The sequence below is a fragment of the Neodiprion fabricii genome, chromosome 4 (assembly GCF_021155785.1).
Source record: "Neodiprion fabricii isolate iyNeoFabr1 chromosome 4, iyNeoFabr1.1, whole genome shotgun sequence".
Taxonomy (NCBI): Eukaryota; Metazoa; Arthropoda; class Insecta; order Hymenoptera; family Diprionidae; genus Neodiprion; species Neodiprion fabricii.
In genome coordinates, this window is record NC_060242.1 from 5074250 (window position 1) to 5353388 (window position 279139).

Below are 279139 nucleotides of genomic sequence, written 5' to 3' on the forward strand. Positions count from 1 at the left end.
CGGCTTCTCGTTACTTTTTTTTTCTTTTTCCTTTTTTTTGTAAGGTAAATGATTGATGCACGCTTTTAATATTCTCTAACTGATTACGCATCGATTCGTCGATACTTGTTACACATATTCATGAGGATTCTAAACACACGAAATGATTCAATCGCGATATTTTTAATTTCTTTCTCATCACGTAAATGATGGGAGAACAACAGCTACTGTGACTTTGTAGTAGTATCAAATATATAATTTAAAACGTCACTACCATTACGAGGTATCATTTATCGCTCGATTGATGGATATGTTATAATTGTATTATTTATAATTTTGTATATCAATATACTCTATGTATATTGACTACGTGTGTATGTATAATATGTATTCAAACCTGCCAATGTCCCTGTGAATAAATCAAATTGAGCATTTATTTATGACAGAATATTAATTGATTTTTTATTACGCTATTTCATCGCTATTCGAGAAACCCATAAATATTCAGCGGACAGGGACAAACTGGACAATTGTTCAATGGAAGATTTTTTCTGGAGATTGTATCGAAATTAAAAACTGTACTATTTATCTGAAACTTTGACGCGAAGCGTGACAAAAAATTCTTATATTTTGAGCTACGCTTTTATCTGCCGTTTCTCACATTTCCTGATGAAATTTTTCTATCTCAGCCTGACGAGTGCACAAAATTTGCAGTAAAAAAACCCCGATAAATTCAAATATCGCAGAGCACAAGGTATTTTGTCGTGAATATAATCATGATGATTATGAGCGTAAGACGAATCTGTTTTCTTTGAATTGCATATGCTCATTGCATACCGGCTAAAATTACTCCACCAGGAAATTGAGGCTCTACGGATAATTGAATATTGAAAAAACTCGACCCCCTAAAATGGAAAGAAGTAGAAATGAACCGGAAGTTTCCGGGAGCAAAAAAAACTAAAATAAAAATACTCAACTCTGACATTGGACTAGCTGCAGAGTTATTGTGCTGTTAAGAAGGTTTGTGAGCCAAAAGTCGATACCTTTTATTAGATCCATTAAAAGATTTTTGTACGTTGAGTATTTATCAAAGTATTATATTTGAAAGCTGAGAAAGTCTGTTTAAAGACACAAGAGTAAGAGATAATCGAAGGATAAACAATAGCTTAGATATCAATGTTTTCTACAAAATCCCGTTAAAACAGTTAATAATCAAGCGGATTTATTGGATTTCAATTTACGATCACTTATTTTATTCGAATGACTATTTTTCAAGTCAATGAAACAGATTTTTGTTTCTTTCCAATAGTCGATTGAATATTCCAATCGGTTCATCATAATCAATATCGATGAATCTGCAAAAAAACAGTAGTTTGAATAGAATAAACCATTGTTGAGTGTAATCAAACGGATCTGCTAGACTTTTAAAGCACTTTGAAGAGATTTGAACGAAGCATCGATATCTAAGTTTTTGTTTATAATCCCATTACAGCTTCTTGATAAATAATAACTTGATAAATACTCAATGTATACTATCTCAAAATAAAAAAAAGGTAAGTAACCGGAACTGAAAATTTCTCTCAGTGCGGGAAAGTTTTCTCATGACGAGAAATGTAGAATGTAATTTTTTCTCTCTCAAAAAAAAAAAAAAAAAAATGCTAAATCGCCTCTTGACGTGCCTTACTTTGGAGAATGTTATCTCACCCCCTTAAAGCGTCGAATGGCGGACGAAAAAGGATACGTGTCGCTTAGAGTTCAGTCTACCGTAACGTATGAGAAAAGAAATGAAATCGGAGATATCGACCTGGGATATCTTCCTTGTAATTGTAGGTGATTAAAATTTGTGCGTCTTGTAGAGCCAAACAAGGTCTGCCCGGCCCTCCTGCCTAAGGACAAAGCGGATGTAGAGGCCGCCCAAGCCAGCGGCCGCGGGGTCGCCGCCGACATCCTCTCGCGGAACAATTAAGGGGGATTCGCGTTCTGGGAAAGGCATCGGGACGTTCGGAGCGGCCGCAGCTGGGGCGGCCGCGGCTGTAGGTTAGTTGCTACCCGAGTTTTGTTTCTGGTCCGAACCGACGTCACTTCCGCTTGAGCTCAGGGTCGTGTTGCTGCCGTAAGGGTCGAGCGAGGACTGCACCGACATACTCCTACCCTGACGCCTCACTCTGTGTGGGGAGAGTTTCCCGGGGTCGACACTGGTTGGGTCTGCCTGCAACAACCCTTTAGTCAAGTGCCGTACCCTCCCGCTTCCTCGCTTCGGGGAGGCGCGACCCGTTTCCAAACTATCGACACCTCGCAGAGTCAAGACACGCACCTGATAGGCCAATGCGTTCATGATTATGTTGTCGGGCACAAGACCCAGCGGGTGAACCTCCCGCATCAGTACGTTCGCCGGTATTTTTTGGAACTGTATGTAGACCAGGAAGTTACCGATCACGTCCTTCAGCGGAGTGTTCTGGTTGCTGTCGAAGTACTTCTTGCTCCACATCAGCGCGGCCTGCGGTTTAAAATGGACTCGTTCAATTTCAACGATACGCCAGAGAGGGACGTTGACCGTTTACCTGAAACTTGGTGAACTCTTCGGCGACGAGTTCTTCCCTGGCCAGTATCAACCGGACCACGTGCTGAGGCAGGAGGGTGAACGAGCCCAGATTTAACACCTCGTTCCCGTGCTTGTCGACGAACTCCAGGACCTTTTACACAGGCCAATGAGAAGTGCCGTTAGCGCTGAACCATTTGACATTGCAGAGATGATTTTATCACCAGAGAAAGGGTTAGCTCTACGGTTCAACCGACCTTTTGCACCAGCGATTTCGTACATTTGTACTGAATGTACCGCTCCGCCGAAGCCAAAAGGGCGCAGACCGTGTCGACCGTTATGCAGCACTGAACGAAACCGGCGCAAGCTCTCCTGAGCTCGTCAAGTCCGTAGTAATCGGCAGCGTTCATCACGCCTGGGAGAAAAGAATGGGGAAAAATTAGTGATTACAGAGGTTCGTCGTTGACCTATTGATTGGGAAAAACTGACCCAGCAGAGTTCTCGGTTGAAGAGTGACGCATCCGGTGTGGATGTACTCGATGAGCTGGCGAAACACGTCGGGTTCGAACTCCTCTATGATCAGAGTGTGATGCTGGTTCGACTGTGGCTGCGATGAAGAAATACTGTTATTAGCGGGTTCGAGCGTTGTCCGATTCAAGGTATGAAATTCGGTACGATCAGTAGCATAAATAATATGCTGATGCAAGTACGATAGCTATAAGTGTAACAGAATCGAAAGAGAGCGTCCATGCTGAGCGACTGTAGAAGAGAAGATATTGCTGGTGATGTTTTTGTGCGGAACAAGCGATAGCGGTTAATTATGGAGTACCTGATCGTCAAACATTGAACGAACGTGTAGCCGTGCTTTACGCCCCGCAGTCTTTTCTCAAATAACTTTCACAATAACGACAGTCACGAACAGTGTAGCGAGTTGCGGTACGACTGCGGTGAAATAATTTAACAAACAACCAAAGCTCACTATAATCAATCCTGGTGCAAGCACACTATCCATATATTAAAAGTAAGAGCACATTGCAACAGGCACGAACCAAGTCGGGGTGAGAATTCGACAATGGGTGTTGGTAGAGAAAATTATTTAGTGATCAGTTCAAGCCAGCGTAAATTTTGCCTATGTAGGTATATCAGTTCCGATTATTTGTTCCTTTGTTCGTTGGCCGTTAATTGATGCGAAATTAAAACAAATTTTACGCTGACTTTGCCCAGCACTTAAGATACTTGGGACCGATGCTACCTAACTCGGTTATGCTTGACTCTATCATCTACCATACATGTATGCATGTAAGTACGTGTGTGAAAATATAAAGGCATACTTTCAGCTCCTACTAGATGACTAATTGATAGGAGTTTTATGATTAAATAGGTGATTAAAGTACCTCTTGAATGGGGGCCAGCTGCTGCGCGAAGCCTGATCGCTACACGACACATAACAAATATACACTTACTATTGCTATTTTGAATTTGTAACACCGAAGCCCGTGTTGCGGCTAACAATTTACGCCAACCGCGGTTTACGCAACACCGTCGTCAACAACGGGTAGGGTCGTATTTCATGAGCTATTAGTTTCATTTCACGTTCAAAAAATCAACCCTCAACTCGGCTGTGATTTCTTTTTTCTTTTACCTTGTGGTTTTCGTTTTATCTTTTTTTCTCTCCAGTGGTCAAATTCGAATATTTTCAAGATGTCGAGTAGTTTCGTTTTACACATATACACAGAATGCGGTGTTGATAAAATATATCGATAATCAGGTGAATCAGGGATGAAAAAAAAAAAAACGGGGCTAATCCGTTCTTCCGTATCATACGCAAACGAACCGTTGTTAATGTTTACTGTTTTTGTATAAAATTTACTGCACAATAATGTATTACACGAGTACGTGTAGAGGTAAGTGATGTCACTCAAAGCGAAAAAATCGTTCATTCGAAGCCTTGCAGCATTCTTGTATTGAGCCTAAGCACAATTGTATGTTACAGTGTTATGCGTGTCTGCCTAATCATTCGTCAAATATCAAAATATAGATCTTTATCAATCCGTTTCACCGTATAATCTGCGCTCCCGAGTTTATACTCTCGGCCTTTGCACACTTGGGCCACAATATCGGCGAATTCTTACGAAGCGTGGATGTTAGTATTTTTGGTTATACCTGTTGAGTGGCGTTCTGGAGGTTGAGCAGTGGCTCCGAGCTTCGTTTCAGGAAGAGACGTATCTTGTTCTCCTTGGGTGGTGGGTCCTTTTTGCGCTGTGGGCTGGGCGCCTGGTAAAGCATCTTGTGAAAGACCCTGAAACAGATAATGCCAATGGCGTTGGAATACGCCTCGGAGTCCATTTCCGGGGCGGGTTCGACGCGGTTTTTCACCTGCTACGAGCCGCCAGGACTGCCTTGACCGCGCAGACCGGCTCCCGGGTGTCACCGACGAGGAAGGTCACGTCGCAAAGCTCGGGCATGCTTGCCAGGAACTTCATGTCCTCGGCAAGTCCGCTCTTGTTCTCAAAGGTCGAGTAGTCCGGTTCGTCCAGCAGCGAGTCCATCGCGCCTATCATTCCAAGGCCACGGCCGAGGCCGAGGCCCGATCCCGACGCCTCAGGCATGGACCCAGAGCTCTCCTGGGACCGTAATTTTTACACCTCATAGATAAGGACCCTGGCCATTTGACACCGGAGCTTCTCGTTAATTACCTGTTGCTGGAGTCCCGGTGCCCGCTCGCCCACCGGGCTGTTTTTCCCTCGAAAAAACACTTTACCTCACTTCACTAATTGCGGCAAATTCTCGTTACGCATATTATACGCTTTGTGGACCTCGGTGCCTTTTTATTCACACCCCAGACTCCGAGGGAAGAAGACCGCGGCACGAACCTGCCTGTGCAACAGTTTGTCATGTATGATGTATAAGTTGAAGTTGGAATGATTGTAGCGTCGGGAAATCTGAACGCCTGTATAAAGGTTCTTCGTTATTGCAGAAACATGCGGTATTGTAATATGCTTATCAACCCGTCGGTTCGAAAGTTGTTCTAATCCAACAGCTATGCATCGGGAATTCTGAGTTCAATCGAAATTCGTGATAATATCACGGTGTTGCAGTTTTTATTTTCAAAAATTTTAATTCAATACACAAACAGCGTGGCGTATTTGCCTGTGTCTTGACAAGAAAAAAAAAAAAAGAAAATCAAAACCCGAAAGAAGTTATGCAGATTAAGGGGAGGTGGCGAAAAGCTGTATTACGCAACATGTCACGTTACCTGTTGTCTTCAAGTTTGCGCGTCACTGATTACCCTGCGAAGGGGCATAATATTAATTGCACACCCGTAAAACGCGTGTAACGAATGATTTTCAACGGATTGAATAACCTGGATGCAAGGTTGAAAACTCGTGATCGACAATTCTGTGCGCGAAACTAGCTGGGCATGAACCTGCGTGTGATAAAATGAAGTTTGTTTATCCTGATGTGCGCTAGTGCCGATGAGTTATCTAGGCAGAGGGTCTACCTATGAATGAATACCGTATCTGAACTACGGAACGGCGTTTCTATCGGTGCACTTCTTACCCTATAGACTCGCCTCTCCACACTCTGCGGCCAACCTTCATCACCGGCGCCTGCGCCGCGACGCCGTCGAGCCTGCGCCCATCCGACTCTCGGTTGTTTATTGAAGAACTTTTAATTCGAGATAAAAATTATCCCCTCGGGAACAAAGGTAAAGAAGAGAAAAAAAAAAGAAAGAAGGAAAAAACAGTGAAAAAAAAAAAGAAAAAATTACACCAGGCGTCAGCACGGCCTGGAAATTTTTCATCGCAGCTATTTAATCACGGTGTAATCATCCCTCGCGTATATTGATTAAACCGCGGATCATAAGGACAAGGTATAAAATGACCGTTCGTTAGAAACGATCGTCACTTTCAATTATTTACTAGACGAAACAATTTCAGCCGCACAAATTCTCAATCGCTGAAGCTTAAACCATATGAAATTGGTTTCTGCTATGCGGAATTCCAGCCGGACGATAATGAATAATTATCGACGAAACCGCCGGGCTCAGTTCCGCGACTCGGTGGTAAATTCGCCGAAGGTCTTGTGAAATCGAGTTTGTTCGGGGGTTGAGACCCTGGCCGGTAGCGTAAGATACAACGTCCTCGAGGTTCAGGCGTAAGTATGTGTGCCGTCTGCACGCAAGGTGGAACCAAGTTCCAGGAGCTCTGACTTGCTGGGGGCGTTATTGAATGGGGAAAGGAAGAGGGTGGGATGACCGCCACACACTTACAGGTCTACGTGCAAAGGGTGACCCAGAATCCGGTGACATTGACGCGCCCTAAACTGGGTCACCCAGGGAGCGTCGTTGACGTCACGACCGTGCGGTTTCTCCCTGGGCGAGATGAGCCCTCGACGACGAGGTGTTCCCATTATATACGACAATTTTCATCCTTTATCTTACTCTTCTCTCGAAATTTTCAATCACGTTATTGCGCTCTTATCGGTATACCTGGCTATGCTCGTTTTATCGAGACTTGAAAGATTCTCATCGGATTTCTAATAACATTATCAGATTATAAGACTCGTGTATTTTCAGCGGTATGATAATCCGATTATCATCTGGATTGATTGAAATCACGTTTCACTTTGTTTCATCTGGCACGCGCAGGCGCGTGTAATAGATTACGACCCGTTTTACGCTCCTCCCCCACCCCTGAGAGATTTCGCATTCGATACTTGTTTGATACATTTGGGTACGTCTGAACTCAAATGCCAGAAATCCGATCCACCGCAGTCATTCATATTTCCAGGCAAACTTTTTATCTCCCTCAAACTCGCTGTCTGCCTCTTTCTAGAGAGATCAATACTCGCTGCCTGCAACAAGTAGCTGCATATTTTCATCTACATGTTATACATTATACGAAGGTGCGTGTAACACCTGTCCGCAAACGTTGCAGGCTGTTGGTAATTTTTTACACCGTATCTGCCTCGCGTCGTTAAAGAATAACCAGTGAACCGATAAATGCCGATCGATGGAATTAGAGCGGAAAACATGGGAAAGTAAAGATGATCGAGCAAGTGACTGTAGGAATAAAGGAGTCATCATTCACGATTCGCCATAATATATAAATATATATATGTATACAAATCATATAATACACGAACCGTATTTAGTAATGAATGTAGTTTTTCATCCGGTGTCAATTTGATGTGACAAAGGAATTTTCCTTGCCTTGATGATGTCCAATCAATTTTCCCGAAACGATCGGCTAACGACCTCCGTTTGGTTGCCATTTTGCTCCGCCTCCCCAATTTGTCAAATCTGATGTTTTCAACGACAGATAACGGGTCATTACGACGTAAAAAATTCATATCAGTTGATAGTGTCGGGGATTTCGGGGGGTGGAGCCGCCTTCCTGAAGGGTAATTTGAACGCCGAGAGCGCCGGCGTGAGAATAACGAGCGGCGCAGCCGCTTAGCGCTCGTTTTCGTATATAGCACAAAGCTCTGACGAATCGGTAGAGGCTGCAGGTTTAATAGATATAATCTTTGATTAAACGGTGCGTGCTGTACTTTTGCTCGCGAATTTTACGGTGGAATATTGAATGTAGTCACCACGGACGAAAAGGCGACGAGCTGCGTCCAGAGCATTATTACTCCGAGTTGCGGATTGATCACTTGCGCCGAACCCACCCCTTGGAGGATGGAGGTGCGGTAAGAGCGATCCCTACTTTGCCGAGGGAGCTCAAATATGTTACCTCGATGAAACATTGAATTCAAAAAGAATCGAATACGGTTCACTATATTCATAAGAAATTCGGTGAATAACGATGAATATTCGAACGAATTCCGGCTGATGCGCAATCTGCAGTTGTATAATTAACCCTGAAAATCGATGGTAAAAACGCGCGCTACTGTTACCAGAGTCATTGGAAGTATTTTAATATACACGTCATCGTTTCCCGGCAGATGATAAGGCGAAACGTCAATGGTGTCGGAGAAGGAGAAATTTTCATTACGGTTTCCCGGAGCCGTGTAAAACTTTTGAAAATTGCGACGACGAGCTTGTTTCAATTCTGCCAAGGCTGTGCGACTGGCCAAGCCATTGATCTTTCCGAATTCAACCGTCGGTAGGTAGAAAACGTAGTCTAAAGTCGTGAGGCGACAGGAAAACCCACGCAACATGGCGGCGGCCATGGATTATGCTGCGCTTATCGGTTTTAGCTACTAATTTCTCGAAACCGGAATGATTCTGCGGCATTGAAGATTCGAAACGGAAGTTGGGGATTCAGTGAATATATACGGTGAAGAGGTTATGTCGCGTAAACGACGGGATAACGAGATAGGGTTATAGTAACATAAAACAACATCCATTTATTAAACACAAATGCTTGCATAATATTATCGTCATTGAAATATTATATAATATTTATGTAATTTATGTACACGAAATAAGGCACGGTTGATATTACGTTATGATTATAGCGCGATCCACGTCCGCTTTTCACGCGAAGAGGGTTGCAATTTTTTTTTTTTTATCATATACTGATCTTATTTGTACGTTACGCGGTGTGAACAGCACACTCGATATACACCTGATGATGATGATGATGATGATGATGATGATACAAGTATCACGTGTCGGCATATGTCACGCCAATAATTTTCGTAATAGTATAATTATAATTATTCCTATGTAATAATATTATTACTATTATTATTACGATATGTTACATCTTCATTAAAGAGTAGAAAATGTTGTAGTATAAATTTACTCGTTCGTTCTTCTTCGCGCACTTTCTACACCGTCCGCCAACTATAGTAATTGTCTATATGTATATAATATTTAAACGACGCACGCCGATTTTTATTAATTATATAAGTATTAGGTCTACTCCTAATTCATTGGTTATTATTCTCGTTAGTATTTTTACGTTAAAAACAGATGACACATATGTATGTATTTATATGCACTGGTTGTATGGATATAATACATTTTATCGCGACGAAGCACTCTATATATATATATATATATATATATATATATATATATACTAATATATATATATATATATACATAGTCATACAAACGTATGTCTAATAACGATGTTTAATTATCATGAAAATTCCTGTTCAACTTGAATATACGTTATTACTGTAGTATGTATCATTAAGTAATCACCGCTCGCACTGGTACGACAATACTTCCACGAAGCGCTTACGTAATTAATCATTATCACTATTATCATACACCGCATATGTATATTTGTATAATTTACCTTTGCATATTGTTATAATGCAATATTTTACATAGTAATGCATTCGTTTATTCATTTATAAATCGATTCGGATGTTCCGCGAGATCAATGCATCGCGTATACACCAGATAGTCAATTTTTTTTCGTCAATTTCAATCACCTATCGCGTTACACGCCAAACGAGAATAACTCTCTATTATACCTATATGTCGTATCTCGTCGGTACCGTGAATTATAGCTAGAAATTTGCAGTGGCACTATTTTAAAAATATTATTTATTCAACTGTTGTTTTTATATAGAGATTTTTTTCTCTCTCTCAATTACAAATGCTAAACTGCAGACAAGAGACGCTGTAAATCGATATTGATCAAATTTCCAGATCATCTTCTCTTATTTTATGCTCTCTTTTTATCCCGTTGAACCGGAACCGTTTCAACGTCAGCAGATACAAAGCGATCGATCGTTACTCGTTAATCGCTTCGGGTTCCACTCATCGAATTATAATCGTATAATCTCTATTACTCGAATATGCCTATATATAATATAACACTATTATTAGAATTTTATCGTAATTTGTCTATGATTTAAATGGTAGAATTAATTAGGCATATGCGTATATATATATATATCTTACAATTACAATGTACAAAAAACTTATAAACCTGGAATGTATATTTTATCACTTTTTTCTTGTGGTTTTTTTTTTTTTTTGCGACAGTTTTTCTGATTTACGCCAAGAAAAAGATCAATCCACGCGAGCGTGGATAAATTACGCAAAATTTCACTTTTCACATTTTCATTATAATCTGAATTGAACTGTCCAATGGAATCTTCTTTTACACACCAGTTTATATTCTTTTGTTTCATGTCGTCATCAATTTCTTATATTTCCAGTTATATATAAATGCAATATTGCAATATTCATAATTTCTCGTCTTCTCTCCCTGGAATGCAAAAGTTTCTCAACTCGAAAAAACAAAAAAAAAAAAAAATGCAATAATAACGAAAACTTGAACGGAGATTAACGGAGAAGAAGGAGAAGAAGAAGAAGAAGAAGAAGAAGAACTGAAATTGAATACAGTGCGATACGAGATAATTTCGAAGCCTACATATACGAATATACATTCTGATATGGTACATTGAACTTTTTGCACAACGACACGTTACAGCCATATTTGTCTCTGCGATCGAGATACTTAGCCTTATTATACAGAATGATTGGTAAAGATTTGCACAACGATATAACAGCAGCGAGTGGTGACGATCACTTCGTCATGATATGAAACATAGATACGTAAACCGCATTTTCAACAGAGTAATTGTATTTTTTATTTGTATAAATTTTTATCTTTTATCTCATTTCATCGCTTCGCCTTATATAGCTCTCCGTTATCAATGAGAGGCAAATTTCTTTTTGAGAATATGACAATACGATTTGCTCATTCTCGCATTCATTACAGATATGTATTTAAATTCGTACGCGCGTCGGTTACGGTACAAAGAATTTTTCGTCTTTCTTTATCAGAGGCTGTTTTTCGTCTCCTATGTTTAACCGATCTTTCAAACAAGGATCCCCAGCAAAAACTACACAGACGAAAGAATGAGCTCGTAAGCACAGACGGGACACGCGTTTTGATACCTTAGAGATTCGCTGATATGCATATATGTGCATAATAAAAACGATCGATATTATATACGGACGATTTAATTAACGCGTGGCAGCCTCACAACAGTCTGCGTGTATATACTGAATATATATATATATATGTCTGTATACATGTAAATATAGCAATAGTTGAGCTCGCGGAATGCAGTAATATTGGAAGACGCAGACAGGGTGTTTCAACACGCGGGAATTCGATTTTATACTTTATACACGTATTGTGAATTAGCCTGAAAATTATACCGTTCGAAGCTGCGAAAGGATCGATAACGAATATATTGCATTTATTACGCAGGTACGCGGTGCGTTGGTGAAAATCGTTTTTCAGCCAATTTCGATATTACACTTAACGAATAGCTGACGATGGAAATAGTTGATCACAAATCGTATCAATAAGCTTAGTTTTCGACTCTGCGTAAGAGCTTCGTTTCATGTTCGTTGCCGGAAATTTTTTTTTTTTTTTTCCTAATTGCGTACCGTTTTGATTATCATTATAATTATTGCTTTCGGAAGATAAAAAAACAAATAAAAAAATAATATAAAAAGAAGGAAAAGAAATCGTCTCAATTTCTCCCGAGGGATCGTTGCCGTGCAATTAATTTTCTCACTCCTCGTTTTTCTTTCGCTTCGCGTATCAAGGCCTGATATTTCTCCATTCTCATATGTATAATTCGTGTTATCGTAACGTAAATCAACAATTTATACGCAAAAAAAAAAAAAAAAGAAAAAAAAAACGTTTCTTCTCTCCTCTCAGATCGGCTTTGAATCGAAATATCGACAGAGCAAGGACGCATTGGTACATTACATATAATGTGTCTCGTTAAAAAAAGGACGAGATCCAGACTTTCGATGGTATAACGATACGGTACAACTATACATGTATGTACACCATATCCGCTTTGAAAGATTGAAAAATCTTCAAACAGCTTTACGCGTACACTGATCTTCATTCGAGCTTTGATCTCGCCGGGTAATATTTTATACCGTATTACATCTTATATTTACATACACACAGATAGGTTCTAGAGTAAGAAAGGGAGAGAGAAAGATAAAGATAGGGAGAGAGCGAAAGATGAAGCGCGAGTATGATCGGAAAATCGGATCCGTCATAGCGGCTGATCAATCCTCGACTCCGTCCTCATTCTTCGACGTGGTAAAATCATCGTTTCACCGGGGTTTTTCACCATTGCGAACGAACGAATCGTCCTTGCGGAAGAGGCAGGCAGTGAAGGGTAGCTCGGTCGTCGCCTATCATCCGAATCGCGTCCTCGCAACGGAATATCGCTGCCCACCGATCCAAAAGCCCTCGGAACGATGCCGAAGCTGCGGCTGAAGGCGGCTCAGCTGGTATTCGGAAACGGGCCGGTATCACAGCTTCGAAGGGTCGTAATTTTCGAAGGACCATCTCTGCCTCGGTGCCGACATCGAGCATTCCTCCATAAGGAGCCGCTGCTTGCTTTCGGTGATCGCTAGGCATTTGTCGCTGCTTCCGTGCCTGATCTGCTTCGTCTGGAATTTGTTTTTTTTTTTTTTTTTTTTTTTTTAATTTAGAAACGTTGCAATGTAACGCGATCGCGGATATCCCGTTTCTCTTTGAACCTTTCGTCTTGGAGAGGAGGGACAATGTTCCGTCTTTATCGTACCTGAGCGTCGTATATCCACTGCTGATTTCCCTTGCTGCCGTGACACGGGTAGAGAATCACGTCCGTCCCGCTGTAATCGAGGCATGATTCGTCCCTCCGAATTTCGCCGGTTTTGCTCAGCATCCAGTACTAAGGATTAGAAAGTTTGTTTTTTTTCGCGTTAGAACGACTTCAGATTTCTACCGTTGTACGTATGGCTCATGGATCCATTAATTTAGCTGTAAACGAGGCGGGGTTGACGTTCCGAATTTCAAAGGTTCGGAAAGAGCCTGTTTATGAATTATTTGCTGGCGAAAATTGAAGTGAGGAAATCAGTCTGACGATACAACAATGTTTCGAATTGTCGGAAACCCGACGGCTCGAAGTTCCGAAATCCAAGATTCCGATGGTTCAAGTTACCGTGGAGTGAAGTTCTAAAAATTTAAATATACTCACAAGGCGTAGTTTAATCAACGAGTGGGTGTAAAAAATCATAAGTAGCGAAAATGTGAATTACCAGAAAGATTAAAGTGGTGAAATTTTACTAAATCAAAGTTTCGTCAAAGTTCGACTTCTTTACTTTTAAGCTTTGCCACCAAAAAATTCGGAATTGGCCGCTTTCGGAACTTTTCAAATTCGGAACTTCAACCCCGCCCCTTGCAAACGATCCGGGACGAAAATTTCGAATTTTCTACAATTTTGATATCTTGTAATCCTCCACGTTTTATACTTCTAGCATTTGTTTCTTGGATTTACAAAAAATATATGGATCAATTCGTCAACCTTAAATAGATTGATTTTTACACTCAAACTTTAATCGTACCGTTATGGCGAAAAAAAATAAATAAAAAATAAAAAATACGGTCCAAGGTGTTTTTGATGTATGAAAATGAGATCTTTCTCAGTATCCGTTTTAGGCTAGATTATATCATGAATTTCTTACTGTCGAAATTTTTTTTATTCTTCCGACGTTTCTAAACTTTCATCTCAAATCTGACATTTTTATCCGAAGCGGAATATCGTTCTATATAGAAATGTAGATAAGATAAACGATATTTTGCCGGAAGTGTAAATGAAATAAAAATAATTCGCTCATGAACTGAAGAAATTGTAAGCTTTTTGAAATCAATTCTGGCTCTCACAATGAACCTATTCCTGAAACTTTTCAGAAAAATGAGTTTAAATAAAAGTTGAGAAATGCATGAGAAAAAAAAAACAGTTTATTGCGAGAAAAACGTGTTTTCGGTTAAACGGATTCCGTGGTTGGAAATATAAAACTATCCGATACAGAAAACCGCTTGGGTTATTTATTTACCGCTATAACAGGATAGGATAAAAATTCAAATACGAAAATCAATTTATTAAAAGTTGAAAACATTGATCACAGTGTTTTTCTCAAACCTTAAGAGCCGGAGGTGAGAATCTCGCGAGATTTATTCGTCTCAGAACTCGCTGATTGTGAGATATAAAAATTGTCAAGAAAAAAAGAGAGGCAAAAAACAAAAAAAAAAAAAAAAAATCGAAATCTCGGCCCTGGCATCGTTAACGACAGATAATTAACGATCCTGCCGATATGTTATACACATTCCTAAAACGACGACGACGGTGATTTCAACGTTTAAAGTAATAATTATTCGCCCTGATGTAAGAAGGATAATTTTTGTCAAAAACAAAAATCGTTCTCAACGGCGATTCGGTGACTCTAAACACGCGCGGTCGTATAATTTACGAAATGATTATGGTCGGCGACCATTGTCCATGTGTGACACTCGTCCGTAAAACCGCAGGCGTCGAAGCCAAACGGTTAATGAGCAGCGGGCATCAATAATTGAGTGCAGTGGTCCTCGAAATTGCGTTGATCCTGACAATTGCGACCCGTATACATACATTCACGTATGATGACAATTGTGTGCACGTGTACTTCAAACGAGCCACGTCCACGTCCACGTCCCACCCCGGGGAAATGATCAGCACTCACTCTACGATTACCGCAACGTGTAGTGCTTGCACCGTGACGTTATTTCGTCGTTAAAACGGTTTTAGGAAAATCGCAAAAAATCGCCATCCCAAATTAAACGTGAATTTGCATCAACGAATTTTCCTGGTCAAATATTCTGTGCGAAATCTCGCATGAATTATGACAAAAGAGAGAGAGAAAAAAAAAAAAAAGAAACTAAAAAAGACAACTCTGAAATGATATCCATTTTTCAGATCGATAATTAAATAAGTGGTTCAATTAGCAGACAAATTTTGTGTATCTTAAGGCAGAGATATATTCTCCATTATAAGTGTATTTACTTTTACTTGCAGCAGGATTTGAATTCGATACCGTTGAAAAACAAAAATCAAAAAAATCAGCAATTGTAATGAAATAATTGAACCGTAGGTAATTATTAACCTTGAAATCACCGCAGTCGCGTCTTTGGTTGTCTCACCTTCTCCTTTCATGAGGACGAAAAATAACTATTAAGTAGTTATTATATACAGTGTAGTATAAAATATTAAAAATTTACAAAAAAGCAGCATGCAGGCTTTCTACACATGGCAACAAACATGCTTTAGGGTTTTTACAAAATTCACGTTGTTTATATAGTCGCATGCGGATCGTTGTTACTTTCAATACGTGCATGGGATGAAAATAATCAGGATTTGAACAAATATTTTTTGTCAATAATTTTCCTAATATTCGATTGAACCGAATACGGCTCAATCGTTCACAAAGTATAAACGACAATTTCCCGAGGCGAAAGATTTCCGTCAATTGAACAAGAATAACTTCGCGTTTCAAAAATTGATGAAAAATAGTAGAAAAGCAAAAAAAGAAAAAAAAAAAAACTTCCAACTGCAACGTGTATACCTATATATATACATTAAACTCGTCTAATTATATATATATAATTAGACGAGTTTAATTCGACGCTGCATAGACACGTTTCAACGCGAATTAAGCTACACGTTTGTCGTAAAATCAATAGCAAGGACGGCGCGTTGGATCAGTATAAAAAATTAATTAATGTCAGTGAATATTGCATTTCATTGGTCATTGTCGAAAGGTGGAGGTCAGGGGAAGTTCAGTCAGCGATAAGGTACAAGTAGAATGATATTTTGATCCGGAATTCAAGCGAATGAATGTGGAGAGATCGCGAAGCTACGTTTGAATTATTTATACGTATGCATATATAATATATATTTTATACTCGGGTATAGAATTTCGATTAAAAATGTAAATCAAGCGTGACACGTGTTATTATAGTTGCGCGTAATATGCATGAGAAGTGGGAGCTACGTGTTCGATGGGCAATTAAATTAATCAATAATTACCGTCAACCCTCAGCTGGGTTTTCTAATTACACGAACACGCGGCGTTTTCGGAGAGAAATTTTCCCAACGGAAGGGAAAGAAAATTAATTCTGTAGTCACAGGGGTGAAATTCTTCAACCGCAAACGGTACTAATTGATTTTCCTTACTCAATTATCGTTTCGTTTTCCTTATTACAAGAGATTACAAATTTACACGCAGTTTTCCATAATTATGAGTACACTGAGAGAAATTTTTAGTTCCGGTTACCGCTCAGTCTTTAACTATTTTCATTCTTTACCACAATCGAAAAATATAGTTCTAGGTAGAAAATGAAAATTAGTTTTCTTGCTGTTACCGGAAATTCTATTATCCGTTGCTATTCTTTCTCACTACGATCGCTGTTGCTATATTTTCTTGCAACTGTTGCGAAAATTTACTGCTCGTGCAAGAATAAATTGACGTTAAAGCCTTGTTTAACTAAAAAAGTAGAGTAAACCTCAGAAACTGATTTTGTGTTTCAATAACCAAAAAAGGGTCGACGATAGCGCAAAATGGTTAGGCGTAGCTCGTTTTTCGTAATTCCAACAATATTCAAACAGTTTTTTGAACGACACCAGTTTTACTGAATTTTTCTCGTTACTGTAACAAATGAAATTTTTCTCAGTGTATAAGAATGAAATTAAAACAATCGTAAAAAAACGGAAATAACACCACCGGAATCATTACACCATACATATCTATATATACGTATACACACACGTACATAATCAAACACCTAAAACGTACAGTTGTTAAATATTTTTTTAAACCTGTAACCAATTTTGCACGTTTATAAGTAGGTTTATTTGAAATCGATGAGTACCTGCACCAGTAGACTTTTAGAAGAAGTTTAATGGGTTGTTATAATAGAACCATTCGCCCCGATCGATATTATTCTATAAATAATGATTGTATCCAGTGTGTTTGAGCACGATGAAAAAGTAAAATATGAACGTAAGTACACAAATTAGTTTTACATTCAAAGATTAGCACCTGACACCAATTAATTTGCTCGCCCGTTGCGGGTCCGGTTTCAACAAAATACGCATTACCGAGAAAAATTTCGTCTTGTGTTAACTTCAAAAAAAAAAAAAAAAAAATTGTCGATCATTTTCACTTTTCGCCAAATGAAACGATCACGAATCTACGATCAAAATTTCATAATTTCTACATCCAAGATGGGGGAAATAAAATCTAAATAAACTATCAAAATTCGACAATTCTGACCGAAAATTAACATTTTTCCATATTCAAATAGTCGTACGAACTAACGAAGATCATTCGAAGCTGTAAATAAACTGTGATAAAGCTTAGAACATGGAAATTTTTGATTTGAGACACTTGAGCATCCGACTATGACTGAAAAAGTTAAGTTGCAAACTGAAAAAAAGGATTTACTACCGCGATTTGAAGAGATTGAAATTACATCGTAAACAGTTACCAGAACCACATTTTTTAGTAATTTCAACAACATCTCAATCGTTATCGAAACGATGATGTGAATTTTCACGAAATTTTTCTCAGTGGCACGATATTGTGGTTTTGTTTTTTTTTCAATATTACTTCTTCGAAATCGGCTTTATCCTGGATTTTACCTGATTGCCACCCTGTCCGTGACACGGCCAGAGGCCGACAGGCTGGTGCAGGTCCTCGGGTTTCCCTGGCGAGTCTATACACACCGCGCTAGAGCGCTGTCTTATCTGAATTCAAACGAAGAAGAGTATCGAATGAAAATCTTTCCCTTTCTATGCTTGACGAATTCGTCTTTCGCTGGGTCGTATTCGCATTAACAGGGGAGGTTTAATAAAGAGAAGGAAAAAAAAAATAAAAATTTCCGGATCCAAAGATTTCTCCTTCGCCTCGTATCGCGCTTGTACAGCGGCAGCCGACCTTTAGATTCAAGATAATCAAAAAAAAAAAATAAACCTGTTACAAAAAAAAAAAAAAAAAAAAAAAAACAAGCAATAAAGATCAAAAACAATGAACTTATTTTATTAATAACAAATTAAAGCGCGCGCAAACTCGTACAGACTTGAATTTTTCACATCCATCCAAAACTCTGTCGCAGCTTCTGCTTTCGCTTCCAAGCATACCTAGAAATATGTTAAGATCGTTGTACCGATTACGAGAGATTATATTTTAATATCTGTTCGGCGTACCTTCGGAATAAATTCAATATGACACGCTAATAGATTATTCAGCATGAGAATATGTCTCTTGTCGAAATATTGATAGATTTTGCTTTTCTCGAGTTTTATTATTACTATTATTATTATTATTATTGTTGTTGTTGTTGTTTTCATTACTAAAATTAATAATTTCACCGCTTTTGAGAAAAGAGGCCTTTAACTCAAATTTAACGACCCTGTATATACAGAGTTTAAAAATACAATAAATTATGTAACATACGTTAGAAAGCAGCCAATATAAAATAAAAAAAAACGAAAAACCGCAACGCAACAACATGTAAAATTTACCAACGAAAATAGAAAAATAACTGACACAAACAAAAGTACGCATACATACACAATACACGACGAAAATGATGTCCGATGGGCAGCAATGTGTAAGCTTGCAAGCTTCGGTGTTAAGAATTGGTTGGAAAAAAACTTATTTGCAATAATAAATGAAAGAATAAGATTAAAAAAAAAAAAAAAAAAAACACTCGACGTAATCGTAAGGGATTTGGGTTGGGTGGAAAAATATGCCGTGTTTAGAAAAAATTTACCGACGAGTTTGAGAGGAAAATTTAAAAAGAGGATATACATATGCTATACCTGTACTTACTACAGAATTTGTTTTTCATCGAAGATAATATTATATATTCATTGAACGAACGGCCGGCGTAGTTTGATGTAAAAAGAGAAAAAAAAAAGAAAAAGAGAAAAAAAATTTTCCCCATCTCGCCGTTCGCTCTCTATTTCCACCGGGAGAAAACAAATCGAATTTAGTCTCGTGACGGAGATAGGCAAACAAAGGGTAACACGTTGAATCGAAACAGTATGGAGGAGTACGAGGAACGTGAGCTTTATCGAAATCTGCAGTCCGTGCATCGGTGGTAACGAGGAAATTAAACCGGATTTCGTGCGGCTGTGATATAACTTCTACGGCATGGTAAATAAAAGAAACGGAATGGAAATTCGTGTTTTGTTATCCCGCAGGCTGATGGAACAATAACCATCGCTTCCGGCTCACCCCGCTCAGTATTAAACGAGTTTTACTACGGTAGGAATCAATAGCTAGAGGAGATTATCCTCAGGGGAGTGAGGGTTGCATACCGCGTTATATATAACAACGGTAGCCGAATAGCTCGTGCATCCAATTACATTAACTACGAAGATAGATATAAATCTCAATCCCCGTTTGTTATTGCCGGTAAAATATCGTCGGCGATAACGTTCAATTATTCGGATATAAATCGCTACCGGGTGAATTTAAAACGAGACTTTCGAGACAAAACGTAAGATAACTACCGAACGGACGATGGTTAAAAATCAAAAAAAAAAAAAAAAATTGGAGCAGAAAAGTATTAAAAAAAAAATTATGCTGTAGTTGAAAGATTTTTGCGACTGTCGTGAGAGGGAAAAATTATTGTTATAACTTTTGTAACTTCGACAAGAATTACCGCGTTATAAAAAGGGTATGAAATTTTTCTCTGCTTACGAGGGAAATGAATTCCAATTGAGGGGATAAATTTTTTTTGTTATTCGATTACTCAAAGTAACGAAGTGAACGAAATACGGATAGCGCGTGAGGAAAAAATTGGCCAAGCAAAAAAAAAATTTCCATGCTGAACGAGTACGATTTTGCAACCTTCAGGCGATTTTCTACGTGATTCAACGGGAATTCTACCTGATTTCCGCCCTGCCGATGACAAGGGTAGAGTCCAGCCGGTTTGTGAAGGTCTCCTTTTCGGGCCGGTGAATCTAAGCAGGTCGAAGCACCCTCTCCGAGATTTCGAACCTAGGTTGTTAGTTGTTGTAGATTTTATTTCGTAAAATTTTGTTAATTTTAACAAGTATATATATATATATATATGCGTGTATGTAGAATCGATGTGGCATCTGCTGCTTTGAGAAAAACTAGTATACACGTATATAATCAGGTAAAATACAATCCCTGAAAGAAATTATTCATTAAAATTGCATCGAGGAAAAAAGTAATACAAGCTTGTAATTCCGATCTTTGATTCAGCTCTCGCCTTCCGTCGGCATCTGTTCTGAAAAGACTAAGATTCAAAGAATCAAGTACAAGAACGAAAGATTTTCAACGAGCTTGAATTCTGGAGTGAATTCAGCTTACAGGTATGTCACTGAAATATTTTCAAACTGTTCAAAATCACGTGGAAAATGACTGTGAGGTGTTACGAATTTTATATCGAATGGGTTGAAATTCTTGCGATCTGTTTAACGCAAAAATTTACGAACTGATTAACCTTCGGAGAGGAAAAAATGAAAAAAAAAAAAAAATAAAATAAAAAAACGAAACAATCACCGAGGCTTTGATGAGAATACAAAAATAACGATTCGGCGTATGGAAAATTGATGTTTCGTTAAACGTTTGCATGAATTGGAAGGGTCGGACGGAAAAAGAGGAGCGAAGGGTGTAGAAAAGGAAAAAGAGAGAAGTATCTTATGAAAAAAAAAAAACAACATTCCGCAGAATAATTTTTCTCCTTTTTTTCGCGTTTCTCCGGAAACCGTGAAGTAAAAATATTTATGCGGCACGAGGGTGAGAATTTGTTCGAAATGAACCTTGCGCGGGTGTATTCGTGTGTTTGTGTGCGCGTTTGCGTGTGTGTCGGGGGGGGGGGGGGGGGGGGGGGGGGGGTGGGAGGGAAGGAAAATTGTTGCACGTATAGCCGAGGCAGAGATAGAAATTACTTCCGGTGCAATTCGTCCTGGAATTATTCACGGCACTTGGAGCTTTCCACCTGCACATCTGCCGGTGTTACAGTTTCCGCAACCGGTTCTGGACCAGAAGTGCGGCGCAGACTTCCCGAAACTAGCTGGCCGAGTGCGTTCGTACAGGACTACAAGAGGTACGTACGTACGTACGTATCCCGCGGCTATAAATTCCCTCGAGAATTCTCCACCCCCTCCCCCGTCGCCGATTTTTGTAATATATCGTATATACGAGTACGTTTTGTACGGATACTCTTGTATTTTATGCCCGTTTCTCCAGGTTGCAAAAATATTCGAGACGACGAAAAAGAAGAGGGAAAAGCAAGCAAACGATAACAAAGACAAAAAGAAGAAAAGGATAGCAAGAGGAAATGCTGGAAATATAAAAGGCAAAAGGAACGGGGTGGAACTTGAGGTACGGAAAAGTGTACAAAAGGAAATGAGGGATGGAAACGGGTGGAATGTGAAAAAGAGAAAGGAAAAAAAAAATAGAGAGAGAGAGAGAAAAAAAAGTGACAAAGTAGGTATAACGGGAAATAAAAGACGCGACGTCATACCGCCGCGGTTAGAGCTTTCGCCTCCTGCTGCTGTTGCCGCTAGGCGAGTTGCGGGAATTGCGAAATTGTTATTTCGCATACACCCCCACGTGGCAATGCCTTGTGTATATATACAGCTATATATGTATAACGTTATAAAACCCGGCAAACGCCGAATCCCACACGACGGCTCATCCCCCGTTCATCCAACGTTCATTGTTTCTTCCGAGTCGAAACTTTACCCCAGATTTTAAAATCACAGCTTTTATCTGTGACAGGAACGGTATTTGAGAAGGGTTGTTTAAGTGCGGGCGGTGGCGGATTTTGATTGTTCCGAGAAAGAGAGAAAAAAAAAAAAAACAAAACAAGAAGAAAATGACGAAAATAAAATAAAAATGAAAAGACGAGAGCGGAGATCGAGGTTCAAAAATTATGAACGCTGTGAAATGTTGGATTTTCAAAAACCAGGAAAATCCATCTCGTATCATTTTCGACTGTAAATATAACAAAACTATAGAATTCCGACTATCCTGATACGTGTTGACTTCGTATATACAAAATATTTTTTGTTTTTTTTTTCGTTTTTATTTTTGTTTCAGGTACTTTTCACTTTCCTCTCGACAAATGTCATTACAACCGCATCGTAAATCGAATCACTCGGATTGGCGGGATAGGATACGCAGAGAGGATGCATGATCGGTTAATCCATAAGCCGGAGGAATGACGGGAATTGATGCTCGTCAATGGATCCGGAAGTTATGCAGAGCGCGCTACTCGACGTAGACGGTTTGCATTCCCCTTCGCTCTCTCTGCACAATCATCCTATGTATGATACCCGACATTGTGATGCAATCAGAGGTATTGTTTCGATCCCGAGATAGAAACGCTCTGGCACTAATGGGCCGTGATGATGCCGCAACCCCATTCCGCGGCTTCGAGTAGAAGAGTTCTCTCGTCTCCTTCGAAACAGAGCGTCCGAATTCCGCGTTCGTTGTAGGTTTCGAATAAAAGCCTCGGTGTTTTCCTTCTTCCTGTTTTTCTGTTATTTTTACTTTTTTTTTTTCTTTTTTTCTCTCGGGAAAAGGATAAGGAGAATGTAACGCGAACAAACTGACGGTAGCATTAAAAACGTGGATTTAGAGCTGCGGCCTCTCTGGATCGGACGGCAATGGTGATCCTGAAGGGAAATGTTCGAATATCCTTCATCACCTGGAGCAACACTCACCTCGCCAGAAGCGACAGCTTCACCCGGAATGAACAATTCCGGATATATATTGTCGAGGTACCACTTGAACGGTTTGCAGTTCAATTTCTTCCGCAACGCTTTGCGGTCCGACACGTCCCCGTAGTTTCCCTGCGAATGAAAATAATTGTCGTATGAAATTTGTGTCAAAGGTTCGACAAACGCGTGGCTGAAAGAAAAGTGTATCGCCGTCACGTGTTTTATCGACTCGCAATTAAAGAGGGGGGGAAGGGGGGGATAAACAAAAACCCACAATCCGAAACAACAATCGTTCAATTTCAGTATCTTGACACACATTTGCTACGGCAATTTTAACAATGTTATACAAATGTTTGTTTGACTCCCGTACATTAATCCTGAAACAAAGGGAGAATAAAAAAAAAAAGAAACAATTTCCTCTTTCTAGACCCGAGCAAGTAGTTTCCATTTGAAATTGTAAAACGTAGTAAACGCGAAGTTTATAGTTTTAGTAGATATATATAGAGATAAAACTTCTTCACCGCATTATATATTCAACTTCTAATCTCGAGGAATTTGGCGTACGAAACAGTTCGCCAAGGTTTTCGTTAAATACTTTACAAGGAACGAGAACGAAGATTCGGTCTAGAAATCCAGCAGCAATTTTTTAACTGTTTCTATTATTGTTACCAAGTTTCATTTTTGTGGAAACTTTATTTTTCGCGAGGCAACGGGAGCTTTACGTATATGGACGTCGGATGCAGAGGATGAATAAGAAACGAATTTTACTGCGTTACTTAAACTTATGGGTTTTAAAATCGTCCTTACTTTGTCCTGTCCAATCCTCTGGTAGTAATACTTTGCGTACTCGTCGAGCCAGACTTCGCTAAGGCGGATGCTGTTGCGTTTCAGAACGTTTACTCCGCTTCTCCATTTGTAAGGGGATCGTTTTCTGAATATGTGCCCGACGTGGGAACACGGCACGATCTCAAGGGTACCTTAAAACCGATACGGAAAACGCGGTTGAAACGAAGTTACCAAGTGAAATGTATCGACCTGCGGTGTATTTGGCAAAATTGTCACAAGTCAGGATATTCGTCTCAGGTATTACACTTTCATCCCTCGTCCTTGGCGTATTCCTTAAAATCCGCGTGGCGAACAGTTATCAACGATCGCAGGTTGCAGAATGAGGCAAAAAAGGAATTTAACCTTCTTCTCATTTCAACACTTTTCATTTCCAAGATCTTTCATTTCTTTTCAAACAGGCTGTATTCCAGCACGAGAGAGAAAAAAACTCTCAAAGAAAGGTAGAAAAAAAAAAGAAAAGAAAATAAAATATGTGCACCGTTTCCAGACACAAGTTGTAGAAATTTATTTTTACCGCGCAGTGTTATATTTGCTACCGCGTTTGTAATGACAACGAATAAAATTCTCACCTCCGCACATCCAAGTCTTGAAAGACAGCTCGAGGTTCTCACCACCCCATATATCGAAGCCGCTGTCGTAAGTTCCGAGTCTTTCAAAGAAGGCACGGTCGATCGAAAAGAGCCCCCCTGCCATCGTCGGTGACCAGACCGGCTCTGCTGAGTTCTGGTGTTTCTTCTTTTCTCGTTCAGGCACGGCGTGCCAATTGAACTGTAAAAGTAACGTCAGCCAGATCAGCACCGTTACTTTTCAAGTTTGAAATGTTCGCAGTGGTGTCCGGATTCAGCAGATTTTGCTGTAGGATATACCCGTACGAGATGATGAATACGAAAAAGAAGAAGAAGGAGATGGAAAGGAAGGCGAATAGAAGGACGAACACGCAGATTAAGGTGGAGATGAAGATGAAGAGGACGAGGAAAATAAAGAATAAGATTAAGAAGGTGAAGAAAATTAAGAAAAAGATGAGGAATATGAAGAAGATAAAGAAGCGAAGAAGAAGACGAAGGGAGAGACGAAGGTGGAGATGAGGAAGGTGACGAAGAAAAATAAGCGAAGAAGCAGATGTCGAAGAAGGCGAAGACAAAGACTAAGAAGATGATGAAGAAATGGGAGATGACGATGAATACAAAGATCAAGGTGGAGATGAAGATGAAGATGAAGAAGAAAGTAATGAAGAAGATGAGGAATATGAAGAAGAAAAAGAAGCGAAGAAGAACAAGATGATGAAGATGAAGATAAAGATGAACGTGCAGATGAAGGTGGAGATGAGGAAGATAACGAAAACGGAGCTGAACATGAAAAGGAAGATGAAGAGGAAAGTGAAGAAGGAGATGAAGAAGAAGAAGAAGAACAAGTGGAAGTGGAAGGAGAAGGAGATGACGTACCTGGAGGTTCCAGTCAAAACCACCGACGTTGACGCCCCCCGAATCTCGCCAGTGGTACTCGAGCGTCGAGTCATCGATGACGTCGATGACGGGACAAACGACCGTCGTCGAGTCCCTCGCGATTCGGTCGAGGAGAGGCTCCAGCCACCCTTCGGTGCACTCGCAATGACTGTCGAGGTATGTGAGGACCGGAGCTTTCGCAGCCGCGGCGCCGAGGAGACGCGCCCTGATCAGTCCCTCCCTCTTAGGAGCCCTGATGATCCTCACCTTCGGGTAATTCATCATGTAGTCCTCGAGCTGCCGCTTCAGGTGAGCTAAAAACGGGGATTGGAATAGAGTTGAGAACTGAACAAGGTCCTTGTTGTCGGTAGAGAAGAATCAGTTGCACCGATTAAATCGCGGCCAAATGACAATTTCACTTACTGCGCCTGCAACTTGTAAACGTTGGTCGTTAATTTAATCATTGACATCGATGTTTGAAAAAAATTTCACTTTCGTTCATTGAATAAAATAAATTTCTCACGTGACTGCGATTTGGTTGGTGTTGGCAATTTTTTTGACTCATCGCAATCGTCCACCCATTATTTTAAACTTCCTCCTTCTCTTTGTTTAAGGTAAACATGTAACAACTGAAATGAAATGTTTTACTAAATTTCGACATTTTCGAGTGATCTAGACTGTAGAGAATCGCTTTAGATTATTTTCAGACAGGTGTCTTGGTGTTCTGATCAAGTTTTTGTACAACGGTATCTGAAGAACGAATCGACAGATTTTTATAAGAACTTATTAAGTTTTCGGCTGAATCGTTTCGGCAGTTTTTGAGTCATTTGAATGAAACATTTCACCAAAATATTATTCCTCAATGTTTACGAAGCTCTAAGCCGCTTGTCATTTTGCACAACCATTCAAGTTGATCCCACCTTACGAGTTTGGAAGAATTGAAAATTATCACCATGCTGTAATTTCATGATTATACAATTCTCTGAAACGCAGAGAACCGTGCAATCGAATGAAAACGTTACCAACTCCAACCTTGTCATATTTTCGCGTATTTAATTATACGGAAGGTACCAACCAAGTAGAAATTATACGACCGGATACACTTAATTCCAATATTTGCTCAGAGTCTGCTTCGCGGCATTCTGCAGTGCAGCGGAGTTTCGTTTAAACCGAACAATAGCAGCTGCTCCGCTTTTCCTATCCCTGCTGACTCTCGAGTGCACGTCTCAAGTTTCGTCCTTTAATTCCATGAAAATGTAAGTATCGGTTTTTCAACCGCTGGCTGCAAAAATAGCGAGGCACCGCCCGCGAACGGCGGCACGAATATGAGCAAGAATTTCGCCTTGTCGATTTTTTTCCGCTCCATTTCATTGCAGTATTCCGTATTTGACGATCGTTTTAATGAGAAGTGTCTTTTTTTTCCCACAAATAAGAACTACAATTATTTCTTTTTTTTTCAAATTCTTTGACATGTAAATTTACTTTGGTTGCATTGTGAATGACGAAAAAAGAAAATTGAAAGAAAAAAAATAAATAAAATAAACAATCCTGTGTTACTGCAGTTTTGTTGAAATTTTTCTTTTTTCCTTCAAATCTTCAAATTGTTACGTGATTGCTTTATACAGTTATTGATAATATCGTCTTTCACTTCGCAATGCAAGTTTTATTCTTATTAATTGACGGAGCGTGGAGAGTGATCCTTAAGAGGATACTACAATCCGTCTTTACCAACAGAGCAAGTATTCACTCTTCTTTACCAATATCAAAGCCTACGCAGTACTCGTGTAAAAATGTCGCAATCAACGCAATCCTGCCTGAGAATGATATTCGAAAATTTTTTTGCATCACGCGAGAATAATTCGAGGAAATATATTTCTACAATCAATTGGTGATTCAATTATAGGAATACATTTTCTGGCCTTCGTTACGCGTAAAACAATAAAGTATCTTCGATGATCTTGTTCGGCATTGAATACTGCGATATTTCTCTATCAGTGGATACGCAGGCTTTGGTGATAATGAAATAAAAGATAAAAAATAAAAAAGAAAGTGACATTTTACTCAGTCGGTAAGGACTGACTGCAACATCCTCTTAAATGTACTGAAACTTGGGAGAGTCAAGTATCGGAAAAGGGGTAAGGTAATTTAAATCGGTGAATTAGAGTCCCTTTCAACTGGTCACAGTCGGTTAAGCCCGAGGCTGAGCCGCGGGCTTAGCGAAGGCTTTGACGGTCACGGGCAGAAAATTTTCCTTCGAGAGAATGGATCGGCGCCCAGACTCGCTGCTAATTGCCACGTGGTGTCCCTGATTCGGTACGATTATTACGCTGGAAGCTCGTAAATTCGAATAACGCTGCCGGTAAAGCGGGATTACTTCTTCGCTGGGTTCGGTCGACTTCTATGAGCCGAAGAGTCGATGAGGGTCGCGGCCTTGTCTATGCAGATCTCAGATTGAACAATCATGGCACGGTTCGTCGAAGATCGCGAGAACGGAGCGCGATGAAGACGATTCGGCGGAATGTTCGAAAAATAGAAAGAAACGAAACCAATGACACAAAATATACTGCGAAGGGAAAAACAGCTTTTCCAACTTGCTTTGACAAGATGAAATCTTTTTCGTTCAAAGGTTTTTGCGCGGCTTGAGTCACGGTTTTTAGATATCCGATTTTGAAAGTGCGAAAACTGAAGGTATTCACTGTATCAGTAGGTATAGAACCCGAGTTGATTTTAAAATTGAGCTAATTCTTGCATTCTTTGATATAAATGTTTAAAAACACATACCGTGGCAGAATTTCATGCAGTGCAGTGAAATCAGAATCAACGATTACCCTACTCGTACTCTTCGGGTACACTGGATTGTCTCATCCTCGTAGAAGTTTTACGCTGAATAAAAAATGTTTAAAGTTATAAAAAAAGAGAAGAAAAATATAGTTTAAACCAGACTTTCCCGTGGCTGAAAATGGATGTCACGGTCTTTGTTTTAACCGGCTTCCCAACACTCTTTGTTGTCGACATGGACAATCGGAGTGGTGGTTACTTAATAAGAAACGACGGCACGGATCCGTTCAGTAGGGAAATCTTTTTCCTTGTTAGACCGCAGACTCGGCGGCAGTCATTCTGAGAAATCCATAATAAATACGGCGACTAAGCCGCAGATAAATCGCATCCGTTTCGCAAAGTCTGGAATGGAGGATTGCGCGAGTGGTTGCACGGGGATTAAACGTTTGCATGTTCATTACGGCTAATTTCCTCGGCGTGCAACACATCAAGAAAATAGGAAGGATCGAGGTGCCTTACCTCCGTTTTACACCACATCCCGCAATCCTCCGAGGGTTTAAACTTATTTCCCGCCGCACCGCCTCCGAAGAAATTAAGTTTAGAAAAAATTTTTGTACACACCTCGGTATCAGGATTTTCGAAGCTACCTGAGCTTCGATTATACGCGAAAAGTACACTGACCGCGTTTTAGATAACGTTGTAAAATTCGTTACCAAGAAAATGTTGCTCAATTTTTTTTTTTTTTTTTCTTAACTAAACACCATAAATTTTTCATACGATACGAACGATAAATATGTTTTGAGTATTTGTTAAAAAAAAAAAAAAAAAGTATCTTCGAGAGTGAAAATTTAGAAAAAAGTAAGCAAAGGTCAGATTTCTCGCGTCGATGAATAAATGATAATCTAATCGGAGAATAATCGGTTCTGTAACACATTGCGAAAAGAGAATTGTAGCAATTGGGAGATTTGTGGTTACAAGGAACGTGGATTAAAGAAAATCCTCTTCATACTTTAGGCTATACATGTATACTTATAAAACCTTAATACGCACTTTCCTTTCTCTACACTGAGAAAAATTTCATTTGTTACAGTAACTAGAAAAATTGATTAAAACAGGTATCGTTAAAAAAACTGTTTGAATATTGTTCGAATTACCCAAAACGATTTACGCGTAACCATTTTGCGATATCGTCGCAATCCTTTTTTGGTAATTGCAACGGAAAATCAATTTGTTCGGTTTACTCTACTTTTTTTAGTTAAACGAGGCTTTAACGTCAATTTATTCTTGCACGAGCATTAAATTTTCGCAACAGTTGCAAGAAAATATAGCAACAGTGATCGTAATGAGAAAGAATTAGCAACAGATACCAGACTTTCCGGTAACAGCTAGAAAACTAATTTGGATTTTCTACCTAGAACTGTATTTTTCGATTGCGGGTAAAAAATGAAAATAGTTAGGGACCGAGCGGTAACCGGAACTAAAAATTTCTCTCAGTGTCTCTAAACATAAAAATTTATTTCCGCGGCGTTGATTTCTCTCAGTTTCGCAACTTTACTCACGTGTGCATTATACTACGTATATACGTATCTACCAATTTTGATAAACGCCCGAGCTCGAGTACGAAGTATATATAAATATATACACACGTGTAGCGCACATGCTCAACCGATGGAAAATTATCCGCTTGAGAGGGTGATGAAATAATCAGCTTCGGCACGCGTTGTGCCGTTGCTTGTGCATGCATGTATGCACGCGTATGTTATACACGTACATTATAGGTCAGAGTTTTTATTCGTTAGTATGGGAAGCTTGCAGGTCAGTATGTTTATACGTGATTCACTTCAGCAGAGTCGTTTGGCTTATCTCAAGCTTTTAAGGAAATATATGACCCCATCTACTTTACTCATTATTTTTCAAACCCAACCCGCAAAGCTCAACGCTTAACGCGAGCTTTTCGAGTTCTTTACTATTTGCCTTATCTCTTTTTTTTCTTCTCTTCAACGTCACGTTCGCCTTTTCTCACTTGTATTCTACGTACGTACCTAAGAGTTGCCATGTGTTTTTTCATTTTCTTTTCTTTTCTTTTCTTTTCTTTCAACTTTACATACCGATCAAAAAAGCCTGTACTACATCGCTCAAAAATTAAGAAGAAAAAAAACGCACACACGTACGCACGCGCGTACTGTGGGCATAAAACAATCCCGACAAATGTTCGCGTCAAGTGTTATAATAAATTGTGTTAGCAGCAGTGATTCGTTCGAAATGATTCCACCGATCGGAGATCGATTGCAAAAAGTGTAGAGATAAAAAAAAAAAGGAAAATGGAAATGGGGAGAAAATAAAACAACAGAAGGAGCCAAAGGAAGAAAAAAAAAAGGGACAGCGAAATGTAGATAGTCGTTTATAATTACTACCACGAGTGGGATTTTTATAGTTGTTTCTTTTTTTCCTTCTGCTGTTGTTGTTGTTGTTATTATTATTACTATTATTGTATATTTCTTTTTTTTGTCCCCAATGCAAGCCCGATTCACCGAACGTTTCCGCTCGATATCGTGCGGAACAGCCGCTTGTAACCGCATTTTACGTATTATTTGGTGAGGGTTGGACGAGTGCTATGTATGGTAATTCAAATGTTGGAAAGGGGGTTGAATCTGGTCGTTTTTCGTTTACCCGTGAAAACCCGAACTGCGGTTCATCTTCTCGGTGAAACACGCAAACATGCGCACAAAAAAAAGAGAGAAAAAAAAAACCCAACCCACAATGTGCACTCTGCACGTCGAGCTCGACGTGTGCAAGCAATTATATCGTAACGTGCAATTCACCGTTATACGCAATAGATTTCACGCCCATTATCAGTCGTACTTTTTTTCACCCGGTCGGACTGGGAGAAATTTTTATTTTTTTTTCTTGTTTGGATTAGTTTAACACAGAATTTTGGGCTGTGTACGTATTTTGATGTGATCGAAATATGTATAAAATGTGAAAATTCGTTTTTCAGGCGTAAACGGAAAGTCTAATTTTTATAATAATCACTCCTACTATACTGTATCGTATTGTATTACAACTGTAGCGATAATAAATTGACGGTAAAACCTTATTTAATGAACTAAACAAACAGATTTAATGTTATAAGTGCGATAACCATACTGAATTGTTACTTGTAAGAAATTTCGTCGTAAATTCAACAATTTTTATGAAGACCTTATTGGAAAAACAACAATTTCACCATGATTTTCTAGCAGCTATACGAGAACGGAATTTTTTTTTTCTCACTGGTAGAAATATAAACAGTGCAATTGGGACAGTAAATTTCACGGAAAAGAATTATGATTATGGACGGAATAGGAAAAATCACGAATCAGGTGGAAAATATACGGCGATAAGATGTAAATATCAGCGATTTAATTTTCCCCCTGTATACCATTTGCAGTTCGATGATTTCCGGCTTTAAATTTTAGATTGAAAATCTCTGAACGTACAGCGATTAGGCGATTTGTAAATATTTATCGAACGTGACTTGTTATTATAGGGTAAGAAGAAGCTGAGTTTACCGACGATCATAAAAGTATGTATAAAAAAAAAAAAAAAAAAAAGAAGTGAGCAAACCAAAAAAGAGTCGCGGCAGGATCTGTAACCCGTCAAATTGAAAAAAAAACTTGACATCCATATTTATTGCAGCCACATATATCGCTTATTTAAATTCAAGGATTTCAATCGTTTCTGCTACCAAAAATCTATGGTAGCAATGAATGTCAGTGCAGCTTTCAACCGCCAAATTATCCGAAAATAAAATGTCACATCGCTCAGGGCCGAAAAACTGTGCTGTGTTATTTGCGGTAATTTTTATTACCCGCCATGGATTTGACCAGACACGGTACCAAGGCGACCAAAACCGATGCGTCTACCTTACACGCTGGAAGTCAGTGAACAATCCCTAGAAAGTCGTTAAATTGTTATCGTGCGTGCGTAATTATAACTACGAATCGATGAGTTTCACCGATTCAAGTCCATAGAGTACCAATTCGAAGCGATCGTCCTCCGACTAACGTGTGGCATCGATCACTGTCGAGAAGGTCTGTGACCACGGGCAAACGGAACACCAGGTGACAGGTAACGGGTTTCGAATTAGCGTCTGCCAATATCATCTGGCAACGTCGAGTTTGGTCCATGTTGAATAATGCCGTGAATAATACAAGGCGCAAGGCGGCGAGTCCGCAAAGAGACGGATGGAAAGACATTCCGAATGGCATAACGATCCTTCTGCACTTCATTACTTACGCATGTCCGAGTAGTCGTCGACGAGGATAATTTCCTGGAGTAACGGAGGCGGTGAACGATCAAGGACGGAATGGACGGTCCTCAAAAGTACGGACCAAGCCTCGTTGTGGAAGCAAATCACCACTGCCGTTGGCGGAAGATCGGTTCTGTATCTTCCCGGTTCTTTGCACCTGGAAAAGAAGAGACATTGAACATTGGTATTGGCACGGCTGGATGTTGAAATCGTTGAAAAGGTTTTCAATATTGGATTTCAAAAATTTCCAGACGTAATTAACACGCCGTGTTTTCAACCTTTGTACGGTTGCCAAAATATTGTATATTTTTGGGTTATACGGACGGATAATGAATATTGAAATCGTTAACGGTAAATTTCAAAAAGATCGTACCGCAGTTATTTTTTTTTTCTGTTTATCTATAGCAATATAATCATGGATAAAATGACAACGTTTTAGTAAACTATGGTAAGAAAAATGGCGCTGCAACATCCTAATTCGCGTTAAGGGGATGCTTCAGTCAGTCCTTAACGACTGCTTTAATTAAATGTATTCCATTTTGGCTAATATCAGATGGCTGTGCATCGCAACGTAAAAAATGACGTATCAGCCGGATTCTGCATCTAATTATGAAGAAAAACGTAAAAGTACATTTTGTTTTTATGCGGAAATAATGACAATGTACAAAAAAAAAAAAAAAAATACGAAACCGTGGTCGTAATTTCTTATTTTTCATGCCAATTCTTTGCTTTTGCACAAAGCGAAAATGAATTTGGTAGTTTTTGTTCACAATTGCATGTGAAATCCGGATATGATGTGACTTTTTTCAGTCGCGATGCACAGCCACTGATATTATCGAAAATAAAAAACATTTAACGCAGTTGGTACGAATCGATTAAAGCGTTCTATTTTCAGCACATCAGCAGTTGACTGCCGTATACTCGTATCATTACATCGTCGGGTGTAACCTTGTATTTTGTTTTTCCGTTTTTTTTTTTTTTTTGTTTTATCGTTCATTTTTGTCGTACCTTTAACGTACCGAGTAGTACGTATAACGGCTCGGTAACTCAATAAAACGTTATCTTCACGCAACACCGTGATTCTGTTTGAGTGCACTTAACCCAAGTTCATTTGTTATCTGGCAAAACTGACTCAACCGGAATCAGATTCACAAAAAAAAAAAAAAAAACATAAAAAAGTGATAGCTGCTTTAGATACCTTTTTTAGATTTTTTTAAAAACACCTGTTATTATATATATTATCAAGGAAAACCTTCCATCAATTTTTATGGGATGGGAACAGATGAAAAGAATGGAAACAATTTTTCAAATTTCCTCGCAACCTTGATCCTGGGTATCGAATGTGCTTCATTCAATTCTTTTTTTTACATACAATCGGTTTCTCGTTATCGGTATGCCTGTATTATAAGTGAAAAAAAAAATCAATTATACTTATGTCGCGTACGAATTGGAAGCGACAGAATATGTAAATGTTAAAACCTCAGCAGTTACTTTCCAATATAAAATCACGATCCCTTCAGACTTTTGAAACAAGTTTAAAAACCGTATCGTTTCGCCCTGCCGATGTTTAGTTTCCTCTGAAAAAGCAATGTCACTGAAAGAAGCGATTCGACTCGTGTACCGATCTCGTTAACAATAAGTCGATAAAATAGGATACTGCAGGGATTAGGTGGCGGGGGTGCTCTTCATCCGTCAAATAAGAAAACCTTATCTTCCGAATACCGGCTACGCAGCTGGGGGTTTCAGCTAACGAGGGTCGAGGAGACGGCGAAGAATTGAGCGAAAACCGAGGCGCGTACGCAAGAATCTATCCGAGGACGTGCGAATAAGGTCGGAAAAATCTTTGGTGAATTTTTAATAACCAACCGTTTCGGTTGAAAGTCCGCAGCTATTGTTGCGGGAATGAGAAATTTATATGGATTGAAGTCGCGAGGCGTCAATCGACCGGAAATGATTGAAGCGTTCTCTTCGCGGCCCTCGAGTACCTCGCCCAAGTCCCTCTTTCCTTTTTATATTTAATGCCGTTTTCACCGATGGTATTCTCCCGGCAAATTGACAGCCCCTCCTCCTCCTCTCTCCTCCATTCTCAATCCTCGCATCGGTGGGCGCGAGAGGCAATAAACGCGGAAGAAAACGACGCCGAATATGTCGGAGCGAGGGGGTGAAAAAAGGGGAGGACAAGGGCCCGGATGACGAAATGTCGTTCAAATATTAAATTTTTTTTTCTCATCGTCTGATAAAATTCCAGAACAGTGAAAATCTCCATCCGATTATTAAACGGTTTTACATGGATCAGAGATTTTTGCAGATAACGAATACCGTATGAGACGGAAAAGATTTCTCTTTACTTTTGCAACAGGAAACATCGGTATATACAATGAAATCGAAATTGTTTCGAGATTGCAAAAATGACTGGCAAAAAGATCGTTCAAATGAAAAGTAACACGCGGTTATTTTTTCACGCTCTGTGGAAAAAGTGCTGAAACTGCACTGAGAGAAATTTTTATTTCCGGTTACCGCTCAGTCCTTAACTATTTTCATTTTTTACCACAATCGGAAAATATAGTTCAAGGTAAAAAATGAAAATTAGTTTTCTATCTGTTACCGGAAAGTCTATTAACCGTTACTATTCTTTCTCATTACGATCACTCTTGCTATATTTTCTTGCAATTGTTGCAAAAATTTAATGCCCGTGCAACGATAAATTAACGTTAAAGCCTTGTTTAGCTGAAAAAGTAGAGTAAACCTCACAAACTGATTTTGCGTTGCAATAACCAGAAAAGGATCGACGATAGCGCAAAATGGTTAGGCGTACCTCGTTTTTCGTAATTCCAAAAATATTCAAACAGTTTTTTTAACGATACCTGTTTTACCGAATTTTTCCAATTACTGTAAAAAATGAAACTTTTCTCAGTGTGTGTAGCGAAAATCGGAGGGTAGTAATACAGAGAGTTAGAAAACGCGCGATGATCTCGTCACTATAGCACACCACCTACCTCGTGCGAATTAATTTGCGGCAGCGGAAAGTTTCAGCAGAGTTGAAGCAGCAGCATCCGGGGTAGATAAGCCGACCGAAATATTTCTTCCCCGTTTGCTAGGCACGTATATATATATATATATATACATAGAGAGAGAGAGAGAGAGAGAGAGAGAGAGAGATTCGTTCTTTTCAAGGGTGGTGGCCGGAAGCTTGTGCCTTCTGCTCAAAAATAATCCCATAAATTCAATTAACCGGTGATATATATCGCGGGGCTCCTGAGGGGCTCATAAAGGATTGAGATAGTGGACGGCGTCGTGGCGGACGGTTTTCGGGGGCGGCGTGAAACCAGCAACACACACACATCCCCGTGACGGAGTGGTTCTCACTTCGGTGTTCCCGGCCCCATGGAAGCACCAGAAACTCCCGATCCTTTCGCCCCGGTCAAGAGAGGGAGGGGGGGAGTGAGAGAGAGGGGGGGGGGAGAGAGTTATGCCGGTTTTTATGTCCGTGCGTGCCGCGATAACCCGCCAAGCCGAATCCCAACTCCCTACGGGAGATGCGCCGGATTATATCTCCCTTCGTCCGCTAGGTATGAAACCTCGAGCCGTCATTTCGAGGGGATGAAGAGGTGTTGGCAGTATCGAAATTTCCATTTCACGAACGCATCGACGAAAGCGTATTTTATAGACGTTAATTATGACATTTCTGGGTGTATGTATTTCGTAAGTTTCAGCAATGACCGAGTAATTGATCAGCCTAGTCCCGGTTTTATTATTTCACACCGTGAGACATAGATATCTCGTTGGGACTAGATTTCGCATTGCAAAGTGACGAGCCCAATACCCAATTAGCGTTTGATTTTTGTTTTTTTTTTCTTTTATCAAAGCAGATCGAGCAGAGCTTCAGGTTTACACGTTACGGAAATCGGATTACTTAAGTTTGCGGTGACGTACGAATCTCTGTATGTATATTCAATCGCCAAATTCATCGTAAAAGCATACCGTAGACAGGATGTTGAATGAAATTTTGTAAGACATAGCAAATTGCTTGAAAATCAAATTTCATGATGATCAAAGGACGCTAAAACGTGCTCGTACATTAACGTAGAAATTGACACTGCGGGCGTTCATTTACATAGGCACATCCTTCTACTCTCGTAACGATTCAAGTGGGTACAACAAGGCGGAAAAATATCTCTCTCAGAAGCTTGTGTGCAATTATTACATTTATGCCGTAAAAAGTTGAATCCACGGATCCTGTTAATGAAAATACTCGACCACGCGAATAATGATGAGGGTTTCTTTCCTGGCTCCAACTTCTTCTTCTTCTCCTTCTTCTTCTTCTTCTTTTTCTTTCAGAGAGCAGTGGTTCCGATTTCCACAACCTCCCGGGTGTTCACGGGCGATTGCAGCGAGAGATTGAAAAAACAAAAAGGAACCTCCTCTCCTTCGGTCCCGTTATTCTTGCTTGGGAAATGAGTCGTGGAACGAGACGAAATCCCTGAAGCTTCTCCGGTTTCGAGTCGCGGGGCACTGCGGAGGGCTTGTTAGCCGAATGGAGGTTGTGAGCCGTTGTCATAACCCAGGCCGTTCGGCTGTTTGGCTGTTTAGTTGTTTGGATGTTTACCTGGCGCTGTTTCTGCAGACTAAACACGATCCATCATCCGCCTTACCACTTTGTTAGTGCCAAGAGTGAGCGCGCCCGCCTCTCGCCTCTTCCAACAGCCTTAATTCCATTTCTCTAATCACCCTTCTTGTGCCGGCTAATAGCCTCCTGCCAGCCTGGCAGAAGCCTTGATAAGAATTCCCGCTCCATTTTGGCTCTCTCTCTCTCTCCTCGTTACCGCTCTCGCGGCAATAAAATCTCCAGCAACGCGAAAGGGTCGGAATTCCGTGTCATCGGAGCACCGAGTCCTTTAACCGTTGCGTCGAAGCTCGTCAGCAAGTGTAAGTCAGAACTCCAATTCACCGAAAGGTATCCAAATACCGAGAAAACATCAGACATGTTTTACAATCGCCATAATATATTTCAAAAACGGTTTGTCCGATTTATACGAAAATTTGAGACAGGATTCTTAGACAGCTTACTCGCTGTCCCATGATCCCATTTTTCTGTTTTTTTTTTTTTTTTTGCTGACAAAGTATCTTCAACCAGATACATTGTTCAACGATTGGTAAGAACTCCGGAGTATAGTAAAAGCTTGCGAAACTGGTCAGATCGAACCTCGAAACTAATTTCGTGAAGTAAGGCAATTATCGGTGGTTCGAGGATGCATTCGCAGCACAACGAATCCCGTATATTGCAGATGGTGTACGGGTTTCTCCATCAGGGTGGAAAGTGCAGACGCCGAGTCTGAGCTGCCGCTGCTGGTGGAGGGTAAGAGATTCGAGTCAGTATTACTTCCTGTTTGGACTACGTCCAAGTTTCCGCTCCGCTGTTCAGGGATTACTTCTCTCTCGAATGGACCGAACGAGTTTCTTAAATTCACATCTCGTCCTGGGATCCATCCGTCCTCCAAGTATTAAAATCCTCGAATAATCGGTGAAAGGATCGAGTCCTTCTCTCCCTCCCTTTTCTGGAGGTGGGTTCAAGCCACGTGTCACGAGGTCGAAATCCCGAAGCGTCGGACTAATTGGAAGGGTGCGATTAGGGCAATTTCGAGGGTCTACTCTTCGTGGTTTCGGAGCTTCCGAAGGATCGGTCAGGAGTGTCTGGCGACGATTCTCCCTGCCCGACAGTTTCCCTCGTACCTTTGCCTCGTACGGTGAAGGTCCTTGAGATCCCGAAGGTGTCCTCGTTGTTGTTTAGAGGGTGTTGTCGTCGACGCGAGAGACTCTCGACTGTGTACAAGGAGACCACAAAGAGAATTTTCCTCTCGTCCTCTGAAGACCGAAAAAAGTGCTCTCCCGCTTTTTCGTATTTTTTTTTTTTTTTTTTTTTTTCGTTCAGTCCCCGCAGCGCGAAACGGCAAACGTAAAAGAGCCGAAGGGGAGAAAGACGGAGTCTGTTGACCAAACCGCAGTGCAAAAATTCTCTCATTTCAACGATCTCACCGACGAAGATATCTCGAGAGCAAACTCAAGGTGTGGAAAAGAGCGAGTGGTGTAAAGTCAACCGCACCGAGCCACCATTCATTCATCCCCGAAAGCCTTTTTTCACAAAAGTGCTTGTACGTAATAGAAATTTTTTTCACCCACTTCTTTCGCATCGGAATTGTTACGTACGTACAAGGAGTGTTCAAAGGTGTTCCGTTCCGTAAACCATTTCCCTTACAGTCGTACGTAATCGGTTGATTGATCGACCGTTCGAATTGTATTCCGTTTTCGATCCGAACTTGCCGATTCCTTCGCAACGTTGACTCGGAGACCCTTTTCAGTGCCCGCGAGGGATTTCACCCCACGTTGTAATATTCATACCGCGCAACATTGTCATGCATGTGTACCGCGGGGTTATGGCTTCGTGGAAATGATGACATATCTGATCGCACAAGGCTCGAGCGCGTGTAGAAAACGCAACAACACACTGGTCGGGACACTCGATAAGAGCGGAGATGGATGGATCGCATAAATCTAACATGCACGCGGCGTTGTAGCAGAGGTGGTTGGTATAAGGTAGTCGACAGGTGTAGTCGCATGTCCCGAGTTGTAAATAAGAGTGTCATTTGTCTCTGCGGTACCCGTTAAAATTACAGGCTCGCATAGCGTTGTAAACAGGCGTAGTTAATGCGGAAATCAATTCCGTCACCTAGGTGCGAGGCATACAAACAGCTGGTACGCACACCCGCTTCGACAAACTGCAACGACGTTTCATCGCCAACAAAAGCTCGAATTCTATCGTTAGGAAATGAATTTCTAACCGCAGTGCTGTACTGCGCCCAGTTCTGAATTTTATATTTAAATTATTAATTATGGCCGAAAAATCTTTCTTCTACATGTAAAAGATGAAAATTAGTTTTGCAAAAGTCGTGAACGAACGATATACGAACGAAGTACGTAGTATTACCATTATTTTTTACTATCGTCACTCGTACTGTATTTTCAATTGCTGCGGTCATAAAAATTCATGCTAGAGATGAACTTGATTGAAAAAATGTAGTCAGATGTATTGCTGCGATAACAAGAAAATCCACCATTGACAATTGTACTAGGACTAATTATTTACTAGTACCACATTTTCTCCCAATTCCAACAGTGTTTATATCTTGTTTTGTGAGGATATATTCGTTTAATAACTATGACAAATAAAATGGCTTTCCATGAATTTACTCGACGAATAATTCCAAGCTCTTGCAAATGTGTTAATAACTAAAAGAACTTTTTGGAAGCACTAGATTAAAGAAGCTTATACCCATAATTATACGACATTATGTGTGTGGAGAAAAGGACTGAGAATCGAAAAAGGCCTTGGCTGGGAAATAAATAAATAATTGAGCACCGTGATGCGATCGTATAATATACCTAATTGGAGAAACTGGTATATAAGGTGTCCGTAAATCAGGCGATGCAATGTATAGCTATGCATGTATATATATATATATATATATATGTATATTATAGTAATATTTTCCCAACGACTAACTGCCGAGCGGCGTTTGTTGGCTTGCCGGGAGTTTTCCCGGGGGAAATTCATCCCGAGGGATGGAAGGCGGTCCGTGAAAGTTTTAATACAGCGAGGGGCGCGCTTTGTCACCTTGGGAGAAATGTTCTCGTCTCTCGAAATCGCGTATATGTATATATATATATATACACCTGTAAACCAACCTCAAAAGGTTCCTTGCTGCACGCACACACCGAGAGACCCGAAAAGTGATTCAAGTCTCTCGTTTTCATTAAAACTCTCCGCAAAGAGCCCGCTGCACGTGTTGATGAGCGCTACCGAAAAATGTGTAATAACAAAGTGGAGGAGGAAGAGTGTGAAAAAAAAAAACAAGAACCAGGATAGTCGTAACTTCTTTTCTTCGTCGCTGATGGGAAAAACACTCGGAGAGAAACAAATTCAGAGACAAACAATCGCACATTCATTTATTTACGATGCAAATATATCTCGTCGAGTATAAAACCGAATTGATCCGATTTCTGAGTTTTCTCAAAATTGCTTCAACGAGCCCTCTTCCTGCACATTCGTACATCTGCTTGCATATAAAATTTATTGTCCATACTTGAAAATTTATTTCGGTCATTTCCCATGAGGAATCAACTTCTTTACGTGCGGTAATATACATTTTACGACTACGAAATCACAGCGAAAAACAAAATACAAAAAAAATAAATAGAGAAATTTTATATCAACGCTTTAGAAAAATTTATATGAAATCCCGTTGAATAAAATATATATTTTTTTTTACTCTTTACCTTAGACGAAGTTGAATTCAGAATATGAAAATAAACAGCAAAAAGTATCTCGATTAATTACGATAAGAAGAATTTATCGCAACATTTTAATTCTCGGCTTTATGACGCCGGTTGTAATTGGTATTATATTTCAATTATTTTCTGCTCCTCTTTCTACAGAGAAACATGGATAACAATTTTTGAATAACTTGGTCGCTCAATTTCTGATTCACGAGTAAAATTTGATTTTTCTGTTTAAAAATGTTCACTCTGAATCGATTAAAGTAAATGTTAGCGATGTATCTTCACGTGTGGTTCATAGTTTGAAGTTACCTTTGCTTTAAGCTTATACGATATGAAATTTAATTTCGAAACTTGACACACCGTTCACCAGTATTGTACACTCGTATCGATTCTTCTACAGCAGCGCCCAAGGGAGACACGAGCAGTATCGTAATTTATTTTTCATCCCAGACCCAAAGATTTCGTACCTGTACAGATATTCGTTCAAAGTTGGGAAAAGGGAAAATCTCGGAAGATTAATTAAACGAGCAATTTATTTTTCACTTCGAGCGATATAAATTCAACATCAACACTGCGCCGCGTAGAGATCCTGCGGAGAATTTTTCGATAAGTATTCAGGATGCGAGAACCGAAGAATAAACATTTTCACCCGCCTCTGTATCACGATACGGGACTTATTAAATTCTCCGAAGACAAATGGCTTTAATTATCGTAATCTTTTATTAGGCTTGTTAATTTTTGCTTATTTATTACCAATTCATTCTTTCTTGTTGTCTCTATCATTTTCCCAGCTCACACCATCCATCGATTGTGAAATTTCGAGAAATGACATCTTTAAAGAGGGTTGAGTGAACAAAAATCGAGACCATCTATCAATTTTATAACGAGATGCTCGCACATTGAGTATTTATCAAATTATTATAATCGAAAGCTGTGATGACGTCTGTGAAACTTATATATTAATATCGAGAGGACGGGAATTCGAAACTAATGCTTAGATATCGATGTTTGGTATCAAATCGCTTGAAAATTGTTGAAAATCTAGTCGATTCGTTGGATTTTACTTTACGGTGACTCAACATATATATTTTCACAAAATTTTCATTGTTGTTAAGAGAACTTGCAGCTAAATTTTGGTAAAAAAACGAATGGAGATTCAAAGAATAAATAAAAATAATTACAAATCTGACGACCGTTTGAAGACGATATGAATTTTTTTTCCCTATTTTTTCCGACGTTTATCAATTTTTTTTAAACAGTTCTAATAATAATTCCGCTATGCCCGTGATCGGGATTACAGAGTGCTGAATACCGAAGATTCATACCTATCTTAAAATCAATCGGTTGGACAGAACTCGAGATATTATACGTCAACCAGGTTGAAAACTGTAGTTTTGAGATAAACGCATTTAACGTTAATACGTTTAAAGTCTTGACCTCGGTTTTGAAACTTATTTCTGTATCACCTGAAATGAGAATTTTTCTTAGCGTCGATCGGCGATTAAGAAGCCTTTTGTCACACTCGCAGCTATCTTACAGACCGATATTTCTAGCCTTGAAGCAAATAAATCTATCGAGCCTCACACCGTCCGGTAGTACATTGTTTCACTCAAGTGCTCGTAATTTTTTCAATCTTTGTAAATTTGACATCGGTTTTGGGCCAAAATATTTCGAAAAGATGTAGCTGTAATAATGTGTAAAAAAAAAAAAAAAAAAAACATACAAAACAAATTAACCGATCAATTTTTCTAAACTTCTATCAAAGATATTAGTGGCAGCCTTACGCCCGGATAAAAGTGGAAAAAAAACAAACGGGACCGTTGACGCGAGCACGATTCCCATGCCGTTTGTTAATCTCATAGCTCCTCTCGACTCGCCCCCTTGTGCAGCATCCCTCTGACGAGCGGCATCCACCCTCGTCTCTACAGAACTCGCATTCAACCCCCGAGGGACCGGTTGTGTGTGGTCGGACACAAGATACGTTCCTACATGTCACGGGTCGCGATACCTCGTTAATAACTTGTCAGCTTACTCGCTTGCAACGCTCGTCGCCGGCTTGCTGCTGGATCAACGGAAGGGGGATACAAATGAGAAAAATTTCCCGAGCGTCACGTTTAATTTTCCCGGATGAAACTTGGATTTTTCCCGATCGGTAAGATCGGCGAGAGCGACACGTTTCTACCAATTCTACGTTTCTCTTAATGACCTGGATTGATTTTTTGTAATGGTCTTTGATTTCCTACGTTCCGGGTATTCGATAAACTCTTCGAATTTTTTACAATCAGGATATCGCTGGCGATGTAATTGCACTACTTGCAAAATAAATTGCTCTTGTTCTTTATTTTTCGTTAAAGTCCGATTATAATTTTGTATTAACGCTGTACTGCAAATTTCCGCTTTTCTTCGACTTTCACGGCCCGTAAGTATACGAATTTTTGAGTATAAAAAAATCAGATTCGAGGTCTTTTTTTTTGCAATTTAATGCCCTATAAGAATATGCCTGGAAAAAAAATTCATCTCAAACGGTTCAAAAGTTATAGCATTTTTAATGAAGGAAAATTTTATTTGCGTGTTATTTAAATGGGAAATTTCAAATGGCCACCGAATCCTTCTAAAATTGAGCTAAAAATTTTTCCCAACGGGAGAATTTTTTTCTTAGAAAACAGGTCCTTTCAAGACTGTAAATTCGGTAGGTTAGTTTCTCTGACTCACCCGAAACACCAATAATTGAATTACAGATACTTTATAGATTGTTGTATCTATGAATCAGTGAAAACGTATTGTTAACATTAAATTTACACTGATTTATATTTAAAGGAAAATAGCTCGATCAATTTGAAAATCCTTATCTCTACATTTGTCGCACGTAACTCTAACTTCCCTCTCAAATTACTTACAACGATTGATAAACCGTATAAAATTAATTTGACGAGAGTAGAATCGCAAACCAAAATAGACCGTTCACGCTACTTATTTTCTATTCTATATCAAACCATCTAAATTGAATAAGAATGGGAAATCTCACTTCTTCGACCATGATATACTTCTTGATCCAATTTAACAAGTATCAATTACCATTCTTCTATTTATAAACGAGGTTATTAACAAGGTTAGTGAAAACGTAAACGTACCGAGTTATTTTCGTACAGATTTACATGTAATTCGGATTCGGAATAACGTCTATTCGCGCATCCCATTCGTCCCTCCATAAACCGAAAGGATATAATCTTCACCTCTCGAAGTGAGACCGCAAAAATGGTTGGAATAGATTTCGAAATATTTCCCCAGCTTCTTGAAATGGTTATAATAAGTTCTAAGGTTTCAAAAATCGAGACAGCAGGATCTGTTCAAGGTTTCACCGAGAGAAATTTCAAGTTTTAACTATTTTCATTTGTTGCTATAACCGAAAAATAAAAATGTGTTTTGTAACCGTAGCCAGAGAATTTGGTAAGTCTTTTTTATTACGGTCAGCAGTATTGCATTTTTTTCCAACTAAAATTACGTTGCATCGATAACAATATCATGTTAATTATTCTTTGTATTGTTGCAAGAACAAGAAAATATAATATCGGCAGCTAGAATTCTACTGAAAAGTTAATTGTACCAATTTTTTTTGTACATAATTTCAACAATACTGATTAAACCGTTGTTGTAACGATACCAATTTCATTATAATTTTTTACAAATGTGAAAAAGAAAAATGAAATTTTTATAAATCTTCTCAAACATGCTGCAGGGAAATCGTGCAGAGAAATTGTCCGACGAGACCGAAGCTAGCCGCAGGTATCGATTTGCATGCAAGAGTAAGAGACCTCGTTCACCTCGGCCACACATCACTTGTCGAAATCCAACCTCCTTCAGACGTCAAGTCGCGACGTCGATTTCCATTGCATTTCGAAACTTCACGATCGTAATGACAATCGAAGATTCGACGTGGATATAAAAGTTCTCGTCACCGTTTCAACGACGATTTGAAAATGCAACTCTTTTTCCAACCGGATGCATCGAGATATCGAAAAGCTCGCTGGATCGACTGAAAAGATATTGGTTTCTGTGTCGAGAAAATTTTCAACTCCACGTTAACCGGATATGAGTACCGTTTGTCGTATGTTTGTTGTTGTTATTCGTTTTTCAAGTTTATAACAATGATACTATATTTTTTTACGGATGCACGGAAGGTACAAGCAGGTTAAGAAAGCGTTTAAATTAAAATGTGATCAATCGCAGCTTTGAAAAGTGTCAATGAAGCTGATTTAGTCAGTCGTATAACTAAAAAAAAAAAAGTCTCAGTGACGTAGAAAAGTATTTCAAATTATCTAACTTTGACTCTAAACGTACCATTTTTGAATTGCTCTGCAATTTAGTTTCACCAAAATATAATCCATATTTACTATCCGATTGTGTTAAGAATCGAGTGATATTTTCATCTGTCATTAAATTATCTTGCCTTGAATGATGAATTATCATTATCGGTAAAATAAAACGATTCTAAATGACAGAATTTTTCACCAACCAAGTACCTCCAAGAAAATAATTACTACCGACGATTCGAACTGGGGGATTCATTTGTAAATAAAACGCGAGCCACTTTTTATTACACAATCTGACGAAGTGTAAAAGGATTTTTCGTCGGTAAAAATAGTCGAACAATTTGATTTTCTTAGACTTTGTCGATGACCAGGTGTTCGTAATTAAAATTAAGTGACGTAAACTTTCTCTCGAAATCACAAATAAAAATACACTTTGTGTGATTATAGCTTCAAAATAATTTCGGAAACGTTATTTTTGACAAATTTTCGATCCGTTACGAAGTAAACAGTTAAAATTACAATTTCTCGCAATAAACAAAACAAAGAAAAACAAAAGTCTGGAATCAATTTGTCGGCCTGATTACTCGCATCAAGCAATCACTTTGCACGCTTTCGCGATGCAGATCGAAGCTTTTTATTCCTGCACCGTAAGCGGTTCCACATATTCGTTGTCGTCTGGAAGATTCGCTGACTCGGCAAATTTCTAGCTGATAAAACATTCGCCGTCGTCCATAGTGGTGGAAAATTTTTCTTGAATAAGTAAGGATGCGGACAGGGTGAGGGCCGCCGGAAGGCGAATTCAGGGGCGGATGTTGAGGGTTGCTGGAGCCACGGTGGTCACTTTGTGTTACCGGCGAGAATCCGACGTCGAGATGCGCGCGTGTGTTTCGAGGGGAAAATCCACTTCCGGTACACCGTTTGTTTAATTTCCGGAGACAAACTGATTTTTGCATACCGCGGTCAGCCCCGGACATTCCCGGCTCGCCGGTGACGCGGTTCGTTCTCTCTCTCTCTCTCTCTCTGTCTCCGTCTCTATTTGCTACACTCGACGAATCGAAACTCGACAATTATACCATTTATCTATAGGTGAACGTATGTGAAAACACTTGGGTATCTTCGTTTGAAGTGATAAAAGTACATTATGTAACAAGGGAATAAAGTCGATTTTTATCCCTGTGTTACATAAAGAACTTTATTTCCGACTCAACTTTCGCCGCGGTATTTATTTGAAATTTGGGACTTTTAAATTGGCCTCATATTTGCCGCAAGTGCGTTTTAGGGAAAACTATGCCACTTTTGTCCTGCTTTTGAGGTAAAAAAGATAACTTTATGGTTGAGTCGGGTATGAAAGTTTTCAACTTCACCTTTCTCTATTTTTCGAGGAAAAAAGGAGTTATTTTAATGACTCCGAAAGTGAAAAGTTGAATTTTCACTAGAACGCCACGTTTTGAAGTTTAGAGAATCACCTCCAATCATTTTCATATAGACGTATCTCTGGGTGTGTTTCTACGTATTCCACACATTTTTTTCTTCCCGATAACTGCCCGTTCTTTTACTCCTTTTGCGAGAAAGAATTTTTGACGCGTTCCTGAAAGTATTTTCTCCGCTTCAATCAAATAGCATTTTGTAGTTCTACGATTAAGGGTTGAATCTATCAGACGGTATTGAATATTTTGATAATACTGTGAAAAAATGACTATCACGTTAAAGTGACTAAATTAAAATTGAAATTTCGTATTTATAAGTACATTTTAGTCAGTTCAATTTTCATAAGATTTTGAAACAATCATTTCTCTAATTTTGATATTTCAAACAAAATATTACGTTCCCGCGATAAAATTTTCTACAAGAAATGTTTTTTTTTTTTTACAGCAAAAAAGTTTTCACCGAGTCTGTACTGTTGGACTAATATAAAGGTCACTAAATGTACGGTGTGATCGATACGTGTTATTTTATCGTTAAATTTCTATAATAGGAAAATATGATACATGAAATAAAAAATCCATGATCGTACCGCAATGGATGAAGAACGAGAATCGTTCAATTTATTTGATGACGATTATCGAAAAGCGGTCTCACATTTCCGGCATGTCTAAAAAATTCACCGACTCTCATCCATCCATCCTGCATCCATTAAAAATGCGCAACACAAATTGCAGAATTTCGAGCAACGTAACAACACACAGAAAATCTTCGAATAAAAAAATGGCGTCGCGTTGTTGTTAATCCGAGGTCACGAGTAAAGGTGTGCCGGTGTTTGAAGGTTTCGAAATTGTTAAACTTTGCTTTCTTATCTTGTAAACAAAAAGTTTCCCTCCGTCGCTCTTCCGCGCAAGATAACTGTCACTTCAACGGCATGCGGAGGAGGAGGAGTATGGACGCAGGGAGGAACCGGGAGAAGATGAGACGCGAGGTGAAATGGTTCAGGGAACCCGGAAGAATGATCTTTATTCCGACAAACGGCTGCCCGGTTTGTTACCGGCTCTGAAGTAGGAACGTCGCCCATTTCACGCTTTACATTCCATATATTTCCTCCATGTTTCATCTTTCATTCTTCAAACAGATATGTTAGGTATACACACGTATAATATATACGTAACATACATTTATTCATATTTACGCTTGCACAATACACGCAAACACACACACAACAAGTTTAGATCTTGTGATTTATTATCCACCCCTCGCGCTACGAGCGGCTTTTAAAAGCAAGAGAAAAAAAACCCCTTCTTTTTTCACTCCTTTCTGCCTTTTGCCAAATAACGTCAGACTAATGATAAGGACGTTGAAATGTTACTCTTCAATTATTGTGCACCAGCTGAAAATTTTTCCTGCTCAAACTTACAAATCATGGGATTAAATCCTCTTCTGCGGAATTCTCCCCTGTCGACGATTACCTTCGCGTTTCGGCTGTATAGAAAAGATTTGAATTCATCGTGGTATGAAAAAATATTGCAACAATTTTTTTCATTACCCTCATACATTGTTATTGTTATTGTTATTATACCGATGAGGCGCGATATCGGGGTTAAAAAAAATCCGTGGGTAGAAATTCGTTCTTCGAAATCAAACTTGTGAGATGTGTGAAAAGTACTTTAACAAAAAAAAAAAAAAAAATACTCGCTAGTTTTCTTTCCGCAAACGAACCAGGGTGGGGAGGGGGTGAGAATGAAAGGGAGGAAGAAGATCGGAGGAGGTTCGTTACAGGGATTGAATTCTTAACGTTGGAGTTTAGAGGAGGCGTCGCGTCGCTTGGCGTGTCTGTCTCTGCAGAATACATTATACCTATATATCCTTATAATATACGTATATAAGGTTGGAGAAGATGTATAAAGGTGCGAGGTGGCGATGAGGAGCGTCGGAAGCTGCGAGGCAAAGTTCGATAATGAGCGGCAGTGAAGAGAGGAATTCTTCAAATTGAATTTCAGATCGAAACGTATTCAATTTGCGCGTAGCTATAGGATAATTTTGCTACTTTGAAGCCGATTTTCCAACGAAAAGCTCCTAAAAAGCACGTCGTTATTTTCGTCACTCTGATGCACTCTGCGATAATTATCAACAACGATATCGATGTCAATATTTCGATTTTGAAAAGTTCCGAAAGCATCACATTCGAAAGTTAGAGTAAAGAAATCAAACTTCGACGAAGCATCAAAGTTTCGAATCGTCCGAAATTCGACGCTAGAAGTTCGGAGAGTTCCGGGAAGACGTAATTCCGGCAAGTCAAAGTTCCGAAAGTGCGAAAATGAGAATATTTAAACATTTTGGCTTGGTGAAATTTCACCCACTTTGATCTTTATAATTTATTTTGAATTATCGATATTTTTACGTTCGGAATCCTGGTCATTCTGATTAACGGTTTTTCTAATTTTTTACATCCATTCGTTGAGTAAACTACGCCGTATGAGTATATTTCAACTTTCAGAATTTTACTCCATCGAAACTTAATTTTTAGGAATTTTTCTCCATCGTAGCTCGACTTTTCGGAACTTTGCTCTATCGTAACTTGAATTTTCGGAACCTTGCATTTCAGAACTTTTGATCCATCGGGTTTTCGACTATTAGAAACTTATTAGTTTCGTCAAAGTTTGATTTCGTCACTTCAAGTTCCGCCAGAAAATAATTCGGAATCAGGCGGTCTTGGAACTTTTCAATTTCGGAATTTCAACCCCACCTCGTACGTATCACTCAACTTATCGATTTTCGCGAACGCGCGTCAAACGTTGAAATAAATTTTTTCAACAATATCGCAAACCTGCAGGAAAAAATCTCCACCGGATATTTTATCCCATATATATCCCGCAGGGTCTCTGACGTGCCAAATTAAACTTCCCGAGGTTGCTGCTGCTGCTGCAGGGATGGGTTTATTATTCGACAGATACCGGAAATTGTTCGATTTGCTCAACGAGGGATCGTCGAGGACTTCGCAAAGCGTAGTTTCGCCGGTTACGGAAGGGTGAGGATTTCCACCCCCGGCAAACCCCTGTAATTAAATTAGTCGAGAAGCCGATTCTTGGGACCCACGGTTGGTGGAAATAAAAATTACACCCGAAACCACTCCCGGTAACGAGTAGGATCTTCGCAGAGTGCGAGATCATGATCCAAATCCCCGCCGAATTCTTAACAGGGCGTGGAATTTCGCATATTAAAATACGCCGAAGCTTGCGATGCGAACAAAGCTTTTTTCAGGCTCAACAGGTTACGCAGCCGAAAAGCTCGCGAGGCGTGATTCGACCGAGCCTAAATTCCGCCGCATCGATAATACGTTTCCGCCGTAAAAGAAAGAGGGAAAAAATACACGAAAATTTTCTCCACCGTCAGCGGGTGAAAACTATTTCGTTCATCCACTGTGCATAAGAGAAACTGTATAAACTGCATGCGCAGCGTCGTTTCCGTTATCTGATTCGACCATGCGAGTGAGATAAACCGGAGACGCGGAAAAAAATCACCGCACGTTTCATGCCCAGGTCGCTACGTTTCTTTGTCCGTTATTTTTACTGTTTTACTATTTTTTTCCTCCGCTCCGTTTAACCAACACGACGTTGCAGGTCGTCTAGCTGTAGATTTTCTGATTGGACGTGAACTTATACTTCCGCGTTTCTCCCGCGTCCACTCAACGGTCCGGGATTCGTTTCTCCAGTCCACAGAGCTTTTTTACGGGCCGATCGTAAACTTCGAATTGGCTCCAATTTAAAGACTGTATACGTAAACATGCGCCGCGCACTCGAGTCGGCTAATTTCCAGTGGGAAATCGATAGCGTGAACCTTTCTACATCGTACGTACACATAAAACATGTTTAACTATGTATGATTGATAAATATAGGGGGTAAGGGAAGATGGTAAGAAAAAAGAAAAACAAAAAAAAAATAACCAACCGATTAGTCGATCTTTAGCTGTAACGCTTTGGGGGTCAAGAGAAAATGATTTTTGCGTGATTCAATGCTTTGTAAAATTATACACCATAGTGAGAAATACACTGACAAGATTGAAGATGAATTTCAAAATATCGAAAAAATTTTTTTCCATTTTCCTTGAAACAAAAGGATTTCATTTGAATATGAGCCTGTTCAATAACTTATACTTGGTTTAAGCGAACGAATTTTATTCTGTTTGATTTAAAAATTCATTCCAGCCTGATATTGTTGTTTATTGTTTCAAATATGACAATTTTTGTATAAGAAGTTCGGACCCACGTAACAGGAATAAGTTGATAATTAAAATAACGTAATGGAATGATGAAGTCAAAGTTTAATAAGACTAGCATTTCCGATATTGAGTTGAATTTTTTTGAAAAAATTTCTCTTTTTGTAACAGAAACAAGAAATTAATGACAAAGTTGACAATCCCAATAAAAAGAACCGAGTAGTTGATGAAATTAGTAAGACGACACAGTACGAGTTTCATTTTTCCTACGAATAGATTCTCTATAGATAATTTGAAATAAAAATCAATAATAACAGTAATAGGTACGTGTTATATTCAAGCTAACAATTTGACAAAAAAAAAAAACGAATAAAAAATTTGTGCGATTAACAGGAAAACCAAGGAGAAGAAATTTATCTTAGGGGTTTTGTAGCAAATTCATTTTACAAGCTTAATGAACAGTAATGATTAAAATTGAAGGGACTACTGTACGATTCGAGCTTTATAAAAATAACACACTAATCAGTTGTGGCCCCTCTGAAATGATTGGAATCTGGATTACTTCGATTCAAAATCCTGGATTTTACAAAGTGTTATCCACTTAAGCAAGATGTTCTCCGAATGAGTTCAAAATTGATTGACTTTTTTGTTTGTTTTGTAATTCTACAGCTCAGAGCGTATAATTATTCTGGTTCGAACGCTTGCGCGAACGCGAAATCCTCAATATTCCATGTTTCGGGATTAGAAAGTCGATTGAATAAATTCCCCATGATTTTGGCTGACATGACGGCACGTAATGTAGGCGCGGTTTCGTGCAGAATAGATCCTTGGAACTAAGAGGGGCTGGTGCACTGCCTCATTGACCCGGTGTCTAATGAGCGCGCACACCTGAGTGCCTCCAGACAAGTGGATCTTCACTTACGTCCGCGTCGCGAGTCTTGCAGTGTAGCTCAACCCGTAGGGTAGGCACCTACCTACCTACCTATCCAACAAACCAGCCAGCCACCCTCTCCGCTTTCTCTACGTAAAGTGAGAAGCGTACACTCGACGACAAGATTAACGTCTGGGCCCAAATTGCATTGCGCGATGCAAGATGTTCCCGAAAAGGCAAAAGCAAGCTGCAAATTCACTGAATAAAGTCTCTGGCAGTAGGTATGCCAGGTCAGTTCTGCATACAGATTTCCATGCCGACATTTACCGACATTTATCGACGCTTATCGACATTTATCGACGCTTAGCCAAGACACGAACCTTTTTCGCGAATGTTTTACGAGGGGGAGGGGATCTTGTTTCAGAATCGGCCTGGTATAGCTATTCCTGTAATATGAATTGTTTTCGCGATGAAACTATAACTACTCGAATCAGAAGCTAAAAGTGTCGAAAGAGTTCAAGACATGGTTTCTCCATAAACATTACCCTGTGTGAGAATTTGTCGTGAAACCGGAAACGACGAAGACTCAAGAAATGTATCGATAACGCTGATAGCGATAATGTTCGGAATAACTGAAGCCGGCAATTTTAATATAGATGGCAATTTTGAAATGCTTCGATTAATTTTCGAACAACTTAATTAAAACTCTGATAAACTTAAGGAGGGTGATTGCACCCTTTTGCGATTGATTTTTAAAGTCAGATTTGAATATTTACCACTGACGAGAGAAGGTTCGTAAATAGCCAACGATTACAATGCTGAAAACTGATATGTAGCAATCGTATCTTTATTTTAAACTTTGAAATTTAACAAGATGTCCGTAAAATTGCTTGGCTGGAATAAGTTTTATTCGAGACAACGTTTTTCAACATTTTTAACAAAATGGTTTTAAAACTTTGTGTACGATTTGAATGAAATTTAGCAAAAATTTGCATTTTTTTTTTGTCGGAGTTACTGGAATGATTGTGAACCAGAAACGTGTCAAAATTTGATGAAATTCCGAAAATGTGGTGACAAAACAACGTGAAAAGTACAGGCCGGTCAAAAATTCTGTTAACTGTTCTACAGGTACAGTCATAACTTGAAAACATATATAATTTAAAACCTTGAATTAAAGAGACAAAATTGCTAGTACCTTTCATCCACATGATCGATGATTATTCGCTAACCATACCGTATCCGTAGCTGCTATTCAATAAGTCAATTCAGAAGTCAAGCGCGAACTCGAAGGTGACCACCCCTCCTAATTGAAACCTGACGAAACTTAACGCAAGCTCAAGCTCAAGCTGAAAAAGAGACAATTGAAGATGTGCACACGGAGAGAAATTTCTAGTTGCGGGTTACTGTACAGTTTTTAATCGTTTTCCTAGCCCAAAATAATTTCAAAATAACGACTACCGTAAAAACTGAGATTCTTTTGAGCGCAGGCGAGAGACGCGGTGTTATTTTGTCGAAGGTGTGAAATTACCAAGGCGGGTGTACATCGTTCCCTTGCAACCCGGCGGGTCGCGAGACTTGAAGAAGGCGAAGCTGAAGCCTTTGGGGGATGAAGTGGTACCCCGACGTCGGAGCAGCCTACCGCTATTCGTCGGCAAATCCCGCATGCATATACGTCCACCCTAATACCTAATACCTATACATCCAACGTCGCGAACTGCACCCTTTTGACTTTCCTCCAGCTCTCTTCTCCTTTATACTCGAGATTCCGCAGCGACTATCCATAGATACAAGCGGTGGAGGCGATGCCGCGTAATTAGAGGCTTCTCCGTCCTCCAGGATCCCCTGCTGTAATACAGCGTATATGCGGAGGCAGCAACGCCTAGAGACGTGATCTTATGCACGCTCAGTTTCTGAGAGGACTGGGCTACAAGAGAGCTGCACCATCTTCAATCGAATCAGTTTACTAATTCTCGGGACCAAAGAGCTTTTCAATTAACGCATCGTCGACAATTTGCATTCACGCTCTGACACGATTTCTGAACGTTTCCTGTACGTCTGGGATGGATATGATTCCGTACCGGTTTGTGTCGCAGTTCCATTCGTGCTCACCTTTCCAAGATGTAGTAGATATTTTCTAAATTTTCGTAACGAAATCACTGCAATCAGGCGTCGATCTAATAAAACAATGAAAGATTTTCAGACTCGCAGTAAAGTTTCAAAAACAAAGAAAGAAAATTGAAGTATTCAACCTCATGCTTCGCAAGACAATGTGGATGTTAGAAATGGAATAGCGAGTGGCGTGAGAATGATCGGCGAGTATTTAGCATCCGCGTGTAAGCGATTTATTACTTGTACGATAATATATTTTGTGTATCAGAACGGGAAACAAAAGCGTATGGTGAATTTCACACATTGTAATAGGTGTATTAATCAATGTCAACAGCGGACAGTTGTAGCCTGGATGTAGAAGCCGCGTGAAAGAATGACACTTTATACTTGAGGCTTGTATCGTTACAGGCATAACAAATGTTAGACACGCATGAGTTCTTCCAGAGTTGAAGGAAAAACACGCCGAAGGTAAAAGTAAATTGATTTATTTCACATACGTGTCTCGCTGTCTGGCTACGTTTTTAGTGCCGCTTTAACGACTGTGAGATGTTCGAAAGACGATTTGATACCGAAGAACAACAAAAGCGAAATAATCAAATTCTTTTTTCCTATTTCAATTGCATTACTGACAAGTTTTTCCCCCAGAATATAAGGTACATTAAAATGCAATCGATCATTCAACTTCAGTTTCAATTTTGAAGCGATCAAAGTTTCTTCGCTACAATCCACGAACCCTTCTGATGCCAGCTACATCTTTAAGCAGCGATTACCTGCAGCCGGCGTTCTTGCGGAATTTATCCAGCATATTTATATTATCCTAAAACATGTTCACATGATACACACACGTAACGCAGGGCAGAAATATGAAGGAGGTGATGCAGGTTCGCAAATCTTTTACAGTAACGACGTTCGTTTAACCCTTTCAGTTGCACATTTTTCAACTCAATATTTCGGCCTGAATTTCATCACTCGTGCGGTTTTTGGGATCGCTGATCACGAATCGGAAGTCAGAATTTGATCATTTCTAAATCTAAGATGGCAGGTCCAATACGGCGGATGTAAAATCGAAAAAACTATCAAAACTCGACGATTCTGGCTGAAACTTGCTACTCGGGGGATTTTGGGGTCATACGAAGTAACAAAAATTATTCGAAGTTGTAAATAAACTGTGATAAGGCTTCGACACGGACATTTTTGAGGTGGAACGCTGAGCATCTAGCTTTGACCGAATCGGTTGACCCTGCGGATGTACCAGCAGCATCGTAAGCTTTGGAAAAGTGGTTTCCTCCTTATCCTCATCTTTATCCTTATCCGCGGAGACTGAGGAATAAGATTATATAAACCAGACCCTTCAGAGGACATTATGCGCATGATATTGACACCAAGGATATCAAGTTCCGCAAAAAAGATGCGCTAAATTTTGCCGTTTCGATATTCCCTCGGTTTTTCCCAAGCCTGACAGCCGATGTTTGCATCAGCTAAACGTCACCTCGATTAAATTGTACTTTCTAGTCCTTGTTACGCTGCGGACTCAACGTGTAGTAATTTCGCACGAAACAGATAACCAAAATAGAAAAAAAATGGTAAGACTTATACCGCAGGAAACGAGGCTGAGTAAGTAACGTTAACGTCACGAAACATTAGGAAGAAATTCATTGTCTTTTGAAAAACATTGCTATCTTTGATTCAGTACGACTAACTTAATGTCATAAAATTCCAATGGCGCGAGGTAAAGATTTTTCCCGAACATGCATCTTGACAGTAATGTTACCAACTTGAATCACACCGCAGGTAAACATCTGAAATGAAAACAGCGATATATCGATCGATAAAATTGGAGAAATGGATTTCTGTCCGGCTAATACCGTAGGGTGTATACATCTTGCCGATGATTAATAAACCCTGTTAGTACGGCGATACGGAAACGCAGAAGGCGGTTCGTATTAATCAACGACTGCAGGGGGCTTTGCCTTGCCATTTATAGAGGCCGCAATATTCCCGTTTCCAAAACGATCTAATCGTCCCGCGTATCACTGGCGTCGTGTCATTAATTACAAATAATATATTTCGACGAAAGGATCATTTGCAGGGGAAAATCTCACTGCACCATGTAGACCGAAAATATTTCCAACCACGTTAGGCTTACAGCGTACAATGCTTAGGTACTCTAAAAGATTACATCGTCACGAAGGGTTTGACGGAATTCAAAAGCTCCTCAAAAAAGTAAGGGGAGTTAAAGTTTTCCCAGACAGTTGTTAGTACAGGGAAATAAGAAAGTGCCTTTACCACTGTCTCCCTTTTTTTCTATCATTTCTCTTCTACTTCTTCTTCTTCTTCCTTTTCTTCTTCCTCTTCTTCTTCGACTCTCCGAGTGCCCGACAATTTGTTACAGTGCTGCTGGTGTAGGACGATAATTTTTAGCCCGCAAGACGTGTACCTAGCCACCTGCACGCAGCGGCTCGGATGAGATGCGATATATTTTTGCAGGGAGTTGAGGCAACTCCCGGCTTTTTCGTTAGAAATTTAAAAAAAAAAAACAATAAAAAAAAAGTGTGCGCGTTGCAGAGAATAAAGACACGATATTTAAGGGTTGCTTAAGGTGGGGCAACTCAACGGAAGGTCGCGAATTGATGGGGTGAAAATAGTGACCCTCCACCTAATAGCTGAGGCGTTATTTTCAACCTCCTGCCCTCGGATACCTGCCGCTGCCAACACGGAAGAAAAAAAAAAAAAACAATAAATTCACACGAAGGCGAAAAGGGAGTGTAGGTACATATATAGTTTCTCTGTTGGTAATCCACTCCTGACCCGTCGTTATAACTCCCCTTGATAGATTTTTCGCACGGATTTATATTATAGGCGGAGGTCGATCATATTATCGATTTTGGTTAATAAGGTTTGCAATTTTTTTTTTTTTGATATTCAAACAAAACGTCAATATTGGAGAAAAAAAAAACTCCATCATTTACAACAATTCTCCGATCAAAATTACACTTGTGTTCTCCTTTCTCAAATATTTCCACCTAATTTTATATTTTATTTCAACATTTGTACGGTACGATTATAAAAACTGCTCAATCATGGACGGAATTGCGTTTGAGTTTCTTTTTATTCGATAGATTCTTCATTGACATATTTATAACCAGAAAGTTAATTCACCGATACAACAAATAAAAATTTCCCCCTCCGAAATGTTTTTCCTTTTTCACAAACAGCGAGTAGGTAATATATTTCAGATATTCTTTAATTAACAACGACCTACTTTACGACAATATAATAAAATCTTACGGTATTAAAGAATACCCGATCTTTGCCAACAAGTGGAACACGTCGCGTAGAAAGGAATTGATATTGACTTTGAGCATCGCGCGGATTATTTTGAGCTGTCTATAACGGATGTACCGGATATGACAGAGACGTCAAAAGCTCCGAGCATCGCCCGTATAAAAATATATGTATTCGACCCTTCGATTTCCAGGTAACACCCATGTGTGTGCGGATGTTGGTGGTGGCACTCGTGTGTCGCTACGCCAGAAAGAATCTCGAATAGGGGGAACGAGGAAGACCGTGTAATTGGATACGACACGATCTGCTGGCTACTAGCGACCGCGTCTCCAGGGAGAATGTGAGGTAGATATGTCCAGGATTTGGAAACACTTCGGTTGACAGCCATCCGGCTATCCGGATCATCGCGATAAAAAAAAAAAAAAAAAAAAAAAACGAAAATGCAAAACGGGAGTAAAACAGGGTTGGAACAAACGTGGATGTGACGATTAAAAACGGCATTACAGCCGAAACAATTGTTTGGCGAAAAAAAAGAAACGAGACGTAGGTAAACGTAAAAAAAAACAAAAAAAAAACAAAGAAAAAACCCACACACCAGTTGCGTGCATCAAAAATTTCTATTAACGCTCATTCAACGTCAAACCGGACACTAAATTATAATCAACGGTTTAAATTTTCTTAATTTTGCTGACGCAATCTACACATGAAATAATGAAACAGGTGTTGCGCGATTTATTTTTAAGATGATACGCACGGATGAAAGTTGAAAGAAATCGAAAAAAAAATTAAAATAAATAAAGATGTTGCGCGTACGAATATTCAGAAAAGTGAGAAAATTTAAACATTCGAAATATCGAAATTCTCATCGATCGAAGATTGTCAGTTCTGTGAATTTCTGGCTTGGTGAAATTTCACCACTTTGATCTTTCTTCGTTTTCGATTTTCGGTATTTTTACGCTGGGACTCCTGGTCATTCTAATTTTTTCACACCCGCTCGTTGAGTAAACTAAGCTGTGCGAGTATATTGTAATTTTCGAAACCTTGCTTTATCGTAACTTGAATTTTCGGAATCTTGCAATTCGAAACTTTGTCGTTTCGTAAAAGTTTTATTTCTTTACTTCAAGTTTCGCCATCAAATAATTCGGAATTAGGCGCTTTCGAAACTTTTCAAATTCGGAACTTCGATCTCGCCCTTCCGAATAGTCATGAAAATTGCGTGCGATTCTGCTTTACGTGAGCAAAAGTACAGCGAGGAGTGAAATTTTTCACTCTTAACCTAGCTGAGAATAAAATAATAATTCAACGACAATTATCGGAGTCTGATAACTTTTGAATTTTCCCCTTATTCACTTCAATCACAGTTTCTTTTCATAAGATTTTAATTTTAATATTCAGTTGAATCAACGAGTGATTAGTACAATCTTGTGCAGAACGATCGCTAAGTTCAACTCCGTTACACGTTAACGCGATTAGAATAAGCATTGAAAAAAAGCACACAATTTTTCAGCTTTATATCGACGTTACAAGAGGTGAATTTGCAAGTTTATACGAGTATAAGTTTATTTCTAACGCGGTTTAAAAATTTTCAGACAATCGTAAAATCGCGAAAGACAATTTTTTCTCAAATCGCATCGTTACGTCGACATCGCGAAGAACTGAATTCGACTTTGAGCGGTAATATAAATTCGGTTCGGGGTGCGGCGCGCAGGCTTCTTGGGGCGAGATAAATACTCGATAACGAGCTTTGGGCCATCATAAGAGTTAATGAGAATATAATAGGTCGTTATCGCGATTTATATCCCGTCCGCCGAGAGAGTAAGTGGGGTCTGCCTAATTTAGCCCTGCGCGGTTCAACTTGTTACGGAAGTTAAGAGCGCTGTCTTTCAGCTCCAAGAGACACGTAAATGTTCCGTCTTGAGTGAAACTTAAAATTATACATATACTTTTGTTAATCTGCACGTTATATTGCCGTTCATTAACAAAGATTGTTCTCCAATCCCGTCACGGAATAACCATTCGGTAAGTTTTTTTTTTTTTTTTATCACGAGGCATTATATTATATTACACGAGGCATATTTCATCTTGTTGTTTCAATGTAAAAGTCACTCGGATATTTTTTCAGATCTTGTAAATCGAATTTGATTTACCGGTAATTTTTCAAAACGAAAATACAGTTGGCCGAAATTCCGAAAACTGAGAGAAACAAAAAAAAAAAAAAAATTCCAAATTACCAAGTGGATCAGCGTTTATTCAATAACTTTTTCGATTAGAAACAGCGTGGAATGCCTTATATATTATAACAGGTGAACAACACGAACAAAATAACACCCTATCAATTTTACTTCGGAAACAGAGGTCGAATATTGCTAGTCAAATAAAAGTTTGACACTCGATCCAAAGTTAAAATTCTTTAATTCAAACGATCGAACTACTGTTTGCGTTAAGGAAAAAAGAAGAAGGAAGGTGAAAAAAATTGAAAAAAAAAAACGTCGGTGATATAAAAATAAATATTGGGAAAATGGCCCGCCGAAAGGTTGACTTGGAAAAAGTTTTGCAAGGTTGTGTTTACTCGTAGAACCGTATGACGATAATAATATGGCGATGAAATTTTGTATAAAGGTTCGAGACTTTGTCGTCGACGTCTGCTTGGGGCGAAGAAACTTTCGGTAAGCCAAACTGCACTCTGGAGAATAATAGAGGCTGTAAGGGTGCAAGTGTCTTGAGAATTTTCCACCGCGTGGCGGTGAATACTTCGGGTTAAAGCTTAGCGGCCAGATTATAGGTACACGTAGTACAAGCGTTGATGGTTTATTAATCCGTGAAACTTTGCCGAATAGTTGAACTATCGGAGCCTCCGAAGCTTCCGCGTATCAGCTGCTTAATTTCTGTGAGCAACAGTGTACACGCATCGTGGTTTCGAAAGATTCCTGGATTTTTCTTTATTTCTTTTTTTTTTAATCACCCCTGCACGTGTGCGAGAACAATAATAATAATAACGGCGATGATGATGATGATGATAATGATTGAAGAAGAAAATTCTTCGTTCTTTTGCAGTGTTTTGTGTTCGAAATAAAAAAAAAAATTGTAGGTTTCCAAAGGAAAAAATTATTGTAATCACCCGGAAAATGGATAGTTGAGGTTTCGCTATTCAGTTGAAAAAAAAAAAAAAAAAACTAAAAGCGTTTGGATTTTGATGAAAATTGAAACTCGTCGGTTTGTTGGGTTCCAATATGGTGGAAAAAAGTCTAAAGATATTCCGACTTTGATAAAAATTGATGGACGGAGGTTTATTGAGTCACTGGCAACGAATCCAAGGTCTGACTTCTAAACTTTGTGACGGTGAATCCATAACAGTGGTACATACAAAATTAAAAAAAAAATCGTCTCATTTTCATATAACATGGTATTCGAAGGCGTTAAAGTAAAAATTAAAAAATTAAAAATAAAATCACGAATCTGAATTCATCGTTCGAAAATCGAATTGGATATTATTGTTTTGGAACCTGCCAGTTGGCAATGGCCAGTCCAAAGCCGCTTGTATTTACAGGTGAATCTCAGAGAATTACCGATTATAATGCGAAGATCACGGCGTGAAAAATGTGCGCGTAAAAAACGGAATATCCGATACGAGCAAAGTGCAGGTGATATTTAATTTTACCGATCGATCATTTTATGGGAGGTTGGTTGTTCGAAAATTGGTATTCGTTATTAATTTTATTACAAGGTACACGTGCGTTGAGTATTCGTAGAATTATCGTAATCGTAAGCTGCGAAGATCTCTTTAAAAATAGGAAAATAAATAATGCTGGAAGTTTAAATAAAACATTTGCAAAAAAAAAAAAAAAAAACTCACTGTGCCTATATTCGTTCGATCCGACTTCGCTGTGTCTTGTTTCATTTGGAATATTATTTTCTATCGAAAAGTTACCAAAGTATTTTCGTATTTCATCATAATGGAATCGTCAAACATTCATCTTTTTACAACATTGCATCGATGTTGATTATGATCGATAAATGAAAGTATTAAATAGACTATTGAAAAAAGGGGTCTGTTTTACTGACTTGGGGAAAAAATATTTTATATCAATAATTTTAACGCTAAATAAAATCATACATCGTACCGTGAAACAGAACAAATCGATTGTATTTTATTATCAATTTTTTTTTTGTTGTGATAACATTGAAACAATTTCAAAGGACATTTGAGTTCACGTTTATAATTCACGATGCAGGACTGTGTCAAATTTTGCAAAATTGAACGTGAGGTTCCAAATATCCGTCGTGGTATTTTTTTTTTTTTTTTTTGCTTCTATGAAAAAATTTGTATTCGTACAAATTTAGCGATCAAACATAAATGGGATCATTATAGAGGGCAGACTTTAGGCAGGAAATACGCGTGACTTTGATCGGCGGCGATATTACGAACGATAAAAAAACGTTCGTGTAAATATTTGCCAAAAAATTTTTGCTCCCTCCTTTCAAAGCTGTACAAAATTAGATCAAAGTCCGTGCAAAATGCATGCAAAATATAACGAGTAAGAAAATAAATAAATGAATAAATAAAATGAATAAATAAATACAAAAAAAAAAAAAAAATAGAAATTCCCTGTTTTTTTTTCCTTCTTCTTCATTTCTGTAAATTTTGTACCGCTCGATTTTTTTTTTGTTTTTTTCCTTTTTGTCCGCGTTTTGGGGATGTACAAAAAAGCTGCGAGGCACCGGGCCGTTCAAAGCGGGTCAGTTTTATATGCGGCAAGCTGCAACCTCGCGTGACTTTAACCAATTTTATATTCCAAGACTGAGGTTTATTCTATATATATATATATATATGTGTATATACATATGTACCTACTCGAGGTGTAGAAGAAGACTAACTTGCGTTTTACTCAACGCCGCGTTACAGTTTTACGACACTTTATTGTTCGATCGTTACGCTCACGATCGGAGGATTACAGAGGGGGGGGGGGTTGAATTCAATTCGGGGTTCTTTAATGCCGTACCTATGCTACGTAATATAACCCATATAACATCGCCTTTTCCGCAGTTATGCGGTTCCCCGTATAATATAAAACTAAAACCCGGGAAACGAAATCCCTGTGTAAGCCGCTGTTATCAAGAAAATTAATCAACCACCTTTTTTACCCCTGTAATTTTGAATTAAAGCAAGAAGAATGTCGATTTCATTCTTAAGAACGGTGAGGGGTGAAAAAACAAAGGGAAGTAAAAAGAAAAAAAAAAAAAAAAATTCGGACGACATTTTACATTCATTTCCCGTACACGGTGCTGCGTTATTTTTAATTCAGACCCATGAAAGAGTGATGATATTTTTCAAAATATCATCCGACGATTTACCGGCAATGAGATCGTAGGATAAAATGAAAACACGCCATCGAATGGAAGTATAAGGTTGAAAATTTTTTTTCTCGATTTGACTTTTTTACTATCTCTCTCTCTCTCTCTCTCTCTCTCTCTGTGATTTTCAATTCCCTTTCACGAATCTCCGATGTTGTTGAATATCATGCAAATTGCGAAATAATTAATATTCATGCTTACATTATAGTTATAATTCTGACGTATAACAATGATGGCCGGTGGGTGTATTATTACAAGAGAAAAAGTGAGAAAAATGGTGGTGGGGGGGGGAGGAGAGAGAGAGAGAGAGCGCTTTCGGCGTTGAGGCTTTGCCACGAAGAGGGTGGAAGGGGTGCGAGTGGAGGTGGTGCCGAAAAGTTGTGCGAATTTATTGCCAGCTGGAAAGCATATTTTTCCTTGAGAAAACGACCATCCCCTTCTCTCCTCCTCTCCCTCCCTCCCTCCCTCCTTCCCTCCCTCCTTTCGCGCTGTTTCTGCCATACATCCAAGTTACCAGGGCTGGGCGGTTTCACGCGTGAACTCCGGTTGGATGGTAAGAAGGAACGGTCTGTACGTACAGGCGCAACTTCGTGCCTGTATAATTTTGGCGAAGAAAAAAAGAAGGAGCCAGAGAAGAAATGTGAAACAGAAAGAGAAAAAAAAAAAAAATAACAAACTCTACAAAGCTGCAGAAGAGAAAAAAAACCCCGTATATTCTCCCGGTATGGAGTATCTTATACACAGACTCCCGTGTTGTATACGATACCTATACCATCTGCACGTAAGAATTTCAGTTTATAAGATTTGCTCGTAAATTACGAGTCGCCCTACGTGTTATACATATATGTACGTATACAATACGTACGCCCCTGGCGGACTGCCTTATACACGCAAACAATGTGTATATACCAACGTACATTGTAATTGGATATGAGTCTGATATAAAGATATTTTTTACACTCTCCCCCCTACCAGCTCCAACCCCCTCATGTCACCCTTATTTTTTTCCTCCGCTTTTCTAATCTACCTCAGACTGTGTCTGTATATGTATATATATATATATATATATATATATACATATGGATATACAGATTTGAAACGTGAATAAAATTCGTAAAACTTTATCTTGCTTGAAACTAGAAGAATGAATCATTCGCGTAGCGTTTGAAAAATTTGATAAATCTTATTCGCTGCTGAGATACACGCTCTTGAAAAACAGGTTTTGAAAAACCTTCGTTGGAAGACTGAAAAAAATTAACATTCAAGAATGTTCAGCATAATTTTTCTTCTGAAATTGTGATTCAAAGATTAATTCTGGCATCTAACAGAAATTTTGCAATTATTCAGAAATTTTCAAACGAGAAATCAAAGATTCGCGTTTCTACTTTCGAAAAAAAGAAAAACATGATTTCGTTAATCGATCAAAAAGTTTGGATTTTACCCATGTTTCATTTTGCTACAGTTTTTGAGCCTTTTCTACAGCTTGTACTTGAGTAAAGCTCTTTCGAGCGTCCTCGGATTGCCGCGGTTTCTTGGGATAATTGAAAGAGAATTTGTTATTTTTTGAAGGAGACTGTTTGGTCATGTCACGTCTGAAAGGTTATACTTCCACCCCTCATTTTAGAGTTTATCTGTACGTTAACCTACGACTAGATTTCCCCTGCGTGTGTATCGTGTCAATCCCTGTCCGATCTCTGCTCTGCGCGTGTCGTGTCAAAATGTTTTTATTCGATATTACGAGAGGGTCGTTTCATCAGGATAACAAAATATTTTATGACCTCTGCAGGGAAAAACAATGCACAGCTAATTATGTTACAGCTCTGATAATTTCTACTTGTAACGAATCCACACTGTGAGAAATTTTTAGTTCCGGTTACCCCTTACCTTAGGTTAGTCCTTAACTATTTTCATTTTTTATCACAGTCGAAAAATATTGTTCTAGGTAGAAAATGAAAATTAGTTTTATAGCCGTTACCGGAAAGTCTGGTATCCGTTACTATTCATTCTCGTTACGATCACTGTTGCTATATTTTCTTGCAACTGTTGCGAAAATTTAATGCTTGTGCGACAACAAATTGATGTTGAAGCTTTATTTAACTAAAAGAGTAGAGTAAACCTGACAAACTGATTTTGCGTTGCAATTACTAAAAAAGGATCGAAAATAGCGCAAAATGGTGACGCGTACCTCGTTATTCGTAATTCCAACGATATTCAAACAGTTTTGTTAACGATACCTGTTTTACTGAATTTTTCTAGTTACTGTAACAAATGAAATTTTTCTCAGTGTAAGGATTAACGTATCATCAGTAGCAGTAGGCAAATTTGATAATAAATTTTTGATGCTGTGACGGAGAAGTTTTTTTTGCAGTCGCTGAATCTATACGATCATTGTAAATGGAAATAAAAAGAAAAAAAAAAAAATATCGCGTTCGGGAACAGGTTTGGAGACTATTTGAAAAGTGAGCAAGCACGTCATAAAAAATAAACAAGTCGTTATTTACAACTGAAGAAAACAATTTTCACGATAAAAAATGACAGAAAATCAGGAGAGCTCTATTATACATATAAAAGTGTAACCTATAATTCATTTTTTATACGGCAACAATTTTCGGTTGAAAAACCGTAACGACGGGCGTTCAAGGGTCTATTATCTGTACGTATGTTTGTTACGCGTTTATACGCGTAGAATAAAGAAGGCGAGGGTGGGTAGAATTAAGTATGATGAGAAATTTAATTGCACGTTAAAAAAGGGGTTAGAGGACGGGGGCCGAGCTGCGTTTCGACACCTGTGCAACGGCGGCACTGCAATTGTGTAATGATAATTTATTTTTTTTTTCACCCCGTAGCTTGCGAGAGGATTGCAAACGCCATAACCGTACCTAATTATCATCACCGCGTCCCACAAGCTCGACAACCCGTGACGACCTTTTTTTATAACCCATATAAATTAACCCCCAAACCCCTGCACAACATAACCATTCTCCATGCGTACGGCGATGACTTTTCTTCGTCCCACCTTTTCAACGGTTCAAAAGCGAGTGAAACGAAAGGAAAAGCGAAGAATTGAAACACAAGTCTGTATTGTACATTACACTGCAGTGTTGGAGTTAAAAAGTTCGTGGTTATCGTAGGATATCCATGACGTGGACAACTTTTTTACTTCACGGGAGTTTAACGGGTGTATGTTCATAAGCATTTATTATGAATGTAAAGCAGAATTAGTCGTTTACTTTGAAATGAAAATATAGACACAGAATGCCTTTATTTTAGTGAAGAAAAACTTTCTTTCAAGATTTTCAGATGCTTTCGACATGTTTCACAGAAGTTGATTCATTTATTTATTTTTATTACAAGAAGTATAATTCTACAAAATAAATAGCAGCAATCGCTTTGTCGCAAAATTTTACCTCAATTTCGTGTGCTCGACAATTATTTAACATGCAGTATAATATCGAGAAAATCGTGTAAAACGAAAATCAAAATTCTACACTTTAGCGTAAGATAAAGGGTATGGGTTAATTTTAAACATCGATCGGAACTCACGCGGTGAGAGTATTGCAACAATAACAATGATGATAATAATAAACGGAAAAGTATCACAGTCATAATCTGCCCAAATTGTTTATATCTATCCATGTACGTATATGTACGCGGTGAGAAACAAACGCTGTAAAGGAATAGAGAGAGCCGATGGGTTTTATTAAGGGTAATGTACAATTGTACACCAGGTTACGTTTACCTCCAACCTGTATACATACATATATATATATATTATATATATTATATATATACATATATATGTATGTCTTACACACCCACACGTGTAATATTCGAGCAGAGCCATTCGCAGTAAAAGAAAATGGCACTTACATTTGTGCGAGGGCGCGGTTCCATTTCTGGGTGAAATTTCGATGCCGTATAACGTACACGTATACGTATTATATACACGTATATACGTACGTGTTTTATAGATATATTTGTCGTTTTTTTTTCAAACCCCTAAAACTCTGGCACGGTTGCGCGGTAAAATTTGGCGCTTCGTAAAATGGGGAAATATTTGTAAAGCGGGTAAAGGCGATTTTGTGTACGGGGGTGAGTGTACGGTTCGAGCTGGGCGATTTCACGTCCGTTTGTTTGATCCTAAATAAATTTGCAATATACATAAACGGCCGAAGCCCGAAACCCAATTACGCGAACTGAGCTCAGGAAAATCCCACCCCCCCCCCCCCCCCCCCGCCGTTTATATTTTGCTCCTTTTACTTCGGTGTATTGACGTGTTCCTTTTTTGCGTATTCTTTGCGTCTGCATTTTTATTTTATTTTTTTCATCTTCTTATCTTTCTTGTCCTTCCTTTTCTCTTTAGGCTTCGCTGGAATGGAGTGCGGGATTAAATATACCGAGGAGGAAAGACCGCGAGTGGTAAAGGGGTGCTTTTCCTAAGCGTCGACGTCGTTATCTTGCCCGGGATGTGAGAATAAAATAAAATAAAATAAACAAAAAAAAAGAAAAACAAGGGGCAAAAACCAAAAACGAAAGGAGGGAGAAAGAAAGTGGCTAAGAAAGCGGAAAAAAAGACACACCAAACTCGATCGCTTCGTTTAGTTTTTTTTTTTTTTTTTTATAACGTTTCGTTGCAACGGTATGCAGCAAAATTATGCTACGTACATAAAATAGCGAATTATCACAGCCTGTTGCAGGCACGTTATGCTTAAATAAGTAGGTGAAATAATTATTGCTAGAAATAATCATCCAAATTCAGTAAATTCTCGAGGACGAAAATTATACCCAAACGGAGGCTGATAAAATAGATTTTAGCGTGTTTGAAAATTCAATACCGTGACCCTCCATTTCCATTCCATTTTTTCATCTCTTGACATTTTTACCCCCGAACCCAAGGGGATGAAAAACGCGATGAGTTTGGTTGAGCGAAATTATGATAATCCCTTGAGATGAGGCGATTTAAGTCAAGTGGGCAGATATAGGCGAGTTTGCGGAGGAACTTTGGGCCCGGGAGATAGAGCAGTACCTTGGTATACCCATCCGGGCGGGCAACATCGGCCGCGCAAACAGACCGTGATATAATTCTTGCAGGGGAGGCAGAGGGGCGGATATTCCGCCTTGACCCAACCCCCGCTTACACAAGTCGTTTCCTGAGATCCACGACGTCGCATAATTCTTGTTTACTTTCGTGTAATCATACGATGATAATTTCGGAGACGAATTTACGCTCAGCTTGAGCGTTTCGAGATCAAGGGTCGGGGAGCTGAGTTGTTTCGAAAATTTGGCATGATTTCATGTCCGACGATTTGTATTCGCTGGGTAAAACAGGATTAATCGCTAGGTAAATCAGGGTCAATCATTGGGTAAAACAGAGATAATCGTTAGATTAAAATAAATAAGACAGCTCAAGGCGTAACAATACTTTTTGAACGTGAATTATATATGTTTCGCAGTACTGAAGAGATACTTCATTCATGAGTGTAAATCACTGATCTTCCAGGATTCGTGCATCGCGATTGCATCCGTGGCACAAACTTAAAACGAGTAGTCGCTTGTCAAAGTCAAACATAAGTTTAAATTACCATCAAAGTTGTGTGGAAGTGTAGCTTATGCATCGGTGATCAGTGCATCCGAAGTCCAACTTGAAACAGTGCACAGTAAAGAATCCTGCAGATGCGCAGGGGGAATTCAGAGAAGTTGTCTGGTTGTCTAGTTAACGAAGAAAGAGAAGAGGGGCAAGGACGAGGAGAAAAAAGTAGAAGCGGGATGAGAAGAACAGAAACGAAAGATTAAAGAGAAGTTTCACGGGCCAGTTAAGAACGAACGGAGAACGCAGTCTGAATCAAAAGTTTGAGACACGGCACAAACGGTTCAAAAACTTTACATCAATGTTATTTATGCCAATGATAGTAAAGTGGAACGAAACAACATCTCTTCTATGCAACAGAAATAAAAATCTGATGAATTTCGATTAACACAAGCTAAGATATCAACAACATGATAAAAGGTCTTATAATAAGAACGTTTGAATGATTAAACACTGTTGTTTTTGAAGCAATTGTAATGCTTTGAGCTTCTAATATTCACCATAGGATTCTTCAAAGATCGCCTGAAAGGAATTCTACAAATCTATACGGGTATCTAGAGTGAATGTACATAGGTTTGTGTAAGTCCGGTACCTGCAACAGATGTTCGTCAACAAAGACATTTCTTTGTCATAAATATGCACCGTCATGTAACATTTCATATAGTACATGTTTTACAGACGATTCGTGAGTATCTAGTTAGCGACAAAAATGAGTCAAACATATTAGAATCGGATTAAATACAGCAAAGTTCAATTATTTCGAACGTTCCAGTTACAAACCCATTTCTCAAATCGTTGATGTCTTAGCGTGTTGTTCGATTTATCTCGGATTAATTTCTATCACGTAGTGTAAAAATGTTGCTCACTATAATTACGACAAACAACATTGCTGGAGGTTTTTTGAACATTTTGTTCCTCTTCTTCTCCTAATTTTTCATCAGAACCAACAACCCATTTATGAATCCATTTCTCAAGTCGTTGATGTCTTAAAGTGTGTTGTCCGAATTGTCTCGGGTTCATTTAGCTTTTCATCAGGACCAATTCGTCCCTGAGTCGTTATGAAATTAGGCAAAAATTATCACTCACCACTGGTCCCTGGGATCGGGGAGGGTTCGATGCACGGATATCAGGTCACTCGCGTACTGGTTGAAGGCGTTGTTGAGCCAGCCGTCATCGACGAGTTTCTTCGTCTCGACAGTGAGATTCGTTGGCAGAACAACAGCCCGGCCCATCTCGCCTGGTGCCGATGCGTCGGGTTCTCTTGGAGCGGCGAGGACACCGCCACCTGAAACAGAGGTATATTTTTCACAATCTTCAACCCCTTGAAAATTCGGAGAGGATCAAATGACCGAGGAGCAGCTCAAGAAGTAAGACGAAAAGACGAGGATCCCACAAAACGGGACGCGCTTCTTTGTCGTCAGCTCCTTTCGAAGGTCTCCGCTTATTTCCCTGCAGCCTGTCAGTCAGCAGTCAATTTCATCCTCTCAAAGTCGGCGCACGACGCGACGTCTCATCTCGTCTCGTCTCCCATACGAATGACGGTTTCGTCTGTATACTGGAAAGACTTTCAGACACATTGAAAAGGTGTTCCAAACTACCGTTGCCTGTCGCACTTACTTTTATTTTCTCCGAAATTCACTGGCATTAAATTGCTGTGGTAGACAGTAAGCGTGAAAGAAAACATAGCAGTAGCAGCCTCACAAGATTCGACGGTCAGTAAAAATTGTTGTTTCGTGGGATTTCGTTAAGTCACAAAGAGTCTGGCACAATTGTTACCAACGAAGAAACGCTGCTCGCACTGACAGAAACGGTACATCAATCAAGATCGGGAAAGATCGTAACCGATTCTTAAACAGAATAAGAATCGTCAAGATTAATGATGAATATGTTTGAAAAGCGGGCGACACTGACTTCAGCGCTATAAAAGCGACCCGAGTGTATTTTCCTTTTGCAATGGAATATAGATCGTGGATTGCAGGTGACAAATTCGACTTTTTCATCCTCTGGTTGACGGGTGATCAAGCTGCTGCAGGGACTCCGTCACAGGCGCCAGGATCACCTCTTCGAAGGCTCAAGGATCTTGACGGTAGCGGAGATGAAGGGAAAAATTCGAATTCGAGGAAAAAAGTACCAGAGTCACGTTTTATATCGTTGATGTCAGTGTCAGAACACGCTTGAACTAGTTTTAAACTTTTTTTTTTTTTGCCGCTGAATCCGGCTGCGAGAGATCAGCTGTTCCACTCCGTACATCCTCTTCGTTTCATCTCGAGACAAGGATGACGTTGATGGCTACGCGCACTTACCGCAATTCCCGAGTTTCGTAAATCGGATCCCCGCTTCGGCTGATTCATCGGTTATGTCGCATCGATCCTTTTGGTCTTTTATGTATCGGTTTGTTGTACCAATAAAATCGTTTTCAATCATCTGGTGCTTCGATCGGTTTAAAAAGATAACATCCTATCACGATGTTGTTAAATTCAATCGCAGATAATTGTTATACATATTATGTTACAATTAACAGTAATTTTGTGCGATTCTGTTTCGAATATCGCGCTCAGAACTATGGTTGCAAAGATAAACATGTGTTTTTTTTTTTGGCTAAATAATTGAAAAATCCGTCACACTTTTTTTCGATACAAATCAAATGCACAGTGCCAAAAAAAAACCTATTGAATCCAAAAATTAAAAAAAAAAAAAAAAAAAAAAACAACAACAACTAATAATAAAGACTCAAGGTGAAATCAAAATGACGAAATCGGGTCTGAATTTGAATTGCATTCTTGTCAAGTTTAACTTAATAAAGAAAAATTTATCTTCACGTTCAGAGAAATGAAAAACCCTGGACGATTTCCAAATACAAAAGTTCTATTATCAATAACTTTCGAACAATTGCCACCGCTATTTTAACGCTAAAAATGAATCATTCGTGAAATTTCACCAAAGTGCAGCTCATGTTTTCTTCGTACAGAAATTGTGTCCGCAAATTTCGAAAGACGTTGCAGAATGAACATTGTTGTATTTTACAGAGAAAATTACTAAGGTTATCAAAAATCAATGACATGTGATTTCTAGGGTATCCATTCACAATAAAAATTAGCCCAAGTTCGTGAAATGCGGAAAAACTGATATGATTTTGATATTCGAAAAATGGGATGGTAATCTGATGTTTGTAAAGTCATCAACAATTGAAAATTCTACATCCTAATTTACGCTTTTCAATATTTCTCGGGGTTTAAGAAAAATTAAAAAAAAGAAATAAATAAATAAATAAAATTCAACTGAATCAACTTCAATATTATTTATCGAACCTTGATTATGGCATGTTTTTAGGACGAAATCCAAACACTCGGTCATACCTGCAGCGTCGAAACTGATCCTTTGAGTTTCAACAACACCTCGATCAAAATCTGGCACATGCGTTGAACTCAGTTGCGAAGATCGATAATATTGACACGGTACAAACACAGACGTACTGAAGAGTCGAACAACAAACACACTGTATTGATTGCAAAAATCATCGAGAAGTTCGGAGAAGAGTTGAACAAATTATCACTGCCGGAAACACGTCGCAACTCAGCGAGCAACACTCTCGTTGTGTTTTCAAGCGACTCACTTGACCGAAATATGGACAACGAACGCGAGCTCGATTCGTAAGCTGAGAAGCGATTGTCGACCAAACCGGTTCACGGTTTGAGAGTGACTGAGAAAATTTGAGCTGCTGATCGTTGGTACCAGATTTGAATTATAGAGGGCGAAAAGGCTGCTGTTGTTGCTCTAATCGGCCGTTTATCGATTCGGATTCTTCCGAATCTGAGAGCTATTTCACACGCGTTAATTTGAAAATTGCCTTCGCCACCTGAATGTCTTATATTTGATGTTACGGCTTGCGATGAAATTCAATTTAGGTATACATGTCCGTGTAATTTATCGGTATAATTCATGTTTAACCCTCGATTAAAAATGTATCGTCGGAAGTCAGTATTAGCGACAACTTGACCTTTTGATTAATATGATCGATATAGAAATTTCCTGCTTCCTCGGATACCATGTTTCACGAAAATAAGATGATTTTTTTTCTTATTTTGAATCACTGTAATAAATCCGGCATTACAAATTTTGGATATCAGACCTTGGATTCGTTATCGGTGACTCGAAAAACCTCCGCCTACAAATTTCTATCAAAATCGGAATATTTTTCCTTTTTTCTTCTCGCCATATCGAAACGTCATTTTGGATTTGAAAATCTGTCCTCAGATTCGTGATCAATGACCCAAAAAAAAAAAAAAAAAAAAACACGTCACGGTACTAATTTTCATTCAAATCTATTCATCCGTTCTCAAGATATCATTATTTTTAATTATTTAAATAATTGAATAAGTACCGAACCAATCAAACCCAAAATTCAATCAGTTCAAAGTTTGGAAAAGACGCGTCAATCGAGACCAAAATAATTGTAACCTGTAACTAATTCTCCAGATATCGTCGGTCAAAAAATTTTTATTGTGATTCTCCAAGTTTCAAAACGTGGAGATCTAGTGAAAACTCAACTTTTTATATCCGGAACGATGACGATAACTTTCGTTTTTATTTGAAAACAAAGGAAACAGGTGAAGTTAAAAAGTGGACATCACGGTTAAATCGTGAATAAAAAAGCGTACGACGCTTGTTTCAAACACCGAAATCACCCTCAAGATATAAATTGATAACCGTACATCAAAAGAGTATTCGACGATGAATGTGGGAAAAGGTGTCGTTCACTTCAAAGCTTTTACTCGAGCATCGGTTCTGCTTACCTTGTTCGGGGCCGGCTTGTAGGTTGAATTTTGTCTTGCTGTGTCCATTGGCGGGGGTGTCTCGCCGAAGCGGAACCGCCGGGGGTGCAAAACCGTTTGCGGATTGGGGTGCGGCGAGGCCGGAAGGTTGTGGATGCCTCTGATCGGCAGCAGCAGCGCGATCCTCGGTGTAGAGTAAAAAGCAAACCGTCAACCAGACCGCGCAGGCTAAAACCGCGATTTTCAGTTTCAGCTTCATCGCGAAACGAGCGTTTCACTTTAACTCGCTCTTTACTTCCGTTCGATTTCGTTTGTCGTTTTCGTTCTTCCGGTACCGCAGAGAGAGAAATGATCTCGGGTTACCTGAACAACATTTCTCGACTTTTGAATTGGCGACGTTCACTCGATACCAGGGGAGTCGTGCCTCGTTAATCGGAGCCCTTCGAGGGTTTATTGAAATTCCACCACGAAGTCCCGAGGAAAAAGGATATTCAAATAATACTCGAGCAGGTATCTCGAGGGTTTCTCGTTACGGGCTGGAAGTAAAAATGGACCCGATCGTGAGTCTCGAAATTCGTTCCGAGAGATTTAGTAGCGAACTTTCATCACTTTCGGACCGTCACTTGTTAAGCTTGACTTTTGTCAAATTCAATGATTTTTGCGAGGTTATTCCGATTCGATATGTTGATTATCACAATTTTTATTGATATTCTTAATCGCCGATAGCCTTCGTATTATTAATTACACCTTATTTACATGGCACAATATTATCAAATTCGCTGCACAAACTGCAACAGCTGTTTCGTAATACGACAGCACTGGAATTGACGCGGAGGATTTTTCTCTACTTCGCCGATAATTTAACCGGGGAATTATTAATCGATATTTACCATTTATCACGCACTAACGATTCGATCAAAATCGCGTACTGTTATAACAAGCATCCAGCTGTATTGACAAGGCCGCGTTTATTCTCACTTTTGATATGTTACGAAGATCGATTTTGTAGCTCACTCAGGTGCGGCCGCCTCGTTAAACTCATCGTTGAATATGTCACCTCATCTCGTCGCCTGAAACAAGCCAAAGAAAGAGACGTCATGTTAATAAAACAGAGAGTCCAATAAAGCGGTAAGAATTTGTTTCGATCATTATCGAAGTGCCAATTTCACGCGGCAAGTAAAAGAAGAAGAAGAAGAAGAAGAAGAGAAGAAAATAATGGAAATAAATATTTATGCAGCATAATTCAAGATAGCTGGAAATAAACGAATTGTGAATTTTAAAATGCTCGGTCATCGATGTTTTCTTCTATCTGGTCAGTTAACCGCGGTTGTTTTCACAGGTAGAGTGTCTACCTGGCGAAGTAAAATAAGGCGTGGAAAAGCGTCGTCGCCGACAAGTCTATCTGTAGGAATAACATTGTCTTTCACTTTATGGAGCGTCGTAACTGGCGAGAATTGAATTGAAAAATGTACCTAAAGTGAGAGGAATATAAGGAGGTCTGAAAAGGACCTTCGAGAAAGACGTTGTCGGATGAATAAAAAAAAAGAGGGCCTCGGGACTACTTCTTTAAGATTGAGAAAAATTTTTTTTTTCCGGTGTTTCCCATTGTCAGCCAATTTCCCGCCTATCTGACTTGTATTATCTAAGTCCCTTTCCTTTCTGTAATCGTTTGTCTCGACCTGTTCTCGGTTAATTTTCGGTTTGTTTTATCCCAGAAATCTTTTCACCGGTAGCAACATCAAGGGTCGTATTTGTCCGTGAAAGGTTCCACTTGTACTTGGGGCTAGTTTGCTTGAAACGTTTGATTCTCTCTTCCACGCCGCTTTTCATTCCCCGGCTTTTGCGAACCGTGCAAAATACCTACCCGGAAGAAATTTCTACCGTCGTTCATTCAACCGTCGAGATGATGCTTCGGAGCAATTAGTACCTCCATTCAATGAACCATCGCAGAGGAATCTCTGGTAAGAATGAACTCGCATCGAACAAAGTCGAGGAGTTTGTAAAGCTTCGAATCACCGCTACTGCTGCTGCTGCTGCTGCTGCTGATGCTTTTCGTTTCTCCTTTTTTTCATTCAGCTGCAATCTTATGTACGTCGTCACGAGAATACCGCAGAATCCTACCGTGCACTTGCAATTCTATCAATGCTTTTCCGCAGAGTGAAACCTTTCACAGTAGAAAGAGGCGAATATTCGCTAGTGCGGTGTATCAAACAATACGTATACTTTTTTCTATTCACCTTGTTTACGGATAAAAAGCTTCCCCGAGATTTATCGGACGCACAATTTCGAATAAAAATTGTTAAAACAAAAAAGAAATTCAATCAACTTTAACAACTGTATAAAAAATATTGGTAAGCCGAGAAATTCCAACCGAATTAACTTGACTATCGATAATTTTCGCGAAATTCGGTGTAAAAAAAAAATATTCTTAACGTTTACGGTTGAATTATTTGCTTGACGAATCGTCATCTTCGCAGAATGATCTCGCAAAAACGTTTTATTCAAATTTATTATCGGTCAAGGTGGATAAACCGACGTTTTAACAATAAACGATAAAAATTCTGTACAAGCTATTTATACAAAAGAATCATATCAATTTCTAGCTTTACACGCGCCGTGGTACCAAAATCGTGCCTATTTATTGAATTCGTCTGGATATTGGCGAATGAGAAGTAAAAAAATCGGCACGGAACGTGTTCCCTGAATTTCAACTCAACGCGATCCCTGCGTTTACAAAGTCCTTATACTCGTACATTTCCGGAGCATCACGTTTGCGACGGAGTAAATTGATAGCGAAAAGAACACCTCTGAACCCCGGAAAAGAGAAGAGGAAACGCCGACGCCGAGCCAAGAAAGAAACGAACTCAAGGCGAGCCAAGGTTTGGCAGAAGAATTTCTGGAATAAACCAATAAGCGGTAATGGTTACCTCCGTCTCTTCCTTTTCGCCTCTTCCTCGTCTTATTTTAGCGAGCTAGAAAAGGAGGAGGAGCTCTCGGATAACGCGAAACCGAATCCGAATGTATCTATCCATCTATCGCGTCCTCGCCTCGCTATTCAGGCATGAAAACTCCCTCCTGGGTTGGCTCGTTGAGACACGCCGTGAATTCAAAGCGACCATCGACTGCCGGTTCGACTTTCATCCAACAGCCTCGCGAGAATCTCGTCTAACCGTTGATTACGATCATAATCTTGTTAGGTGGGTAGGAAACGAAACTTCAAATTGAACATTCGATTTTGCCGTCCGGAAAATATTGTATTAAGCTTGCGAGTGTCGCATGATGTTTGAAAAAACTTGTTTGGTATCATTGGATAGAATGATATTTTCTAATTCCGGATCGAATGTGGTGAAAAAATGTGGAAGAAAAAAAAAAAAACGAAAGTAAAATTTTCCTACATCTACTTTCCAAAAGCTTTCTTTTTTCTTTTTCTTTATTTTTTTTTTTTCTTTTTCCACCCCGAGTTTTTTGAAACCAGCGATCAATTAAAAGTTTCAAATATCAAAGTGTGGTTGCGTTAAAAAACGTTTCGACTTTTGTTTCGACAACGATCTCGAATCGGCCGGTATGAGCATATATCGCGTTGTCAATCGGTAATGTTCGAAATCCGTTACCCAAAAAAAAAATAAATAAATAAAAAAATAAAAAAAATAAAAAAATAAACAAAATCCTGTGAAAAGGGTCTCGAAGATCTGCCCGGGTCTGAAAAAGGGTATAGAAGTTGAAGAAATATTCGAAACGATGCGTATAATACGTGTAACAGAAAAAAGCGGTACGTAAAAAAGATTTACAAGAAACAAAAAAAAAAAAAAAAAAAACACTCAAAAAAAAACGAACAAAACCTTTCAAAAGAAGATTCCTTTCAGATACAGTAATAACGGCGTAGGATGAGGGAAATTTATTAGACGCGCGAAAAGAGTAAGGGGGAGAATCCGTGGAAACAGAAAAAAAATAAAAAAAATAAAAAAAAAAAACGAAAGAAAATAGATTCTCACACTGAATTGAAAAGCAATTGAAAGCGTTCACATTTCGCAGTTCCTCCAATGAGACTCGATCGTTTCGATTATCGTCACTGAATAATAAGGGTACGAGGGTGGTGGTGGGCAGGGTTATACGAGGTATAACCTACTCACCATTTAAGCACGCTTCATTCGGGAATCGCCTACGCGTGTGTGTGTGTGTGTGTGTGTGTACACGTATAACGTCTACCTATATACGACTCTCTGTATGCGGAGGAATAAAAGGTGGCGAACGAGGGGCAAGGGGATGAAGAAGGTAGACCGGCTTCGGCTGGCTTGGCGCTTGAATTCCGGATGCGTTGGACGCCCCGAGGTTCCCGTTTCTGAAAAGAGCACTCGAGGGACGTTCAGACGTGACCGAGGGAACCGGGACGATGAAAAACCCCCTCGAAACCTATCGCTTCTTTCTTTCTCCCTTTTCGTTCTATATTTTTTTCTTTTTTCATTCATTTTTTTTTTTTTTTTATTTTATTTTATTTATTTTTTTTTCATTTTACTATAGCCCCCCCCCCCCCAACCCCCAACCCCCAACCCCGACGGGTTTTCGCTTCTTTTTCTTCCATTTAGTTTATTTCCACTCGGTGAGAGCCTGCCGGGGAATCATCCCCCGTTCCTACTAACGCTCCGGAATGAAGCGAAATGAAACGGCATCCAGTCGATTGAGCCTACACCCCTTTATCCACCCCCCACCCCGCCATAACCACCACCACCACCACCACCACCGCCATCGACTCGACTCGACTCGACTCGACTCGTAGTCACGGCGAGCCGAAACTTTGCGGTGAAATTCAATAACTTTGTGAAACTGAATTTCCTACTTTGAATTCGTGATCTACGCGCGATCGTGACTGACGCGGATCGTTGTTTTATGTGAATCTTCGCGGAATTTTAACAGTTTTTCAATTCGTTAGATTTGCGTTTCGTCGAGATACGATGCTTTTTTTTGTTTTCACTCGATCTTTGTTCTTACGACCTAGGTAATCGTACTACATTCAAAAATCAACTCCTTGTGATATTCGTGGGTTGGGATGATTTTTTTTTTTGTTTTTTTAGTAATTTCTTGCGAAAAATAGGAAATAGCAGGATTGTAAGAGAAAATTTGTTTCAAATGGCTTGAAAATATAGTAGGTTATACGTCAATTTCAATCTACAACGGCTAATTTTGTTTAGAAGATTATATTTTTGCCAAGTCACTGAAATGAATTTTCGCCTTTTTAGTATTTCATCGAGCGTTTTCATTTGTTTATTATTTACGGTTATAGTCAACATCGGTGCCACGGTGTCAAATTGAATATTCAACGATGCCAACGTGACAAAAGAAAAAGAAAAAAAGAAGTGTTTCAGTGAATTTGTGAAAAACGAGTCTTCTGAATAAAACGAACCGCATTGTAGATCGAAATTGAATGATTCTATTGAATTCCTTACCATTTTGAAGCGATTTTCAGTAAAACGTCGATATCTAATCGTAAGCTTTCGTTTATAATTCCGGTATTATCGGTTTTTAGACAATTTTAAAATAATTTGACAAATATTTAATTTGCGACGTTTAGTATGATAAGATTACTGGGAAGTAACGAGTTTTGGCGAGTTAACCTCCTAAACGAATGTGTGACCAGTATAAAATTTAAATTTGAAACTCACAAAGGTAAAAAAAAAAAAAAAATAAGAAAATTAATGAAAAAAGAAAAAAATTTTGTTTCAAAATAACGAACGTGAGGCGTATCGAAGATTGCCAAAGATTCGCGCGTTATTCCGTAAAATTGCAACCGCGGTGCACATTTATTTGGAATAAATAACGAGGGTGATGTTCAGGTGAAGAATTGCGAGGCGATACAACTCCGACGTGGCAAATGTAGAGAGTTGGAGAGATCAAGGTATCCATAAATCTCGCATAGCCTGCGTATCCGCATCTGTCACTCGGCATTGAGTTATGGCTTGACAAGCAGATTCGATGTCGTCCTCGCGATACATTGCAAATGATATTTGTCATAGGTGGGAACGTTTGGTGGCGGGCGATTTTTGCGACAAGCGTGAAAAACGAGAATAAAAGAGGGGGCAAGAAGATACCGGAAATGAAAATCCGTTCGACGAAGGAGAAAGATTTTTTTTTTTCATTGTCCAAAAATATTTATTATAGATACGGGAAATGAAACTTATACGCGTATCAAGAATTAATGCTCGTGATATTTATTGAAACGAGGCTTTACAACACGATGTTTTTCATCAAATCGACAATCCAACTTCCGCACGTATGTATTTCCTTTTTATTTTATTTTCCGATTACAAGCGATTATTCCCAAGAGCATATCTCTGCTCTCGAACGCTGTAAGTGTTCGAATATCCGACCGACTCTTTTGACGTCGATTTATATCCAGTACCTGCTTCGATGTTACGCGAAAAAAAAAAAAAATGAAAATAAAAATAAAAAATCTGCACGTTTCACCCTCGCTGCGCTGATTCTAATTCATATTCGAGAAAATTGGCGAGTGAATGAACGTTCAGTCAACGGCTGGCATATTAAATATATAGTCAGCGATGAAAGTTGCCGATAGGACGCAATGCGGATGCATTTCTCTCACCTCTTTCCATCATCTATCTGCCAGCCGTTATTCGTTGTCTCTGTTCCTTCGGTGGTGAAAAAAAATTTGGCAATTTCAATCGTATATATATATAAATATATATATGGGGAATTCCATGCGAACCCGACCAACGTCTAACCTTCACCATTTCGTTCCGAAAAATTTTCTGCAATCGTTTGAATTTTTTCAGATTTCTTATTCAACTGGTTAATTATTTGTACGTATTGTAAGGATTTTTCAAAATTACTTTAAATATTTGTAAATAACTGAGCAGTTGAATAAAAAATGTAAAAAAATTTAGGGTACTGTTTCAGAGTTGGAACAATAGCAGAAAATTTTTTGAACAAGATCGAAAATGACGAGGGTCAGACGTTGGTTGAGTTAGCATGGAATTCCCCATACATAAATATATCATTGCATATATATTGTAACTACAAAAGGAACAAAGAAATGCTTTTAAGTTCAACGAGAGCTGCGGCAATTTTTTTTTATCGGAAATAACATGCATGGATGAAATCGGAGGAAAACGGGAAGTACAGGTGATGAAAAAAGTCGTATTTCGCTTATAAAGCTGGAGGTTTCGAACGTTTTACGAACGTTAGTTAAAACACGGCTCTAATATCGACGCACAAGATTCGGAAAAACATGTTCAATTTGTTCAAACGGTGAGCGTAAGATGTTTCTCGCAGTTCTCGGTCCCCGTTTCGACGAGCCATAAGCTTGTTCGTAAATTTTGTGAAAACGACGCCGTGAATCGAAAATGCACCGCACTGCGGACTTGACACCGTACGTACCGTTAATGGACCATCGGAGTCTGAGGATCGTCACTGCATGCGGTCGAGAAATCTGGCCTGAGGCCAAATCAGAGCTGAAAATTTCCTCGTTTCGTGCCGCAGAGCGTTTAGCTTGAGGGAAAGTCAGCGTCGGTTGAATCCTACGTGACTTGTTGGGTTCACAAAGCGAGGAACGAGAGAGAAAGAGAAGTGCGAGAGAATGCGTCGAAATTGGAATCCACGAAAGATGAGAGAAAAGAAACGAGACCAAAATCGCGTCGTGAAATACGTTGCGCGAAGGTAAAATTCTACCCTTGTATAAAGATATACGTACACGTATATTGTAACGCGAAATATATTTGCGTGCGCAAAAGGAAGAAAAAAAAAAAATACGAACGTAATATAATCGTTTGCACGAGACGTGCGTAGATTCAACAAGATAATGTAATAACGTGTCATATAGGTATTTGGTGTATCGTTTATACAGAGTTGCGCGTGCAGCGTGCAGCAGGATGAATGCATGCATGCACACGAGCATAAAAATCGTTAAAAAATTACCGAGCGCACGGTCCGGCAATGCAGGTAGGTGTATAATATAATACGAATAAGCGAAGATTTTTATCTTAATGGCAGGAACGATTTGTTCGGCCGTTTGCGAGGCCTCGTATAAAAAGAGAAAATAAAGGCGGTGACGGTGATTGGCGTGGTTTATACTATTAAGAGAATTTCTTCAACCCCCGAACCGCAAAGCTTCTTATAGCCCACGTGCCTGAGCTACCGCTGCTCCAACCTTACCGCCCTATCAGATTCCCTAACAAATGTCGAGTTATCACGAGCTGGGAAGCCTAGCGTTTCACGTTCTTCCACAAGTCGAGTAAAAATCAACCCGACGCGACGGCCAAGGATTCACCCTCGTCGATTGATTCTGCCGAAAAAATGTTGTTCCATTTACAAATTTAGTTTTTTCTCCACTTTTACTGTGTTCAATTTTTACCTCGGTCTTTGATTCGCCGCGAATCTCGTCTGCGTTTTTCTAACGTTGCAGTGGACACGGTAATATATTATATACACAGAAACGCGTCTGGTTTTCGAATCAAAACCGCGGTATGTCGTATTGCCCACCACAGAGGGGCAGAAATATCGTCAAAACAGATGTACAGAGTTACCTACCGAGTAACCTACCGATAACTCGGTAGATCTGCCTTAACGATATTTGTGTCCCTTAGCGTTAGGCAGCCCAACATACCGCGGCGTTCACTCCGAAACACCATGTGTGTGTAAAGATATCAGAACTGAGAATGATCAGTCTCGATGTAAAGACAATGTTTCACGAAAAACTCGTAAATAAGAGCGATTTTTCTCGCGTCAAGGTGCAATTTGCCTGGACGGATAACTCTAAAAGGGGTTGGAACCGCCCCCCGACGAGAGTCCCGACTCTACTCGCCCTGTACCTTGGGCGTAATTGGTGTCTCCAAAGTAGGGAGGTTAACGTGTAGGTACGGCTGGCGACCCCAACGCTGCGGTAAGTTTCGCCTTCGCAACGAAAATTGGTCCTCCGGGGTTTGCTCGTTGAGTTTCAAGGTGCGGAGGCCGATGTAACCGCAGAATTTAGCCCACCGCCTCCCTTCCCTTGCCGAAACGGCACCGCGGGTTAATTAATTCTGTATAGAGAGGTATAGGTGCAGCGGTGGGTATGGTTCATTCTCAAAGACCTGCCATAGAGAGAGAGAGAGAGAGAGAGAGAGAGAGAGAGAGAGAGAGAGAGAGAGAGAGAGAGAGAGAGAGAGAGAGAGAGAGAGAGAGAGAGAGAGAAGGAGGGGGCGGGGGGGGGGGGGTTGTCACCCTTCAGGGCGTACGATTTTATGCCAATTACTCGCAGTGCAGTTACCGGTCCCCCCTCGTAATGCGGCGGGAATTTTTTATTCTTTCGAATTACCGAAATCAAAAAACTTTGGAAAATCGTTACGGATGTGGTAGAACTTTTGAAACATCAATATTTGTGTAAATTTCACTAGCTTTGCTCAAAATTCTCATTCAACGCATGGTCACTGATCGTTTTAAGGTTACAGGTCACTTGATTTTTATTCCAACTTTGAATGGTTGTTACGGATGCGAAAAGGTTCGCGAATAATCTGCCTTTGTCCTTGTTTAAAAAAAAAAATGGCCTGTAATTCTTCAACTTACTGCGGTTGTTTTACACGATAACTTTGAAACCGTTCATTCGATTGCGATCAAGTTTTGCAATTAGTATATTTTAATACGTAGGTTCACCAAGAATGATTCGAATGATTTAGTTTTTCACTGGACCCTGTGAGAAAGTTAGAAATCAAGGTCACGCGTTAAGATTTGATGAAATCGCAAAAAAAAAAAAAAGTACTAAAAGAAAAAGAACTGTGACGACATCGGAGTTTTCAGCTCCGACTATAACTACAAGAGAGTGTTGAACCTGAAAACTCTTGTTTTGTTGGTTTCAGATAACGTCCAACACTATAACATATTAGCGTAAAAAGTTCAGTCTCGTCGATTGTTCTGTACTGTCTACCGAAGGTCCGATAACTCAAACAATTGTAGATCATTTTTAAAATTTCGAAGCTTGAAATAACGGTGAAATTAGTATCTTTCAACGGTGTAATCGTTGCTTCTTCGTATAAAGTTGACTCAAAAAACAATCGCAAAATGGTTAACCAGCCTCTTAAGACTATTGCAATAAATTTCAGCCTGCGGTTTTACCGAGTTTCTAATGTTAGGATAAGTCGATGAAATTAGTAAATTCGACCAAGCACCCCGTTAAGGTGAAATTACGAATTGTTCCTCGGAAAGCCAGCTCCGTCATTGGAGAGCCGGAAGTTCGAAACTCTGGTTCCCGGAACAAAGCCATCCAGATGGGTATAGAGGAGAGAGCAGAGCGAGCGTGTTCGATATGTGGTGAAATCAATTACGAGATTCGTGTCTCCGCGCCACTGAGCCGGGGATAAATGAGCTGCGAAATTATCCATCGGGGATACCCGAAGCACGCGATATGTTACATATCTCCTGGAGAGTCACATGAGGACCACGGAGCATCTGCGGGGTCAATATTGCTCGTGAAGTGCGAGGTTGAAGTAAACGTAACGGAAAAAAAAAACATTAATAAGATGAAAAAAAAATCTCATCAATTTTCATATTCGGAACAACTTCGAAGAGTACTGATCAAAGTAAGTTCCGAATGGTCCGAGTTCCAATCGTTCGATAATCGTTTCGCGGCACATGCGAAGATTGGTAATGTTCGGAGTTTTGATCATTCGAAATTTCAACGATTCGGTTCGAACTTTGATCATTCGGAACTTTAACTTGCACCCGATTATAAAGTTTTGGCTTCATTAGACCCTTTGCCGAAATCAATACAGTCCTAAGCTACCAAGCGAAGTGATTTTCCCAAAATATGTAGTGAGCATCGATAATTATCCATCAACGTAATGAATTTAAACCTCGTCGCGAAGTGTCAAATTTGCACTTCTTCGAACTCTGAATTCTGTTTCCCATTTTATCCGTAATTCCGAATGATTTCTTCCGAGGCAAAAGCCCGGGTAGAAATTATACCGATTAAGGTAGTTCGTGGCTTCCGAAATACACCATCGATTAACCGTCAAGTTCAACGTCATTAAGAATAAAGTTGTAGGTTATACTTCCGTCGGCTCCTAAAATTCATCCTCCCCAACAATCGTCAGCAGCTGTTTATTGTCCTTGGAACGACAATGCGATAAGGGAACGTAATTGCTGATCATTCCACGTCGGGCCTCGAGGCCTTATCGTTGGCCGAGTGAAAGGGTAAGAAGACTCGCCTTCGTCCTATCGGCAAACGGCTCTGACTAATGGGGGAAATAACGGGGCGTTCGGTTAATACCTAATTCCGATTAATTTATCGATCGTACGGTTTTACCGAGAATTGAATTCAGACCATCGTATATTTCATCGTAATCCTCCTCCCCCCTCCCTTCCCTCACCATCAAAAGAAGAGAGAAGAAAAAAAAAAAATTAATAAAAAATAAAAAATAAAAATCGCCCAACATTCGTCACGTTCGATATTCGTTGAACAAACCGGATCGCCGATTTATAGTTGGACATTTCGACGCCGTCTTTTTTGTTCGTCATTCCGACGTAATCGAATTTTGTTTTTTTTTTTTTTTCTTCTTCTTACGCTTTCAGAAAATGATTACCGGTATTCCGGCGTATTATAATATCTTTTGTACGGAGTATACGAGAGACTGGGACTCGATAAGATACGGAAACGAGGCACATGCTGAGCGTATACGAGAGTCTACCTAAATCCAGTTTCTCATCTAGTCAAATTCATACTCGACCGAGTACATTGTCCGGATCTTTTTGCCGCCTGCGTTGAAAACTGGGTCGCGGAAGTTTCGTCCTCCCTTCCGTACTTCCGCCGTGGGATTTAAGGGGGACGGATCTAGTGTTCTCGCTTTAGATGAGAGACGAGAAGCAGACCGAGGTCGAATCTCCGATTCGCAGTCTCTTTGCTCCTTCGTCGCTTCGCTCCTTTTTTCCCCATTTTCGCATTGTTTTCCTCCCATCGGTACGAAGATCCCGAAGTCTGGCTAAAATCCGCCTCCTCTTTTTTCCTATTGTTTCAGCTTTTTGCGACACTTTTCATTCCGCTTTTGAGGTGTGAAAAAAAAAAAAAAAAAAAAAATCAAAATTTCCTCAAAATTCGAACGGTGATCAAGGATCGCTGTCGAATACAGGGAATTTCGATCAGTCTGTATCGGGACGATGATGAGACGCTTGGAAACCGCGATGCGGGGTGTATAAAAAGAATGGAACAAAAATGAGAGGGTCGGAGGGGGCGAGAAAAGTTCGTATAATACAGATAGTCTGCGAGAAGCATAAGACCGTTTCCTGTTTATTCGAAAAGTTTTGCGTTCTCGATGCAAATCCTTACGCTCACCGGCTTCTGCAACTCCCCGCGCTTCATCGTCGAGGATTCCGCGTTGGATTCGCAGGAATAGTCTTCGGAATTGCCATTGTTTAACAGGGGCGTACAAAGCCGGGACGATAGAAAACTTAATCAGTTTACTTTTATCGGATTCGGTGTAACCGTCGAGGGGTAAAAGCGAGGAGAGTTGGGACTCCTTTGATATACGTGGTAATGTTTGATCCCGCTTCGAAACGACCCCAAGATTTCCTGAATCGAGTCTTATCGCAGCGATAAAGAGCTGATATTACCTCGTAGGCGTAACAAGAATCGAACGATATACGAACCAAAATATCTTCCTTCTCTCTCTCTCTCTTCTTCTTTTTTCTATTTTTCTCACTCGACCTATTCTGAGTTTTCCTATTTCTGTTTCTGCTGTATCTTGTATTAATTTTCCGTCATACGTAATGAACATCCGCCTGTCCATTTATCTATTTATCTATCTGTTTGGCTGTTCAGTAAATAATTATAAATCTGCTCATTCTCCCGCTATGGAACAATCAACTGCGTATTTGACACACAATGTTTACATTAATCGAAATTATGATAATCTCTGATAATTATTCGGGTACATAAACGCAGATTTGAAACGTTACAGAAGCGAAACAGTTTGTATATTTCATAGGTTGTATAGCTATAATCGTTTTAATCTCACCGCAATTCGCTGTGCAGCAATCAATGTTTGTCGCACGGCTGTATATAGGGCACGATAATTAAGTTTACATCAAATCTAGGGTAATGTCGAATCGCGTAAATCATTTGCAGAAAGTATGTTCGATTTACGCAACGCAAAAATTAATGTTTGTAAAATATTTCTTCATTTTTTACAAAATAGGTGCAGATCAAGTGAATAGTTTCCGTTGCATTTCAGCCGCTTGAAACGCAAAGTAATTTAATGCAGGTACGTATAGAGTCGAATAGTTAAAAGCTCTTACAAGATTAAAAGCTGGGATTTATAGTACATGCACGTCGATACTCAACAGCTTAAATCTGTCTCAAAAATGAATGCCAAATTTTTACCGTACGTTATAATGTTACAGGTACACGTATTATAAGTATATACCGCGTGTTCGATCGTAAAAAATACTTTGATCAATCGTGTAAAGAACAAAGTGTAGGCACCTTTTTTTTTACAATGTACATTGCAATATTCATACGATCACAAACGGCGATCGAAACTTCCTCAGGATCAAGGTGCTTGACATTCCTTCCAATTTAATCAATGAATTCTAGTCAAATTTTCTTCTGAAATAAGTCAAAAGTAACTAAATTTATGGAGTTTGCAACAACGAACAGTGAAAAGTCATCCACGAAAACGAAAGTGTAACGAAGACCGTGGAAGCGATTTCGACAACGATAAATAGAAATGAAGGTTAAATAAAAGATAGAAAATTGAGAGTAACGAATAAACTGTTGTTTTATCAAGAAAAGAAGACTGGTTAAAAGCATTTTACAATTAGCATTATATGCATAAAAGACGTATTTTAATCTTCGGAATGAATGGACGGACGAATCAATGATTTAAAATAATTAACACATACAATTTTATTTATATAATTATACCCCACGAATTGATTTGTTAATCAATCAAAGAGAAAGTGTCTTGTATGTCGGTGACACGTCTCGTCTGTTCAATGCAAAATTATATCTTACAGTAAATTTGTTGCATTTATTCTTGATGTTAGTAAAATTAACGATTCATTAAATATCGAAAACTTGTTAAAATAAATCGTAACAGTACTGATACGATTTGGTAAACATGGTTATCGATTACGAACGCAAACTTTCTGTTTATCTTCTTATCGTACACGTGCGATAAAACCGATGAATTACAACCTGTCGATCCACCTTAAAAAATTCCTATCTGTAATTATTATACCCACGTCACACACGATTTTGTTGTTACTCCCGAAAGTGTGTATCGATTCTCAATTTAAACGTGTTTCACCGTTCGAATGAAACGATACGAGAATATAAAAAAAAAAGCTTCGAAGACAGAATCGTCTTCATCGGTTTCAAGACAATTCCAACGTGCGGTTCCAAGAGCTAATTGAAAACAAGCAAGTACCTGATTTAAAAAAAACACGGTCGAGTACGATCGAGCTTTCTCTCGCAAGCTTGCGCGGTGAAGTAAACGTAACGAGACTCTTAATCCGATACCATCCTTTCCCCTATCCATTGGACGAGGATCCGTCGATCGGAACACCCCGTAGAAATTGACTAATGGCTTGTCTAACGCGAAGGCTACAGCTCGATTAGATGTGGCCGGGTTAGATCAGACGAGGTTAGATCGGATCAAGCACACGTCATCGAGCCGGAGTGATTGACTAAATCTTCCACCATCCCCTGTTCCCCTTGCCCTCCTTGTATCCGTGCCAAACTGGTGATAATTAGGGCTTTGTGTCTGCTCGATTTATCCCCATTTCACGGTAGAACACGAGGAAACATAAGTTCCGATTTTTCACCAACGTCTTCTCGTTATTTTCATTCGCGTCTTATTGCCGAAGGACAAACGAGTGATAAAATAACACAGGAGAAGATGGAAAAAGAAAAGAAAAAAACAAAACCATACCGTACTCTTACTTTGGAATAATTTTACCAAGATATAACGCGTATCGCGAGTAAAGAGAGAGAGAGAGATAGAGATGGCGATGGAGAGAAAGGAGAGGTGGGGAAGTTTTGCGGGTAACAGCTTTACAAAGGATATGAAATATTCAGCATGCTGGCCACGATTTCTGCGGACCGTTGCGTGGATGAGTGGAAAGCCCATGTTCGAGGGGATACGGAATGGCGGATACGTATTTACATGAATGTGTGCGCATGTCACTCTACATGTGTATATATGAGCGATGCCCACCCTCTGATTTTTAACAAATGCCAACGAAATTTTATACGAATGTTCAACGAGTTTGCCGCTCGGTGTGTGGATATAAAATCACGATTTTTATGTAAGACTGGTAAGAAGTCTGAAATTTTCGTGGTTGCTTTCACAAAAATAAATCGATCCCTCTTTTATTTCGCGTGGCGTTTTTCCCTCCCTCCTTCTATTCTTCAATCCCATTTCAACTTCAAGCGGTTTCACATGGTCAACTTGAACCGTACACTTATGATTGACGATGATTCAAGATTGGAGGAAGAGAAAACGAGCATCGAAACATTTGAGACGAATATCGCAAGGACCATTTCCGTCGTTGCAACAGACCATTTGAAATGATTTCGCAAGACTTCGGGATATTTCCTGATGTTTCGAAAATAATTCCCGAAAAGCTTCTCTCTGCTCTTTGACGGGATTTACGGAATCTTTGACACGCTAGACTGTAACGGTAGTTGTACTATAGGATAAGAAAAAGAAAATGAAGAAAAAGAAGAAAAAGAAGAAGAAGAAGAAGAAGAAGAAGAACTAGTAGAAGTAGCATGAGAAAAAAATGGACTATAGAGCGCGGAGACAAGCTCGTAATATATTTCCTGATATCCTGAACACTGCACCTGCAGGCAGAAGAAAGAAGAATAAGGTGGTCGTTGAATTAAACCGTCACCCATAGTGAAAAACTTTTATATAAATGGGTTTCATTACGGCATGCGTGAAAAACCGTAGGACTTGTTGTTCGACGTTGTTCGTTTTTCAAAGCACACCGAGAGAAATTTTTAGTTCCGGTTACCGCTCAGCCCTTGACTATTTTCATTATTTACCACAATAGAAAAATATAGTTCTAGGTAGAAAATGAAAATTAGTTTTCTTGCTGTTACCGGAAAGTCTGGTATCCGTTGCTATTCCTTCTCATTACGATCACTGTTACTAGATTTTCTTGCAACTGTTGCGAAAATTTAATGCCCGTGCAACAATAAATTGACGTTAAAGCCTTGTTTGACTAAAAAAGTAGAGTAAACAATAGCGCAAAATGGTTAGGCGTACCTCGTTTTTCCTAATTCCAACAATATTCGCACAGTTTTTTTACTCAATTTTTCTAGTTACCGTAACAAATGAAATGTTTTTCAATGCGTCAAATCGTACATCGATGAAAGATAACTTTGGCAACAGTTGTCCAGAGTCATTCGGGTTCACGGAGAATCATAAAATTTCCAAATTAATCACGAAACAATCGTCCGAGTCGGCGATACAACGAGCGTATATCAGCCGACGGACGTTTGCGGGCTGAGAAATTCATGAAAATGGACGTCGGTGGAGAGTTACGAGTAATTCAGGTAGCCGGAGGCTGATTAGTGAGGTGAGGCGGGGTTAAGTGAGGTGGGTTACATAATGAACGGAAGGAAGGAGAGAAACGAACGGCGAAGAAGAAGAAGAGGAAGAAGAGTGGCCGAGGCTCGGGGGTAATTAAAAGGGAGTGCGATCATTCGGTTGTTTAATTAAGTCCGTTACCCTCGGCCGTGGATAATGGCCGCTCGACGAAGAGCAAGATTCTCCAGGATGCCTAAATCGCCAACCCCCGAACTTCCGTTTCCCGGCCATTCGGCACCGATATATATGTATATACATACACACAGATTATACCGGCGACGAGGCGCAGAACGGGAATTTTGAATACTACTCTGGAGTGAGAGGAAGTGGCGTAAAGACTTCTTCGGGATCCGGGTGAAATATGCTAATGGCGATTCGTCTCGAGAGTCGTCGAGTCGCGATCATGATCAGAATTGCAACGCTTTAAAATCTGGGGAATTTTCATCGTCGCGCCATTTTTATGGCGGGTTATACAATACAGATTGGCAAAAAAAGAAAAAGAATTTTATTTTTGTTGCCCTGATTTTATTCCCATGACTTTTGGTGTTTTGAGAACGGCGAATTTTCGCATAAAATCATGATTGTATCGGATTGGTTCTAGTTTTTTTTTTTTTTAAGTGTTATTGTAGTATCGTAAGAAGAGGGATGGTTTCTAATATAATCATAATTTTATTCGTAAAATCTTCGTTCTTAAACACCAAAATTGTCGGAAATAAAATCAGGGCAACAAATTTTTCATCTAAATATTGATTTTTTGAGACAAATATGATAATGTCGATAAAATAAATAAGCCGCGGGGCCCAAGCGTTTCAAGTTTCAACGTCTGGCTGGCAAATTCAGCGAGCGACTTGACAAAGAGCAGAGAATCGACCATATATTGCTCGCGTCATATCACCCATGATAACAATAAAGTCAATCACATTTTGGCGAAAACATTTTTCCTGTTCTTCCAAATGGGCAACCGTATTAGCAATCGGCAAAAAACTTCAAGACCTATTTATCAACGTAAGAAAGACAAAAACAAACTTTGCAAGCAATAAATCAAGGTTTTAATTATTATTCGATAAATAAAATCTAAATTTATTTATCTCAATAGAAACTCGGGGAAAAAAAATTATTCTTTTCATTGTCGACCTCTATTATCCACTGCAAACACATCGCGAATTATGTACTTTATACATTTTCTATGAAATTTCCTATCGAATCCGGATACTCGTTAAACGTCGAAACATTTACAAGCCATTGTGTTTAAGTAAATAGTAAAAAAGTCTGTCAAAAGAAAAAAAAAAAAAAAAAACAGAGCCAGCAAGCCGTAACATAAGCTACAGGTTTAAAATTGAATCTGATTCATCGATGATAAATTTTCGAATTTCTAATCGGAATGCCGGTTCGTAACTTTATTTTCATTTTATTTCGTCGATACTGTTGCTTCGGGACTGCGAATAGCCGATTGATGGTCAATCTTGTCCCTCCAAACTCTAAGAAGCATTATACACACAAGATAAACGTTGCAAACATGTTATTCGCGCAAATTTCCCGTTTGCCAAAACCGGTTTCGCATCGAATCTCAATTATACGCGCGTTGAGTTTTAATCAGTTTGATATCCTGGCGGATAATTTTGCACGAACGTTGCCATCCGCGCGTCCGTCTGATCATCGATGATCGGCTGTAAGGAAGGTAGAAAGCACGTAACCCGAAGATGACGTTGTTCTAACGGGTCTCGGCTGCAGAATCTAACGACTAATACGGTGCATCCTTATTTTTCAAAGATGGCCGGTAATGGGTTAACGGAACCGCGGATGAAAAACGAATAGAAATTATGTAAAAACTTGACCTGCAGTTACTTTGACGCTACTTCGAGCTGCTGGATGAAACGTCAATATGGAGCAGAGCATTCGCAGCCCTCGAGAGGTCGCCTTCCATAAATTACATTTAAAATAAGAACCAAAAAAACAAAAAACAAGAGGAAAGAAAAGAAAAGAAAACAATTATTTCCGGTACGTTGAACGTCGGAAGTTTAGTGCTTACAGGGGGGTGAAATCAAGTCTCCTCGCTTTTCGCCAGCTTTCGCATCCTCTGGAATATCGTTGGGAGTATTTGATAAATTTCTAAAAACGGTCGTGTAAATACGACCGCCTGTGAAGTGCAGGTACCGTTACAGGCATACAAACGAAGCGAATCTCCACGCGGCTAGGTCAGAAGCTGTTATGTTCGTACACTATTCTTGCGCATTGGTATATTAGCAATTATTCAATCCCTCGAGATATGAATTATTCAAACCAATTACCGGTGTCATGAATTGCTCAACGAGTATACGAGAATGAAAAAAAAGAAAAAAATGAAAGAAAAAAAAAAGAAAAGAAAAGAAAGAAAGAAATCTTCTTGCTCTTATATTCTTCTTCTTTTTCTCTTTAACACCGATCTTCGGTGAAACGATTCGGTTTAAAATATGACGGAGTTAGAAAAGCAGAGAATTATTATTTGTAATCCTGTAACGTTTCTCTGTTTTCGTGTTTTATTTTTTCTCGTAGCCTGCTAACGCAGAGTTTTTTTTTTTCTATCTTTTTTAATGTACAAGTGATAACGATTTATCTCTAATCACACACACCTACTTCGAACTCCCTCCCGAACGGAACGATTTCAACAACGTTGAATCGCTGACACTGATAGATTATACGAACAGAGTGACAGTTTCATAGCTTTTGTTTCGCCAATTATTTTCTCGCAAGCCAATTCGATTAATGTGGCCTCAGATTTTTAGGATAAAAATCAAACGAATCGAAAACATTTCTTTCCACAAATAGAAATTGTTTTGAAAATTCTTTCACGCCGCAAATCAGTGCACGATTTTTATCACAACTGTATCATCGACGGTTAATCTATAAATAACGTCAATCTATCGTTGCACAAGCATTAAATTTTCGCAACAGTTGCAAGAAAATCTAGCAACAGTGATCGCAACGAGAAAGAATAGTAACGGATACCAGACTTTTCGGTAACAATTAGAAAACTAATTTTCATTTTCTACCTAGAACTATATTTTTCGATTGTGGTAGAAAATGAAAATAGTCAAACCGGAACTAAAAATTTCTCACCTCGGTACCGAACAATGAAAAAGTTTTCATCTTTTGAAATGACCGAGAGACGAGTATCGGTTACGTGTGAGAGGTAAACACAACCTTCAAAATGTGCAATTTACCACAGAGGTTAGCAGGTCTCTGTGTATTATAAGAGTTCATTTGTTCGCGTCAAGATGGACAAAGGTAGGGAATAAATCGATGGGTGTACAAAGGTGCGGATAATGGACCGGAGCGGTGGTCACTCCGCGCCTTTTGAACCACCTTCTTATCGCATCCTCGCAACGATACGTCAACGTCGCGTCGTCGACGGACCGACGAATCGAACTGACCTAGAGGACAGGGCCAAGAAGAAGAAGAAGAAGAAGAAGAAGAAGAAGAAGAAGAAGAACAAGAAGAAGAAAGAATGGGAAGGAACGGACGTCCCTCTCTCCTCTCCTCTCCTCTCTTTTACGCCGGGCAAAGCACCGTTGTTTCACCAGCACCTTTGCAGACATCCTGCAGGTATGCAGTCCTCCTCTCCTCTCCTCTCTTTATGCCGGACGGGGCATAAAGTGTCGCTGAATAATGCATGATCGTCTCTTCCAGCCGGGACTTGGCCGGTTGCTTGTCGCCTCTGCGAACGTTGCGTTTCTGCGCCGAATTGCGTGCGACGTGTAAAGCTCTGCATCACACTCATGCCTGTATCGGTGTCGTTTCTGCTAACAATTCGCAGTCGTTCAATTACGATCCTTTAATTAACAGCTTTGGTCAACCCGTTTCTACGTCACAATTATATACTGCAACTTTTTACACATCGTAAAATTTTAATACGAAACATATTTTCCCGTCTTTACAGATATTGCGAGCTCCGTTTTCCTATACACCTAAATTTTCACCCCCAAATTTTTTCAAAATCATTCAAACCGAGACGGTTACATACCTCGACTTTTTAGACAACGCAGAAATTCGATAGGTACGAAACGGATTTTCCCCTCTTGGGATATATTTCGATACGGGGAGTCCGTCTCTCTATTTCTATCCTATCGTCCTAAATTTTCATCCCCACCACCGAAAACTCGTGGGCGTCGATGACGACGTGCACCTGAGCGATCAACACGCCCCCGCGAAAATCGAGGGGATGGTTACCGGTAGTAGCTGCTGTGGCACCGGGTGTGACAAACGGGTTGAGATAAATAGACGTCATTAGCGATTTGGCGCGGGGTGAAAGAGGGGGGGGAGGTTGGTCGATGCCAGCCGGCAGCTGAGACGTTAACGTCACCCCCGAGGCTTCTTCGCGGTTTAGGGAAGAGAGATTCTACGACGACGACGACGACGACGAAGCCGCGGAGACGACGTCGAGCCATTGTTCGGGATTTGCGGAACATTTCAACGCTGCGATGAGCCTCCCCCCCCCCCTGCCCCGATAACGGAACGCGCAACTTTACTTATGAAAGACACCCTTCGCGTCCTTTCTCTACCAGCAGCTTTCACAAGGGTTGCAAAAACAACCCCTACACGGGAGAGTTGATGCCGAAATTTCCTATCAGATTTATTGTCAGCAAAGTTCGTTGTACGTAATATCGCCGCACACACACACACACACACACAGGGATGTAAATGCATACACGTCGGAGAATGGCCAATTATGACTCGCGAACTTTGCAGTGTTTTGCGTGTAGGACGCGTGTTATTGAACCTTTTTATTTAACAAGGGAAATTCCGTACTTTGATTGACAAACTTTTAAAGAGATACGACATTCAATTTAAGAAAGACACGTCTTTTTCATCTACAAGATTCTGCTTCTAGACTGCTTCTCGTTTCCCTAGAAACGTTTCGGAACAATGGAAGAAAGCAACAACTTCATCGTCTTCCTTTAATATACATATTAGACCTGTCCTTAAGAAGAGTGGAATCGAATATCGATGATAGCAAGCCTCAAGTTAGTTCCAGATAACGTTTAAAAACTTTTTCATATTTTCTTGTCCTCTACACATTTTTACCCATCCCTAGAAAACGTTACTTTTTCTCATAAGAATTTTCAAGGTTTTTAATCAAAAGTTCGTTCCAGGTCCGAGAAGAGAAAAAAAAAAAAATTACGGTGTATTTGTCCCGTTGAAAACGCTGCTCGGAAAATTTGGCTATCTCTATTTTCGACTCCGCTGTCTAACTTTTAACTTGGTAAGATGTTTCAACTAGTCAATAAAAACTTTTGAACGGTCGGAAAATTTCGATCACCTTCACTTTCCTTCTTATGAGAATAAGAATCCCCCCACCCGTAATTAATGTCTTTATCTATGCCATGATGTTTTATACCGTAAAGTTCTTCAACAGTATTCCCAATTTTTCGTTTATCGAGAAAACGTGATAAGTAACAAAAAAAAAAAATCAAAAATTCACAACAATTACCAGGTAAGAATCGTCAATTCGAGTTCAAGTTGTGTTTGTTTTTTTTTCTTTCATCCTTATTTTATTTATTTTTTTTTCCAGAGATTTGAACCTTTTGTAAATAATATAGACATTAATCGACGTCAGCACCGAGTGTTGCTGCTGCTGCGTTAGATTGAAATATGATCGGTGGATTTTAATTATTATCGATATTATATATTATACCTGCAAGGTATGCGAAAGCATTTCCTGCAGATTTGCTAAATGGAAAAGGAGGAGGTCACACGAATTTTATATTGGCGTTACGTTATCGGCACAATTTATTTTCCAACAGCGATATTAAAATATATTATTTCTAATGCTCGTATATTAAGTATTCCACGCCAACGAGACAAATGATTGTTCTCCCTCGCTATTTTTGATTTCGTTTATAATTTATCATACGATTTTCCTAACTTTAACTCCTGAGTTGTTTCACACGTTTCTTTCGCGAAAAGTGATTTTTTTTAAATAAAAGTCTCAATGATCAAAACAGAAGAACAGTTTTGAAGTATTCGAATAAGTAAAAATTTCTAAATTTGCTTAATTTCATTGTTTTATCGGTAATCGTTAATATTTTTTTTTTTCATATTGAAATTAGTCAAATATAATTATTAAACAGACAGCTTTCACCTCCATATTAGATCTAAAACAATCAAAGTCACTGATCAAAGAATTTTAGCTGATATTTTAGAAATTTTCAAACATGTCGTTTTGTCTGTATTGACTTTTGAAAATTTATAAAAAAAAAAAATAAAAAAATGAACAGTTTCAGTGACGATTGTAGAAAATATTATGAACGAAGTCAAAAATGGCGTAGGAACGTCATTTGTCGAGTTGGCGTGGAACGCCTTGCGCATAGAGAAAAGTATAATTTCACCTGGTCAATTCAACGCATTCGTTCATCCGTTATTTGCCGATTGCGCGAGAAGCGGAATAGCATCGAGAGAGAGAGAGAGAAGAACGTCACGATGGCAAATTACTCTTTCCTCTGAAATAAAAATTTCACGCGAGAGATCGCGGAGTTAAGGGGTGAGGGGGTGGAGGGAATGAGAAATCGCGGGGATATTGGCAGAAGCCGTGTGATTTCCAGCTCGAGCTTATTCAATACTGCAAAATGTGTCAAACGTGCCTCTGCAGAATTGCGAGATCTGTAAGCTCCGTATATTCGCGTATATCTATGCATTTCAATGTGTATACGCGTATGTATATCGTATGTTATATACCCATGTATATTTATATCGTTTCGCGATGTTCGCACGTGAATCCAGAGGCGAACGGTTTATGACAAATTTTCGATCATCCGCGAGTATTAATATTAATACGGGTGTAACGTGTGTCAGACTGTAGGTTATCATCCACCATTCGTATAGAAATTATTGCAGGAATTAAATTCTATATTCTCATGACAAAATAAAACCTCTCGTGAACGGGGAATTTCATGCAAACCCGACCAACGTCTGACCCTCGTCATTTCTGATGTTGTTTAAATTTTCTTCCGCAATTGTTCCAACTCTGAAAGAGTGAGCTGAAATTTTTTTCAATTTTTTTCAATTTTTTTTTACTCAACAAGTCGATTTTTTACGAACATTGATAAGTGATTTTGAAAAGGACCTTCTTTAAGGTTATCAAAAAATTCTCTAAAACAGCGGTTTCTATTTAAATAAAAAAAAAAAAAACCAAGATCTAAAAAGAAAAGTTGAGAAGAAAATCGGCCCATCATCGGCCCAGTCTTGAAATGTTCTGTAAAGAAAATACAGTTTTTTACAATTTCATAAGAATTTTCAAAAAGGTCCTGTTCAAAATCACTCTCGATGTTTATAAACAATTAACCATTTGAATAAGATATCTGAAAGAGTCCAAGGTACTGTGTTAAGAGTTGGGACGATTGCAGAAAATTTTTTGAACACAATTAAAAATAGTGAAGATCAGTCGTTGGTCGGATTAGCATGGAATTCCCCATATTTACAACTATTCTTTTCCCCATGAGAGTAGAAACCTTGAATCCTCTACAGTTGAAAATGACGGAACGCGATGCTGCAGCTTATTACTTTTTACTTTCCTATTTTCTCTTTTTCACATTCCAAACAGCACGAATTAACGATTATCGATAATTGCGATATTGTTATATACTTGCGCTAGTTTTATTTTTCACGAGCTCTCAAACGTGAAAAACGAATAACAATGCTACTCCCCCATGGAATACGTATGATATACGTACGAGATGCGCTTATCATCATACGATAATGGGAAAATGGATGGTTGAAAATTTTTTTGAAAAATCTCACAATACATTGTAAGATGTGTATTTTTCGAGGAGTGAATTTTCCGCAAGCTCTCGCATATCTTCATTTTCTCAGCCGCTTGCAGCTGTATATTATACATATATAAACTTTACCAGAGGCCAGCAGCGAGTTACGAAGAAAATTGAAGTGACTATACCTATAAGCGGCTTATGCTCCCTCTAACTTTCCTTCCTCCTTTATTTTTCCCCCATTCGCCGGGGTGTGAAGGAAAATAAAACGCATTAAATTCTTCGAGGAGTAGAGAGAATGGGAGGGGAAAGGGGGGGGGGGGGGGCAGCCTGCGATTTATATTGGCAAAAGCATAATTCACATCGTTGTACTGCCCGTTTTCACATGCGTGCCTGTGTGTCTGTGTGTGTGTGAGTGTCTAGCTGTACTGCACGTCGGGGTCCGCAAAGTAAACCCCCGCAAGCTCACGGATGTACGTACAAAGCGTTAATACATACGAACGCACATTTATATATATGTACACACATACACGCGGGAATAAATCCAGACTTTGTTGTTTATGCCGTAAAGAAAGGAGATTATTTATCGGTCCAGGCAATATAAGCTAGCGTGCATGATCTACAGCGTGACGGTATTGGTGTGCAAGATGAGGCAAAGAAAAAAGTTAAATGGAGAAACGAAATGGATTTGTACACTGAGAAAAATTTTATTTGCTACAGTGAGTAGAAGAATGCATCTTTGGGTAATTGAGAAGCTGAAAATACTGTCAAAATATTTCAACGGTGGGTAAAAAATGAGGGCGGGGTTGAAATTCCGAATTTGAAAAGTTTCCAAAGCGCCAAGTTCCGAATTTTTTGCTAGCGAAAGCTGAAGTACAGAAATCAAGCCTCGACGAAACGTCCAAGCTTCGAACGATCCGAAACCCGAAGCTCAAAGTTCCGAAAGGACAAAATGCCGAAAGGACATTGTCACTCGGACAAGCCAAAATACGAAAAGTGCGAAGCTGAGGAAATTTTAAAATGTGAAAGATCGAAATTCCGAATGATCCAACATTTTCGGTTCCGTGAATTTTGTCTTGGTGAAATTTCACCACTTTGATCTTTCATTGTTTCGAATTTTCGATATTTTTACGTTCGGAAACCTGTTAACTCCGATTTTCGGTTTTTCCGATTTTTTAAATCCACTCGTTGAGTGAACTACGCCGTGTGAGTATATTTTAACTTCGGAAATTCTACTCTATCGAACCTTTATTTTTCAAAATTCCGCTTTGCCGGAACTTTACTTTTCGGAACTTTGCTCTATCGTAATTTGTATTTTCGGAACTTTGAGCCGTTGGGTTTCCGCCCATTTGAAACTTCGTTGTTTCTCCAAAGTTTGATTTCCTCACTTCAAGCTTCTCCACCAAATGATTAGGAATAACGCGCTTTCGCAACTTTTCAAATTCGGAACTTCAACCCCACCCTAAAAAATGTACAACAGATATAATATAAGAAGAAAGTTGAAGAAGTATTCGCAAGAAACCAAAGAACGAACGATCGGGTAAAAAAAAAAGAGAAGAAAAAGAAAAAAGAAAGAAGAAGAAAAAAAAAAAAAGAAACGAACGAACCTTCTTCCGCGCGGGGAGAAAAAGCTCATTGATTTATGGGGTCGTGAACTATTTCGCGTATAGAATTTTAACGAGGATCGCCTCAGCCTCTTTTCATCGTCGGACGCTCACCGATAGCTGACCATAATGGTGTAACCGGGTTTCCCCATCTTGCGTAATCCACATATGTATCAAATCGGGGCGATTTCGGCAACGTGGAGGGATGGAAACCACTTTTCGAATTTGGTACCGAGTATATGAACGGCTGCGCACCGAGGGGTTGTAAAGTTTCGTTTTTCGCGGGGTGGATTTTAAAAATTCAAAGTTCAACGGTGAGTGTTTGGGATAAGATGGAGGGATAGAGTTTACTTATATAATACGTATCACCGCAACGATATTGAGAACGTGCTCGACGCGTGAAATATTCCGGGCTCGTCGATCACGCCTAGATAAAAAACGAACGACTAAACTTTCGGCTAAGGTCTGATCCCCCCACTTCGGAGTCGACACGGATCTCCTATTTCCCGCAAGTACCGAGAAGAAGAAGAAAAAAAAAAAAAAAGAAATAAGAAAAACGTGGAAATGGTAAAAAGAGAAATCGAACGGCAACGTTTTACTCGAGGGGTTTTTGTCGGATAGAAATTGATACTATTTTTATTTTGATTTTATTACCAGATTCAACCGTACATCGAGAATCTATCAAGTTATTATTTTCACCGTTGACGAAGATTTGTTTAAAAATATGAAAATAGAAAGTAACGAAATTACAGTCAAAAGTTTACGAATCGATGCTAATTCGATTAGAATCGCTTTTCAACGGTTAAATATCTCATTGATTCGTTCCTTTTCAATCTGCAATGGGCTCATTTTAATCGAAGAGATTATTTTCTACAAATGCGCAACAATATTGCAACGATAATGAAAAATGACGGAGAAACAGAAAGAGAATAGGAATATCGAATTGACTTTTGAAAAAATGAAAATCTCTTTCGATAGTTTTCTACAAAAATGTAAGTAAAAATTTCTCTCAGTGCACGTAAGCTATTATAAAAATAATTTCTGTAAATACATCTTCAAACATCCGATTCTTCTATTTTCAATTTTCATTCCCTTTTCGCCCGGCGCTACAGGTAAACGTTTTTGTAGCTAGTGTTGATAATTACAGGGTGTGCGTATTTCAACCCCGTATTTCCTTAAAATCGATCGTCCACAAGAGAGACGAAGGGTGAGGGAAACAGAGAGAAAGAGAGAAAGAGAGAAAAAGGTTCATTGTCAGTTGTCACGCTTTTTTTTAAATCGCCACAACCCGAGCCGACTGCTTCCGCGGTGAAGAGTAAATCACTGTGTTCAACCGGGCGCCGGGTGGTGATTAACGAAAAATAATTAAGTCCCAGAACTGGCAATTTATTTATTTTTTTTTCTTCTTTTCTTTTTTTTTTCATTTAGCCAGAAACGGAGGGGAAAATCGGAATTCTTATTGTTTGGCTCGTAAAAGCCGTGAAGCAACGATCTAAATCTGTCGTTGTAAGTAATGAGAGAAAAAAGTGTGCTCAAGAATTATTATCAGGGTTTCGAAAGAGAAGAGTAACGTCATAGAATCGCGATGAAAAAAAAAAAAAATAAATAAAAAATAAATAAAAAGTGAAACGCGATCAAATAAAAGTATCAAAATTTTAACCTTTGAAATTTCACAAATCCGTATACGTATAATAATGTCCAATTATAATTAATTGTTAATAATTTCGTACAGATAATCACGCATAGATTGCTGTTCCGCAAACCTATCGAAAACAGATATTTGATTCGGTATTTCAATTAATTACCGAACATGAAAATTTACAGTTCATAAATTTCAGTATTATTCTCTAATTTGTTTGAAAAAAATTATGCGTATTAATTTACGAACGAATTCAGTTAGCGATGGATTAATGAAAATTAGCGAAACGGTAATTTATCCCTTTGACAAGGTTTCCTCACTGCGTAATCTTATTAATCATGGTTGTTTCCCATCGAAATGAATTTCGCGGTTTTTCCAACATTTTTCCCTCCGTCGAAGAAACGCGGCTTGGTTGAATTCGCCTCCATCAGCTCCGGTTGATACAATATTTCGATACGGAAGCAATTTGCGGCCAATACATTCCTAATTGGGCAACCTTAACACAGAGTGTAAAACGGGGTTAATTAGCAATGAACGTTATTGCATGACGCACGACGGTGGAAAATGGGTATTCAATTGTTGTAGGGCGATTCGAAATCGCGGATCATTCTATTCGCCTATCTAATTGCACGGAATTCGTGTGGTGGGTGATTTTCCGTTACACGCACACCGAGAAAATCTACCATTCGAAAATAATTCTACTTCAAAGTCCTTGTAAACTACTCAAGTTTCTTACCGCAAACAAAAAAATATACGGATATACATCCGGGGACAAAATGTAAAAATGTAAGAATGAGTTTTATGCATACAGATGTGATCAAAAACAATTTTTTTACTTTTTATCAGCTTTAGCGATACAGGGAAATTATCGGTTTTCGTCAAAAATTACTTTTTCTAACCTCTGGAATCCGAAAAACAGTTTAAAAAAAAAAAATGTCAGACTGTCCGAAAAACTCTTGCGATGATCTCCGAAACGACTGAATGAAAAAATCTAAAACTCACGCTGGATTTTACAACGAAATGATGGGCATAAAAAATTGACATGTCTCGTTTAATTTTAACTTCCGGTTTCACAGGAAATAAATCGATTCTCAATGTTTTACCGACAAAAATACACTTCTTCCTTATTACTTTTTCAGACTAAACGTTCATGTTTTTCCCAGCTTACATATTAATTTTTTAAAAACTGTATAATTGTCCTGTTTTTCAGATATTTTTCTTTCAAAACTTCGCCATTTGTCTGCCAAGTCGTATCAGTTTCAGATTTTTCACTCTGCCGTTTTCGAGATCATCGCGGAGGTTTGTCGGACAGACAGAGAAACCTTTCCATTTTCATGGCGATGAAAAGTATTGCGAAACAACTATTTTCCGGTTTAATTTTTTTCAATTCTTATCGAGTTTCTGGAACAACAATAAAACAAATGAAATTTATCCCAGTGGACGTTAGCCCCAAGATACACCTCAACTATCACGAGTGTGATTCTCATTTTCCCGACAACGAACAACGCGATTCGTTCCATTTGTCTTCTTCCATTTTTTACCGTTTTCTTTTTTGTTTATCTTGTTCAGGGTATAACAAACGAACTCGACGTTCCGCATTCACTCTCTCCAGTGAACCACGACAAGTCACGGCGTCGCATATTATCGCTGGTAACACAATAACAAAGCGTTGAAAAATAAATTAGACTTGAGCACGAGAATGTAACGCGTCGCTTCGATATATCTACACATAATTACACCTTATACATTTCACCGAATAAAATTTGTATACAAAAACAAATTGACTGCAAGCTTTTAATAATCTTTGAACCAACCGATCCCTCACTGCAACCGGCTGTGCATTGCCAAAGCTTGCAATTTACAATTTCCGGTTCTATTTTCAGAGATTGAGACAGACATGAAATTCCAACTATCTCTGAGACTGCGAAACTTCCTAGTACACTGGGAGAAATTTTTACTTCCGGTTACCGCTCAGTCCTTAACTATTTTCATTTTTTACCACAATCGAAAAATATAGTTCTAGGTAGAAAATGAAAATTAGTTTTCTTGCTGTTACCGGAAAGTCTGGTATCCGTTGCTATTCCTTCTCATTACGATCACTGTTGCTATATTTTCTTGCAACTGTTGCGAAAATTTAATGCTCGTGCAACGATAAATTGACGTTAAAGCCTTGTTTGATTAAAAAAGTGAAGTAAACCGAAAAAACTGATTATGCGTTGCAATAACCAAAAAAGGATCGACGATAGCCCAAAATGGTTTTGCGTACCTCGTTTTTCGTAATTCCAACGATATTCAAACAGTTTTTTTAACGACACCTGTTTTACCGAATATATCTACTTACTGTAAAAAATGAAATTTTTCTCACTGTATGCAATTTTAATGCGTTTGCAGACTACTGGCAGTGCGAGAGGCTTCCTTTACAGTCTGGACGAGCTGACCGTTGCAGTAATCAATACATCGATCGATTATCCTCTGTGACCACTAATTACCTCCGCACTGCCGCATGCATTTTCCAGAAGCCCGGAGGGCCGAAGATCAAAGATCAATTTTCCCTGGGGCTCGAACTGTATAATAACGCGGTCAAAGGGTAACCTGCTTTTCCGAATAGCCGAGGGTTATCCGTATGCCGTATCAGCGAACGGTAAAACGATACGCGCAGTGTGGAACGAAGGCAAGATTCAAGTTCCAAATTCGAAAAGTTCCGAGAGCGTCTAATTTCGAATTATTTGCTGGCGAAACTTGAAATTAAGAGATCAAACTTTAAAAGAAACAACAAGGTTTCGAATAGTCGGAAACCCGACGGCTCAAAGTTCCTAAATGCAAGATTCTGAAAACTCAAGTTACGATGGAGCAAAGATCGGAAAATTAAAGTTCCGATGGAGTAAAATTGCAAAAATTACAATATCTCGCCAAAGTTTGTTCTTTTCCGCCCCGCACAACGAAAATATTGGTATTATTGTAATGCGAGGAATGAAAACTGTGCCTGAAATTCAACTACTAATTGATCCTGACGTTTGACACTTTAAATTACTGAAAAAAAAAAAAAATACATATTTTTCATTCTCTTCCCAATATCCCAGGATCGTAAATTATTTTCTCTGAAGTTTACGGTAAATTTTTTTTCTCGCTTCGAATATGCAGATTTCTAACATCCATATTTTACGTCTGTCGAATCAAAGTTCCTGTAAATTTTGCATTTTTCGGGGCCACTGCAATCGAAACGAATTAACAATCCGACGTGTATTTGAGATTTAGAAACTTGAAGATAAGTTGTCCAAGATTTTTTTTTTTTTGTTTTTTTTTCAACCGTTTACAAGTTCAAATTGAATATCTTATACAAGTCTTCACCCAAACACTGATATTGTGGCGAATGAATGAAAATTACGTATTAAAAAATTGTATTCACAGTCAGAGGTGAAATCAGCGTTCCAAGAGTGGTAAAAGAAACAAAAAAAAAAAAAATAAATAAATAAAAATAAGAAACAGAAGAATAGGCGGAAGGAGAACTTCGGCAAAGCGGGAAAAAACTTTTCCTCCCGTTTCCACACTGCGACGTCTCATCGTCGGTTGATCCGGTTGTCGAGTCAAGACGTAGGATTATCAGTGTGCTTTCCTGGATCCTGAGCTTTCGTGTAAATACGAACTCCATGGTAAGTACAAAACTGCAACCACTTGGACAAGTTTCGACTGTAAGGATGTACTGCTGCAGATATCCGAAAATTACGAACTTTGCGAAAAATCCACGTTGACAACGCGAGTGAAATAAAGACCGACAGAGATCGTTTCACCGTGACAGAAACTCGAACAACGCCTTGAAGACTTTCGAAGTTTGAGTACAAGGTTCGTTTTGGCCAAGGATCGACGTTGTTTAGTAGATTTGCAGCAAGATACGCTCGGCAAAAAAAAAAAAAAAATTATCGTGTAGAGGAAAGGAATAAATTTTTTTTCTTTCCAATCTCTTCGTTAAATCTGAAGCAAAAATTTGTTCATAGTAAAATAAAGCTTCTTTGTTTTTCTTTTGTTTGATAACGCGAAATGCAAAAATACTCAGCTATATTCGTTTTATGCGAGTGTATCTTTTTTGAAGGAATTTCATTGATTTGAAAAGATTATCTTACGAAATCAATACACTTGCTGGGTTATATATTATACTTGGTGAATTGTTCTACTTAAACAATACAATCGATGCATTTGTGTTAAATGAGAATGAGAAAACAAGGTGTTGTAAAATGTGGAATAAAGTAATTTTCAACTGTATAACAATGAAAATATCCGTTTGATTCTATAATTCTAATTACGTTTCAATTGATTAAACCTTACTCCAAAAATACTGTAATTTTGAAAAATCATCGATCTTTGGTCAATTAGCCTCCTTATATGTAAAGCTTGCATTCGACAATTCGACAATTCGACTCTGATTAAACTTGTTTTGATCCATACTTTCTTTTTCACACACCATTCTTTCAAATTTACGATACACATTCGCGATTTTATTTCGTTTGGTTTTTTCTTTTCCTTTTTTTGTTCAATTCGTAGCCTTCCTCAATTTTTGAGTTTTATAAAACACATAACTGAAAATAATTGGATTTTTTTTTTTTTGTGCAGAGAATGAGTTTAAATGATTAGGTAAACGTTACGTGACTCACATATAGACAGGTTGAAAGTATATTTGGATCGATTTAATTACACACATCACACGGACAGTTATAATACCTGTAATATATGCGTAATACGTAGGTACTACGGGTAATTAGCGGTTGCATAATCCGATTCGCCGGGCGGTTGGTTGCAAAATTTGCGCGTAGTGAGAGAGCGAAGAAGGATGAGAAAAAAAGAAGACCTACCGAAATGAAAAAATGATATAGCGATGGAGAAAAGTAGAAAAAAAAAAAAAAAGGAAGATTGAACAGACAGAGATTGGGACGGTATATGACTTGAGTAGTTAAAAAAGTTTCGGCTTAATCTCACGCTTGGCTCGTAGCGAGTTACCCGTCCAGACGGGGTCAACGAACCCGAGAAAACCTCGGCCACCTTGAATTCTGATCACCGGAATCTCGAGCACCTGCATTATAACCAGGTTAGTCCCGCAAAAAACGAGCCATGCGGACGGCCGCCGGCTGCCAAGAGTAAATTTAATCGAGTAGCGAAAAGAGAAAGAAAAATGATAAACGGAAAGCAAAGTCCGTGTTCCATGCCGGGACGATTCCCCGAGGCAAGGAATACGTGGGGGAAAAAAAAAAAAGATTTCCAACATACATATAATATCGACAAATTGATGAAAATAAAAAAAGAAATGAAAAAAATTTTTAAAAAATTTAAAAAAAAACTCGTACAGGCATGCGGAATGATTTCTGGCGTTATTGACATTGAAGGCTAAATGAATGTGTGCTTTGGGTTTTTTTTTTTTTTTGTTACTTTACATCGACATCCCACGCTGCAAATCCTCGCAGCATATTCCGACAGTATGCGAAAATAGTGCGTACCTAGATAAATAGCGTGTCCCATTTTTTGAAATTTGTTCAAATACATCGAAAGTCAAACATTGAATTTAACAATATTGCGGGCCAAAGCTGTTGTGTATGATAAAGAGCATCGGACGAGCATTCCAGTTTTTGGGTCCGACGCTTTTGCTGGGTCCATTGATGCCCAGTTTTTGTTGTTCGAATAGAACCTCCCAGTTTTTATTGCATGTTTCCGCTTTTCTTCGACTTTCACGGCCCGTAATTATACGAATTTTGAGTCTGAAAAATCAACCCCATTGTCTTTTTTTAGAGAATTTAATGCCCTGCAAGAATATGATTGGAAATTTTTTTTAATTCAAACGGTACAATAGTTACAGCATTTTTAATGAAGAAAAATTTTTTTTTTTTTCGCGTTATTTACAAAGGAAATTTCGAATGGTCAGCGAAACCTTTTGAAATTGAGCCAAAGCCTTGATCCAAACGAGAGAATTGTTTTTTTCTCAGTAAATAAATCGCTTCAAGACCATAGATTCGATACGTCAGTTTTCTTCGTTATATACGCTTTGGGTGGATGGATGTTGCACAGATTCTAGTGCGATATTGCGAAATGAATCACGGAACAACGAGTACAGTTAGTAACCAGATGGCGGAAGCTCACTAATAAGCCTCGGTGAATTCAGAGAGTTTTCACCCCTTCGAAGTGGAAAAGCCTCCGTCCCTTTTCCTTTTCCTTACCCTTTCCATTACCATTTCCATTTCCATTTCCATTTCCAGGTTTATTTTAGAGTCGGTGCAGGTTCAACTCGCGAACGTTCCCAACTTCTATTAGTAAATTTGTACCGCTATCCACGCAGCCATTCAAAACTTCGCGGACTAATTAGCTGTGAGAATGGGAGAATCGTTTCGCTGCTGCATGAAAAACTCGCGCTGCTGCTGCTGCTGCTGCTGCACCATCGTAGCAATTACTCGTATGAGTATAATGCTCGATGTTGGCGTATTCGGTAGACTCGAATTAAGGGGGGGGGGACATTAAAAAAAAAAATGTAAAGAAAAAAGAAATAACCTTAAAACACCGCAACGACTAAAGTTTTCCCTATACTTGTTGCAGAGAACGCTAATTGCGACTGCATACTCGCAAATTTTTTGAATGATCGTTGATGAAAGATGAATAAGAGAGAGAGAGAGAGAGAGAGAGAGAGAGAGAGAGAGAGAGAGAGAAATGAAAAAATATACTAGACCGTGATTTTTAAACAGCGCGATAAGATAGTTGAAGAAAAAAAAAAGAGGAATTTCAAAGCAAAACATTTTCACCAATAATCGGTGAAAAATATTGAAAATTGAAACATTTCGAACGAATTTCGAGGTGACATTGAGAAAATTTATCGTCTCGTAAATGTTTTTCTATGTTTCATTCTTTTTTAAATTTGTAAAATATACGTTATTCTGATGCCTATATATACACGCGTTCTTGATAAATTGCCTTGTAGAAAAAAAAAAAAAAAAAAATGAAAAAATTCGCGCAATGTTTGAGAATGAATAAATTGGGTGAGATTTCGCCCAATGCTTTTCGATCTGTAGCATAAATGTTTTATCTCTCGTCACCGAGCTGCCATACATGTGAAATGGCATAGAAGAAATATTGCGCCGTTTTGTACACGTTGTGATTCTGCAGTCATCCGCAAATTGAGAGAAAAAGAAAGAGAAAGAGAGAGAGAGAGAGACAGAGTCGCAAACGTACTCGAAGAAAGCAATAAAAAAAAAAAAAAAAACGGAAGAGAAGTGAGTGAAAAAACAAAAAAAAAGGTAAACGAATCGAAATTGTCATTGCATAAACAACACATTAGATAATTCTTTTTACTTTTTCGATATCGTTCGATAAAATTGTCAAAAATTTCGTCCATCCACAGCCGCAAACATTTGACAATAAATTGTTATATCTGAATTTCATATCGTAGAAGAGAATACAAATCCTGTGAATCGTGTGATTTGTGCAGTTTAAAATTGTTGAACGATCCCTCATGTATACATACGTACGTACACGTGAATGTATACCGAACAGTTTTACGTAATCTGCTGTTGTGTGAATAAATAGTGAACGCGTTTCACGGGTTTTGAATAACCCAGTTGATAATCACGCTTTTAATTTCATTCTCCTCTTTTTCATTACTTCTCCGCCTACAAGATTAGAGAAAATTATTTTATAACGCAAGGACCGAGAAATCGAATTAATTCATTTCCCATTTGACTTATTTGACTGATATCTATACGCGGTTCAAAATTCTGTCGTTTTGTTTTTTTCTTTTTTATTCCGTTATACGCAACGAACCAATTGTTGATGTATTGGTTTTTCAGGAAAAATTTTATTGTAATAATGAATTGAATTTTCGTAACAAAAAAAGAGTTCTCAATCTGAGTAAAAAATTTTAAAACGTACCTATATATGATAATAATTGATCGTTACCATACGCTGGCTAAATACAGCTGTTTATGTAAAACCAATCTAACGTAATTACAGATTTCAAAAATAATGAAGAAATTCGCACGAAACTTCGCTTAGTTATATATTGTGATTAAAACTTGCGAACTGTTTTCCCCCCGTTATTTTTAAAGTGTCTTCGAAAGCTCGAACAATGCTACACTGAGAAAAATTTCATTTGCTACGGTAACTAGAAGAATTCAGTAAAGCAGGTATCGTTACAAAACAACTACTTGAAAATTTCTGGGATTACGGAAAACGCGGTACGCCTAACCATTTTGCGCTATCGTCGATCCTTTTTTGGTAATTGCAACGCATAATCAGTTTTTTCGGTTTACTTCACTTTTTTAGTTAAACAAGTCTTTAACGTCGATTTATCGTTGCGCGAGCATTAAATTTTCGCAACAGTTGCAAGAAAATATAGCAACGGCGATCGTAATGATAAAGAATAGTAACGGATACCAGACTTTCCGGTAACAGCTAGAAAACTAATTTTCATTTTCTACCTAGAACTATATTTTGTCGATTGTGGTAAAAGATGAAAATAGTTAGGGACTGAGCGGTAACCGGAAATAAAAATTTCTCTCAGTGTATGAATAAATATTGCATGTAAGTGAATAATTGAATCCGTGTATAAAATTCGTACAACGATAAACGTAACGTGAATTTAACACGCGTGTGGTGGGTATAATAATACGAAGATTGCAGGCAAAGATACCCAGAGCTGTGCATGCCTGTGCGGCATGATGCAAGAATATATCATCTATAGTCGTCCGTTGCAAACACACGGATGCATCCATCTGGTCCTCTGCACTCGTCGCCCCATGAAAACCAGATGCTGTTGTAAAATATAGTATAATGCTACACATTCCTGCATTTCAACGGTAAAACTCGAACTGCAACCTGGGTACAGCACAATGCACACATTGTGCGATACGTATACCTAGGTATACATGTAAATTTACATACATTTTTTGTATAAAATAAAGTACTTATTTTTCGCACGGATATATACATACATATATATGTACATGACGTAGAACGCTCGTCTTTCGACAGAAACTTTCTTTCAATCTGATCAAACGTTTTAGGGATTTTGCCATGTCGGTAAATCGCAAATTATTTTTTTCTGAAACACCCTAGTGTATGTGTGCATATGAAGTGTCATGAAAATAGAATTCTCGTTGTTACCGCATTGCACGGAAGCCATGTGTTTGTAGCGACGCGACATCGCTACGATAATATCTAAACGAGATTTACTGCACCCGGTATCACCCGACAGATATCGATATTGAGAGGAAATCCGAAATCCGGCATTCGGCAATACTGACCTGCATAGACAAAATATAATATACGCGCATATGCAGACTGGCCGTTTATACATACCTGTATAAACACTGTACGTGAATATTTATGTATGAATTTTCTTTTTTTTTTTGCAAGCCGTCCACTCTGTTTTCAACGAATATTGTGTAGTTATAATCAATCAATGATGATCGCAACGCTTCGACGCTTGGGTGATAAAGAAAAGACTAAAAAAACAAAGGATCGCATGCGGGTTTGATTGTTCGTTTTCTCCCTTTCAAACGTTAATGTACTCTTGATTTTCAAAATTTTACCGTCACTACTAGACACACACAGCTGGCACTGGACACAGATTCCCTTACCAACATCGTTACCGGCACTTAGCCAAGTGGGGATATCCCCACCGTCAGGGTATTCTAGAAAGTGGTTTGCGTCTTGGCTAAGTGCCGGTAACGATGTCGGTAAGGGAATCTGTGCGCGTCTACTTCGCGTGTGTCGGTTTATCCGACACTCACAACAGTACTACCACACGCTGCCATGCGCCGTTAAAGCATCTGGCTTGCAGAGCTGTACCTATCACGCCGGATTACTACTAAGAGATTCTGTATCAGGATTTAGGGATTTTTCAGCGTGTGGAGAGAGAGAGAAAGAGGGAAAAAGAGTGGCCGAGAGTATAGGATATAAATAAGGTACCTGAGTGTATATATATAATAATATATATATATATATATATTTACAAGGTGTGGGAGATAGTAGGAGCAGCCACGATAGCTGGGAGCCTTGGCTCCGTACCACCTTCATATTACCCATAATTCTTCTCTTTTTCTCTCCGAGAGTCAATTCGCTCGTTGAAATTGGCTCGAGGCTATCTTTCGGCAAAGACGACGACGCCGAACCTCAGCAGCTTTGCCCCCTTCGCCTATAGATTCTCTTTTTCTTTTTCTCATACTTTTGCGACCTTTGACCCGGTAAGGGCCGATATCACCTTCGCTTCTTCGCGACGGTCACTCGATATAAATACCGGATAAAAATAACTAAACTACAACGACGATAGTTTATAAAATTCGCAGGAAAAATTGTCTTCGCGTTTGTAATTTGAAAATACAAAACTTGCGAGTGAAGATTTGGAACCTGGCGTACATTTGTGACAGGAAATGGGTTGGAAACGTCGTCTCAGTTGTGTTAAATGAGAAGCCTTGAAATGGTAGGATTTACATTTCGAGTACACATCAGAAAAACCACAAAGCGGTATGAAAAAATTCGAAACCTGACAAACGAAAGTCAGAATAGCCGGTATTTCGAATTCTTCAATTCCATAAATACTCGTAACTTTACTTCATTTTTCTACGAGACTAAAATTGGTGACGTTATCGTAATGATTGACGTTTTCGAAAAATCTTATTTCACAATTTTTTAAATTCCCAAAATCCAGTAAGCGACAACAAAGCAAAACATACCGACATTTTTAAAAACTTGATCACTTCAAAGTCAATATAAAATTGTGAACTAAGAATTTTATGCTCCGAACGTTACTAACAACCGGTTAAATTGCTAACTTCAATGCAACATTTTTCTTTCATTTTCCGCTTACCTGTTGTATCAGCGATTTCTCTTATTTCCGTATGCAGAGCAAAGTTCGCTCGCCGCACCGAATCAAATCAACGTCAATCTGTAACAGAGAGATGAAAAGGGTACCGATTAAAGAACAAGAGACTGCACCGCTTAAAGTCAAAGAGTGAGTAGGAGCAGAACTGATGATGCAGCTTGAGAATGTAAACGGAAAAACATACGTTGGAATAACTGCAGCGACAAAGTTTTCCCAGGCATTTCCTTCTTTTTTTTATTTCCGCCCCCACCCACCTTCAACTTTTGCTCTACAATTTTTACGTCCGGATTGATCTTTCTGTAGAGGGTAATCCTACTTTCGAACTTGATACATACATATACATATATACATGTATGTATGTATGCATGTATGCATGGATATATGTATACATATGTATAGATATAAGCGGGAAAAATTTTTCTTCCACACTTTTTTCCCGTCTCTTTTCTTCTTCAACTGTTTCTTCTTCTTCTTCTATCCAGATCTTTTCTTTTTTCCTGCTGCTTTTCAATTTCGTTGCAGATTAAGCGTAGAATATGAATAACTGCTGAAGTATGCTGCAGTTGCAGATGGGAACGAGAGAGGAATTTACATTCCCATCGGGAAAACCGGTTGCCTTGGCATTTTCAAGGGTATAAATTATATCCCATCGGTCGAAAGCGGATGTAGAAATGAAAAGAAAAATAAAATGAAAACTATTTTACAAGTCAAATTCGCGTATAATAGACATAGTCTAGAAGTGAATCAAGCATCTAAGGATTATCAAGAAATTGATTGTACACAGTCGAGAATAAGTTAATGTGGGATAATAGAAGGATAAAAAATGGTCAAGAATTTATTGAACAATTAAATAATGATGCAAAGTGTGCTAATGAAGTGAATTTATTTGTCATATAGTTACCGGAACAATTCGAATCAAATAGATATTGTTTATGCAACAACGTTTTAAATATTATTGAAATTATAAGAAACTCTGGCACGGATAAATATTTAATATTATTACAATTGTTAATACTACATTTTTTCTAGTTACTCCAACATCAAATATGCTTCTTTACTATACTGTATTTTTTTAATTACTCGACTTTCTTATAGCATGAATTTATTCTTACACCAGCATCAAATTACACCCCACAGTGATAAGAAGACGTAGTACAAGTGACCACAAACAAAAATCATGACAACAGTATTATTGTAGATTTTTGTTTACAGCAAATTTTTCTCCTATGACGTACGTGGATGTATATATAGAAAAAAAAAAGAAACAAATTGGTGAAACAATATTCTCGCGATACTTTTCATCACCCCGAGAAGGAAAGTGTTTGTCGGTCATTGAAAAAAATTTTTTTTTTTTTTTGTCCTTGATTTTCGATAAACTAGTCAAAGGTCACGATGATCATCGCAAAGCACTACTTGTGGAACTTTTTCAACAAATATAGCGCTAACTCATTCTACAATAAATTTCAATATTATTGTCGGTTGAAGTGAAAACATTGTACGACAACTTTGCATTATTTATCTGATAAAATGCATTATAAGCTACAGAGAGCAAAAAAAAGAAGAAATTGTTTAAAATAGCAATTTTTTCACGCCGCCAACTACCACCGATCCCTTTTAACCGCCGCAACCGGAAATACCTCTCGCTGCGATAATGAGCATAAACAACAAAACGCGAAACGTAACGTTGCAACGTCAACCGGGCTTTGAAACACTCCCCTGAAAAGGATATAGTTAGTAGTTAGTAGTTAGTAGTTACACGTTCATCCCCGCGTTGTTCTCTCTGCTCTCTCTCTCTCTCTCTCTCTCTCTCTCTCTGTCTCTCTCTCGAGGAGTTTCTACTACACCTCCGGCACAAGAACTCCTCGTCTTCTCGTGTCAGGTGACAATTTATTGTGTTTCGTTCGACTATAACCGAGACGACGACGACGACGACGACGACGACGAAGCAGACGACGAGGACGAAGACGACTTATATACGCGAATATCGCGCAGGTCGAGAAGATATGAGAAACTTAGTTGCGGAAAGTTAAGGAAGCGGCGTGAGAAGCGAGCCTTTCATCCCTCGCCCTTATAGACGTCGAGCAAAAGCTGCGCCAACTCGAAACTCTCCCTCCCACCCTTCCTCACCCTTGAACATAGGCTGACATGGATTTCTATAGCGTATTTAACGTTTCGTATAGTTAGAAAAGCGATTCGCACGTGCCTCGGCAATCGCCTCCCCTTCTCTCTCACAATTTTCCACACTGTGTAAGCCAAGCTGCGGCCCCGCGTAAGCTCGACTAGACGCAAAAAGCTCACGATCAGCCTCACACCCGCATCTCTTTCTCACCGCAATTCAATCAGGCCGAAATGTCTTCGTTGCTCTTTTAACATCTCGACTAATTTGTTGCTCGAGAATTCTTTCTTTGCTTTTCTATACATCGCGAAGATTAGCAATATTAGTGAGACAAAATTCAATGTTTTTGTTTGTTTTTTTTCGTTTTTCAACAATTTTATTGTACATGTGCAAAGAAATTATCGTCGCACGTTCAGGATTTAACAAATTATTTACACAATTGTGATCTGCGAAGTTTTATGTGATAATATGAAAACAAATATTTTTTTTTTTCTTCGATTCCACACACCGGCATTGCGAAATGTGTAATTTGACAACGTTGCAGCGATATTAATTATCATCGGAATAAAACTAGCAACCGTAGAATGAAATTGAATCAATTTACAACAATTTTTCACCTTTCGTTTATAATTATTGCAGCTTGCGTGTACATTAATTTCTTTAATATTCAATGTGAAACCATCTGGTAACGATCAAATTAACAAAAAGTATCGATTTCGAATCACCGGCCTCTCTAATCGTCGATGTGAAGATAAAGAGAGAAAAAAAAAGAAAAAATGGTAATCCTTAATCCGCAAAAACAACTTCCATTACTCTCATGTATCATACAATTTTTAGGAAATTTTCACGCATTCCAAACAAAATCTCTTATAAATTGTACACATTTCTTTCGTCTATCGATAAAATTTACTTCTCTTTCCGTTTCGAAAGCGTGTATTAGGCGCATTTTTTACGGACGTTTTATTTCTTTATTTGTTTATTTATTTTTCTTGTCTGGTGAGATTAGCAAGTTTGTTCAACAGTTCCATTACGATGGCAAACTCGCTGCTCGACGACTCTCGCTAAACTTTGTCTTAAAGTGAAAATAATACATGATAAAAAAAAAAAAAAAAAAAAAAACAAAAAATAAGAAGATAACAAGAAATAGAAAAATATTAAATTTAACGTAGTTCGGGAATTCAACGTGCGTAATATCATCTCTATCCTCGTAATCCCCCCCCCACCTCGCCCCTTCTTCGTCATCAACTTCTTTTTTTTATTTCCTTCTTTTTTCCGCATCTCACCGTCGCGTGAAAGTCTCAGATTCTTATGCTTAGTGGGTAAGACGATGGTACGCGTGTAAACATGAACCGCAGGTATAACAATATGTAATGTGGGCGTCGCGTGTCCCACGAGTGAAAATCCCGACACCGGTCGGAGTCATTTTAAGCTGACGTACGTACACTACCGACACTAAAGAGGTCCGGAGCAGCGTTTAAATTACACGTACATTAGAAGATTCTCATGATTGAAAACAATCGCATCGCGAGGATGAATAATGAAACTATATTTTGGTCAATAGTCACGAAAAGAGAGAGAGAGAGAGAGAGTGAGAAATTTATTCAATTACCTATCGCGTAGGCGCCTCTGTAGCAGCATATAATTCATTTTGTCAAACTGGAGGAAACTTTTGCTACGGCAGATATTGTAACAATGACGATTGTATTTCAATCGACCTCGAAATCAATTTTCTAAAGGCGTATGCAATTTCGAGTCGTATGCAAAACAGAAATTGAATAAATAAATAATTTATCGTTGTGCATAATTGTTGAGAGAATGGATGTTCTTATGAAGCACAGCTCGTACTTCTATAATTACTTTTTCTTTTCTTCAACTTTTTTTTTCTACTGAATGGAACGGTAATATATGTATAAAATCAAGTATCAAACAATAGTCTTTAAGACAGTGTGATGCAAATTTGACATTTCGACCAGTTCTAGTCGTATAAGACGGTTCTTATCTCTGTTCGGTAAAAAAATAAATAAATAAATAAAAGAAAAGAAAAAGCAATTGTACAAAAATATCTATTATACATATATCATGTAATTTTTTCACTTTATGTACGACAGCGGTGAGGAGAAACAAAATATATATATATATATATATATATATGTGTGTGTGTGTGTGTGTGTGTACACAAGATGTATGTATAAATCGCAATACAAATAGTGATTTCTCTGACCGAGATATTGAATCGCGTCACCAACTCTCGACGGGTTTGCTTCTCCGGAATGAACATGCCAAGGCAAATATTTGCGATCTTGAGAAAACTCGGTATGAATAAGAGAGAAGGAAAATGAGAGAAATAGAGAATGATGGAAATTGAAAGCTGGAGAAAAATATCGTAGCACAACGCCGTTGCCTTGGATTTATGTGTATAATGTCTAGCGCATACACTTTGCACGATGTTCAGTAAAATATACGTATTACATACGTATTTTAAAAAAATCTGATCGTAATGTCAGGAATTTGGTCGTGGCAACGAAATTTCAAGGTCAACAGACAACGTCCGACATCAAACTTATTTTCACACAACGAAAAAGTTTAGTTGATTTGATAGAGCGGGGTAAACAAAAGTTTTTTAGTAATGTCTGGGAAAATTGGTTCGTCTAGGAAATCAGATCTACACGGTGATACAATTTTGTGGAGATTGAAAAATGATCGCTCAACTGTCGCAACTGCAAAAATTATCGTTAGATTGTAATTTATGATATGTATTTATGTATATTTTTTTCGATAAAGTTTTAATACGTAATAAAATGCGTCTGAAAATAGATTTTTTCAAGAAAAAAAAAAAATTTCTCGAAACACGTATTTTCTTAGCAGAATAACGTGTCACAATAAGTTTACAACGGTGGGGCTACACGTCAGGAAATACGAGGAGGAGCCGAGAGACGGAGACGATTATCAAACCGGGCTGTTTCTTAACGCTATTACAGATCCTTAAACGGCAATTTAACGCACACACAAAATTGCAGGAGTCGCATACTTCGAGGTACAAAACACTCTCCGAGTTTCTTCGGAGGGTAGTTCTTGGGGGGCGAAAAATTAATTGAAAACGATTCAACCGGTCCAACGGAATTAATCGAGATGCAAAATCGTCGTCGAGTCGATTTTCACCTCCAAGTTTTCTACGTAAAAGCAGTATATATATAAATGCAAGGAAATGGAATATTTCTTCTTGGACGAGAAATTGGTTTTAGATTTCAATGGCCATTAGCGACGGTACGTACTGTACATAGCAATGAATTCTCGTAATTTCGGCAATAGTTATAAGAAAAGAAAGAAAAAGAAACGCTTTTCTCCAATTCCATGATCTGAGAAATTTATATTAAAGATTGACTTTGTGTTTTGTTTTTAAAACGTTTGTTTCATTCTTTATTTCATTCCTTGTTTTATAAACCGAGCAAAGAAATCGTCTAGCTCAGGATTTAAGTATCGACGAGTTAGAGTCCGAACGATTTTGATAAATTTGTTGAAAATAATGGAAAAAAATCTCACCGAGACGAATGTTTTTCCTCCTTTCTCAGAGTTGCAATCACCTAATTCAAGTGTGTTAAACGGGTAAGTTAATCGAAACGAGATGAAATTTCACTCAGTCACCGCATTGGCAAAGTGGCAAAAATTTATACGCTAATACCAGCGTTTGTATATCTACAGCGGCTAATCCATCGCTGTATTATATTTACACGTAAAGTTTTGGTAATTTTGGATTTATAGTAAGCTGCAAAGACGTCAATAGTTCTGAAACGTAAAATTTACCGGCATCTCTAAATTCCGTGATTTATGGAATGCATGTTACCGGCATCGGTATCCCCTGCAGCGACCTTCTTTATCGATAATACCTATAGACGTATAATATACGTGTATATCACAGCCGAAGTAAGAGCGCAGCGTCGCGGTCAAACGGCGCTCCGCGTGTTTGGGGTATTGGAAATCCGTTATATGCATTGGAAAATTATTAGCCCGTGAAATATATTCCAAGAGTTTTCCCAGCTCGTGCGAGTCGTATAAAATAGCTGGGTATTTTTGCAGCGTTTTGAGAAACGTTGCGAAAACCGGTGGCTGTAGCTACTGTAAAGAATAAGAGCCTCGGGAACCGGAAGAAAACTTGTAAAGACGTGAAAAAAAGCGACAAAATGTCAACACAAATTTATGGTAAATTAAGCTTTGGTATCGGTAAATCTATTAGCCAATTGATTTATCGATTTGATTGAAAAACATTGGTGTTCAAAAATTCATTTCAGGATAAGTTTTGTAAGTAATTAACACTTGCGAAAGAAGTTAGCCGTTGTATGTTAAACTTGAGCTAGCAATACGATTTCATCAACGTAAACCAGAAGACAGAAAGAATCATATTTTGAGTTTACTTTACTCAAATTAGCGCTTTTTAATTGTTTCTTCCTTTTCTTTTTCGTTTTTTCCATTCACCCTGAAGAGAATTTTACAGCATTCATTAATTTATTCGTTCATTCATTCAGTGGCCCGAATGACACGTACGAAGATATTTACCCGACGACCAAAGTAATTGATCCCATTTTTCTTTGCCTCTTCTTAATTTTCTTTTTCAAACTTTACAATATTCAGATTTGATAGCCAAAGTTAGATTCCGAATCAACCAATCGATCCGAGCTAAGGATGTTAATTCCAACTGTACCGTCCGTCCAGTGTAAAGAAAAATTAGCACAGCAGAGGTTTGAAAAGTTGAATTCGCGTTAACTCCGATGAATTTTAATTAGAGAATCTCTTCTCAATTATATTATGCGTAATCATAAATAATTGCGAGTAGGTCTCGCTCTCCGAAGGTTCCGTACAAAATTGATTTTTTTTTTTTTTTGCGTGACACAACTACAAGTCAACTATTTTCGAACTTTTTTCTTTGCTTCTGCTGCGAGACCTTGATTCTCTAAAAATTTCATGATTCCAGGCCAACGGGAAGTATACCTAACCCATAGGTTTTGATGCGCGAGTTTGCGAGTATAAAAATATGTGACATAAATGGTCGTATCTTTTTATTGCGATGACTTAGAAGCTTGAATTTTTTACACCTCCGAGGGACCGTGGACCTAAGTATTCGATATTGATTACCACTTTACAGCTCTACCCGTTCCCGAGAAAAATTCTATTCAACAAACGAACGCGCGAACAACGAATTGATCCAATAAAAGTTCCCTTTTTCCAACAAAAAATAAAAAATAAAAATTTATCCAAAATTAAATTTTTCACACCCTTATTGTTAGTTGAGAAGAGATTCTTTCAAATGTCTTCTTGAGCTTTTCGTTCAACCCATCTTTTTGTACCAGATTATTAGTTAGGTATACACGACTCGTTAACATCCTTAAGTCAATGAAAAGAAAATCATCGTTGCAGTCGGTTTATCCATAGCTGACGTTCGGAACTTTCACGCATTGTCGCTTAGTTGGTCTTTAGAGAGTTGTCGAAAAAAAAAAAACAAAACTCTCGTCTATTATTTGGAGAGGAAAAAGCTGGTACAAAAGTTTCATGAATTTCAAGAACTTTGTCAGCGAGTAATAATCCGATTCAAAACTCATCGTGCCCCAAATTTGAGAAAAATTGGAAAAAATACGCGCAGTGTATTTTTGGAAGTTTCGTAACTTGAAAACACAGGTTTGGCTGCATTTTTCTATCGAAATTAACGCAATGATTTTACGACACTCGTTAGCCTCGCTTACATGATATAACATAACCGATAATTTCATCCCCATTTTTTACCAAATAATTTATGCCCACTGTCTCATCGGTCGAATCGATCGTTTCTACGTAAAAATAAAAAAAAAAAAAAATGAAAAAATAAATGTCGGCTCCTCGATTAAATACGTTTACCGCCGTGCTTGGATTGAATTTTTCTTTCCAAGAGCAGAGGTATAATAATAATTTCACGGGTGATGAACTCATCCTTATTAAGGATGTATTAGCTGTACATTATCAACCAAAAGTCAATCCCGTCGAGAATATTGAATACTTCATGATACGGTAAGATCCGGAAAAAATCAACCGTAACAAATACGATAGCAAAATCAAACTTGAATAATAATAATACCCAAAAGTTATCGATTAAATTCTTTGAACAAAACATCGTTTAACAAAATTTCAGGGAATTTTACTTTTGCCATGTGAAATGAATCCGAGTTGAAGAATTGATTTTTCTGAATACACATAAACTTTTAAAGAATTTTATCATTATTATGAAATTTTCATTTTTGACAAAAATTTTTAAAGTTTGTAAAATGGAGGAAAAATCGTAACATTTGGATACGTTTTTGTAAAAATGATGCACTACAATGAAGAAGCTTTCGTGGCAGCGAACGAATAGTTTAATAAATACAGCCATTGCAAAATTTTCGAAAACAGAAAAAAATAATGACAAAACGTTTTTCTAAATTCGCGTATATTCAGAAAAATCAAGGAATTTATTTCACATGATGAGAAAAGTAAACATTCCCGTATTCAAATTTAATTTACTCATCGTCTTTATCGTAGTTGATTTCTTCTTCCCGATCTTCATCCTATCACAAAGTATTCAGTATCGTCGAGGATACTAAATTTTGGTGGAGAATTCACAACCGATACATCCTTAAGTAGCCTGTTCTTGGATATCAGGGTATAAACTTTTCGTTAGGCGCGTAAATGCGATAAGGAAGTGATCGGTGTGGCAAAGAGGCCGCGTCGGCCAACTTTCGAAGTCCCAAGTCATCTAAAGTGGCAGGATTTTGATGGATGGACGGTGTTACACACGAAATGTTTGCGGAGGATCGGGGGAGGAATCATCGTTGCCGGTGATAACGTGTTCACGCTGTTTCGGACAACATCCGGTTGAGTGGAGGCTGATGAAAATAAGGGCGGAGGGTTCGTTAGCCGAATATCGATGAGGGTAAACGGAATCGTGCGATTTCCTCCTCCCTCATTCGGTGGCGAGGAAACGCGTATACGAATGATATTTACGAGTAAGAATCACCTCTTGAGTTCAACCCCTTCCACCCTCCCCCTCCCCCGTAGCCAGAAAGAAAAAAAAAAAAAAAAATGAGGGTCGTAACCCGTTATTAATAAATAGTGTCGAACATAGATTATATCAAAAAACGTTACGTCAATAACTTTTTTTTTTTTTTATTCTTAATTCCTTTTCTTCTAAACAACTCGAAGGTTCGTCAATGCATGAGTTTCTTGCCCGGACTGTACCCGGGTTAGTTAGCTCGGGAATCTCTTTCGTTAGCCGAGAGAAAAGTGCGACTTGCAATTTGAGCACGCGGTGTGTCGATTTTATGACTCGAGGTACGCGTGTTTGTACCATAAATAAATATATATATATATATACATATACTTTTGAGCCGATAACTTGTCGTGTTAAGTTGATGCTGTTATAGATACATAATGCCGACGACATTTAACGAGTAAAAATTAGACGGTCAATATTTACACGGAGAGAAAAAGTATTCGGTAAAATCCAGAGTGAAAACATTTTTATCCTCATAGTATGTCGGAAATGTTACGATTTCTTTTTACTTAACATCACCTTTTGCGATACAAGAAAAGTATTGGTCTTGATCGAAAATCATTTTTACTAATTTGAACGAATCTTAACGTTTTTTGAACTTCTAGAATCCGAAGAACAGCTTTTTAGAAACAAAAAAAAAACGTCAGTCAGTCTGTCCGAAAAACTCCCAGGATGATATTGAGAAACGGCTGAGTGAAAAAATCTAAAACTTACAGGATTTTACAACGACATGACGGGCACAAAAAATTGCCATGTCCCGTTTAATTTCAATTTCCGGTTCTGCTGGAAATAATTCGATTTTCAGTGTTTTACCGAAAAACATTACATTGTCTAAAAAAATGATTAAATTTTTCTCAGTTTATATATTTACTTGATAAAAATTTAGTTCGTAATTTTTTTTTTTTTTCGAAATATTTTTATTCAACTGCCACACTCTATCGGTTACAAATTTTTCACCCTTTCGTTTTGTTTTCTAGGTGCGGAATTTTTCCAGCCAGGTTGACATACTTTTCCGTCATCATGGCGATGAAGAATATCGCGAAAAAACTATTTTCTTCGGCTAGTTTTCTTTTCTTCCATTGAAAATTTGTAAAATTTCACTTAAGTAGATTCATTCAATATCTCACTAGGTTAATTATTTTACTATATATTATCGAATTCGCTGTTCAATTCGTGAATGAAAACCAGTTTTGTCCGTGTCGTAACTAAACCAAACAAAAATACAAAAGAAAAAAAGATAAAATTGTAAAAATAACATCAAATTTCATCAACCAGAGAACCGATTGCGATTACAAAAAACATACAACGCGTTTCACACGTTACGAATACCGTAATACCAAGCTGATTTGTGCGAGTTGAACAGAGACGAGATATTTATGGGAAGGGGGGGGAGGGGATGAAGAAGATAAAAAAAAAAAAGGAATGCCAGGTAAAATCCTTAAAGACCATCCGAATCACACCAATGAGGTCGGAAATGAGGTTTTTACGAAGGTGGATATGAAAGGACGCGGAAAATGAAATTACCGATTCGCGTCTCTCGTCGCGCAGCTCGGAATTCGACCTACGTATTATTTTATACCCCACGAAATTTTTCAGCCCCAAATAAATCGACGTTAAGGTCTTGTTTAATTGAAAAAGTAGAGTAAAAAACTTCGCAAACTGATTATTGCGTCGCAATGACCAAAAAAGGATCGACAATGGCGCAAAATGTTTACGCCCACCTCGTTTTTTCTAAGTCCAACGATATTGAAACATTTTTTTTTTTTTTTAACGATACGTGTTTTACTCCATTTTTCTAGTTACTGTAACAAATGAAATTCTTCTCAGTTGACTGATTTGGCTTCGAAATTACCGTAAAATCTAATATCAACATTTATAATCGCTCAAAATAGTTACCAGTGCTGCGTATACACGCGATTCCGCAACAATATTCCCGACGTTAATTTAACCATACCGATTTTACAATAAATTTTCCAGTTACCGCGACAAATGAAGTTGTTTCACAGTACGATAAATCACCGGACGTGGTTTACGGCGCGATACGAAGTACATTATACGCATAAGGGCGGCACAATTATCACTATTGGTATAATATCCCGGCGATTCGCTGACCGCAGAGGGAGGTAAAAATCTTATCTTTCCGCAGCGCGGCGAGGACGTTAATTGCCCTTGAAAGCGTAACTTCAGCGAACAATAATTCTCGACTGCATATCACCGCTGCACCGTGGACAAAAGTTACGAATTGCATACACGGAGAGGAAAAAAATGAGCAACAAGGTGAAAAACATCGGGATTCTTTTATAAAAAATAACAACGTAAACTTGTATATTTTTTATTACAAATGTAGAAAATCTTACTTCGCGCACAATGGTTTTCACTGTTTCTAGAATAAACAAGTACCTACTGAATTTTACGAAGTAGGTATATTTCAATACCGTGAACGTAATAATTTTTGGGAAAATTTCTCATGGTCGAAAGCTCGGCAAGGTTCCGGTTGTTTTTTTTTTTTTTTTTCTTTCGGAATTAAGAAGGGTGTTAGATGAGGGCGAAAGCGAGCGGCGAATTTGGCTAATTACGTTTTAAGGACCGGCGGTTACCGCAAAACTCTTCCTCGCGGATAAAGTTTGAATCGTAACACTGGTCCTTTCCTGGGAAGCGAGGAGCTTTTCAACTGGCAATTTATGCCGTGTCGGTTCGCGGCTTTTGTACGAAGCGGAAGCTTTGCCGAGTTTCGTCGTGTTAACCGAACACTCGGTGATGCCTGACGGACAAATTCGCTGGCCTACGAATTCCGAGCACTTCGGTTTAAGCCTCGGATTACAATCCTTGAAAAAGCTTCAAGGACGAGCGATTCGATACTGTGAAAATCGAGACCAGACCGGCGAGCATTCGCGTATGAAACGCAAGCTGAATTTTGGCTATCGAATTGCCGGATCGCGGAAAGGTTGGATGGAAACGAGATCGAATTATTTACGCATTCGTAACGTGAGATTTTGTTCGACCGTAATTGCGAAAATCAGGTTAACAAGGCTGCTTCGGTATTTGTTAAATAATTACAACTATATTGCCGAACTAGGGAGAGACATGTTTTCGAAAATATGAAAATTTATAGGAAATCCTGGAATAATCGATGATGTAATTATTGAAAATTTAGTAAATTAATTTCGTTTCGCTCTACGATTACTAGGTTTATTGAGAAAACTGTTTTCTGTAGATTCGCTGTGACAAGCATTTTGAAAAAGCAACATTTTTTCATCACGTTGGCATCGTGGAATATTCAATTCTCACAACATTTTACCGATATTAATTATGACCAACTATTCAGAAAAAAAAAGAAATTCCGTTTCAGCTACTTTGTAGAAACGCAGTTTTCTCAGAGTGAAATCGAACACATCAACCGCATTTCAACTTTCAAGCCTTCGTTTCTAATTACATCATTCACCATTTTTGTATTTTTCAAATAAATCTCCACAAGTCGCGAGTATGATAATTTGATAAACACTTAATGTGCAATTATCTCGTAGTGAACTGAGAAAAATTTCATTTGCTACAGTAAGTAGAAAAATTGAGTGAAGCAGGTATCGTTAAAAAACACTGTTTGAATATTGTTGGAATTACGGAAAACGACGTACACAAAACCATTTTGCGCTATCGTCGATCCTTTTTTGGTTACTGCGACGCAAAATCAGTTTGTGAGGTTTACTCCACTTTTTTTAGTTAAACAAGGCTATAACGTCAATTTATCGTTGCACGAGCATTAAATTTTTGCAACAGTTGCAAGAAAATATAACAACAGCGATCGTAATGAGAAAGAATACTAACGGATACCAGACTTTCCGGTAACGGCTAGAAAACTAATTTTCATTTTCTATCTAGAACAATATTTTTCGATTGTGGTAAAAAATGAAAATATAGTTAAGGACTGAGCGGTAAACGGAACTAAAAATATCTCTCAGTGTGAGATTAATAAGAACGATAGATTTTTGGCCGAACAACGTCCAGCTTATTGTTAATCGACACGGTATTCGTTATCTACTAACCGTAAAATGCTAAGAGTGTCGTGTCAGTGCGCAAATGAATATATAAATGAAAATGGAAATGTCCACTCGCAGTTGCGACAAGTTTGAAAAGCTGAAATTCCTGTCAATTAGATTAAAGCTTAATGAAAACAGTTCCACGCGAGTTTGAAAATTTCGATGCGAAAACTTTGGCAGGTATCAATCCTCGAGACAATTCCGCGGAGAAGAGTAGTGAAAACTAATCAGCGATTTCCTCCGATATCCGGACAAAAATTCCGACCGAGTGACAACACGATTAGAATCGAAGAAGAATCGGGAAAGTTCAAGTCAAAGTAAAGTTCGCACCCAACGTTAGATGCGTAGAGAAAAGCAACCCTACAATGTCCGAATAATAGAGCTAGACCTTCGGTTCCGGACCTAAAGCTGCGGAGAATGTTTGAAGAATTTTAATATCTCAAATGATCGGGTGAAGTTTCTGTCGAAATTCAAACCCGTCCGAAGTCCTAAACAGCAATTTCGACATCTTTAGTTTCGGTCCGTCTTCGGAAAGTTCGAGCGTCGCTCGGTAGAAGTGAGGGACCTTAATACGCCGTGTGAAAGTAACCCAAGCAAAAGTAACCCAAAGTAAGATAATCCAAGACAAAGATGAATGAAAACAAAAATAACCCCCCGAAAACAAAAAGAAAACACCGGACAAAAATAACCCAAACCAGAATAATCTGTGACAAAAATAATCCAACGTAACAATAAGCAAAATAAAAATGACCCAAGACAAAAATGACTCAAGATAAAAATGACTCAAAAAAAAAGAACAAACAAAAAAATTACCCAAACTAAAATAACTCAAGACAAAAATAACAAAAACTAAAATAACCCGTGACAAAAGTTGGTCAAACATTAAATTACCGTAAATTAAATTGTATGAAATTAAATATCCAACATGATACTTTTATTTTAGGTTATGCTCGTGAGGGTTATTATTGTTTATACATATATATTATATATTTTTGTTTGGGTAACTATATTTTGGGAATTTAGTCCTAGTGCCTTGATTCAGCCTCGCGAATTTTCCGTTAATCAATCCAACGTTGCTGATCTCTGTCTTTTCCTTATCGCGATCACCGGGCGAATCGCATGTGATGGAAAACTAAGAAGATGTCAAAAATTTCGGTAAGGGGTGGGGGGGACGAGCGGGCATCGATATGAGTGGCAGAAAAATCAGTTGCCAGCGATTGGGGGAAACAGCATCTGTGCTTTAGTGTTCCAGCCCCTTTTGGCACATGGCGCTTCGTCGCTTCGTAGCTTTCGCTCTTTCGGCGCTTCGTCGGGCGCGAAGGAAAACGGTACGGTATCCGGGGTGTGAATGAAACAGAGATATTGGCCGAGAGGAATAAAAAGAAAAACTGGCAGGAATGGCGAAGGGTCTGAATTCCTGGTCTTCGTTTCACCCAGCGCCGAAATCCTTATTTTATATGAATTTTTCCGACTTCGGTAGCTGATCGATCCAGTTTTTTTTTCCCCGTCCAACTTCTTCGCACTTTCAACCCCTTTTCCTCCTCATTGCATGTTTTACCCTCCGATTTTTCTTCCTCTCTCACTTTCCTGAGCATATTATTACCCGTAACAGACTTTCCCAGTCAGGAAATTATCGCTCCACGTTATGGGGTCATGGTCTGCAGTGAAACGGGGGCTTAATGAATTCGAATCCGAGCTTTCTACACACGCGTTTGAAAAAGAGGATTTCTACCGAATAGACGACGTGCGAAGTAGATTAAAAAATATTGTCCTCAAGACTAACCATTCGTCTGTAAAAATTTGAGCGGGTTCGATCCTCTCATTTTCACACCGGAATCGTTTTGCAAGAAGAGAATATCTAGTTTCTCTTTAACCATGAATTAAAATTGTGCTTTTCATTCGTCAGAGAACTAGGGCGAGAAGAATGAAAAGAATAAAAAGAAAGAAAATCAAAAAGTAAACAGGAGTAAAAGAAGAATAAAATGATGGATGTGGAATGCGGGTCTTCGTTCCGTCCCGGCATAGCCTTACTTAACTTCTTTGTACCGGTAACTCGATTCGACTTCTGACTCTACTCAATTTCAAAGTAAATTGGATTTAACGTGTTTTTCTTTTCTCGGTGTCAAGCTGATTACGCGCCGCTCCCGCTTTTGCCGTCCCAATGGAGCCACCCTTCTTCACCTTTAATCTCATCCCTCTACCATCTTCTGTGATAATCTCCCTCCCTAAAGCAACTAACATCCCAACGCAGAAAGCTAACGGTTGTAAAAATTATCCCGTGTTTCTTTTTTCAATTTTTCACGTATTCCGATTATATTTCATTCGTTGTACGCTGTTTTTTTCTTTCTTTTCAAGTCGAATTTCTTTCTTACAAACAACAGAACCACACATATTAGGGTGGATAATTTTTTAACTCTGTTTATTTTCTTTTTCTCCTTTTTCAAGGTGTTAGTCGAAAAATCTGTGTGTAGACATAAAAATAGATAAAACAACATCACAATAATTGGTGGCGAACTCTGAATATTTTCTTACCTCCTCCAGGTTTTACGAAGGTTATTGTTATTTTTTTTTTTGAAAAAAAAAATTTTTTGATTTGAAAAAAAAGACTCAAAAATAGGGAAGTTGATTAAAGACAGGTTATTTATTGATTTAATTTTAGAAACATGGCATTATTTTATCATTTCTCTTTTTTTTTTTATTGGTTCATTTGTTTTGTTTTTCTTCTCTACATTATTCCGTTACCTCATTCGTTACCAAATTTTTATCGTTCAAACGGATCGTCGCGTCATCTGTTAAATGAACGGATTATCCACAAATCGTTCCCAATTAATTATTAACGACACCAATTTTGTTAAAGTATGAGTTCATATAAACGACGACTTGCAGCTATGTATAATAATAATAACGAACTAATTGTAACAAGTAAAAAATAAAACATAAATAAATAAAAATCGAAAAATATAAACTTCACGCAATGTACACTATACAAGAGAATTTATTCATTGATTAAAGCGCCCTGTTAACACAAGGATGCGTGAAAATTCAGTCGTGGCATTAAAAACAAAAGCGAATAAAAATAAAATAAAAATAATCAAGTGGTAGCGAGATCGATTTGAAAGTATGTAAAATCAATAACTAATGTCCTTGATTATAATTGTTGATGTATTTTTGTACTTTGTAAAAAAAAAAAAAGAATTCACGCTCTACTTCAAAGCGATAGTGGGATAATTATCAATTCAACTTGATTGACTTCTGTGCAGTCGGAAGCCTCCTGAACCTTTTTTTTTTTAACGTTTTTTGTAATAATCTTTCATTTCACCGTTCCGACAGGTATATTTCCATATATACGAGTATATAGACTCAACAGCTAGCCGACAGAGCTTTAAACAAACGGTAGGTACACCGGATGATATTCTCAGTAGAGAATTTCGACGACGACGACGACAACGACGGTGAAAACATTGCGCAAATTACGACGCTCCCTGGAGTTTCCTGGTTTGCAAAATCCGAACCGTATCTACGTCAATGACGGGTTACCGTTGGCTTTTCATTTGTCGCGTGACTGTGACTGCAGCCGCAAAATATATATATATATATACATGCATAGACGTAAAGTCTCTTCTCTTCCGAAATCCAGAAGCTAATTGGCCGGTAAGTGTGCAGACTGTATTTACGCTTTGCTCGTCCTAATTCGCTGCTGCAGTTTCTGGAAATTGCGAACGCCGAGCGTTTCGCCATCAGCGGGCACTTACGCAGCAGGCACTTAGCTCTCTCGAGCCTGCAGCGATGATTCTCGTGCAATTACATCTCATCTTATACCCACTTACGTGCACAGAGCGATACGCGATTTTCGTCATTCTTAACTCGCTGCAAAAAAGCTAAACCAATTAACTAACGTTATAATATTCTCGCCGCGAGATGTGAAAAAGAAAGTAGCTGCAAAAAAAAAAAAAAAATGGTTTTCTAACTCTGCACGATGTGCAGTGCAAAACACTTTGCTTGCTTAGCTATAGTTCAGCAACTCTGTCCGCACATTAGGGATCTTTTTCTTTCTTCTTCCCGGTTAGGAGAAGATGCCCGATGATGACCTTTGAACGACACACTTTCACCCATTCACGGTGAGCTGACCTTATACTCGAACTCGCGTATCCACATCGTCGAGATTCGATATTTATTACGTCGGATGATGATGATGATTGTCATTATTTATTGCGGAGAAGAACCTTTCGCGTAAATTGGGTGCAACCGATTTTGTGCAGTATGATAACTAGCGAATTTGTTACAAAAATATGTTTGGTGAAACACGTCGAATTATTTGGAAGATAAACAAAAAATAAAATAAGAATAAGATAATGATAAAACAGGAAATCTTAAAGTGAAGAACTCACATTTCGTCGCAGCATGAACGAGGATTTACACGGTAAAATTCTACATCGTTTGCAATTTTGAACGCAAAAATTTTAATACGGAATGAAAAATTTCGCTGAGACTTTCGGAGAGGATAAATATTTTCTCAAATAACTCTTGCAAGCTCTTCAGGGTACCGAACTTTTTCACTATAATTGAATAATAACAGCTTAAATACTTAAAACGAGCTTCGAATAATAAGAAACAAAAATATCCAATCGCAGCAGATCGAAGTATGCTGGAAAAAGTGATTCTTCAGGTAGAAATATAGATAACGCGTGAGAAACCAAGTGATTAGATAGCGTAATTGATGATTAAATACCAACGTTGAAAAAAGATGCGCGCGTAGCCTGATAAAAAATTGAAAAGGCGGTTATTTACGAAATAAGAATACGTAAATACCTACCAGAGTTCGATACACGTAGGTTAAAATTACATACGCGACTTGGCAAGAAGATTTCCTTAGTCTGAGGTCTTGTAAAAATTTCAGATAAATATCGCAGCGTTGAGACGAATGAATATAGGCTGCAAGCACGAGAAGGTAAATTAATAATTCTGTCACTGGCAGCCGTTGGCGCGAAAAAATATCCTTATCTCTGAGTAAGTAACGGCGGCGTTGCAAAAGTTGCTACCGATACGCGTGTGGAGATTAAATAATGCCAGTCTGCAGAGCTTAATTAACCCCGCAACTGCGCGAAAGAAAGCTCCTCGTGAAATAATAATTACGTACGCACATTCGCTTTCACCTTATTACGGTAAACGCAAAGCTTCGATCGATCAAGCGATATCAAAAAGAGTTCCGATGAAATATTTATTGCATAATATCGTCACCTTATCACAGCTTGAAATAAAATTTATCAAAGGTTCGTTCGCTCTTCAAAAATTCGTCAACTTGTATATTTGGATAAGGTGCAATGAACGTTTTGATATAGATATTAAACTTTAGTCGAGCCGAACAATGATCGATAGAAATTTGTTTGATGCGTAATTGAACAATTCATATTTTACTGGACAAAATGCCACGATTATAACAAAACATTTAGTGCAATAAATAGACTTCTTTTTTCAGTCCATACCCGTTTCGTCGAGTCGAAGAATCGTTAATTTCAAACGAAAAGCTCAATCGCGATTTTCCACGATATTGAAGTTGGCAAAGTTATCGAAACGAAATATTGGAAAAAAATTTCCTTTTTTTTCAATTTACACAATAAATATTGTATAGGTACTAACGGTTTACTAAACTTGATACAATTCTAAAGTCGTGAAATAATGTTTTGTTCCTCGACAAGAATCGTTCCAATAACGTCAAGCTACTAACTTCAACGTGATGATTTTCCCAGGATTTTTCATACTTGGACTTTTCGATCTTCGATTTGTCCGGTGAAACTTGAATCGTATTTTCACCGTGTCAAACACTTCTCGTATAATCGTTATAAACTCGATAAAAGGATTATAGGTAACCCAGAAGGCTGTCGCATGTAAATAAATAAACGATAAGATATAAATATATCTGTAGAAGATCGTAATCAAACTTTCACAAGTGGAAACTCCGACGTCGCGTCGGTTTCGCAAAACCGGTTTGGTTTACAAAAATAGTGTCATCATATTTTGATATGAGGAACCTCGACGTTCTCGATGCTGCAAAGTTGAACGCCCATTTTGTCACAGGCATTCAATATGCCCGAATAAATAATTCAAACACTCGACGGCGGTGTAATTGGGTTAAAAACAAATTAAGAAATATGCTTTACAAGTTATATTTATTCATCGATTTTGTCCGCCGCTTCGAGTGTAGGCAACATCTTTTCGACAGTCCGAGCTACTCCCATGAACCGGAATATTTATGGACACGATCCAAGTCACGGCTGCGAATTTCCAACTGATTAGAATTTCGAAATATCGGTATTAGCCCTGCGTTTAATGAATATTCAGAAATCGGCCTTAAAACGGACGCCTTCAGCTGCGCCCAAACATCGGTCAAAATTCTCTCTGGGAGATTCGCCGGAGGATGTATAATACTGAGCGTATATATCAGGATGTACCAAAGAAAGAAATTATTATATTTTTTTTTTTTTTTTAAAACGCGCGTTCAACAATTTCAACTGAGATAATATTGTTCTTTCATCATTTCACGGTAGATAACGAAAATTAACCACGAATGCAAAATTGTTCCAACTACAGTTGCGCACATCTCGCAAAAATTATACCTTATCAAATAAACATATTGTACATTATACTTCGTATGAAAAATTAATTTACTGCGCGTGCGCGAACAAACTTACTCGTTAGTGACAACAACTTGGCATTAAAACGCGGGAGAATGACGCGACGTTTCAGCTACGACGCCTTCGAGAATATATGTATATGTATATAACTGTACTTGCTTGATTTGAATTTGCGGTGTTTTTATATCATTTTACCGTAACATCGGGAAAGATACTTTGAATAAAATTCAACTCAGTCAAACTCAGTTTAATTCGTTGAATCCAAGTATAATTATTTCTTGCTCTTGTCAAACGTCCCTTTCCTTTTCCGTTTCTTTTTCTATTTCTTTTTATCCAGACCGGTACGGCTCGCACATACGCGCAACGGTACTCGCGTGAGCTGATCGAATCAAGAGCCAACGGTGTATAATAAACCGCGTTTCCACCCACCTGCCGTTTATGGGCCACATTATACAGGTATAAACTACTCGACGATTAATCGTATCATCGTTACACCCCGCATCAGGATCGCTGCTTTGAAGTGTGGCAGGACTAACAATAAGACGACGATTCGGTTGATCAAACGTCGGGTATAATCCAAGCGGTACCGAGCGTATGGTGGTGGTATCACTAGTCGCGGCTCGAGCAGCATGCAGTTATACGCCCAGGAGTCCGTTTAGCCCTGCAGAAATTGTTTATCGCCGAGTTTCAGGCTCCCCACCTCAGCCCATCTCACAGCGTGATTTCATCCTCCCAGCATCCGCGCGTCCTCGAGAGATAACGGAAACAATGAGCCGACCGGCCAAAGCACACAACGGAAGCACCGACGATACAGCCGAACACTCGGTGCGGACTGTGTAGTCTATTTATCGAGGCACCTGTAGCACCAGGAAAAGCACCTCGTGCGGACACTTTGTGTTTGATCCTTCGTTCGAAAATTACCGAGGAATTAATTTTCAGCGTCTAACCGTCCAGCAATTGGTTCTAGTCATCGGGAAATTCACGGATTGTACACTGAGAGGAATTTTTAGTTACTGTTACCGCCCAGTCCTTAATTATTTTTTTTCATTTTTTTACCACAATCGAAGAATATGGTTCCAGGTAGAAAATGAAAATTAGTTTTCTAGCCGTTACCGGAAAGTCTGGTATCCGTTGCTATTCCTTCTCATTACGATCGCTGTTGCTAGATTTACTTGCAACTGTTGCGAAAATTTAATGCTCGTGCAGCGATAAATTGACGTTAAAGTCTTGTTTGACTAAAAAAGTAGAGTAAACCAAACAAACTGATTTTGCGTTGCAATTACCAAAAAGGGATCGACGATGGCGCAAAATGTTTAGGCGTACCTCGTTTTTCCTAATTCCAACAATATTCAAACAGTTTTTTTAACGATACCTGTTTTACTCAATTTTTCTGGTTACTGTAACAAATCAAATTTTTCTCAATGCACCGTCAGTTTTTTAACTTTGTAAAATAAAGGTTCGATAACTGGTACAATTGCCTCAGATCGTCGTCGACCACGTGCAGTATAATACAGTCAGGATCGTAGTCTCGGTCTCGTTTTGTTGGTGGTGGTGATTTGGTCACCAGTCGCGACATGTGATACCGGTAATCTCTTACAAGCGAAAGGAAGTAGGATGAGTCCGTTTCCGTTGGTCAAACTGCTCGCTACATGGCTACCAATTGTAAGATTCTCGAATGCTTGACGGAAGCCGCAATCACAGATAATAATCCGAGAATGATAGAACGGAACTAATGTAATCATCCTGTAACTATGCTTGATCGTCAGCTCCGAAAGAATAATTTTATTCAAATGTTGGATTCGGAGTATTCGTGTCAGAGATCGTACCCTCGTCTACGAAGTCGAGTGCAACAAGTTTGAAATGGCGGGTGAAAAATGCTGGAATTCACTGTCCCACCTGAATTCCAGCAGACCGCCAACCGATCACCGACCGTGTCAAGGTGGCCAAGTCATTCACTGATCCGATCGAAGACCCAACGGAAAGATGAAAGTGGATAAAAGGTGAAACTACGCTGCAGCGAACGAAGAGTCACCGGCAAATGACCTAACTACGAATATGACGGTGATTTTAAGACGGCTGTTCAGTCACTGGTGACATTTATGCAACCGTATATCAAAAGCTTGGAATCCATTGGAATGAAATGGATAGACAACATTTTCAATGACAAAGGACACGACGGTTCTGGTATCCAATGACGCAGCTGCACACTAACCGATCAAGTCACATCGCGAAGTGTGGTAACCGGAAGCCTGGTAAGCGGTTTGGAGATGGCATTTGAAGAGTGTCTGGATATCATTCAATAACGACTCACCTTTCGCTAGGATGCCTCAAGGCTCGTCGATTCATCCGGACATTCCATTCCACTCGGTAAGCCGATGACGGTCGTACGATTCTACAGCAACAAAGAGGTTCTCGATTCGCATGCACGGAAGAACCGACCCACAAACTATCAACAGTGAGGAACGAAAACAACACTAAACCGCTCACCAGTCGATAATTTCTACGTTTTCAATCATCTTTCACTATATGTCTTTCACACAGATGATTCCAACGAATCGTAGTAACGACGCAACGACCGCTTATCGCGAGTTATGTTTACTCACAGAGTTGGTGGCCTTATGAGCCATGTGATAGTACGCTAAGTGACCGAACTAATCAAGGAACGAGCAGACGGGCTCGCTCGACAACGATCGCGGACCGACTGAGGCTCCTCCGATTGAGTACAAACAAACCGCCTCACTCCTCTCCTCTCCTAGCCACGCCAGTCCTCCTCTCCGCCCGCGCAGCTCCCTCATACCTCGTCATCCTCGTCCATCTCTCTCTCTCTCTCTCTCTGTCCTCTTGTAGCAATTACTGGAGATGCACTACGGAGTACCAAGGTAGGGTGAAAGGATCGCCTTTGGTTCGAAGGGCCGATTTGCATCGCCTCGAATGGATCTTCGGCAATAAAGTCGGTAAAGGTTCGCTGTCGACGAACGATCATCGACCCCGAAAAGATAGAGTGAGTAAGTGATAAGGAGAGGTGAAAATTGTTTCTCTCAAAATCCTTAACAAGCCCGACAATGCCTTCATCATCCGGACTCCAAGTCCACGCTCACCGCGAGTTTCGAGCATGCGGGCAGCCTACGTTGGAAACTTCGAAATTCTAAGGGGGAAACGCGGGACGGATTCCGCGTACGGAATTCGTAATGATTGGGAATTGAAAATTTTCCTTCCATTCCTCGACGGAGAAACGCGTGTTTCTTCGTCTTGTTCTCGGTGTTGTACGATAATACCGTACACGGTTTTTCGAGGATAAAAAGATCCCCGAAACGCATCTCCGGGTGTCCAATACGAACTGCCAAGGAGAGGAGGAAGAAGAAGAAAAAGCGGAAGGAGGATGGAAAAATATTGTCCAACGTCTTCACCTAATACCCACTTTATTTCTGTCCCCCACGCGACGCCGTGATGAATTGCGTCGCGCGTTTGTCGTTCGTTTAAATTTCAACGGCACCGACCTGCGCAGCGATGATGACGGGCACGCTTTGAGGCTCCGGGCGATAATTTGTCACTCAATATCAACGAGAACGGGAACGAGAACGATCACGCTCAGGTTGTTGGGGTTTAGGTGAAACGGATCGTTCAAGATGAACGAACAACAAGGAAAATGCACATTTTTCACACCAATTTCCCCGACGAATCGCCCTTGCCATTCCAGCGTATTATCTATAACATGGTCGAGACTGTTGTTTTTTAAAATACTTTCTAGGTTCTCAAATAATTTAACAAATAGTAACGCACTCTAAAGAAAGTATTCACTGAATAATTTCATTTGTACACTGAGAGAAATTTTTAGTTCCGATTACCGCTCGGTCCTTTTATTTTCAATTTTTACCACAGTTGAAAAATATAGTTCTAGGTAGAAAATGAAAATCAGTTTTCTAGCTGTTAACGGAAAGTCTGGTATCCGTTACTATTTTTTCTCATTACGATCACTGTTGCTATAATTTCTTGTAACCGTTGCGAAAATTTAATGCTCGTGCAACGATAAATTGACGTTAAAGACTTGTTTGACTAAAAAAGTAGAGTAAACAATAGCGCAAAATGGTTTTTTTAACGATACTTGTTTTACTCAATTTTTCTAATCACTCTAACAAATGAAATTTTTCTCAGTGTAAAACTTTTTATTCAGGAACGAAAATTGAAAAGCGCAATATTTCAAACATTTTCTTTGAGAAAAATGATTCTTCTCAATGGGAAATATGCTCGGCTGTTAAAGGGTTAAATGTCACCTCCGATGCCCTGCTGACCTCCCACCTCATCCGCAGCCGGAACTCACTATTTATAGTTTTTAGGGTCGACCGTCAGTTGAACTGGGTCAATCAATGACGACAACAGTCACCTGGATGATATCTCGTTAATTAACTCGTTTGTGTATCGAGCTCCGATTGATCATCGGACGATTATGTTTCATGCGCGTTATAAATGAAGCACGTATCGATATTAATATATATATATATATATATGTGTGTGTGTGTATATACGCGCTGATGTCTGATCAGCCCAAGGTTTTGTCAGGTCCGGTTCATCAATCTCCGATGAAATTCAAATTATGTGAAATTCACCATCGATCGCGGAGTCGTTTAGTTTTTGAAGAAAATTTTGAGAAAAAATTGAAAAAAAAAAAAAAATACGTGCACAGTTGAAGAGCAACTGTTAATGGAAACAACATTTTATCGCTTCATTAATTTTTTTCCCTTCATCAACTCAACGACACTGTGATTCTATACAACCGCTGAGCGTAAACCGAGCGTGTATCTAGGAAAGTTTTATCGCTTGTCGAGTAAACTTCATACTCGTAGTTATCATCCGCCGAGCTGGGATATCATTTCACGCAGACGGATCCGTCGCGCGTATATAGGTGGTGGTAGTATCGAATTTCCGAATCGTTATCTCTGACGCGGTGCAGCGGTTTGAGCTTAATTTACAATTACGATACAATGTGTGTGTGTGTGTGTGTGTGCTTTAGAGTGTTTTGGGAAAGAAGTAATCCATGATATTTCACACCCTCTAAAAAGTTCGTTCAGATCGAAAGCAAGATTACGTGAAAAAATGAGCGTTCTAGGTTACGTGGAAGATGGCGCTCATTTGATTTTTTATCTTCTTTTCACGTTTTTTTCAATTTATGAATAAACACGTTGCGGCACTTTAATTATTATTTCTTTCCTGACATTTACATTCAACTCAAATATTACGATCCGTAAGACAACGATATATCAACCGGCAATCTTGACCTCCCAAATTGAAAGTTTAAATTAAATTATAACTATTTTACGAGATTGAATTAATAATGAAAAAGTCGTCGGATAGACTTCTCAAACATCAACTCGAGCCACGATATTAAAAGTCTGGGTCTTCTTTGTGACGTAAATTGACATTGCGATTGATGTAAGGAATGGAAAAAAAAAATTTCATTCGGGATGCTTCGCAAATTTATAAAAGTGGAAAATCAACTGAACGCCATCTTCCACGTAACGTAGAACGATCACCTTTTGACGGAAACTTTCTTTCAGTCTGAAGAAACTTTTCTGGGATTGCCACGGCGGAAAATCGCAAACTATTTTTATCTGAAACATCCTAAAATACCTGCAAACATACATTTTCGAGACTGATTATTATTATAGTAACCGAAACATGAAAGAAACATAGAGGATAAAAATTTCTTTTCTCATCTCATCTCGAATTCCTCTCCATTCCCTTTTTCTAACTATAATCGTTGTATGTACGTTACAGGGTGAATTTCGACCGTATCAATTTGTCGTTGAGCGTGCGTGCCAATCGCATTCCACGGTCTTGTCGTGAGAAACGTTATCCTGGCGCAATAAGAAGCACATAGAGATAAAGAAAAGAGTATAAATAATAACATGATCGGGGGAAAGAAAAAAAAAAAAAATCAAGTAAGTAAAGGAGAGACACGAAAGTACAGACAGCGATTTTTCCATTACATTTCGGTATTCCGTACCAACCTATACGAAGCACAAATACGTCAAACTTTTATTGACGAGTTTATACAAGTATAAAATAATTCCAACGGTCGGTAACTTCAACATCGCAGCAGTTCGTGATAACATATTAAGCTATAAATAATTATTTCAACAGCTGTGAATAAATTTTACAACGCAAATTATTATTATTAATCGATATGATAATAACTCTCTTGTGTGTAAATAGTAAAACAAGCTCACCGTAATTGCGTTACGTATAAAACGAATTGTGTAAACTGACGACGAAATGGAAACAAAAAAAAAAAAAAAAAAAAACCAACACGTGCTTCGACCACGAACATGTTATACGTGTCGTTATACTATCCAGCTGATTATACTGATTTTGTTCATGACTGTACCAATATTAACACAAGCTGCGAATACACGGAATCCAGTCAGTGTCATGCCGCGAAGTACAATATTCGCAGTTCAAGTTTTTCTCGATCTATCAGCATAAGTAGACGGAAGAATTACAGAGGCGGAAAAAGATCGACGAAGTGAAAATTACGAGTTTATTTTATTTTTAAATTCCTTAACTTTCAAATCTAATCGAGTTGAATTTCAGCGGTAAAAGTATTTGCTCAGTAAATTATTAATATACTGGAGGCATTCCATGACGTCACGATCAAGATTCGACGTCGATGTCTCGGATTCGTTTTACAATTTCTTGCGTGAAATAACATGACGAAGAATCGCAATTTTCTTTAGAATTTTTCGACCCAGCTTAACGTATCTGAAGTACGATTGAAAAACTTGAGGAAAAAAAAAAAAAAAAAAACACCCATTCTCATACATATGAAAAAATTCAGATGAATCTTATAAAATATAACGAAATTTTTGACACATTTTTGAAGATGGAAATTTCATAACTTCGAAAAATAAATAGAAAAAATGGAAAAAAATACAAAGTATTATTATTGGATTGCGTTTTTGACATAAGAATGAACATAAAATATTCAGAGATATATTATAATGAACTCTTATGTACGTTTTTACAAATGTCAAAAATGAAATCCAAAAACAATCATTTTTTTTTTTCGAATCATTTTTCTTACTTACCCTTCGACGTTATAAAATCTCCATCTTCCGATAGATGTCATAAAATTTTCTCATACACTATAAGATTTTTCTGAATTTTTTCCAGATTTTAGAAAATGTGTGTGTGTTTTTTTTTCAAGTTTTTCAATCGTACTTCGTACACTACGCCGGGTCGAAAAATTGTGAAAAAAATTGCGATTTTTCATCACGTACTTTGACGCAAAAAATTATAAAACCAATCTGCGACATCGACGCAGAAACTTGATCCTGATGTCACGGAATGCACCATACAATAAAATTCGACCGTTCACCAGTTTTACAGTAAATACAACAACGGATTGTTTATGGAGGAGGAGGAGCCTGCGTCAAAGGTTGTAAAACGTAATTAATTACAGATTTATTCAAGAAAATATGAAACAGTAGTAAATATTCAATGTGACCAGCAGCAGTGAGATTTGAAATTCGCGAACAATGCGTCCTCCACCCCCCACCGTCACTGTACGCTTTAAGGCGGTACATACAAAACCACCGCGCCCAGATCTAATCAAAATTCACGGCAATGCTGTGAGATTTTTATACACCAGCGTAAAATGCGAAAAAAGAATACGACGAAAAACTTACTCCGTCGGACAGACGAAAAAAAAAAAATAAAAAAAAAGCAGCAACAAAAAAAGGAAAAAAAAGAAGCGTCCGTAGATTGCAATCGGTGTAATCGTCGGATTATAAATCTTTGGCATTACGTGCTGCATTCGTTGATAAAAAATTTCATATTTCATGGTTGGTAAAAAATTCTTGTAAGATGGATATAGTTGCGATATAACAGTTTGAAGATTTTTCATACCTACCAGATAATCTGGTGTTATACAAGTAATTAAATATATTAAAGGTTAAATGGATCTTGAAGGACAAGGAACGACATGTTTCAGCTAATTTCTCTTTTCAACATGGTAGTAGATGTTTGTTTTTATTAATTATAGCACATGATTGAACGAAGGATTTTTTGAACATTGAAATTTGAATTTTTGATCGAGTTGTATGCACAACGGTACGATTTTCGGTAAAATCTAGACCGCACGTTGTCTTGTAAGATAATTTGTGATCAAAGCGGAGAAAAAAAAAAAAAAAAAAAGATAACATTTCACGACGACAGAAAATATTTAATTTTTTGATTTCCCGAAGACACTTGTCTTTCCGAAAACCAATTCTCAACGGCTCGATTATCAAAAGTTTTGTACGAATGTTTCATAAAATATTGTTCAAATACGATTCTTTTGTATGCTTGAAGTTTGAATAAAACCATTCTTTTCTTAAGTTGAAAAACTATGAATAGGTTTTTTTTTTTGACATTAATTTACACTCACACAAACGTAAAATTATCTCATAAAACGGCTGAATTTTCTATCCAGAACTATATTCTTGCAGTTGGATCGAGAAATGAAAATAGTTAATAACCGTGTGCTGAAAATTGAACCGAATAAAAATAAAAACCATATATTTTCATCTCATTTCGAATCACTCGTCCGTACGATTTTTCATCGAATATACAGAAAAATCGTTGTCACGTATATCTGCGATACTACACCTTTGATATCCGAGTCGAAGTTTCCGAAGTGACGACGACGATGGGGGAGGAAGAGGCCGCGGGACGCGGTTTATGGGGAGGAAGGAATTCGGTCTGATTGGGTGGAGTGGGTGAGAAGAGGTGAAAAAAGGTGGATTTTTTCGGCCCACTCGTCGGCGGCGAGGGCCGTATAAGTATTACAGATCGAATAAACTTCTGATCGGATAAGGATAATACGTTACGGTTGAGCCTTGGAGGAGGGGGAGGAGAGAGAGAGAGAGAAACGGAGCCGAGCGTAACTCGCGGAAAAGCCTCGCCGGTATTTCGGCTTCACCATTATTTCCACTCCCCGGCGTTGCCGGGTTGCTAGTAAGTATAGGCGGGGTACAATTCACGATTTATAGGCGTCCATTTTCCCCGGGACGCCGTTGGAATGATTGTACAAACTATCCGGGCCGCCTATACTTTTTCTTATTTTTATTCTTATTCTTATTCGTATTCTTCTGCGTTCTTCGTTTCTTATTCCCGGCCTCTCCCTTTTTCATCTACTTACAAACACCGACGTCAATTTATTATTTAGACGCAATTCGACGTCCGGAATATATAAAGATGGTAAAGACGGAGAAGAAAAGAGGAACGCGTATTTTCTCCGCATCGCGCGTCCCTGTTCTTGTACACATTTTTGCTAGACTTTTTTTTTTTTCATCGCCCTACGTCGCTTTGCGCGAATAAAGGAAGAGAAAAATTTTTTAATAAATAATCAATTTGTAAGAAAGATTAGTGATTCTTCACCCGAACTTTCGTCTTTCACCCGATTTGTCAGGATGAAGACAATATGGGCATATGACGACTCGATCGTGACTCTGAGTCGATGATGTGAGATTAGTTTCATCATTTTTTGTACGATAGTACATTAGGGTGAAATTCAATCCCTATTTTTTTATGCAGACTTTTTCGACCCAGCGTATCTGAAGTATAATTCAACAAACTTGAAACGAAACTCCTAATTTCTGAAATCTACAAAAATTCAAAATAATATTACAAAGTATGACACCTATCGGAGGTAAAAAAAAAAAAATATGAAAATTATTTTGTATATAGTTATATGCAAAGTAAAAAAAAAAAAAAAAAAAACAATTATCGAATATCTTATCCAAATGTGATCACATATTATTGATATTTAGAGGTGCTTATTTCATATTTCCATTTTCTAATTAAACAAAACGTACACGATCATGAAAAATTGAAATTTTTTTTTTTCTTCTCGTAAACGGTTTAATTAATAAACGATCGATACACGGATTCTTGTAGGAAATTTCACGCTCTACAAAAAAGTACCAAACTAGAATTTTCCTGACTACAACTGATTGCGAGATAGTCACCTATAAACATTGTTTGTGTAAAAGTGCTCAAACTTCAGAAACAAAAAAAAAAAAAAACACTTTAAAAACGCTGCTGAATTTTCAGGAGAAGGATAAGAGTTTGAATAAATTGGTCCCGAAAAATGTGTACAGAAGAATAAAAAGCGACACTTACAACGCACCTGAAATAAATTGAAAACGGTGAAAAATATCGCAGTGAAAAACAAAAAAAAAAAGAAACTGTCATCCAATATGAATTTTAATGCCGGAATAACTATTCCTACGAGTGGATAAAAAAAAAAACCTCAAGAAATACATTCTCATGGATCCGGAATCGAATATACACCGTACAGGGACGATACGTTTCTGAATGTGTTCAATATATCGCATGCACATAACGCTGGAGTGATTCGCGTACCGCAGCGATGAAATACACGTATAGTACAAAACAGCTGATACGTGCAGACAACATTGTTTCCGTTGAAAAGCGGAGCGTCGAAGGGGTAATTATCGACGTTTGTTGGTCGCGAATTGCTTCCGGACGTTTGGCACGACTATTTGCAGAAATCAGTATAGGATGTTCCTCAGCAAATTTGAAATTAAATTTGGCGTGCAATAATTGCGTACATACGTACGTATCAAATATACGGGAAAATTATACAGGCATTACCGTCTGGGTATAAAACGTGCGCGTAATTGTCAACTAGATTAATGATCATTGCTATGTGACGAAATTGGCGGTATATATAGTCGAGTAATTTATATTATACATATATATATATATGTATAATTATACGACGAAGAGGCTCTTAAAATTATATTACCTAGGGAAAACGATGCCGGATGAAATACACACACACACACCCTCCCTCTCTCTCTCTCTCTCTCTCTCTCGATCCCTCTTTCAACGTACGCAGAGTCGACCGTCGGTTTATTGTCCCGGGTATTAGCTGAAAGGTAATTAGCCAAAGCTGTAAATTAGCATTCATAACCAATTCTCTTGGCGTGCATGGGTGCCTTGTACCAAAACTCTCTCTACCTCTGTGTATTTATGCGGCACGCTATTGCACGACCCAAAACCAACCGCTATTGGTTATACGCTTCGTACGCGACCGGTTGAACAATGTCAAAGAGTGACGGTTTACTGCCTGTATCTTCCATCGCTCAAATTTGTCATCGATTAGTCAATTAGTCGATGAATAAATTAAAGGCTAGTCGCTGCTTTCAGCTTCTCCTCAACCCCCCCCCCCCCCCCCCCCCTCTCTCTCGCTCTCTCTCGCTTCCTCTTTCCTGTAATAAAGATAAGGAATCATCTTTCACGGGTTACGGAAGTGTTTTTGCTGTAATATATGATCCTTGTTTTTTTTAACAACTTCATACAAACATCCTCGTGATTATACCAACGAATAATTTCATTGATACGGGAGAAAATTATTACACACGGGATATGAAAATGTGCGCAAAGGTTTTCACAGATTTTTTGTAACGGTAAGAAAAAGTCGGTGAAATCTTGCGAGGAATGGAGTTCTTGTTTAGTTTTTTTACCGAACAAATTATTCGCAGTCGATCGGAGTGCAAAATACAAAATGAGCCAGTCTCCGAGTAGCGTGAAAACGGTTTGAAAGCTTTCCGGAAAATAATACACCTTTTTATATACCTACAGGTGATCAGAAATTGGGGCGACTCGCTTTTAGTCAGGCTTTGAAATCGTCGAGTTATACTAACGTAGGCAAGGCCTGGATTCTGCAGTGCTCGGAACTTTTGGGACGAAAAGAGGAGCTTTTGATGCTGGAAAAGTGATCCAGTAGGAGGAATTTAACTCATCCGAGAGACGACCGGAGCGAACGGTAGTAAAAGTTTCCCACTTTTCCGGGGCTTCCTCGACATTCCGTTTAAAATCCGGTTGAGGAGACCGAGTACGGAAAAAGAAAAATGAAAAAAAAAGAAAAAAAGAAAAAAAAACTTAGATAGACGTGACGCTTGTTCACATCCGATCAACGAGTCAAACCGATGCATCAAGCTAGAGTAGCTTTAATAGGTGGTTCGACGTTCCAAAAAGTCGTTTTATTTCACGTATTTCACATGATGGGTAAGTTTTATGAGACGAAGGATCAGAGCTGGAATCTTCGCGGCTTTTGGAAGCATAAAACTCGATGACTCCGTGGTGTCAGAGAGATGAAAAACAAATACGCGTGAATATCGCAATGAATTCCCGAACTCGGAAAAACCACGAAGAGTTGATAACTACTTTTTAAGTTTATTCTTGAAGACTCGGAACGACTGTCGATGAATCATGATCATCTTCGTGATTCGCGGTGATTATAACGAGCTTGATCGCGGTGCGGTGTATGTAATAATATCTCAGTGCCGAATGGAGAAGAAGAACTCTGAATAAGCGTTAATCATACTTTTTCAAGGAATAAGATGGTCGAGATGAAATATTGTAACTTCGGGTATAAAGCGATAAGGTATTCACTTGTTGCAATTGCAAACCAGTTTGGAAAACAATCGCTTGAAATCACGTGAGATCTTCCAAGATCGCATAAAATCGCACGTGCATATGAGTTAATTTTCTCGCACAACGTTGTACCTCTTTCATTTTTTTATTCTTTTTCCTCAATTTATTTTCCAATATTGGTATGAAACTAATAATAAACTAACCAACCTAACCTAACTATTCACTTGTTCAAATAGCAAACCACTTTGTAAAGCAGTCAGTTTAAAGTATGTAGCTTGAAATCATTTAAAATCACACCAAATCACATTTAATATCTTGAAATCTGATAAAATCGGACGTGTATTTACTCGTCGAAATGGCAAAGCAGTTTGGAAAGAATTCACTTCAAAGTCGCTTGAAATATTTTGAAATCGCTTAAGATCAATCGAAATCATTGCAATCGCTCGTAACTCGATCCGTGCTTGAATTATATCCCATGGGTATAAAATAAGCAAATATCCAAGTATAAGGTGATGCTTTCAGGTACAGTTTTGAATAATGATAAATAATACGGTCGATCGGTCACGTCGTCGTGAGGTGTTATAAGTATAAGACGGTGAAGTAACGGACAGGGGAACGCCCCACGGAATTGGGAAGGATACGTAAGGAAGACGTATCGCCGTAAAGATCGAGGCGAAACATGTCGCCGCCATCTTCCTCGTTTTCCTCCGATTTCTCCGAAAGGACAATAAAAAAAAAAAAAAAAGGGGGGGGCAAAGAGGCCGAGAGGTCATCGTCGTACCATTTATCATAAATTTTTCAAAAATTATTCACGACCGTCGCGAGACGGGTTTTGGTTATACTTTTATTTTATTTATTTATTAATTTTTTTTTTCTTTTTTTTTTTGTTTTTGTTTCTGTTCCTTTTTACAATACCCACCGAGACGAATAAGGGATCGGGCAAAGCGGGCGCAACGAATCCCTCGAGATTCACGGTGTGAATTAAGCTCGGCAATATCACGCGATTAACTTGGTAATCCTAGTTTGTTGTCTGGGGTAGAGAGCTCGGCGGCTCATCCCGGCGCCGGTTTCTGTCTAAGACCGCAATCCTCCTGGGTGAAGAACAGCTGGGAGCATCGCCGAGTGCAGGGCCATGAAAGCGAGACTTCGCGGTGCGGGACCGGGGGTCGAAAATAAGACGGAGGGCGGGAGGTGGAACGATTATAACGACAGAAAAAGTGGGTGAATTTTTTAATATTTGTAAATTTTATTTTATCTTGGTGTATTTTTTTTTTTTTTTCTTTAATTATCATCCGACAAAATGGTGACAGTTTCAAATTGAATTTTGATTTTACGACTTTTTCGTTCAACTAACGAAACGGATGGGATAATTAAAAAATGGGATCGCACCGATAAGGGTTGATTTATATCGAATAATACTGTATCCGAATTTGAAGTAAAATCGGTCGAGCCGTTTATGGGATATCTTGTTGAATAATTCTGATGAGAAAAAAAAAAAATATGTCAGTGAAACTCGCGATCCACATATTAGAATGACAAAAACTCCGGATTAAACAATTTGTTATCGAGGTAAAAATTCTCCAAAATTGAGCAATTTTTCAGTCGTCTACCTCGAATGTAATATTCATATACTTATAAGCCTCTTTAAAAAATAGCCAAAATCCGTTGAAAATTGATTATTACGAAGCTAGCGAAACGATTTGCTGATTGCGATTCTTCGAGTGTGATTCCTCCCCGTAAATTTGAATATTATTTTAGCTATCGGTTGAAATATTAAATTTGATACTTCGTTCGACGGTGATACGGGATTTAATTTATCAGCGACGAGGCTGTTGGCGAGAATCGCAATTTATCACGTCGAGCGATCATTTTTACTGTCTGCAAGTTTCGGCTCGGCTATATTAGCGGGGCTGATCAATGCCGCGTGCGTTATACCTGCCGAGGAGTAAATCAGAGGGCAATTTTGGACGTTTTCATTTAGCGATCCCTGCAGGAGCCGGGAGAGAGATTCTCTCCCATGGCCTCGAGGCCGAGGGCACGAAGCGCCGGGTCGTTTCTTCCCGCGAAAGCCAGCCTAGGCCTCCATTTGTTTTCGGAACAAGAATATACGCGGCGGCCGCCATGACAAACGACTCAAGTTATCTCCGCATCCTTCCGCCTATTTTCCACCGTCTCGAGAAGTCTACCGTCTCACTGCTGCCTCCGATCGTCTCCTAAGCTTCTCAAGTCTTTAGAGGAATTTTCCTTTCCCTAACCGAGAGTAAAACGATGTCTGAATAATCTCACGGAATCCCCTGACGATGATAGAAAGATTTTAGATCGCGTTCGGGCTCGGAAATCAAATTTTATCGATACTGTTGTCTTACAGCGATGTAAAACGGTCCGATTTATAGATCGTTGCCATAACACGTATCAAATTTTCTCGGCAAATGCAATTATCGATTTCTTGGTAGTAAAAATTGTCGAGCATCTTCACTCGTAGTTTCAAGTTTATAAAAATTCATGCTCATCTCAAATGCGAGGAACTTGAAACTCACGCCAGGTAAATCTGACGCTTTGAATAATATTGATTCGATATAGTCGGTATATGAGAATTTGAAATTTCGAATAAGATATGAATTGATCTGCAGGATTCAATATGAATAACCGTCTTATCAGAGACGATTTTGAACGCTCGTTTAAAAATTTTTCTGGCAACGTTTGGCTTTTAAGCGGGATAAAGTAATTTTCGTTTTCCTCCGAGTGAACGAAAGCAGTTTGAGAATGTAGCAAATCCTGCTTGGCGTTGGAGTTTATCGCGTGATTTGAACTTAGGCTGCAACTCCACCCTCGATATCATACCCAAAATCCTTGATAAGCCTTTTTCAACAGATCGGCGACGCGAGGCTTGCGAGAGGGATTGATATCGTGGCTAATTTATATTCACTTTAGTTTGCGATAAATTTGCATATGTTAATACGTCGCGGATATAAAGTATACCAGAGAAGGTATCGAAACGCCCGGGTAGCGTTTCCAAAATCTGCTAGAAAGGGAGAAAGAGAGAGAAAAAAAAGAGAGAATGAGATCCTGAAAAGTGCTTCGAAACTGCGAGCTTTTCGACAGTAGCCGCTAAAAGCCCGAAAACAAAGCCTCGTTATTACATACCACGCAATTCACACGCGAATCGATCGGCAACTGAGCCACGAGTTCAGCCAATTTATCGTCGAACTATACATGTGTGGGTAAATAATATAAATCGTACGTATATCTGAGCATACGAACGGGCGGGGGATTCATATTCCGAATTTGAAAAGTTCCAAAAGCGCCGAATTATGAATTTATTGGTGGGGAAATTTGAAATAAAGAAATCAAACTTCGACCGAACATCAAAATCGAAATTCCAAAATTGCAAAAATTAGAAAATTCAAATGTTTGAAAAATCAAAACTCCGAATGATGCGGGACTTTCAGTTCTGTGAATTTCTGAATTTGTGAAATTTCACCACTTTGATCATTCTCTACTCTGCATATTCGATATTTTGACGTTCGGAATCCTGGTCATTGTGATTTTCGGATTTTTACGCCGTGTAAGTATATTTTAACTTTCGGAATTTCACTCTATCGTAACGTTACTTTTTGGAACTTTGCTCTATCGTAACTCGAATTTTTGGAATCTTGCATTTCGGGACTAAAAAAAAAAAAAAAAGGAACAAACGAATTGTCGGGAATCAATTCTGATTATGACAACCAACCGATGTTCAAGTTTGAGAAATTTTGGGAAATTCGTTTGCGAAAACGTCTCATCACTCGTTTTGGCAATAAAGTTTATTCTCTAAACTCATTCGTTAAAATGATTTTCCCAACTACGGACTAAAGGATGTCGACTCTTTGGTTGAAGCATGTATAATATTCTTCGGTGTGCCACGATACGTTTTTTTCTGTTAAATTTCTAATTATACGAACAAATCATTACAGAAAACCGTCAAGGGATGTTACTTTTTTCGATTTCAACGAAAGTCAGAATATATATATATTTTTTTCCTTCACTTCCTCGGCTTGCAGACAGCACTGAGCAATTTTAGTTCACAAATGTACAAGGTAAGTGTGTACCAGTTATTGACACGTTCATACCCAACTATTGACCCTTTCATTATACAAAATTATAAATTTACGGCACAACCTATGAATTTTTCGATGACTGAAACCAGTTGCCAGAGGGCTAGACGCTACGAATGTATTATTTGGTAATTTTCGAACCTAGGATCAAACAGATACAACCAAAAACGGTAAATATTTGATACAGGGTCAATGGTACTGGTACACTTACCCTACACTTACACTCAGCTCAGTGAATTTCGGGAAGAACGTAGTTTGAACATAGAGAAAGAGAGGAGTTCATCTCTTTAAATGCTACACGGATCAGAGCCTTGTTTTAATATTCGAAAGCTCTCAATCTTCGGCTCCGACGCTTTCCCATCCTCCCGAAGGACGAGGGAGCTTCTTGCCTGCTCGCAGCCCGCTTGACGATCAACTCCGCGCCCCTGAAACCCCGGCCGAATGATCGAGACACCAATAATTCTCCCCCCACCGCCCCCGGCGTGATCCAAACTCCGAGTGTCTCCTCTGACCCGCTTTTTTTCCCCTTTTTTTCAAGAGCCGCCGGAACGAGCATCGCGTCTGATCGCGAGGGAGTCTGCACAATTATACATATATTGGGGGTGATCCTTAACAAGGTTATTTTTGAATTTCGTCCGGCTCACCCAAATTGGTTCCAAATAATTGTAAAATAATTCAACTCTATCGCGTGACGCAAAGAGGGTGGATTTTTACATCGAGTCTACCGAACGGATTTGGATGAAACTTGGTACAAGGAGTTTTATTGGGTCGCTGATTACGAATCTGAAATAAAAATTTGACGATTCGAAATAGTGGTTCCGATATGGTGAACCAAAATCGAAAAAGTTACACGAACTTGGTGATGCTCGTAGCTGAGGCGTTTTTGAGGTTGCTGATTACGAATTTGCACTCGAAATTATCAATTTTGAAACGGCAGACCAAATTCCCAAAAGTCACGCGGTGTTGCCATATTGGATCCAATATTTTAAATTCTGTAATTTTCAGTCCAGACTCGTAATCAGCAGCCTTGAAAACCACCGAGCACCGAGTTTTGTCAAAGTCGAATGATTTCTCAGATTTAGGTCCGCCATATCGGATCCGAAATTTAGAATTTTTAACTTTCCAGTTCTGATTCGTAATCAGCGACCCAAGAAACCCCCTCGTGAAAAATTTCATCGAAATCCGTTGGGTAGATCAAATGTGCCCCGAAAATGGTTAAACGGGGAAATCCACCCTCCTACGGGTAAGGGTTGGAGATAAATAGACAGATAGAGTTGACATAAATATTTGAAAAAAAATTTGGAACCGATTTTGATGGGTGGGCCGGTTTCAATTCAAAAATGACCTTATTAAGGACCACCCTGATATATAAAATTTTTACCAGACATTCGAATCTCCCGCCATTTAATTCGCAAAGAAAGCGACACTCACCGCTTCGACCCTGGATCGACACTCCGGTTCATCGATGTACCACAACGTCAGAAACGTTATCAGATCCGTGAAGTCTGGCTTGTTGAAACTGAAACAAGAGAGGAGGGAATGACATTTAAAAATTATATGAAAGTTCTGTTCAGCAGAGGGATGAATGATTTTTCAAAATTTAACCCCTCGCACAATTTTTGATGGAAAATTAAGGTAGATTCGAATCAAAAAAATATATTTGTCAACCCGTTGTGTGAGAATCTCAAACTCAATTATTTCCACATTCAGAGATCGCCTGATTGTCGTTTGCACTCGGATTTCGTTACGTGCCGACAATATTATAGATTTATCGTATCTGTGAATTTTCTTCAGATATAATTTTAGTGAATCCGTACAACAGTGAAGCACCTTTACATCAGCGTGTTATTGAATAAAATATTCTTCACGGTTTTGCAAAAGTGAAACGAACGGTATCGATTCGTCAAAAAAAAAGACGGATGCGACGACGTCGAGATTTGTTACAGATTTCAATCGTTTATCCAAACTTGACGATGAAACATTTTAAAATGAAAGAAGATTTCCCCTGTAAAATTGTATGATAATTCATTGAGTGTGAAATTTTTTTTTTTTTTTTTTTTTCATATCTACACGGAAAAATGCACCAGACTTTATTTCCTCTGCAAACCATATCATACGTATCCCTAATTCTCCACACTTCCGTAGAATAACGTATTTAACGGTCACATTTGGTGAACTTTACCCCAAACGTGATATTTTGCTTAAAAAATAAGTTATAAAAATCTTTAAAAAAGACATATACGTATTTTTTAGGAATCGCAGAAAAAGGTCTCTCAGTTTTCTTAGCCAAAATTGTTTGTTCAAATATTGCAAAAAATCGGAAACGTGAAGTAAAGTGTGAAAAACGTCGATAAAAGGCCTTTGTTTTGCTCGAAGAATGGCGTCAAGAGGTTCGTTTCTACGACTTGGGTACTCTACGAAGGATTTGAAAAATATAAGGGATGAAATTCACCCAGAGTGACAAGTTAGTGGTATAGCAACGACGTTAGAACGATCGATAGATGACGTAAAGAGAGGATGAAAAAAAAGGATGTACGTATCTCAAAATTTTCGCAATAGAAAAATATTTTCAACCCCTACCGATATGTCAATAAAAAAAAAAAAGAATACAGTAAAACGAGACACCTATTGAGACACGTAAGAGCCCTGACTAAACCTCATAATACATACAAGAAGGCTGGAAAAGAATTTGAAATAGAATAACGAGGGTCCCTCGCGTTAAAGTTAAAGCCCTTATTTTTCAGGCAAGGGCGAAGACTCGCCGGTGGGGGGGGGGGGGTTTGTTATCGGAATTAAATCTGGCGACCAGGTCTCAAGACGCTAATGGATTCAGCGGGAGGAGCGTCACTTTTTGAAATTGTGATAAGCCGTGTGCGTGCTCGAAATTCCGGAGTGTGAGTGAGCGAGTAAGGGTGGGGGGGGGGGAAGGGGTGGTTGTATAAGTTGAAGTTTAAAAGGTGTATGGTAAGTCGGCTGGGAAGTTGGTCGAGGGTGAGGTGGGGGTGGGAGTGGGGGGTGAATTTACCCGCCTGCATATACTACGTATAGCGGCGTGGGTAGGTATAATATAGCGCGTTACCTCGAGTTTAATCGTCGATTTGAATAGCCAAGGATTTAAACGGACTTTTACGACCCCCGCCTTTTTATAACTGGCAACAGCAAACCCACCCGCCTAGTTTTACGAGCCCGAGAGTCTACTAAGTAATATATAACAAAGGCGGTTATGCGTTTTTTATCAACCGCTCTATGTGCGCACCTTGTAAATTATTTACATTTCAAACTCGCGCCCCTCAGACTCCCGTTGCAGCGACGGGGTATTAAGTGTAACACGATGAACATGACAGCATCCGAGAGGCAGCGGCGGCAATTAAGGGATGGTAATTTATCGCTGTCCGGAAACTGTTGGGTTATTATATGATAATCGACGCCTGTTAAGGGCGAAGGTACGGTGGTACCAGTTTTGAGGGTGGATCTTTAAAGTTGCAGCCACGATTAAGAAGAAGACAAAGTTCAGGAGAAGAACTGTATAACGAATTATCGTCGACGCTGGAAATTCCGCGGCTTTGTGTTGAGGGGCAAGAGGCACGATGAGGGTGGGGGGTGGGGGGGGGGGGGGACAGACATCTCGAATAAATGCTTTTCTGCAAGTGCTCGGGGGAGACACCCCCCCGGGTTTCCCAACCCCTCCGCACTTGATGAACGCAGCAACGATTGCTATCCACTCGAGGAGTTATTTAATTCAAGGAGCGTTCAAATAAAAAGACCATTCAAGAAACGAAGAACGCGCTTTGTGCCCCGTTCCTTCTATTCAACTCGCCTTCTCCCCGCGGCCGTTTCTCAATTCGATTTCGACGAATAACCCCGTTCCCTTTATTCAACATCCCTGCATCAGGTAGAAACGTCTGCGGACGAAGAGTTCTGCCTCTGACATATTTTAACTCCTTGTTCGGAGGGGTAGAAGGAGAGACACCGAGTGCTTCTCAAGTAAGGACGTCTTGTATTCGGTAATTGCTCGGTTGCCCGATCTGGGTCACTTGATTAGAACACGTTAATCGATGAAATTACCGATCGACGAGCGATTCGGACGTATTTCAAAACGCGATGAAAGACGAACGATCGACGGCGGGATAAGGCCGGACAATTTGTCTTTCACTCATATTTTCGAACGCGGTACGAAGACCCTCTTGATCTCGCAGTGAAGAGGACGATACCTTTCCAACTTCTATTCACGCGTACCTTCCTGCCTTGGATGTATACCGGAAAAAAGCAGACAGTCAATTATCCTCGGGGTTTCAACTGCACCAGGAGCACCTCATTACGGAACAGAACCAGTATTTCAATAAAACCACTCGCAATTCTTATCATCCGACATTCATAACAACAACGTTCTCCGTGAAAAGACGCTCTTCCAGTTGGAGCAGTGCAAAAGAGCAGCAAAAGTCGTCGCGCGAAGCGTCGCTCCGGAGTTCATCCAGGGTGCCAGATTTTAACGAGTCACAAAAACCCGCGTTTCCACAACCATTTGGACTCGAGGGAACCGAACTCGAACCCCCCGAGTCGAGAATCAAAGATTGTTCTAACGAGGAAGGTACCCCATGTCGATCTCTCCGATTTCATTTCTTTTGTAAAATGTTGTAGTAGACTAAAAACCAAGCGACACGTACTTTGTTTCATCCGCTATCAAACACTTTAAGGGGGTGAAACCACCCTCTAAAGTAAGGCATGCCAAGGGGTGATTTGGCAGTTTCTTGTTTCAATCGAGGAAATTACATTTTTCATTTCTCCTTATGAGAAAATTTTTGCAGTTGGATTTGTTGAAAAACGTTACGTTCCTGTGGGTGAAACCGTCAAATCACACCTTGACATGCCTTGCGTTGGAGAGTGGTTTCACACATTTCACGTGTCAAATGGCAAATGCGAAAAAATACGTGTCACTCAGTTTTTAGTCTACTGTAACGCGTTACAGGGGAAATCAAATCGGAGAGATCGACTTGGGAAACCTCGATTGCAAGACCGAGCTAAACCAAATGGTGCTTACACCGTAAGACAACCGGGTGTAACTTCTCTGCGTGATTATCCCAACTGCTTGTGGTGGCGGTAACGAACGTCTCCCGAAGGAGGCAGCCCTCGACCACAGTCAGCCACGAAACGAGCCGGCGCATCGTTGAAGGTAGGGCGTATAGTGCCATAGAGGAGAAGAGTTATCTGATATAGTGTGCCTATTCCCGGCTGCACGCGGCTCGGCTCACTTGGCACGTAGACGGTGTAAGAAGAAACAGAGCCCAAGAGCGGGTTGGCGTGATCCCAAAGGCGCACTCGTTGCATCTTCCCGTTTTATGCTCGCCTCCTGGAGTCCCGCGAGTATACAGAGGAGTTATGTGAACCCGTGTTGGGTAATAATCTCCGACAAGATAGCGAGAGTCAGTTTTTGATTTTCACGGGACACATCGAGCTCCGATCTTCGGCACGTCCTGCCGGCCACCTTCCAACATCTTTCGAGAGGCAAGTAAATCGCGTCGTTTTTCATACCCTCTTTTATTCGCGACGCTTCGAAAATGCTTTCAATCGCTTCGGATGGCCCGATGAAGCTTTTACCTTCAGTTTGGAAACGGTTTCGGAATCCGTTCAAGTAGAGAAACAGTTCCACGAAACCTCCAACTCGAATTGAACAACACCGTTCACGAATCCCTGAAATGTTTTCGGAGAAAAATCGAACGGCTATCAACGACTTCAACGTTCTACCCATATTCGGATCTAACGGCGAACCACCGGGTCCGTAGCCGTGTTTCTGCAATGTGAAAACCAGCTCACGAGATCAGGTCAAACTGTACCTTTCTTCGAACGTGTTCTTGTTGTTTGTCTTCGCAGCCCGACAACTTTGAATTCCATGTGTAACTTCGGCGCGTCGTCCGAGCAGCGGGATATTCTAACGCGTGTTATAATACACGTTTGCAATCCACTCACACTGAGACAAATTTCACATGTTACGGTTGCAAAACTGTCTGAACATTGTTGGAATTACGAAAAACGAAGTACGCCTAACCATTTTGCGCTATCGTCGATCCTTTTTTGGTAATTGCAACGCAAAATCAGTTCGATCGGTTCACCCTACTTTTTTAGCTAAGCAAGGCTTTAACGTCAATTTATTCTTGCACAAGCGTTAAATTTTCGCAACAGTTGCAAGAAAATATAGCAACAGTGATCGTAATGAGAAAGAACAGTAACGGATACCAGACTTTCCGGTAACAGGTAGAAAACTAATTTTCATTTTCTACCTAGAACTGCATTTTTTGATTGTGGTAAAAAATGAAGACAGTCAAGGACTGAGCGGTAACCGGAACTAAAAATTTCTCTCAGTGCAGGCACTCAACAAAATGCCTTCATAACAACGGATGGATGGGCAGACGACAGAGACGCGACGATCGTGTTTGGGGTAGTTTTGACTACAATTGTATCTGCTCTCCGGCAACTAATTCTATATATAAGGACCTGTGGCTAATTACCGAGTTGAAATTCAGCAGGAGCGGTCAGCGTTGGTAATCGTCAAAGACGAGGTGGCGGTGTAACTGGGCCGGATTATAGAACTCTCCGGAGCTTCTCGAGAAGTCCGTGAGGTACCTGTGAGAATTAGGTTCTCAAACCTTGGGACTTGACCACATCAGAAGATGACCTTCGTCCGCTTTGAACGTGGTTACACCGTAGCACAAAGCCGAGAGACGGCGTACCAGATTTCTGAAATATCGCTTCGATAGAACGGCGATAACCGCAAGCAGCGCTGCCGTGCGCGAAGGGTGGCTGAGAGGATAATTGAATTTTGAAGCAATTTCCTAGGGGCTTTTCCCCCCGTAATGAGAAGAAGCGGTGGGGTTTCGGAGTCGTAACCATTTCAAGTGACGGGTGGGGTACAAAAATGGGAAAGACCAAAAAGTCGACGGGACGAAATCCCGAAAGTCGAACTTTGGCCAGTTCAAAAGGTAGAAGGACCGTAAATACGAAGAGAGGACTTGTGGGAAAATAAAAATTGGGAACGCTAACGATAAAATGTATTAATAATTTTATACCGACATTTTTTTTTTTTTTTTTTGTTGAAAGATTACGAAGAGCAAAATATTGAATTACGAAAATACCTGAGAGACAAAAAGTCGACTCTTTGGTCTTTCGGGATATTGACCCCAAACACCAAGTGCGCCAGGTTTCTGGACACGCAAAAAAAAAAATAAAAAGCGAGGCATGATCGTCACAGCGACGAAGGGGTGAAAATTTGGGATCCCCTTGTGGAATGCATGACTTGGCATAAATTGATTTGATCTCTGTAGCGACGCGAGGCGGCTCTACGTGATCTCGTCAAGCCTCGAAAAGTTGGCGAGTCCTCGCCAGCGCGGGATAAGGAGGGAGATGGATCCCATATCGAAGGTAAAAGAGGGAACCACGTGCCGAGTAATGGCATCTTTGAAAGGCGGGGCTGCCAGACGGGATCCTAATAGAGGCGGCAAGGCCACCGGAGATTTATCGCTTACGTTGCTGACTGGCTCGTTCACGTTCGGTTGGATGCATGCCTGGATCTGTAGCAGGGTATCTGATTTCGCGACCGGAACTAAAAGGAAACGCGTATTCCATATGAAATCGGGTAGCGGGAATATCAAACGTCGAGTGGAAAACGGCCGGGTAGTCGAGCCGGATCGAGCATCGCCGATAATCCGCTTCTGGACGTTTAAATTCGCTTTAATATCCCACCCTCGAACCCCGCGCGACATCAGGCAGGTTAAAGTTTCGCCATCGAATGTCGAAAATCTCTCCGAAAATCGAGCCCCGCTGCTTTGTTCTAAACGGGTTATTAAACCGGTGAGCAAATACCAGGTTACATTGATTATCACCGAGCATGCGTAAACACAAGATCTTGAGTGAATTGACTTACTTGTATGAAAACGGTATGTAGGTTTTTTTTTTTTTTTTTTTTTTTGCAAATAAATAAATCAGGGGTGTATAAATTGTATAAATAAAATTATAAATATTGATTATTTTAAATCATTCATTCGTCCATCCACTCATTAGCAAAATTAAAATACGCCTTTCATACAGACAATGTTCATCGTCAAATAATTTTTTATTAATAACTCCTCTGTGGCTAGTCTTTGTCCTCAAACAATAACAGTTTCTTTGTTGTCGTTTTTGTTTTACTCAACTTTTATTTTTTTTTTTATATCGTTGTCAAAGTGGATTCCGCAGTTTTCGTTACACGGATTTCGTTCTCGTCGATGGCTTTTCACTCTTCGTTGTCATCGAACTTTTTGAAACGATGTTAACTTTTGACATATGGTTTAAAAACAAAATTCGACTAGACTGTATTGAGCAACGAAGAAACATGTGTTGTAAAACTGAATAGATTGATAGGTGAAAAATTAAATTTAAATTAGGACTACGAGGTATTAGTTCGATATTAATTCTTGAATGGGGTTTGATTCTACGGAAATCAGTTCCACAGAGCAGCTATTCTACAGAATATGTTCCACAGGCTCGTTTCTACAGAAAAAAAGTTCAAGATTCACATCAGAAATAAACCTGCATGAATTATTCTACAGAAGAATTATTCTACAGAATATTTTTCCACAGACTGTGTCTGACACAACGCAAATTTGTAGCAATCGTCGAATTGTTTCAAAATCATAAATTCAACCGTCAGTCTCGTAAAACTTGATTTAACTAAATTTAAATTACTCGCTTTGCACCGTACGGATATCGCGTTGGGTGTGTAAAACTATAAAACTGTAAAGCCGTAAAAAAATATTTCTGTAAAACATTTGCCGTGTAGAAGTTACATTCTATAGAATCGATCCTCCTCCAAATTCTTCGGCGTCTTTTCGTATAGCATCAAACCGACTTCGTTGACGAACCGACGTTTCCGCTCATCCACGAATGCAGCGGGAAAGCCGCGTTTGTTTAGCTCGCAAAATTGGGGTCCGGATTCGGTTTGGTTGGCTAGTTATCCAGTGCCAGGGTCCAGGGTCTGAGCTATGACAACGAGCCGCGTTTCCATCGCGACGGCGCATATCAAACAGTCAGAGTCTTAGCTCGGAAGATTAATGTAAGACGATCGCGACGCCGGTGGTTACATCGCTTAAGACGATTACCATCTTGTTAAAACCCGGCGGTAGCGTGTATTCGCAAGTTCGCCAGGGCGAATAGGGGCGGTCTCTCCGAGTGTACCGTTCCCTGGAACACTCTAATTACTGCCTCGTGTCAGGTGGAGCTCGACAGGATTCGAAATCCCCCGGCGTTTGGCGTTGGCTATATTGCCGAGACCGTCGATGTTGCTCGATGACTTCTCTGCGGCGGATGGGGGCCGAAAATTAATCAAAGCTAACAGCGGGTCCGAATTAACCTTAGGGCCAAAAAGGCTATAGCATTGGGCCCGCGGAAACAAATTTTTCAAATCAGTAACTACGCTGAGAGAAATTTTTAGTTACAGTTACCGCTCAGTTCTCAACTATTTTCATTTTTTATCACAATCGAATAACATAGTTCTAGGTAGAAAATGAAATGCAAAGATAAATTGACGTTAAAGCCTTGTTTAACTAAAAAAGTAGAGTAAACCGAAGAAATTGATTTTGCGTTGCAATAACCAAAAAAGGATCGACGATAGCGCAAAATGGTTACGCGTACCTCGTTTTTCGTAATTCCAACAATATTCAAACAGTTTTTTCTGAACGATACCTGTTTTACTGAATTTTTCTAGTTACTGTAACAAATGAAATTTTTCTCAGTGTAGATTTTCAAAGATTCGAGTATTTTAACTCTTAATCCTTACCGATAAAGGATCGCATCAATGTCAATGTCCGAAGAATTTTCTGCATAAAGTTCGAGAACTTTGTACACACGTGAATATTTTTTCCCCAATAGTATCGCAGGAAAATCTAATCGATTTGTCTCCGTTAAGCATATAGGGTGAAATCGATGGGTCGTGATTTAGATTTTTAAAATATAAGAGTCAATTTTGCCAACGTTAGGGCGCAAAAAAAAAAAGAAAAAAAAGAAAAGAAAATTAAATATATCTTCTCAATATCGTAAAATACGAAATTTCTGTTAGGTACCTATAAAATACTATTTTATACAAATCTGAATTACATAAGAGAAATAGAATAATAAAAACGTTTTGTCGCCACTTTTTAACTTCGAACAATCGGACCATCCTTCGGCTTTTTTTTCGGGAATCGGGCCCCGTTAATTCGGGCCTGGCCAAGAGTTGTCACGGTGCACCCGGCAGTGCAGCATCATCCGGGCGGACCGCGAGGGAAAATTAAACGCTGTTAGCTGCTGGGCTGAGCGAGAGGAATCCTCGAGGCTGACACTCCGACCGGTCGGCCACTCCCGGAATCTGCATAACCAATTTACATGCATCAAAGCCGAGGGCTCCTCTACTAACCTGGGTCGACTTGCCCCGGGACCTCCTCGACCCAAGCAATATGTATAAGATACGAATTGATACTCGTTCCGTTGGCTGACCCCGCCCGAAGGGCGTCTGGCTCCCAGATGCTCGAGGGCTGATACATCTCGCCTCGATGGCTCGCCAGTTTCGAGATACAAAATTATTCAAACTCCGAGAATTAGGGATTGCCGGAAACCGGCAGCTGCGAGTCGCGGGATTGTGCGATCGTTGCAATGAAGATTAATGGAAAATGGTACCGTGCTTAACCCGGTCTGTTACAGAATCCGCTACAGAGGCGCCCTTTTTTTCTTCTTTGGCATTTCTTAAAAATATTTCATGCAAAATGAGGTTAAAAGTGAAAAATACTTCAACTTTGGATGAGGGTTTTTTTTTTGTGAATCTATAATTGTTTGAAATTGTTATAAATAAACACACGTGTAAAAAAAAAAAAGAAAACGACCTGTCTTCGTGAATGTAATTCGTTAGCGGAGAAATTTGATGATAAACGTATGATAAAAACGCTTGGAATTCATTGGCTGACAAAACAGAGATCTCAGAATGGCCGTTTGATTTACAAAATTCAATGCATGGGGGTTGGTTTTACCCTTCTTAGGGGTGCGTATAGATATTAATGGGGGTGGCATCTATTCTCAGCCTAACGTCGTACCGTCTCAAAATAAATATTCATAAAAATTTCATTCAAGAACATTGTCTAAAGACGATGTTAATAATTCACCCCATTTTCATGTCATTCTAGTTGTTCTTTTAGTTTTATTAAATTTTTGACATCAGTTTCGCATTCAGCGTCGCAAAATAGGAATATAGGAAACGTATAATTGCACTTCCGTGTCAATAAAAACTAAATTGCATGGCTGAAAGGGTTAACGATCACGTAAACAAATTTTTATCCGTGAATGGTTTGTCTTGTGTACGAAATAAACTTTCTACGGACGGTGATTCTTGAGCAGGATAAGTTACACCTTCGATTTCTCAGTTGTGAACAACGGTTGAGACTTTCGAAAATATCAAGCGTCATTCCGTAGGTATTTACGAAAACATACGGACAACGTAACGGAGTGACGCAACCCGAAGTATCGAAGTCGATGGGCAATTAATAGGATGGAGACACGATTGTTTCATCAACGAAATACACGCGACGTGTCAGCGTTCGTAACAATTTTTACAACGATGTAAAAGTAAATGCTCAGCTGTATAATATATATTGTTCGTAGAAAGTAACAGTCGGTGTATAATAATGCGTGTAAACAACGTTTGAACGGAAAATGAAATTAAACTATTAAAATTAACAAAAGTGGCTAAATTAGCGGTACTTTAACGGTAGAATCTTCAATTTTCATAGCGATATTTCACGCGAATAGCAGTCTTCGTCGTGCATATTTCAAGCATTAAGTGAAGGTAAAATTGAGGAGAATGAAAGTAAAGGGTACGAGTGACGGTGAAATTCTATGAATTTTAGTCGACTGTTAATCCTACCGTAGAAATCGAAGAAGCAAAGTTGTCGTGTTTTCTTTTCTGTCTATGCAGGTATTGTCAGATCGTTGCACGAATTTTGATTTCCTCTACGTAACTGATAAATGAAAAAAAAGTTAAATTAGATATAGTTTGTTTTTGTAAAAGCCAGAACGATATTTCGGATTTCAATAAAAATTACCTATTTTCTCATACGTTTATTCTAAATAATAACTAAACGAAATTGAGTTTTCCATATAACTTCACTTTCATTCAAAAATAACAAACTGCAAATGTAAAAGAATCGATAAACAAAGTTTAAAAATGAATATTTTTCGTACGGACTTTCTTGCATCAAACCCCAAACGAATCTCCCATCATACTCTGATAATACCGCCCCCTGACAACGTTAATAACGATGAAGTCCATCACATCTTGGTGAAAAAGTTTTCCTTTTTCTTCCGAACACTTAACGTAAAAAAGACGAAAACAAACTTTATAAGCAATAAATAAAGGTTTCGGTAATTACTCTATGTACAGAATGAAAATTTATTCATTTTTTCAAGAAACTCAAAGAAACAAGAATTTTTGTTTCTTCGACCTGCGATAAACTTTGACACAGTGCAGGTAGATCTCGACAAGCGTTGGCTCTTTCACGGATATCGAAGTGAAGAATCGGCAATTCCTCTCGAGAGAATTCCGCTTTGGCGTGAACGGCATTGGGTGTGAAAAATTTCAGCGATTTGGTCCTCGCGGTTTTCTCCAGCTATCAGAGAGTGGAAAAGGGTGGTAAATAAGTTCCGAAAAGATTATACCGGACGAGATGATAGGTGTGGCTTAACCGACATTTCAATTTGGCCAGGCTTAAGCTCGGCGGGAACATATTCCAGGCAGGCGGGCGGGAAAATATCTAAACCCTTGTAACGAGCGGTCCAAACGACACTTGACTCGTGGCTACCCAACTTAACACTCAGCTCTTAGCGCCGGCCGCTCCCCGTCCGCAGAGTCATAATATTTTTTAGCCAGGCTGACCCCGGTAATGGGGCAATGGGCGAAGAGGGCGAAGAGGGCGAAGAGGGCGAGGGTTGGTTTTCCTCGCCACCCCCTTTCCGCCTTTTCTCCCTCCTCCACCTCAGCTTGGGCGTATGGATTACAGGGCGACTCGCCTCGAAGGGCACCTTGCGACTAGCTTCCCGCTGAGCGAGCGAAACCTGGCGAGGCGAGGGCCTTAAATTTACGTTTTAGAAAGTTAATTGAATGGGCGTAGGAAACTGCCGGCGTTCCCGCTCATGCGGGATCCCGGAGTAGCTTATAACGCCGACTAGACCAGAAACCCGAAATGCTTATCGCGACCCTTTCCTACCACCTCGCAAATACTTGTCAGGGCTTGTGAATAACTGCTTGTAGAACGCGGACCACCCCGTGCCCGTCTTTCCCGTATAACTGTGCTGGCACTTCAAAGGACGCCAACATCTCCAATGGAATCCACACAATCAGCGAGAGCGGTTAATTACCGCTATAATTTTCCACCTCCAGGGATTTCAATTTTCCCCGATATCTTGTCTCGAGGAGATTTTAGGCTGTATTCAAAATAATTTTTAGCCAGCTTCGTAAACCGCTGGCTTACAGGTTTCGTTGTAGGTGAGAGGTGTTGGGATCAACTTCAGCTCTCGTAGAGAAATATTTGAAATCCAACGATCGATCAACCCCAATGACAAGGCCTCACGAAATTCGGTAAAGCCTGAAAGACTCGATCCGGAACTCTGGCGTAGGAAAAGTTTCTAAACATAATCGACCCTTTGCCGAGGATCGAAAAGTCTTCGCTGGATATATAAGTGGCACTGGACCGCAGGGACGTACGTAAGTAACATATCCTTGAAAATGAGTTCAGGGTCGGGTATCTGGATAGGGAAATTCCGACCCAGAGATAATAAATTTCCCGAAACTTCGCCCCGAAGATCCTATAAACACATAAACCATGCTCTTAAGACCCTTTCGAAGATCCAAAGGAGCCTCGCAACTTTAAAGCAAGCCCGAAACACACACACGGTGCGCGTGTAAAACCTGCAGGACGATTCGTCCGTGTGAAGGGTTGTAAAAGGAGTTTCGAGTTCCTGGACGAAACTCGTCGGTCCCCTCGATATTTCACGCTCTCCTTCTCCGAGCCAGCGTAAGCCCGTCGTGACGGTGACAACAAGTGGTTTTTGCTTCTGACTGTGTGGAATGACACGCGTGCAGAGCCTCCACCCCAAACTCTTAGCGACTGCATTCCTCGAGGTGCACCTTGCGGGTAGTTCCGATAACTTTTTACCCGTCCCATTTACCCCTCGCCCTCATTTCCGGCATGGTCTCGCAAAAGTCGCGCAGCCGCGACGTATTATCGCAACGATGAGGGCTCCGTCACGTGCCTGGCGCCAAACCAAACAGAAATTTAATTTCGAAATCCAGTTTAATATTACTGCACCAAGGATGCGGAGTTATTGCTGGTTCCCTTTCCATCTTTCTCTTCATCTCTTTTCTCCCTTCTTTGGCAGCGACGCACGCGAGCGTGACTTCCTCTGATCCAGGAGATGAAAGATATCCTGCAGGTATGAAACTGGTGTATAAGTACAACTTCCAGCTCCTTTAAACGAATACATCCTGTCTGCAATATCCGACATGAGGTGATTTTGCCCGGATCTACGGATTGCTCAGCGTATATATGTACGTGATCACTCTTCTTCTTTCCCTTTGATTTTCTTTTCAATAAAAGGCTATTCAGCTACGGATTTTATTTCGCGTCCGTCTATATCCTAGTTGCAAGTAAGAAATGCGAAACGCGGTGCACGCGCCTGTGTAACGCACCGTTTTCAGAGTTTTCGGTTTTTTTCTCAGCCTTCCCGATAACGCGAGGGGTGGACTGCCACCACTTCAAACGCGTGATGGTTCCTGCTCGATTACCCGTGACAAAGGTAGAATGAGAAATAGAGAGTCCGTCGTTTTACAGCGCAGCCAAGGATAAATAGAAATTCGAAGGAAAAAATATGGAGATGAACGTGGTACCGTTGGATGTGGATCAATACTTGGAAGGTTCAATATTCGGAAGGTTCAATATTCGGAATAGTTGATATACAGAAATTTCAAACATGTCAAAATAAAATAACGAAAGTTCAAAATTTAGATTTTCAAAAGTGTCACTGATTGAAATTAGAATGCCTACTAATCAGTGACACTTTCAAAAATCAAGATTTGGAACAATTTGACTTTCGTTACTTTAAAAATTCTTTCCAAATTTTGGCCTCCACCCATATGACGTAGTACGGTATCAGTACTTTGAAAACACGCAATTATTCTCTTGGACATTCGCACCGGTTGATATATTTTTCTCAAATCATGGAAGCATCTCTTCCTCGCAACGAAATCTCAGCTGCTTCGTTCGATGCATGTAACGTGATACCGCGAAGCAGACGATTTATGTAATACATAACAGTCCGAAGAATCGGGATAAAAATACGGGGCGGAATAAATGCCGATTCTTGAGATTTTCACGAGCCATGTAACCACTACCAATGCCTCTGTAGCCTCGACGAGCCGCCTCGGATGCGGTGGAGAAGCTGACGTGCCTTGGATGTAAAAATTTGCTAGGAATGCTGCGGCAACCGCAGAGAATACCGTACCTATATCCTCCCCCGTTCTCGAACCCGAATAAAACTCCCTCAGGGTGTAATAATATAATTCTCGGGCTTTGCCATGGCAGAGCGCTCTTTGAAATTTTCGTCAAATATCTCACAGTCTGCTCCGAGAATTACGCGCGAGAATTGCACATTATAAGTCAGTGCTGATGATCCCGTGAAATATTTTGAGAAGCTGCGTCCCGTAACTTGGATAACGTCTGGGAAACAAAAAGAGATTTACGACTTGTATTACATACACGCGCACCCTGTGCCGCCATATGTAACACTCGAGCCGGGAGAATCGGGAATGATAAAACGCAGGGGGTGCCGGTCGATACATAAGGTAGAAAAACTTATGACGCGATCATTTGTCCGGCTGTTGGTCCAAAATTGAGCAGTTTGTTTCACGTGAGAGGGTTTGGATCGAGCCCTGGACGTTGGACGCCGGTGGTGCTGCTGATGCTGGTTCATCGTTTCGTCGCCGAACGCCAACTCGGGTGCTCGTGAAAGCTACGAATAGAGCAGCAAGGAGAGTTCTGGATACAGATTTCTGCAATGACACTTTACCGACACTGCTGGAACGTTTGAGAGTGAGAGAATATCCCCACTCTGGCCCAATTCTAGAACGTTTTAGCAGTGTCGGTAGGATGTCGGTGCAGGAATCTGTACCCAGAACTTTCGTTGGTACTCTACTGCTACGCGTTCCTTCGCCCACTCGTGAAATGTATTTTCATGAAGAAAGGTTGGGTAGCAACCCACCGAAGAAGTCGTGACTGATACGAGCCAGACGATATGAAATTCGAAATCACCTGCATCCCTGCACACGAGAGCTGAAACTTAGTGTAGTATTCCTTCTGAGCAAGATTGCTACTTGTATGAAAGGTAGGTAGGTAGGGTATAAGGTGTACGTCTGGATTCTGCGAACTGAAATCGTTTCGATATTATGCGATTATTGTCTCGACATGAACTAGAAGGTGATGTGAAGAATCGAAGGGTCCTGAATGACATTCGAAGACAAAGGTCTGTTTCTTCTGTTGTTCAATTATACCGTAGCTCCAGGCTCGAATGGTCGTACGGTATAACGTCGTTGGATAGTTAACGACGGGCTTTTGTGTCCCTCTGTTTTGTATTCCCAGTTAAAGCTTTCAGTGATAATGTATTCCGCGAATCCTTCTCACCTTTTACCTTCGTACGTGTGTCCATGCAGTATGTAGGTACGTGTGCGGTGCGTGGGTGGCGGGAGAATTACGCACGCGGGTGAGTGACGACTCTACTCGCTTCTCGTATGCCACCTGCGGAATAAGGGGAATCCGTATCACTGGGACGTGTACATGCCCCACGTCTAGAGCCGGAGGAAACCCCAAAATTTTGTCATAAACTCGCACCTGTAATAAGTTCACCCACAACCCCCTGAACGAACGTGAATCCAGACATGAATATCAAAGAAAAGTTGTGCGCTGTTGGACGGCTGGCTAAACGCATAATTGTTAGGTTCCCGAATTTGTGAAAAGAACGGAGATGATGGCTTAAAGTCCTCGTTATTAACGACACTAAAATCCTTTGGCATTATCTCGGAATTACTATCCGAAGTTGGAGTGACAGTTGACGATGTTTACCACATACTCGAAACGACTCGATTCCAACTGGTTGCAGTGCACTGATAAATGGTTGGTGAAACCTTCAGTTGATAACTTTCCAAATTTGAGAAAAGAAGAGAGATGAAGGCTTCAAGTCCTCGTCAGTAATTACACCAAAGTCCTTTAGCGTCATCTCGAAATAGCTCTTAGCAAGTTAGAATGACTTTCAGCGACGTTTAACGTAAAGTTGGAATGACTCAATTCCAACTAGTTGCACCGACTCCTATCGAACAGAACAACTTGGGTTGATGAGAACTGTTTATCTATACAGTAAAACAAAGTGTAGACTTTCATTGGACGTGAATAGTAATCTGAGGGTTCAAATTTCACTCACATTATCTCCTTCGATACCCGGTATAATCACTGAGAGAGTAAAAACTTGCTACGATCGAATGACCTCGAATTTGCAGCTTTATCTCTACCTTTGCCACAGGATAATGAAAAAGCAGCGATGTTCCGACGACTGAGTCGGTTGCCCGATGATGAAACAAACTCCACGTGTTTGCGCCACGCTTTGGGGGGAAGAATGATTTGCGGGTTGGTGTAGCGGGCAAGGAAGAGAGCCGCAGGGCCGCAGGGCTCAAGAATCTCCGCCCCAACGAGCGCCAGGCTCGTTCGACGTGGGTTTAACCACCGTCAAAGGAATGCCGTGCCCTTGACTGCTCCAGCAAGCCTGCGGCCTGCTTGCCTCCAGAAATCGATAGCGTAACGCTGCGATGCCCCGGTACGAGTGTCAGGGTGGGTGGGATGGCTGAGTTCCCTCAATACGCACCCCCATCTCTCTCTCTCTCTCTCTCTCTCTCTCTTTCTCTCTCTCTCTCTCTCTCTCTCTCTCACCCGTTTTCTATCTGTATAATCTCCTTGGTACTTCTCATCCCTCTCGTTATACTACCGGGACTTCTCTGCAGGGTGTAGGTCCCTACCGTGGTTATATGTATGTATAGGAATGCGCGCCCTATCACCCTCGTCGTGTAAAGAACATGGTATCTCGTCCCGCTCGTTTTCCGATACACGGAGTCTCGGGACCGTTGGGGTAAAATGCGGGGGGAGGGGGGCACGAACGTCGCGATATCATTCCTCGAGTTCTGACCTAGGAACCTTGTTGTACTCGTTTACTCGCATTTCTGGACCATCCATCCGTTCACCCGGAGTCCTATGGAAATAAAACAATTCAACGCCCTCGACAAGGATACCGTTTGAGCACCGCGGTGCACCATACTAGGAAACTTATCGTCGGATATATGGTTGGATTAACATCGGATGTGGTGGTCAAATGAGAGATAAGAATATCGTCAACATGTATACTAGGCCACGCCAAGGTTTTTTTTCTTACACTGCATAAAGAAGTGAGAAGAAAATGTTCCAGGTATGGGAAGCATTCTGCGATGGTGAGTTTATGACGTCACCATTGGATTGGATTGGATATAGCGTTGGATCGACATTGAATACCATGTTTTAATGATATAGATAAAACTATAGTCTACATATATACAATGCCGATTCAACGCTATATCCAATCCAATCGAATGGTGATTTCATAAACTCACCATTAAAGAATGCTTCCCATACCTCCAATATTTTTTTCTCATCTCTTTGTGTACCGTAAAGAAACCTTGGCGTGGACTTGTATACATGTAGACTATAGTTTTGTCTGTCGTTGAAAATGTTCAAGATATGGGAAGCATTTTTCGATGGTGAGTTTATGATATCACCATGCAGTACATACACCTGGAAATAGTCTTGCACACTCGACTGCAGAGTTAGTTACTTGTCCACCTCTTGATGCTTGGTGGGTAGAGGAACTGTTTTACCAGTGTATGTAGAGGCGCGTGTTACACACAATGGTAAGAAAAGAAAAGCGGAGCTGCGCAGAGACGAGCATACAAAGGCAGTCCATGAGCAAAAAACGAATACGTAAAAAGAAAAAAAAAACATTTCACTAAGCCGAGGCGGGCGCCAAACCGCCAACGTCGTGTTCCGGAGGAGGTGAGGCGGGTAACGACTTGAAGAGCAAAACGGGCAAAGGGTTCGGCGAGACGGGTTTTCCTTTTCTGACTTCTTTTCATTAACCGCTAAGACATGGCCGTCCACCTCGTTCTCAGTGTTGACTCGCCGGTCAGGAATAGACGTAAGAAATTTTCGTACCCCGACGTTTTGACTTAAGCCGAGACTCCAAGGCTCCGAGCTTTCTAGACGCACGCCTTTGAGCATCCCTAACGGACATCATCGCATCTCCGTCTACCTTATACTCGCCTCTGGTAAACCCAAGTTTAATTAAAATCCCAATGAAATCCCGGCGCATACTGTAACAGTTACCGCAAAAGCACCGGCGTTACTTCCTGCACAAGTTGTAATGCTCACTCGAGGATGCCCTTAATTCTTTGAGAGCTTTCGCGCCGATAATACATATTTCACGGGAAAATTTTGGCTGCAAAACGTTAACTTTTCACTTGCGCATCCGAGTCGAGAAACTGTTGATCCGCAAGCTCGACACGCGCGAACCATTTTCATATTTTATTACATTTTTTTTCATTTTTTTATTTTTTTTGTTTGTTTTATATCATACAGCCTAAAGCGAATCCCGATTTTCGGAAGAGAGAAAAATTTTTTACTTCATATTTTTACCTTCCTAATGGGAAACGTGGAAAAGAACCTGTTGGCGAAAATGGAAAAATTGATTCGGAACATCGGTAAAAGTTACACGAGCGTGAGTATCTGATGTGTGAAAACAAACTTCTCTCGCCCGTATTAAAAAGAAAAAAGCGTATAAATCGTTCGTTAATAAAATCGTTGGATAAGTTGGGACAGTAATGAAAAATGTGCGTACGACAAGTCATCGTCATTGGGTTTTTACGTATGGAATTGACAACCATTCCGGAAACTCCGATTTCCATTAAATCGGACAGGCTGCTTTTCACAAACTGCACAAGTCACCCCGGGAAACATTTTCATACGCACCATGCGAAAATTTTACCAAGATTTACCGTTTCGATTCCTATTATCCCTCACAGTATCACTACCGGTTGATATTGATAGTGTCAATTTTTTTATTATCCTTCTCGAATAATTTAGAATTTCTCTAGAATTTACTGAGGAAAATATCATTTCTATCTGGTGTCACTTTACCAAATAAATAATCACGACATTTAATATTCACCATACCAAGTTTCCGTATCATGCTGATAAATTCTAGCGTGGTAATATAAAACTTCGTTATAACCGTACGAACAATAACGATTTTGACCTCGTTTTCCCTACTTCCGAACTAAAACGTGCTAAGCTTTAATACATTTTTATCGTTTGTTAACACAAACGGATTAGCAGTGTGCCTATAATTGCTTCTATGTTGGCAACTCAACGTTTCGTTACGTGTTCGTTGCGATAAGCGAATTACGAATCGAATTTCGCCGAGCGGTAAGAAATCAATTAACAATATCGAAGAATTGAGCGTTATACACAGAACGATCGTAATTCGTATATTCATACGATAAGGCTAAGGTGGTCGCGCAGCTGCGCTTTACGTCGCGAGGAATTAATTAGAAATTTCGTCTCGACTATTCTCCTGCAGACGGTGAACCGGCTGCTCCGAATTGCTGGACTTTAAATTGATCTAGTCGGCTTGACGACTTAGCAGGAAGCTGGGCTTCGCCGTCTGCAGCAGTGCGGAACATTTTATTACAAACGATCCAACGAACTTGGTGAATGCATAATCATACACGTGCCAACGTTGAGTTGACGTCCGAACGACTCAAAGCTTATCGCGTCGTTCGCAGCAAACTCTCTCTCCTTTCTCTCTTTCTCTCTTCGGCGTTTGCTGTATCTGCAAATAACAGCCGTGTCCGGTTCCGGGCTTCAGGAAGCGCCCGCTGCGACAAGGGAACGAAGAGGAGTTTTCTGATACAAAATCAGCCGCCTCCCACGAAAGCTTCGCGCTTGTAACTCGCTGCCGATTTTCACGTACCGCGAAAAAATTAGTTCCAACCACCGACAACGATAGCCGGACGAACGGATATGCCGACAACGCATGCATGCTCAACGTCATCAACGAACTCGAACCCCTCTGACCAAAAAGACTCTTTACGCGAGGCGAAGTATCGATTTTGCACTAATATTCGCGTGCTGCCTGACCGATAAAACCATGGTAACAAAGTCACGGAGCTTTTAAAGCCGTTCATTTTTATTCTCCGTAACAAGAATAGTGATTAAAATTTTCACCAAAACATTTTTTACTACCTGTATATAATATGGTTTCGAGGAATGCTATTTCGAACGAACCGTCAAAATCTACGAGGTTTCTGCTCTGCGCTGGCAAATAAAAACGTAACTAGGCTGAGCAATCGGGAAAATATACCAAGACAGGGGTTAAAAAATAAAATGGTAACATTTCATTCCGACAATCGTAACGCAACGAATGCGGTTCACTTTGTTTCTATAAGTTTATGAAATTAAAGCAGTTGCATAAAATAACTATTAGATTTTTGTTTCTTTCTTTATGTTTGAGTTATTTGTTAAATTTCTGTTACTAAATATGACACAAATTATTGTAATTTTAACATTTAAATTGTCATATCAACATTTACTTTCCACTTTGTACTTTTCTTTCACTTAGAAATACATTAACAAATCGTTAAATCGACCCAAAAATTTTAGTAAATCTGCTGGGACATTTTGTTTTTTCTAACCGTTCCATGAACTTATTAGGTATAAGATTGTGCTTCTGATATTTTCCATTTCTAATGCTTGTTTCAATTCAATATTTCAACTGTATTCACAGTTACAACGACTGCATAGTCCCAGAATGTAAAATATTATATTTTGATGAATGGTAATCTTATTTCACAGTGACGAGAACGCGTAAATCGAAGACCTCACTATTATATTGGAAAAAAAATTTACGAAACGCGCGAGGATTTATGAAAAGCTTCGGGAAAATATGTTTATTTTATTTATATTTTAACCCAGGTGACCCAACTTGCCTCCTTAAAAAAAAAAATTTCCTAAATGCATTTAAATGCCTAATTACGCGCCTGGTGGCAAGGTTGAAAAATTCGTAACAGCATCTTCGACATATTTAAATACAACTTTCACACTATGCGTGAATGCGAAGGCCGTTACGACGGGATAGGATCCCAAGCTCAAGGAGACCGAGGATCATCCCAACCGCATCGTCCTTTCACCGATCAAATCGTACAAAGGTCGCAGCATCGGCCGGCTAGCCAGAATGCCGATCGGATGAGAAACATCGTTGTGGGAACGTCGAGCAAACGAACGGTAGGTATCAAGAGCGACGGCGAATGAGGGAAAAAGAGAGAGGTCAGTAGGTGGAGCGAGGGGGACGATGTCGAATACGGTGTTAGGAAATATTCGATACTCTGATAATGTGCCGCTTATAGAACGCGGATCGCGACAAGGTCGTCGATTGGAGGATGCGAACCCGATGCCGTGTCTGGCTCACGAAATCGAAGATCCAATGGACTCAAACCTGTTTCCTAATTGCATCGCGACGAAGCGAAACATCGGTTCTATTCTTTCGTTCTCACTTGTATTTACTTTATTTAATATTTATTCATCGCTTCAACTTTATCCCTGTGTTATTTGGGACGCAAGAATTACCGATCAGATGAATATCGAGTCTTAATAAATCTCCTCTGCGGAGATTATTATTAATCCGTGATACCTTCGTGTGTTGCAACCGCCAGATTTTGACACGGGACGCAAATCACGAGCGAGGAAAGAATGAGGACAAGAATATTAGGAACTAGGAATCTTCTTTATGGATTTATCGGCGACGCACGGACTGAAGGTATAAATATTAGTACAGGCCTTGACTCAAATTATCTGATTATTGATACAAGTTTATTGTAAAACAATCGCATTACGGGTAATTTTTTTTTTTTTTTTTTTTTTTTTTTAATAACAAAAATTTACTCTTTTAGTGCAGTTTTAATTGATAGTAGCAAATTTTTTTTTATTTTTCTCACTTTTTGTTCCACCGTTTTGTCCATAAATTCTGTATAGCGATTAATTTTTTTCACAGCTTCTAAGGTGATGAAAAAATAAACAATAGAAATAAAAAATAGAGGCCAAAAACTGTTCTACGCAAAATTATTACTGACAAGTTGAAACGAGCACATAACTATATTTGATATCAACTGAGTTGTTAGGAATTCATTTAGTTAACAGTTTGTCTTTTTTTTTTTGGTTTTTTATAGAACACGTTCACAAACGAAACAACGATATTTCTGAATTGATTAATTATCATCAAGAACTGAAAATTCGTCATTTGAATTTGCGATTTTTAATTGTTTTCATTTTCACACTGGGGGAAAATGATGTCGATGATATTTAAAATCTCAAGTTTTGCTTTTTGCGATTCAGACTTGACATCGATTCGTTGCTTCATTAATTCATGCACTGATTTTCGTCGAACCAACGATTATTCTGATACACGGAAGGATTAATCACATACAGAAGCGTACCATGTGTAAAAATAAGCGAAAACAAGCGTGTTTCGCAAGCCTTACCCCAACGCTGGGATTTGGATTATCGGTTTTGTGCGAGCGACGCTTTGCAAAACCGTCAGTCTCACTTTTACGATTGAATCCCGATACCCTCCAACCAGCTCTCGGCTCGGGCTGTGCAAAGACGAGGTTCCATCCAAGTCACCGAATTTATTCACCTCACGATTTTAACACCGGGCATGTTCCGTCAGACTGCTGTAGAAGAAGCCTGACTGAATCGTCGAGACTGCAGAATCACTCTATTATGGGAGGGAGAAGAAAATCCGCAACTCACCATCGCGTTAACGCGAAGAACCTCTCTGAAGATAGATATAAGCTCGTATCCTCGCAGTTTCTATAAAAATTTATGAAAGAAGAATCAACGGTGGGAAACAAGAGAAAAAAGAAACCGGATAGAATTTGGCGAAATGAGATGAAATAAAAAAAATAAAAAAAAAAAAAAAAACCAACTACCCACAATTTATTTTACCACCCGTGACGTGCGGATTTTTTCCAATTTTATTCGTTATTATTATAGCCGAAATTATGGAAGACACAATTCTCAGCGAATTAAGTAATACCGACGTTGCGATAGAAAGGTCGCGATGATTTCGAGCGGCACGAGATGCGGGGTCAGCTTTTCGGACGTATACCGACAAAAGAAATGAAAGAAAAGTAACGAAAAAAAAAAAAAAAAAAATAGAGAAAAGATGAATATCCTTGGAAAATGGTGAAATGGTTTTAAAACCTCGGGGACATAATACGCGGTTCAAATAAGAACGACTCGAAGACTCTTGCGCATCCGATGAGACCAGACTATGAACGAAAAAAAAAAAATGAAAAAACAAAGACGATTGGAACGACGAGGACTCGACACGCCTCAAGAGTTTGTAAGGATTTTCCACCGCCGATACCGGACTTGGCTGCAAAGCTGAGCAGAAAAGGAAGAAAAACTTGCAAAAAAAAAACTTCGAGAAGAAGAAAAAAAAATATTCACATCTATTTTTAAGCTTGCGCACAGAGGCCAGATGAAGTCAGCGAATTCGAATATTCAGAAAGAGATAAAAGATTCAGATGTAACGCGAAGAATGGGAAGAAACACAACGGGGTCTGACATAAGGATTAACGAACCTCTTTACAAATTTTTTATTCATTTCGTTCTCCGGTTGAAGTCTTGAAGAACGTAAGAAAGAAAGAAGACATTGTATTTAGACTGCAATAAAAATTGAAGTACCTTGGGGAAACAGGGTGCTTATTCATCGGGATTTCTTTCAATCAGGGTTGAAACCGAGGCTTTTCATTCTGACGAGTTGAATCGGAGCATTGTTACCAATTTACTAATTCACACGAACAATGGCCGATGATTGTAGAATTTGGATAAATCATTTAAGTACTGTAAGGATAATGCGGTATGGATTTTTGAGGACTGTAATTCGGTGTTGATCTAACGTTATACCGTCCGATGTCAGCCCAACATTACATTACAATATTACAATTCCGAATCGACGACAAAAATTGTTTGACAATATTTTATACTATGCAGCACTGAAATAAATTTACCAATATCTGGAATAGTTATTCGCGTTACGTATACCCAGTAAACAAAAGAAAGCAAATTTATACTCAGATATCACGTCTCAAATCCACGATTGCAAGGTAAATGTTAGAAAGGGTGAAATCATTCGTTTTGCCCCCTTTTTTTGATCTACTAGTCGTCATAGACAAAAAACATAAGAGCTTTCACGTGTCGCGAAATTAATAAGGTTGCTGCGTCGACCGGCATTATTGTAAAAAAAAGTCTTGTTTTTGACTTACATCAAGGAACATCACGTATCGGTAATAAAGCAGTTTTCCCATCTTTTGATTTCTGCATGTTTTTGTCGCTTCTCTTTCTCGCTCAACGAACCCGATTTCGTTACAGCGATATCAGAAGTGAGATACCGCGATAAGAATAATTACAAGAGTAGATCGAATAGTTTGAAAAATTAAAAGTTTTTTCGTGAAAATTAAATTTCTGTGTCGCTTATTTAAATAATGATTAAAATAAAAAAAATCAATACATGCTTTTCACTGTAAAACCTGACGTGACGTGACAACTTTATTTATAAACCTCATTTGACCTTTAAAATGAGAAATCATAATTACTTACTGTGAGCCCAGTGAAAAAAAAAGTAATTAATTTGTTGCATAGCGTTGCGGCCTACAGCGGTGAATTCTTATCAGTTTTAAAACCACCAATTTTCACAACGTTCGCTACAAGTATGTATAAAATGAACTGACAATAGGTTCTGCTCTCGAGTAATAAGGTTTCATCGACGAAGCCTGCGAAGCCTGATTGTGCGTTTGTCGAATCGAGGCGTCTGCGTCTTGCAGAAAAACAGGTATAGCGAAAGAACGTATAATGTTTTCACTCTAAGTGAATCCATAAAACGTTTCACCATTTTTTCACGTATATCAGACAGCGGCGTGTCCCTTGATCAAGATCAAAAAATTCTGCCTAAAGGCGAAAGAGAGAGAGAGAGAGAGAGAGAGAGATAACGGTTTCATTATAAGTTCTGAGACACTAACAATACGATCAATTAAGAATTACGAAACAATATACAAAAGTAGTAAAAAAAGAAGATTAAATGCATTAAAAATAAACATATAAATATATAAAGGCAACAAGAAAAAAAAAAAATCTAAGAATAGTTGTGAAATAAATAAAATATGAAGCAAACTAACAAAGAAGTTTTAACCCAGGTCGATCTCTCCGATTTGATTTCTTTTGCAACATGTTGCAGTAGCGTGTGACTTTGAAAAGAAATAAATAGTCGATTTTTTTTACTTTACTTTCTACTTTACTATACTTTCACGGCCCGTAAGTATGCGAATTTTCGAGTCTAAAAAATCAACACCAGGGTCTTTTTTCAGAGAATACAATGCCCTACGAGAATATACCTGGAAAAAAACTTCATCTCGAACGGTTCAGAAGTTACAGCATTTTTAATGAAAAAAAAAAAATTTTTTCCGCGTGTTTTTTAAATGCAAAATTTCAAATGTCCACCGACACCTTTTCAAAAATGAGGTAAAAATTTTTTCCGACGGTAGAATTTTTTCTCTAGTTAATAGGTCCTTTTCACCCTGACATATATATTACATACTTGCAACCAGTCGTGTAATATACGCGCAAAGGGAGCGTAACACGTGAGACAGGTTTCGAAGAAGAAACACTTCGCCGGCAAATCCCGTTGCAAATGGTGGGAAAGAGCAGAGATGGTTTTACGGACTGGGTGCCCCCGACCTTTTCGGCCTTCTTACGGGAGTCGCTCATCCCGTCGGCTAACTTCAGTCCGTACACCGTGTACGGATACCCGGGACATTGTGAGGAAGCTTTGAACGCGTTTCCGCCAGCGTTTGCATCCGTCTCGAGATTTACGCCAACGAATATCTCTTTGCCTCTTGATACCCTCTCCCTCTTTATCCTCTGTAGCTGGGTCTCGAAACATTGATAAGGGGTAAAACGCGGAGAGTGATGGTACGAGAGAGAGAGAGAGAGAGAGAGACTGAAGAATGCGGGAGAAAAAACTATGACCACGAGGGAAAATTGTCCGCGGGAAAAATACGTTAGACGTTATCGATTATTTTTCGATTTGAATTGTGCGGTTCTTTCATTACCATCAGAGTTTCAACCTGCGGCCGAAAAATAAGCTCTCCGTTACTTAACTTTTTATTTTTAATACGGTTGGACCTACGCAAAAAGTTGCTGAACCCGAAGCGAGCTTTCAAAGAGGCGATGTGATGCTTAGAAAAGGTAGAAGGCAAGACTGAATTATGGGTTCTGTTTATCTTGAATGAAATTTTGCTTGAATTTTACTTCGTTTCTTTTTCTTCTTTTTTCTTTTCTATCTTTTTCTTTCTTCCTTAATGCTTTTTTCGCTTTTTCATTCTTTCACCGGGTAATTAGCGCGTTGCCTCGTTACCTCGTCACTCCTCGTAATTAATAGGACGTCTATTGCCCACATTATGCGGGAGTTTAAAATGAAATATGAAATATTGTCGGCGTAGGAAAAAAAAAAAAAAATCAGGAAACCTGTACGTTTCACAGGATCGTGGCAGCTTTTTATTCCTATAAACTGTCTTTGCATGCTCTCGATTATGCGTCCGAAGTACAGTCCGAACGAAAGAGTTTAAAACCAATAAAAAAAAAAAATACAACAAATAACACTTTTGTGATGCGCTATTTGTTTTGACATCGAAAGTTCGAAATAATTTTTGAATAAACAATCAATGCGCAAATAATCGGTATCGAAAGCAGTTTTCATTGCAATTGAACTCAAATTTTATATACTGGAGTTTTTGAGTCTGCCAATCACGCATTTAGTTCGAAAATTTAAAACTTCAAAATGGTGCGTGAAATTTGCGATCGAAAGTATTGTGGATGTTTTTTTTTTTTTTATCAAACATCTTTGAAGAAAAAACGGTTACAATATATATCCGATAATGCAAGCCGACAAAGACTCAAATTTAAACCCTAAAACCAGACTTTACTTTTTTCTCCCTTATCATTATATGATAAATCTACTCTTAAAATAGCTTTTGAACAAGTAGATTTTTCATAAAATGATACCGAGATTTTTTTCTGGAGCGTTCAGTTCCTCAAAAAAATACGTTCTGGTCTTATCGGTACATTAATGCGTTGGCGAGTTACAAAATTCCAAAATTTATAACTAAAAAAATTTTCCCACGTTATACAAATGGGAAACAGAAAATCGCGATGACGCACATCTGAATATCGATATTAAAAGTTCAATCTTGGATGGTATTCTATTTTCATCATTTGGAACGACACATTAGACTTGAATTATGAAATAAAAAAAAAAAAAACAGTCCATTTTTTGATACAGTCTAGTGTATAGTAACGATTCTCGAGTGGTAAAAAAAATGTTAATTCACCGTTTGCCGTTCGTTACAACGGATTGCTTCGCCCTGCAAGTCGATAACACGAAAAATGTTCCGTTACAAGAAACGAAGCTCTCCGCGTACCCGATTTGCACCGTCAAGTTTCGAGAACCCGGGAATGGGTGATACATTTTCAAGATTAAACCCTGCCAAGAAATCGGAACGAAAAAAGGAACTCGAGTCAAGATATTTCCTCGTCAAGATATCGCACGTCTACTTTGCAATAACAAGAAAGTGTGAAAATGGTCATTCAAAAGAGTGCTCCGAAGGAACCCTCCGGGGTGTATAGAAATTTTCATTTCTCTCTTAAGGACCCTCAATTTCATTGAAGAGAGCAGGGCGGCATCCGATGTTGGGCGCAGAGCGCGAAGGGAATTTCAGGAAAAAGCGTAAAGCATCCGTTTTCAACACCGGCAATTAATCCCGCTTCTCTCGTCTAAGCCTTCTTAAGGAGGCAGAACTGAGCCGTACAAACACCTGCGGCCAAAGAATGGCGGGAATTAATCCTTGGCACCCTACAGCCCCTTTTTCGCTCTCATTTCGAGACCCGCAATCATGTCGAAGCGTGTGGATAATTCCAGAAACGTTTATCGCAGCTGCTCGAGTGCAAAGTGATCATCGCCTGTACTCGCACCCACACGCTGCGACACCGGACGCGAGGTGAGGACGGGAGGAGAGGTTGAAGGAAATGGTCGGAGGGGCGAGGGGGGGGGGGGGGGGGGGAGATGTGAGATTGAGACGCCGGAAGCGGAAACCGTTAATGGCAGAACGAGGAATGCTGTCGTGCGGATGCACAATGCCGCTGTGAATTTGCAACCGCGTCTCTCCTCTCTTCCTCTCTCCCTCCCTGATTCTCCCTCTCTCTCTCGCGCTCTATTTAGTCTAGTATAGTCTAGTCCTAGTTATAAGTTGCTTGTAATTTTTTTTTTTTTTATAAGATTTTTACTTATCTCTATACAATCAATGTGTTAATGCGCTGTTATCGTTTAACCCCCAGAGATCATATCAATATCATCATTATCATCTCTCTCTCTCTCTCTTCTCGCTTTGTATTATGCCTATATGCAAATCTGGCTCAACTGTCTCTTCATGAAATGTATGTTATTGATTGTATCTAGTGCCAGTATGACCTTTACTTCTATTTTTACTGTTCACCGACCACTTTACGTTATATTATATCTACATATATACGTACTTTTTTTTTTTATTTTGGTTTTTTTCACACAGCTATGACAGCCAGGGCGTATCTATCTATTCATCTATCTCTATGTATTTGTCTCTCGCTCTCTCGCTCTCTATCTCGCCCGCGAATTTTACCTTCTTTTAATTTCTTACTTTCATGCTATTTTTGTTTTTTTTTTTGCTTCTACTTTCCAATTTATATTTTTCTCTCCTCGGTATTTTTTTTTCTTCCGCTTCTTCTTCTTTGTTTTTCTTTTTCTAAAGATCTCCTCCCCCGTAGCCCCCCCCCCCCCCCCCCCCGCTCTGCAGCCGCACCATTAAGGAGGAGAGTAATTGCCGAGGATGAAAAACTCCGCTGTCATTTATACGCTGTCTGCTCTTCATTGTGCGATTTCCGCTCTTCTTTTTAACTTTTTCCTCTTCGCTTTTTGCAATTACATCACGCAACGTTACGGAGACAAAATACTTGTACACATTCTCTTCTATCAGGCATGTACCTTGTACATGAGGCATTCCACCGTAAATAGATCACGTCTGACTCTCATCATCGATGATTTTATTCATTTTCAATATGATGTAAAGTCTTGGTTTTTTTTTGTACCACAGGTTTGATTTCTGGTGCTCAAAAAACACACAAAAAACTAATTTTCGAATGAATAAACCTAATATATATATATACATATATATATCAAATTACACTATATTAACCATCCGGTCGGTTGAATCAGAAAAATATTAAATTTCTCGCAATCCAACGATATATAAGAACTCGATTCAACGACGCACACTTGTTGTAATTTTTTTATTTTTCTCTCCTATTTCTTTCTCTTCTATTCTCACCTGTGTAAGCAAATTAACGTCACCTTGAGATGCATCGATGTGTAATAAAACTGGCAATAAAATAGACACGTGGTAATTTTTCCGTGATGACAATTGTGCCGCAATAACTTTTTTCTCTACCTGTCATTAAATACAACAATTCACCTTTATTTTCTATACAAATACATATATGGCGCATCCCACGCCAACTCGGTAAACGGTTGATCGTAACATTTTTTAATTTCACCAAGGATTTTTCCAACGTAAGTACGACCCTGAGAAGCTTCCAAAAAAATTACCAATTTTTGTAATCATGTCTTTACCCGATGATTTTTTTTAAAACCATCTCAAAAATACCCAAATTAACATTTGTGAAACAAGAAGAATATCATTTGGTCCCCGAAATGAAACATTTTCCACCAATTACGCTAATCGGTTCTTTCACTTTTCTTTTTTTATTCGTAGATAAAGAAAAAAAAACAAAAAAACCTCATCGTGTCCTACTATTTTCGTTCTGATTATATAATTTGACATTTGCTAACCCGAGAAAGAAGTCAACGTGGTTCGTATTATATTAAACTTAGTAAACAATATTCATCCCAGTTGAATATGCAAATAGATTCGACAAAATATATTCAATGTTGCAATAGCCAGAAAATTTAGTACTGACGATTATAATTATCACGAACAACTACTTTTATGACATTCTTTTTTTTTTTTTACGATTCCAACAATATATAAACCGTTATTGTAACGATCATATACATTTTACTAGAATTTTCCAATAATCCTATAAATGAAATTTTTCTCACTGTGCTCTCGGATATTGGAATGAAAGTGAGAAAAAGAGGTAAAAGAAAATGTTGAAAAAAAACAGAAACATTTACGCAACAATTCGATCAAAGAATCGTCAAATATATTATTGCATCTATTTGAAGTCTTTTATATATAACAAATACCTCTGTAATGTTATTGTTACTAACGCTGTTGAAACGTCGTTTCTTTTCTCTTTTTACATGTCTCGACAAAAGTTCCCTATGGAATTTGTCGTACGATTAAGAATAAACTTTCTTTTTCTCCCGGCGTCTTATTTTTCTTCAGTTCCTTCATTTTCTTCTATTCGGCACGTACTATTCCGCCTCTGTCTCTTGTTCTCAAGAAATTGTAAGCTCCCCCGCACATTGTACGACTTGCTCCGAGAGTATATCTTGGCCTGGCGTCCCTGACGTTGGCCTTCATTATTAAACGAAGCCTTGGAGCCTTCGCCTCGAGCCTCGAGCTTCAAGCTTCGAGGTTTGAGCTCCGCGCCTTCGTCCAAGACTCGCGAGAGAAGCCCCCGCGTTCTCCGCTAACGCGATAAGGCACATTTTCGGAACGACGTCGCCGTCTCGTTATTATTGAAATAACGAAATACATTCACCATGCAGACACAAAGGTCTATAAGTACGTAGTATGTACGTATAAGCGTGTACGCGCACACCAGCCAGCCTCTCCGAGTTCTTCTCTTCGTACATAATACAACTTCTCAAGAGCGAAGCGTACATTTAAACTCGCACGCTAGCTTCGCACGTGTGTATTATAACACCGTTGGGGCTGAATAAAAATTCTAACGTCTAGATACACAATATTCCTACAGGGGTATAATAGTAATGTACGTCTTGAGACGTTGTATTTCTAATGATTATTCAAAGTGGCTGAAAGCCCGAGAGAAAGAAGTACTGAAAAATAGATGTACGATGTATAATTACTACGCTCTAATGCTACGATTAGGCACGTAAAATCTTCGCAGTTTCGATAATTAACGAAAAGTGAAACAGCTAATGGAACAGATTTTAAAATCCTACACGTATACTTTTCTGAAATATGCATACAGATAATGAATTTGAAAATCTAAACATAGTGGAGAATACTTTTCGGTTCGCGGGACAAAATCTAGGATGTTCTCTATACGTGGACTCGAAGCGTACATCTCATTCGAAATTCTCTATAATTACAATACGGGTTCGCCAGTTCCCAATCAATAATCCGCATCCTCTCTTCACGTCTAACTCACATCTCTAACTCTGCAAAGATCTCGCGTTATTGTTTAAACATCACAATATCACGCGTAAATTTGAAGCATAAAAAGAGTAAGTACATAAAACCAGTTCTGTTGGTACAGATTCCTACACCGACATCGCTACCGACAGTGACATTGTTACCGACACTCAACCAAGTGCGGATCTCCCCACGGGCAATACATAAAAGAAAAAGGTTTGTGTCTTGGCTAAGTGCCGGTAAAAATATCATTGTCGGTAACAATGTCGGTATAGGAAACTGTGACCAGAACCGTCTGACAATGAGCGTACGTAATAAAAATCTCTGTAGAGGAGAAGAACCCTTTTTCATTCGAGAATTCAAGAAAAACTTTGAGGGCCAATCGTCAGGCAATCGATTGGGAAATGAGATGCACATTGCACGGTTAGAAAAATGCGTGCCGAACAATCGGTATTCCGGTTCGACGGATCTCGTTGCTCTCGGTAGAAATTAGTTCGGTTCAATCGAGTGCAGTGCAGGCGAAGTTGCTCATGCACTCGGGGCTCGAGGCTGAAAGCTAGAAATTCCTCGAGCAATGTTCATCAATCATAGAGAATGGCCGGTGGACAATGCAACCGAATTATTTACCCAAAGATGCAGCGCTGCTCCGAGCGAAATGCACAATGCCGCATTGTGTTCCGTTCCGTTCCGCCTCTGCGCCGCTGCAGTATAGCTCTCTCTCTCTCTCTCACTCTCTCCCTCTCTTCCTCTCTCTCGTTACACACGTGAAATGCACAAACGTGCATTATACACTAATAACCAAGATTAGATGGATAAATGTTGAAGATGCGTGCGCGCTGTTGCAGGTGTTTGTCTCAACGGTGGTCAAGCGAATGTCACGAAATGAGATTTCTCCGTTCGCGAGTTAAGGTAGTTGGGCAGTAATTTCAGGGATGTTTAATTCACATGAGTGTAAATCATGTAATTTTTTGATTAATTTTAAACAATCCTGTGAAGTTTCAAAATGATTTACCGTTTAGTTACTGAGTTTTTTTTCCCTCATATTTGAGCTATTTTATACTGTGTATACAGGGACTGGGATAAAAAGTGATAGTTTCAGGTTGATTGTTTTAGAATAAGATGTTTAGGACGGGGAAAAACTATTGAATAAGGTAAAATGGATACTTAGGAATAATATATCAAATTTTTGTGAGTGTTGTCCGACATTTAATAATTAAAAACGTCGTCTAAAAAAAAAATCCGATTCTAATTTTGGTTAGGTTGTACATTTGACAACGTCGCAAGTATGCACATTACGCGAGTTGTTCAAATTATTTATTTTCTGCTGTTTGGGTACGGTGTTGCTAAGACACTTTGTATTATTATTTATTTTTTTTTTTTTTGCGAACCTCCGGAAAGTTCGTTCTTTTCGAGCATTTTATCTGGAATAACATTTTCGCGTCTGGATTTTTGAAGGCAATAAGTGTAACCTGATGGTATTCGATCGTTTCCATCAAGAATAGGTGCAATAAATTTCCGCTCAGCGTACGAAACAAGGCAATAAGTCATCTTTATACTAGGACATTAATCGATCCAATCACGAGAGCATAAAAAAAGTATTTCTAAGTAGATTGTTTCTTAATTTTACGCTATATTTAAAACCAATTGAATTTTCTAACCGCGCAAGAACGACACGCTATCGGCGTCACGAAACGAGCTTAAATGAACTTTTCAGCGTATCGAAATTGATGAAATTTCGATCGTCGTCGATTCATTTTGCTCCTTTACTTTCAACCTGGTTTTATTATTTCTCCCTCGTTTTTCCGGAACTCCCTTACCCGAGGTCTCACCTATTACGAATGATAATATACTACGGAGGCTGCCGCGAAACGGAAACGTCGAAACAATGGATTTTCTCCCCCTTCCACAGCATTGCCTCACAGGGTTGTGGGTAGTGAGTGACGTGCCCGACACCTGACGAGAGAGAGAAACACCCGCCAACATCAGGAGAGCCTCGCTCTCCCCGTCAGTCAAGTTAATGGTAAAATCGATCGCGGTTAATCGGTTGGCTCGGAAACGGCTGTACGAGTGGAAGGAGGGAGAAAGAAGAAGAGAAAAAACACTGTTTCTTCGCGCACACACACTACCTAGGCTACACACATGTACAGGATGGCTATTCCGGCTATTAAAGCTCCGCCCACGCGCCGACGTTGCGTCGTTAATTCAGATACCGTCCGCCGACCTGCCATACGAGAACGTGCGCCAAAGAATTGGCGAAAAATCAACAACGCGTACGAATGAATGGGAATAAATCTTAGTGCAGCAAGAAGATCCGAGAAAAACGAATCGTCGAAGAGGCCTAAGAATCGCGTTCGCTCAAACGGATCACGTATCGCGCTATGGGTGCAGATGAGTTTGATTTCCAAGAGAATGTGCAGCGATGGTTGGAAACTTTCTCTGAAGTGTTCCCGACACCGTGACAATGTTCCAAAATGTAGGGATCATGGATAGAGAGCTTGTCGAGTAATTGAAAAGAAAAATTGACGTGAATTCGATCGACTCTGAGATGCATGAATTGAGGAAACCTCACGCTTTGATAGCGTTGGAGAAAAGTTCTACTTCGGGAAGAATTGCTGTGAATACTACAAATCCTCGAGTCGATGAGGTACGAATGAATTGCAGAGCATCCAAGGTTCACGGATCAAAACGACGAGGGGGAGAAACCGCAAACATCAAAGACCCCGCTGATTAGTTTGCTAGGTGTACTGGAGCAGACGTTCTTGGCTAACATATTTAGGAGTTCAATTAATAGACGAGGTATTCGAAGGGGCGTGGTTCGAAATTTTATTCGCAAACTGGACAAGCAGTCCTTGAATTAGATACATCAAAGAGACTGTGAATACGCCAGATGAATATTGTACCGTGTATCCACCGTAATTTCACATTCAGCAAACCTCAAATCGATTCCTTGAACTCCGTTGGTAATTCAAGTTCTTCGGTACATGATTGATAAGTGTACGAAAGTTCAGCTGTCGACCAGAGATTGAAAAATACAGTGAAGCAAAATCGAAGGTGCTTCGAAGTCGACCAAAAGTAAAAGATTGAATGCTTTCACGGAATGAAATAAGAATTGGTGCAGTAGTCTGCACACTATTCATCTCTTCTCGGTTTGAAAAAAGACTGAAAAAAAGTTCGGTCAGCCGGGACGATTGATGACCGACGATTTTAGGCAGGGGTTGTATTTTTTATCCAGTGACTAAGCCACCCCAAAAGGTGGACGGTTGGAATTTCTTGGATTTTAGATGGCAAGTTTCCCTCGATTCGGGAGAATCTTCTCTTATCCGGAGAAGAACTACAGCCGAAAACCGATTGAGCGAAGAGCCCACTGATCACGCCAATCCTACCCAAGCTTACCGGAAAGCAGGATTTGAGTGACAGGCGGCTCGATCAAGCCTCTCTACCTGATCGCCCGAGGCTATAAGATGCCAGGAGATACCCACACCCTTGGACGAGGTGCTTCAGACTGCTTCGGTAGGATTCACTGAACATTTCGAATAAGCCGATTTTTGTCACCGGTGGAACAATACAAGTTGGTAAATTTTCTGTAGAATCAACGGTCTCGGTTCTCGAATCGAAAATATAGGAAGTTCCAAAACTTTTCGTTGATTCTTCTCACATTTCTCAGCCTTGGAATCGACGAATTGATTGAATAACTGTCGGATTCTTCAGTGTTTGCGATTCAAAAACAAATTATGTTCCTGTAAGAACTAAGAGAAAGCGAGAAAACTAAGACGTTCGAGGATATAACAGTTTTTAGACAAATGGACCAATCATATCAGAACGTACAGTTGAAAAAATTGAAAAGCACTTGTATTTTTGACATGGTTAATTTTTTTCGACCTTCGTTATTCATCAGTGCGTTCATATTTGTATGCTAATCTAGGGTAAAGAAAATCCCATATAGATTCATGAAACTTTGTAGAAGTTACAAGTCTCCTCGACACTTCAGTGATTGTCGAATGAATTTCCCTCTACTGAGAAATTATTATCTACACACAATGCATTGAGTTCGCTAATCGAATGTCTGCATACATCATATCACGATACAGGTATTAGGAACGAGAGTTGTGTGTTGAATTGTATAACAAGAAAACATGTTTCATTACTGACTCATTGGAATGAACTTCAAACTGTCAAGTACGAATCATACCCTACAAATTTCTGATCTGCCTGGCCAAACAATTCACATCCGATAAGAAGCCCAAAAAGCGAATCCCATATGCCGACTGAAACCGTAGAAAGCGCGACTGCGGCAGGTGAAAAACGTCCCGACCTGTAATATGTGGTCATGTACCGTAATGTCTGCTTGTTACATGCACAATGAAGATCCGTGCTTCTTGTGGGATGCAGCAGATGAGGAGGACGAGCAGGACGGGCCTTGAGTGTCTTGCATATAATATATACATAAGTGGCTTGTGTATAATAGTGGGTTACAGATAGGCGACTAGGGTGGGCTGACAACGTCGATAGAAGTCGCGGCCTTCGGAGGCTTCCGGAGGCCAACGACCAGGCGAGACCAACGCCGCGTGGTATCTTCATTCCTATCGGGACGCCAGTTGAGAGCTTCTCTACATCGACATGTCCTACGAATACGTATTTCATGAACGTCGCACGTCGAGTTGGCATTCCAACTATCCGTGTATCAACGTGCAAGGCGATGTTCTGAAGATTGGAAGACGCGTAATGACGGACCTTTGAGCAGTCTGCGACTTACGAGGAATGTATCCCAAGTCGATCACTCCGATTTGATTTCTTTTGCAATATGTTACAGTAGATTAAAAACTAAACGACACGTGTTTTCTTTCATCTGCCACTAAACACTTTCAGGGGGTAAAACCACCCTCCAAAGTAAGGCATGTCAAGGGGTGATTCGGCAGTTTCACCCACAAGAACGTAATATTTTTTAACCAATCCAACTGGAAAAATTTTCTCATAACGAGAGATGGAAAATGTAATTTCCTCAGTTGAAAAAAGAAACTACCAAATCACCTCTTGACATGCCTTAATTTGGAGGATGGTTTCACTCCCTTAAAAGTGTTTAATGGCAGATGAAACAAAATACGTGTCGTTTAGTTTTTACTCTACTATAACTTATTGCAAAAGAAATTAAATCGGAGAGATCGACCTGGGATACTTTCCTTGTGAGAGGTCGAATGGGATGGATGCATGATGATCTGTCGACAGAGTAGCAAGGAAAAACTGGAGTACGGTCTCATCTCTTCCGTCCTCCTCCTCCTCCTCCTCCTTCTTCTTTTTCTTCTTCTTCTTCGTTGGGAAATTTGTTTTTGGCGAGGGCTCATCGCACGTGAACCGGATCTACAAGGTGGATATCGACACCGGCAAAGGAACACAGCAATTTGCGAAGGAGAGTAATTAAAATTTGGTTGGTAAGGCGGGCAGGAGAACGCGAATTCGGGCAATCGATCAGCGCCGAGAAGCGAGCTGCTGGCTAGATGGCTCGATTGATCACTGTCCGCTACGCTGGAGCGGGAAAGTAGCGATCAATCATAATTTGTAAGATTCCCATTTCGCGTGTATCGATTCAGCAAACGCGATGATCCGGAAACTATGTAAGAAACGAAAATAATGCTGCCAGAAATTTTCCCTTTCTCTGTAAACATTGCAAAAGAAAAGCTTTCGATCCAAGTTTCGATGGCTGCAGCAGCCAATGATGCGATACTGAAAATTTTTCCACCGCGAATATCGCAAAACGTACGTCATCACTTTTGCAAACATTACATAACGCCGATGTATGTAACGTGTTCATCAATGATCGTTGCGCAGCTGTGTATACCTTGAGAGTACAGTGTGCCTGTTTAAATTTACTTTGTAATTTTTTTTTTTCTTTTTTTTCCTAGTCTCCTCTATCTTACGCAATCACACATGTACCCTCGTTTGCGTGACAGGCGTATACGCGGCTGCGTTTACAACATGAGATGAAGTCAATTGGCTGGACGAAAATATTACACGTCGATACACACAGCCGCGAATCGAAGCCAAGAACTGTTGAGAATTATTGGAACTATCTCAAGTTTGAGCGGAAAATAAATGTCATGTGTATGTTACAAAACCCGCCAATGACAATGTAAACATATCCTCAAGGTGAAACTTTTGAAAAATAAGAGGGTATTTGAGAACAGATGTTTCAGAGTGCTTGTCGTATACTATACTTTTAGCCTAAACGAAATCTGTCACCAGGTCAAGAAATATAATATATCAAAAAGCAATTCGTTTAGTGAAATTTAACACGAAAGATATGTCAACTATAATAAAGAGAAGAGTGAAAATAATTTTAGGAAACAAATTAGGCGCGAAACGATAACCTAGCAAGTTGAGTAGAGGAAAGAGTGGAAAGAAAATATATGTGGCTAAAAACTCACCTTCAGCAGAGACGAGACTACAGCACCGGCTGACCTGTAAAAGAAGAGAAAACCTGAGCGTTAGTGAAATAGCATAGCAAAAAACACAATTAGCAACTATAAAATATTTGAGAATTTATGAATTCTGTTTCAGTGAAACGGATTTGCGGTGAAGTCGCATCAACCTACACGTAACACGTAAAACTTGGTTGAAATCGATTTTGGAATCCGATTAATTGAGTGATCGAAGAAACGAAATGAGCTTCGACTACCATAATAACCACTGAGGGGAGTGTCAATTCCGACGATGACAGTGGTGACGGAAATGGCGTATATTCGCCGAAACGTCTTTCAGATTTTGCAAGCGAATCTCCAAAAGTTTGGGGAGGACGACAAACCGGAGCAATCTCAAAATTAGAGAGTTGTTCGACCGTGAACTCAGCCACACCTGCAATGGCACGGTTGATCGAGACGAACCAAGAGGGAATCGAACGCTGCCCTTCCCCGTCACCTCCTTGGCTAAAAAACGTATAAGGCATGTCAATTATACGACCATATTTCGAGGAACACGTGTCAGACACTTGGCCTTTCGGAACAGCTATAAGCGATCAGCCTTTCTTACGCTCGATTTCGTTCGGATAAGCTGTTTCGTGACTCTAATATGGATGAATGAGTCGCGCGTTACTTGAGAGACAGAAATATACTCGAAAGATCAGCAAGACCAAGAGAAGGCTGAAGAAGAAACGTCGGGTCGCTAGGGTACCAGTTACATGATCAAATCCAAAGAAGGATAAAGAAGAAACGTCGGGTCTGCAGGGTACCCAGTTTCATGATCAAATCCATAAAGATAAGGGGAAAAGAAGACCCTGCGGGGTGCGATGCATGCCGTCCTTCGAGAAGCGCTGAAAAGGCGGTACACCAGGACTGTATCGAAAACGGTCATCGAGTCGGACGGTTAACGACTGCTGAGGCCTGCCCTCGGCAGAAGCCCGTGAGTTTCAATCGCGGTCCCGAAGGAGCTGAGTGAGCCGAAGACTTTTATCACCTTGGAATACACTTTGCCGTTCAATTTGTGTGTTTTCCCCAGTGTGTCCTCCCTTTCGTCCTTCTCTCCGTTTGGCTCCCAGGCCAAAAAGGTGTTTCCCCTCTCTCACCGCTCGAAAACTGTCACCCAGATCAGGATGGCAGGGCGCTTTACGCCGGGATAATCACCATCGGAAGGATGTCTAGGCCAAGTTAGATTAATCGAAACGAAACTTGGCCGGGTAGCCGGTTATAGGATGAGACGGGTATGGCTAAACATCGTCAGACAGCACCGAGTACCTCCGCCACGTCATAGTAGACACACACACACACACAAAGCAGAGGATGGATATATGGTAGGCGTCACGTGTCAAGGAATGATTAATGCGGTGGCGAACGCGTTTACGGCCTTGCGTATAGGTGGTGTATTACTTCCACAAACATTGTAACTGGGAAACTAGCAGCGTTCTAAAGCTAGAGCTCAGCGTGCAACGGAGGATGATTCAGCTGACTTAAACGTCCATGCGCCTCGCTTCCAAGCCGACATACCTCTACCACTTTTGCCAATAGAGCTTGTTTCTTCAACGCGCCTATTATCTTCTTCAGGTCAATGTTGGAGTAGGTACGGTCGGACTAAGAGAAAAACACACGCGGAACGATCAGCGTTTGACCGATGATCCATTGAGGGGTCACGTTGCGAGACCAAGACCATCAGACCCGGTGCTCCATAACCGTCCGTCTTATGGCCGGGGGAAAATCCAGTTGACCCAATTAATTAGCATTGACTTATAGCGTCGGAATCTGACCCCTTACCGAGAATAGGAGCGGTGCAGCATCAGTCGCACTGCAGCTGTTGTAAGGCCTTGTTTGGACGAGCAGCCGGTGCCGCAGTGGCGTCCTAGTTGAGAACGTGCAACTATGGCGTGAACGAAACGGGACTTTAAACGATCAGCCGATCCATCATCCTCTGTGCTCGAAAATTTGTCCATCGATTGGCGATGTTTCACCGGATCCCCGACTAATTGACCCGACTCCTGCAGTCGATCATGATCATGTGTTCGCCCGTTCGGCGCTGCGGGACTGATCGAAAGCTCATAATCGAATTATAACAAGCTGGACGTTCGGACGACGATGAAGCCCAGCCTCTGTCACTTGACGCCTCGTTCTACCCCCAACCCCTAACCTTGGGTCGCGGGCTGCACGGAAATCGTCCGATTTCTCGATAGCGAGCCGCTTCGCCAGCCCCGTACTGATCACCGACACCCACTTCAATGCCGAGGGGTTGATTCCTACTTCGATCACGTTTAACAAGCGCCGCTCCGCCACCGCCATCCGCGTCGGGGCAAGGGTGTTCGTAACGAGGATCATCCACCGTCTGAGACATTTTCAAGTACCCACCCAATTTCTACTCCTTATGTCTATATGCCAGCGTAAATTTCGCTATTTCTCGTCCGTGGCACAATTTATGGATCCGTCCATTAGCGCAGAGTTTCTGCATAATGGAGGAGTTACAGGAATTGTATCGGCGCGTTTTTGTCGGACGATTCAAGTTCAAATGACACGAGTATTCCAAAACAAAGAACGCATTACTGCTTTAAGGTCAAATAATCCATACCTCCGAAACATTCAACGATTGTATATATTGAAGGAGATCTTCCGCGTACAAAAAGCTTTTACGGATAGGACATAAGTATCCGAAATGCTATTGCTCGGCACATATGGACACCTGATGATCGTTATCAGCACTTAACGTTAACATTACACGATATATCGGTAACAATAATTACGGAGTTTCACCGAAGTATAAAAGTCGGTTGAATAAGTAGAGGAGTAGCATGTAATTCGGCTGGACAAAAATAAAAACGAGAGTCCATTCTCACCGGAAATAGCGATTCTATACAATTTTGTATTTGACACAAAAATCGATGGTGAAAATGTGCCGTTATAAAACGCAGAGGCGATCGAAGCGCTCGATTTGATGCGCGAAACGTGCCACGTGCCCATCATTTTCATTACGAATATTACTGTTTGCTTGAAACGCGTTATCCGCTATTTGGGCATTACCAAGCTGTACCTTGTATAAACCGAGGATGAATCAATATCGCGTAACTATTTAATCAGCTGGGTGGAATTAATTGCAGACTGTGTAAAGTGTTCGCTTGGCGTCGATAATCCCTCGCGTAAGGTTGCGGGTTAATAAGATTCGGTCGTTTGTAGGTAGAAACTGAATGAGAGTCGCGTAACGATCGACTGCGAGTGAATAATCTGCAGCTCTTTGGGATGGCTGGATGCCCGGGAAAGTTATTTCTGGAACAGTTAGCCGAGAAAGGAAGTTTATACACCGCGGAGTCCGCGAGGTAGGTTGGTAGGTAGGTAGGTATTAGGAATTTGTGGAAGCCGGTGTCGCAGCGTGGGTCGGCTGGTTGGTATATAAATTGCAGGGTCGTAAAAACTTAAAATGAAACGAAAAGTTTCATTCAAAGTTTGACGGGAAAGTTTGGCACGCGCTTCTTACGATGATAACCAAAGGAAATGACCCTGTTGCGGGAGGAGTAAAAAAAATATGCTCAACGTAAATGGTGGAAAGCAAAACCCAAAGAGGACCTCTTCAAGTCAGTTTCATCGATTACGTAGCTTCTGAATGACTAATCTTTATCCTTGGAAACATTGTACAAGATCAAATTGGTGCTGTAAAAATAATGTCGACTGTAGATCATGTATCTAACGATTCAAGTATTCCCGCTGAGAGTCATAACAATGAATGATAATGTTGTGAAGATAATTTGACTAATAGGGTCAATCACGTGACGTACTCGTTCGGCAGTTACATCTGTCTTCTCGCAAGCAGCTATCTCGCTTGCTCGGTCCCTCTATTGGAAGCACGACGTGTAAAATATACTTGATGAACGTATTTCAAAGATTTTCTGAAACTCGTGTAAAGTTCGACGTGTTCATTCAAAGTGTCTTGAAGAAGTAAGGAGGTTTCTACGAAAATACGATAATTAGTATACTGGCATGAACAATGTTTAACACACTGTCGGAACAAGTGAGAAATTATACATGTATGAACGAATGAGAGATGGATGGATGAATAAAAGTTAGACTGCAAAGATTTATCGTGAATCCTATATAACGATTTACAAATCAAATAAATTGACCGTCATGAATTATTGCTCGAACCTTTTATATATTGTAATTATTGAATGAGCCTGTTTAGAATACGAAGAGACGACCATTGGTAATAATATTTCATTTGACTGAAATAATAATTACAAGTTCACTATTGGTATATCCCGTCTTTCCTAGACTCCAGCTCATGATTGCAGTCGGTGATTAATCATGACTATAATCGGGAGAGGTTTGCAGTTACATTAGTACTAAAGGACAAGAAAGTAATAATGATTAGCAAGTGAAGGAAATACGAAGTCCACAAGGAAGGAAAAGGAGGCGGAGGAGTGAGAGCGGGTGGACTTAGAGTTGGGGAAAGGTAAAACCTGCAGCAACTCATCCGGCAGGTATATGGATGTAGCGGTGGTGAAACAACGGTAGTGTGTACCTTCAGCTTTGCCCAGGGGAGTTGAAGGAAATTTGAGAGACACGAGCTTCTTATTCGTATTGGCATATTTCTTGGAACACAGAAAGAATGGAACAAAGATAGGAATAAAAGAAGAAAAATACTCTCAAAGTGTTTCTATCCCCGGTAGCCAACGAACAACCGTATGAGGTACATCATACCACGTACTACGTTAGCGTCAGACTTCCTTCGATGTACTGCGTTGGGTACCTACATATGCCGATACACTAGATCCATAAACAGTAAAGCTGAAGCGTCGAATTCCACTGCATTTTGCTCTAATCATTTTTTATTTTACTTCCATTCAAACAATAGCGTTGCAAAAGGTGTTTTATCACCGTAACTCGACGGACGATGATTCATGCTACGCACGAGATGAGAAATCCAATCTGCTCGCGTAATATTTCTCTGGATTACATATCAGAATGGGATGAAACATACGGCGTCATCATCCCGTCTTGCGTAACGATGAATGAATGAAGGAAAGAAGGAAGGAAGAGGATCCATATCTAAGCGCAGCGAACCATCGTGCAGATGGTGCTTTGTCAAGGTCTTTCCTCGTTTCTCCTCCAGACCGTCTAAAGCTGGTGTGTTCCCAAGTACAGGAAATCTGTGCATCACTCCAGCTGGTGCATAATTCATGCATCAATTCACTTGCGGTTGTGCAAATGAGAACAGTGTGTAAAGCACGCGGCGGCCGGGAGTCTCGGTCTCATTGCTTGCGGCCACGTATTTGATACTCACTTTATTGCCGTCACCCGAACAGGATATTTCCCGACTAAGCCATCGCGAATGAAACGGAAGAGGAAACGAGATCATCATCCGCGAAGCCGCGGTGCTCTGCATACCGCCAGAGAGATGTGATCAAAGGCTCAAACGCTTTATCAGGACAAGAAACACACGCCATGGACAATTTATCCCAGGAATTTCTCTTCGGCAGTTTGAACTTGGCGTTAGTCTAAAAATTAGATCATATAAGGGTCTGCAATGGACTCGGAATGGCAAAGAAAAATACTCGTAGAGAGAGAAAGAGAGGGATTGTAGAGTGTTCAGGGTGGTTGGTACCTCGGTTGTAGTTGCTTTGGTCGTCTAACCTTTCGTGCCAAAGATCCGTGCCCAGGACACCCCACCATGGTGTGGGTGCACAAGTGGGTGTAAAGCGTGTGCGTTCATTCCGGGTCACAAGCACATAGTCAGAGAGCTGTAAAGGGTTCTGGCTGCACGCCAGAACAGTTTGCTTCATATTCGACTGTGGAACGACATTCAGGAGAACAAGCTTAACCATCGACTATCGGTTTCCTCTCCCTTTTAAATAATTGTCTATGGTTCGTTTCCCCACGAGGTGCACTCCGAGGAAACTTTTTGCTTGTTTAAGGGGGGAAACCAGTTTAGACCGATCGAAAAATCGTCTTTTTTTATTGCATGAATCGTTAGTATAACTATTCAAAAATATGTGGTCAAAATTTCAAAGCAAAATTCCCATTAGTTCGAATGCAATGAGCACTTAAGTGACCGCCCGTCGGTTCTGTGAAGAAGCGCACGGTAATTATAACGGAGCGGTCGCCCAGGCCCTTCTTTTCCAGCTACCTGCCTCAATACCGCTGTGCTATTGAATAATAGAATGACGCATATGAGCAAGAAGAGGGATTGCTATATGGTGCTGGAATAGCTGATTAACCGGTGAGCATGTTTTATAATTAATTACTGCCTTGAATTTCTCGTTTTCGCTACATTTTATTTCAAACGCGTTTTTCTCGAAACGGCTTTTTTTCGACTAGCGTACATTCTAGCTCAAAATGTTATTGATCAATCGTTCTGAAATTTGGTGTAGATATTCTTTATTCATCTCCACGTAACATGAACCAAATTCGGGGATTATATTGTTATTAAAAATATATGTTTTTATGCAAGAAAGATGAAAAAATATAGTATAAAAACATGACATTGTGTCCAAACACCTCAAAAACATGCAATTTTCAATTTGTTTGATCAAAATTAGGTTCATATTCTTAGAAAACATGTTTTTAATGAAAAAAAAAAAATCCTGATGATTACAGATAAAAATTGCGACGTCCGGGATGTACGCCAGCCAAATGTTCGGATGGCAATCGCCCATGGACTGCACGCGGTAACTCCACTATTTCCGGCGGAAATCTTTTGAAAAACTTTTAAAGTGCACTTGAAAACATAAATAAAATATCCTCCAAGTTTAAACAATTTGTGATTATTCCTTCCTGGTTAAAAAAAATCATGAAAAACAGCAAAATTTCGACCTCAAAAACCGGTTTCCCCCCTTAAAAAAATCACTTTTTAAATGAATTTTATTGCAGTGTTAGCAGTACGCATAGTACATATAATGTTGTAGCTAACGTGCTACATTATAATTTATTTGAGGAAAATATGCGAAGTATTGTACGATAATTATACTTATAGTAGAAATTACAGTATAGTACGGTAAGCGTGTGCTTAACGTCAAACAAATTGTTAACGCACGTAGCACTCGGAACTATTTAATTAAAAAGCCATGGATTATCAGGGTGGCCACTAAATCTCCACTACGGAATTCCCAGACTTTTTCAGGTTTTTCAGGCAAAAATCTTATAATTTTCCCTGACCAATTCGGATATATTAGTTTTAGCAAATTGAAAAAAAATATAAGTATTTTCTACATCATTTATTTTTATTTTTTCTTCTTTCTCATGAAATTACGAACTGTCACTTCTGTCACACTGTCCCATCTCACCGATATACACAATCGTGTGTATGGTAATATTTAAGAATATTCAAAGTTTGAAGAGAACCTTCCGACGATGGTAATAAAAATCTATATTCTATCTAATTTTTCTAAACCTTAAAGAAATTGCGGGACATATTTGTATGAAAAAAAATATAGTAAGCGATACTTCCTGACTTTCCGCAAAAACTCCTGACATTTCACTAATCATTGTAGACTTTTTAAATTCCATGACATTTTCAGGTATTCTAGAATTCCCTGATACGTGGCCACCCTGGTTTATCTTTTCCTTTGTATCGTATCAAATTACATATTCTTTTCCTATAATAAATTGCAGCCCAAAGATGGCTGGTAGCTACGTTTATGCTATCAATCACATAAAAATGTCCTTCTTTGACCTTCCCCGACAAAACACTGCCGGTCTCGTACACTTATCGGGTTACGAAATGTCAACTTATCGATCAAATTTTGGTCATTACGAACAAATTATTTTCCAAGCGCGAAGCGGAGAGTGACTTGGCGTACATCATCGTGGACACGCTCGGCGGACTGCATGTTCAACATCATTAACTTCACGTACACGTGTCATACGAGATTTTACAGCTGTGTAACATACGTCGAACAAATCCCTCCGGTGACCTGCCACTCTGTAACAATTGGTAATGACACAAATTGCTACACCGGATCTCCTTCTCTCTCTCTCTCTCTCTACTCGTCCATGTATCTATTTCGCTGGCAATAGAACCTACTCCAGATCTACGGCGCGTGACAGCCACACTACCCTGAATACGGATCGGTGAAATTTTTTCTAACGACAATATCAGTCACGAGTCAATTGGTGTTGTCGTCATTCGAAGGCTATAAAATTTAATTTATATTTTATGATTTCTTGATAATGTTTTTAATCTTTTGTCGATGGTTTTTCCTTTCCCCCCACTTTTTTACACACTCCTTCTTATAGCTGCACCGTATTCTCGCGGGACTTACGGTGTGTTTAACTTTCCGCCGCGGGTTTGTGAGTGACGGAAGGAGGTCGATGACCCCTTGTACAAACAGCGATGAGTTATTATAAGTAGCAGCCGTTCTTTGTGTCACCGTCGATCGGCACACACGCTCCGTTTTTCCATGCCGTAGGAAAATCTCTTGTACAACAAAGATTCACGCCGTTTCACCAACACGCGGTATTTAGATCGCAGTGCGTAGCGATAACTCTAATCTCGTATGTGTTCAAACCTCCGGCATTGATATTAAGCGTCAGATTTATTATGGCAGGCTTGACCGACTCACAGAATAAATGATTGATCGATCGATTGATGGTTCGATTGACCGATTGATTGATCAACCGATTGATCGATTTGACCAAGAATCCGTCCATCGAATTTCCGATAAATTAATGAGAAAGTGTGAGTAACTCATAGCGGCATTTTTTCTTTCCTTTCTTTTTCTTTTTTCTTTTTTCTTTCTTCAATCAGTGAAAAGCTGACGGTATTACGCTTGGTAATTTTTCTTCTCACGACCTAACGAGCCCATAACGCGGGACTTTTTCTTCCGGAACACTTTCGAAAACCTCTTCTCCGCCCCGCATTATCGCAAATGAACCCTAAATCTGAGAGGTGTTTTATGGCCGATCGGACGTATTTTCAAATCGATTATAATCAGAGAACGCCTTCGGAAGCATCGAGCAATAAACTCGAACGCTCTATTATTTCACACCTCATTTTTATACCTCTGATTATTCTCCGTTCCACCGTTTTTTTTTTTTTAGAATTTAACCTCTCGATTTCTCGAACCCCGCCGCTCCGAGATGCGAAGACGATGTGTACCTTAACAAGCGTAACTCGTGCATTTTTGATGCTTCAGAAAATAACGAAGCAACGGGGCTTGCGGGCTGAATCGACCTTTCCGATATATACATACGTATGTATGTATATGTATATGTATATGTATGTATGCATATACTTATATATACACGCCGTTTCCTCCACACTGTACTTCCATTTTCCGTCTTTCACGTATCGCTGAGAAGAATTGTGAGTATACTTACACCTACACGTTAAGTAAGATGTACATGAATAGGTGGACACAGACCCGGTTTTACATGCACCTTCAAAGATTGAAATTTTCTAGGAGAGGTCGGTAATATTTTCCAAAGAACCCGATGTGGTGGAATTTTTACCTGCTTCATACCCTCGTGGAAATTCACTTGGCGTGGTAACGCTCAATATTTCATTATAATAATTTCATGTAACATTATAATCATTGAGAAGAAAAAAAAATATATATATATATAATAATTCATAACACAGCCGCTTACCGACTGAAAACAGTTATAAGGTACTCTACAACTGTTATAACTATACTGTAGAAAAAGAACTGGGACAGATTAAATTCGCGTGCCAAAGTTTTAGATTCAGGTTTTTTTTTTTTTTTTTTTTTTTTTATAAAAACTAAACTTCACAAGGTACGTAGAGTCGCTCGACGTCGCGTAAAATTATTCGAATTAATTTTATCGAGTTTGATCGTTGACAATTTGTGAAAGTTATTAAAACGGTGCGCCGTGTGGCTTTCAGTTTTCCCATAAAACGCTTCACGACACTTGATTGCAAATCTGTGGAAAACGAAGAACGAACCGAAGCTCGGAACAATTTGGTAGACATTGATTTTTCATTCGCTAATTTCCTCAACGTAGGCTTTTCGCACAATCTCCGTTTGGGCTGGAGAAATAGAGGGAGAGAGAGAGAAAGAGAGAGAGAGAGAGAAAGAGAGAGAGAGAGAGAGAAAGAGAGAGGCGTTTGATCGATATACGAATAGGTGTGAGCGCAGGTAGCCGGTTCATTATTACCCGCGGGTTCTAATCCCCCTTTCCTCCGGCGAAACACGGCCGGCACAAGGGAAAGTTATTTCTTTTCGGAAGTCCATTACACACCGGACTTATTATTAACACCCGAAAAAAGTATGCCCGTTTATTTTTCTTACAGTGTGTATAACAGAAGCACGCCGCTTTCTTAACCCGAAGAAACCCGCGGACCGATCTTGCCCTAGGAGCTTTACAGTGTTGGGCTTTACAGTGTTATAAACCACCACCACCACCAGCAACAGCTCCAAAGAAAACACGACAAGCCCTCTTCTTCTCGCAAAGGCGCAATCGCTCAATAAACACCTCGTCTCGGGAATATACACGCGAGGTTGATGCTTCTTTCAGGTATCCGAAAAGAGCTTTCGTCGATTCGGTTCTGCATGAACGAATACGTATAGTACAGGTACTGGAGCGGTTCGCCGAGAAAAAAAATAAATAAATTTCTTTTGTTTCAGCGGAGATTCCTAGTAAAACTGTTGTTCATGTTAAGAAAAAGTACCCCGCAAATTTGAACTCGATCGGATAAGACTTACGAGGCCTGGCTTTCGAGTTTTCGTTTTTATATAAAAAAATAAGGCGTAATAAAAATTGTCGCTTTCAGGTGAAAATATAAACAAAAATGAGATATATTTTCAAGAGACCGTTTTTTTGGTAGGCAACGATATTTCGTTAAAACGAAAAAGCCGATAACTTTTATTTTCTTTCAATTTAGGTACTACGTTTATTTTTTGTTTTTTCAATTTTTTTTCAAAAAATATAGATTCCAGAAAAGAACGATGCAATGAGACGTAGTTCCAAAGACTATCTCTCTCTCTCTCTTTCCCTCTCCTAGACTTTAACTCCAATTGACTTGAAACTTTGGAAAAATATTCTATTATTGGATAAAAATTGATGTAATAAGAAAAAAATTTGTTTTCTGAAATTTCCAAACCCATGTGACCCCTTAATGAGGCTCGATCTTGGACAGAGGCGGCGGAAAGTTTGCGCCTTATTCGGATTCCGCGGCGAAGAGCTGCGCCCGCGGAATGCGGCCAGGTTGGTAGCTGCGTGCTCAAACACACGCGCCTTCTAACCGAACACGCGAGCGAGATAAATTCCAAAATGATTTAGAAGCCCGTCACGATTAGCCTTCGATACGGTTACTCGTTCCCTCCGGTTTCTCTGGGATGGATCGTTGCCGGGTGAAAAAAAAACCACCCTTATCAAGTAATTTCCATTCAACGATCAATTTTAAGCCTGGTTTCAATATATTTTTACACAAGTCGGATCACTCCCGAATAAACTGCCGATATTTATGGACATGGCAACAAAAAAAAAAAAAAAAAACAGTTTCATTATATCATTACAAGGTAGAAGTTGTTCCAAGTTACAGTCGTGCCGAATTTTATTCGCCAAGGATATCTCCTCTTATTTATTTCTGGTTACGACCAATTATTTATCAACGTCGCAGAAACGATAAGTAGTAGATGATCTACGGAAATGCAAAACCGCATCTTGTTCCTCAACTTTATAATAAAATGATGAATTTTTTGGTGTACTTTGCCACTATTCATTCAATCATTATTCTCATTACATTTCACGTGATTGTATTATGCTATACTTTTGTTGTACTCTAAGCCTTGCTGTGATTTAGTGTTGATAATTTCTAGTCACTTGTTTAATTTAGCGTCCTGATAACCAGCGAGCTTACTTTTGATAGTTAAATAACCGTTATCAAGAGGCGTATTTTGAAAATGTCACGAGTGTGTGTGCGCAGTATTTTTTTTTTTTTGCTTTAAATTTCGCGAAAACCACCTGTTTACTAAAAATTACTTTTACCTTTCTGATGTTCTTGCAATAAGCATATAAAAATAACATCTGTATCAGAACACTTGTCGTACAATTCGTGTTCCTTATTTATTTAATCATTTCACGTCCCTAAATTCATTTAAATTGTATAAATTAGGTTAAAAATTTCCGATCCGATTCGCGAGTCGGCCGCGTCCTTTCCGGAACGCCGATCTGCGTCGAGTCCCGGTCGACCCTGATGACCCGGTGACCCGGAGGGCCTTAAGGACCCCGATGAACCAGGCTGACCGGCAGAACCCGGGACAACCGGTTTGACCGCATGTTTCATCGGACTGAGGATCGAGCCTGGAGTCTGGAGGCTGGAAAAGGCTGCCAACATTTGCTGCGGATTTCAGCCCCGCAATCACAACGACGACCCCAAAATACATGATTCTTTTTTAATCCCATTTGTCGGTCGAGTTTTTACCGGTTGATTTCAAATTCGCCAAAATCTTAACCCCGTTTTACTTTATTTCGAAATAAAGGTTTGATTGGAGAGCAGGTGATCATGGGACTATTACACAGTTGAAGATGTTCCAAATAATCGACATTCCACTCTCAAAGCGACTCGATAGAATTTCAGACAAGAATCTTGTCGAAGTTGTTGCGACAAAACAAACACAATTGTACCTGCTTTCCAACTGCACTGAAGTGAAAGGCAAATTTACATATTTGTGTTTTATGTTTCGAGAATACTCTCAGGATCCAATTTCGAACACTAAAGAATTCTGTTACTGAAAAATTTCACATCTACGAGCAATAAATGCAAAGGCGTTCAGACATTGGACGTTCGGTTTGTTCTGGCGGAGGATTTTGGGAGGAGAATAATTTTCACAACGTGTTTGAATACGTTGGAATTGTTATTATATACCTATATACAAAGTTTTCCTGCGTTGAAGAATAGTTGAACTTCTTTTCTCGTGCAGGTACAAAAAGCTTACCGAAAATCTTCAACAATATGTGTCATAAAAACGAAAACTAGACTATATTTGGTGACAATCCATTCTACTCTTTTCAAGAAAAACAAAAATTCAAAAGCGTATAAATAAAGCAAAATATAATCATAGTTTCGACTCTCAACTGCTTCAAAGTCACTCTAAGTTAGCAAGATGTAAATTTCTTCGCCCGAAATGTTTTTTTACGTTCCAAAATTACTGAATTTAACGAAGCATTTTTTCATTTTTACTTTTTTGTACACTTACATGCCTCCTCTGAGTATGGAAATTTAATAAACCGTTCAAGCTGTGAATGAATTTTTCTTAATTGTTGATTCTTCCAACTTCCGTGCAAAGTTTCTCCGAAATTTTCTAACCGATCCACCTGAAATTCTTACACGTTGTTTAATGTAATTATTTTTCACGTACCTGGTAATAATACACCCTAAATTATGTGTTGAAAACGGTTAATTTTTTGTCACGATTCTTAAAAATGATGTATTTTCTTTTAAAATGAAGCAATTAAAAAAATCCTACGACAATTTGTGGGCAATTTCAAGTAGCTTATGCCAAAATAATCCGTATTCTGTGCTAAAAATATTAAATGTAAAACCTTGCGTGTGATGAATTTTCACTTCTATTAAAATTGCACTCTATGCATCACCCTGATACATTAAAACGAGGATCTTCTAATGATGCGAATTTAGTGTAAAAGATGTAGGAAATGCATACCTAAAACCCTTCAAATTTTTTAAATATTTTCGTTCGTTTCGAAGGCCAAACTCGCTAAGTACCATAAATTCTATGCCAGTGCAGTTCTTCTTCACGATTACCGGAAGTAGGTCATAGCCTTGGTGAAATCATAGCGAGTATTTCGAATCGTTGTAGTGAAAATGCACCCAGTGTTGAATATTTTCTGCACTCCTACATATATCGCCAAAGGTCACGTTCTTATCGCCAAAATGTTTGAATTTGTTACCCTACAAAGTGACGTACGATGCAAAAAATAAATAAATAAATAAATAATCGGCTTTGGTCTACTTCTAGCTTCACTCACGCAGTTCAATGCCATCCGATTTATATTTCTTTGGGTTGTAAGGGAACCGAGTTAACCTCGCGACTCGTAGACGTATCTGACGTTAATTATAGCACACATCGCCAGGCATACGAAGATAACTATCATCGGAGACGAAACAATGTGGTATTAATCAGAGTATCTGGTTTGTTGATTTTCGAGTAGATTACGTCTAGTGAAACGAGCCTTTAGTCTAATTGGTACGAATTGAATCGAATTTCACGAATCTGCTTTCGAATAATGATGCAAATTTGCGAACAAGTCATTTCTACGTTACTCGTCGAATATTTATTACATTTTTTCACCAATCATGTTCGTAATTCGTATCACCAAGTACTTATCTTCTCTCGAATTTGCGATATATCGTATCAACTTATCTCGGATTTCCGAGCAGTATAATTAGTACTACAGCTGTCTTTTTATCCGCATTTTAGAATAATCACGACGATGAGTAAGCGCGTTGATTCGAATACGCGAGTGCAAATTCTCACAATCGGCGCTTCTCTTTAAACTGCCTCCAAACAACGAGGCAAGGAAATAATAAGAACGAAGGTGAGTGAGAATATTGATTCACACCTGCTGCGAAGGTCGAGATGAAAAATTTCCTACAAGTGGAAAATTCAATTCTGGTTGTACGAATCTGTCCGACTATATTGGCAATAACGTTGATCCGTGTAACGGAAGAACAACTTGAAGAAATGGAAGTGAAACGTGGCGACCGAATCGTTCCTAAACTTCAACGTGTAATTGGAAACTGCAAATTCGGAACATTATGTCACATTTGGGGAGCTTCGAATTCGCGGTTAATGACAGGTAAGCGGCCTCGGTTGTTGATCAGGGAACCGCATATCTCATTTAATGTCCAATAACCGCGATTAGAGGAGCATCCACATAACCGGCTGAAGAACCTGTTCCAAAGATCAAAGAGTTTCAAAATCGGAACGTCCTACGGGACTGAAGTTAGTAACGTTAACAAAACGAAACGTGATGGATGAATCATCCTTGTTTTACAATTTTAGAACAAATTTTTTGAGGAGTTGGCTTCTCGAAATATAAACATGTTTTATTACTTATAATTTACTAGCTGAAGTTAAGACAATACTAGGAATCGAAGTAACAATTATTTTCCTAAACATCCGTCGTTAAATCCAACGTTACTAGCTTCAACCTCGTAACATCTTCGTACGTCACGTCCAGCCAATTTTGACATTTCGATCAGCTGCTCCGAACCGGTAATCAATCCCACCCTTTTCCATTACCCTCTGAAAATTCCACCCCCCCCCCCTTCTCGTTTCTCCGTATGAACGAACTAAACGACAAAGTACACTCTGATTGCTGGTAAGTATATCGTTTTCGAGAATATCGATGAAAGAGTCTGAAGAAGACTTCAAACTGGCAACTGTTCTCCAATGGTCTTCGTTAAAGTGGCACCTACTGACCTTGAATCTCCCGAAGAATCCTAAAACGATTCGACCCGTTGCAACAGTCAGAAGTTTCAGCAACCATAACGAGCACCACTAATCATCGTCATGGATAACGATAAACTGTAACTGATCACTGAAATGTAACACTGGAAATCCATCCCCAAAGCACTTTTCTCGAACGGTACGCAGAACGCGGTTCAGCTTTGAGCTTTTAAACTCGGAATTGAACTCGCGCACTATCGACACTATCGCTCGCAATCAGTCAACGATTTCAACCGCCTTCGCGGACTTCTTTTTTTTTCATCACAAGGTATCGGTCAACCGCCGACAAAGTCCAAAGTACCCTATTCCTCCTTCTCGGAAGACTCTTCTCCAAGTTTCCCGGCGAAGCCCGAGTCTTTGTTTTTGTTATTTTCTCAAAACTTTCGCAGACGTCTAGACTGGCTGATTCAGGAACTCCGGCGTGAATTCACCCACCCACACGCCTCGGACGTCGACTGACTACTGTTTGCCAAACGGCGCGGCCTGCGCTGTCAACGACTTGGCTCCATGCCGCACGCAACTTGCGCGCATGCGCACACGCGGATTTCCCCCTGTTCCGCACACCCCGGCCGATTACGTTCTTCTTTCTTTCTTTTTTTTTTGTTTTTCTCTCCGCATTTCTTCGAGCGTCTTGGTTCTCATTCAATCGCTCGCTTCGCTCGCGCGAGCGCAGCGTCTCTTTCCATTGCGCGTGCCCTGCCTTAGCTCTACCTCTTTCTCTCTATTTCGTTCCTTCGGGACGCTCCGATACAGCAGGGTGACTGACACTCAATGCTTTGGGACAGGAGCCTTTATTCGACAACCGCATTGCAAAGTATTACAATCTGAATCAAGGTTGGTGATGAAGTGACCCAAAGGTTTCTACAACTTTTGAGTTTTCACCCCACGTTTTTTGGCGACACAATTTTATCGCGGTGCATTATCGAGATGGAAACGCAAATAAATTTCCATTGTTTGTTATCGTTGTAATCAACGCTAGTCAATTTCCTTGGCGATAATCATTTTTTCTTTCTGTGGTAATGGAATGTCATCCAGGTTGTTAAATTAGGAAGTTAAAGGGGAAACTTTTGTCGCCCCGCTGCTACGATATCGCAGAAATTATCGCCCTTCTCGCGATGTTATGTACATGGCATTCCATGTCAATTCGACTATAGTATGACCCACGCCATATATAGGATTTGGTCCGTGATTTTTCATATTGTTTTTATAACTCTAAAAATCATTCTATTTTTTTCAGAATTTTTCTCACCTCCTCGGCGCTTCCAGAGATCTTTAAATGATGATATTTTGACAGTGATTGCGACATTTTGGAAAATCATGAAAGAAATTACAAAAATTCTGTGGCTAAAACCAATAATATTACATCCTAAATTGGAGTGGGCAGGCACAAACGGTAATTATTTTATAATTTTTTAATTAATTGAGCATTCTTTTTTGCTATTTCAATTTTTTTTTTTTTAGTTTTTCTAGAAGATACAGGTTTCAATACGTCTTTCCTAGTACAACAACAATTTGTAGATTTCAATTGAATCAAAGTAATTTTGTTTGTCATTTTGATAACGTGATCCTTTTCATATAAAATTTCAATTATTCATACGTAATAAAAACGATGCACAATAATTTGGAACAGTTGGACACACTAGCTGTGGTCACTGAGCTAAAAATAATCGATGCATGGATTCATTGAGTCCAAAAAAAAATAATCGAACACGACTCGATTGAAATAATTACGATCATTTGATTGTTTAGTTTTGATTTAATCTTCACCGATTCGATGAATTTTATTGATTAATCGAGCTGAATAAGACAATCGAACACGACTCGATTGAATCGTTAAAACTGAATCGATTAATCGATTATTTTGTATTTTTTTTTAAACGGTGCGTATGAAACCAATATTTCATAAATTTTATTACGTAGTCTTAACAGTGGAAAAGTTCTTCCTAATAATTTATATTTTCATTAAAAATATGCATTTTTCAATTTCAGGTGAAAATATTCATTTATCTATCACTTATTACATCAAATAAGTACTCAGTGAGTAAGCTAATGATAATAATTGATACTCTATTCACATAAATTGATACTTTACCAGGTCGTACATGGTGATAAAAAACGAAAAGCGATTTCGAGGAAACAAAAATCGAGTCCGTTGATAAATCGAGTTTTAAAAATAATTGATTATACTCGATTAAGAGGGAAAAAATCGTAAATCGATTACTTTTTGTCGTTCCTAATTGCCACGCGAGCTGTCGTCGCAACGATGCTTAAAATAACGTTATTTTATCCATGATTGACGGGATAACAAGAACCTTGGTACAAGTACGGTATATAAATAATCCGTATAAAGTGAACGGCGACGATGACGCGACGCCACTCCGGCATTCAGCCCTGAAATAATTCCGGGATGATCCTCTCTAGACGTTTACAACGGACAATCCACACCGGTATTAACAGGGTGAAATTACACAATCGGATAAAATTATTTTAACCTCTAGGAGTGATGTTTCACTGTTTATTGTGATAAGGTTTCATGTTGCATTGTTTCAATTTCGAACGTCAGTTACGAAGGAGCTTGGTTGACTGAAAGTCGATACTTCTTATTCGTTTTACTCAAAGACAGTTATACTGTTCTGGATATTTATCAAATTCGTATAACCTTAAGCTGCGAAAGTTTTTTTTTTTTTTTTTTCAAATACGCAAACACAAAGTAGTATACTTAAATTATAAAGGAGAGTATAAACATCATTTCAATTATTCACTTCGCGATGACTCATTTCGTCAGGAAGACAATTTTCTGCAATAAGTCACCGGAACAGATTTTCCATCGTTTTTAACCTGTCGTTTTAATCTTACCGTTCCTTAATCACAATCGAAATCGATGCAACGTTGTATAATCGAATATCTCACGATGCCAAGTGTGATGAGAGAAAAAAAAGAAAACACAAAAAAGAAAAAGAAAAGTGTTTCGATAAATTTGTACGTTACACCTTAATTTTAACAATTTCAAAGCGATTATAAATAAAGCATCGACGTCCTAGATGCGTTTTATAATTCCAGTGTTTTCCACTTCGGTATTCTTAAAGGGATCTTCGTAGATGATTATTTCAATAACGATTTAAACAAAATTCCAAAAACGTACAGAATTTTTGAGCAAGCAAAGCCTCCTCGATTTTTTGCGACGTTGGTCACTGACAATTACATCGATGATATACGAACGGTGTTTCAAGATTCTAAATTCGAATTATCCCAAGGTATAAATATCGAAATCAGAGTCGAGTATAATAATGCAAATAATATGTACGCAAATAGATATATTATACGAAGTGACGCGAAGTTATACGTATACGCGTCGTATTATATTCGCAATCACGAGGAAAGAAATTGAGCCATTACGCTCGATGGCCTCGGAGATTTGAATTCCCGTTTAGAGTAGGGCGCAGGAAGGTGAAGGAAGCGGGTTCACCGGGAGGAACTAATGTCCTTGCGGTAACCGGATCAGGCCCTCCTGGTAAAACCGTAAACCCCGGAGGAATTTGTAAATTCGACGTGCTGCAGGGAACTTTTAATCGCCAATCTAGAGACTTGGAAAATGAGAAGTAAGAAGGAAGTGAACGGGAAAAAAAGAAAAAAAGAAAAAAGAAAAAAACAGAACAAAACAAAGAAGGAAGGGAAAAAAATAGGGCTGAAAAACAAGGAGACGGGGGAAAAAGTAAAATAAAAGAAAACGTCACGGGCCAAGTTTCCCCGTCATAATAATTCTCCCTACCTCCACGCTAGACATTATATATCTATCGCAAGAAGGACGAGGGCGAGGATCAGGATCAGGACGAGGCGAATAAGGCGAGGTGGGAAAAAGTCTGCAACTTTTAATGAGCGGATTCACACCGAATCCTCGGAAAATGTAACTTGCGTCAAGATTGCGTGTATACATACACACACACATATATATTTAATATATATGTACGCATTTATACGGTAGATAAAAAATAGATATCAATCTACCGTAACGATTTTCAACCGTGCTGATGGGAATTTTTTTCTCGGTAAAATTTACGTTTATACATTTATTCTGTATACACTTTCTACGTCGTGTTTTTTTTTTCTTTTTTTTTTTCTTTTTTTTTTTTGTACCAGACTGATTCAAAGTCTTGCAAACGACGCCTCGTGGAAATTGGAAAATGAGTGGGGAAATCGGTTAAAGGGTTTCGAAAAATAACATCTGTAAAAGATTTCTTCTTTGATGTCGATATCTTTAAACTGCGATAAAGTTACGGAGCGTGGATTGTCGAAAGTTGACGAAATTTGAGCAAGTATTACGCAGTTAAAGGGTGGATTGTTACAAGATTCATTGAGGTTTTATCAAACGAGCTTGTAACTAAAATCAGTATCGCAAGTTTTATCAGGACAATTTCTTCCGAGATAATTATCTGGGATGAAACCAACTCGATTCATATCTTGTAGCTATAAAATATGAGCCAGGTTCATCTTTCATATTCATCTCGATAAATCTGCTGTTCATCTTCATGTCTTTTTTTTTTTCTCGGCACACCGATGAGATATAATAAAATGCTTGGCAAAACGTTCGTGCGATGAAAATTTGACGAGGGTAAAAAATTTAATGATTTAACGTTTCTCCGAAAAAGAAACTCTTCGCGATCTGTTTTTTTTTTTTTTTTTTTTCTTACTACAACAACACAGTAAACAAGGATTTTTGAACCGGGCAGATATTTTTTTGCAACAAATTAATCAAATTTTCTCTTGCGATCATCTCGTCGAAATAAGAAAAAAGTATATATATATATATACACATGTATAGTAACTAGTTGATACCACAAAATCTTTGGTTACCTGAACAACAAATAATAAAAACGAAAAAAAAGAAAAAAAAAACAGAAACTGATCACAAGAAAATATTTTTTTCTTTTACTCGGCGTACCCGCAAACAAATATTTTATAAAGTTGGAAAATTGCTTTTGTTAGTTTTTTTTTTTTTCTACCATTAGTTATATTTAAGAACATTCAATTATAATTCTTATGTTTTTCACACATCTACGCAGAACGAAAATGAAAACAATCTCTCGTATTTAACGCGGTGATAAAATACCGTGAGAAACTGTGTAAGAATTTGTTTCATCTTGTCCAAGTGATGAAAAAAAGAGTTATACTATCTTGTATAAAACTGACTAAAATCCCATATCACATAGGTATAATATACTGCACTCGATAAAATTAGCAACGATAATTATAACAGTAGGGTCCTGGTTTTATATAACAAGATTAATCTCTAGCCATACGGCGACGATGAAGCTGGTACTTGAAATGCATGACATTAGCTCCTAGCCTGCAAAAGGAAGGGATACGCTGGAGAGAATGCGGAGAGCGAAATAGAGAGAGAGAGAGAGAGAGAGAGAGAGAGGGGGGGAGTGATGTACTCGTGCCTATATTTCGCAATCCCATGTACAGGTATACCCGCAGCTTACTTCGTGCACCATGTGCATGTATTTGTGCGCATTTACGTCTCCGACCCTACAAACACATCATGGCGTTGATCTATGCGCGGAGATAGTTGCACCGATATATCTCCCTCCCTCCCTCCCTCCCTCCCACCCGCCCTTTTACCCATTCTAGGGCAGTGGCAAAATGTGTGCATACATAGGTATGATACATGGTGAATCAGGGTGTGAGCTAAGAAAACTAACCTATCGAATTTGTGGTCTTAAAAGGAGGTATTTATTGAGAAAAACATTCTCCCGTTTGGAAAAATTTTTAGCTCAATTTTAAAAGTTGTCACTGGCCGTTTGAAATTTCCCATTTGAACAAGACGGGAGAATTTTTTTTTTACATCAAAAATGCTGTAACTATTGGACCGTGTTGATGAAAAAAAAAAAAAAAAATCCAAGCATATTCTTGCAGGGCATTAAATTTTCCGAAGAAAGACCCTGTGGTCGATTTTTTAAACTCCAAATTCGTATAATTACGAGCCGTGAAAGTCGAAGGAAAGCGGAAATATGCAGTATAACGTTGATACAAAATTATAATCGAACTTTGAGGAAAAATGAAGAAGAAAAACAATTTATTTTTCAAATAGTGCTATTACATCGCCAGCGATATCCTAATTGCGACAAACAAAGTTTTATCAACAATTAAAAAGAATATTAATGTTTCAAAGGGCGATAAAAAATAAATAAATGAGTTAAAACTCTACTCCTTTGACGAATATGGTTTATATTGTAAACAACATCTATCGCACACCTTGTTTCATTTTAGTTCAAGTTTTTTCATTTAGTATGGACATTTTCAATCGTGGAGCCAAGAAACTGCATGTTTCTCCTTTTCTTCGACTTTCACGGCCCGTATGTATGTATGTATGTATGTATGCGAATTTTCGACTCTAGAAAATCAACTCGGAGTTTTTTTTTTTAAATATAGTAACAGTGATCGTAATGAGAAAGAATAGCAACGAATACCAGACTTTCCGGTAACAGCTTGAAAACTAATTTTCATTTTTTACCTAGAACTATATTTTTCGATTGTGGTAAAAAATGAAAATATTTAAGGACCGAGCGGTAACCGGAACTAAAAATTTCTCTCAGTGCATGTATCAACACTGAGAGTTGAGTAAAAATGTATATAAATTTAAATGTCAAACTTCGGAGACCTTGCGAGAGGCTTTAGGGTTCAAATAAAGACCTAAGCATATCGTTTGAGGAGATTTTTGTTCATTCCATCTATTATATCTAATCTATTCCATCCATTCTATTCTGTACTAAAAATCCCGGTAAAATTTTGGGAAAAATTCCAAAATAAGGAAAACTTCAACCTACCTACTTTAGTCGTACTTACTGCACCCGAAGTCCGGTTAACAAACGAATACAAAAAATTACAAGTGCACCCACTTTTAGCGTTATATCTATAAATTATCTAGGAGGTAATGAAAAATTGAAAGGATGGAATCGTCTCTAGCAGCTGGTTGTAACTGTTCTTTGTCTCCGCACGTCTCGGCCGCTAATTTCAAGGTTTTAAAACATGTGTGCGAGGGTGAAACTCGCAAGGTAACCGCAGTGGCAAAAAAAAAAATTTCAAACTTTTTTTCTTGACCACAGTCAAAGAGAATTTTTAATTAAAACGTTCGTGTGCAACCGGAGCTCGTAAAATTATGCGAAACAAAAAAATGATAATCCCCTTTCCTCGTTACAAGGTATGCGTATAATATCTACGTACGTATGCGCAGGGTAAATGCGAGCACGTGTAACACGTACGTGAACGTGTAATATGGAGGACGTAGGACGTCGGCTGCCCAGATTAAAACCACCTTTTTACTTTATCAACTTATCGAGATCGAAATATTTTACCCGAGATAATTAAATCTCTGCTGTACTGTTGCTAAAATGATAAATGAAATAATTAACTGCGGATAATAAAATTCAGTTGCAATTAGTACAACTCGTGCTGTACATTTTTGTATTGCACGTTTACTTTATTTTATTCCGTTTTCTCGTACTACCAATTATAAATTTTGCCTTGAAATTTCGAAAAAGACTGTGACGACTTAATTGTTTGATTTTTTAAACATTTTACCTGATTCCAGGATATTATCAAATCACCGTTGCAAATCCAAAATTCACTCGCATTTTCTTTTCACTTGATTTTTCAAATTGTTGTTCGTTTGTTACTTGTTTGAGATTCAAAGAAAAAAAAAAGAAAGAAATAAACAAATGCAAACCACGTGTTGAAAATTTTAAAGATAAATTTTAACATATTTCGTTAACGTCGTATAATATCGATAATTTCCAAGCCATTCGTTTTCCTCCAATTCATGTCACAGAATTTTTGTAATTCCGTTCGATGAATTTATTATAATCATTACAACAAAGGGTTAAATTATTTTCGATATACTTGATCATCGATAATTCGTTTTGAAAATTCGTCGATGTCTCAAAAATCGTGAAATTTCTATAACGGACATGAAATGATACGTTACCCCCGTACAAGAAATTTTCCGAAAGTGATGTAAATGAATGTCCGTAAATGAGTCTAAAGACTGACGGTATTTTTCAATGTCGAAAAAATGACACGCGAATCTTGTAGCGGTCGGAGCAAAAAAAAAAAAGAAAAAAAGAAAGAAAAAAATTATCATCAAGGCTAAAATAAATATCGTGTTTATAAGATAAAACGTAATCGGTGTGAAAAGAAATTAGGGGAAAAGATAATCGGGGGGCTAGAAGTTTATATAGTCGAGTGAGCACGAAGCGTAAAGTAAGTATAACAATAATTCACCGCTAATTCGCGTTTGCTGAATATAAAATAAGGGGTTGAAGAAGAATGAAAGAAAGAAAAAAAAAACAACAACAATAATAATAATAATAATAATAATAACAAATCATACGGGGTGAGTTCGGGGTCCGACCTTATTAGAGATGAAAAAAAAAAAAAAAAATCTTGAAGGGTTGCGAAACACGGACGAGTTCGAAACGAACGTAGAAACGCGTCCCGCAAATTACCCTCCGACTTGTACGAGGGTTGAAACTTTTTGTCACCTCGGTCCTCCGGCCTTTTCATTAAATGGCCGGTTATGCACATCGCACGCGGCGCATGAAAATTTACGCCTAGACAAAACGTAGGTACGTACGAAAAGTTTTACAAGTTACCTCAAGTGCCGAAATGTGTCGTCTACGAACGTACATGTATATGTATATGGGTACGTAACACGTGCATAATAACGATTCAGGAGTAACACCATGTGATGATAATGTTATTCACCCATGGAAATGAATATTGGCCGTAGTAAAATAATACATGTGGGTTGATGTACACTGATCGTGAGTGGAATTTTTAGTTCCGGTTACCGCTCAGTCATTAACCGTTTTCATTTTTTACCACAATCGAAAAATATAGTTCTAGGTAAAGAATGAAAATTAGTTTTCTAGCTGTTACCGGAAAGTCTGGTATCCGTTCTATTCTTTCTCACTACGATCGCTGTTGCTATATTTTCTTGCAACTGTTCTCAAATTTAACATTATATATATTATTATATATATATGCCGCGATTTATGTATAACCTAAAAAATGTTGGTCACCTTAACAAAACAAATGCTCGTGCGCTCGAATTTTAGCGCACGCGCGTAATAAAACCATTCATTGGTTAGCAATTCATTCTGTGTATAGACCTCTACGAATGAGACCTAGAGAATAGTGAACAAATGGATTGATAACTATTTACACTTAAAAATTTTTTTATTATCTTACATTTCTTTCATCAATCTATCACACGGTCAAGAATAACCTGTTTTTAATCAATATAAAGAAGAGAGAGAGAGAGAGATATTGATTAATTAATCAATTTATAAAAGTTGTTTATTGCCTATAGCTGAACAAATGCGTAGCAAAATGGCTACAATGTTGAATGAATTGCGTAGACTACTCGAATGATCGAAAAATAAACGGAAAAGATTGACGATTCGAATTGCAAATAAAGACAGAAAAAGTCAGTGAAAGAGAGAGATGCAACGGAAAACAAAAGATGAACTAATTACTTCCGTGTTGATTAAAAAACATCGTTTTTTTTTTTCGTTATTTACAAAATTAAGTAACGGTATTTCAAAACGTAGTACATATCTATATGTTATATCAAACAAGGTGGCGTGGAAAAGCGAAAATTGATTGTGAATTACGATAAAAAATAAATCGAAGGATGACAAAAAAAAACCAAGCATAGAAAATGAAGAAAAACAAAAAAAAAAAAAAAAAAAAACGCGTCCCGAGATATTGAAAAATATATATCGAATGTCGTAAACAGAGGGACGAAGTGCGTCTTAATTCTTTCGCCCAACGTCGCGTCGTCGGCTAGTCGCACTCCGTCTATCTCTCTCTCTCTCTCTCTTTCTCTCTCTCTCTCTCTCTCTCTTTCTCTACGCGTATCTCCGGCTTATTTTCAGTGCGGCTCTTGTTGTCGGCAGAATCGGATCGTTTGAGGCGAGGTGTCGGTCGATTTTTAAACCTGCGTATCCGACGTTCGGTCAGACTCGAGAAACGAAATTCGATATTGGCAAGCCTCAGGATGAGCCGTACTCCGTGCGATAAGGAGGGAGGCGAGAGGTAAGTAAGGATGAAAAATTATTACGCAATTATTTAATTGCACGTGCCCAGAAACGAACCGATTCTGAGGTCGGACTCTGTTCGATTCCGGAAAAAACGACGAGCTGGATGCACGCTTTGATTTCCCGACAATATTTTTCTCTTTGATTTTTACCGCCGCGCCGATCTCGCTAAACGCGACTCCGCAACAATTTTATCCGATGCTCAACAAGTCTTTTATTACTTTTCTGAACTGCCGCCGAGCGAATTTCGTGCCTTGTTTCGTTTACCGATTTTACCATTTTTATACATTTTTACAGTTTTTGTACCCTGGCGTATTTCGTACCACTGAAATTGAACCGAAGTTACACTTACGATTAGATTTCACTTCGATCGCACGTAGATCTCACGGTGTAGTTGAGAGAATTTTTCACAACGTGTTTACACTGTAGTTGCATTAAAAGCACAGCGAAGTCCCACCGAAAAATCACTGAGATAAAAATTTTCTACTCAACCACTAGAATGAGACTGAAATCGAAAAGATTTCTTACTCCACTGAAATTACACTGGATTCTAAATTAATACTTGAAACTTAAATCGCACTTGAAACCTACCGAAATCAAACACTGCGGAAATATATTATTTTTGAAAAAAACTTATCACTGATATTTTGATGATACCAGAGTGAATTTTCCGAGTCTAATTCTGCTTAAACCGCAGTAGAAAAATTTCACAACTACAGCGTAAAATTGAGTGAAATTTGTGCGATTACCTGAAACGTTGCTCTAATATCACTGACTTTAGGACCCACTGGGTGAAAAAAAAAAAAAACACTCTGAAAACACGGTGGAACTGAATCCGCCAGTAATTTCTTATCACTTTTCTCACAATAATTTCATGCACACTCACATGTGTACAAGTATATATGAAGTTTCGATTAATCTTAATATCTGCACAAGTTTTTATTTACTCTTCGGAGTTGTGGTAAAAAATATCCAACAGATAAGCTAATTTACCGGCATTAATATTTACTCCTAAGCTTATATTAGCTGCATCCTCAGTTTTCTATCGGTAAAAATTTCAATTTGGTTTTTCGCTTTAGAATTCTATTATATCTCTCTCTTTATTGCCATGTTTCAAAGCTCGATCAAATTCAACGACTGAATAATTCGAGTTTCTGATTTTTCCGTCGCGTCGATTTATCGTCTTAGCGGTGGAAATTTTATTTTGTGAAAATCGTTTCAGCATTAATTGAAAAAACAGTTCGACACAATTTTCAAAAATTTTTACTCACGTTCGCCAAGTTGAATAATTTAATTCAGACACTATAATAATCTCTCTATGCGTCTGCATGCGTATAGAAAATATTTAGGAACTTGCAAATTTGGAGTTAGGAGAGCCAGGTGATCATTATATAAATTTTTTTAAAAATTAAAGGTGATTTCGTAAATATATGAATCATTCTCTAAAAATGTTACATCGCAATACGTTACACTGATAAAATAATTAGTATTATAATTTTGACGCTCCAATTTTTACATCCATTATTATTACACACGTTACAGCAACTCGAATGTATGGACATATTCCACTGTATATTTACTTTCCGTACTTTTTTCTTTTTCTGAAAAAAAAAAAAAAGAAACAGGGAATAAATAAAATAAAACTTCCACTGTAACAAAGTAGTTCAGACTTTAGAAGGCGGACCACATTTCCCAGGAGAAAGTTTCAGGGATGAGCATGCGGTTGTATTATTTATGTTTATAAGTGGAAAGACGAACACATTTCTTCCGCGAATATTATGCCCACGCGTATCGAAGAGGAGGTTAATAATTTTGAACAATTTTCAAATTGTTCCTTTGATATTCGTATACGTCGAATTTACGCCTTACGATGAGCAAATACAATGATCCTTGGTAATCGTAACGGGTTGGAAAATTATGCCAAGAATATCGTGTATATAACCCATCAACGTTTTTGATTTTCTTCAAAAAATTTTCTGCAATTGTCCCAACTCTGAAACAGTAACCTAAATTCTTATTCAACTGTTTAATTATTTATAAATATCGAGAGTAATTTTGCAGAAGGTCATGTTTTTTAACTTTCAAGAACTGTATTTTCACTTCCAAACATTTTGATTTTGCTTTCCAATTTTTTTTTTTATCACCTTCAATTTTTTTCGTCAACTAAAACAATGTTTAGATGGTCCGAATTATACCGAATAATTTTCAAAGCTTCTATTTTTCGCTTAAAACATTTCTAGACCAGTTTTACCATGAAGTTGATAAAAAAAAAGTTGAACGTGCCAAAAGAAAAAAAAAAAATATCGCTCGATAATGGAATAGGTCTCGAAATGTTCTAAGTGAAGAATACAAGTTTGGAAAAATTTTCGGCGATTTTCAGATCGTTTTAGTTGGTAGAAAAAAAAAACAAAAAAACAAAAAGTGCCGAATAAAAATGGAAAAAATCGGCTGATTGTGAGCCCGGTCTTGAAATGTTTGGAATAGAAAATACAGTTTCTGAGAACTTTTTGAGAATTCTGAAACAGATCTTTTTTCAAAATCACTCTTAACGATTAAAAATAGTTCAGCAGTTGAATATAAAATCTGAAAAAATTCAGCACACTGTTTCAGATTTGGAAGAATTGCAGAAATTTTTATTAACAAAATTAGAAACAGTGAGGGTCAGACGATGATCGGGTTCGCATGGAATTCTCCGTATACGTTACAAGACTATTTCGCTAAACGTTGTTATTTATCACTTTCTAGCGGCAGCAATAACAGCAGCAGGAAAATAAGAACGAGAAGAAGCAGCAGAAGAAGAAGAAAAAACACGGTTAAAGATCGTGCGAAACTGTTGACGGTGGAAGGAAAGGCGGAAATCACATGCTGCTCGAATTGCGGCTTCGAGAGCAAACGAGCCTTCAACGTCGTCAGGCATTATCAACGAATCCACGATCCTGCTAAGAGAAAAATTGAGTGCTGCGGTGAGAGAAAAAAAAAAGTGCATAGCCAAATAAAAATATTGAAACGGCCCTCAGCAAATTTTTAAACAATACTCGGTCTGTTTTATATTCACAACGAGAGAAACGATTTCGTGAAAATTTCAGATCTTTGAAACAGTTACCGTTCCGAGCGATCGAAAAAATGTGATTTTCAGTTTTTATTTGCTATTTTTTCACTTGGTTATCCGCGATGGACTCTTGTTAATTTTTATTCAAATACTTATCGATAAAAAACGTGAAACAAGTAGCTCTTTAAAGATTTCAGGATAAAATTTAATATTTAAACCGTGAAAGGCTATGAGGATAAAATCCCCATCCAATAAAAAAATCTTTTACTCTTGGAGCAGACTGTAAAGATTGAACCCATTCAACGTTCATTTTTATTTGCTTGTTTCAACTTAATTACGTTCATAATACAACCATTTTATGCGAAATTCTTTGAACTTTAATTTATATAAGCAAAAAAAAAAAAACAAAATCTGGCTAGCTTTATTAGAAGCTAGGATATTTTAAATTAATACCCACTGGGTACTTTTTGCACTCATTGCCACGAGAGGTATACGATTTTGATGTTTGCCTGCCAAGGGTAAACAGAGAAAAGAAAATTGAAACTCGTCATTTAAATGTCTCTCTCTCTCTCTCTCGGCACAGTTAATTATAAAGCTTTCACAAAATTATGGCTTTTTATATACCTTTACCCTCGATTTTATGCATTTGGTGCAACATTGTGAAAAGAAATGAGAATTGTTTTTTCGTTATTTGTTTTTTTTTTTATAATTTGCAATAACAGAATATTTATATTCATGAGAGAAAAAAAATTGTAATTATTGAAATAAAATGAGAAAATCACCGAAAAGGGATAATATTCTCGACAAGTATAACGTAACGATAATGATTTATTAATAATAATTAACGACATCGGTGAATCAGCAATTATTACGACACTTCGTTATTTACGTTGGTTGAAATCAGATTATTTCAATGTATTTTTCGACACGGAATCTACGGCGAAGATGCCTTGGGTTTATTTTGACCCCGGTGTTCAGCCTCGTATCTCGTTGATTTTCAGGTCGCACAATTCTGACGAAGGGCGACTACTATCAACACTGCGCTGACAATCATCCGGAATCGCGAAAATCTTCGATTGTGTCGAGGAAAAAATACAAGATAACGAAAAGAGATCGTCGACACGAGGAAGGACAGCCGGCCCTGGGGGGCAGGAAGAAAGGAGAGAGGAGAGAGAGAGGAGTAAAAAAGATAAAGGAAATTGATTCGGAAAATTTTCTCAAACCTAAGGAGGAAAATTGTGTGACGATATTCGTCGAGGGTGATCCTTCGTCTCCTGTACACGCAAAAAACCTTGCAGAATTTCTCGACAACATCGATTTCGAAAGTTTCAAGCTGCCCTGATTGTTGTTCAATTGTAATAACAATTTTTTATACCCTCTGCACGATTCAGGCAAAATGAGTATCGAATTAAACTATTTTCAGCATCTAATGGTACAAACTGTAAACCGTATGTGATAGAAAAAACATTTCACTACCGACCAAGGTACAAACTTTTATGTAATGTAACTGTAATAGATGTAAGTGCCGATTTAAGTCATTAATAAGTTAATTAATTTGCCTAATTAAGAATAATAATACCTCAGCCAAGAAATACTTGCCAACAGATGTACGTCAAGTGATTTAGATTTTAAAAGAAGAGAAGAAAAAATAAGTCTGTGACGTGAAATATTTACACATATATACATTGCATATCGTTACTTTTGTTGTGTTATTATATCAAATATCGTTAAGATTTTTATAGAGTTATGTAATAATAGACGGTAAGTCGACCAGTGCTATGATATATCGATTAAGACTTTTTTACGCGTATATTTAATCGTTGAATACTTATATTAATTACTATTCATTAGAATAACGTTGAAAGAAAAGAGAAAAAAAAAATAGCTCATTATCGACATATTTTCATATCAGACTTAATAATTATCGTAAATTTAAGCAAGTTTCACTTCGCTGTTTACTATGTAGCTCAACATCTGTTACGATGAGAAAAAAAAGTTCTTGCGATATCGAAACTAGATTCAAAAAAATGCAACAGAATCCGATCATTGCACCCTTGAGAATCCCATTTCCTACGTCAATTCCTACGTGTTACAACGGAAGCTTGAGTTAAAAGTGCAGAGAATCGATTACCCGAGTCTTGGATTCGGGAAGTCGAGCTTTTACGGGTTTGGCGAATCTCGCAAGTCGTAGAATCTCGAAACCCGGGGGTTTGCCGGAAGGGTGACCCGAACCATTAAATCCCATGACTATGGTATCCTGTCGTGCGAAGGCGGCGTGCGTCTTTCTTCTTTCGCGACAGCAGCTCGCCCGAAATTCTCGTCAAAAATTTCTCCGCGAGCCGTTTAATTTCTAACAAGATTTCCCCTTTTTTCCGCCTGCATAAATATTATTATTTTTTTTTCCAACGGCTAAAAGCTTCGAGGTTAAATTGACGACTTGTCGTTTTTCGTTCACTCGGTTCTTGGACTTTTACGTACAGTTATAAATCTTCGAAGAAAGAAAAAATGTTAAAAAATAAAAAAAGGAAGAAAAAAATAGTCATCGTAACTTACGATAAAAAAATTCCATAAAAACAGAGACTGAATTATACTTATTTTAGTTCCCTGGATTATTTTCAAATTGATTTTCTCACGCTTCAAAAATGTGTGTTTTGTTTTTTTTTCTTTTACCATCACGAAGGTTCGTTAATTATTCGCGAAACCGCGCGTTCCCCGAGAGCATAATAAAAACAGCTACGAAACACAGTAGGTTTTTTTCCGAGTTCGAAGAACAGCATAATTCCCTTCGGTTATCACGCGCCCTTAAAACGGTTGTTAGGTCGGTGCGTATAAAGTACGGTACGAGCGAGAGACGGACAATAAAAATTGTTTAACGAGGTGTTTCTAGCTCAGTTTCGTCGAGGTTTGACGATGAGTCCGCGGCATGAACCGGGTTAGTTTATATATACAGAATGGAGAAGCGCTACCTGGGTCAGAGGGTGCAGTAAGCTCGGAGTTGAAACAAGGATATTCGCAAAGTTTAACAGAGATATTACTCAGTTCGTTAGAGGTTATCGTCGGCGAAGGTGTGAGTGGCGTGAGAGAGAGAGAGAGAGAGAGAGAGAGAGAGAGGGAGAGAGAGATTGGCTCGTTGGCACTTGGGGAAATTTTCCTAGACAAGTTTGAAGCCATCTGTTTATTGCTGCACGGAGTTTGCACAGCGTTGCGATTTGCTAAGTAAGAGAGAGAGAGAGGGAGAGAGAGAGAGAGAGAAAGAGAGGGAGAGAGAGAGAGAGAGAAGCGCCAGCTTTCGCGCCAAACGACGTGCCCGCATATGACCACATTTGTAGATATATTATGTGCTCGGTTGAAACTTTCCGTTGTTACTGTACGATACTATGTGCAACGCGCACAACTGACAATGAGAGAAGTTTCAGTTCCGGTCGTAGTCGTTTAGTAATTATGGCAAGACGCAAGAAGCATCTCTGCCGGGTTCGGTCCCACCGTGTTTTCAGAGTGTTTTTTTTTCTTTTTTTCACCCAGTGGGTCCTAAAATCAGTGATATTAGAGCGACGTTTCAGGTAATCGCACAAATTTCACTCAATTTTACGCTGTAGTTGTGAAATTTTTCTACTGCGGTTTAAGCAGAATTAGACTCGGAAAATTCACTCTGGTATCATCAAAATATCAGTGATAAGTTTTTTTCAAAAATAATATATTTCCGCATTGTTTGATTTCGGTAGGTTTCAAGTGCGATTTAAGTTTCAAGTATTAATTTAGAATCCAGTGTAATTTCGGTGGAGTAAGAAAACTTTCCGATTTCAGTCTCATTCTAGTGGTTCAGTAGAAAATTTTTATCTCACTGATTTTTCGGTGGGACTTCGCTGTGCTTTTAATGCAACTACAGTGTAAACTATGTGCGATCGAAGTGAAATCTAATCGTAAGTGTAACTTCGGTTCAATTTCAGTGGGACGAAATCCGCCAGAGATCGTTATACAGCAGATTTCAAGTGTATCGCTGTAAGTACACCTGTAACCAAAATCCTTGAAACACTTTGTTTTTAGGTGGGTGATGGTGAAAATATAAAAAGATGGAAAAATAGATGGGCCTAGGATCGAAAAATGTCGAATATCCGAGTATGGAAATGCGAAAAAATAGAAAGGTCAGAATTTAGAATGAGATAATGTAGAATCGTCGGAATTTATCGCGATGATATTGTAGAATTGTATACGGATTCTAGATTTTACCGTTCTATCTACGAATTTGACATTTTCGTCCTACGTGAATCATTTTGAATTTTTTAAATCCGATATCAGATTCGTAATCAGGGAGCGCAAAAACTTACAATTTATGTAAAACATGCATGTAACGTGTAGAGGGGTAACTTTCTCAGAAATGAATTATTCCTTCGATTTTCACGATTTTTTTTCAATCAATGTATTTCCAACAATGATAATTTACGTTATATCGCAACAATTACTCTCCCGTATTGAAAACCTATCCCTCCATTATAACACTGTCATAAGGAGGGGAAAAAAAACAGCAAAAAAAAAAAAATATGTTTTCAAAGACCTCTAAATATACGAAAAATGGATGTAAAATATAAGCATTATTATAAATAAAAGGATTGAACTGGAATACTCAACGCGAGTTCGCAACTAATGCGGTAAATTTCTCCCGATTATTATTGTCGAATGTTGAAAACAATGAGCGAGGTTTCTTGCTGGAATAGAGAGAACGCAGAGAGGTAGAGAAAGGGTGATAAATTGAAGGGAGTAGGAAGAGGGTATAAACAAGAGAAGAAGGAAGAGGAGTGGTGTAGTAGGTGGTGGTTGGCCTATAAGGCATGAAATAGATATGAATTACTTCCCGCGAGTATTGTGCCGCGAGTGCAAAATGAGCAAAACTCTCATACCTACCTAAATATTCATTACCCGGGTAATGTTGGTTGTTAGTTCAAAGCATTTCGGTAAAGTTAATTTTAATGAACAACGTTCTCCAATTTGGTTACGGCTGCGGGGCGAATGTCGCGCGAATATCTCGCGCATCACGCCCAAACTTCTCTCCGCGCCTCTTCACCCTCGGGTAATTCTACACGCCTCCATTTTGCGTTACTTACAATTAGAAGAAGAAAGAGAGAATGATGAATGAAAAATAAAAAATTTATGGTCAAATCAAGAAAACATCGAAGCAAATTTCACCGAAACAACAATGAGAAAAATACAACGTAATTCCATTACTGTAGGTTAATATTCGCGTCAATTAATTTTCATGAAAGAAGGAAAGACTGTTTGATAATTTTTGATGGAGAGCAAAATAGGAAAAACAAGCGAATTTTTTTTTTTTTTTTTTGTTTGGAATTTAAACGATAAATCGACGTTAAAGCCTTGTTTAACTAAAAAAGTAGAGTAAACTTCACAAACTGATTTTGCGTTGCAATCACCAAAAAAGGATCGACGATTACCTCGTTTTTCGTAATTCCAACGATATTCAAACAGTTTTTCTAACGATAACTGTTTTAACCAATTTTTCTAGTTACTGTAACAAATGAAATTTTTCTCAGTGCACCCGAAATATATATATATATATATATATATTATATGTGCCTAGCAATTTAAAAAAATTGCGCTCGTGATTATCATTATCATTGTTATCGTCGTTGTTATTGTTGTTGTTTTTGTTGTTGTTGTTGCGTAAAAAAATGGAAGATAATGCCAGGGGCAAGAAAAACAACTTACCGTACGTACGTGAGTTTCTTGGCGAAGACTTTTCCGCGCAGCAAGGCTTAAAGTCCGGAAAATACTACTTATTATAATGCGAACTGGGATATTCCGGTAACTCAGGATCCGGTGCTTGACTCTTTTACGGTCTTTGAGTCCCGCTGCATGGCACTAAGACGGTTATTGTAACCGCGCCGCAACTCCTCCGAGAAAATCAAGAGACTTTATGCAAGGGTTTATTGAATTTCTTTACGCAAACATCGCCCGGGCGTTATTTTGCACAAACAACCGCGTACAGGTGTGTATACATATATGTATATATAACGGATCAAAGCGAATCTCGCTTAGCTTAACTTGACTGTGTGAGTATGATACGTATGTACGTATAAGCGACCGCTTTACAGGATATTCCAATCACGTTTTTAACCTTTCTCACAAACCCTGGACTCGCGGGCGTCGATTATAAAGCAAAAGACGAATGAGAAGGAAGATTAATCGCAATCAACGAGAGAAAGAAAAAAGCAATGGAAAGCAAAAAATATCACCAATTCCTTTCTCACTAGTGACGTTGCAAATAAAATAGATTCGTTAGAACAAACGTTACATCTTGAATCAATTTTTTATCGTCAAATACAAGTAAATGATCGTGCCAAAGCAAAATGCACGTATGCTTTTGATTTCTTATTTTTTTTTTTTATGTTTTAGTCATTTCATACTGTAAGGTAATGATTCGAATATACCTGCTTAAAATCAAAACACTGACTAAATATAATTTGAATCGTAGGGTAAATCACGTGGTACACACCTCAGCATAAATCCACCCGTCTTATCGGAGAATTTCGAGATCTCGAAAACACGATTTACGGAACACGATGCGTTAAATCTGTTTATTCAATAATGTATTTCTAATAATCTTGAAAATAATTAACGATCGTATTAAAAATTGAAAACAACGAATGGTGACGAAGGTTCTAAGGGTAGATAGTAAGTGTAAACGAATAACATCAAATTACGAGGAAAATCGTTCGGAATATCATCAAGATCAAAAGGGAGAATGGATTCTTGCTTCGTGAGGAATAACTCGCCGTTATTGCCACACATCCGCTGAAGAGATCGTCGCAACACAATTATCAAAGTTGAGTCGATCGTCAGAAAGCTTTGTATAAAAATAAAAGAAACACCGAGAGACGATTTTGAAATAAGAAACCCAAGGGAAGACAATTTCCACTTAATAATTTCAATGTTATACGCCGTCTTAAACAATTAATCAATCCTGAGTATGAACGATCGAACGAACGAACGAATACCTCGGATTATACACGCGTACAATTTTATGCGACGTTTTTCCGCCTTTACCGTAAAAGAAAGAGAAACTAGGAAACGGAAAATAAAATATTGTTTAAAAAATTTCTACTCAGACATGACAAAACTACTATTTTAAAGTTAGTTCTAATAAAACCTATCCTTCATTAGTCCTGAAAAATGTCTTCTTTACAATCCTAATAAGCCATTTCGAAAACGGTTTGTAGTCGCTGGTATACAAACGGTAAAAAGAAATAGAAAAAAGCATCCCCCTGAAAGAGTATTACGTATGAAATTTGAAAGCTATTAATTGTCCGACATCAATTTGAGCAGGTGCAAAACGACGGAATAAGAATCGTTAATCAAGCGAAGAACCAAGTAATTGCGAAAGTGGCTCCGTCAGAGTTCCGCAGTTCCCGAAAGTCCTGCAGAGCGAGTTTCTTAGCTTCGATAAGGAACCCTACTCGATTTGTAATGTCTACAGATACAGGCATAACCTAACCCGTCAAGTAATAAATCGTCTCTTTGTTTAGCGGTCCACGATTTCACAAGATACACGTAGGTATAATACCTACACGTTCAAATTAGCGAGGAGCATTTATCAACGCGTTATTAATCTATCCCAGGTCCCATCATCGTCGAAGGTTTAAATACCGGGACACTCTCTTGAGACTTGAAAATCAACCGCGCATGCGCCAAATAATTCAATCTCATTGGTCGGCGAAATCTTCCCGCAGCGATATTCTTGTCCGCGACGCAGGTGAGCCAACCTACGCAAAATGTGTACGTTTGAAGTTTCAAAAAGCGTAAGCGTTAAATTCCGACCGTTCTTTGAAGAATCGACTTTCCAACCCGACAACAAAACGCTTCCCAAACCTTTCCGAGTCGCTGCCTCAATTATTTGAGATTCTAACTTCGAAAATTCGTATTAATTACATCGCCGCCAGAAACAGTTTGGCAGCTGAAAACTCAGGATGGCCAGCCTGCGCAAACAGCCGATAAAACTCGCGCGTGCGCAGTTTAGTTTCAAGTTTCAAAAGATTGTCCCGGTATAATATATATATATGGATATGAAAAATTGAAAAGAAAAAAAACATTTTGTTTAACAAAATAATGGAACTTATTTACAGAGCCTTTCTTATAATTCTCCACTTCGATTGGTGATGAATAAAAACAATGAGATACGCTTACATTTTCCGTTTTTCCCCTTTTTTTTTCTCAACCCTTCATTCATATTACCCGCTCCTTTCTTCATCTCGGTTTTCCAGCTTTGAAATATAATCTGCTTTTTCTTTCATCTTTCAACTCGCGGCCGTCAAAGATTTCCACTCGCGATTCCCTTTCGCAGGGCGAGATGAAAGGGAAAAAAGGACGGGAGGGGGATGAAAATTTGCGGGCTGAAACCGGACCTAACTCATTTTGTTAATGAGCTAATTATCTCGAACGACCGCATGGCGTGACGCCCAACAAGTGAAGGCGGGCTTATAATTAACTCTTTCACCATTCCCAACAGGTCGTGTTATACTCGTTTCCGATTCAAACCGCATCCCGAAATCGGTATACCTAACAAGAATGAACGAACGAAATAGAAACGGTGTTGTATTTTATAATTTTCATTTCCCAATCTCAACGCTTTCACTCGGAATCACAAATTTTCGCTTCTTCTCATTCTTCTAAGCAGATTGCTGATTTAACTCTAGAATATGGTGCAGAAAATCATGAGCGATATCGACCAAAACTATGCATTGTAAATAAAGTTATAAATAAAAGAAGGGAGGAGTTTCAAACTAACCAAACATTTCGTGAAAAAGGTAGACTAGTAAAGTATAAGTTCATTTAGAAATAACTTTGAAATAGTAGTTTTGTCATGTCTGAGTAGAAATTTTTTAAACAATATTTTATTTTCCGTTTCCTAGTTTCTCTTTCTTTTACGGTAAAGGCGGAAAAACGTCACGTAAAATTGTACGCGTGTATAATCTGAGGTATTCGTTCGTTCGTTCGATCGTTCATACTCAGGATTGATTAATTGTTTAAGACGGCGTATAACATTGAAATTATTAAGTGGAAATTGTCTTCCCTTGGGTTTCTTATTTCAAAATTGTCTCTCGATGTTTCTCTTATTTTTGTGCAAAGCTTTCTGACGATCGACTCAACTTTGATAATTGTGTTGCGACGATCTCTTCAGCGGATGTGTGGCAATAACGGCGAGTTATTCCTCACGAAGCAAGAATCCATTCTCCCTTTTGATCTTGATGATATTCCGAACGATTTTCCTCGTAATTTGATATTATTCGTTTACACTTACTATCTACCCTTAGAACCTTCGTCACCATTCGTTGTTTTCAATTTTTAATACGATCGTTAATTATTTTCAAGATTATTAGAAATACATTATTGAATAAACAGAATGACCGCATCGTGTTCCGTAAATCGTGTGTTCGAGATCTCGAAATTCTCCGAGAAGATGGGTGGATTTATGCTGAGGTGTGTACCACGTGATTTACCCTACGATTCAAATTATATTTAGTCATTGTTTTGATTTTAAGCAGGTATATTCGAATCGTTACAATTATACAATTAAATAATATGAGTTAATTTATATTACAGAAAATTGTATTTAACAATGAAAATCTTTCATTTCAATCGGTGATAAGTAATTGAAGACGCCAATAAAAAAAGCCTGCAATTTTCATTTCTCTTTTTTTGTTTTTTGTTCTCCAAGAAGAAAAAACCATTAACCTTGACAAGGACGTAACTTCCGCAGAGAAAAGGTTAGAAAATAAGTAAAAGAAAAACAGCAGTTACAGTCTTCGTTAATTCTCCTCTTCGATTCCTCGTATCAGTCTGCTTTTCACTCATCGGCCGTTACGTGTACCAACAATTACAATTCGATATAGAACCAATTTGCCTCGATCGCACCTCCTCGTAGGGCGTGTGATCACCCATGAGATTAGCCGCGAAGTACATAGATACCCGTGTTATCGCTGGGCGCAAGATGTATCATCAATTATGCTGAGCCTGCACGGATCCAGTGCAACTATCATTAGGCAAAGACAATACGTAGACCGATAATCGGGTTTCGAGTTAGTACAGGGAATACCTGCGCGTTATGGTATCGATTATTTACACTGTAAACGGCTGACATCCTCGTTAATTACATCTCGTGACGTGTGTTTCAGCACGATGAATTTCACCACGGTCAGAATAAAAGAGCAGATTTTATCCTAAACTCTTTTTCAAAAAGGGACGCGTCAGGTTTTCCCGTAAGATATACTTCGCAAAATGCAGAATTTAAAAAAAAACTGGCCCTACATTATAATTCAACATACCTAAATACCTAACAAAAAAGTATCGTTACTTGAGGAGGAAACTGAAAGTTATATTTCGGAGGCCTGTGTAATTAGCCGATCATTGGAGCTCTAAGGATGATGGAAATATTGAAGCAGCTGAACGCTGATACGATCTCGTCAAGTCTGCGTTCGATTGATTATTTTAACGGGTAAATTCGCCGCGTGCGAGTCTCGTATAAATTATGTCCAGCAATTTGATTAAATTAATCAAAATTTCATCGGGCGCGTTGTATTTCCGTTATATATATATATACACACGGATATACGTGTGGGAGATAATTCGGCATATTACACAAAATGCGATGCACGTACAATCTTGTCGCAATTTCTGCACGCATCGAAATATATCGACAATAAAGCCTGGATGGCGGCACTGATATTAAAATGCCAATAAGCCTGGCTTCGTTGCACGTCATGCAGACACTGCCCTGAATTCAATTCCTTCCCGTCTTCGCGCTGTTTGCATATTTTCCGATTTTTCTGTCCACGATTGATTATTCACTTGGGATTTCCATAGCTGTTACCGATACGGAAAAAAAGATTTTTTTTTCTTTCAGTTTATGTTTGAATGAATAAATTTTGATTCTGTACATCGGTTGATGGACAAAATCTTCATGTATTACTTGTAAAGTCTGATTTTGTCTTTTTTAGATTGATAAATAATCACCGGTCAGCACGGATTTTTAGTCTGGGTTCTGGATGTTAAACTTTGATTTTTTTCACGTAAATAATGAGAGTAAAAATGAACTTATCACATAACAATTGTTTTTGTAGAAACTAAAGGGATGTTCGGATTTTATGAAAAATTATTTTAAGAAATTTTAAATACTCGATGAATTTGTACAATGCGTAAAAGGAAGAATTTGTGAAAAAGTGAGCGTTCTACGTTAATTAGAAGATCGCGATCATTTGATTTCTCACCTTCTTTTCAAATTTTTTCAAAAAATCATGAGGAAACATGCTGTAGCAGTTCGATTATTATTTCTTTCCTGACATTTACATTCAACTCAAATATCACGATCCGTAACAAAACGATATATCATCCGGGAATCTTATTCTCCCAAATTGAAAATTCACGTTAAATTATAACTATTTTATGAGATTGAATTAATAATGAAAAAGTCGTCGGATAGACTTCTCAAACATCAACTCGAGCCACGATATTAAACGTCTGGGTCTTCTTTGTGACGTAAATTGACATTGCGATTGATGTGAGGAATAGAAATAAAATCTCATTCGCGATGCTTCATAAATTTATAAAAGTGGAAAGTCAACTGAACGCGATCTTCCACGTAACGTAGAACGATCATGTTTTTACAGAATCTTTCTTTAAACCCGAACAAACTTTTCAGAGTTTTCCATGGCGGAAAATCACAAACAATTTTTTTCTGAAACACCCTAATATACATATGTGTATATACGCACGTAACAACAAGAAACTATCACTCCTGTTTTTTCCACCGTCGCATCGCGTTTTGCACGAACCGCCATAGCTGAAAATCCTGTAAATCAAGGGTACGAAAATTCACACCGTGAAATTTGAAAAGTCAAACGGTAAGTTCAGAGCTTACGTGATTTTACGCGGAACAAGCATGCAAAACGCGATTATGTGTGTCAGCGAAACGATCCCATCATCGATCTTCTTCTTTTTATTTACGAGGAGGATTGATTCCAGGTCAAAAACCGATACAATTTATTTATTTTATTACGAGATAGTCGTACGAATACCTATTTGAATGTACAGAAGTGAAAAAATACTGGAATCGTGGACCAAAGTTTGAAGATCGATACTGCATTTAAAATCGCTTAGAAAATTGACGAGTATCTGGTTACAGATTTATTCGATTTCACTCGATGGTGGCTCATTTTATCCAGAATTTTATTCTCTGCATTACTGTACCGAAACACTCTATTTTATTATACCTATGTTGGCATCCTGAGATATTTGGTTTTGATAACGTTACAGCGACGTTGATTACGATCGACAAATATCAATGTCGAATTGACCATTGAAAAAGTAAAAAAAACTTTGGCGTAAAATTGTTTTCTCAATAAAACTTACCATCGTTGATTGAAATCAAACGTATCTTCTACATTCTAAGCGATTTGAAATAAAGCATCGATATATATGTATATATATATATAGGTTCAAGCTTTCATTCATAATTTCAATATCTATTATTTTTCTATAAAAAATGAATAAAACGTATGGATTCTCGACGAATCAATCTCGTCGAGATTTCGAGCCTCGAAATCTCCTGCTTGTAATATCTTGACGGAATTTCGTAGAGGGAAGAAAGTTTTAATTCGTTATCAGAGACGCGAAGGATTCCAGATTACACGTTTGTACACATTTTGAGCAAGGATGAAAGTTATTCGAGAGGATTAGCGCACGGCTTTACCAGAGTAATCACGTCATGCCGTGTGGATGTATAATGCATACCGTGTATCCTTCTCCCCTCTTCAACATCCTCCCCTCGAATACAGGAAATACACGCGCCACACACAAGAGGAAACGTACAACAATGGAACGCGTATCAAAGGGGTTGATCTCTCTATGCGACGCCGCGACGGCCTGTCGCTGCCAATTTGACCAGAGCTTTCAGTAGGTACGATTCGTGTACGAGGATCGCGCGTTCACTCACTCGCTCACATCAGGCTAATGGAATCGGATGTTCTTTTCATATTACGTTTTCCCTGCCTTCTCAGTCACTTTCAAACACACACACACAGACGCACTTGTGAAGAAAGACAAACAAAGGCGGGAAAGAAAATAAAAAGTGGAATTTCGGTGAACCGATTTGCATTTCGTAGAACATTTTCTTGTGGGAACACAATATTTTGTTGTAAGTACCGAGAAATGAAACATAAAAAATTTATTAAACAAAATATACTTGGAAATAGGAGATCTGGATGTCAATTTAATGAAATGATACTTTTTTCATGGTGATATCAAAATATTTAATACACTCTGGTAGATTCGACCAAATCGCTTTATACAGTTCACTAAATCTATTCGGTGGATAAAGATTAGTTTGTTCTCCACTTTGGGGATAAAACCAAGTATAAAATGGATAAAATTTCTGAAAAACTAACTGTTTGAATATCGCGCCATCATATTTGGCCTGATTTGAACCTGCGATATGTGATAAACTTATCGAATACAACAAACCCAATTTCGAGCAGGAAGCGAAGGATAAAAAATTGGCAATTATGATTTGAACGGTATGAGTTTCGGAGCTGGGCGACATCGACTCGTTAGCAAATTCGGTTCTTTCGCAGAAATCATTCGACTAACCGGTAACTAGTCACTGCGTACCTAGAAATATATCGCACGTACCTACAGGAATGTTTGCCGAACGATGAGAAGCGGCGCTTTTCGTTTTCCTTCAGCTTTTGCTTCAGCTTTTGCTTCTGCTCCCGCGTTTATGGCAATGGTGCCTCGTTAATCCGGGAAACGGTAGCAACGGAGTTAAAGGACGGGGTGCGCAAGTTATAATTAATTTGCCTAACATCATTCAGTTAGGCGAAGCTGCTGATTTGCTATTCCGGCCACCGAGGAACTTGAGCCCGCGCCCAAAGGCGACTAATCAAATCGTTTTCTGTTTACACGACCCGAATTATAATTCAACATTAATTAATTCCCAAGACGCCTGGCGCACGGACGTATATATGAGACGTTCTTGCCCGATTCTTGCCATTTTCAGTTAAAATCGAAGCTCGTTCAGGTCACAGCAGCGCCTCCAAAACCTAAGATTCTTGTATCAATTTTTTTTTTTTTTTGTTTTGTTTTGTCTTTCAATTTACAATCCAGTCAATGAGCTGTAAAGGCAGAAATTTGATATTCCATAAGTATCAGCCACAGTACCTTAATTATTGATAACTTTGACAAGGTCCCATTATCGAATCATTTCTAGAATGAAAAAATCGCATCGTTTGGTAGATTTTGAATGTACAAGATCAATTTTTTGAATAATAAGGGGCGAGTATTTTTCATCAAGGCATTGGTTTCCTACTCATCATACACGCAATGAAATTTCACTGATCAAATTGTTTTTTATTTTATTGATCGGCTGAGAAGCTAAATGGAAAATATGACTTTGATGATATCTGGTGATCGTAATGAGCCCTGGTTCATTAAAACCGTTTAGACAATGCGATTTTTTCATTGTAGAAATTATTTAATACTGGGCTCTCTTCAAAGTAATCGATGATCGTGCTTTTGTATCTGAAATTTATGGGTTTGGAAGTAAAAAATTTGTTCCGAGAGCAAATTGCTTCTACTCGAACTTTATTTGCACTTCCAAACTTCCATTATACGATTTTTCTGTCTTTACAGTTATTTCACTGGACTGTACGTGTGATGGATTGTTAAGCTCATGCAACGATATGAATGAATTGAGTAACGAGTTTTCAGAACAATGGGACATGTGGGAATATTTGAACAACTGAAACCCCGTTGCACTATGAAACAAAATTTAAAAGAATAAAAAAATTCAGAGGCACTACCGTCGCTTGAAAAAGTTTCGATAAAATTAAAAATCGTGACGTGGAAACGCGCTTGTTGAGTCTGCATAAAAAGCAGACAGAATTGCTGCATCGAATCTACACCGAAAACTTCAAACAGAGTCAAAAATCAATTATCCTCTTTCGATGAGGGCGTAAAATGTTTGCTTCGTTTCATTTCGACGCGATTCTTCCTCTGTTTCCAAACTCTTTCTGGGCAAATAATTAATAATATCGAGCTGTTCGAAAAGCCCGTCACTCCTAAAATGCGTCGCGACCCCCGCATACAAGCATTTTTCGTTAAAACGTCAGGCTCTCGGTGTAAGCCAAAAAAGCGAGGAGGGCAAGAACCGGCTTGATCAATTAAAATCCCAAACGTCGTGTATGATTTATAGCACTTTACGCGGGATGTGTGATACGTACACGCTGGTACGTGCGGTTTTCTTCAAAGAGGGTGTATTTTGATGGAAAACTGTCAGGGATTCGGTGATCAAACCAATGGCGAAAAAAACAACGAGAAATAGACACGCGGTTTAACTTTAAATGCCTTAAAAATTGGCCCAGGATAACGAAATGAAAATTTATATTACGACGAGAATGCTGATGATGCTAATATGATTCGAGAATAGCCGCTAAAGTCAATGAAATCGATTTTTATTCAAATATTGTACAGTATTGAAATCCTTACGAAAATTAATATGTGGAATTTAGCAATTAACACTGAAAAGGAAAAGTTATTCCTAATTTTATTAGAGATGGAAAATGATCCTTGTAGGAAATCGATAAAGATTGAATCATCAATGAAAATGAAAAAAATATGAGACGAGTCTTTCTGTTTTTTGAATCTGCTGTTTTCGATCTATGTTCCGTTAACCGAAAAAAAACTGAGATATATTCTTCGAACAAGTCCGAGATTTCCAAAGTTCGATTTCGTGGTTTAAGGTTTTGACAAATGAATTTCTCCAACCGATATTCATGCCTGAAGAAAAAAAGTTGTCAAAAGGAGTAAGAAAATCGACGGGTGGGGGCCAAAGTTCCGAAAGATCAAAAAGTTAACTGGTCGAAAATCGGAAATTTTCGAGATACGAATTTTGAAATATCGAATGATCAATCTATCGAAATTGGGATTTTCGATAAATCACTCGTTAAAATAACTATTTTTTCGAAAGTTCGTTTAATCGAACGCTCTTTTATCCGAAAAAGTATTTTCAGAACAGTTTACATTCCGAATGAACGAAATCACCGGACGTGAAGTGTGATCAAAAAAATAAAGGACTGCGAAGGAATAAGCAACATATTTTTAATAACAATTAAACAGTAAATCTGATTTCCCGCGCGTTCAATTTATCCAAGACATTATCAGATTGAATCGTGTTCGACATTCACGTTCGCGCTTTCGTGTCCCTTCACAAGCGCAACGCCATCTATTAGCTGCAACTGGTGACATTGGAAAGAATAAGTGTATTTCTGAAATCTTGCAACCCTTCGGTATTTTGTCGTGTGGGTTCTATCTCAGCGGATTTCGGCATTTCGACCGTTCGAGTCTTCGGTCAGTCGTTATTGATAAATTTGTATTCGTGAATTTTCGAAAAAGGCACGATTCTGAGATTTGAAAAGTCGACTTTTTGTCCGATCAGTATTTTCGCAGTACAATATTTTGCTCTTTGTAATTTTGCCCATTCTATAAAAAAAAACACGTCTGTATAAATTTATTTGTACGTTTTTACGTTCTTTCAATTTTTATTTTCCTGCAAGACAACTTTTTGTATTTGCGATCTTTCTAGGTTTTCGACTGTCGGCAATTTGACTTTCGAGATTTCATCCCGTGGACTTTTTGGTCCATAGCATTTTTGTACTCCGTCCAAATCGTCCGCCGATTTCGCGCGTGCAAATATAGAAGACAATCAGTGTCCCCGCTGTCACGGATACCAATATCGTAGTTTCGAAGAAAGTCACCAGATAGAGCCTGAGATTTTTTCCTTCGGGTTATGGATCTGGCTAATGCAGAGTAATAAAAGTTGTTTGAATTGCTGGCGAGGGAGACAACGAGGTGTAGCGTAGCGGCGCCGAAACGGGCGTCCGGATGGACCGGCGGCGTCGTCGAGGCGGCCCCGATATTGGCGAGCGTGGTTGAACGGCGGCGCATGCGCGTTAGATGCGGCGCCAGAGAGCTTCTACCCGAGTGTGCATGAGCGTGTGAATTTTGGAATGTTGACAAGAGAAAAGTCCCGGGTGTTCGGTTGTCAGCGGCACCAGGATCACCGCCAGCGGCGGTCGTATTACATCCAACGAGGGAAAGCTCTATTTCTCAATTATAAAAAATTAACCGATCCTCACGGCGGACGCGTTTTAAATATTCAAATTTCGCATTCTGCGGTGCGGAACTCCGCCTACTTCTTCCCCTGGGAAATCGCCCCCGGCCACGGCCTCCAGCCACGTGGTCCGACGACGAAACGAAGAGTTTTTGCCCAAGGTCGTCTACGTCCTACAGGACCTCGAACATCCGGCATGGAACTCGACGACGACTGGACAGGGAGCGTGGAGTTGAAAATCGCGTTGGATCATCCGCAGGGTGTATTTTACCCGGGAAATCAAGTGGCCGGGAAAGTTCTCGTCAGCTGGAACGAGCCGAAGATATTCTTAGGTGAGATATGAGAATCCGAAATCACGATCTACGGATAATTGCTGGGTGTTAAAAGCCGTGGAAAGTACGTCGAGGGGTTAAAGGGTCGGTGAATATTTAATACGGACGATTTGAAGCGTGGATTAAATATACTCTACGATACGTTCGAGTACAATGTAGAAACATGGTGTTCAGTGGTCGTAGAAATTTCCTTGAGTTTTGCTTGTCCTTCAAGAAGGATTTGTTACGGATTTTTTACTGGACGCCATGGGAAAGGAACAAAATGGTTCTACTGTTGCCCTAGCCCTTGGATTACGACGTGGTTTGACTTGCCGAAAGTAGTCAGGACAACATGTTTGATGGCTTATCTTGTGCTCAAGAATGAATGGGACCCACAGTCTGAATCATTCGAAAGATCTTCATCGGTGTTATTTGTGCCAATGATAGTGAACGTCGATGAAACAAAATTTCCTATGTGCGACAGAAATGGATCTGAGTAAATTCGAGTAATACAATCTGAGACGTCTACAAATTGAGTAATCAGCCATAATTAGAACGTTCAAATGATATTTGAACTCGAGTGTTCCTGATCCTCTTCCAAGGTTTTTGAGCCCCATTTGCTTGTTGATCAGATCGGTTGGAAAATATCAGAGTTTTTCATTTCGAAGGTTCCAATCATAATGGCACCTTACTGTTTGTGTGACTCAAATTTGCTCGGTTTCATTACTGATACACAGCACAGACGATGTTTAATTCTCGTTCACCATCATTGGCGCAAGCAACGTTCCAGAAGATTTCTTCAACATTTTTTAATCTCTTCACCCAACTTTTGGTTCAGACCGTGGGTCGCACTAATCCTTAATGAAGGTCGAGTCCAGTGTTGACCACATTTTTCTTCCATTGTAGAACCAAACCATCCGCACCAAATAGTGTGAGCTGATGATATATTTATGGAGTCGAAAAATTTGCAATACATAGCATGCTGCTTAGCCTATCCGTTATATATTATAATGTATGAGCTGTTTTCCCAGTATCGCGCAAGCTAATAAATATATTCTGCAATTAGAAGCGTAATTAGTATTGACTTTACGTTATCGCCGGTGAGCTTCCATCTGTCGAGCTTTTCATCGATCCCTGAAACCCATTCCCGGCAGCGGCTCTATGGCCGAGTAGTCCATGCTGCTCGTCGCCTACATCAGCCTTGTTATACATGCCGTATTGGATCCGTGTCTGCGGTTAACGAGAACGACATTGCCGTGTATGAGGAGCTTTTGCAATCAACCGACGCGACGTGACGAAACGAATTCGTTCAACATTTCCTCTCGTTTCAGGACTACGAGTGAAGTGCGAAGGAACGGGTTTGGTCTTCTTCACCGACAGGTCGGCTGGCTTTCGACGAAAATTTTCCAACGATGAGTCCTACCTTGCCCGGGAAGTCTACCTCATTGGTGGTCGGTATCGAACACGTGGTTCTTCCACTCTTCAAGGACATGGGTACCTTTTTTGAAATTTGCCTTGCACCTGCTTATTACTCCGAATGAATATCGCAAGTACGATAACACAGTTTTCGACAATCCAAGTAGGTACACGTCATTATCATTACTCATATTCCTGAAGTGGGCAGTCCCATACTGTGCTACCTCATAATATACTTTTTTCCCTCTCTGATTACTACACTCAGAAAACAGTCTAGTGGTTATGATCAATATTTGGTCCTGGCTACGAAATTTCTGGGTTAATATACGTTCGACCAAACATTATTTTCACACAGCCGAAAAGATTAGTTGATTTTATAGTGCGTTGAAAACAAAATGGTTAAGTAATAGCGAAAAAAATATTTCGCACCACAATCCCATAGATTTTGTTGCGATTCCGAAATCAGTTGTAAACAGTCAAGTCATGTTGTGAATATTGAAAAATGATTGATTAAATGTTGTAAGTGCAATAAGTATCGTTCGATTGTAATTTATGCCGCATGAAATAAGTGCGGCATCGATACAACGACAAAGCAACATGCCATTGTGTACTGACAGGCTGATTCAATGGTCTTGGACCACGAATGATTTAATTCTGCTGATTATGCTAGACCAATGTCTGGAACCTCTCCTGATAACTGCTCAACCTACTTCGCTTGCGAGAACGGATTTTTCACGATTCACCGAGAGAATTTTTCCACTTCGAGAAAAAATTTTGTAGATTTACGATCTAATATATTATTTGACAGCGGTAATCAATCAGTAACTCTAATGATTTCGTGAATTTGACTAATCTTCATCCACCGACAGATCTAGTGAACTGTATAAAGCGATTTTGTTGAATCTACCCGAGAGTATTCAATACTTTGATAATACCATTAAAAAAGTATTATTTCATCGGATTGTCTCAATTAAAATCGAAATATTGTATTTATAAGTATATTTTATTCAATGTACAATTTTCTTGCGATTTGGAAACAATTGTTTCGTCAAATTTGGTATTTACAAAAAATATCGCGTTCCCACAAGAAAATGTTCTACGAAATGCATCTACAAAATGATTGTTTCATAAAAGCGAAAGTTTCCTCTGATCATACTACCTGCTGATCACTCCGACTGAATATCACAACGTCAATAGCACAGTTTTCGCAAAGCCAAGTACAAGTCATTCCCACTACCCATGTTCCTGAAGTGGGCAGCCGCATCTTGTACCATTGAATAACATTCCCCTAAAATACTCTTTTCCTTCCACGAAATATCCGCAGACGGAGAGTCGCCGGTGAGCACTGAGGGTGGTCAAAACGAATTTCCGTTCTCCATTGACCTGCCCGAAGAGATACCGGGGAGTTTTGAGGGCCGGTATGGCCGAGTCAGATACAGCGTCTCGGCCTTTTTGGACCTCACTAACGTCGTGCGGATAACCAGCAGCCTGCCGTTCACCGTTGTGCCTGTTCTGGACCTGAATCAAGACTCCCTCGCAACGGTAGATGATGCCTCGGAATTTGCTTGTACAATGGGTCACGGGACACTGACAAGGAACCCTAGGTGGGTCGACCCTTCCGATTTTTATGTGGTCCATGTATGTTGTAGTGCATCGAAAACTGAGAGACACTTGTATCTTTTTATCTGATAATGAATGGTTTAGAGGGGTGAAAACGAGCCCCAAAGGAAGAACCACCCAACGGGGTGATTTCTTGACGCACTTGATGGATTTGAATGAAACCAACGCTGGGATGTTTTATTAATGAATAGAAACATTTCTGCGTTGGTTTTATTCAAATCCATCAAGCGCATCAGGAAATCACACCGTTGGGTGCCCATTTTTAGGGGTCGTTTTCACCCCTCAAAACCGTTTATTAGCGGATAAAAAAATATAACTATCGCTTAGTTTTGAATGCACTACGATATACATGAACTAGATCAATATTGGAGGGGTAGACCCCTACCTTGGATACCTTGTGAGAAATTTTGCACCGTGTGTGGTTGGATTGGATGGACGGATGTGTACTCCACGTGCCTTAAAGTATCCAATTGACAATAACGGTAAAGCGACCACGCCGAAGAACTTTATGAAACGCCTTTGATCGCAGCTTCCAATCAGCGAGGACAACTCAAAGGTCGTAGTGGGTCAGACGGAGCCGTTGAACATGCTGGTCACGTTGCCGGTTCGCGGATTCGTACCTGGCCAGACTATCCCGGTCAAGATCGTCCTGAACAACGTTTCCAACGTCGAGATCAGGAAGCTTCGAGTGGTTTTCAAGAAGGTTGGTTTATTAAAGCTCCAATTCAATTTCGAACTATTCAATTTTTCACACCGGCAATAATCCCCTCAACGCGGTAGTAGGTAGAAGCACCGGGTTTTTCAAATCGACACTAGAAAGTTCATGGTTTAGCGGAAGCGAGATTATGGTTATGTGTTGGAGTAGTGGACTCGACTTTTTCGTTTTGTCATTTCGATGGAACAATGATAGTAGAGTCTTGAATTTGGTTGTAACGATTGGCATTACCAAAGTAAAACGAAGAATACAATTTCGTTGAACCATATCTTTAAGCTACTTATCTGCCAGTTTGAAAATTTTCCGTTCACGAATTTCAATAAAAAAAAGTCAGGTTATTATCAATTTCCTAGTAAAATACGTCATTACACAAGTTTCTCAATGCTGGAATGAACGTCAGTTGGTCTATAAACTTGATAAATTAATATTTATTTCCTTGAAAAATGAATTCTTAAAGCAAATATCGTTTTATACAAGTTTCTTTCACGTGGCTATGGAACACATTGTTGGAACGTTGTGTGTAAAATCGTTGTTAATAACATTTGCTCGAGTATCTAATCGATTCGTGAATGAAATAACCCACCAAGCACAGAAATCGAACAATCAAAACCATTTCAGCATCAATAAAATGCGGTACAATAATTCTATCTCCGTTAAGTTAAATTATAACAATGTCACTGCATTATCTTCACTCGAATTGTCCGTTTCCTAATTTTCTTCTTGTCAAAAGGACATTTGTTGGAAAAAATTTACCCCACGATGGTTAACTCTACTTCGATTTTCTGAAAACCAACGTCCAATCAATTTCTCGACTAAATTATTGCAATCACGACAGGTGATCACGTACCACACGCATCGTAAATCGCGTCGTCACAAGGAGATCATAGTCGAAATTGAATTGCCGGTAACCAAGAGTTGCCAGGTTTACGAGACGGGGGTCGATGTCCCCGCCGTGCCGCCGACGGGGTTGAAATTCTGCAGCATAATCGACGTCTGGTACACGCTGAAGGTCGAGGCTTGCGTCGAGGTGAACGAGTGGTACCTCAGGATGCTGCAGAAGAACCTTAAGACGAGGATGCGGATCGTGGTGGGAACGATTCCCCTGCGACACTACGAAACTCCCGAGGAAGAATTGCCCGGTGAAGGTACAGGGAGGCAAACGGAAGTCGGGAACATCGGTGAAAAGCCGAAAACCGACGATTTCGCTGAGAGTAATCTTACTTTGTATTACTACTTTCAAAGGACCCCGCAGAATCTTCATACAAATTCGCTCGCGGTTGAATTGGCTGGATTTTCGATATGTTATAGTAAATATCTTAGCGATCAAAAGTTCTCATGGATTCAAGTCCCGAAAATCAGTAATTTCGGAGATACAAGCTTCGGAAGGGGGGTGTATGGATTTTTCATATTTATGGATCACGCGATTTTTACGAATTACGAAGCTTCGATGGCGACTTGAAATTAAATATATCGCTCAAAAACTGCACAGCCGATTCGCAGAGACTCCGCACACGCCTGAAAAACAGAACAAGTCGATTATTGTAAGAGTCGAAGGGTCTCGTTCTTCACGCGAAATCTGACGTTGCACCTTCTTCCGGAAAACCAGCGAGTCCATGGATGGAATCAATTCACTGATGGAACGAATCACAGCTGCCTGCCTATCTTTGAAAATCACCCGTGCAGTTTTTTAAATGATTCATTTGATTTCAAGTCTCCTTGAAGGTTTATAATTTATGAAAATCGCGAGACCCATAGCTATCAAAAAATTCTGGACACCTATCTTCCGAAGCCTGCATCTCGGAAACTACCGATTTTAGGACTTGTGTCCATGAGAACTTTTGATCGGGAAGATATGTACCACCGACAGGGAGCCAATTTCCATAAGGATTCTGCAGGGTCCTTTAGGCGTCTTCGCCTGATTTTACTGACCGCAGTTCTGGCTGAACCCAATTTATTATAACTATGTATACAGATCCGAGCCTCTACGAGGAGAGTAAAATCTATCCGTCGTCAAAACCTAACCGAGACGATCCCCCCGGAGATGAGGAGGCGGAAAACGGATCTGGAAACACTTACGCGCCGTTGTATCGCGTTTATACATTCAACAAGTCGAAAAGGAACAATCACGCTTCAAAATCTAACCATTAACGATTCGCTGATGATGTTTAACGTTTTACCTGCAGCAAACATCTGCCAATTCAAATTTCGTCCGCGTATATATTAATATGTTGTCACGTAATATACATACATACAGAGTGATATGCTAACGACCGAATGGTTTAACGCGCATGCGCTAAAATTCGAAAGAAAGAGCAGTCGTTTTTTTCAGGGTGACCAAAATTTGAAAACTCAGACTCTCAAAAATTTTAAGAGACGTCGGTCATCTGAATCTACGAATGTTGATCACCCTTGCAAGTCAACTGATGTTGCTCTCGAATTTCAGTGCAGGCGCATTAAATCATTCAGTCATTACGAATTCACTCTGCATGTACACTGGACCGTTTGAAAATAATTTGTTTTTTTATATCTTCATGGGACTTACACCTAAAAAACTTTGTTTCAGTCCTAAAAAGTATCCTCGTAGAAGCGGAACTCTGTAGCTTATCAGAAAGGCATTGCGCGCTAGACTTTTCCAATTTTTTTTGTTCTCTACAATTGATATTTTGCGCAACTTTTACTTAGTTCAGCTTTTGAGACTCTTTCTCTAGTTTTTCTCTATTCCCTAGCGAAAGGATTTCATTGTTACGAAGAACAAGGATCAAAGTAGTCAAAAGTCACCGTAGTCAATATCCGGACGGTAAAAAGAAAAATCTATCGTTAAAGGGGAGTAATAAGAATTAATAAAGGTATTATTACATTTTTTTCAAGTTTCAGGATCATTCTCCATGTGTTTTCCGTACTGTTACGTCCCAAAAAGTTTTAAAAGCTGGACTCAGTAGCTTGTGTAAAAGTTGCGTAAAAATAAATTGCGGTGAAAGAAAAAAAAAAAAAATGAGAAATCTACAGCGCAATGCTATCCTGACAAGCTACGGAGCTCCGATTGTGCGATGACACTTTTCAGGACCAAAACAAAGTTTTCGAAGGGTAAGACCTACCAAAAATCAACAAAAAAAAAAAGAAGAAATTATTTTCAAACGGTCCAATATATACACCTATATAATATATTTTATTCAACGAACGCTAATTCGTGACGCCTATAAGCATTTATATTGTTTGTATTTTCGGATTGCTGGGTTATAATTACGATGAATACACGAAAAATGACTACAATTTGATTATTAATCATCATAGACTGCAAATCTTGACTATTATGGTCGTGCATTATCACTTAATACACGCTAGTGCCATATATACCCATATATAATATTATACACAATAGGTAAATAAAATGTATAAACGAAGATTTTATGCAGGAAAGTATTAATCGACGTATAACTGTATCCTTCTGAAGTACTCAGAAACCATTGCAAGTGCCTAAGATTACCTCACAATCAACTCTGGATTATAGCACCTAATACAATTTGTTTTTTTTTTTTTGTTTTTTTTTCATTTCACTCTCTCTTGCGGTGCGATATTGGCTTACATGTATTTTTTTCATTTCTGGATCTTGCCGTGATTTCAAGGTGTATAGTTCACCGTGTATAAATGTTATGTTATAAAATTAACCCGTTAGGAAGCAATGGATTACTGCTTATTGATGGATGAAATATTTTTAATTTCTCTTAAAAAATTTGTGAATTGTGTCTTATGTTTGACATATAATAAAAGAATTTAAAAAAAAAGAACAAAGAATCTTCATACCAGGTCAGAAAGTAAATAAATTTTCAAGTTCGATGAAACCTGTTTACATTGGCCAGATTCTTATCATTAGAATGAATCACAAAACAATTTAAGCTGATTCAGTTTTTTCCAGAAACCCATTCTTCTGGATCCCGATACAGGAATTGAAGTATTCAAAAATTTTGGAATTATAAAAAATACCAGCTGACCTAATACAGAGCTAACAATAATTCTGTATAGTGTAGAAAACGTATTTCAAAAAATCACCAAGTCTTGTTGACGTAAGAATAGAAAAAAAATAAGCCGGAAAAGAGTTTTTTCGAGATACTTTTCAGTACCATAAAAGGGGAAGAGTCTGTCAGTCTGTTGGACAAATTTCCACGATGATCTCAAAAACGGTTGATTGAAAAATCTAAAACTGATAGGACTTGGCAGCCAAATGAAGGAGTTTAGAAAAAAAAAATTAGAAAAAAGGAACTTCTCCGATTTGTTGAAATAAAAAAAAAGTGATTCTCGACCGAAACCAATACTTTTCTTACATCACCAAAGGTTGTATGATAAGTAATAAAAATCCAACAGCGAATTGAACAATCAGACGAGCAGCTAATAATGTCAGCAATGATAATTCCGGCCAGTGAACAATCCCGAATTCGCACTATACGAACCGCAATATCTGCATCCTGCACACTTCCTGTCAAGGGATGGCAGAACACAGCCTGCGGTATCGGTGCGCATACAACAAACAAACCAGGCCGATCATGATCCGGGTGTTGGATCGTCTAACCGAGGGGGTTTATTGGGTTAAGTCACGTCAGAGGATTCCTGTTGCGTGTTTCCGGGACGTCAGCCGGAAATCATCACCTGCCTAATGAAAATGTTCGTGTCTTAAATCATAAAATCTTTTTAAAGTGTTCAGCGTATAATTTATTACGTGGTTTATCTTGTAAATTTGATAAAACATGTAAGAAATCACGTCATAAATTAAAAAAATGCACGAACCGTCAGATACACTAAATCAAAAATCATACAGTCAACTATATATACGATTTTTGATATAATATATCTGATTGTTTGTGCTTTCGTCATTTACTATGTGATATCTGACATATATTTTATCGAATTTACAAGATAATTCATGTAATAGATTAAGTAGATCTATAAAGCCGGTTCTACTTATAAATTCCGATACTAACATTTTACCAACATTCTTAGCTCAGACACAAACCCCTTTTTTCGTGCGGTGGTTATCCCCATACTGATCAACTTTATCGATGATATCGATGGACTTTATCGATGATCGATAACGTTAACCCAAAAAAACAAAAAAAGGGTTTGTGTCTCAGCTGTGCCGCAGCTGAAAATATCGGTAAGATGTCGGTATCGAGATCCACACGCAGAATCGAGCTCATAGATCCGCTAAATTGCGTGCTAAATTCATTCAAGACATTTTACGACTCAAAACATGAAGATTTTCAGTAGGGCTGCGAATTTGCAGCGCAGGTTTTCTCGATGCATGGAATTGCAGAATTCGTCGGTTCGTTTCCATGACCTTCGGATCGAATTAAACGCTGACACGATATTGCAATTCGCGTTTTAAACCTGCCTAGTAATCGCGGTGATAATTTATTTCTCTTAATGGATCAGCTGCAGAGGCGACGGTTCTCGTGGTTCGGAATAAGGGCGAAGAGGAGATTCGAATTTCGGGAGAATTAATAGCTGCAAAACATTTCACCTGCACACAGACCGACTAACGGACTTCACGTGTCCTTCGACGTCCCTCATAATCGAGGTAATTAACGAGGGACGGTGAAAAAAGAAGAAAAAGAATAATCGTCGTCCCTATATTCCGCAGGACTTTCCCAAGAAGCGCAATAAAAAAAAAAACAATCAAAATAAGAAAATAAAATTAACCTCTTTTACTCAGGTTCTGGAATATCGAACCGTTCGTTTTTTCTTTTATTCGATAAACGTCTGGATGTACCAGGGTATAAATTTGAAAAGTTTTACATTTTTTATCTTCATATGTATTGTGAAAAATATACTTTCGTCACCGCGAACTTCAGATTAAACTATGAAACAGCGATGAGAATCAGGGACACAATAAACGTATGTACTCGACTTCGATGGTGTATGTAATACATGATAAACAACGTTCGTTGCCAGCGTGCAATTTATACCGCTATATACTATAACAACACTAATTAATTCGCCAACAATGCATTGACGTATCGTTATTACACGCGCAACAATGGTATTAATTTTCCTAAAGTGGATCTAATCAATAATCAACGTGTGCTATTATGCATGGACGTATAGAGAGGCGATAAGTGCAATGTTCGTAATTTAGACACTCGAATTTCTACCTTCTCTCTGCAAATAATTAATTATAATTATAGATACTGCTCGATTACAGCAGGCATTCGGATAGCGTAAAATTTGGCAAAAACTAGAGTGCGCTGTTTTATGCCATGAAAATGAAAGGCAAAATAACAGCCGTTGAAGGTACTACTGGCTTAATGGTCCAATTTGTTAACTTTTGACTGCGCAAAATGTTACCGGAAGTTGCGCGGACGTGAATGATGCGGCGATTGTGTCATCAATCCGGCGTTTTAGGGTGGCAATTTTGCCTGCTATTAAATCCGCTATTAGCGAAGGCGGCTAGTTTTGTACCTATATCGTATATGTGGGTATAAGCCAAAGGCGGAACGGATTGCGAATGTGAAATTCATGATACATAACTCAACGCGTGCGTTCGTTCGCCTATTAATTCCCTCTTTGTAGGTAGGAACTGACAAACGCTAAACCTGCAGGTTAATCCTGATTCGCTGACTGCCTTGGCTGCGGAGCCTAATTGCACGATTTCAAACGATTGAATTAACCAACCTCATTTACGTGTCTCGGGTTTACTGTCGAGATCTGATGAGGTTCGGAACCAATGACGCGAATGGGAAAAAGAAATCGGAGAGATGCCCTTCCACGTTCCAAAAACGGTCGTTAAAGTTTCCTGAAGTGAACTTGGACTCGAGTAAGGAAACAAAAAATCTGCTACCGCAAGAAAATAGTATAAACAAGGCATTTGGAGCAGGCCGCTTTTTAAATCGAAAGTTCCAAGTTCACGGAAAAAAATATATTAATATCCAATTCGAATTTCGAATTAGAAATTCAGATTCATGATTAACGATTTAAAAACCATCAGGCACATGAATGTATGACTATTTTTTTTATTTTGAACCACTGTAACGGCTCCACCATTATAAATTTTGGAATTCTGACCATGGATTCGTTATCTGTGACCCAAAAAACCTTGACCTACCAATTTTTACCGAAATCGGAATATATTAAACAATTTTACCACCATATTGGATGGCGATTTTAGATTTCGCAATCTTTCGCAAATGTTTTCAGTCTTTTTTCAGCTCAACGAATACGCGAAATTTAAATTAAATTAATTAAATTAACCGTAGATTAATGATTAGAGATCCAAATAACCTCACGGTACCAATTTTCATTCGAATCCATTCATCCATTCTCAAGTTATCATTTTAATTTTATTTTTTGGAAATTTTATTGTTTAAATGGTTCAAAAATTACTGAACCAATCAAAGGCAGAATCTAATTAGTTTGCATTTTGGCAAAGCCGCCGTCGATTGAGAATAAAATCGCTGAAATCCAGTGACTCGTTATCGAAGATATTGTCGGATAAAAAACTTGATCACGCACATCTATACATACACAAACACAAACTCCAGCCGAAAATAGTCAGAGGTGATTTTCTAAACTCCAAAACGTGGAGATCTAGTGATACCGAACTAAACTTTTTATTTTCGGGTTGATTACAATAAATTTCTTCTTTCTCGGAGAACAGAGAAACGGGAAGTTGAAGACGTATAAATTTTCGACGTCAACGTGGTTACAAGTAGTAGTTACAGCTGTATTAATGATAAATACGGAAACGGGAATCATTGTTTGATATGCGGTCAAGTATCTGGCGGGAAAAATTACATGCCACGGTGTTTGAAATTTTTGAAAACGAACGTCGACGTGAAAGTATAATTTTAATTCATTTTACTTCTTCTACCACACACCTTATATTTCTATTCCTCGTGGGAACCGAGCGCAATAGGTTTAGTGGCCGTATCTCTGTTGCTTATTGTTAGCCATTTATCATTCACGCAGCCTGCAATGTCTGCAATGTCTGTCGGTTGGAAATGTCAGAAGAACTGATATGTGTGGTATTAAAATTTCAATCGAGAGTAGAATTTTTCCGAGCATAGTCCGTCTTTTCTACCGCAGTTTTCACAGCGCCACGTTCAATTCCAAAGAAAAGTACAGCCGTACGCTATTTCTTGTTCTTGCTTCAGCATGAAGATAATTCACAATCATCCATAATGGCCATAAAATATGAAATTTGAACTTGGAATTATTATTCCAGATTTTTCTAAGTTCTATTACTGTTTTTGAAACTTTGTTTCACAATACAAGTAATATTGGAAATGAAGTGTAAACTTGTTTGCAAACATCACACGTTTCGAGATTCTAAGGAATATTTTTTTAATACATATTACTAATTATTTTCACGTCATTCGCAAATCGGGATAAAATTATCGACAATCGTAATCCCCAAAATTTCGATTCACAGATAACTAAAAACGATCGCCAATTTCTATCAGCGAAAAGTCTTCGTTTTGCTGAAACTTAAAAAGTATAAAACTCTCTGTGAACAATATTTCCACAGAAGAAATGTCTACATTTCGATAAATTGCAGAACCAACGTGGAAAAACTGGAATAGTGAGTTTTAAAATTGGTTTTTCGAATCTTATACGACGGATCATCGCAGTAGGATTGAAATCTTGCGACGTCGAATTTAGTAACCTAAGACAATGTTCCTCGAGTAAGAACGAGCAATTGCTTTTAACAAACGTTTCTCAAGCCTTCGTGGCAACCTCAAAGGCTGACCAAGAAATCCGGTGACTGCGAAGCGACAAAGGTTCAGGAGCTGGAGATTATAGCAAGGCGGAAATTGTCCCGGAGACAAAGGCAGGAGAATGTTGCAAAGGCAATAAATTCCCCCTAAACTTAAGCATTCGAAAATTGCGTAACCAATTCGTGTATATACTTTGAAGTTGTCTCCGTTAATTCTCGCTTTTGTTCATTCGTTTTCGAAACATTTTTCTTTCACTTATCTAACCAAGATTTATTCGAAGCTGAGAATTGAATTGCTAACTTTCAGTTTCAAGAGAGGACGTGACAAATTATCAGAAACTAAAATTAAAAATCTGATGTGAATCGAGTCGAACTCCGTAAAACGAGCATTTTTATTTAACGTAGAAAAAACAGTTTCCATCACGGTGACGAAAAAAGGAAATGCAAATAACGACAGCGAGAAAAAAACGCGGACGGAATTAACTGGAGACGATAAAACGCTGACTGAAAACCAGGAAAAGCTTGCATGAACGCCCGCTTTGAAGGTTGAAAAACAAATCGATTTTACGGAAGTTTTGCGAGCCCGCGTGATTTTAGATAAAACGAGTCTGTATAAGAATATCGGTAAGCAACGATTTGGATTCAGCGTTTCATCCTTAAAGCGATACTCTTGAAAATACCCGATCAGCAACTTTTGATTTAATTTTTTGTTCTTGGTCCTCCGCGTAACTTGGTTATGGAATGAATTTCTCCTCGTACATACACCTAAATTCTAGCCGGTGTAGAAAAACGAAAATTTTTCGACACACAGTGCACGACAAGTTTTGCATGTATTACATTTATCACCTAAATACTCGTAACTTTCCTCGTTGAAGACTCTAGACAGAGAAGAATGAAAGTGTGTGTGTGTGTCTATATATATATATATGTATATATATATACTCACTTGACGAAGGTTGAATTCGCGCGTGAACTAGGGAGGATAATGAAGGTGAGGTGGAAAATTTATACTTTATTTTTTCCCTTTTTACTCGGTCCGCAGCTCCGTAAAAACAGGCTGCCGGTTAATGTCGGTCGACAAAGGAGCCAGCTTAGAGAAAATTACGGTTGCAATTACAACCGAGTAATTATTATCATTCTCATTCAACGTTCTTACAGTTGCAGAATTTCCTACAGCTCCAAATACCGGCTCGTCAGCTCTAATGCCGTGACTTTTTCTCACATTCTGTATGGACCCGCCAATTTCGTCTGTAATTACCTCGCGGTTCTATAACCGGAAATAATATTTGATGGTCGGTCAATTAGCGGTCGCTGAATCGCAGAAAACTTCTGCTTTATTACTGCATGAACAAAAGATCTGTTTTGAATCTGCAAGCCGAATCGAATGAGCATAATCGAAAAGAACGGTAACACATTTTATTACAATTTCTGGTCACGGCTACATAAAAATTCATGTTCACTGTGGACCTAGAACTGTATTTTCATAACTGAGTACGCAAAATTTGATTTCACATACCCAAATGAGTGGAAAAAATAGCACATTTCCGCACTAGTGCGGGAATTGAATCAAAATATCTAGTTACTAAGCAGGAAACATATTTCGATTAGATTCCCATACTAGTGCGGAAATGTACCACTTTGTATACTCATCCGTCTACGCAAAATCGAATTTTGCGCACTGAGTTAGGATATAGTACTTTACGTCACAGTAGACCGAAAACGGGATTTTACCCCCGCGCCCGGATCTTAAAATCCCGTCTTACTCCTACGTAGGATGAAAACTATTGAAAACACTTTACACCCTTGATACGAAAATAGCTAATTCAACGCATGTGAGATGGAAAATAGTATACGTAATACGTGTGCGGAAATCGACTACTCTGCGCACTAGTCGCGCAATCTACTAGCTTAGATGGTGGTAAGAAATGAAAAGAGCTACGGATTGCATGGTGAGTAAAACTGGGAATATATCTCGGTGTAAAATTCCCGAATTTTTTGTCCATAACGTCGATATTCGTTGAGGAGTCGTTGCGTGCAGAGATTTCTCGGGGGCGCATATAATTAGACCGTATAATATCGCAGGGTGAAATCGTAGGGTCCGGTTGAATAGGGAATAGGAATTTCGAACTATTAGTAACCCTCGTCCGGAGGACTAATAACATTACCTCGACTATTCCACCGGAGAATTAGGAGAGACCGAAAGACCAGACGGAATGATAAAGTTTCCTCCACCCATACGCCGTATGGCCATAGGACAAGTTTCGGAGAGGAGCGAAACGTGCGGGCTCTGCAGGGTTTCATTCAATTAAACTTGGCGTGAATAAAGATTTAACGCCAGCGAAACTTCCGTCGGATCATTTGTCCTCGTCACTTTTAACGATCAAACCTCCCCATCCCCTCTCCACCCCCGCAAAACCCTGCCATGTTGCGAGCAGCTTCCACGGTTATCGGATAACCGCACGTCTTTCTTTTTGACCTCTCCGATATACAATACCAACCTCGTCAGCATCAAACGAGACTCCGATACTGCAAACGTGTGCATCTTGCGACGTCAAATTAAAATCACCAGCCTCGCTCCACCGCCTCTTCATTATTAATTCGAGGTACGCGTACAATTTGTGAGAATTTTGCACCTTCGAGTCGTGTGAAGGACTCTCGATTCATCCTAGAGAGCCACTCGAAGTGTCAAAGAGAGTCGCTTAAGGCCATGTAGAATCGTTTTAGCCACCTCAAATGGTTCCGGATCCATGATAAAGTCATTATAGTCCCACCGTCGCGTGAATTATTGATGAAGACACTTTGAGTCTTGGGGTTTCGATTACACCAAATGAAATGTTTGATCCATCGATTGTACGGAACCACAATTTGAAGCGATCGATTTCCGGTCCCGAAAATATCCATACGGATTCTGTATATCGTCCAGGCACTTGACCCAGTGACCAATTTATTTATAGCCCAATAGAAGTTAGGAAAAAACCAGCGAGCGATAGCAATACGTGTGAGCCCGTGTGTGTCCGATGAACGTGTTACGGAAATAAAGTACCGTCAGATAACGGAATTACTTCTGAGGGAAATTCAAGCTCGGCATGTTGGTATAGGCACGTAGATACGTAGAACAGGCCGCATAATCTAGCAGGGCTATAATTTGGCCGGACATTGAATACCCAATTACGCCAAAATCCCGTTTCACCGATGCAAGCGCGACTGTTCAGTCCGACAGAGCTTTCGGTCTCGAATCGACTCCTCTTCAACCTTCCACGGGGAAACGATGTTCAGTCCAAAACGAATTGACAGAATGATGACTGGCTGTATTGGACCCAGTTCTAGGTCACGAGGAATCCTCAAGGGAATACGTCATTCGTTTTATACGACAATTCGAAAGATGGATCAATGATAGCAGTGATGAATTGATCGTATTCGATATATTATGATCTGACTCTGTAGTCCTGATCATAAAACGTCTAACAGGGTGTCTACTTCACTTTACTTTACTTTAATGTCTGCTTTATCCGACGACCAAGAAATCACGACATTTAAAGTTCGTTTTTTCACGAACTTTACACCAGTTATGGTTTCCGAAAGAACTTTTCAACATTGTAACCAACAATCCAGAAACATACCTATTAACCATCGTCGATTAGAACTTGGCGAAGACTGCGGACTTCCTCCGTCATCACAGTTATTACCAGTCGAAATTCGACATGTTTTGTAAAGAAAATTTGTGCCATTAGTTTTAGCAACGAGTCGGTTTACAATCAGCGATAAAATGCCTCATACTTCCGGAAGAATATAATACAATTCACGTCGACAACAGAATGAGACATTACGCTGCAGGCCGTTTGTAGAGCGATGTAGGAGAACCCTTGGGTCTCTCTGAGCTTTGAGCGCTAATTCAGTTATCGGTCTCGAACGCACATTCGCAGGCTTACCGTGGATTATCTCTTTGGGCTGGATTACGGTGTACAGATGTATATGTATACCTTATAGGAGGCTCAAGTGCTTCATCAAACGATTTCTGTTTCACTTTGAGAATGGCCTGCGATTCGTGCGCGCAAGGGGCGGATGAAGTGGGCCGTGGAAAAATGTTTCCTGTATCCACGAGGAAAAACCTATGTATAACTCCACAAGGCCCCGCATCGGGATGATGATTCAATTTTATCCCCAAGTTCGGATACTCCGGTTCCAGCCTACCGAATATGATCGATTATCCTGCATCCACCGTCTGTAAACTCGATTAACAAACCCCCCGGTTATCCGCGGGTCTCGCAGCTTTACTTTGTGCATCCAACAGCCGTCGGATCATTGGGGTCTCATGACACTCCCACGGTGCAGCCGTTCTCGACCCCGACTCCGAGGGCTCGACACGATCGAACTCGGACTCCCCTCTATGTCAGTAATGCAGACGTACCCTGGTGCACGGCCTGCACGGTACTTTGACTCAACCACGCGTGTACCACTCGGCGTTATCGCGCCCTGCCGGATCCAGATAACGCCATGTCAGAGCTAATTATCTGGGACTATCAAGTTACAGGTTAACCCTGCACTGACTCTACACCCTGGTACCAACGTGCTGCAGCGGAATACCCTTCCTCGTATAATTGTATCTCGATGCCAGTGTTGGGCCTCATTCTGCTAATAGAAATCCGGATTGTAATTTCATTTTCCATTATGCATTTCGAGCTGGACGCCGGCCAACGTTCTGAACACTAATAGAAAATTCACTGTGTCGATAGAGGTACACGCCGATTAGTGCGAAATTAAATATCATCGGTGTGAATCGTTCGAGTCTTTACACCAAGTGCTCTTAAAGTGGTGTGGACTTCTGTAGAATATCTTCCGTGTTACATTTAACACTGCATTTATAGTAGCGAATGGTCGGAACCCCGGATGTTTCCGGACTCAACTGACGTAATCTGCTTTACAGCGAATTTTCAGTGACCGCGGCGTCGAATCGTCCCGAATTTTGATCCTTCGATTATTTGATAATTCTTAGTCCGGATTTTGACTTTTAGCCGTCAAAAGCTGGCTCACCCAAAAGGGGACAAATTTTTCAACTATTAAGTTATTTTTAATCATTCGTAACTCTCGCAAGCTTTTTCGTGATGTAGATAATCTCTAAAATTCTGCTGGCGTCGTATAGAAATTTCGATTGAAAAGCAAACAGGTTTAGGTATTTGTATTATCGCTCGTCAAAATGCCCTTTACCATATTTATCGCTCGATTCGCTTCAAGCAGTTAAATTCATTTTAACCTTAATTAAGATCGTAACTTTCCACTTATCAGTTAAAATTTCAAAAAAGTTCTTAAAAAATACGCTCCTCTATAAAGTTATTCATGAGAAATCAATCGAGAATCACAAAACACTGCACCAACATTTCAACAAAGGTGAGGGATTTTTTCACGCGAAATTTAAACTTATTTTTGACACAATTACTCTGCAGTAATGGTCAAGTGAGTCTAAAAAATGAGAACGTATCGAATTTTTTTTTCATTTCAATCTGGGATAATTGATGAATGTACCCTTAATCGCTTTTGGCAGTAGCAATACTTACAACTCTTTATAGGGAATTGTTCATAAATTTGCGAATCAAGAGTGAATGAAATTTTTGAATTTTCAGACAAATTTTTACGCACGGTAACAGGACTTAATCTACTAGCAAATTCCAATCAAGATGTTTGGAAATCAATTTCGCCTGTACACAGGCAACCGTCGCTGCTATTATTTAAGTCAAAGTTTTATCCAGAATTTCCTTAATATATACCCGTTAATTATGCAGATACATTGATCCGTGTGTCAAAGATTTAATGCGTCCAGAGGCAGGATGTAAAAAAAGAGATGCCACTGCATAGGTATAGGATATTCTGGTAAATACGTGAAAAGCCAAACTCACCGAAGCTGGATCCTTGGATACGGTAAAACGTACATGCAGCAAAGTGGAACGGCTCAAGGTAGATTCAACCTCATCCTCCAGGCTCCAGATTTTCCGGTACAGAAACAACCGGGAAGCACGAAGATGGAAATTTCTGGAAATACGTATACACTTAGGGGGAGATGTGGGCAAAATGGGCATTAGCGAGAAAAATGGATCCTTGTACAATCAAATGAGATTTAAAAAATATCGACAACGTTTAAAATATTACTTTAGGCCGAAGACAAGAAAATTGCGTTGTCGAAATTGGTCTAACGTTATTCCTTTCTTAAGGGGCCTATTTGTCGAGCCTCTTCCCTATATATTACTAATTGGACCATGTTTTACAGCTCAATATATAGCCTATATTACTCGGGCAGACCTAAGAAACAATTTGGTTCAAGCCCAGTGTAAACCGGTTCACTGATTCTTGACTGTATCGGTAACAAAGTGATAAATAGACAAAGGATTTTCTACATTTTAGTATAGATACACCGCATGACCGCCGGATATATGGGTATTTCAGGTACATATAGCAGTGATTTTGTATAAACAAGCGACGGGGTAAGAATGTAAAATTGATGCGAACATAACAAATAGAGCTCGAGTTCAATCATACCTGAATAACGCACTGCCGCCCACTAAGCAGACACTTCCTATTCTCCCACAGATTTGATCCACCGTCCTCGAGCCAGCGGGTAAAACTATTTCGAATAATTGATGCTGCAAGATGCTCGATTCCGTGACGATTCGCTTTAATTCTTCTCCCTGAAACGCGAACAGCATCGTTCGATGATAATAATATACGCAGTTCAGTCGAGTGTTATTACTGCGCGTTCGAATGTTTGTTTTTGTTTTCAGCTCACTTCGCTCAATTCTTATGGGCTGGCAAAAACTCATATGCCTCTTAATTAGATAAACAGCTACTCATATATATGTCTTTTAGAGAAGTTTTATACACACTTACTCAGATATTCCATTTATGCGAACACGTTGAGTCTCCCGTGTCATTTTGTTGCTTGTATTGCTTTTTTCGCAGCCGAATTGAAAAGATGAAAGCCTCTCTGACGATCCCTGATACCCGAAAGACCGAAAATTCTAGCATCAAACAATTGAGCATCGGAATCATTATACCACGATTGATCGAGAGATTAACGAGCTTCTTCCGCGACGAATAAACCAGACTGTTATTGACACTTGAATAGAAACACCCTCGTGCACTGTAGTAATTAATCAAAAACATCTCACGACCTGACGAGATATACATTCATATTTGACGGCGCCGTTTCCTTGCGGCAAATGTAGTTCGAGTAATCGTAAATAATTCGAGATGACACCGTTTGTTGGCTTCAACTGTGGCGCTACCGTGCGGCGGAAATTGAAACCTTTAAACGAAGGAGCGTGAAGCGAGCCAACGACGCTTGTTTCTGATTAGTTGAATTTCAAACGGTCAAACTCAAAACTAGGCGGTTGTATCTTGTATAGTGTAAGAGTTCAGAGATCGTCAACGACGCGTGCGAGCTATGTCAATCGGTATTTACAACGATATATTAAAACTGGTGCGTTTTTACAGCGGTTAAGTAAATTTGGCGGACGCAGGGTGAGTTTTTACCATTATTTTCTCGTCTTGTGTCTCGGACCAACGATGCCTAAAACTACAGACTCACAGCCGGCAGCGAGTCCGATTCAGTCAGTTTTTAACATCCTTCGTTTTCTCCTTTTTTAGATCAAATTGGTACTTGGCCACTGCAATTTGGTAGCCTCACGCTGTCGAAATGACAAGTTCACTGTCGATATTGGCCTCTCACGATGAGCTGGTACGTTGTACCAATGTACTCGTCAACGGATCGTGCGAAGAAGGTTAGCTCACTTGATCGACGCCTCGTTTACCCAAAGAAATTACCCCCCACGATCATACATTCGGAATAAATTTTTACGTCACTTTATTCTGAGACGAACATTCTTTTCTCACTAACAGAGAGCCACGAATAATTCATCAGCGAAGTCTGTGCTCTAGTTACTCTTGCAGCAACATCTGATATCTTCAGAGATAGCTGCTTCCCGTATACCCTGATCTCTCATTCAGCCCTTCATTCTTTTAACAGAGTCGAAGTTTAGAAAGTTTCAACTGTGCTCAGCATCTAAGAGAAAGTCTATGCTTGTATGAGAAAGGTATCGATCTTTCAATGTTTCAGAATTTCTGCGCTTTGCTATCAACCAGGAAGAGATGCGACAAAAATGGTTGGCATCTGTACAGGAATGCCAGCGACTTCATTCTGCTTTGGAAAAATCTCATTTAGAGTCCGCAGATCTAGAAAGAAAATTAAGTCATGCTCGTCGACTTCTTGACGAGGAAAAACGACGAAGACGTATCGTTGAAGATCAACGTAACTCGTTGGTAATAATAAATTCAACAACTAGTTGTGAACAAAATACCTGAACATGTATAAGTATCTATTAAATGATGAAAATTCGATATAATTGCCAAATATTCTATTTACACAGGAACGACAAATATCCATGGTTCGTGACTTGTTCCTACATGATGGAGGTAGAAACCTGAATGATGAAACACGTGAAAAGTTGCAATTCCTCAATAATACGACATTAAATAATCGCAGCAGCAACGTTCATCTAAAAGACTTGCATCACGCTGATAAGTAAGGGTCTAAATTGCATCCTTAGGAAAGTCAGGAGACTTTCAAAAGTCTCTGCCTTAATTTTAACCCATCGTTATTTTTTTTCTAGGCTTAATACAATAGCAGAATTGGATTCTACCGGGTCTCTGCTTAGCGATCTGAGTTGTTTTTCAAAATCGGAGGACGACTTGGACGCGAGTGTCATGCTCCAGCAAAATCAAAAGAAACGGGAATGGAAAGAGCACAGACCAAGCGGGGAATATTCAACCAAGAAAAGGCGCAGCAGCATTCAGAAAGCTGTAGACTTGAATACATCAGATCGGATAGTAGCGACAACTACTGTTGTTCTGCCCAAGGATGGACCCATCACGGCGTCTTCTGTGATTGAAGCAAAGCCTGGGAATGAAAATGAAGATCCAAATACTCAAATAAAACAGAGCCCCCACAAATATCGCACGAGTGCTGACCGCTCCAGACAAAAAAGTTCACACATGGATGCAAAAAATCCATTGATGGACGTGGAGGTGGGTCCTTTTTTCTTAATTTTAGGAGTTGAATGAAATAGGATGGTGAAAGTAGAAAGTGGATTCAGCAAACACTTCTAGTCATTGAATAAAATCCGTGTATATATGTTTGCATACAGCCTTCAGCTCCAAAAGCTGACATCATGACTTCCGGTTCAGATTCCGAAGGTGTATTTAAGCCCAGCCCTAATATCGGTGGATATACTTTGAACATTAAATCGTCCAGGGGTCACACTTTCACGGCAAAGACTGTTATCAAGCCAGAAGTATGCACTCCTTGTGGCAAACGGTGAGGGAACGATGTTTTGTGGTACAATTTTTGATTATCTATCACGAAGTGTGGTCAGCAATTTGATTCAACTACAACTTTATCATTGCAGTATTCGATTCGGACGCGTAGCTTTGAAATGCAGAGAGTGCAGAGCTACTTCTCACGCCGAATGTAAAGACCTAGTACCATTGCCGTGCGTACCTGCAGGAAATACTCCGACTTTGCGTGGTATTTCTGTAAGTTGTGAACAACATTTAGTTATTCAATTCAAAAAAAATATGAAATCCATTCAAGGTGAGCAATTTTTGCTTTCGTAGGGTACAATTGCAGATTATACCCCCATGATACCACCCATGGTGCCGTCGCTGGTGGTACACTGCATAAATGAGGTCGAACTGAGGGGAATGGGCGAACAAGGTTTATACAGGGTGAATGGCGGTTCGAGCGACGTTAAATGCTTGAAGGACAAATTTTTGAAAGGAAAGGGTGCACCCAACCTTTCCGACATTGATATACCGACTATTTGTTCAACTTTGAAAGATTTCTTGAGGTACATTTGTCGGATTATGAAAAAGATTAAAACCACAACAAATAACTTTATCAATTCCTTGAGCAATACAGGGTATTTTACTCACAATTTTTCTTTCATCTTAATTCAGAACTCTTCGCGAACCTTTGATCACAGTCGGACTATGGGCAGATTTTGCAAGAGCGACGGCCATTTCTGATAAACAGGATGCTGATGCTGCTCTTTACCAAGCGATATCGGAATTACCGCAACCGAATCGCGATACATTAGCATTCTTGATTCTCCATTTGCAGCGAGTGTCGAGCAGTCCAGAATGCAAAATGCCGATCACTAATCTTGCTAAAGTATTCGGACCAACTCTTGTCGGCTATAGCTGCCAGGAACCATCTCCAAACTCAATGCTAAGTGAAACAAAAAGCCAAGTTGCAGTAAGTATCTTTCATTGGATTCAAAATATCCTCAGAATATTTTAGAGTAATAATACTTGCGTTCTTTTACAGATAGTGGAAAGTCTGTTGAAGATTCCGTCAGATTATTGGGCAAATTTTGTCAACTCTGAAGGTCTAAACGGAGTGGGAACACCGAAAACTGGGGAACTTAGACACACTCCGTCTACAGAGTCACTTTTAAAACGAACAGCATCTAGGGGATTTTTCAATACTCCTATCAGTTCAAGGTATTCTACAATCAATATATAAAAAATATTCAACTACTGATCGTTATATTCAAAGATTAAATACTATAAATCCATAATTTATTTCCAGCCGAACGTTCATGAGAAAAAACAAAAAATACTTTGCGACACCACCATCAAAAAGCGGGTACTAAAACGGTGAATGGCTTTACAATTCCTTTTTTCATCCTCTTTTTATAAATTACGGGCATAATAGTTAGCCTAGAATAACCGTATATTTAAATTTTTTCCCAGCAGAATTTTACTCACATAACAGGTACTTTTTAATTTGATAATATTTTTCAATTCTGCGTCCATTCATCTGAAGCTTCTTTGAACTTTTGCTTTGTAGCTAGTAAATCTTACGAATACTTAGAATTAAAATATCAAATAATGAAATATTTTGTCAAAGCTATAAGCTAAATGAAACGCCTTCTTTGAGCTGCATGCGGCTCGTTTTTGGCATAATTAAAATTGGATAATTACTTCTGATAATATGAGCTTACATATCGGCGCTAGTTTCTCATGAGGACTAAAATCCGTTTTATAGTGTTGGAATGATAATTATTTTTCAATTACAAATTTAATCAGTGTACAATTTAGCTCTATTTTTTTTCTGTTCAACTTTACGCATAAGTATTATAACACAAGTGATCGGATCACTATTGATGACAGCGTGTAAATTAAAAATCCACTAATCACAATGTAATTTTTTTGTCTCCATACAAATTATCTGGGCCTGTCGAAAGAAACACTTATTTATTTTTCAATACAAAATGTCTAATAAAATGGATAACTTTGTAGTTAATATTAATATTAATTAATGTATTACTTTAGACGTTGCAAATAAAAGATTTAAACCTGACTTTCTTATATTGTTAATATTATTCTTAATATTCTGTAAATTTCACTTTTGTACAGTAACGGCAAGAATAGGAATTTCAGGCTGTATAGGCCCACTTAAAACTACCACGATTAATCCAACTTTTTTTCATATGTATTTCTTAGTTGCTCACTGAATCATTTTAAACTGAGCAAACCAGCACTCGTATAGTATTTTGAAATGTACAATAAATTCCCGAAAACAGATAGCGAGGCCATTGAATTTCAGAACACTGGGATGTACTTAATTACTCGGTTCGGGAACACGTTTTCTCTTTGAGTTCCCAGCATGACTCCCAGTACTGTCTTAATCTGTTGTCTGCATTCGAACAAAAGTTTCTAAAATCTTGAATAATTTTTTTTTGAAACAACTCATCCCCGGTCGCTGATGTTGACAACGATTTCCACTTGCGACTGACCATATGATTCCATGACCACAAAAAGCCAACCTGAATAAAAAAATACGAACAGTTGATATCATTTTATATAGAAAATATTTACATTAAGTATACATATATACCGACCCTCCTGTCCATGCTGTAGTCATCTTTATTTTTTCCACTGACATGCCTTGTAATATATGCTTCGTGCGGACTAGATTGATCAGGATGGACTGGATATCGTTTCTGGCCCGTTATCCGTCTGATTATATTCGTATCCGTTCGTGGTCTGGCTCGAATACAAGATGTCGACGGTACGAGAATAAATGCATTGCCAGTAACGTGGACGTATTGATGATCATTTTCAGTGCCCTCCACCAGACACGGTACAAAACCGAACCTTTGCACTATGGCTTCTTGGAAGAGGAACAACCGTTGAGTGTAGGTGTCTTCCCGAAACTCTGTTGCAAACACATTGAAAGTGAAACATCAGATAGCTATTGTTATACAACAAAATTTGATACCACGTGTTCAAATTTCAACAAACCATCGAATAGATACGGTTTGTTGGTCATCAAACATTCCGTGTGTAGAGGTATGAAGATTGGGCCCCGAAGAGGATCACTTTTCAGAGTGAAAGGTAGCGCAAGCAAATCACTGGGTATCGGAACCATTTGTATTCCACACAATTGCGCTTTTCGTTGCCACCCGAATATCTGAATGATTCAAAACCGAAAAGATGACCATTGATTAATCGCACCGACGTCTCTTTTACTTTCAATAATTAAATTGGATAACTTACAAGGTCAGCAACTATACTCCCCGAGGATGCGACCCACTGGACAACCAATTCGTAAGAATAGTCCGTCTTGAATAATGACTGATATCTGAGGTGTCCCCATTCTATTCTATCGCTTTTATTGTTTATGTCTATATCAAGATGAGTGTGCTTGTAAGGAGAAACTGGCGCTAAGCAAAAACATAGAGAAAAAAATTCTAAATTATTTAGTTTTCAAATCGACGAATTCTTTCTGTAAGATATATAGGGATACGTCCATAACGTAAACTATTATAGCGTCAATGCTCACCAGTCCGTTCACGATCCTCCGTCAAGAATACAAGATCCGAGTCGTCACGCAGAAAAACAGGAACACTCGATTCGTCTATGATATCGCAACTGGGTATAGATATAGGTGATGATATGTTTGAAATTTGCGTTGGAGCAGTGGGTTCGCACCACCCTTTTGGCACTTTCATCTCAACTTCAACCCATTCATTCTCAAAACTCCGAAGATCACCTAAGGGTGGAAAGTATTCCCTGTCTGAAATAAATTGAGAAAGAATTGAGGATACGCTTCGCTAATAAAATGGAATGTTAGGCGGAATCTGAAGACAGCGTACCTTTCTGACCATCCTTGTCTTGCACTATATGATAGAGGTAAAATCCTAGAATGAATGGTTTCTTGAAACTTCCAGATGCATGGCATATCAGCCTCTCTCGAATCATTCCCTGGAATGTTTTTCATTAGCATGTATATGTATATTTAAACAGTTTAAGGTACACATGAGAGAATAAATCACCTCCATTATAATAATTGCTTTTTCAACTGTGACGCCACCCTCGATGTGATTGTTCAACCATTGGACAGCTTCTGCGCTGACAAATGTCAGGCTTGGCAATGACGGATGTTGAGTTAAAAATCCTATTCCAGTATGCGGTTGCTTCATTGCCTCAAGTATCTCTGCGTTAGAGGCGCTGCTTTTAATCTTGCTCACTTCGGCATTTATGCTGAAAGAATAGTATTCGTTTCACGAAATGATCGATCTTGGGTGCATTTTATTGAGATCTGTACCTGTCTTCACTACATTCTGAGTGATCTTGTTGTTGTTGTAGCTCCGGAGAGTGTGGTAGGACGGCCTCGCTCGCAGGCGACACTCTGCCTCTGTCCATTACTTTTGAGCCCGATCTGATCAATTGATTTAAGAACGGATGAAGGTATGAAAGATTCGACACACTTGATGTAGAATTGAGAAAATACAAATAGACTTCACAGTGCTAAAACTCAAGCGGTGCACATGTGCTGTCTCAAGCCAAACTATATGCGCTAATTAGTATTGCCGATTAATTTGAAATAATGAACGATTACTGACCAATGGTAATCCATCATCAACTATTCTAGCTTTGCTGTCAGTTACCAACATCTTAGCTATTAACTGAGTCAGAACACAGAAGCAATAAAGAACATTCGTCATAACCGATAATTTTGTTACTAGAATTAAAGGGATATTATAACGATCAGATAGAAAGTACGATTAGGAGAATAAAATTGTAAGGTACTCGTTTAACTGAAACCGAAGAAGATTGACGGAGAAATTAAAATTTTTTTTCTCAATTTACTATTTTCTAAACACAACCGAGGTGGAAAAAAAATGAATTAAAACTGACCTGTGTGGGTTGTGGCGAGGAATGTCAAGGCATGTGCGGGCAGATGCAGCTGTATTCATTACATGCTTCTCCTGTACAAAGAACCCTGTGACTCACTCACACACCACCCATACCATATGCTAATGGGTAATAATACCATAAATTAGAATACAAAATCAGTAAAACGAATGAAAAGTCGATACAATAAGCATACATGTATAATAATAATATAAAAATGGATTGAAAATAAATTTCAGCGATAATACGGATTCAATATCCTCGTGACAGAACAGAGAAGTGTATCAATGCATGAACGACTCAAGGATAAAATTAAAAGTTTCCATTTATACAGCAATTTGCTACACGATATGGACTCGATACCCTATATTCGATTAGGAGACTGACGAACTTGACTAATTCTGCAAGAATCTGCCGGTATCGACAATTGATATCGGACTTTGTGCTGAATTATAGTGCGAGAAATGGATATAGCACTTATGCCAATAACGTATCAGATGGCGGACGAAACTTTACAGTCTCAGGGTCATAATATTCAAGGGTCATAATTTCACCTACTCAAAACTGTGACCATTTTCTGACTTTATTACCAATATATCGATACCTAAGTTGCCAAAGGTATAAATTTCTTACGAAAGAGGCAATAAGGGAACGAATAAAATTGTGGGATACAAGTAAAATCGCTGGATACAAATGGAACGATCCACAACACACAGAAGCTTGACGCGTATTAAAGATGTATTGAAATTTGTGTTAGATTCATGTGAGTTTTGAACTATAAAATAATAGGTAAAAATTTACAGGTGTGAGAATATGAAGTATTTGCGAGAGGACATTGTTATAATATTATTGGATTTTAAAGCCCACTTTCTCTACCTGCAGTCCAACGATGATAGTAAGACAATATAACATGAATCGGTGAGAAAGCTGTGAGCGATAGATGAAGGGACAAAAGCTGAAATGCAAACACGGCCAGACTACTGAGAATCCATCACAAAGCATCAATACATCATTGCAAGCAGATCAAACCTGGGTCTCGGTTTTTCAGGCAGGCGGTTGCTCCCAAGTCTCTCTCTGAACGGAGAGCTGCCAACAAGACTTGTCTGGAAAGTAGGAGGAAAAATTTCAATAACTGCGAGAGCTTGATAAGCTGCCAATTCGTGAATTGTTATACTTCGAGTATGGAAAATGAATTAAATAGAATATTAATTATCAAATATGCATTCAACTACGTTTGAATATAACTGTATATATACATATATATATATAAGTATATATATATAAGTATATATACATATTTCCTTCACACGATATATAAGCTTGCAAACTTATAATGATGAACATTCAAGCAAAAAAATCAGGCAGACAAGATCATTAAATTCTCATACAAGCTACTAATCAATGATCGTTTTGAAAAAGATCACAGTTAAATTATTTGTAAAGCTACAAAAGAATATTCTTTTTTTATACAAACTAAAAACATTTCGTGGTGTATTGCTGTCAATCAATTGTGAGTACAAGGAACAAAATTCAACCAGTATTGGATATTTAAAGGCGAAAAAACAAAGCCAGCATTCTCCATTTTAAACGTGTAAAAAGAAAATTAAATTAGCGTCGATCAATTGTATGCAATTCGCAGATAAATTGATGAAAAGTTTCTAATCAGCACGGCGTATGTGATATAAAACTCAAAGAGAAAATGGAAAGAAAAAAATGTGGTAAAAATATGCGACACATTTGAAAAAAATCAAACAAATATACACATTATATATATAGGTATATGATATAGACTCAATATGTTCCGATAAATATCTGTAATCGGCTGAAAATATAAACGTTTCCACATCTGTCGACGAAGTGATGCTAGGGGGAGGATAGGAAGTACCTGGTTAGTGAGGAATATCAGGCTCGTGCTGTGCCTGCGCCTTGTCAAGTGGGAGGCAGGATCTCTCGGGGGAACTCCAACTAGAGCTGCCGGGCTCTGAAACATATCATGCTAAACGGTCTTCCGCTATAGAAGAGGATTTGGGCTGCATCCGCATTTTCGCCTAAATAAAATGCCAAATTCTTTCTATAAATTCAATTTCTGCAAGACTCGTACTAGATTTGCCTGGATTCTAGTCTCGGCACTTGTTCGTAAAATTTTAAAGTCAATCCTTTGTATCATGTGATTACAAATTTATTATATTACAAATTTCAAATAGAAAAGAATGTTCAAAATATGTGAAAAGAAAAATTCCTAATAAGTCAGATTCAAAGAATTTCAAGATCAAACCTTTTTCGCACAGTGGAAAGTGGGAATTTAATTGACCTCCACGTAATCCAATTTGTAGTACGTTCAAAATTCGTTTGCAGAATCGATAGTAGAAAGAAACTTGTACATCGATAGTGAACACGAGGAAACATATTATATAGCCTGTAAATGAGTTACGGTTATTTGTAAAGTTACATAACGACGATGTTAAACCAAAGTCAAGGCGTGAAGGGAAACTTAATATCGCACTTGCAATGTTAGATGCAAATCAAGCTGTGAAACCAAATCTATGTAATTGTTACACAACGCAACTGCAACTAAATAATAACATGCAGTTTGGCAAAATAGACAAAAATCAAATCAAAAACAAAATTTATGAGACACAATCTGAAGGAAAAATGATATAAAAAAAAAAACAAAAAAAAAAAAATTCAAATATCGATCGACATGTAAACATTACTCAATAGATAGTACATAATTAGACGACAAGGAAAAACGATGTTAAAATTATATAATACTGGACCACTTTTTATAAAGGATATATCATTCTACGGGGAATCAACAAGTCTTTTCAGATTACCTCCAAATAATACAATTTATGGTCAATACCTTGACAACTACGAAAACCATATTCTAATACATATTTCGATACACAGCCTGATACGACTTTCACCTACGATTTTCGAAGAGGTATTCATAGACTCACAAAGTATTATTAATCATACTTTGTGAAACGCATAAAAAATAGTAACTTTTTAAACTGTGTCCGTGTATCGCATTAGCGATTGACCCATACTGATACTAGAAAACACGCTAAGATTGACATTGTACTTCTCTGTCGTGATGTAAAAGAAAGAATTCACGTGTATTTGGATACGTATACATGTTGACACGTGTGAGTACACCAAGGAAATTATACAACGATATAACTAGTAGGCAAATATTAAACGTTACCCAATTTTTATTCGCGTTGGGACGGCGAATTCTGTTCAACCACGTCTCGATAAATCGTAAGAATCCTTCCATAAAGTTGGCTTGCTCTGCGGAAGTAGCTGGTGAGTATATGTCACAATGTACCGAACCATCCAAGATTCGACGAGTGGCAGGAGTATTCAGAGGGAGCAGAAATACTCTAAAACGCCAATATTTGAGTGCCTAGAGAAAAGAAAATGCAATTGATCAGAAGAAGACTTTTTATTGAATAATAATCAGAGCACAACTAAATACAAAACTATTCACAAATTGACGTTTAACGAAGCTCACCTCGACTAATGAAAAATCTGTATCACCTCTAGTACAAATATAGTGGTCCAAATAATTCCAGTTGTAATTTTCCAGCTTTTCAGTGGTGAAGGAAACCCACGATACTTCGTAAGTGTCGTGATGAGGAGCGTGAAAACGATATCGATAGTGTATGTTAAATGGAGGATAGGGATGTCTGTGAAACATAAATATTCTACTTATAGGCAGGTTAATTACGATCCGTACGATGAATTTTAGTGGGAATAAAATGAGACGTGTCATTTTATTCGTACTCAGGAATAATTTTTTTCGTACAAACCTCGGTCTGTAACGTGTGACCGTTATAGAATTTCCGCAAAGTGATATTTTGTGAAAAATTCTGCCAATACTGAGTAAGTATTCTTCTTTCGGCTCTGACTCGACCTGCATCCCACGCATCAACGAGCTTAGCGGAGCTGGAGGTTTACTGCCGGGTGTTGTTGCTTGCGTTTTATTGGCTGGTGGTAAAATTATCAATTGAAATCCCTGAAAAATAATTTTCACAAAATGAAATACCGTCAGAGATTTGTAGTACTCAAAGAAGAATGCAATAAAATGAGACTCTACCTGAGCTAAACGCTGAGAAACAAGTTCTTTGAAAACCTCAGCTGTGTTAAGTGGTTTTTTGTATATTGCTCTAAGTTGTGCAAAGTCTGCATTTACGTCATCGGGTAACAAGTTGTAGTCTGAGACGACGTAATCGTTCTGTAAACTTCTTTTATCTGGAAAGTAATCCGTTGTAATAGGGAGGCAAGCTGGGATAGTTAATGATCTCCAATCGACACCTAAGAAAGAGAAATCTTTCAATGTAAATCAATTTTTATCATTTGCATTATATGTATGTATATATATATATATATATATATATATATATATATATATATATATATATATATATATATATATATATATAAATAAAGAAGAAGCAGATGTTTGAAGACAAGTCTTTAGGCATGAGATATTCCATTCAGAGATAACATATTTGTTGAAATAAACCAAAGGACACAAGTACAAACACATAGATTTCAACAACTTATCGATGCTAATGAAGAGTCTCTTTGTGGTCTTCAAACTATAATGATCTAAGCAAATAATTGTGTGCCAGAAAAACAAAGTTGTCGGCATCATTGACATGGAATTCGATACATGGATTGAGTTCATCCAAGTCTTATGTTTAAAACCTACAACGTTTTAATGAATACCTGTTTGATTTTACATTTCATTATAACTGTGAAATATTTTAGACAGAAGGTTTGCAAATATCGCTGTTTCCTTATACAATAATTATGAACAACAATAACCGTGTTCGCCAGGTACATGATAATCAAACTGATAATCGATCGATGAGATTTTAATTACATTGGTGAAACACAACTAGTGCATACATATATTTTATAGGTATCTATTTCTTCTTTATTTACAGTCCTTCGTACCAAAGAGAGTCTTCTACTATATCATGTGAACTGAAAACAATAGTGCGATAGCATGAGTGCAGGGCAACTGCTACTACTTACACATATTGACTGCGGATGAGTGAATAAGCTGAGAAAATGTGAACCATGAAGAGTTACTCTCAGATACGAGTAGATTAGAGAATGAATTGAAGTGAGCATGCGATTAATTCGGCTGTAATAATATGTACAATATTTTCGAGCGATCATCAGAAAATTATTATTCTCAAGCTTCAATCAAACGTAACAAGATTCTTTGAACGATAATACGTCTGATTACAATTTCATTTGTTAAAACTCCCGAATGTTATACATTTACAGACAAAATAACACAATAAAATATATGTGCATATTTATACTACACCGGAGATTGTACATTCATATTTGGTATCAAAAAAATAATTCCTCCGATATCACAAGCCATGCATTAGGGAAAAATATATGAAATGAGTATGTGATTAGTATGGAAAAGAGGAACAGTAAACAGTCAAGGTTTAATGAATATCAATGAATACCTATCAAGGTATGAACTACAATAAAATTCGTAATTGAAAAATGGAAAATTTAGTAAACACCAATTGGATTGCAACTTTTCAATTCTACGTTTGTAAGAAAAAACAAAAAAAAAAACACTTCCATGACTATGATACCACATGGCGCGATGCTTGTAATATCACTGGGTTTCGGAAAAATTACGAACTAATATGTTTAAATTATGTAAATGATATGAATTTTCAATATTCAAAAAACATTCTTTCTTCAACAACCAACAGCATCCTGTCGTTCAATCTTATCTGTAAATCTTACATTCTGCCGTTATTAATATTAACTATAACTATTTACTCAATCCAAGCTTCAATTTGCTTTTCTATGGAAAAAATTAAACGCATTGCGAAGCTGCTACTTATTGAGAAACAAGTAGTCGAAATTGTTAATTAATTGAACCATCTGAAACCTATTGCAAAAATAAATATATTCCGATTGAATAATAATAATAACAATCTGAGGTGACAATGATAATAATAATAATTACAACAACAACAATAACAATAATAATAATGTGACTTGATACAGTACAGTGCAATCGATTACAATAAAACTTGCATACTCCGCATGCAGACACACGTACTCGATATTGCATAGTGAATAAGTTGGATTCTTTTCCTCAAATATACGTGTACGTATGTAACTTGTCGATAGTTGGCGAAACAAGGAGAGAAACCTGCATTTCCAATCCTATGAACTTAGAGAAATATCGTACAAAGGATTAATATGAAATACTACGGTCATATAGGGACAAATAGTTCAGCTAAAATTGAAGTTAAGCTGCAGGTAGATTATAAAAAAACTTGGAATATGCTGAATAAAATCTACTTTCACTACCAAGAAAATAATTATTATATTTGCGTACGTGTTAAGCTTTCGGCAAAACTACTAGTTTACATTCGATCGATAAAAAACCGAAAGAATAGGAGGAAAAAAAAAAAAACAAGAAAACAAATAAAAATCGATACCAATCCATGGTACGAAAAACAATTTATAACAAATGATGTCGATCAAAAAAGAACTTTGTGCAATCTAGCGTATGCACGAAATATCAATCCTCTTATCTGGTACAGCATCTATAATATCTATAATAAACTGTTTGGCTCGGATTTGTGATGACGTCCAGCTAATTTGATAATAATCATTTTTCACTGTTACCGGAAGAAATACATATCGGAATTTTAAGATGGGTTTTCAAGAGGTAGAGTTAGTTAGAAATTTAGGAAAATTCTGTTGCCTGTAGTGGGCAGCTAACACTGATAGTTGAAAATATGAGGTAAGTTGCTTGTTTAATAAGTTTACGTGAGGATTGGTAAGAATCAGCATTTTTTTCCATTGCTTTTGTGTTCATTCAATAAAATAGAAAAGGAAATTGACTACACAATTATATAAGCATGCATTAATTATAAAACAACGACATAAGAGATTAGATTTGAAATAAAGTCAAATGTACAATATATCTTAAAAAGTAGTGACAAATCTACTGGAGTGTACACCTTGAAATGTAAGTATATACCGTAACCGAGTCAGCCCTGAGTAATATATGGGACGCTAACCTATGTTCGCTGTATAAAGTGACATCGCATAGTCGCACATCACACACGCATCAAATTGTCCAGCGTCGCATCCCAACAAGACGTACCACAGCATGGAAATAAGTTGAACAATAAATTATTTATATTCAAGGTAGATAATGTCAGAAACTTGTGTTCTTTGTTGAGTAAATGATTGAGGGAGAAATTGTTTGGCGATGTGGATATATATGTTTTTTTTTTGTTTTGCATTAACAACAATGTGAAATAAAAAAAAGATTCATAATAATTATTATATAGTTTTATAATCCCTTAACTCAAATGTAAAGAGTTAATTACCAGGTACTCAGCGCAAGCGAAAATCAATATAATCCTGTTATTTGAAGAGACATTAAATTTCAAGACTATTTCCTTTGGTTTAAAGTATTGGAATATCCCCAAAAGCGAAAACTTGAAACTAATGATCTTTTCGTGAATTCATAATTGATTTCAATGCATTGACGAAAACAATGAAAGAATTAGACAGTGCGTACAATGAAAGATGGAACAGCACTGAATTGTAATTGAAATTTAAAAAAGAAAATAATTTTGAATATCTAAAGCCAAAACTTGTTAAGTTATCAGGTCCGAAACCAGAATGTTGTTACTATTGTTATCTCCAAATTATGTCCAGATTGTAGAGTTACAGCTGAAAATGAAATGTATTAGCAAAAAGACACACAAGAAGCATTATGTACTATTAATAAAAATAACAACTGTTACCATCTTCGATATCTCTAGTAATCTAAGAGCTGATGAAGTTGTAAAAAACAAGGCATCGAATTCGATTTTATGCTTAGGAAAATATAACAAAGATGATGAAATGTTTGATCAGTTGCTCAAGACGTTCAACTGATTGAAAACCGGGATTTTATGACTTATGTCAACCAACGTATGTCGAGTAACTTCCTTTAATAGCTCAAACTTGATACGAAAATAATTTTTTTCTCCTGTAATAAAATTAAATTGAAATGATAAAGAGTGTTTTGAAATATGGATTGCGGATATAATGGTAAAAAATATCGCTGTGAGATCATGCTACAAACTGTTAAATAATTACCGTCATGAATGTTTCTAAAATTGGTATTAAGTATTTATAGCTTCTGTATAATTAAGTACAATTACTGGGAAAAAAGATATCGTTAAAGATAAACCGGCCATACCTGTTGTTAGAGCTGGAGTCCATTCTTGTTCACCAGTCGCACCCCATAATAGCGTCAAACTTTTGTTATTAGTGGTTGGGGGTCCAATATGCCCAGTTTTATCGACCGAATTTAATGGGAAATTGAGCCGTATAGCCTTTCCTTTCATGTCTAAAATCAGTAAGAAATTATGTGTGAAATACATAGTTGCCGTTAAGTCGTATTTTATAGGACAATGTGTCTTGCTTAGTATTCAAATAAGAAACGTACGATCTTGAAATCCAATTTGTGACGCAGACCTCGGAATTTGACAAGTACTCTGAGCGTTAATGGACGCGATGCTGTGCTCGTTAGGAGAACTGCTGAGTATGGACATTGTGTCGCTAAGTTGTTCGGGACTAGACTGCGTAGGCACAGCTTGGTAGTGGTGTTGTTGTATAAGCACACCCGTAGGTCCTGAGAAATATGACACGCGAAATTATTGCAAGAAAATACTTACGGAGTAAATGCAGTCGCGATACTTCACCTTTCGGAAAAATGTGAGTCCATCTTCGCCTGTTACTTGTCAACTTTATCGTTACGTGAGACGGGTCAAATGGATTGATCAGAGCTCTTCCTGGCCTAATGTTGTTGGGTTGAGTAACGGAATTGGTAGGACTTCCAGCACTACCGACGACTGGTCTAAACGGAGGTGATATCTCCACATCTCCATGGTCATCAATTAAAGATATTCTTGGTTTTGCTATGGAAAATTGTATCGATTTAGCTCTGTACTTGACATGTAACAACTATACCATCTTACAATTAACTTCTCCGTTAGAGTTGACACTTATCAAATCGTCCGCTCGATGAGGAATTGAAATTGCTGCACTGCGGGAGGCAACCGTTGGGGAAGAATGAGTATCGGGAGGTGGATGATGTATATCAGGATCCGACATCTTTCTTTTCAACAATTTAAGAGCCTGGGAATTGCTGTGCGTTTCCATGCAGGCTACACTAGTTTTCTTTGTTCTAGTCGATACTCTCTGCAAGCTAGATTACAAATTTATAAAAAATAACAAATCGAGTTTGATACAAAATACAAGTCTTCAAATTAATTTAAATTATTATAAACTAATTGTTAAAAAAATGGCTTCACCTAGCAGTATGAACAGGTGGTAACTGGAAAACCTGAGCATCGTAGGCGTCATAGTCGAACAGTGTATTACGCAGACATTCGCTGCCATCTTCTTGCAGAAGCTTTGTCTTGTTTGGCAATTTTCCACACTCTGACGGTGGTTTTGATATTTTAGGTGGTAACTTGATGCGAGGTATGAAGGTTGAGTAAGGTATTTTTTTGTTTGTCGAATAGAAACTGAGATTTATCCAATGCGGCATGCTGTAGTCGTCTGCAGCATTTATCGACGTATCTTTGTTATGGAACTACAAGAATTTTGTCTTATAATAAAATATTCTTATGTGATAATAGAATTAACACAAGAACTCTGGTTTCAAGACTTCAACATAATGGAACAGTACCTTTAACAAAGGAACTGCGTGCAGCGGCTGTTCTCCCACGCAAACCAAGTCACTACCCACACCATTATCAATGATTCTTTGTTTAGTAACGTTGGTCAATTCTCTATCAACTTCGAATACTCCAACCCCCGGAGTGATAACCACAGAAAGCTGCCCGGTTCGATCAAAACTGCGATCCAGGTAGTGTTTTTCGAAAACTAAAAAAGAAAGCATATCACAATATCGTACATCACATTGCATAATAATTTCGTAATATAAACTTCTTGCGAAAGAAATAAATTGCTATTCAATTTCCACACATCTACAGGTTATTAGTCAATAGTATCAACTATCGCTTACCGTTCAAGGACATATTCAGAACTTCTAAGAAATTCCCTTGAGCAGCTGTTGAGTTTATGGCTTTTGGCATAACAATTCCAGGCCGTTGGTGATATTCGAGGACAATTTTTTGATAATCGGTGAACAGTTTTCGCAATTGAACTAATATATTGCTCCAGTCTTCGTATCTCTCATTTTGTACAGCAACTCTATAACACACGTTGGAGATGTTTAAGATTGAGTATTTTGTGGTGGATTCCATTGATATTTGCATTACCTATAAAAATCTTCGTAGAATCTACCCCGATAATCGTGCTGCAAGCACTCTCTCATGTGATTGGGAAATTCTTCAAGGCTTGTCGCGTTGTAAAATGTTCGTGAGAATAAAACTATCGTCACTTCATGGTTGCTACCGTTTTTCTTCCACTTTTGAAAAAGATCAGCTAAAAACCCATTTACTGCTTTCTCAAAATACAAGTCTCCATGAATATCAAAGTCCCACATTTCGGAACTCATTTGGATAAACAGGTATACCATGCTTGTCGACGAACGGAAGACCACCTATTGCGAAGACAATGATTTAGAACATTGTTATCAATGTTAAAGCCATGTCGATTGATTCGTCGAATTCAAGTTTAATAGCTCAATTATTGCTATAAAATTAAGAGCTTTTTGATTGTATGCTTGGCCAGATTTAGCAAATTGTTACAGATATTTCACCTTTGTATCGTCAGTTATCACGCCACAGGCAACTCGATCCCCCTGGGACCACATTTCGTGTACTTGGCACCTAATGCTTCCTCCGCAGAATTCGATCTTCTTATTTAAATACACGCACGTGTTGACCTAGAGAAATTAAGATTTTAAATTAAAGTTCGATGAGATGGAAGTTTGTTTAATGGGAAACTTTATTGATACACAATAAAAGAGTCAGAATTTTGATTACCAGACAATTTTTCAACCTCCACATCTCGCTACGCCCCATATATTGATCCTTGAAGGTGAGCTCGACAGAATCCAAGGCGACGTCGTCGGGATTGACAATATTCATGTAAACATCAGCGAATGTTCTAAGTTGAAAAGTGGTCGCAATGTTATTTTCAACACTGACGGTTTCTCTGCCTTGTAGATCCTCCTTGAAGGCGGTGATCTGCAGAAGCAAACGACTGAATTCATCTTCCGGATGAAATATCTCAACGATATCGCCTTTCTTTATTCCCGGATAATCTTTGGGATTTATAATCAAATCCTCCCCACTAAAGTTCTTCTGATGAACGATCAACTTGAACAGCTTCATTTTAAGCTGCTGATCATCAACAACGATGGTTTAATTTATCACTGGGTTAAGAGGTCACCTGACCTCCGCAGGCACACCGACAGCTATGTTCGAGGGGGATATATTTTCAGCCTGCATTATTTATCCATTAATCCATTGTCTTCCAAGATGAGTGTCGAAACCGGCGATTAGCAATCACAGAGTCCAGAACTGAAAAACAATATTAAACTAAACGAACTACTGTTAACTAAGCGTTGTCTCGCGGCTCACTTGGCGACCTTCACGTTCATCTTGGACGACACACAGCGCATTTTACGTGTCAAAACAATCGACACACGCTCCCGACTGAACGATTGACGACGACGCTTGCGTAAATATCTCTGTTGCTCTCTACGATTCACGAATCAGGTCACGTGTCGCAATTCGCAATCTGCATATTAACCACGATACTAACCTGCTTTCAAAGCAAAACACATACGCTCCTTTAATTTTTATGGTGTTGGTGTGTGGCGGCACGCATGTTGCTACAAGAGCTCCAGCTTAACCTCAAAACCGGCGTTTTACATATCACGGGCAAAAACAATTGAGTTACGATTGCGTCATTCAAAAAACAAGTACCGGATATATTACGGACTGAAGTTGCTCTTTCAAATAATTTCAATGCTGATTGTAACACCGGTCAGCTAATTATTAGAATCAACGCTGAAAGTGTAGCGGTAGAAAAGAAGAAAGACACACACACATGTTATAAAAATGGCATTTACGTTTACAACAATGCAAAGCACCATGAGGTGTCTTCAAAGTACAATAACTCAGCGGCAGATTAGCGCTCAAGTGTTTTTACGAGTCAAAGGCTACAGTCGGTGGACTCATCGCAAGCCATCAAAAATTGTTAACGAGAAAGATCTGTACAACGATCAGGAGCACACCGTTCCTCAAAATATTCTGCAGACCGCCCAGTTTGCATTTGCCCGACGACAACGGCTCAAGCTGGCCGAAGACAAGAAAGAAAACGAAAAGATTCAAGAAGAGCAGAGGGAAGGTGCCACGTTGAACAATGACGGGACTCCGATTTTCACTAAACTCAACAGGGACGATCCCATAATAAGGTACGCATTGCGGATCAACTGGACTTGATCTCGTTTTAGACATAACTTTTTATCTTCTAGCCTTTGCTTGTGATTCACAATTTACTCGCTGTTACAGCTCTTTAATGCAAGTCGTAAGATCGCGTAAAAAAGATAAGGATGACAACAGAATTCTGCTGGAGGGATTTAGATTGATCGAGGATGCCATAAAAGCCGGATGTATGCCTGAGATAATTATCTTCAGCAGAAAATCTGACATTGCCAAAATATCTCTACCCAAAGATGGTGTCAAGCTTTACAAACTTCCATATCAAACGATACAGCTATGGTCAGATTTGACTGTTTCCCCAGGCATTATGGGTAAGTTGCCAATACTTCCATTTTGTTTTCATCTGGCTAACGCTCGACTAACAATCTGGGATTCTCGTTTAGGTATATTCGTAGCTCCCGATGTAAGTAACAAGGAACCTTCTCCCGATGCGTTACCAATAACTGTGATATGCGACAATGTAAGAGAGCCCGGAAACTTGGGAGCTATTCTTCGGGTTGCGGCTGGAGTCGGATGCGAGAGAGTAATTTTAACCAAAGGTCCGTACCCGAAGAAATGAATTTGATTGTTTTGTTCCAATCTACAATCGAAGCTGTGCTCGAATTCACTTTATGTTTAAACCTGTTAATTTTAGGCTGCGTGGATCTTTGGAATCCGAAAGTGTTGAGATCAGCTGCAGGTGCGCACTTTCGCGTGCCGATATACAAATCACAAACGTGGTCAGAAGTGCAGTATTTAATAAGCGAAAATGCGAATATTTTCGTTGCTGACAACAATTCGGAATCACCGATAGAGTCCAATGTGGATCTCGGTACTTCAAGCTCTGATTCTAGCTCAAGTTCAGACTCCGACAGTAGCGACTCCGAGGCTGAGACTGACGCAGGATCCAAAGGAGGTTTGAAGAATACCAATAAAGATTCTACCGAGAAATCACCCCGCGATGCTAAGCTTTCAAAGTCAGATGAAAATGCTGATTCAAATGAAGCGAAGGTTCGAAAACAAGCCTCTCACAACATCGCAGAAAAGTTACCGGTCATCCCGTATTTCGGTACCGAATATACAAGTAACGAAACTATCATCATAGTCGGTGGTGAAACGGAAGGCCTGAGTCCAGAATCTGTTTCTTTGGCTACGCGCAGAGACGGTATGCGAGTTAATGTTCCGCTAACGAACGGCGTTGACAGTCTGAATACCGGAACGGCGTTAGGGATTCTTCTCTTCGAAATAAAGAGACAGTTTTTATCTAGAATCAACGCGATATGACTAATATTTCCGTAGGTATGTGTATTATATGTTATACGACCATTAAATTTGCAACGTTTACGAACTGTAATTAATTTAAATTCTTCATACAATCAATATATCACGCGTTAAAATATTTAGATAATAATATCGTAGGTACGAATTCTGAGTTACCAACATTTTTTTTTTATACGATACGTGTTACTAGCGCGCTAGAATTCGTATGTAGTTATACAATTTGGAAATTTTTAATTTCATACCCCAGTTTAGTAAGATTGCAATCGCCTGACCTACGGCAACCTATATTGCACATATGTACTACATGGTTTTAGCTACGGCTTTCTGTACCGTGGGGTTATTTATAAATAACAGAGATCATGCAGGTTTTGCAATATTGGTGTGTCACTTTTTGACAATACCGGCAGTAAATTTTCACCTTTCATTATCCTCAAATCCCGGAAAACCATACGAGATGGTACCGAATACCAATCGGCGATACTTTTTTATACCGACAGTCACTAACCAGTTTGCAGCAAGTTATCGATCGAGTGTTTACCCACTTCATTTGTTAATGTGGCAAGAAGTGCGTCAAAGATGGCAAGTAACAAGACACCTAATTGTAAAAATTTATTTAACAAAAAAGGAAAATTGAAACAAAGAAACAAAAGGCGACAGTTACAATATAGAATTCCGTTCCCCACATTGAAGTACGCGCTTATTCCTGACTTCATTATGACACATGCATTTCGAAGATAAATAATTGGAAAGCCGTGTAACAGGCGACGAGATAAAATGTTAGGAAAATTTCGAAATCCGATCCATCTCTCGTTATCAAGCATTAAAATTCATACCCATCCGTTTTCCAAGGTAATAATGAACACGATTTCTTCCCCATTAGCCCCAGTGAAGTAAATTCGGAGCCCGCGGAGTATGATCAATCAAAATTAGCCCCAGCGACTAGAGACAACCCCTAAACCATGCCGGAAAGCGAGATGGCTTGGAATCAGAGTAACGGTGAGTTTCAGATATTATGATAGCGTTTTTTGCGAGTTATCGTCACAGTAGTGGACAAAAAATTAAGATTTCGCGATAGTCTTAACTCGACCACCAGCCGGTGCTCTTAATAGCGTACATATTGGGTAACGAGGAGGCAAACTCCTTTTTTCGGGCCGATCGTAACTTTGCAATATGACATCGTAGGCGAAGCCTAAGATGAATATTACAAATACGCGAAGAAAAAAGACCATCGCCTCCTGATTGCACACGATTTTTTTTGATTATAACGCGAGGATGTTGCGCATTTTTTCACGAAGCACGAAATTGAGGTTATGGTCGCGTAATGTCAAATTTGTTCACGACGGCGCACGCGCGTAGTGCGGAAAGGCCACTTTCAACACTTCTAGGACGTAAAAGTGGTTTTTTTCGGTACTTGGCGTATGCGTATTCGCAAACTCATTCGGCCGTCATAGGAACGGGTACTTTGTGCACGGAAAATACGCATGGAAAAACGCGTAAAACATGCTCGCGTTGTACAAAAATATTTCGGCTTGATCCGTATGCGAGACACGTTCATGGCAGTCGTCCTAATGCCCGGGGTAAAAAGGTTTTGGTACTTAGTTTTTGAACGCCGGTTGTAGAAGAAAATCGTATAACGTATCTTCGTAAAAATTTTCATCACGTAAAAGCAGGATTATATGGTTTAGTTGGTAAATAAATAGAGGGGTAAATAAACGTGGCGCCGCGTAGTTCGGTTGGACGCCGGTTATATTCGTTGAATAGCGCGGTCAGAAAACACGACCGCGTCTTATTTGTCCAACGAATTTCGGGGATAGGTATGGAGTTTCCTGGTAAATTAGAACCAGCTCAGCGTGCAGGGCTTTGTGTATATATTCCATCCCGTTTGGTGGTGCGGAAGATGGCGTCACCACGGAGTCGGGGATCAGGGCGCTTTTCAAATAAGACTTTTCACCGCTCGAAGGGTTGACTCGTTTCGGAGGAAAGGGTTCGCCCCGAAACGCAATCACACTCGTTTAAAGGGAGCCAACGAAACGTGCAAATTTTCTTCATCATCGCCTCTTCTCTTCGCTCCGCGAGAATTTCGAAATTATGCTAATGCGGAAAAGCTATACGCCCGGTAAGTAAATCCACCAATAACCGCGTGCCGTTTATACATCGCTCGGACTTTTCTCGCCGCGTTAAAGCTGAGATTCAATTATAATTGCTTCAGCGATGCCCGCGGGATAAATCTACCGCTCAATCCCGCGTATAAATCCATAAATTCGTTTAATCTCATCTCGGATTAATGACGTCGAAATTATTGTACCGGGGATATGCAACGCGAAGACTTACATATACCCTGAATTATCTCCGGGCAGCTTATTGCTGGACGTAAATATTAAAACTAGGAGGGCAAGCTGATTAATTGACCAGCATCAAGCCCCATCTGGTCCGCTGCATGGGGGATGCTGGGTGTTTATGAACTCGCGGGTCATCTCTGGGAATTGAAATTTTCAGTAGAGACTCGCGAGCTGGCTCGTTGCTTTTCTATCTATCATGCGTTATAATTGAATGAAGTTTTCTTTTTACACTCTATTCCAATTCTTGCCACCCAATGAAACACCCGATGATCAAGGGTGATTCAACTTAATGTTCTTGTCGTTTGTCACACTTTGTACGCGCGCAGTCCTTGTCAGTGTTAAACCCGTACCATTCCGAGAACTTCTAGTCCCCCGGAATTGGCTTTCGTCAAGTTTTCCCAGCAACACCTAAGATGAAAAAAAAACCACGTTAGATAGATATCGAGTAAAGATAAAGTCACCTTGTATCTGTAGTTCGATAAAAACGGACAGAAATCAAGAAACTTTAAAAAAAAGTACGACTGTTTTCGATTGAAACTCCGTTCCCGTTATTACAATGTTTGCCAGCGATTGTCATAAATTTTATTTATTATACGTTGTAAGACGGTAAAATAACGTGAAAAAAAATATTCCTTTATTGCAAAACCGCAATATACAGCATTTTATTTACTGTCCTTGGTAGGACTTACTTTCCACATACAAGGTGTCAGATTTATATTTTTTCCAAGCAGTTTACGAATTTTTTCATTTTCGAGCTAGGTATAATAATGTAATACGAAAGGAGGCAAGGTATATCCCGCACCTCTGAAACGGGTTCCGCAGCATCGATATAACCGTATGGTAAGTACCGAGTGCCATAAGTACCCCGAGGCTTAATTCGAGTGGCGATATTAGAGTTTCAAGTGGGCGCGTACGGTTGCCTTTCGACTCGCTTAGTTTGGTTGAAATATCCCAGCAGGTGGTTAGCTCAAAAAAGCGAAAAAAAAACCTCCGACAACGGCGATAATTTTTCAGAAAATGATGTTCATTTTCCGAGTACGTATATGTGCGTACAATGTGTTTGCGAGAGAAGAGAAAAACGGAATGTGTCGCCCGACGGGAAAACCGGTCGCACTTCCGGCGTGTATAACGAACCCGAGTTTTGAAGGGTGGAATAATTAATACCAGGGAACACAGGTGGAACATTTATCATTTTCTCTCTTCAAGTCCATAGTATCCTGCCGGGGCATTGATTAGCCGACGAGCCGCTTCAAACAACGTTACTTTCTCTACGGTACTTTCCTGTAATTTGCAAAATCCTTCCATCGCAAAAGGCGAAAACTATAACCTGTCTACCACTAACGTATACCGTGTATACCGCAATCGATTGTTGCACCAAATTAGACTGCGCAATTGTGGGAATTACAGTGTCGTATGGGTAACAATTAACCGGTGAACGCAGGTGGTTGTATGCACAAATTATTACACAACACCTGTTTTCTCGCCTCCGGCAGGATTCCATTGTTATATTATATCTATAGAGTACCGTGAAGTGTGAACGCTCTTCAGTCGAGGATTCAGCATGCGATAGGTGTAAGCATTATACCCTCGATTAGTCAGGCTTGACTAACGATTGCATCGTTCAAATTCTAATCTGGGTAATTAAGGCCTTTCATAGCCTCGCCGGCGTCACTTGACTGCACGATATTAGAATTGGACCCATTTGTTTTCGCCCTCGAAACACGACCCGTTGCACTCGTCTCCCAATGCCAAGAGCCGTACTTCTTTCATCTCGTGTATTGTACCTATTACACAGACTTACCCGCTTTGTTTTCTTCGACAAGAGTCATGATCGTGTGGCAGAAAAATTGTTCATCATTTGTACAGGTTACACAACAAGCTAATTTCGCTGCACAGCTTTCGACCCGAATTTTTCACCATCCCGTCGTTTAATCAACCACTTTCAAAACAAGGGGGTTGCTTTCATGATTAATCGAGAATTCGAACCTATTCGAGCGCTTGAGAAATACTCTCTCGCGGTTCTTCTTATCGACTCCTTCACACTCGAGCCGACATCGGGTGGAGAACTGGTTTGCCTAGCGGAAGCTGCGTAGTGTAGGTATAAGAGGATGATGAGGAAAAAAGAATAGGGGTCGTCGGTGCGCCGAGCGTAGGGCACTTATTCACTCTCCCTCGCCGTGAGAAAATTTTGACGAAAAAGAAAAAGCCTACCGCGGTAACCTCCTGTATTACATGCGAAGAGAGCTTGCAGGAGAAAATGGTGAGAGGGGTGGATGTTCGCCCCCGCTCAAGTGAAACGAACTTTGTCACTGCGAGCTTGCGGCCTTTGATAAATAGCGCCTCGGAGTTTACGCAATTCAAGCGTGCCGACTCTCGCTCTTCGCTGCACGACGACGGTCGCACTTGTAAGTATAATCGCATCTGTGTTATATTTCCACACGCAAACCATCAGCTGATGGCACTCGAGTCTTTTAGATAAAACAAAACTGGTCAAAGACGTTGAAATCGGAACAAAAACACCAGGGATCAATAATTTTTAACGTACTAACCGTGAAATCTCTTCTCAGATTGCTTCAGACACCTCATTGGGGTTACTTGGATTTCCTCAAATGCATTTCTGCAATCGTGCAGTAAGATGATTTTCCATTTGTGATCACTACCATCGGGATAATTACATTGCTCTAGATCGAGGGGGTATTCACTCGTAGATCGGGTGACAAGCGATTGCAATGATTTCGGTAAATTCAAGCGATTTCAACTGATTTCAAGACATTCCAAGCGATTTTAAAGTGACTACTTTCCAAAGCGATTTGCGAATTGGACAAAAGTAAACCCACCTCCGAATTCACGCGATATCAAGTGATTATACGTGATTTCGAGTGATTTCAACTGATTTCGAGCGATTTCATAGTGCCTGCTTTCCAAAGTGGCTTGCGATTTCAACAAGTGAATATCCCTCGCTCTAGATATTCTGAAATGCTTTTTGTTTTTTTTTCTCTTTCCAAACCTCGGATTCAGGCTGTGTTACTCGTTCATTAATAATTATCAACCGAACCCGGTAACGAATCCTTTTTCGATATTACAGAACCTCCGGGATTTGAACAATGGGCGTTGGCTACATTGTTCCTGCAGAACCAAACTCTCTGGGAGTCTCGAGCGTTTCCACGTATCTGGGTATAATAATGTACGAAGCTTTGTGGGGATAAGTTAACACCTGGGTAATTCCACCGCGAGTTCGAGATCGTTTTAACATTCTGCAGTCGGAAGCGGCACCCGAGGTAACGCCGATCGATTTCATGCGGCTATCACGGCAGGTGCAAGTAGTTGCATGGCCATCGTGTTCACCGGCAGCTGAGACACGTGCTTCAGCGAAATCCGAGCTCACTTAGAAAAATCCATTCGCCTACCATGTCCATCCAATAAGCTTAATATTTGAATAAGGAATATGACCCATTTTTCACATCTGCAGATTGTATTTCACGGCGATTTCGCGAAGAACAATATGGCTCCCTGAATACGTCCACATACGTATTCACGATTCGATGCACGCGGCCCCATCAAGAGTTCTTTTTTTTTTTTCTTTCTTATCGAGGGTCGTGCCGCAGGACAGAAAATTCCCCCTTATCCCGGGGTCCAATATCCTCGTCATCTTGAATTTCGGTGGGCTGCCCGCATCCCGGTCAGATGTTTATTTTGGTAAAACAGAGACACTCGCAAGG

The 279139-nt window shown here is 39.0% G+C and overlaps 7 protein-coding genes across 17 annotated transcripts; 4 read left to right on the forward strand and 3 right to left on the reverse strand.

The window, feature by feature from the left end:
- Positions 1 to 1544: 1544 nt before the first annotated feature.
- LOC124180551 (serine-enriched protein) lies at positions 1545 to 6080 on the reverse strand. Of its 4 annotated transcripts, none has more exons than XM_046566193.1 (10): positions 5775 to 6080; positions 5215 to 5391; positions 4895 to 5142; positions 4682 to 4817; positions 3913 to 3951; positions 3008 to 3125; positions 2776 to 2933; positions 2541 to 2672; positions 2294 to 2476; positions 1545 to 2188 (listed from the first exon to the last, which is right to left on the reverse strand). In XM_046566193.1, exons 3-10 carry the CDS (start codon positions 5125 to 5127, stop codon positions 2018 to 2020), a joined length of 1170 nt encoding a protein of 389 aa, XP_046422149.1. In that variant the 5' UTR covers positions 5128 to 5142; positions 5215 to 5391; positions 5775 to 6080; the 3' UTR covers positions 1545 to 2017. The 4 variants fall into 4 exon arrangements, with proteins under 4 accessions (XP_046422149.1, XP_046422148.1, XP_046422150.1 ...); XM_046566192.1 differs by having other exon boundaries at positions 5215 to 5395; XM_046566196.1 differs by having other exon boundaries at positions 2022 to 2184; positions 5215 to 5395.
- Positions 6081 to 10637: 4557 nt separating this feature from the next.
- Positions 10638 to 202442, reverse strand: LOC124180549 (putative polypeptide N-acetylgalactosaminyltransferase 9). Of its 3 annotated transcripts, none has more exons than XM_046566191.1 (14): positions 201966 to 202442; positions 186523 to 186556; positions 148873 to 148960; positions 111059 to 111136; positions 72690 to 73738; positions 68983 to 69181; positions 32392 to 32561; positions 25336 to 25649; positions 24463 to 24661; positions 23855 to 24024; positions 23051 to 23179; positions 17981 to 18085; positions 13067 to 13195; positions 10638 to 12932 (listed from the first exon to the last, which is right to left on the reverse strand). In XM_046566191.1, the coding sequence occupies exons 5-14, from the start codon at positions 72925 to 72927 to the stop codon at positions 12792 to 12794; spliced, it is 1794 nt and encodes a 597-aa protein (XP_046422147.1). In that variant the 5' UTR covers positions 72928 to 73738; positions 111059 to 111136; positions 148873 to 148960; positions 186523 to 186556; positions 201966 to 202442; the 3' UTR covers positions 10638 to 12791. The 3 variants fall into 3 exon arrangements, with proteins under 3 accessions (XP_046422147.1, XP_046422145.1, XP_046422146.1); XM_046566189.1 differs by lacking the exon at positions 17981 to 18085 and adding an exon at positions 20238 to 20348; XM_046566190.1 differs by lacking the exons at positions 17981 to 18085; positions 148873 to 148960; positions 186523 to 186556; positions 201966 to 202442 and adding exons at positions 20238 to 20348; positions 133218 to 133594.
- A 9514-nt stretch (positions 202443 to 211956) lies between these two features.
- On the forward strand, positions 211957 to 217007 carry LOC124179595. Its single transcript, XM_046564151.1, has 3 exons — positions 211957 to 212090; positions 214838 to 215055; positions 216143 to 217007. The coding sequence occupies exons 1-3, from the start codon at positions 212053 to 212055 to the stop codon at positions 216481 to 216483; spliced, it is 597 nt and encodes a 198-aa protein (XP_046420107.1). The 5' UTR covers positions 211957 to 212052; the 3' UTR covers positions 216484 to 217007.
- A 15224-nt stretch (positions 217008 to 232231) lies between these two features.
- On the forward strand, positions 232232 to 239080 carry LOC124179445 (arrestin domain-containing protein 17-like). The gene is made up of 6 exons (XM_046563799.1): positions 232232 to 232643; positions 233954 to 234073; positions 235363 to 235580; positions 236188 to 236361; positions 237209 to 237584; positions 238346 to 239080. Exons 1-6 carry the CDS (start codon positions 232508 to 232510, stop codon positions 238519 to 238521), a joined length of 1200 nt encoding a protein of 399 aa, XP_046419755.1. The 5' UTR covers positions 232232 to 232507; the 3' UTR covers positions 238522 to 239080.
- Positions 239081 to 252404: 13324 nt separating this feature from the next.
- Positions 252405 to 256823, forward strand: LOC124179567 (rac GTPase-activating protein 1). Of its 2 annotated transcripts, XM_046564106.1 has the most exons (12): positions 252405 to 252586; positions 252713 to 252846; positions 253182 to 253384; positions 253492 to 253646; positions 253735 to 254149; positions 254269 to 254438; positions 254530 to 254656; positions 254738 to 254970; positions 255080 to 255377; positions 255450 to 255625; positions 255714 to 255781; positions 255881 to 256823. In XM_046564106.1, the coding sequence occupies exons 2-11, from the start codon at positions 252762 to 252764 to the stop codon at positions 255775 to 255777; spliced, it is 1926 nt and encodes a 641-aa protein (XP_046420062.1). In that variant the 5' UTR covers positions 252405 to 252586; positions 252713 to 252761; the 3' UTR covers positions 255778 to 255781; positions 255881 to 256823. The 2 variants fall into 2 exon arrangements, with proteins under 2 accessions (XP_046420062.1, XP_046420060.1); XM_046564104.1 differs by having other exon boundaries at positions 255714 to 256823.
- On the reverse strand, positions 256321 to 271009 carry LOC124179565 (GATOR complex protein Iml1). Of its 5 annotated transcripts, none has more exons than XM_046564099.1 (25): positions 270355 to 271009; positions 270129 to 270254; positions 269686 to 269969; positions 269430 to 269617; positions 269091 to 269287; positions 268711 to 268994; positions 268375 to 268604; positions 268099 to 268314; positions 267843 to 268028; positions 267594 to 267743; positions 266416 to 266424; positions 263430 to 263647; positions 263143 to 263348; positions 262845 to 263037; positions 262536 to 262736; positions 261213 to 261323; positions 260357 to 260430; positions 258738 to 258851; positions 258466 to 258673; positions 258286 to 258394; positions 257973 to 258206; positions 257687 to 257853; positions 257432 to 257600; positions 257029 to 257345; positions 256321 to 256953 (listed from the first exon to the last, which is right to left on the reverse strand). In XM_046564099.1, exons 1-25 carry the CDS (start codon positions 270703 to 270705, stop codon positions 256753 to 256755), a joined length of 4743 nt encoding a protein of 1580 aa, XP_046420055.1. In that variant the 5' UTR covers positions 270706 to 271009; the 3' UTR covers positions 256321 to 256752. The 5 variants fall into 5 exon arrangements, with proteins under 5 accessions (XP_046420055.1, XP_046420059.1, XP_046420056.1 ...); XM_046564103.1 differs by having other exon boundaries at positions 262845 to 263019; positions 270355 to 271008; XM_046564100.1 differs by having other exon boundaries at positions 261213 to 261308; positions 270355 to 271008.
- A 30-nt stretch (positions 271010 to 271039) lies between these two features.
- On the forward strand, positions 271040 to 273154 carry LOC124179568 (rRNA methyltransferase 3, mitochondrial). The gene is made up of 4 exons (XM_046564107.1): positions 271040 to 271793; positions 271891 to 272132; positions 272205 to 272360; positions 272456 to 273154. The coding sequence occupies exons 1-4, from the start codon at positions 271438 to 271440 to the stop codon at positions 273082 to 273084; spliced, it is 1383 nt and encodes a 460-aa protein (XP_046420063.1). The 5' UTR covers positions 271040 to 271437; the 3' UTR covers positions 273085 to 273154.
- The last annotated feature ends 5985 nt before the right edge of the window (positions 273155 to 279139 follow it).

What these genes read in the sequence shown, in the direction of transcription:
- LOC124180551 (XM_046566193.1), bottom strand. Translation starts at nt 5,127, where the DNA reads ATGCCTGAGGCGTCGGGATCGGGCCTCGGCCTCGGCCGTGGCCTTGGA. An exon ending in GTCCTGGCGGCTCGTAGCAG is followed by an intron (nt 4,818 to 4,894) that starts GTGAAAAACCGC and finishes TATCTGTTTCAG; the next exon opens with GGTCTTTCACAAGATGCTTT. An exon ending in CGAAATCGCTGGTGCAAAAG is followed by an intron (nt 2,673 to 2,775) that starts GTCGGTTGAACC and finishes CCTGTGTAAAAG; the next exon opens with GTCCTGGAGTTCGTCGACAA.
- LOC124180549 (XM_046566189.1), bottom strand. Translation starts at nt 72,927, where the DNA reads ATGAAGCTGAAACTGAAAATCGCGGTTTTAGCCTGCGCGGTCTGGTTG. An exon ending in ACAAGCCGGCCCCGAACAAG is followed by an intron (nt 69,182 to 72,689) that starts GTAAGCAGAACC and finishes CCTCTGTTTCAG; the next exon opens with GTGGCGGTGTCCTCGCCGCT. An exon ending in ATCGGCAGGGCGGAAATCAG is followed by an intron (nt 13,196 to 20,237) that starts GTAGAATTCCCG and finishes TCTAATCCTTAG; the next exon opens with TACTGGATGCTGAGCAAAAC.
- LOC124179595 (XM_046564151.1), top strand. Translation starts at nt 212,053, where the DNA reads ATGAGCCGTACTCCGTGCGATAAGGAGGGAGGCGAGAG. An exon ending in GATAAGGAGGGAGGCGAGAG is followed by an intron (nt 212,091 to 214,837) that starts GTAAGTAAGGAT and finishes ATCACTTTCTAG; the next exon opens with CGGCAGCAATAACAGCAGCA. An exon ending in GAGAAAAATTGAGTGCTGCG is followed by an intron (nt 215,056 to 216,142) that starts GTGAGAGAAAAA and finishes GTTGATTTTCAG; the next exon opens with GTCGCACAATTCTGACGAAG.
- LOC124179445 (XM_046563799.1), top strand. Translation starts at nt 232,508, where the DNA reads ATGGAACTCGACGACGACTGGACAGGGAGCGTGGAGTTGAAAATCGCG. An exon ending in CGAGCCGAAGATATTCTTAG is followed by an intron (nt 232,644 to 233,953) that starts GTGAGATATGAG and finishes CTCTCGTTTCAG; the next exon opens with GACTACGAGTGAAGTGCGAA. An exon ending in GGAAGTCTACCTCATTGGTG is followed by an intron (nt 234,074 to 235,362) that starts GTCGGTATCGAA and finishes AAATATCCGCAG; the next exon opens with ACGGAGAGTCGCCGGTGAGC.
- LOC124179567 (XM_046564104.1), top strand. Translation starts at nt 252,762, where the DNA reads ATGACAAGTTCACTGTCGATATTGGCCTCTCACGATGAGCTGGTACGT. An exon ending in ATCCATTGATGGACGTGGAG is followed by an intron (nt 254,150 to 254,268) that starts GTGGGTCCTTTT and finishes GTTTGCATACAG; the next exon opens with CCTTCAGCTCCAAAAGCTGA. An exon ending in AAACAAAAAGCCAAGTTGCA is followed by an intron (nt 255,378 to 255,449) that starts GTAAGTATCTTT and finishes GTTCTTTTACAG; the next exon opens with ATAGTGGAAAGTCTGTTGAA.
- LOC124179565 (XM_046564099.1), bottom strand. Translation starts at nt 270,705, where the DNA reads ATGAAGCTGTTCAAGTTGATCGTTCATCAGAAGAACTTTAGTGGGGAG. An exon ending in TGATAACTGACGATACAAAG is followed by an intron (nt 269,970 to 270,128) that starts GTGAAATATCTG and finishes TCTTCGCAATAG; the next exon opens with GTGGTCTTCCGTTCGTCGAC. An exon ending in CAGATTTTTCATTAGTCGAG is followed by an intron (nt 262,737 to 262,844) that starts GTGAGCTTCGTT and finishes TCTTTTCTCTAG; the next exon opens with GCACTCAAATATTGGCGTTT.
- LOC124179568 (XM_046564107.1), top strand. Translation starts at nt 271,438, where the DNA reads ATGGCATTTACGTTTACAACAATGCAAAGCACCATGAGGTGTCTTCAA. An exon ending in AGGGACGATCCCATAATAAG is followed by an intron (nt 271,794 to 271,890) that starts GTACGCATTGCG and finishes TCGCTGTTACAG; the next exon opens with CTCTTTAATGCAAGTCGTAA. An exon ending in TGTTTCCCCAGGCATTATGG is followed by an intron (nt 272,133 to 272,204) that starts GTAAGTTGCCAA and finishes ATTCTCGTTTAG; the next exon opens with GTATATTCGTAGCTCCCGAT.